Consider the following 281,719-nt stretch of genomic DNA (forward strand, 5'->3'; position numbering starts at 1 on the left):
TGCATGTGAAACGGAGGGAATAATACCCCCTCCCTTGTAGCGCTGTTATGGGGATTAAAGGTGATGAAACATGAAGTGCTCGGTAGAGCAGTGCATGAGTGTGAGTGTGTTAGTACTTTGCTTTTCCTCATCCTATTCAGGAAGGATGTAAGAGGCTGGATGGCGCGGGTTTAGTCCACCTGCCTGTAACCTGCACATGGTAGGGCTCTGTCTTGTTCAGCGCTCATTTTGGCACATGGTAAGTACTTAGTAGGTACTTCTTACATGGGTGAGAGGACCTGCCCAGAGCTGATGGGCTGTTTTAAAGGCATTCTTAAGGATCCTTCTGGCCTTATGAGTTTGTGAAAGGATGTTTCTTCTTGGGACATGAGACCCTTTCAGAGTCTACTCAGAAGGTAGGTTAAGCTGATGTGTGAGACTTTCTCAAATTTTGTGTTAGAATGAACGCTAATGCTCACCAGAAAATGGATCAAATACCTTGGCCTTTCCCAAATAGTCTGCCATTAAAGGGGCTTTCTCTGAGGCACAGGGCACTTCCTCATCCGCAGAGTGTCTTTAGGTGGACGTGGAGCTCCGAGATAAGGATGTTCCCTGGGACCCTGTTTCTGGTCAGTAGCCCCTACTCTGAAAGAAAAAAAGAAAAAAAAAAAGGTCTTACGAAAATGTTCAAAGATACACCAAAGTAGACAAGACAGTAGAATTATACATCCATCACCCAGCTTCACTGATTACCAACATTCTGCTGTTTATTTTTGTCTGCCCTCAACGTCATTGTGTTTTGATGTTTCAGGAGTATTTTGAAGTAAATCCTAGAAATCATATCATGTCACCTGTAAATTCTTCAGTGTATAACAGCCATGTCACCTCAATGTGACCACCATGCCATCATCACACTCACCACAAGTAACAGTGATTCCTTAATATCATCAAAACAACCTTCCTGAGTTCTTTTCCCCCCACTGCCTCAAAGTCCACGTGTTGCAATTTGGTTGATATGTCCTTTGAGCTTCTTTCAATCCACGGTCCCCTCTCCCCACCCCACACACATATCCATAGACATTTCATTGAAGAAACTGGGGCATTGGTCCTACAGACTTTCCCACATTGTAAACCCAGCCTACTGTATCCTCAAGGTGTCATTGAACATCACCCTGTATCCTCTGTATGTCACATAAACTGGTAAGGAGATCTAGAGCTCATTTAGATTCAAGATTTTGTTTTTCTTTTGCAGGACTACATCGTAAGTGGTGTTATGTATTTTTTTTTCTTTTAAGAAGATGTTGAGGGTAGGAGTTTATTAATTTATTTTTGCTGTGTTGGGTCTTCGTTTCTGTGCGAGGGCTTTCTCTAGTTGCGGCGAGCGGGTGCCACTCTTCATCGCGGTGCGTGGCCCTCTCACTATCGCAGCCTCTCTTGTTGCGGAGCACAGGCTCCAGGCGCGCAGGCTCAGTAGTTGTGGCTCACGGGCCTAGTTGCTCTGCGGCATGTGGGATCCTCCCAGACCAGGGCTCGAACCCGTGTCCCATGCATCAGCAGGCAGATTCTCAACCACTGTGCCACCAGGGAAGCCCGGTGTTATGTATTTCTGTTGCATCCCAAGGAGGCACCTAATGTCTGTCCCACTTCTAGTGTTTTTAAGATTGATCAGTGGGTTCAGCTTTTGTCAGCCTGATCCCCCCAATGAAAAGTTCTCTATCAGCCTTTCACCTAATTATCTTAGTAGCTGTTGATCATTGTCTATACCTACTATTTCATTAAGGATTAATCGCCCATCTCTATCATTTTTTCTGCATTTATTACCTGTGACTCTTCTAAAAAGAACTTTCCCTCATTGACTTTGCCCTAAAATGAGTCTGAATTGGAAAGACAGAATCAGTGCTTGATTCCTTTTATTCATCAATTAGCCTATTAAGAGTTGGTGTCTGAGCAACCTCCAAAGATCGAAGATGACCAGTGACATTATTTTTTTTAAGTATCATTATGAACTCTTTGGCTTTTTGTACATTTGATTGTTTGCATCCATTGTGTTCAAACTTTCGATGGTTGGCTTGTTTGGGGATGCCCCGGCTGTGTTAGGGGCCCCCACTAAGTCGTGGGGTGTTGATGAGGTTTGGGGCTATTAGAGTTGCAAAAAATGCTTGAATAAACAGAAAAGAGGAAAAGGAGATGAGTGTGCTGTCAGAAACCCACATGAAGAAAGTGTTTCAAGCAGGACGGACTGGTCAGCTGGGTCATTCTTGATGCAACAGGAGGGAAGTTCTCATGAGCAGCCATTGATGTAGCAACTGGAAGGTCACCGGTGATCTTGATAAGAGGGATGTCAAGAGTGAAACATTGGAGTGGGTGTGGGAACAACTGGGAGGAAAGAAATTGTAATGAGTATGAATCGTTGTTTCAAAGAATGTTAGTGTAAAGGGAAGGAAAAAGATGGGATGGTAACTGGAAAGGGAAATGGGGTCAAGAGAACTCCATTTTTTCAAACTCATTAAAAAAATTTTTTATTGAAGTATACTTGATTTACAATGTTGTATTAATTTCTGCTGTACAGCAAAGTGATTCAGTTATACATATATGTATTCTTTTTCACATTCTTTTCCATTATGGCTTATCACAGGATATTGAATATAGTTCCCTGTTCTGTACAGTAGGACCTCGTTGTGGATCCATCCTATATATAATAGTTTTCACCTGCTAACCCCAAACTCCCAATCCATCCCTCCCCCACACCCCCCCTTGGCAACCACAGGTCTGTTCTCTATGTCTGTGAGTGTTTCTGTTTCGCAGATGTGTTCATTTGTGTAGTATTTTAGATTCCACATATAAGTGATATCATACGATATTTGTCTTTTCCTGTCAACTTCACTTAGTATAATAATCTCTAGGTCCATCCATGTTGCTGCAAACAACATTCTTTTTTATGGCTGAGTAGTATTCCGTTGTATATATGTACCACATCTTCTTTATCCATTCCTCTGTCGATGGACACTTAGGTTGTTTCCATGTCTTGGCTATTGTGAATAGTGCTGCTATGAATATAGGGGTGCATGTATCTTTTTGAATTATGGTTTTCTCCGGATATATTCCCAGGAGTGGGATTGCTGGATCATATGGTAACTGTTTTTAGTTTTTTGAGGAACCTCCATACTGTTCTTCATAGTGGCTGCACCAATCTACATTCCCACCAACAGAATAATAGGGTTCCCTTTTCTCCACACCCTCTCCAGCATTTATTGTTTGTAGACTTTTTAATGATGGCCATTCTGACCAATGTGACATGGTACCTCATTGTAGTTTTGATTAGCAATGACAAGTGTCTTTTCATGTGTCTATTTGCCATCTGTATGTCTTCTTTGGGGAAATGTCTATTTATGTCTTCTGCCCATTTTTCAATTGGATTGTTTGTGTTTTTGTTATTGAAATGTATGAGCTGTTTGTGTAATTTGGAAATTAATCCCTTGTTGGTAGCATCGTTTGCAAATCTTTTCTCCCAGTCTGTAGGTTGTCTTTTTGTTTTCTTTATGGTTTCCTTTGCTGTGCAAAAGCTTTTAAGTTTAATTAGGTCCCGTTTGTTTATTTTTGCTTTTATTTCTATTGCCTTGGGAGACTGACCTAAGAAAACATTGGTACGACTTATGTCAGAGAATGTTTTGCTTATGTTCTCCTTCTAGGAGTTTTATGGTGTTATGTCTTACATTTAAGCCATTTTGAGTTTTTGTGTATGGTGTGAAGGTGTGTTCTAACTTCATTGATTTACATGCAGCTGTCCTACTTTCCCAACACCACTTGCTAAAGGGACGGTCTTTTTCCCATTGTATATTGGTGTGTGAGTTTATTTCTGGGCTCTCTATTTTGTTCCATTGATCCATACGTCTGTTTTTGTGCCAATACCATGCCGTTTTGATTACTGTAGCTTTATAGTGTTGTCTGAAATCAGGTTGTGCCTCCTGACTTGTTCTTTATCTTCAGGATTGCTTTGTCAATTCTGGTCTTTAATGGTTCCATATAAGTTTTAGGATTATTTGTCCTAGTTTTGTGAAAAATGTCATGGGTAATTTGATAGGGATCGCATTAAACCTGTAGATTGCTTTGGGTAGTATGGCCATTTTAACAATATTAATTCTTCTAATCCAAGAACATTTACTCATTTTTTAATGTTTGTTTTTTAAACTTTATTTTGAAATAAGTTTAGATTTATAGAAGAGTTACAAAGATAGTACAGAGTTCCCATACAACCTTTTCCCAGCTTCCCCGAGTGGCAGCATCTTACATATACATGGTATGTTTATCAAAACTAAGGAATCAACAGCACAGTTAAATTGGTACAGTACTATTAACTAAACCAAACTCTGAAAGAATCATTTAGTGGGAGTCCAGGTGGCTTTTTCTAGAGGATGCTAAATTAGTTAACTGTTATTTTCTGAGCACCTACTATGTGCAGTCACTGTCTAGAAATTCAAGATAAGAAAGTATAAGACAAAGTCTCTTTTGAGGAGCAAGTTTAGTACTTTGGGAAACTTTTTTTATGATTGAAAGTGGAAACGCTTTGGGGAAAAATGTTTTTTTGCAACTCTGCTTGAAAGAGAGGTGTAGAATGTGGCTGACTGCATGAATCACTGGAGTGATGAGGAGGTGGGAGGGGGCAGTGGGGAAGGTTGTACCCATTCTGGCGACAGTGCTCTGGAGAATTTTTACTACGGGATGCAGAGCTGCAAGTGGGTACATGTGCGTGTGCAGGTACCAGTGTGTGGACACATGCACTGATTGTCAAACAGCATCCAGTCTCACGTGGCTCCATCTGAGATTTTTTTTTAACTTTCTGAATGGAGAACAGCAATTTCCTTCATTCCTGCTTATTGTAGACGATCATATCCTGATAATTCAACCTGAGAGCTGTTATTTCATTTTATTTTAAATGAAACTCAAGGAAGTATACTGCTCTCATCTTAGAGAAGTAGTGAGATGTCTTGTCTTTAATATTACTCTTTCCTAATATGCACATATGCAGCAAGCATGGAGATGACATTTAAAGATACCTCCTAACCCACCATCAAATCAAGGTGTGCATTTTAAAATGCTTTGTGCTTAGGAACCCAGACTGCCCTGGATGTTGAGTAGCTTGATCCAATCTGAGCTCTTACAAACCCTGCAGGGGCCCGTTAGCCTAACCTGGTCTCTTCCAGCTCATCCCCGTGTCTCATTTTGCTGTGCTCGAGTGTACCAAGATTATGTCCATTTCTTTTTAATCAATATGATTGTGAAAAATCAAATAATACAAAAGCATGTAAAATAAAAAGCTGAAGTCCCCACCACCACCTCCCCATGCCACTCCCTCACCTAGAACGAACTTCTGTGTAAAAATCTTGCTGGGTATTCTTTTAGACAGTTTACAGTGCATTAACATGGAATACATATGAAATATGTGTGCTTGTGGATTTCATTCTTTTAACACACTTCAAATTATGGATATATATCAGAATGTACTTTACCATATGTCTATGAATGACATCTAGATTGTTCCCAGTTTGGGGCTGTTACAATTTGCAGTGAACAAACTTGTTCATTTGGTTTTTATGCACATAATCCTGTACAATTGCTAGAATTGTCATTTCTGGATGAAAAGTTGACTGGTATGGTCAAACTACTTTATAAAATTCCTAATCGATTTATAGTCTAATGGAGTATGAAAGTACCCATTCCCCTACCTTCTGGCTAATACTAGATATTCTAAGTCTTTAAACTGTTTTTCCTAGTCAGTTGGGTGAAGGTTGCTTTTTTTTTAAACTTATTTCCTGATTGCTCTCTAGCATTTTTTTTTCCTTGAGTGTTTTAGCTACTTCTCTTTCTTCTTTGGAGAATGGTGTGTTCATGTTTTCTGTCCATCTTGATATCTGATTTGTAACTCCTTATAGAATGAATGTTAATCCTTTGTTACATGTGTTGCAGATATTTTTCCCAGTCTATTACTTGTCCCTGAATTCTGTTTTTTATAATGTATACCAGAATTTTAAATTTATATATAATCAAATATGTCAGTCTTTTCCCTTGGTTTTTGTGGATATACTTTCTTCTGATACTTTTGCAGGTCTTTAATCCACTGGGAATTAATTTTGTGCTGGATGAGGGATAGGGGTCCGACTCTTTCCATATGGCTCTCCAGTTGCTCAGCACCGTTCATCACACTTTTCCCCTTGATTTGAAATGCCTCCTTTATCACATACTGTGTCCCCTCACTACTGTTTCCTAAGTCTACTTATTTGTTCCTGCTCTGAAATCACACTGTTTTCATTACTCAAGCTTTTTACTATATTCTGTCATTTCTTTACCACATCTTTTTCATCTTCAGGTTATTTAAACACAAATAGGTTTTATCCATAGCAATATAACTTCAGTTTCACAGGTAAAGTTATAAAGGGGGAGTGACGGGGAGTAGAAGCTCTGGGGTTAACCTGAATTCTATGGTGGTCTGGATTTTGGTGGGCGCTCCAGTATCAACTGAACACTACAGAAGTACTTGGCATTTGACAAGTAGTTTGTTTTGTCTCAGTAAATTACAACATTTCTGTGAAGTAGGCAGTGTGAACAATGCTGTCCCATTTACCTACAGGGGAAGTGAGGGAGAGTGGTTAGATGGCTTGCCCGTGGCTGGGAGTGACAAAGCCAGACGTGTGGGACTCAGCCTCCTTCCTTTCCTCTTGGAGGACTTTCCTCTCCACAGACTCCGCCTTGGGCTTGTTCCCAAATCCTCCCTGCCGCTAAAGGGTGGGCTCTCCTCCATCTTTTGAGAGAGACTCAACTAACCAGAACACCCCATCACCAGAGCATTCCAGTTGGTGAGATTTTTTTACTATTATTATTATTTTTTGCGGTACACAGGTCTCTCACTGCTGTGGCCTCTCCCACGGCGGAGCACAGGCTCCGGACGCGCAGGCTCAGCGGCCAGGGCTCACAGGCCTAGCCGCTCCGCGGCACCTGGGATCCTCCCGGACCGGGGCACGAACCCGTGTCGCCTGCATCGGCAGACGGACTCTCAACCACTGTGCCACCAGGGAAGCCCCTCAGTTGGTGAGATTTTTAAATCCTGCTAAGCCTCTCTGTTGTAAGGCGCCTAGAGAGAAGAAACACAGGATGAGAGTGTGGTTGGCTGTGTGGTCTAATGGAAAGAACATGGTGCCCGGCATCCGGAGACCTTGCTTCCTGCATGACTCACCCCACCTTTCTCCGTAACCTGCTCTCGTCTGTCAAGTAGGTAGGAATGTGCAGCTTAAGTCCCTTTCAGCTTTACCATCCTACAATTTCATGATGGAAAAACGGGCCTTAGGGATCAAGGGGCGGTTAAGGTTGGCCGTTCTGATGAGCGATGAGCAAGGAGTGTCTTAACTGTCTTCAGATATTTGATTAATTGTTGCAGTGACTATTGTTTGCATCTCCAGTGTTGACAGAAGGAGAAGAAATTGCCTTGGACTGAAGCAAGGGAAAAGTTTGGTTTGATGTAGAGGGCTTTTGCACTCTACCGGTGATTAAATTCTGGAGTTGGGGCTCAAGAGAAATGGTGGAATCACCATTAATAAGAAAGAAAACTGACAACATTTGCCTATTGGGGCTCCAGATGGGCTGGACTGAGACAGGGGGTGAATTGATAGTTCCCTAGCTTCAAGAAAGGGAAGTTTTAGACAGTTAGCAACTTAGGCATTTTGTGATTCCAGAAACTGGCAAGCTTGCTGGTTGTCTTTCCTTCCAAGATGAGTTTCTTGTTATTTTCGTTGAAAAGTCAACAAGATAGATGGTACCTAGCACTGAAGGTTCACGGACACAGGTCCATTACAAGAAGCATTTTAATACTCACTCTGAAAAGTGAAGTCTATTTCTTACCATCATTAAGCCTTTATGTTACTTAGAGGCAGCAGAAAAATCCAGAGCCATATTGGGTTTGATGACTAGTGAGCAACACATTTAACTATGGAAGTGTAGATTTGACTGCATTAGTTAGAGGGTGGAATACTTTTCTTCTTTCACCAGTCAGCCAACATGGGGTCTGTGTTTTTAAACCATCTTTGGATTGAATGAATCCCTTTACCCCATTTCTAAGACACAGTTGCCAGCCATGGCTGTAATTGCCAGCATCACCATTAGAATCGTTTCAGGGCAGAACTTAGGCTTTTCCCCCAGACCCAGGATAAATAGTTCCCGTTATGCAACCACACCCCCCACCTGTGACGTCTCCCCAGCCAGCTGCTTCTGGTTCCCAACAACTCCTCTCTCCCCAGATTAAAGATATGTTCTCTGGGTCTTAAGGAAAGGATCAAGATTTACATTTCAATGACTTTGTAGAATAATGTTGAGATTAGTGGTTCAAATCCTGAAAACGAATCCATGAAAGAGGTTCTAGGAAGGTCCTAAACAACAGGGCAGGATCCCCGGAGTGTTCATTATTCTTTTTTTGTTTTTAAAGAAGATGTTGGAGGTAGGAGTTTATTAATTAATTAATTTATTTTGGCTGTGTTGGGTCTTCGTTTCTGTGCGAGGGCTTTCTCTAGTTGCGGTGAGCGGGGGCCACTCTTCATCACGGTGCGCGGGCCTCTCACTGTCGTGGCCTCTCGTTGCGGAGCACAGGCTCAGTAGTTGTGGCTCACGGGCCCAGTTGCTCCGCAGCATGTGGGATCCTCCCAGACCAGGGCTCGAACCCGTGTCCCCTGCATTGGCAGGCGGACTTTCAACCACTGCGCCACCAGGGAAGCCCCGGAGTGTTCATTATTCTGAGGAAATGCCTTTGACAATGACAATGCTTGCTTGGTTCCGGTGTGACTGGTAGTTTCAGCCCCTCTTCATTCTCCAGTCCACTGCAGTCTTCAGAGCCCGCCCTCAGACTCCTCCTCCACACTAACATTTATGTAGCACCTACTGTGTGCCAGCCAGTCTCCAAGCACTTTGCATGCATTCGTTTGATTCTCACAGCTATCATCCCCATATTACACAGGGGTAAGTAACTTGCCCAAGGCCTCATGCCTGGGACTGGGGTCAGGCTTCTAGCCAGCAGCATGGCCCCAGCATCCATGCCCTTAGCCACCAGGCACGCTGCCTCCCCGGGGACAGCTCCCCCGACCTTGGCCTTCAGGTCTCAGCCTCAACGCTGACCTCCTCCGCAAAGCCTCCCCAGCCGGCTGCACCCTCCGCCCCACGCCCGCCTTCACGGCCCCCTGAGCTTCTCCACGGCCCATGTTAGTGCAGTTACCACTCCTGCGCAACTGCTGGGCGTCTGCTGTGAGCTCCAAGGGAGCCAGGATTGGCTCCGTCTCCCCAGCACCCAGCACAGTGGATAGGAGCTAAAGCCACAGGTCTGGGGAGTGAGAGATCTGGCCCCTCGTGCCCACGTGAACGCACAGGGGCTGGGGAAGCCAGCGCCTGCCGGGTGCAGGGCCCAGTGGCCTATGGCCCGTGAGCTGTGGTCTGGCTGCAGAAGCGACGCCAGGCAACAGGAACCCGTGGGGAATACCACCTTACTTCCTCTTCTGGGGACAGCTACCTCAGAAACCCAGGCGAAGGTTCGTTGGGTCCTGACCTTGGATCTGACGGGATGCCGTCACTCTGGGGCAGGTACGGGAAACCCGGACTCCCCTGGGAGGCCGTCCCGTGCTGCCCACGTGGTGCCAGCACCTGCAGCAGGGCTGCGGGAAGCAGGAGTCATGCCCAGCTGCCTCCAGCCCGTCCCCTCACCAGCCCTCTCACGTCATCTTTAATCCCATCTGCTGCTCTCGGCCTGCTCAGGGGAGCCCAGCAGGACAGTCCCCAGGGCCAGCACGGCCCTGCACTGGGTGTGGGTGGTGAGCTTTGCGTCAGCGTATTCCTACTACTAATAATAGCCCACTGATTGCTTTGAGAGCTCGTCCTGAACTAGGATGATTTGTGGTTTAGAATGGGCCGTGATTAATACGTTTAGATTACAGATAAAACATGCTTCATAAGAAATGAATTAGAATGTCTCCTTCTCATGTTTTCTTGAAGCCAGTCCCATCAAGCATAACTCTAAAGTAGGATCCAGTTAGAAGTCTGAAAAAATTCAGACAAGGATTGGACTGATGGTCAGTGTTTTGTTACTTATAGGCCACTAACTTTAAGACTCTAAACATTACTACAATGTTTCTGTTAGGATGGGGTCCGCTATGCTTTATAACAGCCCATTGGGCTGCACAGTGGTGGCCACAGTGCCTAGGGCAGCTACTTGGGTCCCCACCTCCATAACCTGATCACCCCGAAAACGCCCCATTCCTTCCAGACCCACTGTGACAGCTGCAGCCCCAGAGACTAATAACCACATGCACAAGCCTCACGCCAAACCCTGCAAGTCTTTGCAACTTTGGTCACCGGGGCCTTGTCAGTGCCAACGATAGCCTTTTTCCCCATTGGCAACCACAGCAAAGTAAAATTTCCTTCAGGAATCCCCACACTTAAAAGGGACATGCAGGATGTAGGGACTGGGAATTAGGGGCTTATTTATGTTTTGTAACAAGCATCTCATTTCACATGGAACAAGCTGTGATTCGACTCATGGCTGTCCTGCGGCCGTGGGTCTCACCCTTGGCTGCACCGTAGAATTCTGGGGGGTTTTACAAATCCCAAGGCCCAGGCCACTCCCCAGGGAAACCACCCACAGTCTGCTTATTGAAAAATATATCCAACTCTGGGTGATGCAAGGCATCCACCTGAAGGGTGCAGCTGGGATTCTGTACTTTTCAGAGTTGAGAGATGGGCGTGGTTCTTGTCCCAACCTGCTGCTGTGGAGCCTGTTTTTCAAGCGTCATGATCCTTTAAGATATGGGCTAAGAGGTAATATTTGTATTAAATCAAAATACTATATAGATGTTTCTGAGTATAATTGTGGAAAATGTCATTTTAAAATAACTTTAAAAAAACCATCTTCTTTAAAACTATTTTTTAAAAACTGTCTTAAAATACCTAGAAATAAACCTGCCTAAGGAGGCAAAAGACCTGTACTTGGAAAACTATAAGATGCTGATGAAAGAAACTGAAAATGACACAAACAGATGGAAAGATATACCGTGTTCTTAGATTGGAAGAATCAATATTGTCAAAATAACCATACTACTCAAGCCAATCTACAGATTCAACACAATCCCTATCAAATTACACAACTAGAACAAAATTTTTTTTTAATTTGTATGAAAACATATGTACATATTCCTTTACCTTCTCAAAGCAATCTTGAGAAAGAAAAGCAGAGCTGGAGGAACCAGGCTTTCTGACTTCAGACTATACTACAAAGCTACAGTCATCAAAACAGTGTGGTACTGGCACAAAAACAAATATAGATCAATGGAACAGGACTAAAATAAACCCATTCACCTATGGTCAATTAATCTACCACAAAGGAGGCAAGAATATACAATGGAGAAAAGACAGTCTCTTCGAAAAGTGGTGCTGGGAAAACTGGACAGCTACATGTAAAAGAATGAAATTAGAACATTCTTTAACACCATGCACAAAAATAAACTCAAAATGGATTAAAGACCAAATAAGACCAGATACTATAAAACTCCCAGCAGAAAACATAGGCAGGACCCCCTTTGACATAAATCGCAGCAATATCTTTTTGGATCCGTCTCCTAGCGTAATGGAAATAAAAACAAAAATAAACAAATGGGACCTAATTAAACATAAAAGCTTTTACACAGCAAAGGAAACCATAAATAAAATGAAAAGACAACCTACAGAATGGGAGAAAATATTTGCAAATGATGCTACTGACAAGGGATTCATTTCCAAAATAAACAGACAGCTCATACAGCTCAATATCAAAAAAAACAACCAAACAACCCAACTAAAAGTATGAGCAGACCTAAACAGACAGTTCTCCAAAGAAGACATACAGATGGCCAAATGCACATGAAAAGATGCTCAATGTCGCTAATTATTAGAGAAAGCCAAACCCAAACTACAATGAGGTATCACCTCACGCCAGTCAGAATGGCCATCATCAAAAAGTCTACAAATAAATGCTGGAGCGGGTGTGGAGAAGAAGGAACCCTCCTACACTGTTCATGGGAAAGTAAATTGGTACAGCCGCTATGAGGAACAGCATGGAGGTCCCTTAAAAAACTAAAAATAAGGCTACCATATGATCCTGCAATCCCACTCCTGGCATATATCTGGAGAAAACCATAATACGAAAGGATACGTGTACCCCAATGTTCATTGCAGCACTATTTACAATAGCCAGGACATGGAAGCAACCTAAATGTCCACTGACAGATGAATGGATCAAGAAAATATGGTACATATATACAATGGAATACTACTCAACCATAAAAAAGAATAAAATAATGCCATTTGCAGCAACATGGATGGACCTAGAGATTATCATACTAAATGAGGTAGGTCAGATAGAGAAAAACAAATATCATATGATATCGCTTATATGTGGACTCTTTTTAAAAATGATACAAATAAACTTATATACAAAGCAGAAGTAGACCCACGTAGAAAACAAACTTAGGGCTACTGAAGGGGAAGGAGGAAGGGAGGGATCAATTAGGAGTTTGGGATTAACATATACACACTACTATGTATAAAATAGATAATCAACGAGCTCCTACTGTATAGTACAGGGAACTACTCAATATTTTGTAATAATCTATAAGGAAAAAGAATCTGAAAAATACATATACATGTATAACTGGAAAAAAAAAAAACCCTATCTTCTTTTCGAACAGAGCCTTCAGCCTTTCTGTAAGCTCTGGGGCTTGGGTGTGAAGTTTGCTCAAAAATCAAAAGGAAAACGACTGTACAATGTGGCTGTGTAAGGGTTTTCAATTCTGCCCTATAAAAATATATTAAAATGTGTTTTATTTTAGCAAATTTGCAAGCAGGTAAAAGACTTACCTCATTAAATAATTTACTTAAAAGCTTGGAGACATGCTTAGAAATTGACGTGGGGCTTCTTATTTGTTTTAAAAAGGTACTTGTCTCCACCACCCTGGGGTGATGGGAGATGGCCGTGCCCTGACTTACCTGGTGGCACCTGAATCCTGCTTTTTGTCTTCTTTCTACAAATGACGAGAAAGCAGAGCATGCTCAGCTGGCTCTGCTGCTTCCACAGAAGCTTTGATCTCTACTCCAAAGTCATCCAGCTGCTGCCAGGAGTTAGAAACTTAGGAAGCGTGAATAGGGGACACGAGGCTATAGGACTTGTCGCTGCAACATGATAAATACTCAATACTCACAGTGCACTAAACTCATAGATGATTTATTGCTTTAAGTAACTAAACAAGAAAGAGAAGAGACAGGATGTTGGTCAAGACGGTTGACACTCTCTCCAAGGTTTGCCAGCTGCATCTACTTAAAGCCACATTCTGGACGATATAAACACATCATAGCATACATGGGAAGTGACTTGGCTAATGACACATGATTAAAATAGCACGTAACAAGGGCTCGCCGCCAGTCGGTTTGCCTTGAAATGACAGAAAGAACGTGTGTTCATGTGATGTGCTGAATACAAAATCTTTAAAAAAATTTTTGGCATTAACACTAACACAGAATACTTTCTTGGACATTCTGCAAGAGTGGGTACACACACAGAATTACCTCTTCATTTTCAGATTACCAGTATCTATGGGAACACTTGGAGAAAAGCCAGGAGGTGGGGCACCTCCCCTCCCAATGTTATTTTCTTTGCCAAAGCAGCAAGGTCCGGGTGGGGGTTAGATGGAGAAAGGCAGCCCGACTGGGCACCAGGGGTTGTTACAATCACCAAGTAGCTGCAGCAGACAGCACGGGCTGGACACGGCCATCTCGGGGTGTGGGGATGAACAACTCAGCCTTGACTTGTAGACAGGGAGGCCCGGGGATTTGGCCCGAAGGCCCCCTGGAGGCTCTGGGTGGGGGTGGGCACAGGCACTGGATGGCCCAGCCCCTCCCTGGAGGAGTGGTGTGGAGCCGGGGCTGGGCCTCCAGCCCGCATGTCTGGAAGTAACCTGTCCTCTTGTGTTCTAACACCAGGGCCTTATGACACATTTCAAATGGATGTGCAGAAACCAACACTGTCAGGGAGCCAGCTCTTCCTCGGAGGGCTCAGGTAAGCTCGCAAGGAGAGGTCAAGCCAAGCTGAAGGGTAACACGTGACACCAGGGCACATCAGCCCCCAGCTCAGCTGGCACCATGCCCCAGGTCTGCCAGCTCGTCACGCCTCAGCACCACCTGCTGAGCCTCAGTTGTCCTCTGCTGCTGCGGGCTCTGCAGCCACCTCCTCAGCATCCCCCTCCCCGGCATCCTCTCTAGGATCAGGACTGGGGTGCCCAGTGCAGCCCCCTGCCGGGGCGGGGCTGTGGCCGAAGGGACCGTTCTGCACGGCCCCAGCCTCCACCCAGAGCCGGCCGTCAGGACACAGCTTTTCTCCCGGGACCTCCGCCTGCACAGGGACCTTCACCCCGACGGAGGCCCAGTCCTCCTGCTGCAGCCCCGGCACATGGTTTTCCACGTCTCCGGCTTCGGGGAGCTGGTCTTCTGGATTCCTCTCATTTTCCTCTGCCTGCTGCTTTTCTCTGGCACCGAGTTTACCTCTGGATTTCCTCATCTGCCTGTTGTGCATTTCGTCTCGGGAGAATCGCCACTGAAACTAGAAACCAGAGACGATGGGGATAAATACATGCATCCTCTGTGAATCTAGAGCTTCCCCTGGATGTCTGTTTGCATTCACGCCCACGTCACTTCTGGCAGCAAGACGCAATGCCCGGTATTCCCGGAGCAGGGCATTCCTGGCACCAAACCCAATCACAGCCCAAACGTCACACCCACCCAGAGCCCGCCGATCCTGCCGTGGCGTGTATTTTAGATGTGGATTCCAGGGTTTTGTAGGGGACGAGGGGTATTTCTTTCAGCTGGCCCCATACCAAAAGAAGGTGCTGAAATCCTATCGTTTGGAGGACAAGGATGGGTGAGGGGACACGGGCCTGTTCTTCCTAAGTGCCATGGCTCCGGCCACTCCTTTCCACTCTGAGCAGCTACAGATACCACGCACTGGTCACCGCCTCATCAGATCACCCCAGCCAGAAGGGCACTGAACCCGGGTGCTCAGGTCCCCCTGTAGGATGGGCAGGCTGACAGCCCCCAGCCAAGCTCCTCTCTGAGTCCGGCCACCTCCCCAAAGGTCTCACTCCCTTCTGGGGGCAAGCTACGACCAATGACTGGTCCAGGCATGGACAACGGCCCATCCTCCTGTTTCCAACTCTGGGCAACTCTAAAAGACCATCCCTGCTCCAGAGCTACGATCACAGCCCAACATCTCCCTCTGCCCACTCCTGCGCCCTCCTTCCCCAACAGGTGTTATTCCCAAGGGCACTCCCCCTAAAACCGCATCCAAATCCATCTCAGATGCTGCTTCCCAGGGAGCCCCACCTGCATTTCCCTGTGGGACAGGGAAGTCTATGGAGCTCAGAGTGGATCAAGCGCACAGTCAGCAACAGAGCTGGGCAAGGACGGGGTCACATCAAAGCCGTGGAGGGAGACCGCCCACGTGAAGCGTCCACCGCCCCCGCCCCAGACTGGCCTGTGTTCTCATCTATACAATGGGGGGAGTAACCCTAACTTAAATCAGGGTCGATAACTTTTTCTGTACAGAGGCAGGTAATAACTATTTCAGGCTTTGCAGCCTTATGTTCTCTGTTGCGGCCATTCAACTCTGCCATAGCACAAAAGCAGTCATGGGTAACACGTGAGCAAACGGGCATGACTGTGTTCCAATAAAGCTTTATCTACAAAAACAGGCAGTGGGCCGGATTCGGCCTGAGAGCCGTAGTTTGCCAAACTCTGCCTTAGAGGGTATTTATTTCGATTCAATGATGCAATAATCCACACAGCAGGCTTAGCACTGTGCCCAGCACACAATACACCAGTGTGTCTGCCGTTACCATTACTGACACAAGATGTGAGTCCAGAAGGTCAGGGATGCCATCTGTCCTCTGCACCCCTGCATCCCTGGGATACAGCATGGAGCCTGGCACAGAGAAGGTGCTCAAAACCTTTTGTGAGATGGATGAATGGAAGGACGGCAGAGCCCGGCCAAGTTGGCCAAGCTCCCTGTTTCAGGGGAGCCAGTCCTGGAATTTTAAGAGTCAAAACACAGCTTGGGGCTTAGTGAGGAGTTACTGGTGCATCCACACATCAGGTCTGGCTGATCTCCAGAAAGAGAAATTAATTTGAGGGAGAAAAGAGGGGGAAAAATTCAAAGTCCTGCTGAGTCTGCTGACAGCAGGAGCTGCTCTGGAGGAAGACAGTTTGGGAGCCTGTGTGCTTGGAATAAATCCGGGCGAATGAGCCGCAGCAGACACAGAAACGTGAAGGGTAGTAAAGGAAGACTCGGAGAAATGGGTCCCTGTGTTTACAAAAGAGGGATGCACTCCTGGGTAACAACGCAGCGAGAACTGTGGCCTTCTTCCACTCCCCAAACATAAGGGGTCCCCCAGTCTTCCTGAGCAAAGGCCCCTCTGAGCCCTGCCATCCTGGGGCCCCGGTCCCCGGTGCTCAGAGTCAGAGGCCGGGAGCTGCGTGCTGCACACCTGGGGTGACACCAGCCACAGGGTCCTGGGGACGTGCCAGGCCCAGCTGTGAGAGGCACGGAGAACAAGAGCGAAGCCCCGAGAGTGCTGGGTGGGGGAGGACTGGAGTCAGGAGGCCCTGGGGAGAGACGGATCTTGCTGGGAAGAGAATCGGGGGCCTGGACCCCGGGCAAGAGCCTCGGCCACCCCGCAGGTGCAGCTCCGGGCCCCAGGGACACGTGGTTGCGCTTGAAGTTCCACTTTCTTTCGTTTCATTTCTTTCCACTTGAGTCGCAGCACACTGGTTTCACCAAATATGGACTTAAATCTAAGCCATTCTGTGACTGAAAGAAAGATAAAGGGAGCCGTCCGTTCGAATGACTTCTGGCGAGGCTAGAGAGGGGAGCCCAGGAGGGCAGCTGCACCATCAGTGGAAAACCATTTCCTAAGGCTTTACCATGCATAGATAAATCTGAGTACTTTGCTAGGAAGAAGCAAAAATGTGCTATGTAAATTCTTAAGAATCTGCCAACTCTGTGGCGTTTTCGGTGGTAGAAGCCTACTTCCTCAAATAAGACATCTGCCTAAACACACTCAGGGCTCCGAGGCTGAACACAACCTGGGCTTCATGTGTTGAGCCCCTTTTGGACAAGACTGGTAAATTTGAATATTCCATCAAAGAAGAGGAAAAAGAGTGAAGTGCGTGCTGAGGTTAGGATTTAACATTGATCCTGTCTTCCTCCACCCGCCCTCCCTGCAAATCCCAAATGAGTTCACCTACAGCGTTGGCTGGGTTTCCCCAGGGCACTCCTTTTTGGGGGTTCTCTTGTACGATGGCTGATGGACTTCCCTCTGGGGGTAGTTTGGGTTTCTTCCACCCAAGCCATGAGTTTGCAACAATGGACCCCCTCTGCAGGTGAAGTGGTGCCTCAGACCCCAACCCAAAGGCACCCACTTCAGTAGACACTGACAAGCAGGCATCTTGGGGCCCCCTAACCACCAGCGCAGGACCAGGACCTCTGACCTCAGCACAGATGCTGCAGCCTCCAGTGCCAGCCCTGCATGGCTCTTGGGTACCAGCTCTTGGGTACCACGCAATCATGCTTCATAACTGCTGCCTTGTCGTGTGCAGAAGCTGCTGCATTTTAATCCCAGCCCAAATGGAAGAGCCCTTTTTTTTTTTTTTTAATGGATGTCTCCAAACAGACCCTCTGCATTTTGCATGTTCTTAGAAAAAGGCCAAACGGGCCTATATATAGCGATCTGAAAGGCAGTCAACTCTCAGAGAAGCTAGAGGAAGTTTTACTTTTGCCAGAAAACTGGGGAGATTGCTTCGGCTGAAAGGCCCTAAATGCTAAGACACCAAAGCGTTACACATAGTGTGGTGGCTAAGACCCCGGTTCAAACCTCGGTTCTGGCATTCGTTAGCTGTCTGTCTTTGGGCAAGTTATTCATCTCCAAAAGAGCTGCCCCTGCCCCCAGGTCTGGGTGCACACCCCGGGGGCCAACCCACACCGTAGTGGATGGGCACAGCACCCTCTGCGGGTGGGCGGTGTATAGCTGTGCCCATTCTACCTGTACCAGACTCCATCCTGGACCCTGGCTATTTTCTAATGCAAACCCGATGTCCTCTCAGAGGCTGCTCTTGCTATAAATAAACAACAGACTCATGGTTCCCCGGGTACCTGGCCATATCCAGTTTCCTGTAGAGGACACTGCATTGATCTCCTGATATAATACGACAGAAGGACACAGACTGGAAAGGGCCTGTGGCGGGCACACCAGCCACTTTCTCCAGGACCCTGCCTGGGCTGCTGGGCAGAGAAAGATTTGGGACTCTGTCCATGCCGAGCTGGATGGGAACTACTCCAGCCCATGTTTTTCTGTCCTTCGGAGTCATCCCAGAAAAACCTGCCAGGCCAAATGTCTTCGAGGACTGCACCGTTTTCTGTGTCCTCAGATGGGGAGTGGTGATGTCACTGACTCCCCAAGCTGCCCGGGGTCCCCAAGCCACCACAGCTGTCCCGGTGCTGCAGCCAGGTCACCCGGAGGCTCTGGCTGGAGCCTTCTCCTTTCCTTCTCTCCTTTTGAAGGGAGCATTCTCATGAAGCAGGGAAGTAGCAGTGGCCCAAACTCAGGGTCTATATAATCTAAAAGCTAAATGTTCTGAGTGTCTCACACTGGGACAAGCTTTCCCATTTCCCTGAATCCCCAAAGCGGTACTCTCATTAGGCATTGTTACCACCATTATTATGATGAGCAGGTAGAGGTTCAGAGGGGTTAAGTAACTTGCCCAAAGTCACACAGTCACAGTCTTTACGGAACAACCAAAACTACACTTGGCCCTTGGACGATGCAGGTCCACTTACACGCGGATGGTTGGCAAGGGTAAAAACTACAGTGCTGTTCGGTCAGTGGTTGGTTGCATCCTCGGGTCAGTGAACCTTGGATACGGAGGGCCCACTACAAATTACACTCGGATTAACCTCCACGTTGTTCAAGGGTCGACTGTATTTCAGATCCGAGGCGGTAGAGCTTTCCGTGCGCAGGCTCTGAGGGGAGAACTGTAGCATCCACAGCCTGAGCAGTTCCAGGGCGAGTCTCTGAACCCAACCAGCAGCTGCAAGTTGAGCAGGGTGGATGGGCCTTCCTGAGCCGGGTGTGTGTGTGGCATGTGAGTGTACTGCCGGTACCTAAACTGAGAAAAACCCCGACTAGCGGTCCATGCCAGAAGTGCGTGCAGAAAAGGAAAAATCGTCCGCTTTACAGCAGCGTGTGTGTCCAGAGCTCACATCAGCAGGGCTGGTGATTTCATTCACACATTAAGAAACCATCCGTATCTGCCTCCACTTCAAGTAATTTAGTGGGAAGGCAGACTTCTCCCGTGTCGTAGAAATCACCTGTTACCTTCCAAGGAGATTAATATTGGCTTTGAAAGCCACACTCAAGAGGTACACAGAGAGGTTTCTTTCAAACAGTGAAAGGTCTTGACTGGAGGCTTTTGTCCACTTGGCTGATTGAAGAGGACTAAATATGCTGCAGCCTTGATGTTTGAATCTTGCAATCTCTTGTCTGAAATTTCAGTGCTAGACATACTGTGCATGTCCCGGGCTCAGAAGTTTGATTATTCACTCATTGATCCAGCAAGTATTTGTTGAGTACTAACTAAAAGCCAGGCACTGGGCATACAACAACAAAAGGGTCTGTTCTCACAGAATGAACGTCTGATTCTACTGGTGGAGGATTGATCCCAAATAATTAGAAACGGAGAGGAGAGGAACGTGGCTCTTCCCAGTGAATCACAGAGGAGCCTGGCTTGGTCTAAAAGGAGAGAACACCATCCCCAAAAAATACAAAGGAAGAGAACATCTGGGGCAGAGGAACTGCCCAAGCAAAGGCCCTGTGGCAGCGAGGGGGCATGGATGCGCATGAAGGCCAGAGTGGCTGGAATGCAGAAGATGGGGGCCAGATCCCACAGGGCCGTGTGGACCGCCGTACAGGCTTCCCTCTTTATCTTAAGAAAAACCCAAAGCTTTAGAACCATTTTAAGCAGTGGAGTGACACGATTCAATTTACTTTTTTTGAAAGTTCACTTTGGCTCTGAGTGGAGAACATATCTGAAGGGGACACCTATCATCAGGAGATCGGAGTAGTCCAGGCTGGTGGTGATGGAGAGAAGAGGGGGTTCCAGAGTGTCTAGGACCTAAAACAGATGTGCCTTAAGGACAGACTGAATATGGTGGGAAGGAGATGGAAGCACCGAGGGCGACCTCTAGGTGTGTGGGAGCCTCTGGGCCATGGAAGCGCTGTTCCTCTAAGGTCGGGGGGTGGGGTGACGGCCGGTGCGGGAAAGGGCAAGGTCACGAGTAGCCGCAGGGCAGGTGGAGCTGGGGTCCCAGGGGAGAAGCCAGGGCTGAACATGCAGAGGTAAGACTCGTTGACACAGAGGTGGTGAGTGAGATTTTCTCACTCTGGGGGTGGATGAGATTTTCTCACTCTGGGGGTGGATGAGATTTTCTAAGGAAGAGGTGAGGGAAAATGGAGAGAAACGGGGCTAGAAATGAGGAACTAGGTGGGAAACCAGGCGAGTGGTGGGACAGCCGAGAGAAAACAGTGCTTCTAGCGATGGAGGGCATGAACGGTGTCAGTGACGCGGGGTCTAGGGCACGGTGAGGATGGAGCCATGGCCACGGGGCGGGGGCACCGTCTCCTGGGAGCAGGACGATGACCCGTCAGCTGAGCGAGGAGTGGATGACAGGGGTGATGGGATGCTACAGTCCCCCCATCTGGGGCTGTAACAGTGAGGTGGCCTCCCCAGGTCACACAGAGGACAGTGCTTGTCACCCCAAGCCCTGGAATGAGCAGGTCTGCCGGGGTTCGTGCAGCTCACTGGGGGTGGACGTCTCTACCGACCAGAAAAGGCTGACTCCCACCTCCCTGGATTTCCCCTGAGGTACGCTGTTCTACTTTCTTACAGCAGCCTTAAAGCTCTACCCCTAACGTCTCCCTGGCCTCGGGTTTCCACTGGCTTGTCCCCTGGGTGAGATGCGCAGCCTTCACCAGGATCAAGCCGCCCGTCTGTCCTTTGGGGATCTGCTGGCACCACAACCAGGACACGCTGGCAGGAAAAGGCAGCACCACGCCCTCCTCGTCAGGGCAAAAGCTGGGCTTTGCCTGGCGTCTGGCGGGAGACCTCGGCGGTGCTGCTAGAATGTCCCTGCGTGAACGCACGCGGCTCCACAGCCCAGGCAAAGCTGTGGCTGGTGGCAGCCCGGGGCCATCCGTCTTCCAGCTGGTGGCTGGCTGCTCCTGGTGGGCAATGGTGGCTTCGGTGGCTGCCTCTGGTCCTCTGCTGCTGTCACCTGTCACACTGGCATCTCCGAGCTTGGAGAGCCCTTCCTCTGCACCCCAGCTGGCTCCGGAGCTACTTCCTTGGCGTTCCTCCCACCAGCGGCCCCCCCTCGGATTTGTTGGCTGCAGAGGGGCTGCTCCAATCTGTTCACTTGCTTGGTGCTGCTGTCCGGGCTCCGTGTCCCAAGAACATGAGGAACCGCGGGTGGGGAGCTCGGGGATGGTGCCCGGCAAGGGGACGGGCGGGTCCGGTGGGCTCCGCCCCACAGTGTGGCCTTGTCCGTCACAGGGGGAGCCAGCTGGCTCCAGGGGCTTGGCAGGTTCCCTCGACTCTTCCCGAGTGACCGTGAACACGGGGGTGTGAGGCATCGGAATCATGTCACACAAGGGGAGGACTTGGCCTCAGTCTCAGGAAACACGGGGAAAACTCAGAACGGCCACGTCTCTCAGTGCCACTGTGTTTCTGGGACAGTTCACGTGACGTCCAGGGAGAGGGGGAAGGCCCCTGGCCATCCCAGGACAGCCTGGCCTGAGGACTCACTCCACAGGGGAGATGACCTCTGTCTGTATGAGCCACTGCCACTCAGACCTGCAGGGCAGGGCCTCTGGGGAAGGTCGTCTGGCAGGTTCTCTCTGCCAAGCTCCCCAAACTTCTGATGTCCCAAGGGACCCACGGGCAGGGCAGGGCAGGGCGTCAACCAGCTTGTAACGAGATTAAGAGATACAGAGAAGCTGGGCGTGAGCTCAGCCGTCCCAGCCTGAGTCACACTGCAGCTGCCTTCCCACTCCCCCTTCAGCCTCGTGAATGCTGGTGGCCTGGGCATCCTCGCAGGAGGAGACCAGCGACAAGGCCCCCCAGCGCCCTCACCGCCCCGGATGTGACTCATGTCGCCGAGGGGCTCAGGTGTCCCCGGGCTCTGGTGAGCAAAACAGCAAGCAAAACAAAGCAGCCAAGGTCACTCACCTTTGATTCCTTCTTCTTGATTTTCTGAGGTAGACACGGTCTCTGAAGAAAGACAATCTGCTTGGTGGATACGTTCCCCTCCCTGTAACACAGGCAGAGCCGAGAATGAGTCCTTTATACCTAGAGGAGCCCCGCACCTCACACGGAGGCCGCCGTCCTGAACTTCATCCAGGCCGGCTGCCCGTGGGAAGGAAGGTGGCCGCCCGAGAGTGAGAGGTCGGAGGTCAAGAAGCCCCCCACCTTCCCACCCCCAGGCCACCCACCCTTGCTTGCTATCGCAGGGGCCCAACTAAAGCTCTGTGTGCATCCTTGAAAGGCAGCTTCCTGGTTGAAAACCCCCTTTCCCGTGATGTGAAGTGACAGCTACCATCTTGGCCAAATGCTGACAAAGTGGCCTCAGTGAATATCAGAGGGTGGAGGCCTCTTCCAAGTCTGGGAATGAGGCTGAGGAGGGACCTGGTTGGCCTGGGATGGGTGGCCAGTGAGGACCTGAGCGATTACAGGAGCTTGGGCAGAGGGCCTGGCTGCGTACGGGTCCCGGCCACCACCCTGAGTCACCCTTGTGAGCAGCGGGAACTGGCATTAACGAACGGGCTGGGGCACTATTCATTTTTATGGCACAGGGAGTGTGCCTTCCTCCCAGGAAGGCAGGCTCTCAAGGAGCTGCCTTTAAAGCTGCTAGAAATATTGTGATGGGGATCATTGTTTTCTGGCCACCGCGAACCCCGCGCCTTCGGATCACTTTCTTAAACCTCTATTTGGCAAACGTCTTCTCTGGTGAGGTGATGTGTCACTACATGGGGTGCTGGAGGGAAAGGAGGTAGAGGACACTAGCATTTTCTATTTTGTGCTCTGGCCGGGCTGGGCGATTGCACCCGGCGCTCCAAACAATGGGACCCCTACTTCCACCAACGGGACAGGACAGGACAGCTCAGCTTGGTCAAGGAGCAGGCCAGGGGTCACACAGCGGGGATTCTGCCCGGTCCGTGTACTCTCCACTCCACCGCAAGGGTCATTTAAGGCCAGGAAGGTGGAGGATCATGGAGGCTTATTTAGAAGGTGGGACTGCTTGAGACAGAGAGACCGTCCCTACCCTCCGGGCTGCGAGCACAGAGCCAGCGGGGGCTTCACGTTCAAATACATTCTCAGGGGGGCTCTTGTCCTCTGGAACGGAAGGCAGGCAGCATTCTTAGTTGCATGGACTAGGAAACTGGCTCAAAGAAGCTACGTGGACTTGACCAAGGTAGACAGCAATCGGCTGACTCAGGACTTGGGTTCAAGCTCTGGGTCACAAACCCGGAGTTCCTTCCCCTCCATGGCACCACCCTGTGCCCACAGAAATCTTGGCCAAGAAGCAATACGGAAATCTCCCGGTGGTCCAGGGCCCAAGGGCGGCTGCAGACTGGCTCCTGCAGCTGCACAGACCCCGGGGGTGGGGGACGTGATGAGGGCCCAGGAGAGGCAGTGATGGGTGCCCACACTCCCGCCTCTGTCTGTGCTCTGGGGCTGCACCGCCTGCTGTCCCCCAGGTCACTAGGCTTGCCTCAGGCCGTCCATCACCTGCGGGCGTGAGCACGCAGCAGGACTCAGGTAGCGTGGGGCTGAGGGCCATGGGAGGGGGCACCCCCAGAGGTCAGCAAAGAGGTGGCCCGTTGTAGACTGAGGGTCTAGTCGCGGGTTCTGCCACTTGCTGGCTGTGTGGCCTTGGGTATGTGATGGAGCCTCTCTGAGCCTCCGTTTCTTCATCTGTAAAATGGGAACCACATCTATGCTTACCACCCCACAGGTAGTTAGAAGGACCAGCTTGATAGCAAACCCAAAAGAGATGGAAGGGCCTTTAGTGTTCGTAAGACTAGGATAAGCCCACGGGCTCAAGGGACGGCAGGCAGAGCTGAGGGTGGACAAATGACCATGAATGTGAAATCATAGGGAGGGCCACAGCCGGGGCTGAGACTCCAGGGCCTCACGTCCCCTTGGTGGGGCTACTGACCAGCTCCATGACCTTGGGCTAGAGCTTCAACCTCCCCGGCCACACTTTCCTCAGCTATAAAATCGGTTAAATACAACCAAAAAAATCCCACCTCACCTCACAGGATTTTTTGAGGCCGAGATGAGACTTTGCATGCGTGCCAGCAACGTGCCTGCCTAGCCCAGCTCCCCACGTGGGAAGAGGGGTGCTCCGGGTGGGGGGGTAGTTAAGACTGAAATCCTGACCCTGCCGTTTCCCAGGTAGAGAACTGATGTAACAGCACCAGACTCACAGGGATTCAATAAGTTACGCAAGGAAGAGCTTATGGGGAACAGTGCAAGTGTTCAGTAACAGTAATGATGGTTATTGTTACCTCGTTGTCTTGACGACAGGAGTTGGCAGCACACAGGTGAGTTGCCAGCCGTAGGCGGCCAGAGAGTTCAGCAGGGGCACGTAGTCTGTCTGCACCTCGACACCCTGGGGAGAAAGGCCACAGTCAGGGCTGCAGCTGCCTCAAGCCAATGACGTCTGAGGGACGGAGAGGGGACCGTCCAATCCACCAACCCAACAAAGCAGAAAGGGGCGGGATGCCCTGTAGCCTGGGGCCCTACTCCAGCTCCGAAGATGCTTCAAGAGCTTGGAGCCCAACTGCCAACATGGGATTTCTTTCCAGCCCCGACTCAGTCTGTGCAGTCGGCAAAGAGACAGAGCCAAAGGGTTGATCCATTCATTTTGTTTTATTCTTGTCTGGACAAATAACCTCCTGTGAGTTTCACTGAAGAAACACCATCACTTCTCCTCCAAGACATACCTAAGCCCATGACAACACCCGCTGCTTGGATGGTTTCAGAGCATCTTGTGGGGAGTTAAATTACATTTGACAAACGATCGAGTCATCTGCATCCAGCCACAGCGGCAACACACACACACACACACACACACACACACACACACACACCCTGCACGTGCACACAAACAGGGAGCTTCACCTGTGTTACACATCCTGCCGTAAAGGAGTAGATGAAAGCTGTTTCATTTGGAATCAGGGAGGAGCGGGGGGAGGGGACTGACGTTTGCCTTTCAATTTAAAAACCCAGTCCTGCCCCCACAGGGAGACAATCCCATTGTGAAGCCGCCAGCCCAGGCCTCACATCCTGCTTTCTCGAGAGGCAGGCTAACTTCCGACTCCAGCCCCAGCCCTCCCTGCGTGGACTCTGCACCCACTCTCTGCTCGGTCAGCTCCTGATAATGGCTTCAAACATTGCTGACACGTGTGTAGAGTCCTTCCAGCGGAGGCCGCCACAGGACTCATTCAGGAAGTACCTGGGAGCCCAGGTGGGTTGGAGGTGAACGAAGGCACAGTCCTCCTGCTGGAGTTCAGTCCAGCAGAGGCCACGGCACCAACACGCATGTGACCGAAATACAAAACAGCCCACTGGCAGGGCCATGAGGCTGGACTGTTAGCAAAAAGATGGTGTGATTGTGGTCAGGGCAGGCTTCCTGGGGCTCAGGGGCTGGGTGGAGATGGACAGGCGGAGCTGGGAAAGAGGCATTCCAGGGGGGGGCCTCAGCACAGACAAATGGCAGACCGCAAGGGGCCTGGAGCGCTGAGAAGAGGATCCCCCGGGGAGCGGCGCTGCTCAGAGGGGACCGCCCACGGTGAAGGGTTATCCTGCTGGAGGCCTTTTGGGGACAGAACCAGGGGCCAGAAGAGAGATGAGGGAACAACCAGCCCTGCTTCTCCCAACGGCTTTTAAAACTCCTATCACTGGGCATCCATCCCAGCGTGGTTACCGGGCAACCAACGTACCCTCGGGGAGCCTCAACTATATAAAGTAAGTCTTGGCCTATGTCAGTGGTTCTCAAAGTGTGGTCCCCGAGCCAGCAGCATCACCTGGGAACTTGTTAGAAATAGAGTCTTGGGACCCCACCCAGACCTGCACAAACAGAAACTCTGGGGGTGGGACCCAGGGGTCTGTTTTTTTTCTTTTCTTAATTGAAGTGCTGTTGAGTTACAATGTTATATTAATTTCAGGCATACCCCACAGTGATTCAATATTTTTATAGATTATACTCCATATAAAGTTATTATAAAATATATATTCCCTGTGCTGTACATTACATCCTTGTATCTTATCTATTTTATACATAGTAGTTTGTACCTCTTAATCCCCTTTACCTATCTTGCCCCTCCCCCCTTCCTTCTCCCCACTGATAACCACTAGTTTGTTCTCTATATCTGTGAGTCTGTTTCTGATTTGTTATATTCATTCATTTTATTTTTTAGATTTCATATATAAGTGGAAACATAAAGTATCTGTCTTTCTCTGTCTGACTTATTTCACTAATAAGCATAATACCCCCCAGGTCCATCCATGTTGCTGCAAATGGCATTATTTCATTCTTTTTATGGCTGCATAGTATTCCATTGTATACATGTACCACATCTTCTTTATCCATTCATCTATTGATGGACACTTGGGTTCCTTCTGTATCTTAGCAATGATAAATAATGCTGCTATGAACACTGGGGTGCATGTATCTTTTCTAATTGGTGTTTTCTTTTCTTCGGATACATACCCAGGAGTGGAACTGCTGGATAATACGGTAGCTCTATATTTTTTAAAGAGTGCTTCCAGTAGTTGAGATGCAGCTAAGTCTGAAAAGTACTGCCTAGATAATCAATTAGGTTTCTACGGATGACAGAAAAGAGTCTGCAATTTTGTGGCCAGAAATGATCAGCTGTTAACTTTTGAATTTCCTCGAAAGGAAAGCTGTTACCTTTCCTTTCATCCTCCAGGAGGGGAGAAGTCGGGGGACTTTGAAAGGCTCTGCTCTGTTACTAATACTGGTTCAGCAGAAAGCAATGGAGGGGGGAAGGGGAGAAGGTGGGGGACAAAAGAAGGGGGGTGGGTGGGCAAGGGGCAAGGGAAGGAGGAGAGGAAGGGGAGTTAATGAAGGAGGAGAGCAGGAAGAAAAGGAAAAGAGAGGAGAGACAGGTACAAATACAACCAACTGACGGGAGAGGGACAGGCAACCCCACTCTGGCCCCGTCCCTGAAGCCCCCATTCAGGCCAGAGGCGGCAGAGGATGACCCAGCCACCCCTGTCTCTGCTGGTCCCCGGACACACGGGACCTCCCTTCCACCAGTTACAGCCAGTGTCCCTTGTGCTGGGCAGGGCCCTCACCACCTGCTGTGGCAGCTTTATCCTGAGAACCCATGCCCCCATCCCTGCATTCCTGATTTAAAGAGAAGAGAGAGAAAATGGTACATCCACACTCAAGCTCTGCAAGGTTAAGATTACTTGGGTCTATCAAGAATAACCTTCCCACTTTATCAAGCACTCTGACAAGCCAGCCACAGACAGTCGCCATGGCAACCAGGACAAGCGTGGTGCTCACAAAGCCCTGAGTGGCAGGATGGAGTCCTTTTATTGGTGCCTGTGCCCCGGCCGGGTTTTCTCCTCGGGTACCCAGCACAGCGGGACAATGGGCACCCCCGAGGCAGCCTGACCCGCCTGCCCAGACAGGCCTCGAAGGGCTGCTTCTGCTTTGCTCTATTTTATTCCCCTCATTCACCATCTTAAAGAGAAAGACGGCAGGATTTCTCCCCGACAGCTTTTCCCCTCAAGGTAGGGGATGTCAGCCAGAGGGTACAGAATCATAAAGACTAAAAGGAAGAAGCGAAAACACAGCAAAACATGACCCTGCTTGAGAGAGCTGAGAGTTCAATCACAAGTGTTCCCGGCCGGCTGTCACAGGACGGGTTGAAAAGTAAAATACAAATGGTAGGGGGTGAGGTGTTTCATTCTGCCAGACTCTCCCACTCCAACCCTCTGGGCTGGTCTTGATTTAATTAACGGTTAATGTGGTTTTCCACAAGCACCTATCAAAGCCGGTTTGCATATTATCAACACAGTCAGAAGACGACATTTCTAAAATATGACATGAACTCCATGCAGTCAGTGGAAGAGGCTTTCAAGTCCATTAGCTGAGAAAGGTGGTCGGAAACGCATCGGATGGAAGGCTCTCTTTGATCTGCTTTTCTGTGACACTCCAGTGAGGAGAGAAAAGCACAAACAGCACTCCAAAGCCAGCCCGCTTATCAAACGAAAAGACATTTCTTTCTGGGAACAGGTGCAAAAATTTTAATTAACTCTCCACTCTCCTGTGTGGATACATAATCTATGATCACACCTGGAGTGTTAAAAAAAAAATGAAGCATGTCCTGTGGTTCTTTGACTTGTATAAAAGGGATTCATTTGTATTTATGGCTCTTTTTCCTTTGTTCCCTGTAATTTCTCCGTGGTTGCAAATCCACTAAAGAAACAGGCATCCGACACAACTTTCCCTTACCCTCCCAAAACAGAACAACACGACGTAGAGTTTGCTAAGAAATGCGTGTGTCCTTTGATCCTTTCAAAGATCCTTTGTGCAGGGGAATATTAGGAGGTAACACATTGGTCCAGTGAGAAAGTTTGTATCCTGATGGCAGTGTGCTCTTCTTTTCTTCTCCTTGTTTCCATTCTGGAAGAATCTGGGAGAAAAACAGCTTAAAAGATGATACTTTGCTCCTTATTCATGACTGTGAATGAAGGGAGGAATTCAATTTCCATGTCTGAAAAGTATGCAGGACTTCTGGGCTGGTCTCCACACCTGAAACAATGATTGGAGACAGCCACCAGCTGGGTGCTTCCCTTCCTTTCCCTTCCCTGCCCGGAGAGGGCATGTGAAGCCAGAGGCCTGCAAGAGTCTTTTGTAAAATTGCTACCGAAGCACTAATGCCTAACACTAATTAGCAGGGCATGTCTATATACTGTTTCCTTACTTAACAATTTTAGGTATCTATTGATTTCCTACCATGGGAAATGAAGGCTTAGAGCTCCCATTCACATTTCTTACTTTCTCTTTCCTGATGCCCCCAAATGGTTAGAATATAATTTTAATTAAATCAAAAGTCTGTGTTTGTGTTATTGCAAATATTGCTGGGTCAAGTAATGTACTGTGACCACACCTTCTTTTTTTAAAAAATATATTTATTATTAATTTAAATATTAATATATTTATTTAAATATATTTATATTAAATATTAAGTATATTTATTATTATAATTAAATATAAAATAAATGTAAATAAATATAAAATAAATATATAAAATATAATAATAATAATTATATTATTTATATTAAATATTTAAATATATTTATTATTAAGTCCTTTATTTTTCCTGGAGTTAACTGTGGCCTCAGTTTATTTCATCTGTGTGGTTGTACATGAAACCATCACTAATTCATTCCACATGTTCCAACACTTCTTCTTCCTGCCCATCAATAACTATCCCATGTACCTAAATATATTAGTTCTACTTTTTTCCACTTGGAGACATAATTTCTGGAACTTTCTGTACGCTTGCTTCAATCTGGTGTGGATGCTTCCCAGGACTGTGTTCTCCCTCCACTACTGTCTATGGCTGGTGTCTTCTCTGTTTTGATTTCCTCCTCATTTTGCTGGAGCATATCCTCTGGTGGCTCCCTAGGAAACAATGCCCTGGAAGTTATTTGCATCCCCGAACTCCTAAAAATGTCTTTGTCTTCACTTTTAACTAAGTTTGGGTACAGAAGTGTAGGCTGAAATCTGTTTCTCCTTTAACACTTTAGAAGTATTGCTCCACTAGCTTCTAGATGTCAGTATTGCTATTGTGATATCTACTTGGATTACTAATACTTTGAGTGTAACCTGTTGTGCTGCTTTGGAAGATTTTAGGATATTTTTCCCCATGAAGTTCCAGAATTTCACAACATGCCTTCGTGTGTGTGTGTGTGTGTGTGTGTGTGTGTGTGTGTGTGTGTGTGTGTTTACTTAAAGGGCTGTACACTCAATGGCTTTGCACTCAAAGGATTCTTGTCCTTTGGCTCTGAAAAGTGTTTTGGTTTTCTTTTGTTGTTTTGATAATTTTTCTCTCTTCCATGTCTGTCTTCTTTCTTTCTGGACTTCCTATTAGTCGAAACGTAGGACTGATATGTTAATTTTATTACCTTTCTTTCCCCCTGTTTTCTTACTTTTTAAAAGTTTTACCTTCTGAAAGATGTCCTTTATTTTGTTTTCCAGTCTTTTTGTATGTTTTAAAATGTTCTGGTGCCCTATTTTCAGACCCCAAAGCTCTTTCTTCTCTTTTGAGCATTTCTTTTTTATACCATCTTGGTTTTGTTTCACGGATACATATATTCTATAAGTCGTTTCGTCTGATCCTTGAATTATCTCCGCAGTCACCAGGTTGCACAAGACAGAGGTTGGAGCCAGGGATCTTACCACACTGTGTAAGGACTTCACCACAATGCCCCAGTTTTCAGCTCTGCAGTTCACATCCCACCATCCTGCAGTGATTTAGGCTTTGAAGACCAGAGCTTTCCTCAGGATCCCTTCTACACCCAGGTGCAGCTTCCTCGACTTTGCAAAATTAATCCGCCTTCCTCCATGCACCTTCCATCTTCTAAAAATCTGTTGAAATCACACATCTTCTACTTTCTCTTCTTCCAATCTTTTTGTTCTTGTGGGTATCTATCCATCCATCCATCCATCCATCTACCTACCTATGTCTCTATCTATCTATTATCTTCCTATCTAACCATCCATCCACCTATCTACATACCTATCTGTCTCTATGTCTCTATCTATCTATCATCTATCTTCCTATCCATCCATCCATCCACGTACCTACCTACCTATGTCTCTATCCATCTATCTATCTATCATCTAAAGTCATTTTTCATTATTTGTGGGAGTTCTGTTCTATAATGTTGCCACAAACACTGAATTAGCAGATACTGAACCCCTGTTCCTGGGGAAATACAGGGTTAGCTTCCTGTTAGCCTCTGGTCAGATTTGTAACTCACGCCTGAACAAAGCTTACCTAACACACATATTTGCCCCATAAGGCACATCTCAGCCTTCCTGTTCTTAGGAACACAGGACAGTACTGCACCACTATGCTTGGGGGCAACTTTATACAGTGAAATCACCAACAAAAAGCACAAGCATGTGAAAAATGTGGCACTAAGTGAAATGCGAACAGGACACTTGTTTACAGCATGACAGCTGAAATGAGAAAGCTTAGCTGGGAACATGCATGTCAGCAACATAATTTTTTTTTTGCCACTAAGCATGCATCTGCAAGTGACTGTGAAAGCACCAAGAGTACTGATTTGGGGATTACAAATAAATTTACAAATAAATCTATCATTCTTTTAGTATCGGTTCACTGGGATTTTTCAGAAGAGAGAAGAAATAGCTACCTATGTCCAACTCCCCACATTTAACACAATTTTATTAATTTTTAAAGGGCCTACTGGAAGCCATTTCTGAACATCTTAGAATCCAGAAAACATAAAGAAAAAATCATAAATTTGGTGACATAAAACCCCTACTGCGTGACAAACGACAAGCTATGCAAAGGCAAGAGACAAATGACAAGATGGGAAACTATTTGTAGCTCAAATTACAGTCAAAAAAGTAGCTCCTAAAAATTGATAAGAAAAGAAATCCAGTAATCCAAATTTTAAGATGGGATGAGGCTAGGAAGAGAGTCACAGCAAAGGAAATTCTAATGGCCATAAACCAGAGGAAAATATACTAAATCTCACAAGAAGAGAAGTGCAAATCAAAACTACCCTGTGATATCATAGTTTCACCTCTCATATTGGAAAAACCCCAAAGTTTGAGAACTACTTAGCTGACAAGGCTGTGGGGAGGCAAGTATTCTCATACATGGCTGGCAGGAGGACAGATTCAACCTCAGGGAGAACAATTTGACAGTATCTCTCAAAATTACAAATACATTTACCCTCTGACCCAACAACTGCACTTCTGGGAATGGATCCTGTATATAAAAAAATGACAAATGCACAGAGTTATTCACTGGAGAACTGTTCACAATGGAACACTGGGCACCACCTGTGTCAATCAGTGTTGGGCTTGTTAAATAAATAATGCTGCATAACAACATAATGGGTAATGGCTGCTCATGTATTGAACCAAGGCATATGGGACAAGGACCACAATGAGAGGGAATGATTCCTATGGTAGAAAGGAAAATGCCCACTCACTCCCCCCAAATATGTCTACGTCCTAAATCCTGGGGCCTGGGAAGAGGCTGTCTGCTATGGTAAAAGGGATCCGGCGGATTGATGAAGTTAAGGGTCATGGGATGGGGAGATGAACCAGGTGTGTTCAATGTGATCAAAAGGGTCCTTAGACGGGAGGCAGGAGGCGGGTCAGAGTCAGGTAAGGAGAGGTGAGGATGGGAACAGAGGGCAGCGTGCTTGGCCACCAGCAGGTTGGCCTCTAGAAGTTGAAAGCAAGGAACAGATTCTCCCAGAAAGAATGCAACTCTGCCAACCCCTTGATTATAATCCCTTACGACCCATTTTGGATTTCTGGCCTCCAGAACTGTTAAGAGAATAAATTTGTGCTGTTTTCAGTCACTAAGTTTGTAGTAATTTGTTACAGCAGCAACAGGGCACTCATACACAGTCTAAAGCCAGGGAAAGGTTAGATGAAAATGAAGACTTGGGGGCATTGGCCAATACGGGCGGAGAACAACTCAAGGAGGGGTGAAGCTGGCTGAGGACTGGGTCTCCTGGGGAGGGGAGAGCAGAAGATGATAAAGAGCCCTGAACTGGGAGGAACTGGCTGGAGGGCAGCCCAGGGTAGGAAACACGTTTAAGAAGAAAGATCCACACCATCTGATGTCTTGAGAGGGCAAGCATCACGGAGCCTGAAAAACTATCTCAGGAGACCACAGCCAGGATGCTTCAGGAGGGAAGTGGCTGGCATGTAAACATGTCCTCAGGAAATCTGGGGTCTGCCTTGACGTTGCCATGGCCAGCAGAGACCCTGGCCATGACGGCACACAGGGAAGATAAGAGTCATGCTCTCAGGTGATAGAAAGTAGAGATGCAAGGGCAGGGCAGGAGAGGGGAATGCCAAGCTGGAAAGAAGGAACATTTCATCTTCATTTAGCAACTGGAAAGTAGGGGCTGTAACACTGCGGCGGTCTTGCAGAAAACTCCACTGAGTCCTTCAGTATCGCCAAGGGCACGGCTATACCAGGTACCACTATTCACTTATGACTCTCCACATCCAGTCCGCCTGGTTCTGTGCCACGCACCTGGGAAGCGAAGATGCGTAAGCCTCTTCTCCTGCTGTAGGAGATCCCGGTCCAGGGGGTGGGGAGAGCAAACATACAGTCCCTCCCCAGATGCAAGCCACCATGAGGTGTGCTGGAGGGAAGGAGACAGGAAGGGAGGCTGTGCCACTCGTCCTCTCTGGGGAAAGGGCAAATCCATCTGAGGCCAGTGGCAGCTGCAGCAGCCCTGCCTTCCTGGCCCCCATCCCCCCACAGGCCTCCTGCAGGACCACTGCCTCTGCCAGCAGAGGGAGGGGCAAGGATGCTGGGGCCGGCTGGAGATGTTTTCCTCTTTGTTTTACACACAATGCCCCAGAAAAACATTTTGCTGATATGTAATTAGGCCAACATAATAGAGCCTAAGAAAGCCGTCCGTCTCATTTTAGACAACTTCGGCTTTCATAACATTCAAAGAGAATACGTTTAAAAAAAAAAAAGCTTAGCTCTCAGATATAGAAAAGGGGGCAGAGGAAAATACATGCAGTGTGTGGAAAGCTTCTTTTCTAGGACTATTTACCCACCCCTGCTGGTTAATTCACATCTTTGCCTGATTTTCTCTCCCATACAAGAAAGGCAACAAACTCCGCAGCCCTATTGAGAGCCCAACAAAATAATAATAATGGCTGTTATTATTATTCGAGATATACTGTTTGCAAAAAATGGCCTCAATGATTACTTCCCTGCCTCTAGGCCTCTTTACGGCATTCTGCAGCTCCTCCCATAAAGAGGCAGAGTCCACTTCTCCACCCCTTGAGTTCAGGCTGGGCTTGGGTCTTGCTCTGACCAACAGATATGGTAGATGTGACATCATAGTTCTAAGCCTAGGCCGCGAGTGACCTCGCTGCTTCTACCTGCTCTCAGGGAACCAAGGACAAGCCCAGGCTGGCCTGTTGGATGACGAGAGTCATGTGGCCCAAGCAACTAGCAGACGTGAGAGACGCCATCTTGGACCAGCGAGACGCCAGTCGACCAGCCAGTGACACAGAAGCAGAGTGAGGTTAGAGGAGCCCCGCTGAGGTTCGAGGAGCTTAGCCCAGATCAGCAGAATCACCCAGCTGACCTGTGCACTCACTACAATCATAAAGGCTGGTTATTTCAATTCGCTAAGCTTCGGGGCGCCTTATTCCACAGCAGAAGCTGATAGATTATGATTCTAGGGAGAGCCAAATAACCCAGCAAACCTCTAGGAGGGAAATCGGAGCGAAAGTCACCTAATCTGATTAGAGAGAAATAGAATGTAATAGCTACTACTGAATGGAGCTCGGGGTTCCTAATTTCTCACCGCTCTCAAAGCTGGCACACCACGCCCTCATCTCCTACATGCCAGATACACTGTGACCCGGCATGGCATCGCCGCCCTGAAGTCTCACTTACGACAAGCTACCGTGAGGCCCAACACTGCCACCAGCATACCCTGGGAGGGAGAGATTAAAAACCCACACAGGGGGAGAGCGTGCTCGCTCGAGATGCTGTCCGGGCTTCTCCCGGAGTACCACGCATGCCCAGCTGGCAGGAAAACCAAACCTGCAGTGCAAGGTATCACTCTTCTAGATTCTAGGCCGGGTAGGTGATTTGGTCCTGGGATGTGCAGCTTCGGGAGAGGGGTTAGGGGTTATGGGGCGGGGGGACAGGGGATGCATGCACGCATCGGAGCTGCCTGCTGACAGGCGGCTGCTCGACAGAGAGAACCACGCCAGGTGCATGACAGCCAAGGGCTCCCGGATTACGCTGCAGGCAAAGATGCTGGACGTTTCAAGGTTAAGGGGGCACGGCGGGGGCAGACTCTGACCATTAGTAGGAGAAGATGCTGCTGCCGTGCTGAGCGCAAACAGTTAAGCGACTCAAAGCCGTGACATCCTGTGGGCTGCTCTGCGGGACCTCATAGTGGGAGAGCGCGAGCCTTGCAACCTCCAGAAGCTGACATTTCACACACACACTGAACGCATCGGGGTGAGCGCATCCTCTCCGGCAGGCAGACTTGGAAACAGCTTGGTCTGATAACAATTAAACAAGAAACATTTTCTCCATCCAGGGACTTGCCAAGTCCCTTCCGCTTGCTTTGAGGAGTGAGAGGAAATTAGACTTTCTGGGAATAAATGGGATCTGTCACTTTGTCTTTAGACAACAGGAGATGATCATAGTTTTAGCCTTTCTTATTTTTTCACTGTATCTACAACCTAGAAAAAAGAGGATTTAAAAGGAGCTTTCCCACAGTATATAATTAAAAGGGATTTACTCTGGAGTGGGGAGGGGGTGGGGACGTGTGTCAGCAAAAACTCTCGAACTTAAAACTACATCAAAGTTATCACCTTCCACTACAGTGGATTCCTGACTGCTTACCAATAATCATAAAGCGTTAGCCCAGATGATGTCCCTGAACAAAGGCTGCTTCAAAATCCTAGCAGAAGCGGCAATGGAAGTTAAGGGTTATCCCACTGTCGCTGGCCCAGCAGCACTCGGAGCCGCAAAGCACAGTCACTCGGAAAAGATAGTAACGTTGTAGAACATTCAGCACAGCACATTTTCCCTCCCTGACTTTCTCCATCTGGTAAATTCAAGGGGCCACGGTCCCACTTCAGCGTTCGGTCAGTATTCTCTCTGGTCAATATTCTCTCGGTGGTGACCCAATTGTTAGCCTCTTGTTGCCATGGTTACCAGGATGCTAACTGGACCCTCTCCCTCAAGCCAAATTATGTTGCACGAGTCCCTCAGTGTGTCCTCTGAGGACCCTGCTCCTGGTAAGGGGACTTTTACTAGGGCTTCCGAGGTGCTGGGAACCATTAGCAGGAATATCCAGCCTTCAGGACACGTCAGACCCCTGACTGTCAGCTCCCCTGTCACCAGGGTTCTTCCATTCTCTCTGGCTGCCTGCTCCACTACAGCCTGGAGATAGATGCACCAGAGCCTGTCACAGACGCACTGTTGGGTTTCCATCAGCATCTGGGTTGTGACCCACCAAAGGAGGAGCTGATGAACAGAAAACCAAGGTCAAGAAAATGAAAACGGCCTCAGTGAGATCAGCCAACTCTACGTGGGGTCTTGAAGAAAACCCCCCTATTTCCCCCTGTCCCCTGCACTATCACTTCATCATACTGATCACTTCTTAACACTGATTAGCTTATCTATTTACTACTATCTCCTTCACTGGAATGCATTCTCCACAAAGCAAGGGGTCTGTCTTATTCTCAATGAATCCCAAGCAACTAGGGAAGTGTCTGGCACAAAATGAGTCAATGAATGAACGCACCTTCCCTAGCATTGCTGGGGTAGGTTCTGCCACCACTGTCTTATATGCTCAAAATCTCATCAAAATTGCTGTAAATCACATCCAACACTAATGAGACGTGAGTTTACCATTAAAAATGGGAGTTAATCTGTCAGGATGTTGTGGTACCATCCTTCTGACCTTTCTGTATGTGGAAGTTGGAAGTATATTCATGAATGAAAATTAAAAGCAGAACCACATTGGTCACCAACCACTAAGGCTACTGGATGCTTTAGCAAAGATTGGTAAAATTATTAAACTGGCCACACACAAATCCATCCCCATCCTGCATTTGTGCCTCTGCACTTTGGTGCAGATGGTCCTACCAGGAGATAATATCTATCTCACCACCTCTTGAATCTGAGCTTGGTTTTGTGACTTTCTTTGGCTATTAACAGGATATTAACAAATCAATAGGCTATTAACAAATATGATGCAAACCAAAGCATGAAATAAGTAAGCTGTCACACTGGGGCTCTCAGGCACCCTGTGACTTTCCTCCTGTGAAGAAGTCTGGGCGAGCCTACTAGATGTTAAGATACACAGGCCCTTCTGGCCCCAGCCAACAGCCAGCCAACTGTCAGACACGTGAGTGAGGCCAACCCTGGATCCTCTGGCCGTCACCTGATGTGTGAGAGAGCCCAGGAGAGGTCAGCTAAACTGCTTCAGAGTGGAAGAACTGCTTAGCTGACCCAAAGAATCATGAGCTCAATAAACAGTCATTTGAAGCTGTGAAGTTTGGAATGGTTTGTTATACAGCAAGAACTAACTGATACAGACTGGAAAACAAAACATCTACCATTTAATAGAGACAAGTCTACCTGCTTCTTTCAGTGTGACTTTGTCTTCATATGGGAGGGTGACTCTGCACAATTTTGTAGCCTAAATCGTTTTTTTTTTTTTTTTTTTGCGGTACGCGGGCCTCTCACTATTGTGGCCTCTTCCGTTGCGGAGCACAGGCTCTGGACGCACAGGCTCAGCGGCCACGGCTCACGGGCCCAGCCACTCCGCAGCATGTGGGATCTTTCCAGACCGGGGCACGAACCTGTGTCCCCTGCATCGGCAGGTGGACTCTCAACCACTGCGTCACCAGGGAAGCCCTAAATCGGTTTTAAATAGGGTGATGTCTTTGTGATGATCCTCACATTCTTGACCCATGTCCCCTTCTGGACAGCATCAAGCATTTTTAAGGTGAAATCAAAAGTAAAACTTGTTTCCATGGGATACAAAATAGCTAGCTTTAAAAAGTATGGACTTTTAAGCCAAAATGTGATATGAAGCACAATGATAAAGCTAGAGAATATTCATGATGTACAAGAGCAAAAAATGGAAACCATCTAAAATCTACCAATAGAAAACTAATTAAATAAATTAAAATACGATGGCTCATATACCAATATTCTACAGCCATTTAAAATGATGAGATAGAAAGAGTGTGAACAAAATAATCCCATTTTTAAAAAATATATGCAAATATATTTTTCTGTCTATATACAGACAGAATACATACTAGAATACACACCAATATGCAACTATCTTCTCAGTTATGATGAAAGTGGGATGATTTTTGCTTTCTTTTCCTTATTTGTATTTTCTAAACTGTCTTCAATTACAAGTATTGTCTTCAATTACATGTATCAATTTTTAAAAACATCTTAAGAATAATTGACATATCTAAAAATTCACCTGTTTATATATAGTACACAATTCAATGGTTTTTAATATATTCACAGAGTTATGCAACCATCACCAAAGTACAAATTTAGAACGTTTTCATCACCTCCCCCCAAATTCTTGTCCCCATTAGCAGTCACTCTTTTTGCCCCCACCCTCACCCCTAGGCAACCACCAATCTACTTTCTATAGATGTGCCTAATCTGGACATTTCATGTAAATGGAATCATACAATATGTTGTCTTTTGTACCTGGCTTCTTTCATTTTAACATAATGTTTTCAAGGTTCATCTGTGTTGTAGCATGTATTAGTACTCCATTCCTTTTTATTGCTGAATAATATTCCATTGTACATATTTTATTTATTCAACACTTGATGGGCATTCGGATTGTCTCTACTTTTTGGATATTATGAATAATGCTACTATTATTTCTCTTGGATATGTGCCTTAGAGTAAAATTACTGGGTTGGTCATATGGTACCTATGCTTAACATTTTGAGGAACTGTCCATGCATCACTTTTGCAATAAGAAAAAAAAGTTATAAAAATTTAAGAACAGATGTCTTGGCCTCATTAGACTAGCTTCTGAGCCTTCTTGTCTAATTTGCCAAGTGAATCCCCCCTTCCACCATAGCTGAAGAGGATGTTTAATAATTTTGCCTCAAAGAGGTCACTGACTTAAAAGCAATAGTTGACCCATGCGTCCCAGCTTATTAAAGCTGGAAGCAATCAGGGTGTTTCTCTGTTCAGTGGCTCCTGGTTGGATTTTTAACATGCAGATCCCTAATCTCCACCCCCAGACCTACTGACTGCCAGGGCTGGTGCTGGGGAATGTGTATTCGTATCAAATCCCCAGGTGATTCTGAGGATCAACAAGGTTTGGGAAGCACTTTTCTAGTGCTTCCTGCCCAGAACAGGAAGGTGTCCTCCATCACCCCTGAGAGATGGCAAACTGAACATGTGAATCACCCTGATACCTGGGAGTTGACAGCCTCATGCCCCACCTACTTCCACTGCCAGATGGTTCCACAAAACTCTCCAAAAGATCCTGGTTTTCCCCTTGCAACTAAGGAAAACAGAGTCTATCCCCTTTATCAGAGGTTTGCCCTTCGAAGATATGGAACCAGCTTCCTGATTGCCCTTGTTTGTTCCTCCTCCAAAATAAACACACCCACTTGTTTTCAACCATTTCCAGGCATGTCCTCCATCGCTGTCCACCCCCCAGTCCGTCTGTGTTTCTCATCAAATACAGCAGTGTGGTAGACATAAGACTCCCAGTCAACCGGTATCACACTGGAAAACAGAAGATAAGCACCTCCTGTGTGCATTTCATACTATGGCCCGTTATCTTTTACCCATAGCAATAATCTCATGTTGTTTCATATCCACCCAACCAGTGTTTGATGAAACTGGTAACACGAAAGGAATTAATTTGGATCCAGGGAACATGAACATTAGAAACAGCTAGTCCCTGACTCGAGGAGTTCACAGAGCAATTAAAAAATTAAATAACTCTAGGCCATAGGATCCAGCAATGCCACTCCTGGGCATACATCCAGACAAAACTATAATCTGAAAAGATATAGGCACCCCACTGTTCACAGCAGCACTATTTACAATAATTGCCAAGACATGGAAGCAACCTAAACGTCCACTGACAGATGAATGGGTAAAGAAGAAGTGATATATATATATACATATATATATACATATATATATATATATATGTATATATATATACAATGGAATATTACTCAGCCATAAAAAAGAACGAAATAATGTCATTTGCAGCACCATGGATGGACCTAGAGATGATCATACTAAGTGCAGTAGGCCAGACATAGAAAGACAAGAATCTAAATTATGAAACAAATAAACATCTATGATACAAAAGTAGACTCACAGACATAGAGAACAACAGACTTGTGGTTGCCAAGGGGGAGGGGGTAGGAAGGGAGGGATGGATTGGGAGTTTGGGGTTAGCAGATGCAACCTATTATATATAGAATGGATAGACAACAAGGTCCTACCGTATAGCACAGGGAACTATATTCAGTATCCTGTGATAAACCATAACGGAAAAGAATATGAAAAAGAGTAGACATATATACGTATAACTGAATCACTTTGCTGTACAGTAGAAACAGCATCAAAGATGATGTCACAAAGAGTTGGGCCAGGAAGAGCAAGGACCTCAAATGTCGAGGAGGGACTCAGCAGAGAGCAGGAGAGAACACAAATGGAGGGACAAGTAACCAGGGTGTGATCTGGAAAACCCCACTTGGTCACAGCTCAGAGCATTTGGAGTATTTGGAGAGGAGTAGTCGGTACACTGTTCACCTGAATTAAACTTATTCATTACAATTGCTTTCTTTTTTTTTTTTTTTTTTTTTTTTTTTAACATCTTTATTGGGGTATAATTACTTTACAATGGTGTGTTAGTTTCTGCTTTATAACAAAGTGAATCAGTTATACATATACATATGTTCCCATATCTCTTCCCTCTTGCGTCTCCCTCCCTCCCACCCTCCCTATCCCACCCCTCCAGGCTGTCACAGAGCACCGAGCCAATATCCCCGTGCCATGCGGCTGCTTCCCTCTAGCTATCTACCTTACTACGTTTGTTAGTGTGTATATGTCCATGACTCTCTCTCGCCCCGTCACAGCTCACCCTTCCCCCTCCCCATAACCTCAAGTCCGTTCTCTAGGAGGTCTGCGTCTTTATTCCTGCCTTACCCCTAGGTTCTTCATGACATTTTTTTTTTCTTAAATTCCATATATATGTGTTAGCATACTGTATTTGTCTTTTTCGTTCTGACTTACTTCACTGTGTATGACAGACTCTAGGTCTATCCACCTCATTACAAATAGCTCAATTTCGTTTCTTTTTATGGCTGAGTAATATTCCATTGTATATATGTGCCACAAATTAGGTATTCTCCATGCTGTGTTATTGATTTTTTTGCACTTAAATACAATTGATTTTTTTATATTTAAATGTATCCCATTACATTTTATTGGGCTGGTTTTGACCTAACATTGATAAACGAGTAGATAATGAGATTGGAAGGAGTTTAAGAAATCAGGGAAACCTACTCAGAAAAGAAGCTGCATTAGATAAGTAATTTTCAAGGCTTCTTGTTTTGTTTCTTTTCTGTTTTTTAAAAAGTAGTGGGAGGTTTTCCACAAACATCAATGTAATCTAACTTAGAAGCCCAATATGTAAAAGCAGATAGATTCAGAAAAAGCAGCTCTGGTTCCCACTGATGTGGCTGGGTTGTCCAGAATCTTCCCCACTCCCCGCTCTCAACGATTCCCTCAATTCTTCCCTCCCCCACCCACACCACGCCCAACTGAAATGTTTTTGTGGAGCCCAAGAGCATCCCTGTTCTTTGGATCTTGACGGCCATCCAGTATACTCCACGGCCTCCCACAGGTCCCCCATCATCTAGGTCTCTTCACGAGGCACTGAAAATGACATGAAACAGGACAAGGCACAGGATGGCATCACAGGGCCCACGAAGAAAGACCCCCATCCAATTAAAGATGTTCATACTTAGTGTTAAGCAGTTCCAAAGGAACTACTTAAGCAGTTCCAAAGGAAGCAGGCCCTTCCTTTGCATTTCATCTTGCTAAAGTTCTTGCCAAGTGAATTTAAAAAGGACAAATTCCAAGGAAGGGTGATGAATGATCACTTAACTACAAGAACATCCTCCAACCCTCCATACTCACTGATTTAATATACTAAGTTCTTGCAGAACCATTTGCCCTGTCCTCACCTGTGGCTCCCAGGCTGTCTATGCATTTAAAAAATTATTATAGGGGTCATGAGAAGGAATGCAGGCAGTTCTCAGGAGCAAAACCAGCCCTTGGCTGGCAGCCAGCAAGGAAGCAAGGACCTCAGTCCTGCAACCACAAGGAGCTGGATTTGGTCAACAACCTGGATGAGCTTGGGAGCAGATTCTTCCCCCAGAGCCTCCAATAAGGAACACAGTCCTGACAAGCCCTGATTTCAGCCTTATGAGACCCAAAGGAGAGGACCCAGTTGAGCTCACCCTGACTTCTGACCTCCAGAAACTGGAAGACAATAAATTGTGTGTGTGTGTTTAAAACTCTTATAGAATCATCCACCACCCTTCTAATCCCAAACACATTGGGAAAACCTAAAGATAAAGCCCTTCTTATCACATTGAGGGTTGCCTCTTTTTTGTCATGCACTGGATGTTTTAAAGCCTACTACTGTTTAAAAAATGCATTTGTCCCATGATTCTGAAAGCGTGATGATTTCCTTCACTCTCTCTTCCTCTGCAGCCAGGCTCTAAATTCGCCTTGCCCCATGGTCTTCACCAGACCACACACTTGCCTCTCCCCTCTCATCAGCCTTAAAAGGTTCCTGGTGATTTAGGGCCTCTCACCACCCCTCAGGAAGCCTGACAAGGAAGAGAAGTTATTTACGGGTGTGGAAAGACCAGGGGGTGAGCATTCATTTTTAATGACTGCACTTCTTCCCCCCAGTTAAAGGAATCAATCCTTCCTGCCTGGATTGAATCCATTCATCATGTTTTCACAGTGGCTGACACACAGTAGGAACTCAATATTTATTTGTTGAATAAATTTTTAAAAGGCTTAACTTACTTGTATGACTAAATTTTGCATAGGAAGTGAAATATGGGAATCTGAGAAAACAGGACCACTGAGTTTATGGAAGAAACAGAGTGCAGATAGAGAGTAAAAGTCAAATTCTTCCTTTGTCATCCCACTCTCTGAGCTGTCACCAAGTCCAAGTTTAGTCTTCCTTAAAATACTTCTAGGAGCATCCCTGCTTTCTGTCCCACTCAGTGGCCAACTGTTGGTTGCCAAGGCCAACAGCCCAGGTCCGCCTTCCTGGCTGACACCCTCTCCAGCCCAGCTCACCATGATCTTGACAGTGACGTGGGTCTGTGACCCAGCCAATGGGACAGAAGGGAAACTCTGCTTGGGAGTTCCTGGGAAAGGTCTTACTTGCTAATAATAAAGGGCACATGGCAGGAAATGCCCTCTTCTTTCCAACTGTCATTATGTTCCCATGAGATGCTTAGGAACTCTGCAGCCACCTTGGGATTAGGGTCCTGAGGGGAGACCTAGCAGACAAACTGAGGACCGGGATGCGGAAGGTGACAGTCCCCGGGTCCCTGGTGATGTCCTCAAGCCGCTGAAAAAGATGACACTGCAACCCCCCATCTTCCTCCAGACTTGCTGCCTGGTGAGATGCGATGACAAATCCCTACTGTTCAAGCCACTGCCAGGTGGATACTCTGCCTTGACAGTGAAAAGCATGCTGATTGATACCCATGACCACCACATATGACATCACTTATATGTGGAATCTAAAAAATGATTCAAATGAACTTATTGACAAAACAGAAATAGACCCACAGACGTAGAAAACAAACTTACGGTTACCAAAGGGGAAAGTGGGGAAGGGATAAATGAAGAGTTTGGGATTAGCAGATACACATTACTATATATAAAATGGATAAACATCAAGGGCCTACTGTATAGCACAGGGAACTACATTCAATATCTTGTAATGACCTATGATGGAAAAGACTCTGAAAAAGAATATATATATAACTGAATCACTTTGCTGTACACCTAAAACATTGTAAATGAACTATACTTCAATAAAAAATTATGTTCAAAACAAGAAGTTGTATAAGAAAAAAAAAATGTGGAAGACAACAGAAAGTGGAATTACTCAACTCCTACTTTACTTTCTTTTCCACAAGGAGAAAATAAATACACCTAAAACCTAAGAGAAGAAAGGCTATGGGGAGACAGAACTAGCTATCATCTAAAAACTAACTTTTAATTACCCAAGTAAAATGAATATTTCTCTACATAAAAATGAAAATATTCCAGATAAAGCTGCCTTCCACCCTTCCATGCCAAGTCACATGTAGCCACCATCATCAGCTTGGTGGCCACTCTTCCAGGCCTTTTTCTACATTTACATATTCCCACACAATATACATCATATTATTCTGTGAAGTTTTTTTCCCCATTAATGGCATCACACTGGTGAGGGTATCTCTGTACTGGTCAGGGTTCTCCTGAGAGAGAGAACCAACAGAATGGATAGAGAACAGAGAGACAGATTTTTAGACAGATAGATAGATAGCGACAAAGAGACAGAGACAGAGAGAGATTGATAGATAGATGGATTGATTTGGAGGAATTGACTCATGCGACTGGGGGGCTGGCAAGTTCAATGTCTGCAGGGCTGGCCCTCTCTTGATGTCTCAGCTGACTGGATGAAGCCCATTCGCATTATGGAGGGTTAGTCATTTGCTTTGCTCAAAGTCTACTGATTTGAATGTTAATCGCAACTAAAAAACACCTTCACTGCAACATCTAGACTGGTGTTTGACCAAACAACTGGGTATCACAGCCTGGCCAGGTTGTCCCATAAAATTAACCATCACGGTTCTTCTGCACCTTGTTTCCCCACTGGACAACATTTCATGGAGTTCCTTCCGTGTCAGTCTGTACAGAATGACTGCATGCATAGTAAGGACGCACCATCCACTATTTAACCCTTCTGCTACTGATGGACGCACACCTTGTTTCCTTTTTCCTGTTACTAATAATGCTGACACCATGTCCTGGCATCAGCATTCTTGTGAACATGCCTCTGTTTCTCCAAAAGAGATGGACGTGAGGTGTGGACTTGCGTAGGGGTGGGTAGGGGTGGGCATTGAACATTTTTCATGGAGGTTGGCAACCTGCCCTCCCAAGCAAACCTCAATTTTTTAAATGACGAATTTAAAATTCATCAAGCCGAGAAGAATTCCATTTTAAGGAAAAGGTGCTCAGCACACTGGCATGTCACTATCAAAGGTAGATGCAAGGAGGAACTTGATCAAAGTGAAAGCTGGGAGAATAGACATTCTGTTGTCCCAGCCACTGGCAGACTCATCTGAGCTGCGGTTTGCTCTGGGTCGGAAGGAGTGGCGTTACCACCTGGGAGGGCGGGCCTGGACCTTTCACGGCAGTGACCATCCATGGGAAAATCCTCTGTACCACAGGAACAAGGCAGAGACCTGCTATCTTTGGCACTAAAGGCTATGCTATCAGAACCAAAATAATTATCTTGGAGAAATTGTGGCAATGAAAAAAAATGCCAGATGGTTTAAAAGGAACAAATATTGGCTCCCTTGTAGGAGCAGAAGGTGGTGAATTCTAGTCACCGCAGACATTGACGTTACTCCCTGGCAGATCCCAGTGTGGACCGTTACGTGGATGGTCAGGAGTCCTTGGAAACAGAAGATTGATGCCCAGAAGGCTGCGGATGTCCATGCAGACAAAGAGGGACATACGAGTTGTTAGATAGGGTTGTGGGACAGGTGGGGTGGAGTGTACCCCAGAGTGGGTTCCAATTACAGAGATGCCTGTTACCAAGCCTCTCATAAGTCCTTCAGGGACAAGACGGTGACCGCTGGGTGGAATGACAGGGCCATCTGAAACCTCTGCAGACGGGGCTGGGGCCACATTAGGGCCTGAGGGAGAGATTCCCACAGAATGCCAAAGGACCGTGTCCTCCATCCACCCGTTGGACACTGGATCAGACAGAAGCAACCCTATGTAGGAAATGCTCAGAGAAGCCAGGGCTGGGACGATTCCCCCAGACGCAAGATGATACTGTCATGATCACAAATGTCTCAGCAGGCTGGAAAAATGGGCAGAAACCAATGGGAGGCGATTCAACAGCAGACTGAACACACAGGTGGAGGAGGGAGACAACACCTGACAACAGCGCCTCACGGGATGAGAACTGTGGGTGTTCACAGGCTGTAACAGGTGCCCCCAAAGTTCATTCAATCTCCAGCTGCACTAGCAGAAGCCCAGGTCCAGCTGTAGCGAGACCAGGTCCTTGCAGGTAGTGGGCTGCTCTTCACGATGCCCTTCGGATCCCAGGATGCTGTGCAGGTGAGCACTTCCAGGGTAAGTCTTCCGTGCTCCCATACCTGTCCAGGTCAGTTAGACCCATGATCACAGCTACATGTCTTAATTTAAATTATTTAAAATGGATAGGAAGTGCAAAGAAGTTGTTTCTAGGAAAACTAGATAGAATGCTTTGAAGAGACCTGACAAAGGACAGTTGCTTAAAAATAACAACTGTGGCCACTGTTTGGCGGGGTGGAGGGGGCTGGAAAAGACCAGGAAAAAAAATCATGAAAACAGAAGGATTCTGCAGTCAAATCCCTTTGCTACACTTTACAGACACTAACGCTGGCCATCAGCGACTGCACACTTTGGTTGATAAAAGAAGAATGAAGTGGGATTCTAATCAGCAGACGCCAAACTCAAAAAGATTGGCACATGGAATGTGTAATTACATATTTTATACTAAAATGTGTAAGATGTGAATATGCTTTTTTCTCTTTTTAAAAAATGTAATTGAAGTATAGTTGATGTACAGTGTTGTGTTAATTTCTGCTGTACAGCAAAGTGACTCAGTTATACATATGTATATTCTTTTCCATTATGGTTTATCACAGGATATTGAATATAGTTCCCTGGGTTATAAAGTAGGACCTTGTTGTTTATTCATCCTGTATATAATAGTTTGCATCTGAACTTGTGGTGAGGGATACCTTCAAGATGGTGGAGGAGTGAGACACAGAGATCACCTTCCTCCGCACAAATACATCAGAAATACATCTACACGTGGAACAACTCCTACAGAACACTTACTGAACACTGGCAGAAGAACTCAGACTTCCCAAAAGATATATATATTTTTTCCCTTTTTCTCTTTTTGTGAGTGTGCATGTGTATGCTTCTTTGTGTGATTTTGTCTGTATAGCTTTGCTTTTACCATTTGTCTTAGGGTTCTGTCTGTCCTTTTTTTTAAATTTTTTTTATTTTTGTATAGTTTTTAGTGCTTGTTATGGGTGGATTTGTTTTTTGGTGTGGTTGCTCTCTTCTTTCTTTTTTTTATTACTTTTTAATTGTTTTTCATGATTTATTTTTATTTTAATAACTTTATTTTTATTTTATTTATTTTCTTTTTTTTTTCTTTCCTTCTTTTTTTCTCCCTTTTCTTCTGAGCCATGTGGCTGACAGGGTCTTGGTGCTCCAGCCAGGCGTCAGTCCTGTGCCTCTGAGGTGGGAGAGCCGAATTCAGGACGTTGGTCCACCAGAGACCTCCCAGCTCCACACAATATCAAACAGTGAAAGCTCTCCCAGAGATCCCCATCTCAATGTTATGACCCAGCTCCACTCAACGACCAGCAAGCTACAGTGCGGGACACCCTATGCCAAACAACCAGCAAGACAGGAACCCAACCCCACCCATTAGCAGAGAGGCTGCCTAAAATCATAATAAGTCCACAGACACCCCAAAACACACCACCAGACGTGGACCTGCCCACCAGAAAGACAAGACCCAGCCTCATCCAGCAGAACACAGGCACCAGTTCCCTCCACCAGGAAGCCTACAAAACCCACTGAACCAACCTTAGCCACTGGGCAGGCACCAAAAACAACGGAAACTACAAACCTTCAGCCTGCAAAAAGGAGACCCCAAACACAGTAAGTTAAGCAAAATGAGAAGACAGAGAAACACACAGCAGATGAAGAAGCAGGGTAAAAACCCACCATACCAAACAAATGAAGAGGAAATAGGCAGTCTACCTGAAAAAGAATTCAGAGTAATGATAGTAAACATAATCCCAAATCTTGGAAACAGAATGGAGAAAATACAAGAAACGTTTAACAAGGACCAAGAAGAACTAAAGAGCAAACAAACAATGATGAACAACACCATAAAGGAAATTAAAAATACTCTAGGAGGAATCAATAGCAGAATAACTGAGGCAGAAGAACAGATAAGTGACCTGGAAGATAAAATAGTGGAAATAACTACCACAGAGCAAAATAAAGAAAAAAGAATGAAAAGAATTGAGGACAGTCTCAGAGACCTCTGGGGCAACATTAAATGCACCAACATTCGAATTATAGGGGTCCCAGAAGAAGAAGAGAAAAAGAAAGGGACTGAGAAAATATTTGAAGAGATTATAGTTGAAAACTTCCCTAATATGGGAAAGGAAATATTCAATCAAGTCCAGGAAGCACAGAGAATCCCATACAGCATAAATCCAAGGTGAAACATGCCAAGACACATATTGATCAAACTATCAAAAATTAAATACAAAGAAAAAATTAAAAGCATCAAGTGAAAAACAACAAATAACATACAAGGGAATCCCCATAAGGTTAACAGCTTATCTTTCCGCAGAAACTCTGCAAGCCAGAAGGGAGTGGCAGGACATATTTAAACTGATGAAAGGGAAAAACCTACAACCAAGATTACTCTACCCAGCAAGGATCTCATTAAGATTTGATGGACAAATTAAAACCTTTACAGAAAAGCAAAAGCTAAGAGAATTCAGCACCACCAAACCAGCTTTACAACAAATGCTAAAGAACTTCTCTAGGCAGGAAACACAAGAGAAGGAAAAGACCTACAATAACAAACCAAAACACTTAAGAAAACGGTAATAGGAACATACATATCCATAACTACCTTAAATGTAAAAGGATTAAATGCTCCAACCAAAAGACACAGACTGGCTGAATGGATACAAAAACAAGACCCATATATTTGCTGTCTACAAGAGACCCACTTCAGACCTAGGGACACATACAGACTGAAAGTGAGGGAATGGAAAAAGTTATTCCATGCAAATGGAAATCAAAAGAAAGCTGGAGTGGCAATTCTCATATTAGACAAAATAGACTTTAAAATAAACACTATTAGAAGAGACAAAGAAGGACACTACATAATGATCAAGGGATCAATCCAAGAAGAAGATATAACAATTGTAAATATTTATGCACGCAACATAGGAGCACCTCAATACATAAGGCAAATGCTAACAGCCATAAAATGGGAAATCAACAGTAACACAATCATAGTAGGGGACTTTAACATCCCACTTACACCAAAGAACAGATCGTCCAAAATGAAAACAAATAAGGAAACAAAACCTTTAAATGATACTTTATACAAGATGGACTTAATTGATATTTATAGGACATTCCATCCAAAAACAACAGAATACACTTTCTTCTCCAGTGCTAATGGAACATTCTCCAGGATAGATCATATCTTGGGTCACAAATCAAGCCTTGGTAAACTTAAGAAAATTGAAATTGTATCAAATATCTTTTCTGACCACAACGCTATGAGACTAGATATCAATTACAGGAAAAAATCTGTAAAAAATACAAAAACATGGAGGCTAAACAATACACTACTTAATAACCAAGCGATCACTGAAGAAATCAAAAAATGCCTAGAAACAAATGACAATGAAAGCATGATGACCCAAAACCTATGGGATGCAGCAAAAGCAGTTCTAAGAGGGAAGTTTATAGCAATACAATCCTACCTCAAGAAACAAGAAATATCTCAAATAAACAACCTAACCTTACACCTAAAGCAATTAGAGAGAGGAGAACAAAAAAACCCCAAAGTTAGCAGAAGGAAAGAAATCATAAAGATTAGATCAGAAATCAATGAAAAAGAACTGAAGGAAACAAAAGCCAAGATCAATAAAACTAAAACCTGGTTCTTTGAGAAGTTAAACAAAATTGATAATCCATTAGCCAGACTCATCACGAAAAAGAAAGAGAAGACTCAAATCAATAGAATTAGAAATGAAAAAGGAGAAGTAACAACTGACACTGCAGAAATACAAAGGATCATGAGAGGTTACTACAAGCAATTATATGCCAATAAAACAGACAACCTGGAAGAAATGGACAAATCCTTAGAAAAGCACAACCTTCGAGACTGAACCTTGAAGAAATAGAAAATATAAACAGACCAATCACAAGCACTAAAATTGAAACTGTGATTAAAAGTCTTCCAACAAACAAAAGCCCAGGACCAGATGGCTTCACAGGCGAATTCTATAAGACATTTAGAGAAGAGCTAACACCTTTCCTTCTCAAACTCTTCCAAAATATAGCAGACGGAAGAACACTTCCAAAATCATTCTACGAGGCCACCATCACCCTGATACCAAAACCAGACTAAGATGTCACAAAGAAAGAAAACTACAGGCCAATATCATAGATGAACATAGATGCACAAATCCTCAACAAAATACTAGCAAACAGAATCCAACAGCACATTAAAAGGATCATACACCATGATCAAGTGGGGTTTATCCCAGGAACGCAAGGATTCTTCAATATACACAAATCAATCAATGTGATACACCATATTATCAAATTGAAGGATAAAAACCATATGATCACTCAATAGATGCAGAAAAAGCTTTTGACAAAATTCAACACCGATTTATGATAAAAACTCTCCAGAAAGTAGGCATAGAGGGAACTTAGTTCAACATAATAAAGGCCATATATGACAAACCCACAGCCAACATCGTTCTCAATGGTGAAAAACTGAAACCATTCCTTCTAAGATCAGGAACAAGACAAGGTTGCACACTCTCACCACTATTATTCAACATAGTTTTGGAAGTTTTAGCCACAGAAATCAGAGAAGAAAAAGAAATAAAAGGAATCCAAATCAGAAAAGAAGAATTAAAGCTGTCACTGTTTGCAGATGACATGATATTATACATAGAGATTCCTAAAGTTGCTACCAGAAAACTACTAGAGCTAATCAATGAATTTGGTAAAGTAGCAGGATACAAAATGAATGCACAGAAATCTCTTGCATTCCTATACACTAATGATGAAAAATCTGAAAGAGAAATTAAGGAAACACTCCCATTTACCACTGAAACAAAAAGAATAAGATACATAGGAATAAAGCTACCAAAGGAGACAAAAGACCTATATGCAGAAAACTATAAGACACTGATGAAAGAAATTAAAGATGATTCAAACAGATGGAGAGATATACCATGTTCTTGGATTGGAAGAATCAACGTTGTGAAAATGACTATACTACCCAAAGCAATCTACAGATTCAGTGTAATCCCTATCAAACTACCAATGGCATTTTTCACAGAACTAGAACAAAAAAATTTCACAATTTGTATGGAAACACAAAAGACCCGAATAGCCAAAGCAATCTTGAGAAAGAAAAATGGAGCTGGAGGAATCAGGCTCCTGGACTTCAGACTATACTACAAAGCTACAGTAATCAAGACAGTATGGTACTGGCACAAAAACAGAAGTGTAGATCAATGGAACAGGATAGAGAGCCCAGAGATAAACCCACGCACATATGGTCACCTTATTTTTGATAAAGAAGGCAAGAATATACAGTGGAGAAAAGACAGTCTCTTCAATAAGTTGTGCTGGGAAAACTGGACAGCTACATGTAAAAGAATGAAATTAGAACACTCCCTAACACCATACACAAAAATAAACTTAAAATGGATTAAAGACCTAAATGTAAGGCTAGACACTATAAAACTCTTAGAGGAAAACATAGGCAGAACACTCTATGACATCAATCACAGCAAGATCCTTTTTGACCCACCTCCTAGAGAAATGGAAATAAAAACAAAAATAAACATATGGGACCTAGTGAAACTTAAAAGCTTTTGCACAGCAAAGGAAAGCAGAAACAAGACGAAAAGACAACCCTTGGAATGGGAGAAAATATTTGCAAATGAAGCAACTGACAGAGGATTAATCTCCAAAATTTATAAGCAACTCATGCAGCTCAATAACAAAAAAAACAACCCAATCCAAAAATGGGCAGAAGGCCTAAATAGACATTTCTCCAAAGAAGATACACAGATTGCCAACAAACACATGAAAGGATGCTCAACATCACTAATCATTAGAGAAATGCAAATCAAAACTACAATGAGTTTTCACCTCACATCAGTCAGAATGGCCATCATCAAAAAATCTACAAACAATAAGTGCTGGAGAGGGTGTGGAGAAAAGGGAACACTCTTGTGCTGTTGGTAGGAAGGTAAATTGATACAGCCACTATGGAGAACAGTAGGAGGTTCCTTAAAAAACTAAAAATAGAACTACCATATGACCCAGTGATCCCACTACTGGGCATATACCCTGAGAAAACTATAATTCAAAAAGAGTCATGTACCACAATGTTCACTGCAGCTCTATTTACAAAAGCCAGGACATGGAAGCAACCTAAGTGCCCACTGACAGATGAATGGATAAAGAAGATATAGCACATATATACAATGGAATATTATGCAGCCATAAAAAGAAATGAAATTGAGTTGTAGTGAGGTGGATGGACCTAGAGCCTTTCATACAGAATGAAGTAAGTCAGAAAGAGAAAAACAAATACCATATGCTAACATGTATGTATGGAATCTAAAAAAAAACAAAAAACAAAAAAGAAGGTTCTGAGGAACCTAGGGGCAGGACAGGAATAAAGATGCAGACGTAGAGAATGGACTTGAGGACACGGGGAGGGGGAAGGGTAAGCTGGGATGAAGTGAGAGAGTGGCATGGACATATATACACTACCAAATGTAAAATAGATAGCTAGTGGGAAACAGCCACATAGCACAGGGAGATCAGCTCGGTGCTTTGTGACCACCTAGCGGGGTGGGACAGGGAGGGTGGGAAGGAGACGCAAGAGGGAGGAGATATGGGGATATATGTATATGTAGAGCTGATTCACTTTGTTATAGAGCAGAAACTAACAGAAAAAAATATTTGGAGACTTGGAAAAATTATATATGTATTTGAAATTAAAAAAAAAAATAGTTTGCATGTGCTAATCCCAAACTCCCAATCCTTCCCTCTGAATATGATTTTCTTTGGTTCTTTTTCACTGACTTTTTCAGTTAACCCACCAGCTCCCAAGACAACTGCATCTACTCAAAGCGCTTTCCCTACTGTCTTATGTTCAGTTCTGGTGGCAAATTTCACAGGAAGCACTTGTGAGCTAGAAGAAAGTCCAGGGAGCGGGATGAGGATGGAGAGGCTCTATGGCTCACAAGCTCCTGGTGGCATCCTCCAAGTCCATTGCGCAGTCAGGCTGAGGGACGCGCAGACAGAGAGAAGAGGACGGTCCCTTTCTCTGCCTCTCTCTTCCTCTTCACCTATCCGTCTATGTAGCTTCCCCCTTTCATTTCAAAGAATCACCCTTTCTGGTCACACTCTAGATTGTAAGCTCATAGAGCATAAGCCAAATACCTGTCATAAATGCCCTATTGATGGACTTTCATCCCATTCACAACTGCCTTTAATTTTAGGCCATAGGTTTCCAACTGAGAAAAATGCAATTATTTGCACTTGACTCCACATGTTCCCTAGCCCAGCCTCCTCTGGGCTTTTGGAACAAGATCAATGCAATAGGCAGAGGATCTTTCCAATTGATGATCCTGGGTGACCGATACAAGAAAACAGTATTTACTTACTCTATGCCAAGTACGACATTCACAACTTTTAAATACATTATCTCTTTTCATTCTCATTGACTTCGAGAAGTTGTTACCCGTGTCTCCATTTATACAATTGAAAAATGGAAAAGCAAAGAGGGGGTGGTTTCCTTTTCATACACTCAGCAAGAAACAAGAGAGCAAGATGCCTACCCAGGCCAGATTCGAGAATCCACATTCTCTTTCCAACATACCGCACTGTCTGCCGAGGTGTAAAGAGCCAGGTAGGTTGTGTTGTGAAAGTGTGTGTGTCTGTATGTGTGCGTGTGGTCTGGGGTGCGGGGGGAGAGGAAAGCCAGGAAGATGTGGCCGAATTAGACTGGCACATCTGCACACAGAGCTTGAGGATATTAACGGGTAGAGGAGTAAAGGGGCAGAAAAGGGACAAGTCAGTCCCAACTGTGAGAAAAGACAAAAAGCTGGTCTGAGATACTTGGTGGTCAGAGCCCTGGGAGGCTCCAGGAGGAAAGTGGCTGCTAGAAAAGCAGGATCAACCACAAGCCAAGAGGGAGCTGCCCAGGGCTTGAACAGGAAAGGCCTTCCCCAGAGGCCATAAGGGTGGGGAGGAGAGGAAGGAGATGGTCTCGGGGATAGAGGTGAGGGAGGTAGATACCCCCCCGCACAGCCAGAGGCACGTGCAGAGGAGCAGCTGTCTGTGGGTCGGAGCAGGGGTCGGACAGAGCTCTTCCAATTGCTGGGCCAGGGGCAAGCCCACCCCAGACTGGACCCTGCTGGGCTGTGCTGGTAACAGCTGCATATACATGGCTCCTCTAAGGCAGGGATTGATTCTCACAGTGGGTTGAATAGGAAACTTGGGGGGAAAGCCTGGACGTGTGTCTTTTAAAAAGCTTTCCAGATAGACACAAGCTCGATTTGAACCGAAAGGCTTTCAACCCAATTCAGGAAGCATTTACTGGATGCCTTGGGAAACAAAGATGAACATCCATTGACAGATGAATGGATAAAGAAGACGTGGTGTATATATACAATGGAATATTACTCAGCCATAAAAAAGGATGAAGTAATGCCATTTGCAGCAACATGGATGGACCTAGAGAAGATCATAGTAAGTGAGACAGAGAAAGACAAATATCATATGATATCACTTACATGTAGAATCTTAAAAAAAGATATAAATAACTTTAAATACAAAACTGAAATAGACCCACAGACATAGACAACAAATTTATGGTTATCAAAGGGGAAAGGTGGGGAGGGATAAATTAGGAGTTTGCGATTAACATATACACACTACTATATATAAAATAAGTAACCAACAAGGACCTACTGTAGAGCACAGGGAACTATACGCAGTATTCTGTAGTAGCCTATAAGGGAGAAGAATATGAAAAAGAATATATAAAGTATGTAGAATATATATATATATATGTGTGTGTGTATATATATATATATACATACTTTATATATTCTACATACTTTATATATATATATATATATATATAAAACGGAATCACTTTGATGTACACCTGAAACTAACACAACACTGTAAATCAACTATACTTCAATTTAAAAAAATAACAATTTAAAAAATTGACAGGGGCACAAAATGACAACTGTGTCCTTACTTGAGTTTGTAACCATTATCTCCCTCCTGCAGACATTTTATTTTCTAATATATTTATTTGTTTGGCTGTGCCGGGTCTTAGTTGCAGCACGCGGGATCTTTTTAGTTGCGGCATGCATGTGGGATCTAGTTCCCCAACCAGGGATGCAACCGGGGCCCCCTGCACTGGGAGTGCAGGGTCTTAGCCACTGGACCACCGGGGAATTCCCTCCCACAGACTTTTTAGATAGTAGGCGTTCCCTCCAGTTACGCATCAAGGTCACATTTTAAAATTTCAATATTTCAAAGGCTGAAGAAAGATGAATCATTGGGGTGCTTTTCCTATCACCCTTTTCATCAAATATCACACGACCATAGACATCTGGGGAAAGTGGCATCTGTACCGTTCTTTCAGACACTAGTTCTTAAATCCGAGAAAGCTTCAGAACCACCTAGAGAGCCTGTTAAAACCCAGATGGCTGGGCCCACCCGCAGTGCTTCCCATTCAGTAGGTCCAGGGTGGGGCCCAAGCATCTGCATCTCTAACAACTTCCAGGTGCTGCTGCTACTGGTCCTGGGACCACACTTTGAGAACCACTTTCTCAGGCAATTTTGGATCATTGCCATCAAACCATCTTTATTGAGGAAACCACAAAGCCTGCCTTTCACAGCCACTTTAATGTGCAGACAGCAAGGGATTTTATACACATCCCCACGGCCCGTGGCCGATCGCATGTGCAAAATCACTCAACGTGTTTCTGGTGCAGCCACGCATCGCTTGCTGATACAGCCCTGTATCACAGAGCAAACCGAGTGCTGCAGCTCGTGGGTGCAGGGCAGCCAGCATGAGCTTGTCCGGACGGGGTCCTTGAGATCCTGCATCTACCACACGTGGCAGGCTGGGTGAACGGACCGCCCCATCTTACAGTTGTGGAAGTTTAGGGTCCCCAGGGGGGACATGACCTGCCCACATTGGACTCTGCATTTTCGACAGAGCCTCACTTCCTCTGCACCCCGTTTCCAGTTAGGGGCATGGAGGCTCACTGGGACCGATGGCGGGCGGGACTCACTGGCGGAGCCTGACGGGGAAGCAGGTCATCACCTACCTCCTTACCTTCCTCACTACTTATGCCTGCAGGACCCCTGGCCCCCAACCTAACTGGCCCTGGATGCTGTGATTTTGGAATTCCTGTTTCTGATTATTACAGTTTTTCTGTGGACTCTATTCTGTCACATTTGCAGGCAGCTATTTCCCATCCCTACTCAGATGCGGGCTGTCCCCCGCACCCCTGCTCCCCACCTCAGGCCTCCTCAGAACAGCTGAAGGCTCAGAGGCTAAGCAACGGTGCCCGTGGAGCGCTCCACCCCAGTTCCAGGCGGGGTACTGGCCACAGGCTGCAGTGCCAAAGGGCACAAGGGTGTGGCAGGTCCCAGTGCCCCGCACTCTGCACAAGAGCTGCTTCCTCATCTGTCCTCCTCTGGCACAGAGACCCCCCCTGTCTGGCAGGGCCCCTCAGAGTGACGCCAACCCTGTGTCCTTCTAGGGCCAACTTGAGAGCATTCAGAAATCAGTCCCCTATCTTCAAACATGCCGGATGCTGGGTGGACAAGAGACTGGTCTATAAAGTCCATGTTTCAACAGTTGCAGAAATGCCTTTAAAATACACACCAGCAAACCTCAGAAAGAAATCAGCTCTCCCCTTCCCAAATCCCAGCGCAACACAGCTTGAGGAATTCCTCTGCCCACAGCAATCTGGTGGCCTTGCGGGTCAATGCTTCTCAAAGACCGCCTTCTACACTTAATGGGCCAGGGTTCTAACCTCCCTGTGCCTCAGTTTCTTCATCTGTAAAATGGGAGCAATCACAGTACTCAGACTTATTGTGCAGGTTAAGAGAGCAGATGCATATAAATTTCTTCTGGCATATAAATTTCTATGGCCCCCTGTCAGAGGGGGCCATACAGTCTAGCTCCAATAACGACGATGCTCTAATTATTATGGGGGCCACAAACTATGCGTTTGACTCACTTATGTCACTTAGCGCTTTCAAATTAATGAGAGAAGAATCTTTTCTACCCGGCACACACAATGTGTTTTTTCTACAGAAAGGGAAAAGTGGGGCCCATCCCCCAACTGGGGGTGGCATAGGAGGGGCACCAAAGGACGAAAGGGGTCCTCACAGGGTGTATGGAGGTCCAACTGCCGTTCAGAGGAAAGCGACGTCCAGCAGCAGCCACACTCAGAGGAGCGAGCTGGTAAAACAATCACTGTCCAAACAAGAAAAGCACCACTGCCAATCCCAGCACTTACGTCCAGAACCGTCCATTGTTCCACTACAATAGCATCGTAGCCCTGCATGGTTTTGCTATCTTCTGTGGAAACTGCTTCAAAGATGAATACTCCATCTGTCAAGCCGTGTAAGGAATCTGTGGAAAAAGAAAAGGCGGGGTGGGGTGGAGGGAGGTTGCTGTAAACCGTCTGTGGCAGAAGCCTTACAAGCAGCAAAAATTTTCACTGCATTCATTAATAATCCCAATCAGAACATCTTTTCAGCATGTTAATTAAAGAAGGCATACACAACCACAGAGTCTAGCCCCATCAGAATGAATGAGACTAATTTACCTCGCAGTTTTGAATAATATCCTTGATTTTATGAGCCCAAATTTCATTGTTAGCAATCACCATTTGATTTCATGCGTTTACCTTCCTTTTCATGCTCCAACATCAGAATGCACTGGGGAGAACTTATTCGGGGGAAATGCAGTCACTTAGAGACAGTTTTTAGAAGAAAACTATATTGAGGTGAGAGAAATTATTTTGAAGTGGGGATAGATGCAACGCAGCGCTCTGGGCTTGCAGACACAGTTCAGATGCGCTGATTCCTCGACATTTGTGTGACATGGGTGCAGTATATGGGACACTTCACGCAGCTCTTGTCAGGAGGTGAAATTTGGGGGAAGGGAGAATTTTTCAAAATGATTTACCATTGAAAATGTTTCCCTGGGCACTGCTATAGTTAATGGTAAAGTTCCGTATAATTCAACAAACCTACATCAAACATAGCATGATTCAGAACTGTCTCAGGCAATGAAGATGTCAAGAAAAACACAACAGGGTCCTTGCCCCTGAAGAAGACTTTCAAGGAGGCACTTTTTAAGTTAATGGCTCCTAAATACCTAGATTCACTTAGATGAGGGACTGTGGAAACAGACGAATGGACTCAGAAGCAGGTGGTTTGGGCCCATGCTCTATCGGAAAAGGGATCTGACCCTTTGAGGGGTTTGGTTTCTTGTCTGTGAAAGGGGGTTGTAGACAGAGAATTCCTCCTGGTCAGTATTCTACAAATCACTGTTCAGTCGCACTGTGCTGGACTGAACTCTGTCCCCACCCCCCACCCCCGATTCATATGTTGAAACTCTAACCTCCAAAGTGAGTACATTTGGAAATAGATCCTTTCCAGGGGTAATTAAGGTTCAATGAGGTCATAAGGGTGGGCCCTAGTCCAACAGGACTGATGTCCTTACAAGAAGAGGAAGAGACACCAGAGCACCACCCACCCTAACCCCCTAACCTTGCACAGAGGAGAGCCCATAGGAGGACACAGAGAAGGTGGCCATCTGCAAGTCAGGAAAGGAGGCCTCACCAGAAACCGAATTTGCCAACTCCCTGATCATGGACGTCCAGCCTCCTGATCTATGAGAAAATAAATGTCTATTGTTCAAGCCAACCAGTCTGTGGTGTTTTGTTATGGCAACAGACATAAAAATATGTTTAGTGATATAAAGGACAATTCACACAATAATGTGATCTTTTCTTCATCAGGAAGGAAAGGGAGAAAAACACAGAAAGCCCCCTGAGTCACACTGGAGTTCAGGAACTGCCAGTGCTTTCCAGAAGTTACAAAAAGACAGACAGATGGAAACATATAGCAACCTTCAGCTTCTGTCTTCCAACAGACCTCACAAGCAAGTCAAAAAGCCGTCAGAATGAGAAAATTATTTGCAACAACAAAAATAAGTAATAAATAAATGGCTACGTTTAACACTCTTTATTGTATGTAAAAAGTTTCCAGGACTTCCCTGGTGGCGCAGTGGTTAAGAATCCGCCTGCCAATGCAGGGGACATGGGTTCGAGCCCTGGTCCAGGAAGATCCCACATGCCGTGGAGCAACTAAGCCCATGCGCCACAACTGCTGTGCTCTAGAGCCCGCAAGCCACAACTACTGGGCCCGCATGCCACAACTACTGAAGCCCGCGTGCCTAGAGCCCGTGCTCCACAGCAAGAGAAGCCACCGCAATGAGAAGCCGTGCACCACAACGAAGAGTAGCCCCTGCTCGCCGCAACTAGAGAAAGCCCATGCGCAGCAACGAAGACCCAACATGGCCATAAATAAATAAATAAATAAATAAATAAAAAGCTTCCAGGGCTGAAGGGAATTTTAACTGCACGACCTTTCCAGAGAACAACTTAACAATGTCTCAAAAGACTGAAACACAAAAGTCCATCCTCTTTGACTCAGAAACCCTACCTCTTTCAGTCTATTCTGAGCACGCTGGCACCCATTATGTGCCAGGTACTCTTGTGATCACTGGTGACAAATGAAGACCCCGCCCCCATGGAGCTTCCCCTGCCCTGCAGGGGGAGAAAACATAATGTCCCAGGGTATAAATGCTATGAGAATATAAAGTGGGCTGGGGCGGGGCGGGGTGTTGCATGGAGGTAGAGGCGATGGCATGGCTGTTTCTGAAAGAAGTGCTCAGGGTAGTTCCCCCCACTTTGAGTAGAGATTGAACTAACTGCAAGCCAGGTCTGCGGGGTTTGAGAGTTCAAGGTAGAGGACACAGCTTGAATAGAAATGAAGAGTGAATGAGGGGTCACCAAGGACCAGACAAGCAGCAGAATCATGAGAAGAAATTCAAGACTAAGACAATGGTGGGGAGATAAGCCAACCAGGGGCTTATCCATGTGACTCGCTTGGCCAGTGGGATCTTAGCGGGTGTGACACAAGCAGGAGCTTGCAAAGCACTGGCGTGGTTGAACTTGATCTCACATCTGCGCCACCACTTTGAGAGCACATGCCCCAGCTAGCCTGTTGGAACAGAGCTGCCCCGGTGGAGCTTAGCCTAGATCAGCTGATCCATAGACCTGAGAGTGGGCCCAGCTGCCTCAAAGAAGTTGCTCCAGGCAACCTACAAATATGAGAGAATAAATTATTACTGTTTTAAGCCAGTGAGCTCTGGAGTGGTTTGTTACACAGCATCATCCTGGCAATATCTGACTGTTACAATGCCCAAATGAAACTTAAGAAATCTGAGACCAGTGTACTTCACTTAGCCTGGGGAATATTCCTGATTATTCCAGAATGATAGAGGGGCCTGACCAGCTCAACAAACCACAGCTCTGAGGGGAATTCCTGGAGCACAGCAGCCTCATCCTGATATTCTTCCTACGGACAAGACAAAACTCCATTTTAAATAAGATCCCTGTGGGTTAATCAATACTATGCTCCTTTTTTGTATTTGTTTCCTATACCGAGAGTCTGTTACCCATCAGCCTTGGCAAAAGTGCTAAGCTTGCCTCTCTCATCCGCTCTGCTAAAAAGTTTCCCCCAAGTGTTTGTTCAATGTCCTCCTAAAAGACATTTTACTAAGGTGACCGAGGAAGGACAGAACTGCTCTCTGGCTGAACCACATTTAAATATTTTGGGCTCCAGGACAAGCACGGACTATAGTCCAGCTCACTTACCAAGTTCTGGGTAACACAGGTCCAGCTGGAGCCCCTGCCACAGTAGGGATGCCCTACGGAACCCCTTTGAATAAAGCTTTCCCAAGTCCTGACCTGGTGATGCTTGGGACCAGAAGATACTCACTGATCCTTCAGTAGCCTATGATCACAGCACACATTTCTTCAAGGCTTCTACAAAAATATGTTATACCCCATTTCCAAAGTCTCTACCTACAGATCTCCTTACTGGTAAGCCTCTAAGCCCTTTCAACGCGCCTACCACATGCTCTAAGTATTAGAGTGCTCAGCACGATATAGATAGAGTTGAGGTCCACTTGGGGAAGGAGACAGTGCAGCTCATCCAACTTTCTTTCCTACCCCCTGCCTGGCATCCCCTCCTTCGCTCCAAGTCACAAGCTCGGGAGGAGGGCTGTGTGGTCCAGGCTTGGGGGCGTGAAGCAGGAACAAGCCAGGTCCTTATTTACCATCCTCCTAACTCAGTCCTGCCTGCAGCGTCTCAGCCCGCTGCTCAGCTCTTCGGAATCCAGACTGCTGATTCACCCACTTCACTACACAGCAAGTTCAGGATGGCTGTCAAAATTTGGTCATCTGTAACAGCAAAAAAGTCAATGAACCACAGCCAGCAGACAGCTGGGCTTTTAAAGAACCCCTTGTTTTGACGGCCTCATCCACCACCCGTCTCTTCATCACCTTCCTAGCTCAGCCTCGCTGCAGTGTGCTCCGAGCTGGTATAAATAGGTCTCTCTCAGAGTGCAGCTCCCCATGCAAAAAGGTTAAATCATCCTCCATCTATGGAAAACATTCCATTATCACTGCATTTTTTTATTAAAGTAAAGATGCTTCCCTACTGTGCACAGAAAGCTATTTGCCCTGGCATTGTATAAATATTTGATGCCGGTCTTTTGGCAAAAGGACACCTTAACTTTCCAAGTTTATGCTTTACAAGAAGGATGTGAGAAAAGGAGATTTGCCCTATTAGCCCCAGAGTAAATTCTATGCGAAAACTGCTCTTCCCCTGCAGTCTCTGGGACACGAAGACTCCATCTAGCAAGCTACCCTTCAGGCTCACCCTAGGTGCTGCACCTCTCCCAAGTCCAGCGTGAAATGCACACGCCATCGACATAAGGGGTCGATGCATGTGGTCTACTAGAAAATGTTACTGTTCTCCTTCTACAGGCTAGGATGGTTTAAATGCCCACACTGGCGTCACTGGCATAACAGATGTCCTTGGCCCCCTGAAATCCCTTTTCCCCACCAGCATGGCACTCACGGCACCACCTTGGCTCCAGGAGTGGCCTGTACCAACCGCATAGCCATAATCGCCCGTGTTATAGGGACGCGCAGCCGCACGCAACCAATCGGACAATGGTGTGTGCAGCTCCCCCATCACCCCACAGCTAATCTGCTGACATTATCAAGAGTGGAGCAGGCCTGCTGCTTCTCTTGCTTCTGCAGCCCTCACTTCTGCTCTCGGCCTGCCTGCCTTCCTGCAGTCCCTGTTTGAAGCAGTGAATAAGTTACAGTTAGGGGCAGCCTGCAACTTCAGTGTCATTTATCAGACCAGATGACCAGATGGGGAGGAAACGCCCTGATTCTGTGCTCGCCAGCTATGAGGCCCTCTGCCAGGCACATTCATGGCTTCTCATTGAATGCCTCCCCCCGCTGCAAGTTCTGCAAGGTTATCATTCCCTCTAAGTGGTGAGAAGATGGAAGGAAGCTATAGGCGTGAAACCATTTGTCCACATTCAAGCGCATACAAGGGCCTATCTCGACCTGAAATGTAGTTTGTGTGACTCCAAAGCCTATGCTCTTTCAACAGGTGACAGATATTTTATTTTGCTACCACGAGGATGTGCCAGGGGCTGTGCTCCAGCCGGGGCATGAGCAGCCTAGGCGCCCAGCCTCATGGAGCAGGTGTGCTCTGACCACTAGGCCGCTCTCCCTGCCCTCGTGTTTTGTGGCATCTCAGTGGGGTTGCAGTGAGATGGCCTTACAGCTTCTGTTTGGGGCCAAATCTGTGCAGAGGCCATGCTTTCCTGCATGGGGCAAAGAAAGAACAAAAATATGTGTGTAAATGGATAAGCTGTATCTATCAACACAAGGGACAGCACACAGCAGCGAGAAAAAAATGATCTGCAGTGACCTGTAAAAATGTGGATGAATCTAACAAGGAGAAGCCAAATGGAAAGAAGCCAAACAAGGGCAGACTCCACCCACATAAAGTTCACGCCCCACCTGTGATGCTTCCAGTCAGAACTGTGGTCGCCCTGGGGGAGAGGCATTGTGAGGTCGTGAGTGGGACTCTGATGGGGCTGGGATGCTGTTTCTTGATCTGGCGCCGGTTACATGGGTGTGCTCGCCTTGTGAAAACCCACTGAGCTGGACCCTTAGGACCTGTCTTGGTTTCTGTACGTGTGCTATACTGCAGGAAAAAATTTACTTAAAAGACGTGCCATGGATAGAAGAGAAAATGCATTTCATGGTGTAAGTGAAATTTACCCCTTATGCTATTCAGCGGCTCCTCTGAAATAGAAGCTACGCTTGCAACCACTAGGCCAACGTGCCTGGAGCCTGCGGTCGGACAAGGGAGTGGCCATGAACTTCCTGCAAGCTCATCCTCCCTTGCTCCCCCAGTCTGCAGGGGCCTGGTGATGCACACCCCAACACCAGCTCCCCCCAGCACTACGCATTACTGTGCAGCATCCGGAAACCTTTATTGGTCGCCTCCTGTATACAGTGCACGGTGGACAGACACTGGGACGCTAAGAAGCATAGGAAGCAGGCCCTTGCCCAAGGGCCTGCAAACATGTCTGCCTAAAATATGTGTCCCTACGTGTATTTTATTTAAAATACGTACATGTTTTTTACCTATGTATTTTGCAAATACAAGGTAATCTGGTTTATGTCAGGCATCAAAAATGTGGTGTAAATACCAAATGTTATTTGGATGGACGTGAAGCTGGGGCATCAGAGAGAGTCTTCAGGAAAACCTAATCTTTAAAGAGGTAGGAAAGGAGGGACTCCTAGGTACAATGTGTCTCCTGATGTGACACAGCTCGTCAAACACAACAGCATCTGGAATGTATCCTAGACCTAAGGCCTTAGAACTAAATTCCAGTTTATAGGAAACAGAGGCTGGAGAAACAAGATAACATTATGAGGCCCTGGCCGGACAAATCCAGAACACAGGGCATTCTAAGAGGCTAATAGGTTTATTTCAAGCAGTCAGGGTCATGAAGAACGACTCTTCCAGGTACAGGAGCAGTAAGCACGTGGTCACCGTGCAGTGCCTGTTGCTGGACTGGATTCTGGTTTGCGCTACTTGCTGCAAAGGACATTTCGGAAACAGTGGAAGACCTGTGAACGTGGGCTGAATAGAGATGCTGCTGCCGGAGGCGGAAGAACTGCCCGGCTAGGAGAGGGTGAGGGTGGGGGGAGGGGAGGGGGAGGGCTAGGACAGGGCCAAGGGCAAGGTCAAGGGCAGAGCAAGGTGGGGAAAGGAGGGGAGGGGGAGGGTAGACCAAGAGGGATGCAGAGCAAGGACGGAGCCAGGGGGACAAGGGGGGTGAGAGCAGGGCAAAGACAGCTGGTGGTGGCCAGTGATGGCAGCAGGGACTCTGCAGGCCTGGAAACCCTTGGTGGGAAAACAAGCTTCAGAAGGTGGGCAGCCAGCTCCGCCTCACCCTTACCCCAGACTCGTGGTACCCACCCGAGTCCTCAGCGGCAGCCGGCTCAGCAGAGGGTCTCCCTGCCCGGCCTTTCCCACCCTTGGGAAGCATAGATTCTGGCTTTTGTCTCACTGGCTGCAGTGTTTCCGTACGTCCATCCATCCTGCTGTCTGAGCATCCCCTGGGCTCATCCACGCTGCTGGCTGCCACCAGGTCCTGCTACTTCCCTAAGGGTGACTTTCAGCTCTCCCCTCCCCAGGGGTCCAGCGGGGGGCCTAAACCTCCTTTCAAAACTCAAACCTCTTTTCTCTCCTCGAGTCCCTTTTCCCCACCCACACTCTTCTTTCTTCCAACCACTTTCTTGCCACTTAGCAGCTGGGCACCGTGGCAATGACTTCAGTTCTCTGTGTCTCGGTCTCCGCAGACTTAACGACAGTACCCACCCCACTCAGCCATGGGGATCAGAGGAGTTGCTGTGTGAGCTGCTTGGCCGAGGACCAGCACACAGGAGCCTCTAGGGGCGTGTTCCCATCATTCTGCTGCCCTTTCACCTATGCCTGAAGTTTACCAGACCCCAAGGCCACAGCCTCCCCAGCCCAGGACACCTGGGCATTCTCAGGAGGGACACCCAGGAGGCCACGAGCAGAAGCCCGACTCGAGGATGGTATAAGCCTTTCCATGTCCCGGGAGGTAAAGACTCAAAAACAGAAGATGGAGTCTTAACTGGATTATTCGGGCTAAACATCACCTTGCTTATGGGACAAAGTTCTCATGCATTTTATGACCCTGTGGAAAATATTCTGAAGCACAAATGTCTAGTTAAGAAGACTGATGCTTTTCCAGATGGCAAACAGCTTAAAGATGTGCTCCTAGCTCTGCCAGGTTTATTTGTAAGGACACTAATTAACCTACTAGAAATAGGTTCTTTTTATAATGATGATTAGCTTGCTTTTTTTTTTTTTTTTTTTAATTCTGGGAAAAGAACATATGCATGTTTCCTCCCTGCCAACGGAAAGCCTGGGCTTTCCTAGAGCAGAAACACGCTAACCCAGTAAGCCCTTCTCCCAGGTCACACGCTCCCTCCTATCAGAAACGTCGGGGTGAAATCGCATTTGAATTTTGAGTGGGTTCAGATGCATTTTGTTCTGAGGATTTTGCAGCCGTCACCGGGACAGGGATGTGCAGCCATGGCAGCCCGACGTGTGGGCAGCCCTGCTGTGGAGCCGTCACAGGCTCAGCGCAGGCTGCTCGGCTGCACTTGCCAGGGAAAATTTCATGTTCTGTCTTCAAGGCAGGAAGGCTGGATTTCATGCAGCTAAAGCCAAGGGAGGATATAACAGCATTTCCAACACTCCAGTCAAATCTGAAGCAAGACTGTACACATTATCTGTGTTTTTGGACTCAAGGTTGGAGAACGGGATTGGGGGAGGAGTGGAGGTGGTAACGGAGCCTTGGTTGCCAAAGGCAGAATGGCTAGACAGACGACGAACGGCAGCGTGAACTTTCAAGTTCAAGGTGTCCTCTCTTGGGGCTCAGCTCGCCTCTGACACGCGCAGGCAAGAGAGAAAACTTCCCCTTTGAAACCCCAGTTCTCCCAAGGTGGGGACATGACCCGTGGCTGCCTCGGTGGCTGCCATGTCCAGCACCTCCCTATCTATCTTTAAGATGTTAGTGCAACTAACATCAGTTTCCCAGGGAGATACGCAGTCACAGGGAGGCCCTCTGGGCCCAAGAGGAGATAAAAGGAGCTGTTGTTGCCACACCCGAAGACGGGCAACGGGGTGTCCCTGCAGGAAGCAGGGGGTGGAGGGTTCCTCCCTGGCCCCCCTAATGCTAATGACGAGGGCTGTAAACATCTGGCCCTAGCACACACCCTGGTGTTGGACGGTGCATCTTCAATAGGCCGGGACGACCCCTGGCTTCCAAGAACTCCGCAGGCACCCAGGGAAAGCCTCCTGGAGCAGAGGAAGTTTACTGACCTTGCCGCCAGGGAGTGGAACTGACTTCCTTAGTTGTATTAATGAAAATATACTCTAGAACTGCACTGTCCAATACACTAGCTATGAGCTGCACGTGGGTATTGATATTTAAATTAATGAAAATTAAATAAAATAAAAATTAAGTTCCTCAGTCATACTTACCACATCTCCAGTGGTCAGTGGCCACCGATGGCTGGTGGCTACCATACCGGACAGCACACATACAGAACAGCCCCGTCGACACAGCGGGTTCTACGAGACCGCCCGTCACCTTTCTTATGTCCTTCACCCATCCACAAATAGTCGTGGCCCACGATACCGTACAATGCCTGCTGCTACTATATGAACATACTAACATTAGATATTGCTACTAAGATAGGGACAAGGGACTCGCACTGTACAATGTTCTAAGATTTTGGATGATTGCACATATGTACGTTCAGAATTAAGACTGATGTCTCTTCCAAGGATGCTTGTTAGCATCTCAAGGGTCGCAAGTCATATAGCATCCAAACTCTGTTCCTGACACTGCTAATTTTTAGAGAGAAAGCTGCTCAACGACCAAGACGCAGGGCTGTCAGTGCCCCCTGCCACGTTTTGCTGGGATCATCGGATTTGGCGTTACTTTACGTTTCACTTACTTCGGGATCCTGCTGGCTGGCAGCCCTCAGCCTGCACACATGCTGGCAGGTTGGCCCTACTCCCCAAATTGTCTCCCGGTTTCGATGCCCCTAGCAACTCAACTTGCCTTCGTGTTAACTTGAAAACCCTTTCTTTGCCTGTGACACGTCTCCCCACTTTGGGCAAACTTTCTCTCTGCCTTAGAAAAGCTGACACCCATAGCGCTACCCAGGCAGCAACCCCCCAGAGGGAATCCATTACTGGCAGGGCCACTGGGTGCCGAGAGACCCAGGAGCAGTGCGTATCCCCATGGAGCTTACAGAAACCAATTCGCTTCTCTGCAGTGAATTCCAAGATGCTGCTATGGTTGCTTCAAACTGTAACGGTGTCTACAAACAAATTGCACTTTGAGAGTGGCATGATCCTGGGGGTAATTAACAAACCCTGGGAAAACCTTTTGAAAAGGTTTTAAAAGCAACCTAGATCGAGGCCACCATCATCAATGAAACAGAATTGCTCCCCCTTCTCTGTCATGTTAGAATAGACCTGGCTGACTCCTGCAGGGGTCGGCAGAACATGGCTGGTGAGCTTTACGGAAGATTCCTCTAGATGTGTTCATCAGAAATCAGACGCAGCATGCGGACCCGCCACAGAGCTTTCTGAATAGGGCAGGCTCTGAGGAAGAGGAAGCAGCAGAGTTCAGAAGGGCCCCCCGAGGGGTAGGCTGTGCCTTCCCTACCGTGGACCAAGCCGAGGGAGAAGACCGAGTTCACCAGGACGCCGCCCTTCCGGAAGTGGTCGCTCATGTGCTCCAGCCAATTGGCATCCAAACTGCTCACCGTCTGGCCATTCCTGGAGACCCGGAGGGGAATGGTGACGGGATAGTATTGCCGGCACTTCTGACGGCCCTTCGGTTTGTTGAAAAGGGCGAAAATCTCCATTTCTGTTGGGATTTGTAAAGACAGTAGGGAGAGAAGAGGTCAGATGGGGACATACTGCCTCACTGGGCCTGACGGGATCTCGCAGGAGCCTGAAGAAGCGATATCAAAGGCCAAAGTTCTGTTAGGCTGCACTGTTACCTAATAATAAAACCTGATTCCGGAGACTTCCCTGGTGGTCCAGTGGTTAAGACTCCGTGCATCCACTGCAGGGGGCGCGGGTTTGACCCCTGGCTGGGGAACTAAGATCCCACGTGCCACGTGGTGTGGCCAAAAAGAATTTCTTTTAATTAAAAAAAACAAACAAACAAAAAACCCCCAATTCTAAGCAGTAAGTTAGGGTGCCTTAAAAGTGACATGGACCTCAAAGGTTGAGTCCTAAGGTGACTGCCAACAAAGGGATGAGGTCAACGACTGCCAACCTCAAGGATGAGGTCACCAGCCACTGCAGCCACCGACCTCAACACACCCTGAAAGGCGTTCAGCGTGGAGATCAGGAAGGAGGCCCTCTGTACTCTGAGAAAAACTGGCAGAGCAAGCCCTTAGATAGTCAGATATTTTCAGGAGAAGACACTATGAGCCCAATTCTTGCATCTCCTCGTATCTAGAAAAGCACTAAAATCATTAACAGTGACACCTGCTCTCGCGACTAGCAGCCAGCCTCTGCCAACATGTGTGCTCCACTGCAGGTCCCCCTTCACTAAAATCATGTCCAACACTGACCTTCTCCCCACCTCTCTGGAGCAGTTTCTCAGAACTATCTGAAACGCTGTCTCCCAGGCTACAGTCCTCATTTTGCCCCAAATAAAACGCACTAGCAACTCTCATGTTGTGCATTTTTTAGTCGACAGGACTTAGGTTTTGAATCTGGCATATAGCTGTTAGCTGGGATTCATTTGTACGGTTAGGTGTTTGAGAGAAGGACACAGTAGACATTTCCAGAAATTCATACAAAGGTGTGTTTTAGAAGAAAAAGCAGACATATTTTGGGGCGAGAGCTGGTCTTAAAAAAAAAAAAGTAAGTGCACAGAGGCACATAAAGACAAAAATACTGCTGTAATTCCTGGAACTTTGTACATCCCTGAACGGACTATTTATAAACCGCAGTGGTGTTTCCTGGGGCCAGACCCATAATACTTAATCAAGTCCATCAAAAATACATCATTGATATGTAAAAATAAATACATTCCAGTAAATGCAGGTTCCTGCCTGGAGTGGTAGGTCGCTCAAACAGCCAGGCAGGCCCTGAGAGTGAGGCTCTGCTTCCCGTCCCTTCATTTATAGCTCAGTTCTTTAAAAATCAATACTCACTACACCCGGCAGCTGACCCTCGCCTCCTGTGACACACGGTGCTGGCCGTGAGCGAGCAGTGTCAGCCTCCGGAAGCAAATACCTGGAATTTCAATCGAAGTCTGGAGGTCTATTTTTGCGTTACTCATTTAGTCAAGCAATCAGAGTCCACCCAGTTTAAAAAGCTTTGCTTACATAGGCTAGTCAGGAATATGCTTTGGTTTCCAAAAATATCTATTTGGATAATAAGAAAGTCCCCACCCTTCTTCCGAAGAAATATTTTAAAGGTCATAAACAATGGTTAACATCAGCAAAAAGGACAAAGGACATTCCACGCTCCTTGCAGGAGATACCTCGCCTAGACTCACATTCTGGGACACTGCAGCCCATATTTCAGTATTTCACAATTTTTCCAGGATCCGAGTACATTACTTTTTAAAATGGAGTCACTCTGCTTTATCTAAATAAGTGCACTTAAACAGGAAACTCTGCTTCACGACCATAAGGGAAAACACTACCGTTTGCCGTAAACAGGAGTGAAAGATGAGGCACGTTCACACCAAGAATGTCCATCCACGTAGCACCTCAAATTATCTCACAGGGCGACTGTATTCTGGGACAAAGGAAGGCTTTCCACAGCCCCAAATGAGCAAGCACCAGCAGAGACCTCTGGGGAGCATTGCTGGGCCACAGACTTCGTCGTCAGCAACGGTGAAGCCGACAGGGAGGCCTTTTCAAGCTATCCATGGGGTAGAGCCAGTTAGGAAGGAGGGGTCTCCATCTTCACAAACGGCCACCTGGATCTTCAACAACCACCGCTGGCCTGTTCATCATCTCCAGCCCAAATTACCTTTCTGGGTCCGCTTACCTGACTCAGGAAGCCATCTACAATCCAGCCAGTAAGTGCTTTCGCAGGAAAAATTAGGTCTTGGTATATGGAGCTAGCAATCCCTAGACTATTTCGTGACTTTCAGATACACACTTTAGGAATGGGGTCATGCAGACAGCACAGAAGGTTTGCAAAGGAGGGAAATCAAGCAATGGATTAGAGCTGGGGGGTGGGGGTGGGACAGGAAGTGATTGGGTGTTTTCCAGTCCAAGGTGCCAGTGGTTCAAATAAGACCTGCAGCTACTAAAGGCAAAAGAGGGTAAGTCATGCTTTAGCGAGTCCTTGACTGCATTTCAATTGCTTCAAAATCAGACCCTGTAAGCTTTTGGGTGCAAGTCGTTCATTTGGGAAGTAATCCCAGGAAACAGAGCGAGAGAGCAGGGACGAGAAACAGAGAAGAGCTGAAAGCCAAGGAAGGCTGCATTGATGAGTGGGTTACTGTCACGGCACCTGGGGACCTGACACACCATATACGCACACCCCATATTGCTCTGTGAGGGGCAAGGAAGCCGGGCATTTGTCCTCAGGGATGGAGGCCACTCCTGAGGTGTTCATTCCCTGGGACATCTGCCCAGGCAGAGGCTAGGAAAGCTGTCCTCAGGTGACCCCAAGGTGGGCCAGAGCACCAGTCCCCATGGTCTGCTACAGTCAAGCACAAATGCATACGAATTATCAACAAAGAGAAAAAGAAATCACAGCCTCTGCACGGGAGGATGAGTGGGGAACTGAGAAGTGGCCCAAGTCCAAAACTACAGGACAACACTTGATCACACAGAAGGATCCCCAGTCACATGGCAAGACAAAACCACAACTTTCCCACACGCATGATGAAACAGAACAAGGGAAGGCAGAAGGAGAAGAAGCATGCTTGGGGGCGGGGCAGGGCAGGGGGAGACAGAGCGGGGAGACAAAGGTGGATGGTGGGGTGCCGACAGCGCCCCCTGCCTTCCGTCTGGATCCTCCCCAGGGAGGAGGACCAAAGCCAGAGCCAGAAATAAATTTTTCAGGAAGGAAAAGGAAAGGCTGTTGGAATTGAGAGCCTCCAAAGCATGAGCAGCAATGAAATATTGGAAGAAACCTGCTTCCAGATGCCCAAGCCTTCAGTAAACTCCTCTGTCCCGCTGCCTCCTTGGCCACAATCGTCTTTCTACTCACATGGAAACCAGCCAAGAAAAACTGTCCCCAAACGATGCCCTTTGATGTTTTAATATTCTGACTCTCCAATACATATCCTCACAGGAGCAGTCACCAGGGATTCCAAAAAGACGACCAAATTTGTTTACATTTTCTTAGCTGCTCTGTGACTCTGCCATGACCCCAGCTGGAAGATTTTTCCAGACATGGGACAGAAAGTCCCAAAGGAGGGGGAAGGCATTGTTTCTGAGAATGGCCGCAGGACTGGCCTGGCAGGGCACCCAAGGAGCTTCGAGACTGTTCTGTCTTGCACTTCTATTTCTGTCTCGTTGTCTTGCTGTGTTCCCCTGACATGGGGTGGGGGGGGAGGCGCGGGGGGCTTGCCTTGTGTCATTTAGATCCTTTGTGTCCAGAAAAGGTGGTAGTCCAGAAGACATGGCAGGTGCCACACCTGTGTCTGCTGGATTGACCTGAGCCAGACAAGGGCAAGGAGCTAGGTGGACAGGGGGAGGAGGGCACGTGGGCCTGGAGGCGGGGCCAGCTGGGCGCTGCCGGCCTGCCAGCCAGGTCCGCTCAGGCCTTGCCAAGCTCCTTGGGAACAAGGAGGAAGAAGGTAGACGCCCGGTTCTGAGGCAGGTGCCAGGAAGTAGGGACTTAGGCACGGGACGGAAGCCTGCAGTCTGTCTGCAGCTGCAGCCCCAGAGCGGTGGTAACTTGCAGGTAGCAGGTGGGTCCTGGCATCCCAGGGGACCTCCAGGCTGCAGGAAAGAAAGGGTTCAGAGTCTGGCTGAAAGCATGGGGATCCCAGGGCCAGAGTGGGAGAAGGAGGCTGGCAAGGTGGAAGGCACAGGTGGGCATCAGACTTGGCCTGGGAGCCGGGCTGGGTGGGACCTCGGGTCTGCTGAGGTCACGGCAGGGGAGCTAAGGTGAAAGGTGTCATTGCGAAGGCGAGGCTGTGGCTGTCTCTGGGGGAAGAGAGGGCAGAAGGGCCTCAGATGCAGATCCCTGCATCTGGGAGGAGGCTGCTTCAGGCACCTCTGGGCCTGGGGGAGGCCTGCTTGCCAGGCCAAGCGTGGGACCCGCTGTCTGCACAGCAATCCACGGGGCTCACTTGTAAGGATGTCAGCGGCCCACAGGACGGGAATGTATTAATGAGGGCCACCACCACCGCCATCATCTCACATGACCCCAGCCTCCACGGGGGAACGGTGTCCCTTCTATGCCCAGAAGCCTTAAGTGGATCCCCAGAATCACAAGCTGGTAAGTGGCAAAGCCAAAACTCTTCCAAACCCCCAATGCTGGGCTGTGTCCCAAATCTAACACGAGGCTAATTTCATCGGCGCATGGAAAGCGGGAGCTGACAATGACGATGTGCATGTGGGGGGGCGGGGGCGGGCAGGGAGGTGTTCAAGAGCTATTTGTTAATGGACTGAGTGAAAGGCCAGGAAGATGGTGGCAGATTGGGGGTGGGGGACAGAACCACAGGGTAGAACTATTCTGGGGGCTCCGGGACGGGAGGACAAGGGCAGGCTCAGGGGGCATCCCCCCAGAAGAAGCTGCCTGCCAAGGAGGCCTGCTGAATAGAATCCCCCTCCAGAGAAGGTCACTGCAATCCCCGGCTCGGGTTCCTGGCTGCATCTGTAGGCATTTTAAGTGAGCAGGTGCAGGTAGGAAGGGTAACTCTTGGAAGATTTTGCATTATTATTTCGGTGCCAGTGAGAACCAGCTGACTTTGCGTGAACCTGTGTGGCCTCCTTGTTTCTCCTGCTCAAGTTTCAGCGACAGAGACAAGATGGGAATGCTGGAGGCCAGGAGAGAAGTTCTAGGGGTCCGTCCTGCGACACCTCCCTAACCTTGCCGTGCACTGGCCTGTCTGCGGGGAATGAAGGAAGCTGCCCTCCAGCACAGAAGTGCATGGAGAACGTGGCATGGGAACGCGGTCCTGTCCTTCCCAGGTGCTCTGCATTTCACCAAGAGGCTGGGGCAAGCTAGATGTGAGAAGGGAAGCAGCTTGCAGCAAGGCTCAGGTGATGTCTGCACGGCCTGACCTCAAACCTACAGGAAGTCCCCTAGGACGAGCAGGAAGAAACCCAGGTGGGCATGGGGAGCAGAACCCCTGGACCAGAGCGGTCCCTGCAGCCCGTGGGGAGGGGGAGGGGCGGCCTGCCCTGTTTCCAGATGAGAGCTCCCTGGCAGCCCTCCTGAGGAGCCTCTGCCGCACCAGCTCCCCCAGGCTCCTATAAAGGAAACAAATTAAAGGAGGAAAGGGAGGGGGAAGGAGGGAGGCTCCCTCTGGATTTTTTTTAATTGTCTTGCTGTGATTGCCTATTTAAGCCCACCTGGCAGAGAGAGGAGTAAAAACACTTCACCCTCCTTAGGGGGCCCTGAGAGAAAGGGAGGTGAAAGCTGAGTGAGCAGCGGGGAGGGGGCATTGGGGATGGGGCGGGTGATGGTGCATGGACTTCCCAGGGAAGGAAAGACTTCCCCGGAAAACGATTAGGAGAGAAGCTGGGGTCAATTGAGGGCTATGAATGGGGACAGGGTCCCTGGACAGCCGGCCTTCTGGGAGGCTGAAACTATGGTTGCTCAACTAATGCTCAGACTAGGAGATAACATTTAACTCTATGAGGGCACGCAGGCGACTGTCCTTATCTGTGATACGGGGGTAGTAATAGCATCTTCTGTCGCAAAGCTGTTGTGAAGCCTAGTCAAGACACACAGGGAGAGCTCAGAACAGTTCACTCAGAGGGCTGTCACCATGACGACTGTCCATCCCCTGCAAGGCCACGCCTGTGCACTCGTAACCCCTGTGTGTTCACTGACTGATGGAAAAGACCCAAAGGTTCATTTATTCCACCAAAAGAGAAATAAAGGGTAACAGTGAGATCTGTGGCCTCCTGTGCAGAGAGATCCGTGCCAGCCTCACGAGCAGACAACGGACACACACAGCTGCCTACCAAGCAAGACTGGGGGTTGGGTGGCACTACAAGCCCCTCACAGCTGGAGTTCTCATGCTCTGTTAGGCTGACCACTTCCAGACACACCCTAACCTGCTATTCCTCAGCAGGAACCGATTTTCTCATAGAGAACAGGGACTTGGGGAAATGAGATGCAGGCCAAGACACTTGGGGTATCACGGGGGGCGGGGGTGGTCTCTGTGTGCCCAGCGATGGGGGGAGTGTCTGAGTGATCGAGGGAACAGTCACAGGACAGCAGGAGGGACCTGGGGCGGTGGGTCCCAGGACAAGTCTCCCCAGTTAACTCAACCCCAGGAGGCAGGAAGTCTGGAAGGAATCTTGGAGAAAAGTGGATTCTGGAACAAGGAATATCTGAAAACTCCTGAGGGGACCCTCAGTACCAAGAGCCCCCTTTCTCGAAGGCAGGGTTCTGTGCAGAGGTGGGGGCAATGGTCAGGACGACAGAGCCTGTACCCCAGTCATAGGAACCGCCACTTAGGAGTGCTTTAAACGCATCTCTCCTTTCACCTTTCTACAAGAAACTTTTTTTTTTTTTTTTTTTTTTTTTACGGTACGCGGGCCTCTCACCGCTGTGGTCTCTCCCATTGTGGAGCACAGGCTCCGGACGCGCAGCCTCAGCGGCCATGGCTCACGCGCCCAGCCGCTCTGCGGCATGTGGGATCTTCCCGGACCGGGGCACGAACCCGTGTCCCCTGCATCAGCAGGCGGACTCTCAACCACTGCGCCACCAGGGAAGCCCAAGAAACTTTTTTTTTTTAATCCCTATTTTACAGGGCAAGGAGCTGAGGCACAGGAGGGTATCTTGCTCGGGAGGTGTGGTTCTTAAGCCCTCTGCTCCCTGCCCTCTCTCCTGGGGCCTGTGATGCCCTGAGCCCTCACCCTCCCAGGGCCTGAGATGGTACAACAGAGGGGCTCCAAGGAGGCCAGTCCTCCTTCTTGGGATTCAGCCCGACAGCCACGCAGAAATGGGGGATTCTGAAATAAGACTGGGCTGTTCCTTGGGAGGCACCCACAGGACCCAAACGTGCTCTCAGCTACTCTGTGGGAGCAGAAGTCCCCCAAATGAGCCTCTACTTCAGCACATATTTAAGAAGGATCAAGGCTTTCATGAAACAGTCCTAATCTCTCTCAGAACTGAGGCTGCTGCCAACCCCCCCTCCAAGGTCAACTTTGCAAACAAGCCCCAGAATTAACCAGCCCACAATTTTCTTTCCAGGAACTACTGACATAACAAGAAAAACTATTTCACCCTCTTCTCTGGCTGCACCGCGCAGCCTGAGGGATCTCAGTTCCCCGACCAGGGATAGAACCTGCATCCCCCTGGAGCGGAAGCGCAGAGTCTTAACCACTGGACCGCCAGGGAAGCCCCTCACCCTCTTTTCTATTCTCAAAGTATAAATAGTTCCTCGTCATCTCTAAGAGGCTAACTTCAAGAATTAGTACGTAAATAGTAACATTAACCAGGGAGATGATCCAGGAAGGCCTAAAGAGAAAGGCTTCGTAAGACCTATGGCCACCTCCTGTCAGTCTTGTCACTTGTCACCTCCCAAAGGCTAGAAGAGGCCACGCAGCTCACACGAGGGCCTGGCTCTCAGGAAATGGCTCGAGGCTAGATTTCCTGGAGAAGGAAGACGAAAGGGAATCACGGGGAAATGAAGAGAAACTTAGCTCCCTGTAGACTGAGGGCCTCAGTAAACCTTGTTCGTCTGTCTGAGTACCACACAGGAAAGACCAGGCAGAGAGCGGGCCTGGGCTCACACATCAGATCTATTTCCAGCCTGGGCAACAGATGGACTCTCTGAACCTCAGTTTACTCAGCTGTAAAATGGGCCATGATGCAAGAGCTCACCCACATCATAGGAAAAATGAAGAGATAGTCATAGGAAAGCTTGCTGACCCAGCGCCCGGTCCACAGGAAGTATTAATAAACGTTGGCTATCATCATCCCTGTTGTGTTGCTAGTTGAAATCCCCAACCCAAAGGGCATGCTCTGACGGCCGTTACAATGTGATTCAGCGGAGTCGCTTACTGGTGGCCTCTCCTTGGCAGTGTTCTTTCCACGGTGCTCATCTGTCAACTATACAACTCCCTGAGATCTGGCTGTTTACAGCTGGGTGAGCTGAATCACCAGCTTCCTGCACAACTTGTCCTCAGCTGGCTTTCTTGATTTCCTTCTTCAGGCAGATATTCAAAACAAGGGGTCCAAAAGTGGAGGCTGCTTTCTGCACTGGTGCCCAGCAAAGTTCACACTTCCTGTGTTCACACGGGGTAACTCAGGGGCAGTGCAAGAGCGTGCGGGAGAAACGACCTCCCGTTCTAGAATCTACTTCACACGTGACCATCTGGAGCAACTACGAGTCAACGTCACGTGGTTCTGCCCCCTGCCCCGCCCCCCCTTCCCCTCCACACCCCTGGAAGTCACAGCTTCAGGCAGGAGACAGTCAGGAGGCCCAGAAAACAGCTTGACAGTTTCTCCTGTTTGATGGACCGCTCCCTCTACACTCTAGTTCCATTCGTTTTCCTAAAGTGCCAAGGGGATTACTGACAAGCTAGCAGCCTCTCTCTCAGCGGGTCAGAGTCCCAGCACTGACATACTTACTTCCCGAGAGTGGCTCTCCATGCCCTTCCAGTGCGTCCCCATCCGGTCCATCCAGAGTCTCGCTCACCCCGCATGGAGGGGATTCTGTGCCAACCCCGGCTCCCGAGGGCGAGCCGGGCTGCTGGGCGGTGGGCGCCTCCCCTCTCGGGCCCTGGCCGGGCTCTGGGCTTCTGTCCATCCCCACCGGAGCGTCGGCAGCCCCCAGGTTCTCTGTAGCCACACCCCTGCCAGGCTCCTCTGTCGCATCCCGCGCATCCGCTGGGGGGCTGCCACCTGCCGAGTGCCCAGGGCAGTGGTACTGAGGTATGACCCCGACGAATTTCAGGCCCCGACTCGCAGCCTCCTGGATCTGTGAGGCAAGCAGAACACAGGGAAACACGTGAATGGGATGTTCTAGCAAAGGGGCAACGAAATACCTCAGGGAGGCCTTGGAGGACATTTCTGTTGAACATGAAGTCTCTCGAGCTGGCAAAGGTTCCGTGTCTTCAAGGCAGCGTCCACACCCCAACCCTGGCCCAACTGGAGACAGAGAGTGTGGGGCTTTTTTTTTTTTAAACTATGGAAAAATAATGCATTTGGCTATGAAGGGCTGCGACGGCCTCTCTTTGAAACACTGTGTTAGTCCCGATTGACAATTGTTTTCTAAGAAGCTGGAAGAAGGTTCTAAAAGGATGAGCTGGAACAAAGAGTGCCTGAAAGAGGAAGTTCATTTTGGTAAGAGTTTATTTTCTTGTTATTTTTTTTTTTCTGATGAATCACCTACTTCCTGCTCATCAGGCTACTATATAACTCAATACGTCTATATAACCATATACTAACTACCAGATGACATTTTATGACCCAAAGAGCTTCCTCTCTGAAACAATTGTTTTGGCAGAGAAGGACAGAGGTGGGGAGAATCACCACCGCGCAATAACTGACGCACGCAGCCCCGCAAGAGGGGACATCTGAGGATATCAGTCCACACCCAGCCCACGGGCATCACTTTGGGCCGACCCATGACTCTGCACCCACCATCCAGTCCAGGTAACAGGTGGCACCTTCTCACCTCCTAAGCCTCAAGATGGGGGACGGATGGCCACACTGAGCTCTGTACCCCGTGAACGCTCCCCTCCCTAAAATATACCCCAGGCAATTGAGTGTAATAGTCATAAGGGAAAAACAAACTGAAAGTAATAGCTGAATAAAATCAAGAAGAGCTGGCCAAAACTAGAAGATGGGCTTTAGGGGACTTTCTGGGCAAGAAGGCTGAAGTCACTTTACAAATAAATCAGGAGGTGGAGACCTCAGAGCTCTGTGAGTCTTAGTCACCAACCCCCAAGTGGATGACCTCAGAAAATCTCGAGGCTTCTGCAGTGATCATCTCCTGTCATTTGAGAATTAGTAAGAAATACCAGCACGGAGCTACTCTCTAAAGGAGAAGCAAGCCTTGGCAGCCCTCCCCGGATGACCCACCCTAACTTAAAACAGGAGGTCATTTTAGTTCAACACTGGCCATTCTAGAAAATGGCCTGGAGCAGCTCCACGAATGTACAGCCCAGTCTTTCTGTAAGGTCCAGCCTGTGCTAGATGTAATGATAACAACAGTATTAATTGTCATCTATCACAGACCTACTATGTGTCAAGCCCTACGCTATGCGCTTCATATAAATTGTTTTGCTTAACCCTTGAATGACCCTGCATGGTATCACGATCCTCATTTCAGATGAGGACACTGAGGCCCAGAGACATTAAAGTCATAAAGCAAGCTGTGGGTAGCCAGGTTCAAAGCCAGGTCTGGCTTGGGCCCAAGTTCATTCTCTTAAGTACAAGGTCAAGTGGATACATGTCAAAGCATCCAGTTCTTGGATATGTATGTGCCCACACAAATGCCCATGGTTGGCTCAATTCATGCTTCAAAACTTAAAAAAAAAACTTAAAGTCATCCTTTCCATCCTGAAAATTCATTTTTTACCCATTAATCTGTGATATCTATCTACTCTTAGAAATTGTTTTGGAAAGCTTCTAAAACAACACACAGGTCACAAAAGTTTTAAAAGAAAAGACTGAGGAGATAATTATACCAAAGAGCCTTAGGCTGAGGGAAGGTAATATGTACAAAGCATAGCTCTGAGCTTCCTGACAGCACAAGCGAAAAGAGAAATGCAAGGGATTTCACAGTCCCAAACGAAATAAGGAAAGACTCCTGGTCAAGAAGAGAGAAGCGTAATGAGCTAGTAATTTGTCTGACATATAGAAGGTGATCAATAAGTATCTGTTGAATGAATGAATGCATTACATAATGAGTGGAAATGTGTCTCCTCTCCCAGAAGAGCTCCTAGAAGGTAGGGATGGAGACCAATTGATTTTTCAGCCCTAGACTCCAACAAACATTTATTAAGTCCCTATACTGGCTCAAACCGACATCACACTTAGGTTCTGGGGGATACAAAATAGGAGTCCTGACTCTCAAAAGATTCAGCCATTTATTGTAAACAGACTTTAAGAATATTATACTAACATGGCACAATAATGCTTATATTATAATGTGATATAAAAAAATCAAGATTCTACACTTTTTAGACACAGTATGACAGCTGTATAATATTTGTGTGTAATTTTTCAGAATTTATCTAATAAGCATGCATATTACCTTTATAATTGAAAAAAGTAAATATTCCAGAAATTTCTCATAGAGGGTGCTAAGCGCAATAATGAATATAAAGGTATAGAAAGGTATAGATTACTTCTGCCTGAAGGGGACACTGAGACGTTTCTCACAGGTCAGGGCTGTAATAAACGAAATGGAGTAAGACTGCAATACAACTAGAAGACGTGAGGGGTGTGGCAGAGCTGGAATGTGCATGCCTCACCGACAACATTCAAATTCAATTTTTTCCCCAAAATATCGTGCTAAACAAATCCTATTAGGGGACCCAATCTGCGGGAGGCTTTGAAGGATGAATAGGAGTTCACCAGATGGGTGAATAAAAGGGACAGGGCAGTGCAGGTAAAGAGATGGACGGATCATCACGGGCAAAGGCTTGATGGTGTGCAACAGCCTGAGTATTGAAGAAATTTCTAGAAACATTTCTGGAACATGACATGAGAAGCCAGGAGTGCGCAGAAATGAGGCTGGACTGGAAATCACAAGGGCCACACCATCGATGTCACAGAATACCAAGCCAACAAAGGCTCTGACTTCGCCCCACAGCAACAGGTCCCTAACTTTCGCACCATAGTAACTCTTTTTTTTTTTTTTTTGCGGTACGCGGGCCTCTCACCGTTGTGGCCTCTCCCGCTGCGGGGCACAGGCTCCGGATGCGCAGGCCCAGCGGCCATGGCTCACGGGCCCAGCCGCTCCGCGGCATGTGGGATCTTCCCGGACCGGGACACGAACCCGTGTCCCCTGCATCGGCAGGCGGACTCTCAACCACTGCGCCACCAGGGAAGCCCCATAGTAACTCTTGAGACAGAGGAGGTGAGGGTCGAGGGTCTGAGGGCAAAGCACAAGATTTCTTTGAATGCTCATCTTTTATCTTAAACATTAATGAAAATGTGGTATCCTGCACCTAGTACTGCACAGTATCAAAACTTAAAAAGATGCTCAAGTTAAATGGTAAAGATGCTCCCCCCTCCCCATTTCAAACCTTCCAGGGAAAGTGTGTCTCAAGAATATGAAATACCTTCATGCACAAATCTTTGTCTGCAGCTCTATTTACTTCCTTGGGGTGGATTCCTGGAAGTGGAATTAATGGGTCAAGGGATATCAGCTTTTCCAAGGCTTGGTACAGGCTGCCAAATTGTTTACGAGAAAGGGTGAGTAGTCTTTTTTAACTAGACGACCCGCATTTAGATTTTATAAAGATCAGTATTTAGCTAGACCCTCGGGGCCCTGACGCCTTTGGTTTTCTACCTTATCCTAGAACGGGGACTTTCTTTTCTTTTTCGTAATGTCACTTGACTGTGTTTGTCAAACTGAATCCTGTTTGTTTCTCGTTCACTCGTGTATTCATTTATTCATTCCTAACCTTCATTAAGCAAGTCTCACACACATCAGAAAGGTGGGCACTAGATGGTGTTCATCAGGGTTCATCCCTGGCCACCAGCTCTCCTCACCCCAAACTCCCCATGGGAACCTCCTCTACTCACCTGGACTTAGCCACTAGTCATATGTTAATAATTCCCAAATTTGGACTTTCCAGTCCTGACTTTCCTCTGGAGCTCAGACCTACATGACCAATGATCACAGCTGATGGGTCTACTGTGGACCTTGTCCCTCACACTGGAGTAAAGGCATCTTCTTCAGTTCTTCCCTTTCTGTAACCTTGTGTAACTGCTCACCACATCCTGCCAGATTTATCCCACGATGTCTCTGGAATCCCTCCCCCGTTCTCCAGACATCTCAGATCCCTTTACTTTCAGGGGCTCATCAGCGGCTGGACACCACCATGACTTCAAGCTACACCAGGTCTTCAAGATGGTGGAATCGAATCCATACAGAAGATCAAATCCTGAATATCCAAGCCACTTTGGGTAAGGAATTCCCCACAGACTGTCACACGCATGCCCAAAGAGTTTCTCTAACATCTGTGATTAGATCATGGCAAAGCCCAGATCTGACTCTGAGTGTCTTAATGCAAACTGGTGCGCCCTCAGGACAGCGCTCTTCCACATTACACAATCCAACCTGTGCCAAGATGCCCAGTCGGATACGAGTTTAAACTGAAATACACCCTCATCCACCTTTTCTCAGGTTTGCTGCATTTAAAAACCATCCCACCCCCAACACTTAAAGGAGTAACAATTGCTGGTTTAGGCATCAAAAATTAACGTTTTCAACTGACCCAAGACTTCATTCAACTGATCTATGATGAGTAAGAACAAATTCAATGGTAACTATATTTTCCCAACCTAAAACCAGAGATCATGATGTGAAAAAGATTTATTTTTTCTTTTTGAAAACTTTATTTCTATAAAGGCTCAATGCATTGGCAAATGATGTCATCTTTGGTTATATATTTCAAGAATCATTTTGATTAAAGATAACAGCATGACATTGGGATAGTTCCTGATACTCTAGGATGTCCTGTCTGTTACCCTACTTTCAAAATGAATACCATGCTGCTGCGTCTGAGTACAAATATATACTTTGTCTGGTCTTATACACATATTTGTTTAGAGTACATTTATCAACTAGGGTAAAACCAGTTAGGGAGAAATGGGACATGGGTTGAGTTTGGGAAAAATGAAAGACATAAGTAACACAGGAAAAGGAGCAGAAAAGACTTCTGCTGATGGGTCAGTAGGAACTGGACTACCCACAGGCCATATGAGATGGCACAGGTGAAGGGTTAGAGGGAGTCCAGGACAATCTGGTCTGAATCTAATGAAGAAGGTGTCATGGTTCATTTTATGTGTCAACCTGGATAAACTACGGTGACCAGTTGTCAACACTGGCCTAGAAATTGCAGTAAAGGTATTTTTAGATGTGATTAACATCTACAGTCCATTGACTTTAAGTAAAGCAAATCACCCTCTATAATGTGGGTAGGCCTCACCCAATCGGTTGAAGGCCTTAAGAGCAAAGAGTGAGATCTTCCAAAGAAGAAGGAATTCTGCCTCCAGACAATCTGCCTGAGTTTTCAACCTTCAGACTCAAGGCTGCAACATCACTCTCACCCGAACCTCTAGCCTGCCAAATGGCCCTGCAGATTTGGGACTGGCCAGCTCTCACAATCACATGAGCCAATTCCTTAAAATAAATCAATCTCAATTCCAGTCTCATGATATAGACAGACAGATAGACAGATAGATAGCCCTATGAGTTGTTTCTCTGGAGAAATGTCATAGAGGAGAAAAGCAGGTGAAGGGAGTGAGGGGAAGAAGACCACACAGGGCAGGCTGCTAGAGGTCTCCAAACTCCAAGCGGAGTGGGTGTGAAAGGAAGGCATGGCTAAGAGCTCCCAAAAGTCAGGGAGAGAAATGTGCTCCAAACAGGAACAAAGAAGGACTCAGTCTGGTGTTGATTAAAGGTCCCATGGAGAGGCGGAAGTGTACAAGAAGGTGGAGAGCAGTCACCACTGCCCAGGTGAAAGAAATCTCCCCACCATATTTTGAGGTGAAAGAATTAAATCTGTAACTGTTAGATTTAATTTCTATAAGTTATAAGCAGTTTCTAACTTTAGGATGAACTTACTGGAATCCCTATAAATAATGAGCTAATTAGTGCTAGGAATCAGAAACTTACTGACCTCTTAAAAATATGGAGCTATACTATCCAACATGGTAGCCACTAGCCAAGTATGACTATTTAAACTTAAATTAATTCAAATAAAATTAAAAATTCAATTCCTCAGTCACACCAGCCACATTTCAAGTATTCGATAGCCTCTGTGGCTGGCGACTACAGTATTGGATGCAAATATAGAACATTTGGTGCAAATATAGAACATTTCCATCGTCACAGAAAGTTCTACTGGATAGACAGTGCTGTTGTGGGGCATAATAAACCATATGAAATACTGAGCAATGGAAACAGAGCTTTCAGTAATGACTGCAGATGCATATAATATAGGGTCAAGACCAAGACACACACACAAACATCCCAAATGGACCCTAGACCAGACCAATGCCCACTGTGACCCTCCTCATAACTCATGGGCCACCATTTCATGACAGCTGACATTTTAAAGCCTTTGGGGATCCATGATATACATAGGGAACCTACAAACAGAGGCATGGACCGTATGTCAAGAACAGGTGCAAAAATGCTGTTCTGGGTTGCACGGTTACACATGAGTCTTTACGGTGAATATTTTATCACACACACACAACCCTTCTCATCTTCTGTCGCCTAAACTCTTGTACCAGCTTTCTGAAAATGGAGGTTCAAAAATAACATGGGTTTTAGCTCAAGTCTGAAGCTGCCTTTAGTTCTGACGTGTTAACAGTTTGCCTCAGGAATTGAAACTTTGACCAAGTGCTGCTGTGTGTTAGCTCCGTTATGAGGCCACAAGGAAAGATCATGTAGACCTCTGGTGTTGTGGTTTTCTCTTTCAGTGACTGAGAGGTCTCAGAATGAGCCCTAGACAAGAAGTCTGAGACCTAAAGCTTTGGACTCAACCCTGACATTCACTAGCTATGTTACTGGTCAACTCAGTTGATTTATCTGAGCTTCAGTTTCCTAATCTATAAAATGGGGATAATAATACCTATTTATTCATTCACTAACTACTTACTCAATATTTACTATGTGCTGGGCACTAGGTGCTGGGGAGGCAAATAGGCACTATCCCTGACGCCTTGAGTTTAATATGTGTTGATCTAACTCAAGGGGCAACTCAGAGACTCTGAAGAGTCCATGTGATCTCTCCTTCTCAACCTGCCTATGCTCAGTTTGAGGGACCACCGTCTGCCCCCTTAAGTCCCTGGCAAGGCTGAGGTTGAAGGAAGAGGTACTATTTTATTCTCCTCTGCTATTAGGAGTGATTTGGTGGGAAGCTTGGGAAATGATGGAAGAACTTGGAAAACTGTAAACTCCCTTAAAAGCAAAAGGAAGAGATGGGGTCCAACACTGGGGTGGGAGCAGAGAACAAATCCATCCTTTGGTGGTTCAGGGAAGGTAGTCCTGACAAAAGGAGTTTTACTGGCCTTCCTTACCTGTGTTAACTGATTCGGTTCTTTCACTCAGATTGTGCCTATAATTTCACTGTTCACTGAAAATGTAGTTCATGGGAAATCAATAGAACTAAGAGGGGGTGTGCTGTTAAGCTCCCTCAAAGATCTTCAACTAATTTCTAAAGCCCCGTGAAAACCAACCCACCAGAAGATCCCAACCTAATGTCAAAAGTCTAAATCAGAGATGCAAAAGAGAGGTGAACAAGGAGAGACCTATCTGTGGGGAGCAATCCAATTGTGTCTCAAAGAGCAAGTGCCAGCAGGGTAGGGCCAGAGCAGGATCTTAGGAAGACCTGGGACCAGCATCTCCAGGATGCTGTCAGGAAACTTGCTCCAGGTTTTGTCCCTACTTTTCTTTATTTGTTAGCATCATTCTTCTTTCTCTTCCAGGACCAATTTTCTCCATGTGGCAGAAACTATGGCCATTGCCAACTTCTAAGTTTTTCTGCTCATAGCTTAGCCACTGGAGATAGAATGTCAAAAACTTCCTGGCTACACACAAGTAAAAGATCTCAGGGAAGGGCTCTGATTGGCTCAGCTTAGGTCAGGTGTCCACTTCTGGGCCAATCAGCTCTGGCCATTGTTAGGGTCGCTCCTATGGAATTCACATAGCTGGACTGTGGGAACAAAGAAGCTTTCAGAAGAAAAGGAATTTCAGGGCAGAAGAAATACATATTTAATATCTGTCATGTAGACACATCATCTGATGGGAAATAAAATTTGAAATTTGTTCCGTACCCACGTGTACTAACGTGAAGAAGAGAATATAAGGTAACCGATACTTAAGCTGAGCAAAACTGAGCAAGTAAGGCCATACCGATCACAACAGTGTTGATATGTTTTGGTCAAAGTGGAACCTGTGTCAGTGCTCCAGGTTATTTTGTCTGCAGAGATGCAGCATTCTCCTCCTTTTCTCGGGCTATCTTTATCTCCATCAGGTCTGCTCAAGATTTCTTTTCTCAGCTTTACTGAGGTAAAATTGAAGATTATTTCTTAGGAATATTTTCTGGAGTCAGTGTCCAACCCCCAAGCTTTCCCCTACACAGAGCAGAGGCACCCAGATCAGGAGGACACAACAGAGAGTCATGAGCTGGGGCAGACAGGGGTCACCTCTGGCAGATTTGCACGATCCCTGCAAATCCCTAATCTCCCTCAATGTCTGCCCATCAGCAGAACTTTGCATGGACGTGCTCAGAAGAGGATCCTGGAGCAAAAGCAAAGACCGTGGCATCATCCAGGCAGGAAAACTGAGGGACCTTCAAGTCACAGGACCTCAGAAGGATCTGCATCTCCCACCAAGGCTACAAGATGCCCCCAGGCTTCCGCTAAGGCCAGTGCACACCCACAAAGAAAATGGAGAAATCAACCTCAAAAGCTTATGTCAGCAAAGCATTTAAAGAGACTTTCATCAGAGTTGCATGGGAAAGTCGAAGGATGTGCAACAGACTTCACGGTTTGTCAGGCTTGTGGCTGCTGAAATCCATGGTTGGTAAAATAACCTGACCCACAGGTAGAATATGTGCATACGGAATGGTTTGGGGGAAAGAATCCAAGAAGGAACAAGGCTAGCAAAGGCAAAGAGGTAAGAAAGCGTCCTAAGTTACGCAGAGGACAAACGTCCTGCACCAAAAATCCATAATCACAGTAGCTTCCATCTACCGAGAGCTCACCATGTGCCGAAAGCTCTTCTAAGGGCTTTGCGTGGATTAACTCATTTCATCCTTTTGTAACAATAACAGTAGATTTTCTTTCTTATCCCCATGTTACAGATCAGAAAACTGAGACACAGAGAGGTTGCACAGCTTGCCCAAGGGCACACAGCTAGCAAACGGCAGGTAGGATTCAAACCTAGTCAGCCTGGCTTCAGAGTCCATATTCCCACCTGTTACACAGCGTGTATTTACTATAGCATGTTCTACACTCTAAGCTATACTGTGAAATACCAGGGCTTGATCTTGGAGAGTGCTGAATCTTTAGAGTCTGGACTTCTTTTCTGGAGGCAATGAGATGCCATCACGGTTTCTGGCAGCAGTGACATAATCAGCCCTTTTCCAAGCAAAATTAATCTTTCCACAGGATGTGGTATGAATGGGGGAGGAGGGTAAAAGGAGGGAGGCAAAGAGAGTGGCTGGGGGCCCGGGAGTCACCGCAGGGCTCGTGGGAGAGGCCAGAAGAGCTTACACCTGCCATGGGGAAGGATGGGCGAGGTAGACGGGAGACCCAGAGTAGACATGGCAGTCCAGGACTAAAAGGTGATACACCACGAGATTCCGGTGTGTTGAAACATTGGTAAACTGTCGTGCAAACTTTAAACAGTTTGACACTTTTGAAAGCAAAAGGTGAAGCTATCAATAATTAGTCTGTGACGACAGGCATGAGCTAGAACTGTCCAAGCTAACCCAGACACAGGGTCACTTCGTTACACGCGACCAGCAGTGAGGACCGAGAAAGCTGCTTTTAAAAAGTACCAAACACACGGGTGACAGCTCTCCTCACCCCTCGCTGTCCAGCATGGGACCCGCTCCCTCCGGCAGCCATCCCTCCTGCCCTTACATCCTTGGCTTTCTGTGGCTAGCCCCTCCCACAAAGGTCAAGTCCCTCCAGTCCACTCACGGTCACAAAAAGAACAGCTCAGGGTTTTCCATCTAGACCGGCAGTGGACTTGGCTGTCCTGCAGTCCTTCCGCCCCCTCTGCCAGCTCTCCTGTCCTGTCTTTCCCCGTGAGACCTACCCCACGCCTCCTTCACTTCCTCCTCCTTCACTATTTTACACTCCAAGTCCGTTCCCATCTGAGGCCTCAGCATCTGCAGCTTCCTCTATTTGGGATGCTGTTTCCCTCCCCTCCCCACGACTCGTTTCTCCTTGTCACCAGGGTGCCCTCTTCCCATATGGCCTTCACTGACATCCCAACCTAAAAAATGGTCACCCGGTCACTCTTCAGCACATCTCTTTGTTTAACTTTCATCGTATCACTTATTTCCACATTTCTAAACTATTGTCTGTCTTTCCCAGTTGAATGAGAGCTCCGTGAGGGCAGGAATGTTGTCTGTGTTGTCCCGCGCTTTGTCCCCAGCATCTGAAACAGTTCCTGGTCCCTGGTAAGTACTCAGTAAATGTTTATGCAAGGAGTGAATAGTCAGGAGATCAAATTTGCAGAATCTGAGGTTACTTCTGAAAGGAAACTTCTATGAGTCTACAGTTTCAGGAAATATCCATCTGGGGCCAATAACGTTTTACAAATACACTCATTTGAGATTGTGAAATGTGCACATTGTTCGCTACTTGTATCATTTTTAACAGTGAAGAAAACTGAGGCTGCAGGTACCTGGCAGTCCTTGGGTTTCCAGTTCATCTCGTAACAAACCAGGTCAATCTTCCCCTCAGGAGAAGGAAAATATGCAGAGGCAAACAATTTGTTAATATCAGTACTTGTCATCACAGTAAAAAAATGCCTCATAACTGGGCATTCCACTGGGGCTTCTTTCAAAAGGCACTGCCTAAGACAGTGCATTTCCAGAAAAGAAAAGAAAAGGGGGGGGAGGGGAGGGGAGGGGAGGGGGAGGGGAGGGGAGGGGAGGGGGAGGGGAGGGGAGGGGGAGGGGAGGGGAGGGGAGGGGAGGGGAGGGGAGGGGAGGGGAGGGGAGGGGGAGGGGAGGGGAGGGGAGGGGAGGGGAGGGGAGGGGGAGGGGAGGGGAGGGGAGGGGAGGGGAGGGGAGGGGGAGGGGAGGGGAGGGGAGGGGGAGGGGAGGGGGAGGGGAGGGGAGGGGAGGGGGAGGGGGAGGGGAGGGGAGGGGAGGGGGAGGGGGAGGGGAGGGGAGGGGAGGGAAGGGGGAGGGGGAGGGGAGGGGAGGGGAGGGAAGGAAAAGAAAAGGGAAGGAAAGGAGAGGGGAGGGCAGGGGATAGCAGGGGAGGGGAGGGGAGGGAAGGGAAGGGAACGGAAGGGAACGGAAGGGAACGGAAGGGAAGGAAAAGAAAAAAGAGAAGAAAAGAAAACAAAAAAAGAACCAGCTAGAATCTAGAATCCTGGAACTGCTGATGCTGACAGCCCCAATTTTATCCTTTGGTAATAGCAGTGACCCTGGAATTATAAGCTTGGGGGCAAAGAACCTCAAGGGCTTATTAAGATTCCTGGTAATGTTCTGGAAAATGTGTTTGAGAGTCTTCATGGAACTCAAATCTCAGCACCACAGTTAAGTGACTGAGGCAAAAGAACCTGAGTTTAGAGAAGTTTAATCAGGAGCAGATGTTTCCCTTCACACCACATTGCTGCGTTAACATCCAGAATCCATGACTTTTTTTTTTTCCCCACCACTGCCTGACTTACACAGGCCTCCAGAACATTAATGAAAGGCACTTTAACAAAATGTTGAGCTGGCGCTGTTGGACCAATGCTGTCCTAGTTTTAACCCTTAGTTAAAAAAAAAAAAAACACCCCTTTTCTGTCCCCATGACTCCAGACCAGCAAAAATATAACACAGTCCTAATGGCATTTGAAACCCTCACAGTAAACAGAGCAGTGAAACTAAGTACTTGGGGATGGTTTCCATTACAGTGTGCTAAAGAAATGAATGTTTTATTGTTCTTTTTGTAAATACCCTGGAGAACCCTGGGATGGTTTTTCTAGAAGATGAAAATGATCTGAGAGTTTCAGATCTCGGGAAGATATGTGATCTCTTTGCGTAACAAATAGGGTGGTTGTTTTTGGGGGGAGAGGACTTTCCATTTACAACTGTTGAGAATTACACTTAAAGATGATTTCCAATACCCAATAACCCTTATATTCAATACTCAACTCCTTATTTCCACTTCTTGCCTTCATTTTTATTTTTTCTGTATTCCATATGAGCCCCAAATGGTCTCAAAGTTCTCCCCTAGTAAATGACCATAGCATGTCTGAATTCATGTCTGTGGCAGGTTGTATTTTCCAAAGATATCCTTCATCCCACATGACAGGCTGGAACCTTGTCACTCCCCCGACAAGAGGTGGAATCTATATGTGTCTCCTTGGACCACTATGGCCCTTGACCAATGAGTAAAGTGAAGAGGAGACTATGCAACTTTTGAGGCCTGGTCATAAAATTTCCACGAACTTCCACCTTGTCTTGGGCGAAGAACCCAGCCATATGTTTTGAGGAAGCCCAAGCAGTCTGTGGAGAGGCCTGTAGCCAGCACTACCGCTGCGGAGCACAGGGCTCCGGACACGCAGGCTCAGCGGCCATGGCTCACAGGCCCAGCCGCTCCGCGGCATGTGGGATCCTCCCGGACCGGGGCACGAACCCGTGTCCCCAGCATCGGCAGGCGGACTCTCAACCACTGAGCCACCAGGGAAGCCCTGGGTGCACCATCTTGCAAGTGTATTCCCCAGCCACTGACCAGAGGATACCATGTTGAGCAAGGATTAGCTGCCTTGCCAAGTCCTGCCCAAGTTGCACATTTGTGAGCAAAATCAATGAATGGTGTCACTGTAAACCACTATGTTTTGGGGTGGTTTGTTACACAGCAATAGACATTCTCTTAAAATACAGTAAGCCTCACTAATTCATACCTATGGGAAGATACCAGACTGCAGTACTTTCTTAAAGTAAAATCCACAATCTTTATAAAGGATGCTGTGAGGAGCACTCTCAAACATGTGGAAATGTAAACAAGGATAACACAAACACTTCCAGGGAGTGGGCCTCTAGGGACCTGCTTTCATAAAGAGGTAAGAGTAATTTGTAATTAGCCTCTCAGTTTGTGATGATGCATCTGAACTGGTGGCACAGGCGGGCTCCCGGAGGTGAGCACGGCCCCCGCAGCGTGCCTTACATTATTAACTGGCTGAGCAAAACCGTAGGCACACGGAGGCTCGGTTCTTGTTTATCACATGTTACAAACGCGCAGCACATGCATTAGTGATTATGTCTTACTATTTAGGAACGCCACAGGACAATGCCCACGTTCCCAGGCACCATCAGACTCAGAAAGAGTCACCGAGAAACCCTGTGCTTGAGGCTTCAGGAAAAAATCCATCTGCATTCTTAAGGTGTCATAAAGAGAATCTTCCCTTGCCCTCCGGGGAGTGTCTCAGAGGTCAGAGTGGCAAGAGCATCTCTCATTCAAAATGGGAAGTCTTTGAAATAAAGTTTCCACCCCAACTGAACGATGAAGAGTTCCATCAAAAGCTAAATTTATTTCTACCAAGAATATATTTAAACACTTTGTTTTAAAGTTTTTCCGTCTCTTCAGGTATACTGCGCTCAATAACGTCCTTATCACCCCACCAATAGCATCCCTATCACTGCCAACGATAACGTCCCTACTTAAAGGAAGGGTGGTATGTGTGTACAATGGAACATTATTCAACCACGAAAAAGAAGCCGATCCTGCCACTTGCAACAACATGGATGGACCTGGAAGGCATTGTGCTAAGTGAAATAAGTCAGACAAAGAAAGGTAAATACTGGATGATATCACTCATATGTAGAATCTAAAAACGTCAAACTCAAAGAAATGTAGAGTAGAATGGTGCTTACCAGGAGCTAGGGGGGCAGGGGAAATAGGGACATGTTGGTCAAAGGGTACGAACTTCCAGTTGTAAGATGAATACGTTCTGAGGATGCAATGGACACCATGATGACTGTAGTTAACAATACTGTATGTGTTGTATAATTGAAATTTGCTAAAGGAGTAGATGTTAATATTTTCAGCACACGTGGGAAATGGTAACTTTGGATTAACGTGGTAGTCATTTAACAATATCTCAAATCATCACGTTGTACACCTTAAACTTACGCAATGTTATTTGTCAGTTATATCTCAATAAAGCTGGAAAAAAGCAAGCTCTCTACTACCGCACCAATAACATCCCTGCTATCCCAAACAATAACATCCCTACTAGCCATCCTCCACAGCGACCTTTTCAGTACCTAGGAATGCTGCTATAAGGCTAACAGAATGGACATACAGACTGGGAAGTAATTAATTAGATGGGAAACCTTGGTTTAGCCTATTTTCTCTTATTGCTTAGGCTAGGTTTATAATAGTTATTAGAATATGTGGGCCATTGTTCCAAACATACTTCTACAGATTACAGCACCACTCACAAAATGGTCATCTATCTTATTTTTCAGTCCTTTAAACACTTAAGAAGTGTTAAGTGAATCATTTAGATTTTCCTTACAACAGATTTTTTTTTTCCATTGGAGTGTTAAAAGGCAATATTTACTTTTAGCTTTAAAAAAAGAAAATAATAGCTCTTGTACCGAACTCCAATCACAATTAGTTAAGGGGGAAGACAAAAATCATTGTCAGTCAACAAACATTGATTTACTAGATGAAGAACACAGGGAATATTAAGATGTGCCCAGGAAGATTCACAAAATGAGGGCACGTGGCACTAAAATTCAGCACGCCACCATTAAAAACCAGAATTAATCAATAATTTTTTTTGATAATGAGGGAGAAATAATTTAAAAGTCAGGTTGACCACACAATCACAGAATATTCAAGATGACAGATGTGCAAAAACTCATTTGACACATAAGAGAACCAAAAATTTGCGAAAATGATGTGTCCCTCCTAAATGCCGGCCCATGATTCGTTAAGCAGTAGGTTTCCTTTAGTGGAATCAGGGGACAATTCTGGAACTGGGCTTTTAAAGTTCCAGATTTCTCCTGGAAGAGGCAAGTTGGTTTCAGGAATTGAGTACTTGGTAAGCAGCCCCTCCCTACCCCCTCCCCAAGCCATCCTCAACACTGCTAACTGGTCCTAATGGGATCGGGCTCTTTGAACGGGAATTCTCCCAAAAGCAGAAGAGGGGAAAACCTTACATGGGTTGTAACCCTGTCACACCGGCTCTCAAAACCCTCCGAAAAGATTCCACATAATCTCCAGCAATAAAATTGAAACCTTCCAGTTTGGGGGAAAGAGCCACCCGCCAGGATAAACTCCATCTCTCAGACGAGACACTCCACCCTCCACGTGCCAAGAGGTCAGGCCCAATTCCCACACTCGCTATCTGTGCTAGATCCCAGACATAGCAGCAGGCAGGAGGTCTCACTGAGCAGGGATGCTCAGAACCTCCAAACAACCCAGATGGGAAAGTTCAACCGGGCTGTAAACCCGTCAGCTACCACATGTGTTCACTGACAGCACATAATTAGCGCTCACAACATGTTCCCCTCCCATAAAAGATATATATTTTTTGCATGCCATACATGCCACTTTGGAAACTTCCCTGGTGAGAACAGCAAATTCCATATTTGTAAACACGTCTGGTGGGAAGAATGAAGGGGAATCGGGTGACATTATAAACCCTCCCAAGTCACTTCCAGGGAGGGCTGACTCAGCAAGTTTCGACCACCCCCAAGCACAGACAAAAGCGACCGCAAGTGACAGGAAGGAGAAAACACGTGAGTGTCCGTCACCTTGGTGTTCCCTGCCTCACCTCCAAAAACCTCTGTCCCTATACAGTTCTGACACCTTTCAAGCTTCGGGAATCCACGGGGTCTCGCTCCGTCATTGCATAAATATTCATTGCGCATCTACTATATCAGCGGTCCCCAACCTTTCTGGCACCAGGGGCCGGTTTCGTGGCGGGGGCGGGGGGAGGGATGGCTCAGGCGGTAATGCGAGCAATGGGGAGCAATGGGGAGCGGCAGATGAGGCTTCGCTCACTCGCCCAGGCGCTCACCTCCTGCTGTGCGGCCCGGTTCCTAACCAGCTGCTGCCCCGGGGGTTGGGGACCCCTGTAATATATGACCCCCGCTCTTCCCGGCACGGAAAAAAAGACATGGGAAATAATAAACATAATAATTAAGTAAAAATAGTAAAGTATCTTCAGAGGCAAAAGAGGTACAGATACAAGAGAGATAGAGTGAAGGGAATCACTAGGGTGGGGAGGGTAGGGGCTAAGGTGCTCTTTAAACAGATACACACTGCTATATATAAAATAGATAACCAACAAGGACCTACTGAACAGCACAGGGAACTATACTCAATATTTTATAATAACCTATATGGGAAAAGAATCTGAAAAAGAATATACATATATCTACATATATATACAACTGAATTATATATATATTGTATATATTATATTCAGTTATATATATAACTGAATCACTTTGTTGTACACTTGAAACTAACACAATGTTGTAAATCAACTATATTTCAATAATAAATAAAATGATGGGCAGGGTGCTGAGAAAGCGAACTCGAGCGAAGATGTGAAGGAAGGGAGGGAGTAGGCACGCAAGTATCTCGGGGGAAGATGGTTCATAAAAGTGATGTCCCCTGCCACGAGTTAGACCGAATTCAATAACCACAACTTGGTGACCCGATTCACAGTGAACTGAAAGGGGAAATACACAGTGCATACAAAATCCCACGCTGCATCTCCAGGATGTAACCTGGATATCCCCTGGGTTTTACCCACCCCCCCCCCCAAATATTATTTCTCAGGAAAGAGGGAGTTAGTTCACACATTTACAGACTTTTACAAAGCCTCTCACAAGGCAAGGACTCTCTGTCACTTTATTTTGAACAACAAATACCGACTGGGGAAAGCACACCAGTCAAAGTTTATTTGGGACGTTTACTGAAGTCATCTGATGCATTTGAGTTTTTAAAAGGAGGTAAATACATTCAGCAAAAGCTTAAAATAATTCCTATAGCGTGAAACAAAATTTGGGGGGAGCTGTAGTAAGCATGCTTCTTAAAGATAGCTTTTCAAAACAGTGCAAGGAATTCTATGCACGAATGCAAATGTGCTACTGGGACCTGGATGAATCTCACAGACAGAGTGTTGAGCAAAAGACGCCATTTACAAAGATTACACTTACATAAAGTTCAAAACCCGGCTAAGCTAACCTTTGGTGTTAGAAACTAGACAGAGGCTACCTTTGGGGAGGAGAAGGAGGCGGGGTAATGGGAGTGGCCATTGGTGGTTCCCTGAGCTGTTCTGTTTCTTGACCTGGGTGCTGGTACCCAGGTGAGTACATTTTGTGCAAACTCACTTACGATTTATGCACTCACCTGTATTTATGTTATTTTTAATAAAGAGATTTTAAAAGAGCTACGCAGAGTAAGTGGTTGCATTATGGTGATTTCTCATTCACGTATGAGCTGGATAAGAAAAAACTATCCTAATGTCAAATGAATGGGCACTTAGGACTTAGGATAGAGTTTCCAGTGATAGCATCATTCATGAATTTTAAGAGTGCCAAATTCCACACAATTTGGATGAAAGTAAACACGATGATCTTGAAACCTGTGTTAGAAACTCCCAGAAGTCCCTCTGGTGATGACAGAGACACTAAGGGCAAAGATGCATGAAAAGGGTTGGAACAAAATTGTTTCACGAAATGTAAACATGGGGCGGGGAAAGCACTATTTCCAAATTTATGTGTTTTTAGATAATTTAAAGTATGCATGAAGAACTAAATTAATAATTAATATTCTAAAGGAGATGTATTTCAAATATATTCCTCAAAGGTTATATAGTAAAGTTGACCCCAACGTATTTTTTGGATCTTTCCATGAGGAAAATTTTCTTTCAGTTGTCTGATAAATGCTTCTTCTTGTGGCTGACAAGACTCAAAATCACACATATTTTCTGTCAATTTAGAAAACACGGAGAACTGAAAATTGTTTAAATAAATGAATCCTACAGAACTATGCTGTCCCAGACAGTAGCCACCACCCACACATGGCCATCAAGCATGGGCAATGTGGGTGGTGCAACTAAGGAGCTGAATTCTTAATTGTGTTGAATTTTAATGAATTTAAACTAAATTTAAAAACCGAAGCTGCATAAACTATTTTTCTGTTAAACACAACTTTATTTTGTAGGCCACTTCACTTTACTGAAAATTTGGCATCCAAATGGAGACGTGATACAAGTATAAAATAGATACCGCATTTCCAAGATTTCGTTGGTAAAGAAATAAAATAAAATATCTCATTACACATTGAAAACATAATATTTTGGATCCATTAGGTTAAACGAAGTATATTACTAAAATTAATTTCACCTTTGCTTTTATTTTTTTAACAGGGCTACTAGCGAATTTGAAATGACACAGGGGCTCAAATTATATTTTTATTGGACAGCGCAACTAAGGAATAAAATGCCACTTTTTAAAAGATTTTATTGAAGAATAGTTGATTTACAATGTTGTGCTAATTTCTGCTGTATAGCAGAGTGATTCAGTTATATAGACATATACATTCTTTTTATGTTCTTTTCCATTATGGTTTATCACAGGATATTGAACATAGTTCCCTATGCTCTACAGTAGGACCTTGTTGTTTATCCATTCTATATATAATAGTTTGAAAACGCCACTTTTGATTAGGGACCAAAGGGAAGAGATAAAAGAATGAGAATCAAAGCTGGAAAAGCCAATATATTTGAAGATCTGATTAACAACTATGATAGAAGAAGTCCAGGGCCAGGTTGGGGGAATGGGGAAAAGTAGAAAAGGGGAGTAAAAGTCCAAGAGACCAAGGTCAGATAAGCTGGAACTGACCCAGACAGCAGAGCAAACGCTATCGACGATTCCACAGCTGTCACCAGACCCAAGGACCTAGTTTTTGCTGACGATGTGTTAGGAGATTGCTATGTCTGTTATTAAAGGAGCAGAGGGATGACAGAGGTGCCAAGCACGTATCTTTCTGGGGTGACAAAAGAGAGGAGGGAGCTTTAATCGCCCTCCATTGGAGGTCTGGGTGAGGATTAGGAAACACAGTTACCCCAAGAGTCGGGACCGAAAGACTTGTTTTAGCGGAACCAAGAAAATACAGTCAAGTACTCCACTCATGTGGGCTTATGGCAATTCTGTGTGGTGGGGAGGCAATCAGTATTAGGGACCCACTGTAAAAAGGGAGAAGACGGCCCTGCCACCTGCTGACCACCTGTGATTGTCCATGGTTTGTAAGTGTTCCATGAGTTCCTCGTTGACTTGGTGCATTTTCCCCAGTATGCTCCACGATATAAACAGGTGTTTGGGGAGGAGAAGAGACAAGGGGAAAGTTCTTAAATGACCTTTGAGAAACGCTGAGCTAAGCTAAGTAAGCAGGCTTCTTACTGCAGACCTTGTCAGAGCCTTGACTCTTCTAAGGAGCATCATGACCGTCAAGAGGGCTTGCACCCTGCCTGTTTCCCAAACATTCTGGACTGCAGAACCTATTTTTATTTATTTATTTATGGCTGTGTTGGGTCTTCATTGCTAAATGCAGCCTTTCTCTAGTTGTGGCGAGTGGCAGCTACTCTTTGTTTCAGTGCACGGGCTTCTCATTGCAGTGGCTTCTCTTGTTTCAGAGCATGGGCTCTAGGCGCACAGGCTTCAGTAGTTGTGGCACGTAGGCTCAGTAGTTGTGGCTCGCGGGCTCTAGAGCGCAGGCTCAGTAGTTGTGGCACACAGGCTTAGTTGCTCCGTGGCATGTGGGACCTTCCCAGACCAGGGATTGAACCCGTGTCCTCTGCATTGGCAGGCGGATTCTTAATCAAGTCCCCAGAACCTCTTTTTCCAAGGACCATTGCAGGAAGAGCACACATCAAGAAGTGCTGGCTTAGCAGGAAATCACTCAGATCTTCAGCCCTTTTGGCTTCACCCTCAGCCCAGAAGGAACACAACTGTCTGTTGTAAGCACAGTTCAGAGGCAACGGGAGCCAGAACCTGCTTTATCCCACCTTGTCTGTCGCAGACTCCCTCTGGGGCCTATTTCAGCAGCTATGGAAGCCAAGTACATCTCAGGTGCCCCCAGGCCACAGTGCTGTCCTGGAGAAGCAGACATCTGTCCCTCACCTACAGGAGCTCCCAGGCTGGCCTACAGCCCACCCAAACACCTGGCCTCAGGTGAAGTCACGTGAGCCCTGGCACCTCCAACCTCCCACCAACAAGTGGGGATGGAGGAGAGAGTAGCCTTCCCAAGGTGCCAAAAGCAACCCAGGAGGGTTGTCCTCCTGAGAGGACAGCCTGATGCCCAGGCCTAATTTCTCTCTAGAACATAGTGTTCTTGGGCACAGACCTGCCACCTCGCTCCGGTTTACTTTCTGTTTCCCCTCCAGTGTTTTGTCTTCTCCACCAGCCTCCAGAAGAGTTTCTGATTCCTTGGATTTGGGGCAATTTCTCTGCAGAGACCACAAAGGAAGGCAGGCTGACGGCCACAGGCTGCCCACAGACTCAGCAACAGGCCACTCTGTTCTGTGCGCATCTAAATGCCACTTTTAAAAATCCCAAGTTGATTTTTTGATAACAAGTTCTGTTATTTTATTTTATGTGACATGTGATCCAAATGCTAAAAATTACATAAAATCACAATGCTTTACATGGTCAAGTTCTAATCCTCAAGTCAGATATTAAAATTCAGTTGCTTAATAAAAAATTACATTAAGGAGAACAATGAAGATAATTCAGCAAGCCCGTGGAAAGAAAGAAAGAACAGCTTAAATTTAAAAGTAAAACAAACAAACGAAACAACAGTCTCAGAACCATCCTGGGCATAACACAGGAACACACGTGAGTTCTACAGGGTATAGGGCAGTGGTTTTTTTTTTTGTTTGTTTGTTTGTTTTGCGGTACGTGGGCCTCTCACTGTTGTGGCCTCTCCTGTTGCGGAGCACAGGCTCCGGACGCGCAGGCTCAGCGGCCATGGCTCACGGGCCCAGCCGCTCCGCGGCATGTGGGATCTTCCCGGACCGGGGCACGAACCCGCGTCCCCTGAATCGGCAGGCGGACTCTCAACCACTGCACCACCAGGGAAGCCCCGGGCAGTGGTTTTTAATTATAACCCAAAGGCTTTTTGGATCAGGCCTTGTAAAGTATGTACCGGGAGGGGAGGGGCCACAGCAATAGCTTCCATGGAGATCACCAATGACCTCATGGCCATCCCACCAATGGCTATTTCTTATTTTTAGTCTTAGAAGCACCAACAGTGTTGACAAGCCCTCCCCTGCTGAAGCACCCTCAGCTTCCGTCACCCGCCCTCCCCGAGTTTCCCCTGGACCTCTCCAGCCACTCACTTTCTGCCTCTTTTCTCTGCCCAGCAGTGAATGCTGGAATTCCTCTGGGTTCCGATGGAGGCCCTCTTCCTTCACACCCTCCCTTCCTTCCTAAGTGATTTCATCAGGGCCATGGCATCGTTCACCATCTACCAGCTGGTATCTCCAGCCCAGACCACTGCCCTGAGCTCCTGGACCACAGAAACGATGGCCTGTCCCACAGACTTTCTTATCTCAGCAGAGGTCTCCATTCCTTCAGCGGCACAGGCCAAACCAGCCTGGTCCCTCCCTCCCTACCATGCCGTTATTCGATCCGTAAACAGCCCTGGTGATCCCCCTGGCTCCGCAGTCCTTAAATCCAACCACATCTCCACCATGATGCTGTTCTGACTGTAAGCTAAGCTACAACCTAACCATCTACAAAGAGACACTCCAACAGGATCCTAACCACACCCACCCCTGCCCCCCATCCAGTCTCTACCCCGCAGCCGTTCTGATCTTTCCAAAATGTAAATCTGGTATCATTCTCTAGCTCCTCCTAAAAGCCGCCCCCCCAACGGCTTTCCACTGCATTTGGGAGAAAAACCCAAATCCTGCTGCTGGCCTGTGGGCCCTGCACACATGAGTCCTGACTCTCCAGCCTCACCCTCCAATCTCTGCGGTCAAGTCAAAACGGCCTCTGTGGGCTTCCCTGGTGGCACAGTGGTTGAGAGTTTGCCTGCTGATGCAGGGGACACGGGTTCGTGCCCCGGTCCGGGAAGATCCCACATGCCGCGGAGCGGCTGGGCCCGTGAGCCATGGCCGCTGAGCCTGCGCGTCCGGAGCCTGTGCTCTGCAACGGGAGAGGCCACAGCAGTGAGAGGCCCCTGTGCCGCAAAAAAAAAAAAAAAAAAAACCGCCTCCGTCCCGTTCCTCTGACGAAACATGCCCCCCCCCCACCTCCTGGCCTTTTTCCAAGTCCTTCCAGGTCCCACTACCTCCACTCTCTCTCACCTGTTTAACCCTCAGATCTCAGTGCAAACCCCACTTCTTAGTGCACCACCCTCTCCTCCCACTGCCTGCCTGGGTCAGGGCCCCTCACCATGTTCCACTCCGGAGCACATACCCTTTGTGATGAGACCTCCACCCTGTGACTACCTGCTCTCAGCTGGGCTATAAGCCTCCTGTGACCAGGGACGGTACCTGGACTGGCTAAGCCCTCCCCAGACAACACCTCAAAGGTCTGGTCACAGAAACATGGGTGAACCTTGGCCACCAGTACTGGGTCTTAAGTTCACACACACGGCAAAAAACGAAGCATAAGAGTTTGTCTCGTTTTGGGCGGAGAGATCAAGACAAGCACACAACGCCCTCCCTCCCCTCAGGATCAAATTAACTTCAGCTAGCCTCTCAGGACAGAACAGGGAGCTCACAGGCCAGGGAAAAGAGCAGAAAAGGAACTTTATAAGCAAACAGGCCTCCAGGCAGCAGCTCCTGCATTGTTCCCTCCACTGTGAGCGTCTAAGCCTGTGAGGCCCTCCTGCCTCCTACCCCGGCCTCAAGGGAGAGGGTGTCCCATCCCACATGTGCAGATCACCCCACCTTGGACCTGCCTCTGCTTTTTTTTTTTTTTTTTTTTTTTCCTGTACGCGGCCTCTCACTGTTGTGGTCTCTCCCGTTGCGAAGCACAGGCTCCGGATACGCAGGCTCAGCGGCCATGGCTCACGGGCCCAGCCGCTCCGCGGCATGTGGGATCTTCCCGGACCGGGGCACGAACCCGTGTCCCCTGCATCGGCAGGCGGACTCTCAACTATTGCACCACCAGGGAAGCCCCTGCCTCTGCTTTTTATCACCTCTAACTTCCGTTAACTTTTCCTTCTCTATCAGTACCTTTCAGCTTTTAAAGATGCTCAATTCTCCTATTCAAAACAAACTAACAAGAATTCCTTCGACCTGTACCCTGTCTTAGCCTCTATCTATACTTACGTATTCTCAAACCCAGAATGTGAGGGGTCTCTGCCTGCCCCATCACTTAAAAATTGCTCTTGTGAGATTTATCAGTGGCCTCCAGTGGTCAAACCCAGTGGGCAACCTCCCACCCGCAGTGGGTTCCAACTTGACCTCTTTCCTGCTGTTACGGTATTCCCTGGTCTCTTCCCGCAGATTCTGGAACATCACGCTCTTCCCTTTCTCCCCGTGCTTCTTTTAAAAGCCATTTCTTTTTCTCCTTCTCTGGATCCTCCTCAGAGCTCTCTCCTCTCTCCCTCTGCAGGAATGAGTGAGCTCTCCCATCATGAGTTCATCCTGTCCACGTCTCCGCCATCTTAGCCAGGGGCTACTCAAAATGTGGTCCTCGGCCCACTGCTGGTCCACCAACTTTCTGTTACCAGTTTGTGACAAGATAGGTACACAAAACAAGAGAAAGCATTTATATACTTTTCTAGCTCTTCGACGTTGCCACCATGTTTCACTGTATTTTACAAAAGCATCCCTCCTTAATGAACTGGAAAAGAACAAAACAAACAAAATCTGGTCCTTCACCACAGAGAATCTGAGAATAAGAGAATCTGGTCTAGATCTTGCAGTTCTCTGATGGATCTATCTGCTTACATTGAGAAACCAAGACTTCCCAATAAGAAAGTAAAAAACGTTATCCACTTCTCTAGAACAAAGTCAGCCCACGAGCCAGCCAAGCAACAGAAGACCTTAGGATCCTGGGTCTGTATTTTCCACGAGGCAGCAATGGGCTGAGGCCCTTGAGATGGGCATGTGCCCCCCAGACAACCCCCTGAATCACTTCCGCACCATCTCACCTGCCCCTCAACTACGTCCCCATTCCCCGCCTCCTCCCAAGCTCCAGTGTAACCATACCTGCCTTCTGGAATGTTTCCCAGAGGGTCCCACTGGCCCCTCGGTCCCAAACATGCCCGTCACCAGCCTCATCACCTCTTGCCCCCAAACGGCCCCTCGGGCTGTGTGTTTCTCCCCATCCTTGCAAATGACCCCGCTTGACACTTCAGTCCCCTGAGTGTCACGTTAGGCTCCCCTCCCTCCTCTGTGACACAAAGTCTTAATGATTCTTCCTCTGCATTTCTCTTTTAATTTGTTCAGTCACTCGACAAATATGTATTAAGTTCCGGAGACATAGCAGGGAACAGGACACCCTATCCCCCGGCAGTGCCTCAGCCCCTTCTCCGTCCAGCCCCAGCCCTGAGCCACTTCCCTCCACAACGAGGCTACCCTCACTGCTAGAACCACACTCCACTTTCCCTTAACCTCTCCCCCAGCCCTACCAGGGCAGCCTTTTAAAAAATGTCACGATTCCCTTGGTTTGAGAGTAGATGAGGGTGCAGTGAGGAAAGGGAAGTCTTTTTAACATAATTTCCCTTTCACTCTCAGTCGGCATCTCGCACTAATTAAAATTAGACCCTGCACAGCACTTGGATAAATGAAGCCCCGAATACTCAACAATTAGCCAGAATAAACGATGAGTCATTTAGATACCACAGGCAAAGTTTCAGAATCCTGGGGATTTGAGATATTCTGTTTCATTAAAAGGAGCCATTGAGATTTGAAATACCTGTCGGGTTCTCTTCTTTAGGACAAGATGGAAGCAGCATCGTTTGGTTTTCTGAAGGGCAATGCCTGTAGTTTAATCCAGGCCACTGAGTTTCCGAGCTTCCCCACACAGAACCTCGCAGGGGTCTGCCTCGATGTCTTCATTCCCAAGGCTCCGTGGTCCAGTGAAAACCAAAACCTAGTGCTAAGTAGGTCCTTCAGGTCCATCATAAAAGGAGTTAATCTGAGAAAGTGAGAGCCCAGAGCTGAGGGTCTGAAGGTGAGGCCCTGCAGTCTCGCCCAGACAATGGCAGGGGGGTGCGTGGCTTTCTCCCCTGGGCAGCCAGGCCTGGAGCCCCAGACTCCACTCAGGGGAGGCCTTGGACTTGCTCTGAAATCTGTCCCCACGTACCAGACACGGTTACACCCAACTGCCTCCCATGCCCAACCCGGCCTTCTGGCTTGGACGGCTCCCTCCCAGCTCCCGAGGGCTCCGCAGAAGTGGCGGCAGGGCCCAGTGGTCAGGAGTGCGGCCCCTGGACCAGACAGGCCGGGTTCCAACCCCAGTCCTCCCTGTCCCAGGTGTAACTTTGGGCAAACTGCATAGCTTCTCTGTGCCTCAGGTTCTTCACCTGTAAAATGGGGATAAGGCTTCAGAAGGCAGAGATGAGGGTTAAGAGTATAGTGCTTGTAACAGCCCTTCAGCACAGGGTCTGCCTGGCATCTAGAGGGATTCCCTCTGTGGAGTAAAATCCCATTTAAAATTCAAATTAACCTATATATGCATAAATAGGCGCCAACAGCACGTAATACAGACAGAGACCAAATCATCTTTTTTTTTTTTTTTCCTTGTATTCCTGCCCCAGGGGAATTCTTGCTCCTGGAGCTCCTGGAGCCTGAGACTCCAGGCCATTTCCTGCATCTTTAGAGGAAGGAACCTCACCCCCGATTCACCTGAGCTGGCTTGAGTAGGGCTCCCTTTCACGTAACCAAAAGAACGGTGTCCAGAACAGCCTTCCTCCTCCCACTGTCCATCCTAAACTCCAGCCAATCAGGACATGGCTCTTTCTCAGCCTTGAGCCTTTCCTCCATGCTCCCGTCCACACCAGAAACAGCACTGTCCACCAGGCCCCTCCACCTCCTCCAGCGCCCATCGCTCGCTGCTCAGAGCCCCCATCCTATAGCTCACGTCTCCACAGCCTTCCCAGGCCACAGACCCTCCCCAGACCCTCCACCCCAGCTCCACGGGCACCCGCTGGGGCCATCCCGCCCCCCCGCACCCCATGGCAGGCCAGGCCAGGCCCCATCGCTCTGCAGTCGCAGCCCCTGGCAAAGCCCCCGTCCTCTCTGAGCTGTCTCCTCCGGTCTAGAAGGGAGACATCACTGCCAGCGTGGCCCCCGGAACGGAAATGCTGTGCGGCACCAACCAGAAAATGTGTGCCGTGACTCGGCAAACTTTAAAGTGCTTTCGAAACATCCAGACACTTTCCCAAGAAGCTCCAAAGAATGTAAAGTCATTCGAAGACGCACGTGTAGACTCTTCATTCTATATCACCCTGTCTTCTTTACAATCCTCTGGGAGCTCTGGAGAACAGAAATTCCAAAGGGTCCCACAAACACACCAGCCACGCGAAACAGGCTCTGGGAGTCACCTGGCAGGCTGAACCTTTGTCTCAAAGGAACAGAGGCAGCACCGAAGTGCTCCCAGCCTTGCAACTGTCTCTCGAGCGTTCGGTTCTAGGGCTTGGAAAATGTATTCTCTCCAAGTCTGCCCATAAAACTGTATCTTAAATGTTCTGTGGGCCCTAATAAATAATTTCCATAAAGGGTCAGTTGGATGGAGCACAGCAGGATACCAGGGGGAAAAACACAGTGCAGTAGCCCAGGTTTAATTTGATCAGCCAGAGTGCTCAGAACATCATTAGGCCACACGGAAAGGAAGAGAGTCATCTTTTTTATACAGCTCCCTTCACCCTCCGTGTGAAATCGTGATGGAGGGGGGCTGTGAATTATGGCATAATTTTATATGACACAGATACAGATGATTTTATTTTTCCTCATTGTGGAAAATAATGAAATCTCCTTTCCCTCCCTCCAACCATGTCCTCTAACCAAAGGTTCTGCTAATTTAAAACATTTGGTGGCAAAACAACACTGAGGCATTGTTCTGAAGAAAAGAAAAATTCTAATCACTTTGAGTTTAATGCTACTGTGCAGAGAAGAATATGAGCTTATCCTGGATGTGACAAAATGAGTTAATTACCGTCTCACCGTAAGATGGATCTACTTGTCATAGGGACGGGAGCCATTATTTCACACAAAATAATGACCCAGATAAAAAAGGAATGGCTGTAGGCAGTAGCTGCAGTGACACAGCTTCATCTTGGTCTAAGTGAATGGCAATTAACAGGTGTCACCACTTGTTATACACACACACACACACACACACACACACACACACACACACATATATACATATATATATAGGAACCAAGCTATTCATTAAATATTTACTAAAAATACACAAAATAATTTTTCCTGTCTTTCTTCCCAGGGAACTCCTGTAGTCTTCGACTCGTGGGATGACAGGAAAATGTACACACGTGTGCAATGCAGCCATCAGCTGCAACAGCTGTTGACCTTGCAGAGAGGCCCCCATTCCTCTCCTCTTTGCACCAGAGGTGGTATTTTCTCCAGAAATCATGTCCAACAACAGAAAAGGGGAGCAAAGGGAAGGGGGCCCGGTCCCAGCATTTTGTACCTCTTCTCCTGGTTGTCATGGCCACTGGCCTAGAACTAGAGCCACAGCCAGCAGTGACAGCCAGAAACACTAGATCCTCCCAGGTGGAGCCCCCGGCCACGGACCGACAGGGCAGGGCCACATGGCCAGGCCACCTCAACACCTGGGTTCTCCAGAGTGGGGAGCTTCCCTTCCGCTCTGCTGACCACAACCATGAACTATGTCTCTACTGACAGAAAAAGAGGTGAGAGACTCCGAGATACACATCTGGAGACCAATTCTGGCTCAGAAATCTCAGTGCTACCTGAGTGTGCAAGTTGTCTAGTCTGCCTGAACCCAGTCATTTGTATTTGAAAACCAGGGGGGCAGAGGCACCCTGTGCCTGCTTGCACAGGCAGAGGCAGGATGGTACAGTGGGCTCTAAACTGTATCCTCTTCAAAATGTTAAAAACAGAATCGCATGGAGACTATCATACTAAGTGAAGTCAGCCAGACAGAGAAAGATAAATATCATATGTCACTTATATGTTGAATCTAACCAAAAGATACAGGTGAACTTATTTCCAAAACAGAAATAGACCCACAGACACAGAAAACAAACTTATGGATACCAAAGGCAAAGAGAGGTTGGGAGAGGGATAAATTAAGAGTTTGGGAATAACATAAATACACTACTATACATGAAACAGATAAACAACAAGGACCAACTGTATAGCACAGGGAACTATCTCAATATTTTGTAATAATGTATAAAGGAAAAGCATATGAAAAAGAATACATGTGTGTGTGCATATATATGTATGCATGTATATAGACATATACATATTTATAACTGAATTGCTGTGCTGTACACCTGAAACTAACACGACATTGTAAATCAACTATACCTCAATAAAAAAAGTAATTTTTTTAATGTTAAAAACAGAATTCTTATACATACATAGAATGAGCAGGTGTCAATGATCGATTTAACCAATTATTGAATAAATCATGAGATACTGCCATGTGTACACACACACACACACAATCAGTGGGGGGAAAAGAATGTTGGGATAAAAGTAAAAGTTAACACAAAAGTGGCTGATGTCCTTCAGGGCATATAAACCATAACTCTGAGGTTCTGTCCTCTGTGGGACAGACGCCCACCTGCACTGCAGGCACTGCAGACACATGGCATCTGAGTGTCCACTCAGCAGGCTGTTTACGACCTGATATGGCCACAAGGCAATGGGTCAGTCCCGCAGTGATCTGGTTTGGTTAAGACAAAAGCGCCAAATCACATGTTTTTAAAAGAGCCTGTTTGATAGTATGGCCAGAGCCATGCCCTCATCTTACCAACCCGCCCCTCAAATATTCCAAGCAACTGAGTCTAATTACAAAACCATTTCTACAACTATTTTCCCCCAGTGCTCAGATCACGGGGTAAATCCCACCTCTAGAATGCCCCTACCAAGTTTATGAGAACATTTTATTTGCAGCAATCCAAAGAAGATGGCCCTATTTATACAAACATCCCTCTGAGTTATGAAAGCACCCATGTTCTCAGGCTTAGGCATGTGTGAACTGAAACTGCTTTTCCTCCCACTTCTTAAAAATGATCTGAATTCTACCATAGCAGAAAGAGTCTCCATGCCCACGTAAAATTACCCAAATGTCTGACCTAACAGGTCACCCGACTCCTGGGCTACGGGTCTCGGCTCCCATCATACCCGAGTGGTTATTCCCAGGGCCTTGTAGAGCCTGAACGCTCCACAAATGTTGAAGAGAGGGAGGCAGAGAGTGAACCAAAAAAAAAAAAGAAATAGAATCACTGGTTGTTTAAAGGGACCATTCAATTCCACTTTTCTGCAGAACTTCTCTCCACGGCCTCCTGTTGCTTTCACAGCCGAGTCCTGGCCCTTCCTTCCACCCCTCATGGCCCCTTTCTTGCCAAAGGTCCTCTGACCTTCTTTTCATTCCCCTCAGGCCCTCACACATGCTGCTCCCTCTGTTCGGAGGGACCCCAACCCGCCCACTGCAGCCCCATCAGGCCTAATCCTCCTGTCTCAGCCCGAGGCGCCTCCCCGATTCCCACACCACACCCTGTCTGTCTGCTGCTTCCCTCCCAGTCATGCTCATGACTCGGGTTCAGAAGAGCCTTCACTGTAAGGACACGAGGGCAGGGACCACGGCTATTTTGTTCTCTGCGTGCCAGCACCTAGTACTATTTCTGGCCTGACAACAGCCAACAATATTTATTAAAGAATTCACTGATTGACTGGATTTCAGACAAACCACAATCACCTCTACATGATGGGGGGGGGAACTGCCAATTATTTTGGGAGACTGGGAAGGGGAGGACAAGGCAAGCATTAAGCGATGAACTTAGCCCCAGTTTGGGCAAGGACATTCCTCCGGCAGTAAACGTCAGCGTATTGAAACTCAGCTCACCCTGCAATTAGGCAGGAAACCTCATATGGCTCAAAGAGAAGTTCAAAACCAGACATATTTCAGGGCAGAAAATGAACCCCCTGCAACGAGGCAATTTTCCCTGCTATGATCGCATGCCAGTGGTCACCGGACTGTGGCACGCTCCCGCTCTAGGAAAGAAAGGGGGCTCGTGACAATGAAGACCCGCAGGGGGAGTGGAAGGTGGGATCTGAGGGGCTCACACCACCCTGAGGATTTGAAAGGGGTGCTGGCAGTGGGCCGGCAGGCCTGTCAGCTGTTAACACCACTCCAGCCCTAAAAACACAGGGTCTGCCATCCTGGGAGGAGGGGAAGCCACCTTGTTCCAGAGCCAAGGCCAGCCTGAGTGGGAATGGACTGCCCCCCACGAGGCCACCCAAAGTCCCAGGTCAGAACAGGCCTGGGGAGTGCAGCCCACCTGCCCCCAGCCAGCCCCCAGCCATTCACTCAGGCAAGCGCTCAGCGAGCCCGTTCAATTGCATCCTGACTGCAGCACTCACCTTCTTAATGAACTCTGGGATGATTTTTTGGTCTGTCAGGTGGTCTGGGGAAGAATAGCAATCTAATTCCAAGATGTAGCCTTCATTGTGAAGATCAGTGTTCTGAGATCTGAAAAGAGAAACACACACACACACAAGTTAAGATTTTGCACTAGACACATATTAAAAAAAAAAAGAATCACTGGGTGTTGAACGAAATCCTAATTCCTTTCCTGAAAGTAACTGTCAAAAAGGCAGTTCTGAAAAAATAATTTATGGTTAACAACTCAAATAATATAGAGGGACCTATTAATACTTCATGGAAAGACCTCCAAGACATATCATCAAGGAAAACACATCATCATAGAATGATGGGCTTAGTACAATAAGGTTTATACCTTGAACAACACACACACACACACACACACACACACACACACACACACACACACACACACACACACACACACACACACACTCCAGTAATGTATATTTCCCACTGGCAAACCAATAATAGCAGTGGCCTCTGGGGGGATGGTGAGGGCCAGTGTGGGAATCCGGCGGGGATGGTGCTGGTGATCAAAAGTGACTTTGGCTGTATCTCTAATTTTTTCACTTTTTTGGAAGAGAGTATATTCATGTATCACTTAGAAAATTAAAAATTAATTTTTAAAAGACTTTTTTTTTTTTTTTTTTTTTTTGGCGGTACGCGGGCCTCTCACTGTTGCGGCCTCTCCCGTTGCGGAGCACAGGCCCCAGACGCGCAGGCTCAGCGGCCATGGCTCACGGGCCCAGCTGCTCCGCGGCATGTGGGATCTTCCCGGACCCATGAACCCGTGTCCCCTGCATCGGCAGGCGGACTCTCAACCTCTGCGCCACCAGGGAAGCCCTTAAAAGACTTTTAAAGGGTTCAACCCCTACAGAGGGCAATCCGGCAAAATCTATCAAAACTAAAGATGCATGAAGAAAAGAATATAAGGCAACTGAAGTAGAAATCCTGGGACGAGAGCGGACGTGAAGGGCTGTCTGAAGCAAACACCGAACACCTTGCGGTCGAGACGGAGGCGTCCAGCGTGCCCTGCCCCCATCACTGCCCCCCCGACCAGGGGGTGGGGCTGCTTCCCCACCCCCCTCATATAGATGTGCACGTGACTCAATGCTGGGTGCACTTGGGACAACCAGCAGCAAGTGGTCACCAGAAGGAAATCTCACCACTCCGTGTCACTCCTTAAAGGGACCCCCTGGGTGACACTATGGCGCTGAGGGACTCCTGGGAGCCACATGGTTGTCAGAAATTGAAGGTGACTGGCTGGCCCTGCCGGACGTCAGACAACAGGAAGTGGACATCACTCAAGGGCCGGCAGACCGTGCCCTTTCCTCGTGGGAAGGGGGACTTGGAGACCAGGGTCGGGCTCTCCAGGGCTCACACCACGTGTACAGCAACTCTCCACTGCCGAGGGCAGAGCAGGGCCCTCCCAGCCAACTTAGGAGGGTCCCTACCGAGGAGGGGCCGCTGCAGCCCCTGTGAGAGCAGGTGTAGCCAGGACGGGTGCCTTCATACTGAATTCCTGAGACACGTATATCCCACCAAATAAATAGTTTCTGAATGCCTATTTGCTATAATATTTTAAAGATGAATTCCTAGGAGTCATATATCATTCAAAGCAATTTATGCTGCCATTAACCATCTGAGTATGATTCACACGAAATTCAAAAGTGGAAAAATTAAAGAGGATTTGGCTTTCCCCAGGTGTGCAACTGTGACTGGGTGAGCAAATGTCAATAATTTAGTTTATTTTTCTCTCTAACATATCCTTTCAGGGGTAGGGACTGAGGTGCATACTTTTGAAATGTAAAAGAATCAACTGATTCCAAACTGGCCAAACTGGAATAAACTAATTCCAAAAGAATCAACCAATTCTGAACCTCAGCCTTCTCGCCTAAAAACTTCCTCAGAGATTAGACTCATGTTCTCCCTTTTCCCCCCATGTTCTTACTCTCTCCCCACCCTAAACAAAAGACATGCTAAGAGGAACTAAAGCAGAAGATTCCAGACTTTTGAAAGACAAGACTTAGTCGAGATACTTTCATATGCATCGTGTGGCATCTCAAACAACAAAGACAGGAATAGGAAGAGGAAAATAGGATGTGAAATCCCCACTGCTGTCACACAGGGACTAACACCAGACTGTACAAGGTTATTTATAAATACCCACTGACATTTTATTTTATTTTTTTTTGTTTTTTTATAAATGTATTTATTTATATTTGGCTGTGTTGGGTCTTCGTTGCTGCACACAGGCTTTCTGTATTTGTAGTGAGCGGGGGCTACTCTTTGTTGTGGTGCGTGGGCTCTAGGTATGTGGGCTTCAGTAGTTGTGGCTCGCGGGCTCAGTAGTTGTGGCTTGCTGGCTCTAGAGCGCAGGCTCAGTAGTTGTGGTGCATGGGCTTAGTTGCTCCGGGGCACAACATTATAAATCAACTGTACTTCAATTAAAAAAAGAATCCTTCAATAAGAAACCACAACAATAAAATAAAATAAGTCAACACTGTATCCACTCTGTAAAACACCCATAAAATGAATGGAGGGAAGACGGGTCTGTCTTTAAACAACTCACAGGCCAAACTCGCTAGACGCACAAGGGATAATTGTTAGTACAGGATCTAATAACTCTCAGCTTTGCTTCTAGAACAAGAAGTACTCTGAGGAGGAAAGCAAGCTCTGGTTCATTTCATCAGATAATTAACTCAGTTACATCTGAACTGAGAGAAGCACAAACGGTGGACAAAAATAGGCATTATTACAAATTTTCTAGATGAAACATGAACACTCACATCTTGGCCTATGGTCACTTGAAAGCAAAGCCATGCATATTGGAGGAATAGGTGAGTAACTAAAGGTCTCCCCTGCCTTACAGGAATTACCTCCACAGTTTAAAATGAAAGGGTTGGAACACTGAAGAGCGGCTGCAGGGGGGGTGTGTGTGGCAAGGACCCCTGACTACTCCGAGGACAGATGCCCAAGCCCTCAAGTCAGCACTCTGTGAGGGGGGAGGCCAGAGCTGGGTGGGTGGCACAGTCACACAGAAAGCCCCTCCCTGCCAGCAGCCCTGTGAAAAACGGTATCAGATCCACAAAAGCTTGAAGCTTGCCTACAGGGCTGCCAGGGGGAGCATCCGGGCTTCTCAGCACTGGGGGAGGTTGGGTGAAGGGAGGGCAGTGACTGTGGTTGCTCTAAGGTGACCCCCAGTGACCTTCCTTTTCTGGTGTTCATGCCTTTGTAGAGTCTCTCCCCGAGTGGGGGCAGGGCCTGCGACGTGCTTCTAATCAAAAGAACCAGGCAAAGGGACAGGAGATCACTCTCGTGATGACGTGACACCATAAGACTCCACCTTAGCAGATGAGAGCTAGACCCTGCCCTTGTTGGCTGCCAGGCTGCCAGGGCACCGTGTGGGCAGTCCCTGGATGACAGCCATCAAGAAACAGAGATCTCAGCCCTAGGAGATGAATTCTGCCCACCACCAAATGGAGCTTGGGAGCAGACCTTTCCCCAGTCAAGCCCCTGATGAGACTGCAGCCCCAGCCAATACTTCCACCGCAGCCTGATGAGACCTGAAGCAGAGAGCCCAGAAAAGCTACAAAAACTGAGATCATAAATGTATGTTGTCGGAACCAGTAAACTTGTGGTCATTTATTACAGAGAGTAGAAAACCCATGCAGTGGCCGAGCAGGAAGACACGGCAGCTTCATGCTCAGACCAGGCCTCCTACTGGTGGCTGGGTCTAGGCTCAGGCCCCAAGATCCAGCCAGACACCTGAGAAGAGCCTCTGACAGATGATGGGTGTTTCACGTCCCAGAGGGCAAGGACCACCCTGGCATCAAGAAGCAGACATGCCATAGAAGTGAGTCCAGGAACCATGGCCTGGCCCCCGAGGGACCACAGCACAGGGGAGTAGATGTCCTGCAGTCAGTCAAGTTCCTAAGAATCCTTAAGATGCGTCACCAGCTGAGCAGGGACCTGCACCCTCCTGTGGGATAGGGGAAACACCACTTATGTTTCCCCAAAGGACATGTCCTTGTGTTGTCCTGGAAAGGGATACTGGAAACCACCAAACATCCATTGGACTGAAGCCCACTGGCTTCCACTTCCAGAAGGGACAGAAAGATCTGGGTCTAAACAATTAAAAAAAAGAGGGACACAGAATGCACTTCTGGAGATGTAGGATTAACTACCTGCCAAAGCCTCCCTTATCTAAAAATTAACTGTAAATACACTGAGATTAAATACAGACACTCTGAGAAGAGCATTGCTAACAATGAAATATGCTTCCCTGTCTCCCTGCATACCTCCCCTCCATAATTTCCTCTAGATTTATTAGTTAGAGGCTGCAGGTCCTAAACCTAACTAGAGGTGGATCATTTCCCAGCTGTGTGCCTTTGGACAATTTATTTAAACATTCTATGCCTCAGTTTCTTTCACGGTCAAATGGGAGTATTATGAGTAGCTATCTCTTGGCATCCTTGTAAGGATTAAATAAGACAAAAGCATGTAAAGCCCTTAGCATAGGGCATGGCAAGAAGTCCGGGCTCAACGAGTATTAGCAGCTGCTGATCTACTTCTATCGTCTGCATGTGCATTCCTAGCCCTTTTCATAGTTCCTAATTACTCATGCATTCAACGAATATTGATCACACTACTACCTTGTGCCAGACACTCTTCTTTAGCATCAAAAGAGACAAAATCTCTGCTCTCACGGAGCTCACAACCTGGTGGAGGGAGACAGGCAATAAACAAGAAATACTCAGCACAGAGAGTATGTTCAACGGTGGTAAGCGTTAAAGGAAAAAGAAACAGCAAGGTGTAGAGAATCACGAGCGGTGGGAAGCTGCAGTTTTTATGAGGGTGGTCAGGGCAGCCTCACTGAGAAGGCGACACTTGTAATAAAGATCTACGGGAGGTGACCGTGCTCACAGCCAGGAAAGAAGCTTCCAGGCAGAGGAACGGCCAGGGCAAAGGTCCTAAGGTAAGACGGTACAAAACAGCCCCGTGGCTGGAGCTCAGTGAACCAGGGGCAGGAGATGAGGTCGGAGAGCCAAAGGGGAGCCAGACAGTGTAGAACTTACAGGCCACGGTGAAGACAGTGGCTCTTACTCAGAACGATAGGGGAAGCCCTTGTTGAACAGAGAAGTGACACCATCTGATTTATTTTATTTTTATAGAAGTATAGTTGATTTACAATATTGTGTTAGTTTCAGGTGTATAGCACAGTGATTCAGTTATAATTATATATATATATAAATAACTTTTTCAGATTCTTTTCTCTTATAGGTTACTACAAAATATTGTGTAGAGTTCCCTGTGCTCCACAGTAGGTCCTTGTTGGTTATCCGTTTTATATATAGAAGTGGGTACATGTTTATTTTAAAAGGAGCCTTCTGGCTGTAGGGGGAAGCTAAGAGACTAACCCAGTGGTCCAGGCGGGAGGTGATGGTGACCCCAAGGGGGATGGTAGCAGCATAGCGGCGCTGGGAAGTGGTGGATTCTGGATACTTTCAAGGTAGAACCTTCAAGACCTCCTTATGAACAGAACAGGTTGTGGGGTGTGAAAGGAAGAAAGCAGATGAGGATGGCTCCAAGGATTTTTGCTCCAGCCACCAAGAGTGGATGATGTTGCCACAACCATGATGGGGAAGGCTGGGGCGGGAGTGGTCACAGGCTTGGGGAGAAGATCAGTAATTCGGCTTCCCAGGTACTGAGTTTGACATTATCCAGCAGACGGCCAAGGAGAGATATCTGGTAGAGAGCTGAATGTATATTCGGGTCTGGACTTCAGGAGAGAGGGCTGGAGATGTGAATCTGGGAGTCATCAGCTGCCACGTGGTATTCAAAGCATGAGACTGAATGAGATCTCAATCAATATATAGAGAGAAGAGTCAAGGACTGAGCTTGGGGACCCTCCACCATGAAGACGGTGGGGAGAAAAGAGGAGAAAGCAGCCAAGGAGACAAAGGAAGAGCAACCATGGGGGAAGAGAGAAAACCAAGGGAACGTGCAGTCCTGGATCAAATCAAGGAAGCATGTCTAGGGGAGGGTAGGAGCCACCCCGTCCATTGCTTCAATTAACATATTTACAATCTTCTCCTCAATTTACTTATCCTCTTGAAATCCCAAGAGAGAAACTGGATTTAATCCACCCTACAGAAAAAGGTGCGAAGAAATCAGTTCACATTTAATATTATATATGACTATCCTGTTACATGGGCTGACTGTCAAAGCAATCTGCCGATTTGGGTTCCGAGTAGCTTGGCTCCTTGAAAAAAAACCATCTCTGTGCTGCTGGGTCATTTCTCAGAAATGGTCTGGAGGGAGCATTAACTAAAAAGATCTCTGATGTGTATGTTTTTTTGGGGTTTTTTTGGTTTTTTTGCGGTACGCGGGCCTCTCACTGCTGTGGCCTCTCCCGTTGCGGAGCACAGGCTCCGGACGCGCAGGCTCAGCGGCCACGGCTCACGGGTCCAGCCGCCCCGCGGCATGTGGTATCCTCCCGGACCGGGGCACGAACCCACGTCCCCTGCATCGGCAGGCGGACTCCCAACCACTGTGCCACCAGGGAAGCCCTGTTTGTTTGTTTTGATTCTGTAATATTTATTCTCAGAGTAAGTGTTTCTAGTCCTAAGCTACACCAACACCCCTGCCTGACTATACTGTTTATGTAAGAGACCCCTCAAATCACATGAAGGCAATGACTGAAATAGTTGGGTTTGGGGGACAAAAGAATAATCTCCCTTGATGTGCCCTAACTTTAGGCACTGGACCAAGCCAACAAGCAAACCCTGGGCTCTGTGCATCAGACCGGGTGTCCCGTCAGGCAGGCATTCTCCACCCTGGCTGCATTCAACCTTGGAATCACTCGGTGAGCTCCCACAAATTTTGATTTAATTGGTCTGTGGTACGGCCTGGGCCAAGGGGCTCTAGAAACTCCCCAGTGATTCTAATGGGCAACCAGAGTGGAGAACGACAGTCTAGGTGGGCTGTGTTGCAGCGGCTGCTCTCCTGGAGATTTTCCTTGGCCGTAACTGAGCACGTCCAAGGAAAAGAGGAAACACGGAAAGAAGGACTTGCAGAGACCAACAATGTAGACTCCTAGCCCCTCAGAAGAAGACAAACCTCCCAGAAAAAGGACCAGACCTTAAGGAAATATAAGAATGGACAACTCTATCTGTGCCTCTTTCAGTTAGAAAAACTCAAAAATACTTCCCGCTTCTTGGTTTCCTCACTCTTCTTCTGTTTTACTGTGCTAAGATATACGTAACATACCACTGACCATTTTAGCCATTTCTAAGCATACATTCAGTGTCATTAAGTACATTCACAATGTCGTGCAAGCGTCACCACCCACCATCTCCGGAACTTCTTCATCATCCCAAACAGTCCTTGCTCCTGTGACAGCATAGAAATGGGACTTGGGCCAAAACTGAACATGAACATGCAGGAAAATTTAGATAAAGCTTCTCAAACAAACACACGAGAGCCGATTCAGACGCTGAGCATTTGCGCACAAACCTTTCCTAACCGTAGGGCAGGGCAGCAAAGAGCCCACATGCCGAAGTACCTCAGCGGTCAACACGATTGGCCCCAGACATCAGAGCTGTTTAAGACCATAATAAAACACCACCTATTCCGTGTCACGTCGCCCTCATTACTCAGACACAAACATCAGCTGTCATAAAAACTGGGCACAAACTCCTCATGTCACCACTGCCACAGCTGCCAAGGGTTGCGTGGTCATTCTCCAGGCAGCTGGAGAGTCGGAAGGTCAAACCAAGGGAAGCAAACTCAAAGGTCCACAAACGCTGAGAGAAAGAGGGTATGTTTTGACCAAAAGACATAACCCGATCACTTTGTTCTCATATAAAAGATACAGAAATGGTCTTCATGTCCACCAAGAAATATGCTCTCTCCTATTTTTCTCCAAACACAGAGTCCTGTCTGACTCCCTTCCACATTCCCATGTCTGAGAGCTATGTGGCTACGGAGAAACTTGACCCACCAGGGGAAAAGTCCCAGTGCACAGGTGATGTCAAGTGGCATGGCCGAGTCACCCCCGTACTGGGGAGCCGATGGGAGCAGTGGAAACCATGGTGAGCTGGGCAGTTTCTATCCCAACCATTACTAGAAACTCCAGGCCGGGGTTGCCAAATCTTCTAACTTTTTTGAAGGAGTCATTACACCATGTTTTTTGGTGGCTGCAAATGTCAAATTTTGGCTCCAAACGATGTTTATTGCTATTATGTAATCCAACATCTTTGGGACTGAATCTGACCTCTGGGCCATCAGTCCCTGGCCTCTGGGTTCCGTACACAAGGCTCCAATGTGAGTCACAGAGGCTGGACGCCAGGCAAGAGATAAGAGCGAACAGATTATCCAACTGTATCATCATCAGAATAACTAACCCTAAACCCAAGTCCAATATTTCACCCATTGTAAGGACCTGGCAGATTCTTCCCCTCCTCACTCCCCATGACCGTGGTCAGGACATCGACACTGACCCTGCCTGATCTCACAGTGGCTGGGACAGAACCCTTTTGTAAGCCATTAAAAAAACATGTTTGCAAGCAAACACTGTAATGCTTTATGAGTTACAGTCATGAAGGGTTAATCCTCAAATTATTCAGATGAAATGTCAAGCAGTAAGCTGAATACCTATTTTGGTCTCATGGACAGAGCTGAAATCAGGCCACTAAAAAGCAGATGCCTGTTTAGAGTCTACTGTAAACTATCCTTTTAAACAATAAACATGTTAATAAAAACTATCATACACACTTCTTTTAAATAATAAACATGTAACAGATCTCACTCCAACTCATTAATCCCTTAGATAGCTTCAAAGATCATGAGTTGAAGCAACATCTTCTTTTTCCCAGGACACAAAGCACAGTCTGAACTTGAGTTATGAAAAGAAACGAGAGAGAATGTGCAGTTCATCAGTAGGGCTATTTTTGCTTCATTGAGGAACAATCAGAAAGAAATGGTGACAAACACAAACTTAGATTACTAGGCATTTCTCCAACGAGAGAAAAAAAAAATCACTAAATGTCAGTTGACAGAAGCAAATCCTGTATCTCTGGGAAACAGGACGGAATTTTCAGATTTTTCCCTCAAGGCAATGCCAGGTTCAAGTAGAATGATCAGAATGGTGTGTTGTTGTTGTTGTTGTTTTAAAGGAGTAGTAGGGAGGAAAATGAACTACACATCTGAGAAAGATCTGTCCACGAAAGGAAAAGAAGGCTTTTTCTAGTTTCATGAGCTTATCACTTGCTTGACCACTGACCACAGGAAGGGCTGGAGTTACATCCTCTCGAGAAACTTACAGTCTCATATTTTCCTTAGTGAAATGTCAAAGAAAAATACTGCATGTTACTGCTTAAATGTGGACTCTAAAAAATAAAACAAATTGGTGAATATAACAAAAAAGAAACAGACTCCCAGATATGGAGAACCAACTAGTGGTTACCAGTGGGGAGAGGGAAAGGGGGAGGGGCAACATAGGCAGAGGGGCTTCAGAGGTACAAACTATTGGGTACAAAATAAGCTACAAGGAGTTATGGTACAACACAGGGAATATGGCCAATATTTTATAATAACTATAAATGGAGAATAACCTTTAATTAAAAAGTGTGAATCACTACACTGTACACCCAAAACATATAATTTTGTAAATCAACTACACTTCAATAATAAAAAAAAAAAAAAAGAAACTTAGAGTCTATGGGCATGTAACTACCCAACACTGCTATTTATTCTAACCATAGAGAAGAGCTACGAAAGTTCAGCTGCTTCCACAGTCAGGGATCAGGGAGTTTTAAAAAGCAAAGAGCATGTAAGCAGAGTCTTTGAAGCTGTGTGGAAATTAGTCATGGGACAATGGATAAAATGACATTCCAGGCACTGAGAACAGAAATTAGGAAGGATCTAGATGGAAAAAAAGCATGAGTTACATGGTGGAAATAATGAATAGGTCAGTTTGGTAAAAGATAGGTGAAGGCGAGGTTTGTTTATGCTAATTCAGCTGGATCATAAACACGAGCCTGGCGAATGTATGGGTGAATTTGCTGTTGGACTAGATCTGTGATGTGGGCCCTGCAGTGCTGCCTGGAGCAGAAAGTGAGAAATGGGGCTGGAACGAAAGGACAGGGGTGTGTCGCTACAGGACGGGACTGGCCTTCTTTCTGAGGTAAAGGGGAGTCATGAATGGTCTTAGATAAAAGAAGATACGGAAGTACAGATTTTAGGAAGATTAAGCAAGCAGCATTGCGTATGATGGAGGAAGAGTTGGAAGAACATTTTAGGAGAGCAGAAATGAGAACTAAGATTTCTGTAGAGGAAGTGGATGGATGGGAGAGAGAGTTGAGGTGTGTATTGTCCCTGCAGGTGCTGGTGGTTGGGTTGGGGGAGGGGCATAAACTGCTGCTCCCCAAAGATGCTCTCAGATCAACGGGGAAAAGGTTCCAATAATCTCTGTGACCTCCTCTTTGCAAAGTGAACCAAATCTACAAAACCAAAATGAGGCTGCTGGAGTCAAAAGTTTCCCCTAATAATGAAGCTTGAGAAATGCTGGAAGAAGAAAAAAGCCAAGTAAACAAATCCTAGTGAATCTTTCAATAAAGCACCTAATTACAGCGTTTATCAGGGGAGTGCTGAAGTAGGAAGCAGAGAGAAGGAAACAACTCGTAGATGGGTCACTGGTCTTTCTTCTCCCTTCTTTTTTCACCAACACACATGCATCCCATCTGTGGATAAGGGTTTGGTATCCCCTGGAACATTCCAGAGATGATGGGGGAGATGTGCACATGATACTCTAACCACACTCTCTCCCAGGGAGCTGTGCACTGCCAAGCGGGTGCAAGGCATCATGGGCCCCTAACGAGCCACGGCTGCTATTTATGCTAGAGAAATCTTGCCACATCCTGCCTCACTCTTTACTGCTGGAGCCGGCTCTCTGGTAGATAAGCCATCAGTGACTTGCACAACACAAGAAGTTCACCTTTAACCTTAAAAGGCAAGAAAAACAAGTTTTACCCCCAGTGGTCCCTGTATAATGTAGCTGTGAGAGAAATTCAATCCCCACCACACCGGACTACAGCAAAGGGGACCACCGCCACATGAAATCGGACTTGGGGCCGGGTCCTGCTTTCTCATGAACCCTGCGAGGCTCCTCGCGGACTCTGAAACATGTGGAAATGACGACTAGTAGTACTGATGCATAAATATTATTTTTTCACAAAGATAACACTGAATAAAGGCAGTACTTACTGCCTGGTACTTACTGGTTCAGAAAAGTCACATTATCTGCAAACAAAAGTAACAGCAGTAGCCACACACGTGAATGCCCTTCCTAAGACTCTCACCAGCCACGTCCAGCAGAGTGACAGGAAGTCTCTTCTTTATTTACGGTTAACGCACACATCCCAATTCAAGTTTGCTCACCATTTCCTTCTTTTCTGGGTCTTCCTACCCGCATCCTCCAACCTGCTGAGTTAGACGATGGACATGTTCCATCTCTGCACTGCCCAACGCAGTAGCCACTACCCAGACGTTGCTACTGAGCACCTAAAATGTGGCGAGTGCCACTGAGGGAATGAATGCTTAATATTATTTAATTTTAATTAATTTTCATTGATAATATATGCCTAGTGTCTCCCTAATAGAAAAGCGCAGCTCAGCTCTGTTCTGAAACTTTGATGTGCCCATAGATCCCCTGGGATCCTGTGAAAATGCAAATTCGGAGTCAGCAGATGTGGGTGGGGCCTGGGATCTGCATTTCTAAGAGGCTGCCAGGTGATGCTGAGGCTGCCAGTGCACAGACCAAGGTAAAGACTGGAACTGCTTCGGGAACCACCAGTGTGACCTGGAAGCCTCGTGAATGGGTGGTCTCCAAAGCTTCTGATCATAAAACCCTCAAGTAAAAGTCTCCTGAGTACTACTGTACCAACATCTTACCTATGTTAGAAAACAATGCATTTAGAAGACGAGAAACAGATGAAATAAGCAATATTTAAAAAGTGTAGTCACAATAGGTCCCTATTATTAGTAATTAATATTCCAAGGCATAATATACACTTGAAATGAGATTCACTGTTAACAATCGTGGAAGTAAATCCACATTGCAAAATGTCTTCTTGATGAGTCTAAAATTCTTTGGCCATCTTTTGTCAGATTGGAACAGGTAGGCATCGATTTTTTTATGTCACCAAGAAAGCTCTTACACACAGTGAGAGAAGGATCGATGTGGCCAGTTGTGTGTGTGTGTGTGTGTGTGAGAGAGAGAGAGAGAGAGAGAGAGAGAGAAAGAGAGAGAGACATGGTGCTCCAAGGACAAAGAACAAGATAAGGGAGGGGTGAGGGAGGAGAGTTTCACATTTATATTACTGGTATTCTGTGTTCTCTTCAATCTGCAATGAATTTACAGGAATTTTTTTAAGCCATGTGTAAATTTCATCAGGGCTAAACTTAGTTAAAATTACAAAAAATAATCCACTTCCCTGGGTTCTCAGCTGCAAAAGTTTCCTCTGACCTCAGTCTCCTCCAGGATTCCCGCCGTCACACCCCGCTTCATACAGACAGGGGCCCTCAGACATCTACACCCAGACAGGGCATCACCTTCAACCTGAATGCTAAATATTGGTAATGCATAATTTCTCTCCTAATTTTTCAGTATAAATAAACATACACAGAAGCTTCAATTCTCTTTCAACCTAGGTATGTGGTATGTCTACCACCTTTGGTAACTACTGGTCTAGACGGTGCATAGAATTTACAGAATAATCACAAAGCTCTAGAATAAAAAATGTACTTCCAACAATAATATTGAACTCTATGATCTTAAAAACACCTGGTAGAAATTCTTCTCAGATTAGTATGTAAGTGAAATCACAATTTCAACAGGGTTTACTGGGAACTGAAGAAAATAACTTTAGACTATAGACTATATATGGAAAAATCAATATGCCAAAGTTGCCAAGATCCTGAAAAACATAGTGCTTGGCTAGATATTAATATACACTACAAATTTACTGTAATTTATTGTAATCAAACTAGCATGGGATTAGCACAAAAATCAATCAATAGATCAAAGGAACAATAAAGAATCGGGAATAAATTAGGGTGTATGTAGAAATCCAACCTATGATAAAGGTGGCATTTCATTCACCAAGTTAGGTTAATACAATAAATGCTGTTGACAAAGGTAGAAGAAAATACAGTTAGACCCCTTACCTCACACCCTAACACTAATCCAGTGGTTCTCAACTAGGGGCAGCAGTTTTGCCTGTTCAGGGGCATTTCATAACATCTGGAAACATTTCTGATTGCCACAACTGCAAGGGCGGGAAGGGGGGCGGTGTTTGCTATTGGCATCAAGTGGGCAGAGGCCAGGAATGCTGCCAAATATGCTACAACTCACAGGACGGTCCCTGGCCCAAAATGTCAACAGTTGAGAAACTACGTAGGCTGAGAAATCCTACCCAAACCCTAACCCTAATGATTACAAAGTTAAAGAGGAACAGTGTTAGAAGTAGAAGGATCCTGATGAGAAACCTGGCTCCTCCATGCCATCAGAAGGGTGACTCTGAAGGAAGTACCGTTTTCCTCATCTTGGCTTTCAAGAGGAAAGACAAGGCACACCATGAAGCAAAGAGCAGGGACTCTGGCCGCAGCAATAAATAAATGGTAGCTATTATGGCCAATAACATAAATGGTAAATCATATTAAGAAGTGCCTGTGAGTCTAAAATGTCAATATGACACTAATGAACTTATCTACAAAACGGAGCAGACTCACAGACATAGAGAACAGACTTGTAGTTGCCAAGGGGGAGGGGGGTGGGGGAGGGATGGAGTGGGAGTTTGGGATTAACAGATGTAAACTATTATATATAGGATGGATAAACAACAAGGCCCTACTGTATAGCACAGGGAACTATATTCAATATCCTAGGATAAACCATACTGGAAAAGAATATGAAAAACAGAATGGAGAAAGGAGGGGAAGCTGGCGGAAGAGTAAGGCACGGAGATCACCTTCCTCACCACAGATACACCAGATATACATCTACACGTGGAACAACTCCTACAGAACACCTACTGAACGCTGGCAGAAGACCTCAGACCTCCCAAAAGGCAAGAAAGGCCCCACGTACCTGGGTAGGGCAAAAGAAAAAAGAATAAACAGAGACAAAACGATAGGGACAGGACCTGCACCAGTGGGAGGGAGCTGTGAAGGAGGACAGGTTTCCACACACTAGGAAGTCCCTTCGCGGGCGGAGACTGTGGGTGGCGGAGGGGGAAGCTTCGGAGCAGCGGGGGAGAGCACAGCAACCAGGGTGCGGAGGGCAAAGCGGAGAGATTCCCGCACAGAGGATCGGTGCCGACCGGAACTCACCAGCCCGAGAGGCTTGTCTGCTCACCGTCACAGCAGGCGGGGCTGGGAGCTGACACTCGGGTTTTGGTCAGAACGCAGGGAAAGGACTGGGGTTGGCGGCATGAACACAGCCTGAAGGGGGCTAGTGTGCCACAGCTAGCCGGGAGGGAGTCTGGGGAAAAGTCTGGACCTGCCGAAGAGGCAAGAGACTTTTTCTTGCCTCTTTGTTTCCTGGTGCGCGAGGAGAGGGGATTAAGAGCGCTGCTTAAAGGAGTTCCAGAGACGGGCGTGAGCCGCGGCTAAAAGCGCGGACCCCAGAGACGGGCCTGAGACTCTAAGGCTGCTGCTGCCGCCACCAAAAAGCCTGTGTGCGAGCACAGGTCACTATCCACACACCCCCTTCCGGGGAGCCTGTGCAGCCTGCCACTGCCAGGTTCCCAGGATCCAGGGACAACTTCCCCGGGAGAACGCACGGCACACCTCAGGCTGGTGCAACGTCCCGCCGGCCTCTGCCGCCACAGGCTCGCCCCGCACTCCGTGCCCCTCCCTCCCCCCGGCCTGAGAGAGCCAGAGGCCCCGAATCAGCGGCTCCTTTAACCCCGTCCTGTCTGAGCGAAGAACACACGCCCTCCGGAGACCTGCACACAGAGGCGGGGCCAAATCCAAAGCCGAGCCCCGGGAACTGTGAGAACAAAGAAGAGAAAGGGAAATCTCTCCCAGCAGCCTTAGAATCAGCTCCACAATCAACTTGATGTACCCTGCATCTGTGGAATACATGAACAGACAACGAATCATCCCAAATTGAGGAGGTGGACTTTGAGAGCAAGATTATTTTTTCCTCTTTTCCTCTTTTTGTGAGTGTGTATGTGTATGCTTCTGTGTGAGATTTTGTCTGTATAGCGTTGCTTCCACCATTTGTCCCAGGGTTCTGTCCGTCTTTTTTTTTTTTAAATTTTTTTCTTAATAATTATTTTTTATTTTAATAACTTTATTTTATCTTGCTTTATTTTCTTTCTTCCCTCCCTCCCTCCCTTCCTTCCTTTCTTTCTTTCTTTCTTTTTCTCACTTTTATTCTGAGCAGTGTGGATGAAAGGCTCTCGGTGCTGCAGCCAGGAGTCAGTGCTGTGCCTCTGAGGTGAGACAGCCAACTTCAGGACACTGGTCCACAAGAGACATCCCAGCTCAACATACTATCAAACTGCAAAAATCTCCCAGAGATCTCCATCTCAACACCAGCACCCAGCTTCACTCAACGACCAGCAAGCTACAGTGCGGGACACCCTATGCCAAACAACTAGGAAGACAGGAACACAACCCCACCCATTAGCAGAGAGGCTGCCTAAAATCATAATAAGTCCACAGACACCCCAAAACACACCACCAGACGAGGACCTGCCCACCAGAAAGACAACATCCAGCCTCATCCACCAGAACACAGGCACTAGTCCCCTCCACCAGGAAGCATACACAACCCACTGAACCAACTTTAGCCACAGGGGACAGACATCAAAAACAACGGGAACTACAAACCTGCAGCCTGCAAAAAGGAGACCCCAAACACAGTAAGATAAGCAGAATGAGAAGACAGAGAAACACACAGCAGATGAAGGAGCAAGATAAAAACCCACCAGACCTAACAAATGAAGAGGAAATAGGCAGTCTACCTGAAAAAGAATTCAGAATAATGATAGTAAAGATGATCCAAAATCTTGGAAATAGAATAGAAAAAATGCAAGAAACATTTAACAAGGAACTAGAAGAACTAAAGATGAAACAAGCAACGATGAACAACACAATAAATGAAATTAAAAATACTCTAGATGGGATCAATAGCAGAATAACTGAGGCAGAAGAACAGATAAGTGACCTGGAAGATAAAATAGTGGAAATAACTACTGCAGAGCAGAATAAAGAGAAAAGAATGAAAAGAACTGAGGACAGTCTCAGAGACCTCTGGGACAACGTTAAACGCACTAACATTCGAATTATAGGGGTTCCAGAAAAAGAAGAGAAAAAGAAAGGGACTGAGAAAACATTTGAAGAGATTATAGTTGAAACTTCCCTAATATGGGAAAGGAAATAGTTAATCAAGTCCAGGAAGCGCAGAGAGTCCCAAACATGATAAATCCAAGGAGAAATACACCAAGACACATATTAATCAAACTGTCAAAAATTAAATACAAAGAAAATATATTAAAAGCAGCAAGGGAAAAACAACAAACAACACTCAAGAGAATCCCCATAAGGTTAACAGCTGATCTTTCAGCAGAAACTCTGCAAGCCAGAAGGGACTGGCAGGACATATTTAAAGTGATAAAGAAGAAAAACCTGCAACCAAGATTATTCTATCCAGCAAGGATCTCATTCAGATTTGATGGAGAAATTAAAGCCTTTAGAGACAAGCAAAAGCTGAGAGAGTTCAGCATCACCAAACCAGCTTTACAACAAATGCTAAAGGAACTTCTCTAGACAAGAAACACAATAGAAGGAAAAGACCTACAATAACGAACCAAAAACAATTTAGAAAATGGGAAGAGGAACATACATATCGATAATTACATTAAATGTAAATGGACTAAATGCTCCAACCAAAAGACACAGATTGGCTGAATGGATACAAAAACAAGACCCATATATATGCTGTCTACAAGAGACGCACTTCAGACCTAGAGACACATACAGACTGAAAGTAAGGGGATGGAAAAATATATTCCATGCAAATGGAAACCAAAAGCAAGCTGGAGTAGCAATTCTCATATCAGACAAAATAGACTTTAAAATAAAGACTATTAGAAGAGACAAAGAAGGACACTACATAATGATCAAGGGATCGATCCAAGAAGAAGATATAACAATTGTAAATATTTATGCAACCAACATAGGAGCACCTCAATACATAAGGCAAATACTAACAGCCATAAAAGGGGAAATCAACAGTAACACATTCATAGTAGGGGACTTTAACACCCCACTTTCACCAATGGACAGATCATCCAAAATGAAAATAAATAAGGAAACACAAGCTTTAAATGGTACTTTAAACGAGATGGACTTAATTGATATTTATACGACATTCCATCCAAAAACAACAGAATACACATTTTTCTCAAGCGCTCATGGGACATTCTCCAGGATAGATCATATCTTGGGTCACAAATCAAGCCTTGGTAAATTGAAGAAAATTGAAATTGTATCAAGTATCTTTTCCGACAACAACACTATGGGACTAGATATCAATTACATGAAAAGATCTGTAAAAAATACAAAGACATGGAGGCTAAACAATACACTACTTAATAACGAAGTGATCACTGAAGAAATCAAAGAGGAAATAAAAAAATACTTAGAAACAAATGACAATGGAGACACAACGACCCAAAACTTATGAGATGCAGCAAAAGCCGTTCTAAGAGGGAAGATTTTAGCAATGCAATCCTACCGTAAGAAACAGGAAACATCTCGAATAAACAACCTAACCTTGAACCTAAAGCAATTAGAGAAAGAAGAATAAAAAACCCCCAAAGTTAGCAAAAGGAAAGAAATCATGAAGATCAGATCAGAAATAAATGAAAAAGAAATGAAGGAAACGATAGCAAAGATCAATAAAACTAAAAGCTGGTTCTTTGAGAAGATAAACAAAACTGATAAACCATTAGCCAGACTCATCAAGAAAACAAGGGAGAAGACTGAAATCAATAGAATTAGAAATGAAAAAGGAGAAGTAACAACTGACACTGCAGAAATACAAAAGATCACGAGAGATTACTACAAGCAACTCTATGCCATTAAAATGGACAACCTGGAAGAAATGGACACATTCTTAGAAAAGCACAACCTGCCAAGACTGAATCAGGAAGAAATACAAAATATGAACAGACCAATAACAAGCACTGAAATTGAAACTGTGATTAAAAGTCTTCCAACAAACCAAAGCCCAGGACCAGATGCCTTCACAGGCGAATTCTATCAAACATTTAGAGAAGAGCTAACACCTATCCTTGTCAAACTCTTCCAAAATATAGCAGAGGGAGGAACACTCCCGAACTCATTCTACAAGGCCACCATCACCCTGATACCAAAACCAGACGAGGATGTCACAAAGAAAGAAAACTGCAGGCCAATATCACTGATGAACATAGATGCAAAAATCCTCAACAAAATACTAGCAAACAGAATCCAACAGCACATTAAAAGGATCATACACCATGATCAAGTGGGGTTTATTCCAGGAATGCAAGGATTCTTGAATATACGCAAATCAATCAACATGATACAGCATATTACCAAATTAAAGGAGAAAAACCATATTATCATCTAAATAGATGCAGAAAAAGCTTTTGACAAAATTCAACACCCATTTATGATAAAAACCCTGCAGAAAGTAGGCATAGAGGGAACTTTCCTCAACATAATAAAGGCCATATATGACAAACCCACAGCCAACATCATCCTCAGTGGTGAAAAACTGAAAGCATTTCCACTAAGATCAGGAACAAGACAAGGTTGCCCACTCTCACCACTCTTATTCAACATAGTTTTGGAAGTTTTAGCCACAGCAATCAGAGAAGAAAAGGAAATAAAAGGAATCCAAATCAGAAAAGAAGAAGTAAAGCTGTCACTTTTTGCAGATGACATGATATTATACATAGAGAATCCTAAAGATGCTACCAGAAAACTACTAGAGCTAATCAATGAATTTGGTAAAGTAGCAGGATACAAAATTAATGCACAGAAATCTGGCATTCCTATACACTAATGATGGAAAATCTGAAAGTGAAATCAAGAAAACACTCCCATTTACCACTGCAACAAAAAGAATAAACTATCTAGGAATAAACCTACCTAAGGAGACAAAAGACCTGTATGCAGAAAATTATAAGACATTGATGAAAGAAATTAAAGATGATACAAGTAGATGGAGAGATATACCACGTTCTTGGATTGGCAGAATCAACATTGTGAAAATGACTCTACTACCGAAAGCAATCTACAGATTCAATGCAATCCCTATCAAACTACCACTGGCATTTTTCACAGAACTAGAACAAAAAATTTCACAATTTGTATGGAAACACAAAAGACCCTGAATAGCCAAAGCAATCTTGAGAACGAAAAACGGAGCTGGAGGAATCAGGATCCCTGACTTCAGACTATACTACAAAGCTAAAGTAATCAAGACAGTATGGTACTGGCACAAAAACAGAAAGACAGATCAATGGAACAGGATAGAAAGCCCAGGGATAAACCCACGCACATATGGTCACCTTATCTTTGATAAAGGAGGCAGGAATGTACAGTGGAGAAAGGATAGCCTCTTCAATAAGTGGTGCTGGGAAAACTGGACAGGTACATGTAAAAGTATGAGATTAGATCACTCCCTAACACCATACACAAAAATAAGCTCAAAATGGATTAAAGACCTAAATGTAAGGCCAGAAAGTATCAAACTCTTAGAGGAAAACATAGGCAGAACACTCCATGACATAAATCACAGCAAGATCCTTTTTGACCCACCTCCTAGAGAAATGGAAATAAAAACAAAAATAAACAAATGGGACCTAATGAAACTTCAAAGCTTTTGCACAACAAAGGAAAGCAGAAACAAGACCAAAAGACAACCCTCAGAATGGGAGAAAATATTTGCAAATGAAGCAACTGACAAAGGATTTATCTCCAAAATTTATAAGCAGCTCATGCAGCTCAATAACAAAAAAACAAACAACCCAATCCAAAAATGGGCAGAAGACCTAAATAGACATTTCTCCAAAGAAGATATACAGACTGCCAACAGACATATGAAAGAATGCTGAACATCATTAATCATTAGAGAAATGCAAATCAAAACTACAATGATATATCATCTCACACCAGTCAGAATGGCCATCATCAAAAAATCTAGAACCAATAAATGCTGGAGAGGGTGTGGAGAAAAGTGAACACTCTTGCACTGCTGGTGGGAATGGGAATTGGTACAGCCACTATGGAGAATAGTATGGAGGTTCCTTAAAAAACTACAAATAGAACTACCATATAACCCAGCAATCCCACGACTGGGCATATACCCTTAGAAAACCATAATTCAAAAACAGTCATGTACCAAAGTGTTCATTGCAGCTCTATTTACAGTAGCCCGGAGATGGAAACAACCTAAGTGTCCATCATCGGATGAATGGATAAAGAAGATGTGGCATATATATACAATGGAATATTACTCAGCCATAAAAAGAAACGGAATTGAGCTATTTGTAATGAGGTGGATGGACCTAGAGTCTGTCATACAGAGTGAAGTAAGTCAGAAAGAGAAAGATAAATACCGTATACTAACACATATATAGGGAATAAGAAAGTAAAAAATGTGATGAAGAACCTAGGGTTAAGACAGGAATAAAGACACAGGCCTACTAGAAAATGGACTTGAGGATATGGGGAGGGGGAAGGGTAAGCTGTGACAAAGCGAGAGAGTGGCATGGACATATATACACTACCAAACCTAAGGTAGATAGCTAGTGGGAAGCAGCCACATAGCATAGGGAGATCAGCTCGGTGCTTTGTGACCATCTAGAGGGGTGGGATAGGGAGGGTGAGAGGGAGGGAGACGCAAGAGGGAAGAGATATGGGAACATATGTATATGTATAACTGATTCACTTTGTTATAAAGCAGAAACTAACACACCATTGTAAAGCAATTATACTCCAATAAAGATGTAAAAGAAAAGAATACACAAAGAAGACCTAATACACATAGTATTTGAAAGTGATCAAAAATGATAATATATGGGACCTATATTCAGCTCATGTGCCTTATTATAGCTATTTTACTTGTTTATGGTCTGTGTTCTTTTTAATTAGTGTCTATCCTATGTCAGTTGTTAACAATTCTGCATGTCACCTGGCAATGAGAGATACCTTTTGTTTTCAAAACTGACAACTTGAACATTTGTTTAATGGAAAAAACACAGTGAACGATCAACATTATATATTTTTTACAAATCAAACAATAAGTATTTGATTTGCAGTGTTGTGTTAGTTTCGGGTGTGCGGCAAAGTGATTCAGTTATTTCAGATTCTTTTCCATTACAGACTATTACAAGATATTGAATATAGTTCCCTGTGCCATAAATATATATATATATATATATATATATATATATATATATATATATATATATATATATATATATATATATGAAGGAGAGAAGTGGATGGGGGCTCAAATGAAGCAAGACTGGCCATGAACTGACAGTTGTTGAAGCTGGGTGATAGGTAGGGGGGTTTCATTATATTATTCTGTCTGCTTATTTTTATGTTTGAAATTCTCATAATAAAATAAATACTAAAACATAAAAAAAGAATGTATATCTATGTATAACTGAATCACTTTGCTGTACAGCAAAATAAAATATAATAAATTAACTATACTTCAATAAAATAATTGTTTTTCAAAAAAGAAGTGCTGCAAACATATAAATGTTCTTCACAAGGAAAATGGGCTTTTTGTTCCCTTTTTGTTAAGATCCAGGTTGCCTGACAGAGCAATTTCGGGGACTTAAACTATAGAAGTCGAGGATGAAAATTTCAAGTTGTTATAAATCCCCCCAGAGCACAGATTGTGCTCACCTCATTCTCTCTTACCAGGGTCACTACCTTAGAAGACACAGACACCTAGTACATTTTGCTTTTGATTTTAGGGAACAGAGGGAAATAGTACACGAATGGCCTTAGAACCATCATTTGCATACAACTGTTCAGTGCAGAAACTGACAAGGCCCAGCTAGCCTGCTGAATGGAGCCATTTGGGGGGCTCCAGCTGGTTTCCAGTGGCAGCCCTATGTCCTGAAACCAGCTTGGGGGTAACCAGGCCTGTGGTCCCATAGCCTTGCTATGGGGACCGTTGATACTGCGAAGCCCAGAGGATTGTGGGAATTCTCTGAGGACCCTTCCATAAGCTCCGGGCCCCTGAGCTGAAAGATGGTGTATTTCTGAGCCATGAGCCTTAAGATGGAACGTAAGTCCCATCCCCACCACACCCTCCCACTCACCTGCCCCACACTTCAGTACTGAGAAGTCATTAGTAACTACTTCAGTCTAATTTTCTTAGGAAATAAAATGGAAGCAAGGAATAACAGAAGATAATAGTACCTTTTAGCTATAAAATAGAGGAAGTCTAAAACCTCGGCTGAACGCATAATAATGTTTTCAACAAATATTAATGGCAAAAATCAACCATCATGAGGACATAGTGAGACAAAATTATAACACTTAACACACACAGAAATGAAGCAAAAGTGCTCTCAGGCCCTCAGGTGTTGTATGAATAGGAGTTACTAATTTGGTTTTTAAAGTCTTTGTAGCCATTTTAAGTTCCATCCTGTGGTCGCCGAATAGGAAGCAAATGAAATGATGTACTCCACTAAATCACATTACAGCATTTACCTCTTTGTAAAATGGTTCCATCTTTCAACCATTTAAAAAATTATAGAAAACAGCTAGATAGATCATAGAGATAATCATTACATCAAGATCTCAAGAATGCTGCAATCACTAACAATGTACTTATATGGATCTGGAAGTTATTTCTCACCTGCCGCTGCATTCATAGCTAAAAATGCAAAATTGAATGAGTACTAGTCGTTTCCAGGCCCCAACACTGGTCATGCCCACTGCATCTTTCTTAGCTTGAGAAACAGACACAATCTAAGTTACCTCTGACTGACAAAGAAGAGTAAAGACAAAAAAGACTTTGCCAGGAAGACAATGTGCGTTCCTAAATCTAATACGGAATAGGCGTGCAAATACAAAAATCTAACAAATAAAATTGTGCGCAACCAAATGACCTATATTGTGTGCACATGGCCCTCCTAACAGTATGTGTCCCTATAACACACCTGCAATGTCACATAATAAACCTTTCTAGAGTCCATTTTAATTTAAAGATTGTGGGAGGAGAGGGCTATTATTTACTTTATTTTAAAACAAATACAGACATGTCATGGTACCGTAGTATTTGCGCAGGTTTTAAGATCAAGAGGAAATTTCAAAGAACTGTAGTGTTTGTGCTGCTGCGTTTGGGATATGTGCTTGCTGTTCTCTGCCATTCCAAATGACTTCTGAGAAAGACTGAAAATCACTACTATGTTAATTCTCTCTCTCAGAGGAGGCAAAAAAATAAATAAAGTATAAAATGTGGGGAAAGGCACAGGCAATCGAGGACAGCTATCAAACAGGGGAGGGAAATGAGGTCTCGCACGAACCACGCACGGCTTTCCTGTTCTCTCCACTGGGATAAAGACCGACACTTGGAGACACAGAAGAATAGGTAGGCAAGCCATTTAGGGGTGTGGATGGGAAAAAACTCTCTTTCCCCAAGAGAATGTGGCTTTACACCGGCATATTAGATTAGAAAGTGCAAACACAATAATTAACAGTGAATCCTGAAACTTCAATACGCCAGAAAAGAGTGTCACTCAGGAGTGAGACCTGGAAAATAGGGATACATTAAGGTAATCTTCAGTGAGGCTGGACAGCTCTGCGGGGGGCGGGCGGCAGCCCTGGAGAGCTAATCAAGTTCTCCCGACACCTCGGGAAGCTTGAGAAACCTGAAGAAGGATGCTCCCACGCCAGCAGCTAGGGGCAGCCGTGGGCAAAGAGCGGGGCCCTTCCCAAATCCGAACCCCAAACAACAAGCTCCTCGCTAAACAAACACCTTTATTCCCCGCCTGATTTAAGAAAAGCACTTTGAGTCCCCCTTCCTCAGTTTCTGCTCTCTGGGAATAAACCAGCTGCTGTGGTTTTTCCACCACAGTAACACGTGTCAATCACCGCTAGGCCCAGCGTTACTTTTCCTCCCAACGTGTGATTCCAACAATCAGATGCCCCAGGCTGAAGCCCAGCCTCGCGTGTGAGCGTTTTCTAGGGCACATCCCAGAAGGTGCCCCCAGCCCCTGTGTATTTCATTTAATTATGAAACCTCTTTCTAGAAGCCCCATAATTCTCCCAAGAGTCAAAGTAATTGGTAGAAATTAGACATGAAGAGACACAAGGCCTCTTAAAGAGGACACTTTCGACTATAATTTTTAAAAGAATTTTCTGTTCAGTTCCAATATAATTTTGTACTTTCCCAATTTTGCCCTTTTCAAATGCCAGAGAAAAGGTTCATGTTATCTCGTGGGCTATTAAAAAAAAGCCAATCGTTGGGCTGCATCCCGCAGGCCTACAAGGCCTGCACTTGCCCGGCTTTAAGATCTTAAGACCGAAGAAAGAGCCCTGAGTCACCAACAGAGACATCAGTGGTTTCATGGATGGGGGAGCTTACACGTCTGAAGCAAGGTCTTGGAGGGACACCCTACCTTGCGTGGCCAAAGGCAGACATAACCTGAAGGCAGGCTTCATGCCCAGAGAGAGGGGAGGTTACCAGTTATAGGGGGATTACATCAGGCTGCCTCATCAGTTACCAGGGAAACCAGCAGAGAGGCACCCCCTTATTGTCCCTTGATAAGAACCACCACTAGCTGGGGTCTGGGGCAAGTACTTAAGAAGGTCACTCCTGTGAGTAGGGTATAGGTGAAGCAGGTACTGGTCAAGCAGGGGATGTACAGAGAGCGAGAGAACAGCCATCTTTATTGGCCTGACCATACAGCAAGGTAATGCATTTGTACTCCACTTAAGGTCCACAAAGATCTCCCTTCCTTTGAAGGCCATCCTTTGGATGGTTTTTAAAAAGGAAAAAAAAAAAAAAAAAAAAGAGTGAAAAATAATGTATGTTACTCTTGTGGCAAATCACTGCTATTTGGCAATGAAAGGATCTTATATGTGTGTGTGTGTTCCATTACTTGGGGTCCATGCTGCTGTGTGGCTACATTAACAAGATGCACTTTTGGTACTGGTTAGATATGTAAACCAAAGACAAATCCATCTTTCAATGGATTTATGGTCGTTTGGTGGAAGATGGTAGCAAAATTCCACGGCACGGTTTTATTCCACTCAATTCAGGAAAATTCTATTGATCCACTACTCAGCACCTGGCACTCTAAGTAAGTAATGGGAATCCAAAGACGAAAGAAGATTTAGCAAGGGGGAGGGGAGGTGGGCAGACATACGGAAAACAGTGACAAGAGAGTCAGAAGTCTGATGATTGCTGTGTGTGAAAGGAGAACAGGGTGGGTGATGAACTCCCCCGAAGCAAGCACCACACAGAAATCTTAAAGGTTACAAGATGGCAGCCAGTAGGGTGGGTCAGGGATACACAATGTTATTTTGAAAAAGCGAGGCAACGGTTAAAAAAAGAGAAGTTTTCACATAAAAATCCAGATTTCTGGCTTTTCTTAAAAAAAGTACAAGATCTGGCAACACTTGGCAACAACGGAGCAGAGATAGGTAGGCATGGGCTCTCCAGTACCCGAGAGTCCTCACTCAAGGAGCCTGGCCCCTGTAGGCATCTGCGTTGTAAGCCCCTGTCTTAGGACAAAGGTAGAGTCGTCAAGGTTTCAGAATCCTACCCTAAGAAGGGAAACACGGGGGAAAGCTGAACACTCTGAGATTTGCTTTCCTAGAAATAAAACAGCAAAAAGCCAACAGAATTGTCTGTCTCTGCATCACTTGACACTGATCAGCCAGTTGACTCAGTTAAGCCTCTGTGCTGCTCATAAGCACTTGTGAGAACAGCTTGCTGGTGCAGTCGGAGAGGAAAACCTTCTCAGGCTCCAAGCATATGGTCCGTTTGGAAGACAGCAACTCAGCACAGCTCTCAGCAGGCCACTGCATCCCTCCTCAGGATCACTGGAAGCATCTGGTACAGAAAAAGGACCACAGCAGCTGGGGCTCGGTCAGCAGCACAGAAGCGTGCTGGTCCTCATGGGCTCACCCCGGCCTCACATGGCTTTCCACAGCCTCCCCCAGCTCGGCCTTCTCTCCTGGCTCCCGGCGCCCCGGGGGACACCTCCCAGGGGCACGTGCCACCAGCAACGGCCGAAACACGATGTGACCAAACTGATGCCATTCATCTCCTCCTGCGGTGGATGCTTTCCATTTTCCACCCAGGTCCCTCCCATCCCCCCTCCCGGTTCTGTGTGTCCCCCCAGCTTCTGCGTGATTTGCAGTCATCTTTGGCTATTGGAGCTGCTTCACCTGGATGTGCCCCAGACCTGGAAGTGTGTGGGGAAGCTCACGGCCAACAGCTCCTGGATGCAGGGGTGTGAGAACCAGATCCCCAGCCTCAGGGTGGACTCACTGCTCCCCAGAGGACCAGCCACCCTTGCTGGCTACCTCCCCTTCCCTGCCCCACGACCCTGATCCTGATTCCTCCTGGGAGCACTTCCTTAATAATCACTTGCATGTGAAGCCTCCTCTGGGGTCTGCGCCTGGGAAAACCCCACCCAGACACATCCCTTCCCCTCCCCACCCCTGTCCCCTCCAGTTACCCCTCCCAGGCCCTGGGAGTCCAAAGCTCACTTAGACTTCGATTCTCCCTCTTCCTCCATGCTGTCTTTCTAGCTACACATTAAATCCAATATTTCCTCCTATGGGACACATACCCTCACCTTCTCACTACAACCGACTTTAGCTACCCATCACCTCCCACCATGACAGGTGCCATGTTTTCTCAGCTTCCGTTTTCTTCCCCTCTTAGGCTTTTGGAAACTCAGCACTTCCAGTGGTTTTTCCTCTAAAACAAAACAAAAATATTGCAGTGGTTCCCCACTGACTTCAGGATAAAGTTCAAACTCCTTAGCCCAGCCATCAGAGGCCTCGTGACCCAGGCCCTCACCCTTCTCATGCCTTTTCTCCCCGTTTCCCTCTGGGCCTCACGCTCCAGTCACCCCACATCATCCGTGGTCTGCTTTTCCAGGCTCCAGGCTCCCCTGGGCTGGTCCCCCTGCCTGGGAGGCCCTTCCCACCCCTGGTGCCCCTGTTCAAATCTACCCATCAGTCCAGACCCAGAGCACGTGAGAGTCACAGAGCCTCCTTTTCTGAAGCCCCCATTAACACATTCCAGGTGAGAGACAAAAACCAAGACCCATAGATGAAGCTGGGCATTCACATAATTTGCATACAGACTTTACAGCTTCCTAGCAGATAAGTTTCCTGAGAGCTGGGAGCTCTTTAAGTGATCTTTGCTCATTTACCTTAGAAAAATCTAACTGAAAGGGCGGAAACGTTTACCACTTAAAACGGTGCTAGTTATTCTAGTCTCAGGCAGATGTGTTCCAGAATGGATGTGAGACAGCGGCGGGCGGGGCGGGGGGAGGGGGGAGATCCTCTTCTCTCTATCTTAGTTCCCACAGACGCCTCTCTGGATGCAAGCATCTCACCACCACAGGTGTGATTCCAATGAACACTCACACTAAACCCAAACCGACTTATTCCCCACGGGGCTCATTGTTGGAAACACCAATCTGATCTAGTCCTGAAGGAAAGCCTGCATCATAGGGTAGAGAGATGCTACAGGATTACATTTCACGGGCAATTAAAGAGATTTTCAAGGGCAGCTTTGATTATACGCGTTTTTCACCCTCCACCAGGGTTTCAGAATCCCACCCCCTGCATTAGCTGCAGGTCCTCTGTGTGCCCCATTCCCTGACCCTAAGCCAGAAGGCACCTGATGAATGTCGACAGAGGGCACAAATGTCCTGGTTCCCTGTTCCATATAAGGCATTATTCCAGAGGACCTGGACCCAAATGGCTTCAACCCATTAGTGATGAAAAAACACATCAATGACACCCTGAACTAGCTCTGTGTGTGAACAACGACAGTTTGTAACAGCTGAAAAATAGAGCAGCACAATGCATTTCTGTACTTACGTCTACAACCATAAAGCGACCTAGAATTAAACCCACACTCATGAAACATCAGAGTGACATTTTAATAACTGACTTCTCTTAGCCATCAAGTTTTAAGATCTTTGGCAACTCGTTCTAAGGAAAACTGTCCGAAGAAAATGAAGCACAACTTAAATGTACTTAGAAATCAGGGTGAATGCAACTACATTGTTTGTTGCAAATCACTCTGTGTTCCTAAGAAAGACCTGAGAGAAGGAAGTACAATCGCCCTTTTACTTACCAAATATCTCATATTCGGCTATTCATTCTTGAGTCAGTTTTCAAAGCCACTGACTGACTCAACTGAACACACTTAGGATCAAGAAAAACTGACTCAGATGTGTGGTTTGGCCTGCCATCTTAAAATGGAATGGCAGTTATCAAAATTTTCAGAAGAAAGGATTGGGCAATTTTTCATGGATTGAAGTGAAATTTATCAAACTGGCAGAGGCCTCAGAGGAACATTACTGCACTGTGCTTTGGGAATAACTGATGATACAGTTAGACTGTCCATGATGCTCTCAAATTACTCAAAATTCACTAGAAAACATTTCATTGTGAGACTTGAATAAACTCTTCTCACTTCAGACATATTACTCCTACGCCTAGCCGAAAGAAATGTTTCCTCCTGAAACGTTTCCCTAGTTTTTCTTTCCAGCAGGAGGTGACTTCTCCTTTTTCCAAACTCCCATGGCGTGAGGGATGTCTTATTTTCTCAGGTAAACTGCAGGTACCTGGAAGGCAGGTTCCACGGGCAGTTGAATCTTGCACCTGCACCCTCTCCCTTCCCACCAAGTAGAGTCCCTAGCACGATATCTTACGAAGAGCACAAGCTTAATGTCTGCAAATGACTCAATGAGTCAGTGAGTGAATGCAAGCTTGTATGGTTCTGGGTTTTTTTTTTCTGCTCTTACTGCAGACCCCAAAGGCTAATTATTTGCTACAAACTTCACGTTCACCTTTCAAACACATTAAGGTTGATATCCAAGTTTCAAGTAGTCATTCCATGATGATTATTGCTAATGAACTTGATTTAAACTGATAGTAATCTAAACAGTTTATGTACAGGTCTTTCAATATTGTCTACTTGGACAATATTAACCAAGGCATTTACCTTCTCTTTGAGAGCTAATCATTTCATTTATCACCATCTATAGCTGTCAGAACTTTGGCAGACTTGGTGAAAAATACCATCAACTGCTCATATTAAAAATTAATCACACAAGATTTCCTTTGTTTCATTTTTTACTACTTAAACCCTACTGGACTTCCCTGGTGGTGCAGTGGTTAAGAATTCACCTGCCAATGCAGGGGACATGGGTTCAAGCCCTGGTCCAGGAAGATCCCACATGCCGTGGAGCAACTAAGCCTGTGCGCCACAACTACTGAGCCTGCGCTCTAGAGCCCACGATCCACAACTCCTGAAGCCCGGGTGCGTAGAGCCGGTGCTCAGCAACAAAGAGAAGCCACTGCAATGGGAAGCCCGTGCACCACAACGAAGAGTAGTCCCCGCTCGCTGCAACTAGAGAACGCCTGCGTGTGGCAACGAAGACCCAACGCAGCCAAAAATAAATTAAAAGACCAGGTAGTGAGCTTCTAAAGGCTGCCTATGAACATTAGATTAAAATCAATACTTAAAAAAAAAACAAACACACAACTCCCTACTGATACAGAAAATGTTCTGCTGGGTTTTGTTTGTTTATTTTTCATAGCATGGGGTCTTTTCCTCATGATGCAAAAACATACAGTTATTGCATTTGCTAGGGGAGAAAATGCCTGAACTTTAAAATTGTATAATGCAATACTAAACAGAAGTGAGGGAAATTCTGTTGGTCATTTTTGTCAGGAGAATGGCAAATTACCATTCTCATTACCATACTTGGCAAATTACCAAGCTTTTGCAACTTCCTTTAAAAGGGTGGGGGCCAGTTTCAAAGGTCTGGCACCAAGTTATCCAAGCAATTCTTCCTCGGTATCTGCTTATTAAGGAGCTGGAATGTTCATTAAAGTCATCCAGGCAGTGGTCCAGACACTCTGGATAGAGTGAACTCAAACTCAAGGACAATGTCATCTTCCCTTTCTTGAAAACCCTCCATGCTTCCTTCTTCTTTTTTTTTTTTTTTTTTTTTGCGGTACGCGGGCCTCTCACTGTTGTGGCCTCTCCCGTCGCGGAGCACAGGCTCTAGAGCGCAGGCTCAGTGGCCATGGCTCACGGGCCCAGCCACTCCGCGGCATGTGGGATCTTCCCGGACCGGGGCTCGAACCCGTGTCCCCTGCTTCGGCAGGTGGACTCTCAACCACTGTGCCACCAGGGAAGCCCCTCTACTCTCTTTTTAAAATATAGCACATGTTGTCATTTCTCCCACGATAACTGGCCAAAAGATAGATCTGATTTCCTTTGCCAGGCTTTCAATTTTTATTTTTACAAGAGCAGCAGAAACATAATGTGCTTTCTATCCCACCTTCATTGTTTTTATTTATTTATTTATTTATTCATTCATTCATTTATTTTTATTGTATAGTTGGTTTACAATGTTGTATTAGTTTCAGGTGTACAGCAAAGTGATTCAGATTTATATACATACATATATATATATATATATATATATATTCTCTTACAGATTCTTTTCCCTTATAGGTTATTACCAAATATTTAGTTCCCTGTGCTATACGGTAAGTAGGTCCTTGTTGGTTATCCATTTTATACTGATATATAGTAGTATGTATATGTTAATCCCAAGGTCCTAGTTTATCCCTCTGCGCCCCTTCATCATTTTTTTAAAAAGCATTTAAAATTAATATTGCTCTTTTCGAAAAACCAATCTCTACCTCTCTTTTCCTAATTAGACCCAATAAAAATATAAGAGTAAGCATTCTTGGGAAAGCCATATTGAAAAACATCATCCAAGCCTTGAAAATCAAAATCAAGACCAAATCAATTACAGGACTTGATTCAAGTGAATTTTGTTTTTCCTCCCAAGTGATTGACAGAAAGTATGATGGGTTCAAAATATTCAAGTATTTCTGGAGTTTGGGGGAAGATATGAAGTTTGTATACAGCCTCTAACCAAAATTAGTGTGTCTTCCAGCCATGCTTTGCAGATTAATAGTAGTATACTTTCACTAGCTGCTCTCTTCTGGGAGTACAGCTCCTCAAGGAGACAGTTTTCTAGCTGAGTGTAATGCAGTAAATTGAAGGAGGAAAGGATGTAACGTGGATTCTCTACTTATGCCGTCTGGTGTGGACAGTTGCAAGACGCTACGAAACTCTAGTTGTCTAATGTTTGGCCTTACCTGTCAGAGGGCAGAGGCCCTGGGAACAGATGCAAACTCCACACACACACATCCACAAACCCTATTCCTTTCCCCTCCCTTCTTCATTCAACACACATGGGGCACCTCATGATGCTAAGGTAACCGCCCACCCTCAGAGGCCTTACCTGTCGGCTTTCTTGAGCAGGATGGCCCTGAAGATGTTCTCGAGGGGCGTCTTCTCCCGCTCATGGGTTGGCTGCACGAAGGGGTGCAGGGCCACCAGCGAGAAGCCCTGCTGGTACAGCTCCAGCAGCTGGGCGGGCAGGTCACGGAGGGAGGTCAGCCTCACGGCCGAGGCCCGTGGGAGCTCGGCTGGGAGTGGAGAGAGGGGAGGCTCATCAGAGACCCACCCAGACCGGCCACCCCACGCATCCACATCCCTCTCCCCTCCGCTCAGCAGAAAATCTCCAGGTCGCCTCTCAGTCACATGAGTCTATTCCCATCTTAACTACTGTCTTCAAGGGGACCTACAAAACTGCTGGTTAATTTCCAACTCCTCCGTAAGTACTGGTGACTGGATGGCTTAAAATTAGAGCCAGGGCTTCCCTGGTGGCGCAGTGGTTGAAAGTCCGCCTGCCGATGCAGAGGACTCGGGTTCGTGCCCCAGTCCGGGAAGATCCCACATGCCGCGGAGCGGCTGGGCCCGTGAGCCATGGCCACTGAGCCTGCGCGTCCGGAGCCTGTGCTCCGCAACGGGAGAGGCCACAACAGTGAGAGGCCCGCGTACCGCAAAAAAAAAAAAAAAAAAAAAAATTAGAGCCAGTTTCTCAGAGATCACACTGGAAAAGGCACTTCCAGCCCCTCAGAAAATAAAAAAGAAAGAAATGAAGAGGGAGGATCACAAGACGATGACAACTGCACACAAACGTAAAACTGCCGGGTGGCAAAAAGCAGCAGCAAAACAAAGTCCAAAGACAGACTGGAACAACATTTCTGTGCCACTTAAGACAAAAGGGTAATTTCCTTAACAGGCAAAAAGCAGAAGCAAGAACAAAAACAAGCAAAATGGGCAGAATATATGAACAGGCAATTTCCTGAAAAGCATAAAAGGGTAATCAATACTTGAAAGGACACTCAAATTAACTCAAGATTAGAACTATGCAAAACAAAACAAATGTTTTCTCCCTATTGAATTATTTTAAAATTGGGGTTTAAAAAAACCTTTTTGAGAAGGGCAGACAAGATATCAGAAGTCAACAGATTCAAGTGACAAGTCTTCCAGGCCAATCCCCCGCCCCTCAGGCTCTTTCCCTAGAGGCAACCAGTACTATCCATTTTCTTTTGTATATATGTTAATAATCGCTGAATCTGTGCACAAATAAGTTTATATATCTATCTCACTTTTTTTACACAAATGGTAGGATAATGTTACAACCCAGCTTTTTATCCATTTTTATCAATTAACAGTATCCTCTTCTTGGAGATCATTCCATGGCAGTACACAGAGCTCTTCCTCATTCTTTTTAGAGCTGCACAAGTGTTCCACTGTGTGAGGTACCACAGATTATCCAAACTTTTGCTTTCATAAGTAATACTGCAATGAAAAACATCACGCCTACATGATTTCACATGCATTCATGTACGGTATAGCTAAAAAAGTTAATTCCTAGGTGTGGAATTGCTGGGCTCAAGATAAATGCATTGTAATTTCTTTAGAGACTGCCAAATCTCCTCCACAGTGCAGTAAGGGCTTTCCTTTATCAGTGAGGTACAAAGGTTATTTCTTTTCCCATGCCCTGGATAATCTCACAACAAAAAATATGATCCCTGTGAGGTGGTAATTTATACTTCTCATTACGTAATTTGTACTTTTTCTTATTAAACATCTCATGTTTAAATGCTATTTATGTTGCCTTTTCTGTTAACTGTTAAAAATCTTTGCCTAGTTTCCTACCGGGTTATTGGTTCTTTTGTCTATTGATTTGTAGGAGCTCTTTATATATTAGGAAATTCATTTCTTATTTGTAATAACAGTTGCAAATATCTTTCCCAAATTATTGTCTTTTGACTTTGCATGACACGGGTTTTGCCATGAAGAATTTTTTTTAATAAAGTTGAATTTATCAATCTTGCCTTCAATGGCTTCTGAGTTTTATGTCATAGCAGAGAGACCCAGAATATAAAACAATTCTCTTGTGATTTCCTGTAGTAATATTTCAGTTTTTGCATGTAAATCTTTGCTCCATTTGGAATTTATGCAATATGAATTCAACTTTTCCCACCCACCCCCAGTTTATCCATTTTTCCGCATTGATTTGAGATGTCACCTTTATCATATATTATATTCTTAAGTATATTTAAGTCTATGACTATGATCTATTAAACTATTCTAACAATTTTAGTTTCATATTATGTTTTAAAATCTGGTCAGGTTATTTCCTGAATCTTCCTATCTTCCTGTTTATTTTCTGAATCTTTCTGTTTCTTCTCAATTATTTGTTTTTCCAAATGGTCTTTAAAATCAGGTCATCAAATTGTCCCTCAAAAAAAAAAACCTTGTTGATACTTTTATCGGATCATGTTCAAATTACAGCTGGTGAGAGAGAATGGATTTTTTTCTTTTTAACCATTTTTTAAATTGAAGTATAGTTAATTTAGGATGTTGTGTTAGTTTTAGGTGTACAGCAAAGTGATTCAGTTATACATATCTATATATGTCTGTTTTTCTTCAGATTCTTTTCCATTATAGGTTATTACAAGATATTGAATATAGTTCCCTGTGCTGTACAGTAGGTCCTTGTTGGTTACCTATTTTATATATAGTAGTATGGATATGTTAATCCCAAACTCCTCATTTATTGCTCCCCCTCACACTATTTGATTATATTTTTAATCCACAGGAATTGGAAATTGAAGCCAAACAATATTTTACAGAAAGTTAACAACATCAACCTCCCGAGAATGGATATTTTCATCACGCTGCAAGTTTCCATCCAAGAACATTGCATGATTTTTGTTTATTCAAGACTCTTTAGGGGTCCCTTGGGTGCATATTAAAATTTTCTTCACATAGATACTGCACACTTGTGAAGTTTATTCCTAGTTATTTTATATTTTATTGCTATTTGAATTGTTTTTTTTCTCCTTTTACTTCTGTGATCTCCATTGTGGGCAAGAATGTTGGAGAAACAGTCATGCTCATGGCGGCTGACAGTGGTGAACCTTTCTGGAGGGCCGTGTGGCATTTTCCCTCAATCCTAAAAGTGCATTTGCACTTTGTCCAGCAACCTCGCCACTGAGTTCTATGCCTGTGGCTGGACTCCTAAATGTTTCTCAAGATATATGGGCAAAGTTATTCACTACAGGGTCATCACAACAGCAAAAACCTAGAACCAAGGAGTTCTTCATTGGAGGGCTAGCTCAACATTGGGACACCCCAATGATGAATCCTCTGAACCATTAATATGTGTTACATGAGGATGAAAATGTGCCCAAGACCCATGACTAAGTTAAGAGACAAGGTGTCTAACAGTGTTTATCGTAGGATACTTTAGTATAAAAAAATTCGAAGGATAGATAGACATGAATAAATTTTTTTTCTGGAAGAAATAACAAAAACATCAATATTGGAGAGACTGGAGTAGAGAGGTGAGGATGAGAAGGTAGTTTTTGCTTTATTTTGTACTTTCAATACTATTACCGTCAATACAGCAATCATTTGGGTAGAGGGTTCATGAGACATTTTAATTTTCTTCTTTACATGTGAAAAATATTTTGAATTTTAATGTATTTTTAAAAACACTGTGTTACTTTAAAACAAACTTAACAAAATCTAGGGGTACTTAAGAATGCTCTTAACATCAGCCACTGTAGCCCTCACTTCCATACATCAGGCAAGAAATTTACAAGGAAGAAAAATCTACAGCAATGATTCATTCTAAAGCAAGTGTCCAGCATCCTGGAGAAATCACCATGAATAACAGTGACAGAGATAAGGCTGGTCAGGAAAGCTAGAGAGCATGCAATCTCTGCCTTGAAGAGTACGTTCTACATATGCTGCCAGATAGAAAAAAATCTTGAAGGTAAGTCTGGAGAGATCGCTGAGCCCGTCCACACTCCTAGGCACAGCAACCCGGTGGGCCAGAGGGGCAGCCTCTCCAAGCCTGCCCCACCGTCCAGAAGCAGAGGCAACACCCAAAATCCTTGGAAATGGAGACCCTTGGGCGCCACCCCAGACCTACTGAATCGGAATCAGAGCCATCTATGGCTTCACAAGCCCTCGAGGAGATAAGAGGCTGAGAACTACCTTCTAGAGGGTTTCCTCTAGAGGATCTAAGGCCACACACCCACCTGTGACCTGCACCCCAACTCCACACAGCCGGGACCCTGGCCGTCCCTGCCGTGGCAGCCCCAGGCCCACTGCGGGGGTCTGCACAGGCTTCTCCCCCAGTCTGTGTGCACCCCCAGGCCCAAGGCGGCACAGAGACTAGGGAGAGGCGAGTGGGGAGACACTGCTGCGGGGGCAACATTTAAGGAGCATCAAAAACTCAGTAACCAGTACGAATCAACATTAAATGAAATATGTTAAAAAGTGAACATGAATGCCGAAAGTCCATAATGAACAAACTATCAAAAATTTTACTAAGGACAGCATCTGTATGATTGATTTTTCTTTTGCCTCGAGCTTGGCACAGCCCTGTTACTGATCTCCTCTTTTTTTTTTTTTTTTTTTTTTTTTTGCGGTATGCGGGCCTTTCACTGTTGTGGCCTCTCCAGTTGCAGAGCACAGTCATCCAGACGCGCAGGCTCAGTGGCCATGGCTCATGGGCCCAGCCGCTCCGTGGCATGTGGGATCTTCCCGGACCGGGGCACGAACCCGCGTCCCCTGCGTCGGCAGGCGGACTCCCAACCACTGCGCCACCAGGGAAGCGCTGATCTCCTCTTTTTAAAAGACGTTGCCTCACTTGCCTCACCCCAGTGCCGGCCCATCCCAACATCTCTTGCCCTCTTGTCCGGGGCCCTGCGAATGACAGGAGTGGGCCTGTATGTAGGCTGCTCCAGGGGAACCAGGGGCAGGTCTCCTGCGCTGTCAGGAGATGACGAAGCAACAGAAGTATGTGTGTCACAGACGCTGTTGTTTTATTTAAAAAACTGCATGAACTTTTGATAGGAGTGTAAGCCCTTCTGGAGGGTAATTTTATAATATCCATCAGACCTAAAAATACCACGCGGCACAAAGATCCCCTCTTCTTTGATAAAACTGTACATTAAGAGCATCTGTGACCTCAAAGTCAGTCTCTACGGGTCGGTATTTTGTAAATGTTTCTAGTATTTCAGACTCTTTCTGCTACGGTAAAATAAACCTGTGCCAAGATTTTGATAATCTGTATGTTTCTTTCCTCTTATGCATGATCCTATAACTTAAAAAATGAATAAAAGCAATTGACGTGTTTAGAAGACTTGGGATTCTAGGATCAGCTCTGTGCTCCTCCCTGGCATCGATCCTGGGCCTGTGAACGGTCAGTTTCCGCGTATAAAACGGAGATGACAACGTGGGCCTGTCTTCCATCAGAGAGTGGTTGTGAGGATCACACGGGATCCTTACAAGTGTAAGGAGGCGTGCGTAATCGATGAAGCTCCGAACAGCGGAGTTCAGTGGTGCTGGGAGTGGCGGACAGACTGGTCCGCTGCAGCCATTGATGACAATTCGGTGCTGGGACATTAAACCCTCCCCAACCCCGTCCACAGCCCTTCACCTCCACGCTCCAAATCAGTGCACTAAAAATATTAATCAACCACTTTATAGCTAAATGCTTCCTGAATGAAACAGAATACCTTTAAAATTTTTATCTTGAAATCTAAAGATGTATCTCCTGTCAAAACTCAGCAATTTTATAGCTTTAATTTTTAGTATGCTTGCTATCGAAGTTGAGCTTCATTGGTTAAAAAACAAATAAAAATGAATCTCAACTATCCTATAATAAAAAAAAACAAAACAGCGCCAACTGTAAACACGATTAAAGGCCTAATTTCACGTTTCTTTTTGAACCTTAACATTAAAAAGAAACCCTGGTTCTTGCAAAGCGACCAATCCCCCAGTATTACTACTAGGAACACAAACAAGGGAATGACTTATCTGTTTGGATGAACATACCAATCGTGGGCTCTTGGTCTATTTCTCACCCCACCCATCAGAATGACCTCTCCACTATTTTTGTTTTGTAATATTTGCCTGATTTCGTTTACAAATTACATAAGCTTGGGCAAGTCACATAATTCCCACCCCATCTCTTGGGTCCCTCATTTTTAAAATGAAGACCCTGGACAGGCAATTCCAAAAGGAGCTTCCAATTTTCAAATGCAATGACGTTATCATTTTCCATTTGGAGACTAAGGTACAAGTCTCTAACTACAAAGTGACTTTGGAAGAGAATACAATAAATGTTTCCAACGTGAACTGAAAGAGTCCTCCCAAACCAGAGCCAAAGTGAGAAAAAGGCACAACCACATGTTCGGGTGGGTAGAGAGATGGAAACGGAGGCAGGAAAAGAATCTGCTGGTGGTGCAGCAGGATAAAAGTCACCGCTGAAGATGAGGGCACGGATGGGGCTGTCTTGGCCAGTGTCACCCTCCAGTCTGAGGAAGTGTCACCATTAGGGCCCAACACCCATTTGAAGGTCACACTTTTCTCTCCACTTTCTAAACTGCTTGTTCCATACACTTGGTTAACAGCAATCGGTCTGCAAGCCGGGGGTCCAGGCTGGACATCCCCGTGCTCCCACCCGGGGAGCTGTCGTCCTCCCATACGGGCACTCATGCTGCTGCTGTGCAAAGCCCAGTTCTCCAGCCTGGCAGGGGCTGGGTCTCATCCTATGACCTGTAGCAGGTCTGGGACAGATCCCAAGGCCAGGAACTGGGGCCCCAGGGCCCAGATGGATAAAGTAAGCAAGAGACAGAGCCAGGGGATGAGCAGTGAACACGGAGGGCCCACCTCCCCAAAGGGGTGGCATCTTGTCCTTCTAGCCTGGTTACTGCCAATGGGCACGTGGGTGCCCTGGTTACTGCCAATGGGCACCATTGGTGCCAGAACGTCTAATTCTTACCTTCAAGAAGTCAGAAATCTTGATCCTCATAGAAACTCTCCTGATCTTTAGATTTGGCAAGTAAGTCCTATTTTATTTTCAACCCCATGTGGCCCAAAGCCAAGACCTGGTAGGTCACAGTGTCTGGCTGGGGCATTTGATAAACGTGGGAGGATGGATGCCCCACACCCTTCCCATCCCTGATGGTGGCACTGCCAAGGGATGGTGTGAGTGCCAGTCTGGCAATGACCAGCTTACCAGTGTGCTCATTCCCACATCATCACGACTTATCCAAGGCTTCAAGGACATGTCCGCAGGTATCTGACACACGCCTCTATTTCCTTTCTACTTTCTGTCTCTATGAATTTGACTACTGGAGGTACCTCATACCAGGGAAATCATGTATTTGTCCTTTTGTGACTGGTTTATTTCACTTAGCATAATGTCTTCAGCGTTCATCGATGTTGCAGCATGTGTCAGGATTTCTTTCTTTTTTAAGGCTGAATAATATTGCATTGTATCTATATATCATATTCTTTTAAAACTGAAGTCAGTTGATTTACAATGTTGTGTTAGTTTCAGGTGTACAGCAAAGTGATGCAGTTATACATACATACATATATGTATATTCTTTTTCAGATTCTTTTCCCTTATAGGTTATTACAAAATATTAAGTATAGTTCCCTGTGCCATACAGTAGGTCCTTGTTGGTTATCTATTTTATAGATAGTAGTGTGTATATGTTAATCCCAAATCCCTCCCTCTTCTATACTAATGTAGACATGAACAAAGAGGTTAGAACCACATAACTATATTTCAAGTCCCTTGGAAATCTTTTTTCCCTCATTCAATTACCAATAAGAGGCTTTTTAAAAAATCAAAACACAGAAAGTGGGCTTCCCTGGTGGCTCAGTGGTTGGGAGTCCACCTGCCGATGCAGGGGACACGGGTTCGTGCCCCAGTCCGGGAGGATCCCACATGCGGCGGAGCAGCTGGGCCCGTGAGCCATGGCCGCTGGGCCTGCACGTCCGGAGCCTGTGCTCCACAGCGGGAGAGGCCACGACAGTGAGAGGCCCGCATACCGCAAAAGAAAAAACAAAAACACAGAAAGTACTGCTAGAAAGGTATTTTGGGTAACATGAGAGTCCAAAGGTTTTGTTTTGCAATAAGTGGGGTTTTTTTTCTTTCAGAAAATAACTCCATATAAATAAATAAACCATTATTCCAGGAGTTTAAAAAGAAAGGAAGGAAAACAGGGGAAAAAGCATAATCCACAAAACCACATATTTCTTAACACTCCTGGGATAAAGGAGATTGTGTTTTTGCTATGACTATGTTTGTTTAGCAGAAACATTCTGCAGCCCTGTTTATTCCCTGGAAACGAAGCCCTTCAGACATCTGCAGAAGAGCCAAAGCAATGTTTCTGCTACTTCAAACTTCATTATAGGGAAAGTACCAGCTTCCAACACAAGAAAGAAAGCACTGTGCACGATGACCTCACATCTCACTCAAGTCTCTACAGCAGGCAACACACGCTGACCCTCAACAGTTCCTATGATTTTGCCCAGCACATTTGTGACTTTAACCTAATTATTCAAAGTCCAACTTTGCTTTTCTAATTACAACCACTAATGGATCTGTCAATACCAGGGAGCCCAACAGGACAGAGAGACACTATCTCCCCCGGGTCACTTCCTTCTCAGGTGAAGCTGATAATGACACTGTTCAACCAAATCTTTTTTTCTCTAATTTCCTTGAAGGCCACCATTTCTGTAACAACAATCTGGCTGGACTTTGCAGTAGATCCAATTTAGCAAAAAGCTAAAAGCAATCACTTTTCGATGTGGGGTTTTTCACTGTATAAGTAAAAAATAGGAATTCAATTTTTTTTTTTTTTTTTGGCCACGCCACACGGCATACGGGATCTTAGTTCCCTGATCAGGGATCGAACCTGCGGCCCCTGAAGTGGAAATGCGGAGTCTTAACCATTAGGCCGCCAGGGAAGTCTCAGGAATTCGATTTTTTAAATAAGGTTTGCAGCCCATGTCTTCGGTGTTATTTCTAAATCTGTGGCATAAAACTTTCATTTTAGGATTTTCAAATTCAGACTTCCGTCATCTTGTTATCAAATAAACCCATGTTTCTGAAACTTAAAAAAAAACACACATCCAGACTCAGGAGACCGCACCATTAAAACACTATTCTTTCATATTTTGTTAATTGGAGTGAAATTCACCTAACAAAAAAATCAGTCATTTAAAAGTGAACTATTGGGCTTCCCTGGTGGCACAGTGGTTGAGAGTCCGCCTGCTGATGCAGGGGACGCGGGTTCGTGCCCCGGTCCGGGAGGATCCCACATGCCGCGAAGCGGCTGGGCCCGTGAGCCATGGCTGCTGAGCCTGCGCGTCCGGAGCCTGTGCTCCGCAACGGGAGAGGCCACAACAGTGAGAGGCCCGCGTACCGCAAAAAAAAAAAAAAGTGAACTATTCAGTGGCATTTAATATATTTGCAATGTTATACAACCATCACCTCTGTCTAGTTCTAAAATGAGGAAACTGCATATTCATTAAGCAGTTATTCCCCATTCCTCTCTCCCCCAGCCCCTGGCAACCACCAATCTGCTTTCATAAAACACAATTCTTAACACCTTAACTAATTCATGGATAAACTCAAGAGGGAAATCTCAGTAGAAGTAAAAGCACTTTTTGAAGCTTCCATAAACCTAGGCTCCTACAGGTCAATCAGGCAGTAATTGACAAAGCAACAGATGCTCATCAAATGAGTTCCTAAGATGCAGGCCACTGGTCCACAGATGCTTGTTAAACATCAGACTATCAGACTCTGTGACAAAAAGGGGGGTTGTAAAGGGGAGCAGAGAGTCAAGTTGTTATTGGTTTGCTTGTCATTCCAAAGAGTCACACACAGTCATTGAATTACACACACACACAATATTGTACTATAAAAAATTCAATGTCTAGGTGTTTGTAAGGAGAGGGCCTGAATAATCCCTGTTGACGATACCCATTGATCAAACTCCGAAGATGGCATGATTGCTCATCCCGCCTCACCGGTCCATTTTGTCAGAGAAGACACAGGCTAAGATTCATCAGGAAAGCTTTTCAAGAAACACCAGGCACCGCGCTGCTTAGCTCTCACAGTGGGAGTATTCCGATATTAAAAGCAACCAGCTAGAAACTGAACCCAGAGTATTAATAAAATATTTCACACACTTAAAAGTACTTTTTATAGAGAAGAGACGACATGAAGGATTACCAAGTCTTCAGAATTTCTAACCAAACTCATCCACACCAGATCCAAGAAGAGCTTAGCATGAGTCAGAAGGGAAGCTAGTTATCAGTATTTTATGCCATTTTCCTAACTGAGCACGATAGCACCATAGCTGACACTCCTGAAGTTCTCTTTTGATTTTGAGAATACAATAAACTGATTGCATCAAAGACCAGCCACTAATGACTATGTACAAACAATATGGAAATGAAACTATTTAGAATGTAAATGAGACCCTATACGGATTTCCATGATAAAGTCTCAAGGCTCTGCATAAAAGTAATCAGCACTGAAAATCTTCAGTGCTGGAAATGTGGCTAGTCCAAACTGCATGTGTCATACGTGTAAAATATACATGAGATTTCAAAGACTTAGCACGAAAACAGGAATGTAAAATACCTAAGTAAAGAAGTTATTTTATATTGGTAACACACTGAAATGACAACATTTGGGATAGTTGAGGATTAAATAAAATATACTAAAATGAATTTCTACCTGTTTTAAATGTGGCTACAGGAAAATTTAAACTCACATATGGGGCTCACATATATTTCCACTGGACAGCACTGCTCTTACGATTACTTACCAATCACTTGTTGTAACATTTATCACTGTTTTTAATTATACAAATTATTCATTTAATTTTTTTTTCTGTCCTTCCCAATAAACAAGTTCTGCCAGGCCAGAGCCCAGGCCAGGTTTATTCACCAACAAGCTGGCCAACCCAGAGTGCCTGGAGAAACCTCATTAACAATCATCGTTAAATGAAGCAATTCTCCATTGATTGGTACAGCCACAGGACACGACCGCACCAGTACTTTTTCCATCAAAGAAAGGCCAATGCAAACTGCCCCCTGCAGTTACTCAGGGTCGGGGTGGGGGGGGTAGTTAACTCTGAGGTCCCCGCTCTGGGCTCCAAAGTAAATTAGCCACCATACCAAGATGAAAGAAACCATAAATAGTCCTAGAAAACCATCACCCAGTGATGAACTTTTTTTCTTAACCATGGTAAAATAAACATAAAAATGTACCATTTTAACCATAGTTAAGTGTACAATTCAATGGCCTGAAGTACATTTACACTGTTGTGCAACCACCGCCACCAGGCACCTCCAGAAAACCTTCTTTTAGCCAACAGTGTCACCTGCACTTGCCACCCAACCCTTCACCTCAGCCACCCAAGGAGAAAGGACACCTCACCTCCATCCTTCCTTCCTCTCTCCCCTCTGGTATGAGCAGGAGATACAAGAGCAGCAAGGAGAAAAAAAAAAGCTGCTATGAGTCATAATAATTCCCAAATGTCAAAATCTGCCACTGGAAAAAAATCAAATTTGATATGACAAGAGAAGCGAAGGAAGAATGTAAAAAATTTCACTTTGCAGAGGCAGCCAAATGACAGCACAAAGATTATGCATCTTAACCCCAAACAGCACAAAATGGAAAAAAAAAAAAAGGAATTTCCCCAAAAGTCTGGTGCCCCAATGGCATAAGTGCACTTCAGTTTGGCATTTACACAGGACACAAGAGAATATTACTACTTCTTTTTATCCTGAGTCATTATCATAAGGGTCTCCACTCTATAACAGAGTTTTACATTGGTATGTCAATAAAGTCTTTACTTAGGAAAGTATTTTTTATTTCAGAATATAATACGATAAAATAATACACTATGGAAACTGTTGGAAAGCATAAAAATTCACCATGCACAAGACTAGTTTTAAGTGCTTGTGACAGAATAAACCCCACTCTCTCCAGGCTTAGTACAACTTCTACCCACAAAGGAAGCCCACTCGTAGGTTCAAAGGCACGATCCCCAGACACACCAGCAAATGCACATCAGTGGATTCTCCTTTCCTTGCTGGAGTGGAGACACACCACGTATTCTGTGGCACAGTCAATAAACCATTCACGAACTTACCAAAAGTTCCATATATGCAAATGCGTGTTAATAAATAAAATTCTTATGTGTATGACATCACCAAAGATTCAACAGAACTCAAATGAGGACAGGACCAGCCAGGTCTCATGCTCTAAAAAAGGCTTCAAGCACCTGCATTTTCAGCTTTGCGTGAACAATTACTACGTTCATGCGCAAACTCCCAAATTGGTGCATGGAAATAGAAAATCGTATGCACGGGCTCTGCTAAATAATTTGCATGCAAAATTGTCATCAGCACTCTCCAGTTTATTTTTTGCCATATAAGATATGGGGGTCTGTGACGCCTCGGGAGACTGATTTTAAGAGACATTTTGGTTCCCACTATTAAAAGGGGGGCCCCTGATGGTGTCTGGGGTCTATGCATGAATATAAGTCCCTCCCAGGTGCCTTCTCATGTAGTTCAGTGGAAGAGCGGAAAAGCTTGAGAATGAGATTAAGTAGAATAATGGGCAACAGATATTCTTCAGAATAATAAAACAGAGAGGAAACATGGTAAAAAAAACACAATAATTTGTATTGACACCCAGAAAAATGCCATCTATCAATGACAGTTGGTACAAGAAGGGAAAGATGGATATTACCCAGGCAGTTAAAAGGACTGCCCTGATTTGGCCAGCGATACGTACTGAAATGGACCACCCGGAAGCTTCGCCTTGGAGATTGCCAGTGAGGATCTGATAGGGATCTATGTGCTCATAAGGCATCTCAAGTTTTCTCTGACAGTTCCTCCCTCCCTTGTTCTTTCCTCTCTTGCACTTGAAATGCAGTTAGTGTGAACTGAGATACGCTGGAAGTGTGAAAAACACACAAGATTTCAAAGACTCCGTAGAAAGAAAAGAATGTGAAATATCTCAGAGTGGTTTACTGATCACATGTTGAAATGATAGTATTCTGAATATACTGGGTTACATAAAATATATCGATAAAATTAATTTACCTATTTGAATTTTTTTAATGTGGCTACTAGAATATTTTAAATTAGATTCATGCCTCACGTTATATTTCTATTGGACAAGGTCTGTTCTAGAACCTCTTGTTTTAAATTTATTTACTTACTTAAATTTTTTATTTTAAGCTAATTTCAGTCCAAAAAACATGATCCCTTCTCTAATTTTATTTTAAATTAGATCTATGGTTCACATTATATTTCAACTGGATAGGCTTGATCTAGAAACTTTTATTTTAAATTAATTAATTATTTTATTTATTTATTTATTTTAAACTTATTTCAGTCCAAAAAAACACGATCCCTGCTCTACTTTTATTAAACTGCCATTTTAACTCCTTACTAAGCATCCGTTAGCCACAGCCATCAGTAAGGTCACTTCTCTTCCCAAAATAAACCTGTTAACACCAAGGAATGGGGCAAAGCTGCCAGAATATTTACAGTGTGGGATCAGTGAGTCACCTGCCTTCAAGCACATTAAATCTTTTCTTCTTACTCATTGTCACTACTCCAAATTGGAGAAAAAAATGCAAAACTTCCTACAGTCTTCGCGTTCGATGTTTTGGTCCCTGAGCCCTTGAATATTTGCTCTTGGAGACTTCCTAGTATCACAATCACACCAGCTCCTAAAGTGTTCACTGCTCTGGAGCAAGTGGGTTTGCAGCCTTTTTCTGTCCCTACTCCATCAGCAGCTCCAAACACCCTCCCGAATCTCACCTCTCTTCCCACGCGGGGAATCTCAAACTGAGCATCTCACCTGCAAATCACTGCGCTGGCAAAACCGGAAACAGCTGCAGAGCCACCAGCCAGCCAGCATCATGGCTGAGATTATTCATATCAGGAATATCACTAGACCTGCCAGTCTATTTTAAGTCCTTGGAAGTGCTTTGGAGTGGATTTTCTGGATGATTTATGTTACATTCCAGAAATGCAAATTCTCCCTCATGCACTTAATAAACATCCCTGTGGTCACGTTTCTAGTTAACAGAGCCATCTCCCTTCCTGGGATTCCCTGCCTGGTTCCTTTGAGGGTAGGAGGAAGGCTTCATGATATTCTCAATTCCCACATATTAGTAAGAAGTGAGTATTATTATTACTTTGTTACCATTGCAGTTCAGTCTGTCCTAATTCTAAACAACGTATGCAAACAGAGAACAGAAACCTGGAATTGAATTATAGGGTAGAAAGTTGGTTATGTCTCAAAGCTGGCTAAGGCAGAGATGGGTGGTGTAGCGGCCAAGGTTGCACTTCTGTGGTGTAGTGGAAAGAGCGCTGGGTTGGGGTCCAGGAGTCTTTTAGAGACCTGATTCTGCTGCTAGCTCTGTGTCCATAGCCAGTCGTTTAATCCCTGGGGACATCATGTTATGATCTGTAACTGGCTTAGGTAATGAGAGAGACTTCACAGTGTTGAGGTTAAAGGCATAGGCTCTGAATGCCTGGGTTTGAATCTTGGGTCCACCACTTACCAGCTGTGCAACCTTGGGAAAGTTACTGAACCTCTCTGATCCAGAGGTTCCTCATTTTTAAAATGGAGATAATAATAATACATAGCTCAGGGGTTACCTGAGTTGAAATCTCAGTGCCACCCCTCACTAGCTGTATGACCTGAAGTCTGCCAGCAGCCTGGTCAGGTATGAATGTCTCTCATACCTTTGCTGCATCCAGGGACTTCCGTAGGCAATTAGTTTCATCAAACAACACCACGTAGATATCAACCTGCCTCTGACTGCTCCTGAGACAGGACAGGTACTCTGAACCCAGGATTAACAAACACTAAAAAAACTAACCTAGTATCTGTTCCCCTTCTTAGGAGACCCTATTTTCAAGTCTCTTTCTTTCTTCTTTTTTTTCCCCCGTAAGAAAACAAAACCAAAGAAATGGCTGGGAGATGAGGGAGAGCGAAATGGCGAACACAGCTCCTGGAGCTCCAGTCTGCAGGGACTGAATGGATGGCGGTGATAGGCACTGCTGGGTGTTGGTCATGGTGGCTGCAATGAGCTCTGTGGCATCTGAAAGGAAATGGTAAGTAGGCCACTGGCTATGAGGTCTGCAGCTCAGAAGAAGGTGAACTCTGAGTTGAGGATACAAGTCCAAGAATCATCTACTAAGCATAAATGCTCACTGAGGGCCTGGGCTCAGATAAGCTCTCGTGACGAGAGACCACGCAGAGGGAACAGCAGGCCTACAGCCGAGACGGCCAAACTCTCCACATTCAGTGGCCAAGCGAAGATGGACAGATCTGCAAAGGGGCCAGAGGAGCAGCCACAGAGGTAGGGAGAAAACCAGGAGAGCGTGGGAGAGAAGCCAAGAAGGAGGGAAGAAGAAGCAAGAGAAAGCTTCATAAGCGATCACCCTCTGACCCAGGGCCCCGGGTCAGCCAAAGCCCTCCTGCCTTCTAGGACGCCCGGCCTGGCAGACTGTACCATACACCTGCGACCTTCCTCTGCAACAGCTGGGCCCAGTCCCAAGCCTGCCGATGCCACTTATACTGGCTATAAAGGGGAAATTTAATCAATCATTACACAAACCGAAATAGAGTGAACGAGAGTTGTTTCTTAGGATTCCATAAGAGAGAGCTACTAAGAGAAATGGCTGTCAAAGTGGATGAGAGAGAGAAAATAATAAGCGAGGAAGGGAGAAGTAACTTTTAAGTGTACAATGTTATACTCCGATTGCTTTGTGTGCATCGAAGGTCTCCCTCTATCTTAAAAAAAATTTTAATTGAAAAGTTTAGATGGTATATTGAGGGTTAACACAAAAAGATAATGTAGATCTTTAATCAGAAACATGGTCAAAGAACACATCCCCACATCTAAGAGACCGGCACATGAATGTACATTTTTGTGTTTGATGCTAAATTAAATGTTTAAGGCATATTACATATATATATATATACACACATATATATGTGTGTGTATATATATATATATATATATATATATATATATATATGAATGATTCTCTGTACAAACCGACTTTTTTGATTTACTAACCAATATTGGTCTCAGCTGTGACAATGAGGGAGTGGCCAGCATTGCCAAGCCCTTCAGTAAGACAAGGAATAGGAAACATCCATCCCGGAGTTTAGAGACAGCTGTGAGTGGAGAAACGTAGCTAAAGTCAGGCTGGGGACAAGTCAACTGTCATCTGACGACCCTGCAGCCTGTTCTTCCCAGCTATCATATTCTTTTCCACTTAGTGTTTTAGTGCTTTCTAACCTGCCTTCCTGAGAACCATGGTTTCCAAGGATTTTATAGCTAAAGGAGCCCTTAAAGACGATGATGACGATGATGATGGTTGTGACAATGATAGAAGTATTTCAGAAGTAATACTAACAACAGTGATAACAATGATAGCTAACTTCCATTGAACATATATCTTATGCCAGACATTGTTTTATTTGCTTTACATGCATCCTCATTTAATTATCAAACCACCCTTGAGCTATGTATTATTATTATCTCCATTTTAAAAATGAGGAAACTCTGGATCAGAGAGGTTGAGTAACTTTCCCAACGTTGCACAGCTGGTAAGTGGTGGACCTAAGATTCAAACCCAGGCATTCAGAGCCTATTCCTTTAACCTTGACACTATGAAGTCTCCCTAATTGCCCAAGCCAGTCAGTCCCCTCATTTTACAGATCATAACTTGATGTCCCCTGGGATTAAACAACTGGCCATAGACACACACCTAGCAGCAGAATCAGGACTCTGAAAGACCCCTGGACTACACATCATGCTCTTTTCACTGTACCACAGAACTGTAACGGGTGTGGCAGGCTCAGAACAAAAGGATTCCTAGAAACCAACGGGCACCGTCTCCTTGCTTCTGCACAACTGTGGCCTCCAGGGTGCTCCTTCCAAGGTTCTGCGTTTTGTTTCCGTTCCATCAAGAGTCCGCTGCTTGGATCAGTGTTTTCCTTGAAAGGCTGATCACAGCAAAGCCTTTCTTTGAAATGCAGCGTTTATTTCTTCAATGAATTTGGCAGTGTAATCACGATGGAAAAGAGAAGTACAGCATGGATGTGTGCACCATGTTCACAGGCAGGAAATCTACAATGCGGGAACCAGAAGAATAAGAAGGGCTACCTAGTGATTATAAATCACCATCAGAAACCAAACTTGCTTCATTTCAGGGTATGGCACACGAAAGTAAAGCAACTGTTTAAAAGCAAATCCAATATTAAAATTTAAATTTGCAGTGATATTCAAAGATGTTTATAAAGTGGGCACTGACGTAATTCAGGTGAGCAAAGGCAAATAACATGTTGCTGATCTTCTCCATGTCCCTGGACTCCTGCCCACAGTGCAGAGGGGCAGGCAGAAGACAAAGGTCAAGGCCAGGAGGTCACCAGGTGCCTTGGCAGACCTCTACAAAGAGTTTGAGCAATACCTGGTTTGAGCATCCCCTGGTATGGGGCGGGAGGTGCCACTGTAACAAGGTTTCCCCATTCACCTCTGTTCTCCTCGTGTCATTACTGTTAATGCTTTTCCAAAAGCCCATGTTCATATATCTTTACGGGCTCAAGATTTGATAGGAATTCCCGAAGTGCCCTACGAAACGGTCTGACCAATTCACAGTCCAATCTATGCCTATTTCCCCACATTACGAATCCAGTAGGTGGAAAATGATTTTGTTATTTTATTCTGAATTTCTATAACTGGTAACGAGGTGAGACTCTTTTTATATACAATTATATATGTCATACTCTTCAGTTAAGATTCCTGCTGCCCATTTTCACATAACCCGGCTTATCTTTTTCTTACTGATTTGCATAAGATTTTTCTCGAAGATGGGTACTAGTCCTTTATCTGTTATGCATACGGGCATACCTCATTTTACTGTCCTTCACAGGTACTACATTTTTGACAAATTGAAGGTTTGTGGCAACCCTTTATGGCCACATGATGGTTAACACTTTTTTGACAATAAAGTTTTGTTTTGTTTTTTTTGCCACACCGTGCAGCTTACGGGATCTTAGTTCCCCAACCAGGGATTGAACCCGGGCCCACGGCAGTGAAAACCCCCAGTCTTAACCACTGGACCACCAAGGAATTCCGAGCAATAAAGTATTTTTTAATTAAGGGATGTACACGGTGTCTAGATATAATGCTTCCGCACACTTAACAGACTATAGTATAAACATAATTTTTATATACACTGGGAAAACAAAATATTTCTGTGACTTGCTTTATTGTGATATTCACTTTATTGTAGCGTCTGGAACTGAGCCCGCAGTACCTCTGAGATGTGCCTGTATTGCAATTTTGTTTGTCTTTTCCTGACATAAAAGTTGTAAAAGTGTACATGATCAAAACCTCTAAAACGTCAAGGCTTCTGGGTTACATAGCATCCTTTCTAAATGAAAGGATTGGGTTAATATTTTAAAACCCCATTTATAGTTGAAGGTGATGCCACTAACCCCTAAGATAAATGAGTGCCTAGAACTGGGTTTCCACTACGGTGCTAGGCAGTGCTTGGCCCCCAGAACAGTCCTGTACACATGTGCTGAGGTCCAGGAATAGAGGGTTTGAGCAGGGCCAACAGCCCCGTAAGAGAATGAGTTAAATATCCAGGACCCTCTTTCTTCTGAAGCTACTGAGATGCCTTTCTTCTCCGCCCACTCAATACTATTCAAATTTAGATTGCAGATTCCTCGTGTTCATGCCTAGTAACATATTTTTCTCGACAATTCAAAACACACGCACACTGTTGGAACTTTAAAGTCGGAAAAGACTCTCATTTTGCAAAAGGGGAAACTGAGGCTTCTCCCCCACTCCCACCCCCGGACCCACACTATCTGGGGACTGCTGGAGAGAGTCACAACACAGAGTCGTGGTCTCCAATACCAGCAGGACCGTCGCTGCCCATGTCCCTGTGACCCCCTTTCCTAACTGGCCGGGAGGAATTACACACCTGAACCACACTTCATGCACTCCTTGGCTCCAACCACTATTTCCTTCCTGACGATTCCATGTGGCCCACACTCCTAAGTCTCCGTCTCCTGAGCTCCAGACCCACATCTGCAGTTGGTCCAGAAAAATCTCTATCAGCAAATCCCACAAGGCATCAAAATTCAACATGTTCAAAACAAAGCCCGTTCATGTTCCCAGCACTTGCCCTGCCTCCTGCATTTTCTCATTTTGTTTACAGCATCACAGCCGAGGGTGACAGAGACCGAAATCTGAAACAACACAGATGCCTCCATCTACCTCTCGCTCCTCTCTACATCCAATCGGTCGCTGCATCCTATCAAGCCTCTCTTGAACTCTCCTTTATGAGGCCCCCTCCTCTGCACTGCCGCCGCCTCAGCCTTCCTGATCTCCACGATGCCTCCAGGCTGCTCTCCATACACTGTCTACACCAGCTACCTGAGTAAAAAAACACAGGCTGGCACACCTTCCCCCCACAAAAACCCCATGGCCCCAATGTTTGGTCCAGTGGTCCTCACAGGGGATGGCTGTCTCTGCTCATCACCACTTTGGGTAAAGGCCAAGCAAGCTGGACAGCTACGGTGCACAGGGCCGCCCCACTAAGAACTGTCCTGATTCCCACACGTTGTTTGAAAATCCCACTGGATATTCTTTGTAGATGAAAAGCCTGGCTCTAATTACCAAAGCCTGGAATTTCACTTTGCTTTACCTATCAACAAAAATAAGTTTGCACGGTTTACTATACACTGAATCTTTTAGGCATGTACTCCTGTGTAAACCCAGGGAGATCAAGGGCCTATTTCTCAACACAGCTGCTGAGCACACCTGCATCACGATCACCTGAGGGCGGGGCGAGGGAGGCTTGCTTACGCGTGCAGACTCCCGGGCCATTTCCCGATCTACTGAGTCGGATCTGCATCTGGACAACCAGGGCCATTTGCTTCCTTTGCTCCCTCACGTTTGAGAAGGACTGTGTGACAGGCTTCAGGAGCCATGTTCTGGAAAAGACCGTGGGCAAAGGGTGAGCTCGCCAGGAGATAGTTCCCAATGGATCAGTGATGCCTGCGTGGTGGCGGAAGTGGGAATCCACGCAGACCGACGAGATCCCAGCCTACCTTCTCTCCTCTCCCTGTCTGTCCCTGTCTGCCTAGAGAACCCCTATCATCTTTCACAGCTCTTTCCAGAAGAAGCTTCCTCAGCCTACCCCTCAGCCTTCCTCCAGACATCCCGGAGCTCTCACAGTTTCTAAGCACCTCCCCCAGAGAGGCTGGAACTTTGTCTTGCCCATTGAGTCCCCTCACAACTGGCCTCCTCTTTGCCTAGCTGATAACCAGAATTCAATAAATACTCAGCAAACGAATAAACAACTAACTAGGAGAGAACGAATACAGAGTCAGTCACTGGGAAGGACAGATGGGTAAAGCTGCCTCTTCCTCTGCACCATGTCGCCTCCCCCAAGATCCCTGGTCCTCCAAAGAGGTGGCAAGACAGGCTGACACATGAGGGCTGGCAGCCAGCGAAGTCCCCGCTCCGGTACCCGGCCTTGTCTGGGCGAGTGATGGAGGCTCCAGGCGGGCGGTCGGGCACCAGTGGGGTTAAGGGAGCAGCTGCAGAAGCATTTGCAGAGCCACCCCGGTTTGTTCAGGTGGTGTGTGGTTGTGAGAAAAACTTGCTCTGTGAAGACTTTCTGGAACTGTCGCTTGGAGGAATGATGTTATTTTTAGGGGGCAGGGGACACCAAGGACGTTTATTTGGCCAATGAACACAATGTGTTCGCCTGAGCTTTGCGTGTGGGTGTGAAAATCCTCACGCTAGAAACTGGGCGTTTTCAAACCCACAGGGAAGATGCTCCATAAACAGGTCAGGGGCGGGAAAATAAAAACCTTGGGATGACAAGCGCACACATTAACCCTGGAACCAGGCGAGGGGCCAGTGATGACAGGCAGGAAACTAGGAAGCTGGCCGTATGTAGAGCTGAGGAAAATTCTGAAGAAGGGACATTCTGCCCAGAAGTTTTATGAGGAGAGGACATTCACGCCAGGCATTTATGGTCCCCAAAGCCCAATCTATTAGCACTGGGGGAGAAGGTGTCCGCTATATTCAAAGGACCCGTGACACTGAAAATTCAGGGCCCAGAGAGGTCCACTCTCCTCTGAGCTCACTCTCCCAGCTCTCAGATAATCAACTAATAGAGTCCAAATAATCTAATCACGAAATAATAAATGCACATGGCAAAAACACAACGGATATCCTACTCAACAGAATTAGACATCAGCTGTTCTGTCAAGATGATAATGAAACATCAGACAATCTGCGAGAATACCATGCCAAGAAGGAGAAAGACAAATTGGGCCCCTCCACTCCTCATGGAAATTAGAAGGTTCTAAACTAATCAATTAGCTCGACATCCCCACGCTCTCCACCCCATCTCTGCATTTTCATTCCTCTCCATGAAATTTCCTGGGAATCCACTTACTATTCTGTGGTCGCAAATATCAAATGAAAATCAAGTTCTCTGCTGAACAGGAGAGAAACTTCACATTGTAATGTAAGATGAACTGATTAAGGGCACTTAAGCTACGAACCGCTAATTCTCAAAACCTCCAAGTGGAGTGGAGGAAAGGTCAGGAAGGAGGGATGCAGCTTAGTTTTGATCACACAGAAAAATGGGCTCTGCCACTCAGCAGGCTGCCTTATTAACAATTACAGTAACGAGGGCTGTGCGCTCTGTAGGTTAGAATGAAGACCCAATCTCTGGAGACCGAAGATAGAAAGAATACCCTTCCTTTCAGGAGATAAGTTACTCAGGGCTTTGAGGATATTCTAAAAGATGTGAGGTAGCTCAAAGAGAAGAATAGCTTGTCTTTCTCAGGCAAATTTCATTTTGCCCAACTGCTTACACATTGCAAAGGGATTGCAAACTCAGGTATATTTGGAATAAATTTATTACTAAATAAATTATATTTATTGACCAAACTCTAAGAAAAAAAAAAAAGAATCTTTCTTTCAGTCTTAAAAGTTCTGGGGGCTTCCCTGGTGGCGCAGTGGTTGAGAGTCCGCCTGCCGATGCAGGGGACACGGGTTCGTGCCCCGGTCCGGGAAGATCCCACATGCCGCGGAGCGGCTGGGCCCGTGAGCCATGGCCACTGAGCCTGTGCATCCGGAGCCTGTGTTCTGCAACGGGAGAGGCCACAACAGTGAGAGGCCTGCGTACCGCAAAAAAAAAAAAAAAAGAAAAGAATTCTGGGAAACTCCCTAAGAGCTTCTGTTTATGTGGATTATATCTAGTGAAATTTATTATATTAGAAAATTTTAAACTAAGATTTTTTTTTTTTTTTTGCGGTACGCGGGCCTCTCACTGTTGGCTCCGCGGCCATGGCTCACGGGCCCAGCCGCTCCGCGGCATGTGGGATCTTCCCGGACCGGGGCACGAACCCGTGTCCCCTGCATCGGCAGGCGGACTCTCAACCACCGCGCCACCAGGGAAGCCCTAAACTACGATTTTTTTTAAACAATAATATCCAAGCACATGTTAATTAGCGATGATGCTAATTATTTCATGTAGCCTCTAGAATATTCTACCGTGGACTCGTGACAGGATAAAAGTGACACGACAGAATAAAAGCGAAAAAAAGGCAAATAAAGATCTCACTATTATTTTGTCCTTAAGAACTCCCAGGGGTTTCCAGACCACACTCTGAGAACTGCTGGCCTCTGGCTGACACAGAGATGTCAACTGTTTCAAGAATCATTTCTGTCGTAAAATCTAAACGTTCCTTGTGTCCAGCACGTCCATAAAAAGTTTACAGAATGACGGATGCCAGCTCTAGGAGAACTTCAACAAGTAAATGTGCAACTTTCTGTGACAAGAAAACTGGCTGTTTAAAATTTTATAGTTCAGCACATGTGTTTTATGGCCTCTGCTGGTACAGATGACTTACTGCTTCTACACAGGCTGTGCAATGTCTCCACTAAGGGACAGGCCTGCCTGGGTAAATGAAGTCCCTTCAACAAATAGCACATTCAGGCCAGTCACTCCCCAGAGGCAGGTTCCCTTAGTGGTTAGGAGTGCAGCCTCTACAGTGAGATCTCCTGGGTTCAGATCCTGGCTTGGACACTTGCTGGGTGGCATTGGGTGAGTTATTTAATCTCTTGGTGCATTTGCCTCCCCAAGCACAAAAAAGGACAGCAACAGTATCTATGTGTCAGGACTTTTATAGAAATCAAAAGGGTTAGCTACCTAAGACATAGTAAGTACACACCAAATACCAGTTATTAGTAAACCTTCTTTGACAATATACAAGGTACCCCAAAAGTCTCAAGGCAGTTTTAAGCTCAAACTTCAGAAGTATAAGCATTACAAACTTACCAAAGAAGTTACTGAATTCTATGAATTTTAACTAATAAAATTCTCATTTTTTGTTTCAGTTCCTCTGATTGAAAATGGGAAATGCTACGTGAAGCAAAAATTAAACTACGACTCATCGTAGGATAGGGAATAAGATGAATACATAAATTATTCCTACAAAAGGAAGATTTTTTTGCCATCAAGACATATTAATTCAATAGACATTTACTGAGCACCTGCTACGTGCCAGGCTTGTACTAGGTGCCAGGGAGATAAAAAGAAACCAGACGAGGTGTCTGGCCAATGGGGACTTTTACTTACCCAGTCTAGTGGGCAGGGATGGAAACAGATCCACAGAGCACCTGTCTGCTGTACTATTAGGGTCCAGTTATGCTCAGGGTGGGTCCTGGGGCCTCAGGTAGTAGAGCCTTTAGCCCAGGTGAGGGCAGAGGAAAGGAGAGAGTACTGTTCTTGCTGACATTTGGAAAACGTCTTTCTACCAGAGAAGTCAATTTTTCCTCTCAATTGTCATTAATTCTGTTCATCCGCAAGAAGCCCATCTATCTACAGCTTTCCTATTGCACCAGCTCTTCAATACGGATCTTTATTGAGCTTTTCCGTCTTTGTAAATCGTAAATTGCCCTTTCAATATTCATAATGACAAGTATCTCAACCCATTCTATTTACATATCATAGTAACAGCCTTTTATTTAGATGTCGAATTCCAGCAACTAAAAACTCAGAGGCGTACAAAACAAACCCAAAGCACAAAGAAGCCAAAAGAATTCTCAAAACCATGGCAACTTTCCATAAACTTTAGTCCCTTTTGAAGAGTGTCTCAGGCTACAGTTACTTTTATTTTACACACATAGAGAGTTTGTTCATCTTTTTTTTTTCTAGCAGATTGCAAGTACAAAAATCTGTAGAGTAAATTGAAAATATAATGCTCGGCTTCATGGATTCTGTAAAGTTACAAACCAGTACACCTCGATTTTTACTGAATGAACAGAACCAAAAAGGACTGAGTAATGCCCAAAAAGTATTTCAGACATCTAAACTCTTCCATGAAGAGTCTTTTGCCCTAGTGAAAGACCATTTTTCATTTCCCATATGTCAAAAGACTGAAAACTCAAACTCAAATCTACACTCAAAATTTTCTTAAAAATTCTAGTTTTTCTAGAATTCACTTGCCTGACTAGCTATCACTTCTATCTATAATGACCTAGTCAGTATCATGATATAGAAAAAAGATGAAAAAGAACATCTTATTACAGAAATGTTGACCACTATTACTTGTTTAAATGCTAGAAAAAAGTAAACTCTAATATTTATATACATTCAGTTCATCTCTTTTTTTTCCTATAACTTTGAGCTATTTGACATTTGCAGACTAAAACAGAAAACTAAGAAAATTAAATGTGATGTTTTCTTCTCAGATAACTAAAACCAAGAGGTTTTTAAAAGCTTGAATTTTCCACATGATTGGCTGATTTCAACATTGTATGTGGACATAGCTTTGGTTTGAATTTTTCTGAGTTTTAGTGGTGATCTATATCTACACGAATATTACCTACAATCAGATAATGTAGTACAGTATGTAAAATATACACTGCAGAAGAAGTAAATCACATGGAATTTTCTGGCCCTGTAAAACACCGAAATTGTCTCAATTTCTCTTTTGCATTATTTTCTTCTGTTGTGTGTTATTTTGATATTTGTATGTTTATTGGAGGCTGGTGGTGAGTTGCACGTGGGGAGGTTTATAGTAACTGTATTTGGTTTTCATTTTGGGAGACTCCCCCTCTCCTCCCTTCTCCTTCCCCCAAGGCCCATCAAGTTATAAATAAACTCACACCCACAGGGAAGACCTCAGGAAGCCCAGGTGGACATTTCATCTGAATGTACTGAGCCCAGTTTTGTCTGAACAGCCCTCTGAACTCTTTGGACCACATCTGGGCAAGCAAAGTGAGGCAGGGAATGGAACACTCGGATCAATGGTGTCAATCACCAACACCATCGGCCAAGACCCAAGCTGCACATTTCAGTCAAAGGCTGGGTGGTGAATATTTCATTTTAACTGACATTTTCCTCCCAGTTTTCTCTTTTTTTTGACTTAGGTAGAAGTATCATATCAGAGGCCTGTTATGCAAATGAGAGACGTGAACAGACATCACGTGAGCCTCATTTTCCAAGTCAAAATTCAGGAGGAAAGGTCTGAAACCAGGAAGAATCTTCTAGAACCAGATGACTTCAGAATATCTGAGACAGGTGGCCTCCACGGCTGTGACATGGCCCACTCCCTCCCACCTCCAACCCCCCCGCAAAGAATTTTACCCTTCATAAAGCAGCCCCTACCCTTGAACGACCAGACTTCCTCAATAAAATGATAGGCAAAGCAGGCTCAGCCCCAATATAAAATGAAGCCGGGCTTCCCAGGTGGCGCAGTGGTTGAGAGTCCGCCTGCCAATTCAGGGGACACGGGTTCGTGCCCCGGTCCGGGAAGATCCCACGTGCCGCGGAGTGGCTGGGCCCGTGAGCCATGGCCGCTGAGCCTGCGTGTCCGGAGCCTGTGCTCCGCAACGGGAGAGGCCACAACAGTGAGAGGCCCACGTACCGCAAAAAAAAAAAAAAAAAATGAAGCCATCTCAGAAGACACCAGTCATTCTGGAAAGGGAGATATATAAAGGCCCACGGAGGCTCCCGAGGCAGCCCAGCTGCTGTGACAACAGGGGCCAGCACCAGGCATAGGAAGGATGGAGAAAAATGTCCGTGACCCAACAGCAAAACCACAACACAGACCCCACTGGGCAAAGATTAGGTAGCAGCTAACAAACCGAAGGTCATTTTCCTTTGACCATCTTTGACAAGGCCTAATCTCTGCTACATTCAAATACAGACGTTCTGGTAGGGAGTCAAAGAAAAAACCTCTTATAAAGCGGGGCCAATCTCCTCACATAGACTCGAAGGCCGTTTGCCTTGGAAGCAAATATTTCTTTAAAATTCTTACATGAATTATCAGCAATAGTCAAACTTCAAAATACCCCATATTCTCATTTTTAATTTAAAAATATACATATACATGCACACACGTATATAAACACATACACATATATGTATGTATTTCTCATTAGGAAAGCCAAGCTAAATACCGGGGTTTGTCAGTAGTAATCTAACACGCTGTAACCCAAGGGCCAGGCCACAGACAATAGCAGACGCTTCAAGAGAAAGAATAGAGCCCTTTCAGCCAATTATGCAATTACACACTAGGACCATGTTTACATTATCAAAGGAGGCAGGCCCAATTGCCTAGCTACTTCAAATTAATAAGCCCATTTCCCTCCATTATCTGGAAGGCAGGGTCTAAATAATCTGAGTAATTACCTCAATTTACTCAGATGGTATAGATTTGGCCGGTGACTCCAGAACGCCCCCGCCATCAGCAAATATCAAAACGTGCAACAGTAAATTCGCATCAGCTTCGTTTGTAAGCAGCGTAAGCAAATTCTTCTCCATTACCTGGCAGATTAAAATGTGTTATATTCTTAATAATCCAGGCTTGGAGTTTTTTGGTTTTGTTTTTTCTGATAAGAACTCACAGGATCATAGAATTTTAGAGCTAAAAAGTAGCACCCGGGGGCCCAAGCTCTAAAAGCCAGCTGCCACCAACAGTCCAACCAGAAATCCAGCTTACCGGGAAGGCTAGGGAAGGAGTTCCAAAGCCTAAATGCTTGGGTTCAAATCCTGCCTCTACCACTCACTAGCTGCAAGGTGACCTTAGCAAGTACTTACCTCTCTGAGCTTGAGAGTTTTCACCTGTACAAAGGTGGTAATCATGGCCCCTATCTTAGACAGGTGGTTCAAGAACTAAAGAAGATGATGCCTGTAATGCACTTAGTACAGTTCTAGACACATATTACCTTTCTAAGCAATTACTATTATTAGTACAACATCATCACCTTTAATGGGCTCAATGGTAGCCCCCAAAAGAGATGTCCACCACCTAGTCCCCAGGACCTGTAAATATTACCTTAGATGGCAAAAGAGGCGATTAAGTTAAGGACTCTGACAGGAGGAGTTTATTTTTCCTGGATGGTCCAGGTGGACCCTAAATGCCATCACGTGCAACCTTAGAAAAGGAGGCAGAGGGAGTTTCAAGACAGATACACAGAAAAAGACACAGACACAGAGAAGATGGCAACGTGAAGACAGAGCCCAGAGAGGTACAGCTACAGGCCAAGGGTTGCCGTCAGCCCCCAGAAGCTGAAAGTAGTATGAAAAAGATGCCCCCCCCGACCAGAGACTCCAGAGGGAGTATGGCCCTGCTCCACCTTGATTTCAGACTTCCGGCCTCTAGAACTGTGAGAGAATAAATTTCTGTTGATATCAGCCTCCATGTTTGGGGTAGTTTGTTACAGCAGCCTTAGGAACCTAATACAGCACCTTAATGGATACAGCTCTCACTTGACCTTACACGTGCCTTGAGGAGGTTAACTGTGACAACGATAAGGCCAGAGGTAAGGGTGCCTGGAAATGGGAGGTGCCAAGGGCTGGTGTTACGGGTTGAGCTTGACAAAAGCAGAGAGCGGGAAAATGCAAGGGACTGTGAGTAGACGGGTTCGGTTGGAGGAGGAGAAGGATCAGGGAGGTAAAGACATAAGTCTGAGGCTGGCGTCTCATCCTCTGATGGGTCTCACCCACCAGTAACAGAAACCTAAAATGCTAGGGTGTTGTGTGTTTCTAATAACATCTTTATCCATTCAGCACTCTATTTTTTTTCTTTATATTTATTATGCTTGGAGTTTGCACAGGTTCTTGAATCTGCGGGTTGATATCTCTCACAAGTTTGGGGAAATTCTTAGCCATGAGCTCTTCAAATACTGCTTCTGTCCCATTCTGTCCTTGCCTTCTCCTTCTGAGACTCCAATTATACATATCTTAGATTGTTTTCATTGTGGCCCACTTGTCTCTCAAGTTCTTTTCTGTATGCTCCATTTTTAACTCCCTGTACTTCAGTCTGAATAACTTCCAACTTACTCTTTGTCTTTGGCCATATGTGATCTTCTGTTCTTAAGTTCAGATATTTTTACCAGGAATAGATTCTTTATAGATTTGACTGATTCTTTGATTCCATTTGATTCTTTATCAATTCCAATTCTGTGATGAAATTTTCCATCTTTTCATCTGATTTCTCCACTAAAAAGGTTTTTATATAATTTTATTTATTTTTTAAAATTGATTGATTGATTTCTGGCTGCATTGGGTCTTCATTGCTGCGTGAGGGCTTTCTCTAGTTGCTGTGAGTGGGGGCTACTCTTCGTTGCGGTGCATGGGCTTCTCATTGTGGTGGCTTCTCTTGTTGCAGAGCACGGGCTCTAGACGCATGCGTTTCAGTAGTTGCACTGCACGGGCTCAGTAGTTGTGGTGCGTGGGCTCAGTAGTTGTGGTGCGTGGGCTCAGTAGTTGTGGTGCATGGGCTCAGTAGTTGTGGTGCGCAGCCTCAGTAGTTGTAGCACACGGGTTTAGTTGCTCCACAGCACGTGGGATCTTTCCAGACCAGGGCTCGCACCCGTGTCCCCTGCATTGGCAGGTGGATTCTTAACCACTGCACCACCAGGGAAGTCCCCCAATTTTTTTTTCTTGAACATATCAATCATAGTTATTTAAATTTTTTTTTAAATTCTGGATCACCTATGATGAGTCTGTTTCTATTATCTGCTTCTCTCTTGGCTTTTTCAGTGACAATGGCATGACTAATAACTTCTGCTTACTATCAGACATCACGTATAAAAAAATTAAAGAGCCTTCTGATGAATCTTCCTCAGGGGATGGCTCTCCCTTTCTTCCGCTAGGCAGACGGAGCTGGGGTGGGGTGGGGCTGATCCCCTGAACCAGTGAGCGGCTGGTTTACCTCTCTCCCTAGGACTTGGCTCTCAGCTGAGGGTCTTGTGTGTTCACTGTGCCCTCACTCCTCCCAACCTCCCCAAACCGGTCCTGAACTCTAATCTTTATCTTCTCAGCACCAAGACTCAGCACCCTTCCCCCACCTCCGCCAGGTCCTCATTGTTTCAACACCTCTCAGATGCCTTCAAACACAATGATTTTTTTTTTTTTGCAGTACGCAGGCCTCTCACTCTTGTGGCCTCTCCCACTGCGGAGCACAGGCTCCGGACGCGAAGGCTCAGCGGCCATGACTCACGGGCCCAGCCGCTCCGCGGCATGTGGGATCTTCCCGGACCGGGGCACGAACCCGTGTCCCCTGCATCGGCAGGCAGACTCTCAACCACTGCGCCACCAGGGAAGCCCCACAATGATTTTTTAAAATACATTTTATATGGCTCTTCTTGTTGTTCTTGGGATCATTAGTTTGCCTCAAACTACTCAATCTTACCCAGAAACAGAAATCCCTCCTTCAAATTTTTCAAAGTGCTTTCATTACATTTAATCTTCCCCCTTGTAAACCTATAAGAAAAAATAGAGCAATGTTCATTCCTCTAATCTTTGAAACCAGAGGTTGGCAAACTATGGCCCACAGGCCAAGTCCAGCCCATTGCCAGGTTTGTGCATTTTTATTGGAATACTGCCACACCTATCGTCTACGTATTGTATAGGGCTGCTTTTGCATGTTGTAACTCTACAAGGGCAGAGTTGAACAGCTGTGAGAGAGACCATATTGCCCTCAAAAACCAAAATATTTAGTATCTTTTCCTTTCCAGAAAAAGTTTGCCAGCCTGTTTTATATGGGTTCAGGAAACTGGAGCTCAGTTTAGTGACTTACCAGTCAACTTTAAGAGAAGATTGCATCCATCCATCCCCTGGTTTTTAGTCCAGCTGCCTCCCCATTTTTCTAAGTTGCTTCCTATCACAATGATTTATTATAATCATTTTTAAAGATTGACACAAGAAGGAGAGAGGGATGATTTTAAATCAGACAGTCCCAATATGGAAAAAGGAGTCCCAGCAAACACAATGAAAGGCCCTTTTATCTTTGGAAGATTCAGGGAATTTCAGCAGTCACCTTGGAAATCTGCTGAAACAAATAAAAGAAGGCAAGTAGTCAAGGATGCCACTCTGAGGTAAGAAAGTCTTAATATTTCACAGGACTTTTTTATTGTGTTGTTCACAAAATAAACATATAAGGCAGAACAATGAAAAGAATCCCTTACGAATGTGTTCAATTTTTATCCATTTGATTGCTGAAAGCTTTCATCAAGGCAGTTCCTGAGCCAGCAGGAAAGATGTCCCCAGCAGAAGATGGCAACTAAGAAGGACAAGGACACACACACACACACACACACACAGAGTGTGTGATTAAACAAAACAAAACAGAAAAAATTCTGATACAGTTCCAAACTTAATAATGACTTAAAAGAAAGGCCATCTTCCTTTTCCCCTGCTCTGCTTAATACAAATACAAGGTAATTTGCTTCTTTTTAACCGTACAATCTAATGAGTGGTGCAACTTAGCACCCCATGTCAATTATGGATGCTAAAAATTTCAGAATCATAGGATTGCCAAAATTATCTCACACACACATACACACGTACACACACACACACATACACACACACCTATACATACACACACACACCTACACATACATACACCTACACACATACACATAAACACCTACACATACACACATCTACATACATACACACACTTACACGTACACACATACACACCTACGCGTACACACACCTACATACATGCACACACATACACACATCTACACACATACGCACACACGCACATACCTGTCGGGGACAGCTAGCCTTTTTCGTTTCACTGCATCTTATGCAGAAGGCTGATCTGAGCGTGTCTGCCTCTTGCCAACTAGAGAGCCCCATTTTCCCAGGAAAAATGCACTTATGGCTGGAGAGTGCAAAGTAAGGTGTAAGAGAGGAAAAAGATTAATCTATAAAAGTAATGGAATCACGTCCTTATAAAGAAACACGAACTCCTCTAAGATGTGAGAAAAGCAGAGTCGGGAGAAAGGAAGGGCCCTCAAGGCCACCCTGACAGGATCCCAAAGTTGGTTCTCCCAGTGCTTAGAATGTTCTGGAGACAGAAAGGCAAAAGCGGAACTTAGCTCGCGTGTCCATGGGTGAGCCCAGCATTCCGTGACACTCACGCTCAGAATTCTTCAATGGCTCCCCTACGCCCAGTTCTGGAGCCCCAGCCCCTGAGCACAGCATACACGGGGCTCCACATTCCTGTGTCTCTCCCCAAACTTACTTTCCAGCCTCTCTGCCTTGTCTGTTCTGCTCTTGCAGCGAGGAACCCCTTCAAAGCACATCATCCCGCCATCCGAACCAGCAAAGGAATAAAGCTCTACTCGAGGGCCACATTCTTACTTCAGAATTTGTCATGAAAAAAGTTAGAGTATTTCACTCTATTTTAAAGACGTACTATCTATAAAAATCTCTATAGTCAATTACTTATGATAGTAAAAGTACCGCCAAAATGACTGAATCACAAAGCTTGTAGAGACCCCTGACAGCATCGACTCTCATTTTCCCCACTGGTGGTTCAGAAAGAATGTAGTGGATTCTTCCTTTCTGTTCACTGATCATCACCATCAAGAAGGCAGTTTCTAGGGGACCAGCCGTCCCCTCCTCTCCTTCTGAGCTGGACCTCAAGCCCATTCCTGATTTTCAAATAAAATACCAACCACCTTCAGAACCCAGGAGGATGAGGGCTGTTCACAGCAAACAGAGCAGGGACTGACCCACAGGAAAGCGCTGTAAACATCTCGCCCCTCAGCCCTCTCCCTGCCCGCACGTCAGCAACACTTTGGGGCAAGAGGCTGGGAGAAGCAGGCTCACTCTTACCAACCCCCAATTAATTCTTCAGCAAACCTTTTCCATTCATGATCGTCATCATTTCTTCATAAATCAAGCCCGCCAGACTTACAGACTGGAACATTCAGGAAGTGCTTACTTGAAACACAGAAACATCAATATGGAGACTCCAGCCCCCGGAATGGTAATGGGGTGAGATGTACTTTATGCCACAGCGGGTGACGCCTCAGCACACTTTTCACTTTCTAGACACTCTGTCAGCTGAATGTATGTGGCTCATACCTCATTCCCTTTCAGGCGACAAGCTTTTTATCTTTTTCATTGGGAAACTTATCTTCAGGATTTTCCAAATCCTCGCTGTTGTTAATTTCTGATGTATGGAGTCCTCATGGACAAGCAGGGCTCCTTTAGGTGCTGTCTGTCTACACCCCATGGCTGTTGAATGTATTCCCCACGCCCCGTCACAGCGTTTTCTTTTCCAATCCACAGAAACCTTTTCAGATGTTTTTTTGTATCTTTACTATCTTTCGATTAGATGCTCAATGCCAGGGTCAGCCCAAGTAGAGTGATGGGGCGGAGAAAAAGGCTGAAGCATTGCTTCAAGTACAACCCAGCATTTGAGGTTTAAAAACAAAACAAAACTTGACTCACAAAAAAGATAAGGCTAAAATAAGATCTCGGATTCAAAATGGTAAGGAAATTGCGACTAGCTGAAGCCAATTCCAGCTGAGCCAATTTTCACCAATCGTCAAAGATGACTTAAAAGAGGCCCCGAAGCCCCAGTACAATGGAGCAATTATATCTTTATAACGGAGACAGAAAATGCCACATAATCAGACGCAGCCAGAAAAGGGTACACGTGCTTCCCTTTCCTGTGGCTGACCTGCGAGGCTGGCGTGCAGCCGCTTCTCCCCTGGCAGGAGGCCGGCCCATCCTCCCACCCCGCAGCCTGCCTGAACCACATCCAACGGCAGGCCGCTGAGGGGGGGTTCCTTTGGCAACAGGCCCCCGCAGAATCCTTGAGTTCCTTGCCTACTCCAGGTCCAAGTAAGTAAAAGATTAATAGGGTCCCTACCCACCAGCTACCCGCCCAGCTACATGTTAAAAAAACACATCTGTTTAGCAAAGCGGCCGAGGGCACAGCTTCTAGAGCTGGGTACCTGAGTTCAAATCCCAGCTGTGCTACTCTCTGGCAGTTTTCTCATCTGTAAAATGGGTATAACCACAGTACAAGGCTGATGGAGTGTTATGAGGCTTAAACGAGCTAATATATGCGAAGGGTTCCAATCAGTGCCTGGCCTGTAGTAAATGCCATCCAAGCGGGCGGTCGCTGTTGTGATGCTGTTGTTAAGACTCCACGACAGTATCATTATTACTAAGCATTTCACAATAGCAGGGGCTGCCAGCAGCAGCCAGTTGCAAGGCTGTTACACTTATCCAAGCGGGACAAACACGGGGCACTGGTCATAAGAAGAGCGAAGCAAGCCAACGCTGAGAGGCCCTGCAAAGGCACATGTACAGCCTTCAACACGAGCCCAGCCCAGGGACTGAGGGATGGAAGCGTGCCTCCAGGGAGAGTGGGGGATCGGGGTCCATGGAGGGGAGCTCAGGGCAGACCCCTGAGTCTGAGACCACCCCCCCCCCAGACTTCCAACGAGGATGGCCTTGGGCCTGGCAGGTGCTTGCTCACCTTGAACATGAAGCTTTTCCTTCTTCCCCCCTCTCACATCACCAATGCGTGGACTGCAGAGTCAAGGCCAGCCCCATGGGGAGAAGGGACGATGAATCACAGAAAATACAGCCCAAGGACTCTTTCTGTCAACACAGAGACATTTCCTGAAGGTCTACTCTGTACCAGGCCCTCCAGATACGGCATCTCATTTCCCCCTGACAGTGACCTCATGTTGCTGTGCGCTCAGAGAGGTGAGCTAACCTGCTCGAGATCATGGGGCTAGCAAGCAGCAGAGTGAAATATGAACCTGGATCCATCAGAGACCCTAAAACACACCTTGTCCACCCCACACCACAGTGCCTGCCCTCCACGAATGATCGGTTTATCAGAATCAACAGGAGGGCCTCTGGTACCTTTCCAATGGCACTGAAGTAGGAAACTTCAGTGGACAACTGCTAAGCCAATCCTCATGAGGAGAGAAGTAGATGGGAGGTGACAGAGAGAAGAAAGACGACCAGGCTACAGACCCAAGAACTTGTATTCAGTCCTTATTAACAAGCTTGGAGATGGAACCCCTCAGTGCTTTCATCTGTCCATCTTAAAATGGGGATGTTGGGCTTCCCCGGTGGCGCAGTGGTTGAGAGTCCGCCTGCCGATGCAGGGGACACGGGATCGTGCCCCGGTCCGGGAAGATCCCACATGCCGTGGAGCGGCTGGGCCCGTGAGCCATGGCCACTGAGCCTGCGCGTCCAGAGCCTGCGCTCCGCAGTGGGAGAGGCCACAACAGTGGGAGGCCCGCGTACCACGAAAAAGAAAAAAAATATCCAATTAAAATGGGGATGTTGACATTTGACCTTCCAGCTCCTCTTCTGTTTGACTGAGGAAGCTCCTATCAGATTGACTCTCCTGCAGATGACAACCAAAAGCACTGGATAAAACCCCCAAACCAAAAAACCCCATCTGAGGGCACTGGAGAGTGAGCTAAGGCAGGTAGGTACTGAAGGGGAGTCGGTATTTGGAAGAAAGGTAGTGCACCAAGTTTTTGTTACTTACGGCTCTTAGCCCAAGGTCAAGTCCTGGTCTATACCACAGGGGCAACTAAAACTCAGGAACCCACAGTCTTACTGGCTCGGAGAAACAGAAAACAGAATCCAGGGGTACTTCTGCTGCTGGAATATGAAGGGGGAATGCCAGAAAAGAGAGAGCCAAACAGAGGAAGTCTCAAATTCCGAGCATAAACTGTGTCCATGTCTCTGGCTGACCCCTGGACCACGCACATATCAGGTACTCTCCAACCAGCCCAATTAAGGCTGAAAGAACAAACTGAGACTTGAAGCCACCACCCAAGAAACAGAGTTCACAGTTGAAGTCCAATCAAGTAAACTGCCTGCTAAAACAAACAAACAGAAAAATCAATACTCATCAGACGAATATAACAGCATCTAGAGTCTCCATGACATAACAGTTACAATGTCCAGGATACAATCCACAGTTATTTCAAAATCAATTGAGTATGCGCCTCATGCTCAAGAAAGAAGACAATCAATGAAAACTGATCCCATACTGACCTGGAAGTTAGACAAGAATTTTAAAGCAGCTTTGTAAATACACTCAATATTTGCTGAACCTACGTCACAGCTGACAGTAAAGTCAGGCAAGAAAAAGAGCTCTGAAAAGTTTCGCATATGCTACACCTAACATTACGAATTCAGGTGGCCCCCAATTTTCACATCTGTTCCCAGAAACCATACGTTAAAGCAAACCATTTTCATACGCACAGCCTTTCTCCAAGGAACAAGTTATACTCAAGGACTGCATTTATGATCAAAACTCTGTTTTTAAATAAATCACAAAGACAAATTATAATGTGTTATAAATCAAAGCCTGTAATGCCCGTATACCACCACAAATCCTTTTAAAAAGCAAAAGTGAGCCACGTGTCATACGTAGCCTATTTTATGCAGAAGGCGGGGACAGTGTGCAGTGGTTTACCATTGTCGGCTCAGAAGTCATACAGCCTGGGCTCCAATGTCAGCCTCATGACATAAAAGCTGTGTCTCCTTGCACGGCTTACGTAGCCTCTTTGCACCTCACTTTCCAACTGGAAAATGTTTTTTTTGTTTTGTTTTAACTTTTTATTTTACATTGGAGTATAGTTGATTATCAGTGTTGTGATAGTTTCAGATGTACAGCAAAGTGATTCCGCTGTGCATTTTCCCATTTAGGTTGTTACACAATATTGAGCAGAGTCCCCTGTGCTATACAGTAGGTCCTTCTCGGTTATCCATTTTAAATACAGCAGTGGGTACATGTCGATCCCAAACTCCCTAACTATCCCTTCCTCCGAGCCTTCCCCGCCGGTAACCATAACTTAGTTCTGTAAGTCTGTGAGTCTGTTTCTGTTTTGTAAATAAATTCATTTGCATCATTTCTTTTGAGTGGAAACTGTTGATCATAGAGTACCTGCCTCACAGGATTAGTGTGATAATTCACATTCAGGGACTTACGTGGCACAGAGTCAAGTGCTCAATAAACAGGAGGTAAGAGAAGGGAGGTGCCTTGACCAGCATTGCCCAGGAGCAGATTACAGACCTGGGAGTAGACCTGGATCCATGCTTCCATTTTAAATCACTTCTTCATAAAAGTTCTTCAGACAGGCACAAATGCACAGTAAATTGGTTATTCCAAGTTCCTTCAGAATTCTAAAATGTGCAAAACACATAAAAAGCACAACTCTGCCATGTCACAAATTCAATCCAAAAATTATATCTAAAAAGTAGAATATTTGACTTTTAAACATTTTCTTCCTTTGAATTTGAAAGGTCTTAAGATGTGAGCCTAGGAAATTTACATGAATGCCTTTAAAAATTTGTTTCTTTAATTTTTTTTTTAATTTATTTATTTAATTCATTTATTTTTGGCTGCATTGGGTCTTTGTTGTTGCACGCGGACTTTCTCTAGTTGCGGCGAGCGGGGGCTACTCTTCGTTGTGGTGCATGGGCTTCTCATTGTGGTGGCTTCTCTTATTGCAGCACGTGGGTTCTAGGAGCACGGGCTTCAGTAGCTGTGGCTTGCAGGCTCTAGAGCACAGGCTCAGCAGTTGTGGCCCAAGGGCTTAGTTGCTCTGCGGCATGTGGGATCCCCCGGACCAGGGCTTGAACCCGCATCCCCTGCATTGGCAGGCAGACTCTTCACCGCTGCTCCACCAGGGAAGCCCTCTTTAAATTTTAAAAATTTTTTTATTGAAGTATAGTTGATTTACAATGTTGTGTTAGTTTCTGCTATACAGCAAAGTGATTCAGTTATACATATATATATATTCTTTTTCATATTCTTTTCCATTATGGCTTACTACAGGATATTGTGTGGAGTTCCCTGTGCCATACAGTAGGACCTTATTGCTTATCTATTTTATATATAGTAGTTCATAAGTGCCCTTTTTTTCAATTATTTCCATCAGCGCCCACACGGAGCCTCAGAATTCGCCTCACACATGATCACCGACAACATCTTTTTCAAGGATCTCATTGCAGACTCTGGTGTGGGAAGAACGAGCACCCTGTGCTTATGGTTCTTGCACTCACTGTTTTTCTTTTCTTTTCCTTCCCATTTTCCCAACAGCTGACACAGCACGAAGAAGTTTAAGCTGTAAAAAAACAACTGTCTAGGAGTTGAGGAAGGAAAGTCACTTTTTTTTTTTTTTGCCTCACATGAGGAGTGTTATAATTCTTTATGAAACTTGGGATTTTGCCTTTTAGAAAAAACCAAACAGGTGTTGGAACAGGGAGCCAAGGAGAGAGGCGACACCCTTCCCCACATAGCCCTCCGCCTCCCTGTGAGATGAAACCCAAGAATTCATGACACACTGACTATATGGAAGCAGCGGGCAGCATCTACACGGGCGGTAACAGCCCAGTGCCAGGAGCCTCCATGCCGTCCTCATTTTGTGAGAAGAAATTAGATCCTTACAAAGCTCTCAGAACAAGACCCAAAACAACTGAGGCCAGAAAGGAGAGGGAGAACTTGGAGAAGCCCAAAGGGTTCCAGGAATTTCTGACAAGGGTATGGCGGGAGGCATGGATGAGACTCGGCTGGAACGTTCTGGAATTGCAAGGACACCCGGCCCGACTCGGTGAGGAAGCTCGGCAAGGCAGAGGCAAATTGTGTCGTGTCCAACTCCAGGTGAATGTGACTTCCTGTCTGAATCAGAGGTGGGCTTTGTCCCAACACATGATGACCTTCGCAGGCCCATGGTCTGCTCTCCTAATTACACGGGAGGGGCCATCTGAAGCCAAAGTAATGAACACAATGTTCAGTGACCGAAAGCTGAGGAATGCGGCCAACGTGGGCCACGGTGAGACTAGGAGTTGCCAAGAAACCTGGCGCCACCAGCTTGACTGGCCCTGGGCGAGCTCTCTCCACCAACAGCCTCAGTTTCCTTATCCACACAGGGTCACCCTTGGGCGGGGTGACCTCGGAGGCTGCTCTCCGTCCTAAATATTCCCGGGAAATCACTGTTGGCCATGAATGTCCTCGTCGATAACACCCATTTCCCATCACCTGTGTGCACACATGCACACACACACGCACACACGTTATAACTTCAGATGCAATCCCCCGGTCTGTTCCTTCAGCAGAGCTAGTTCAACACCACTGGCCAGAGTAAAAGGCCTCAGCTCCCCAAACTGGGCAAGATGCCATGACACTGGGTCAACGTGGGGTGTTGCAAGGCACCAGATTTCTAAAAATTGATCATCTGCTTATCACGCCTATTAATAAACCCAGCTGCTAATTATCAAACAACTAAATAAGATAAGGTCCACAGAGGCACTCTGTACCTGCAAGCACTCTACTAATATCAAACATCACCAGTTTCTCCCACCCAGAGGCTCCTACCTCAGAGGGGGAGCTTCTCTTCGGAAGCCTGTGGTCCTCGTGGCCTGGGCTACACCACATCCAAGCTGTTTTGTCTTGCAGTTTCCCACCCAAGGTGGTGAACCACCACCTGCCATCATCCTAAAGGTGGATCAACAAGGACAACCTCATTTTGCAGGTAAGGGAAGGAAGGCCCCAAAAAATCATTTTATCCTTCCCGTCTTGGGCAGTAAATCCTGTCAGGTTCTCCTGGACACTATTCTTAATGGACTCTTCTTTGCACTGATGTGATAAAAAATGGCTGTCATTTCCTGAGCCTTATCTATGGGGCTACCCAGTGCTGTATCTGATGACTCTAACCAATTCTAACAGCCCCGGGGAATATATCACCATTTTACAGATAAGAAAGTAAGACCCTGAGGGGCTTAAGGAACCCACTCCGGGCACAGGGCGAATGAGAGAGCCGGCTCTCCCACTAGGTCTGCAGCCTCAGGCTCAGATCTGTGCTCCACCAAAGCCCACGCTTTTAATCACTCCACCAGCGCTATTCCCCAACGTGCAGGGTGACGGACTGATAAACAGTGTCTGATTAATTAGTTAATGCTGCTGCTACTTGCCCCCTTCCTCCAAGATAAACACAGGCTGATCCTGGGGCCATGAGAAAGATGCCAGCACACCCCCAGGAAGGCAGCCAACCCTGCAGTGATGAGTGATGCTGGACTGGACATCTATAGGCGTCTGATGGCCACTTTAAAGCACTCAAGGAGAAGTGAGGAAAAAAAATAGGCTTCCATCCAATGCAATTTTTAAACCACTGATTCACCATGCGATGCAGTGTTATCCAAAGAGCCTCAGCCACCACTGTGTATGCAAAATGCTGTACATCGTTAAAAAACAACAACCACGTATTGGTCCAACATTCCCTGTGGAGCCAGGTGGGAGACATCCAGACAAGTTGGAATTCACTCCTGCAGGATGAGGAATATAAATTGAATCAGTTCTACTTCCAGCAGTCAAGGCTGGGAGTAGGGATGCCTCATCTCCTCTTAAACCTAATAGATGGGGACTTCCCTGGCGGCCCAGTGGTTGAGACTTCGCCTTCCAATGCAGGGGGTTCGGGTTCGATCCCTGGTCAGGGAGATCCCACATGCATCGCTGCCAAAAAAAGCAAAACATAAAACAGAAGCAATATTGTAACAAAGTCAACAGAGACTTTAAAAAAAATGGTCCACATCAAAAAACAAAAAATCTTAAAGAAAAGAAAACCTAATGGATGTAGGACTTTTGCTTCCTGGTCCCACAACTTTGGATCTGCTGGTTTGGAGGTCTTGGTTCCCAACAGAAAGCTGACCAGACAACACAGCAATGGTTTCATTGAGCTGGAAGTTAAGACCGTCCCTAGGCCATTTTGGATGACCAATGCCACAGAACCCAGAGCCTAAGAAGATAGTTACTGCACCGACTGGGGTGAGTGATCCCGATTTCCAAGGGGAAATTGGACGTTGCCCAAAAATGGAACCCAGGGAAGTCTCTGGAGTTTCTCTTGGTACTTTCATGTCCGAGAGTAAATATTAATGGAAAACTAAAGCAACTGGGGGGGGGGGAGGGGAGAACCAGTAAGGATTTCGATTTCTAGATCATTCCACCAGGCAATGAACCCCAGCCAGGTGAGGTGTTGGCTGAGGGCAAAAGCCAAGTCCCCACAGTCACGGTATCCATATCTGAGCAATGCTGAATGTCAGCAATGCTGACATTCCGTACCCTGCAGACCGCACGAGAAAAATAATGCCCATCACCCAGAGAAGGACACTGTGCCCCTGGGGCTTTGTGTCTCCTCTTTATGATGAAACGGAGATCACTCGTGTGAAGAGCCGTGGCATCTCGTTACATAGAAACAGAGTTGTTTCGTCATTACGTGGAGTTAAAAATGTGCAGAAGGGTGCATGGATGCCGAGAATGAGAACGGGTGGACCGTGCTGGTCATTTCGTTGCTATCTCTCAGGTCCAAATCCCCCTTCTAGACCCCGATCTTTGCTGTGAACTAGAAGTCTGCAAACAGCATTTCTCCTTTGCCGGCCGACTTCCTATCAGGGTCAGTCGCCAGTGCAAGCTCTAGATGGAGCCTGGACGGCAGGCGAGGGGAGAAGGGACCTCCCTCTTCAGTTTGCACCACTTCACCTGGAAGCGGCAGCTGGTTCCAACCCCTCCCGTCGTCTCTCACTACTTCCCGAGGCAGCCTCAGGGAGCTCAGTGGTGGTGCTGAAGACAGAGCAGTTAATGAGGTGGAAATGGCCCCGATCCTCCAGGCGCTTAAAACCCAGCAAGGAGAAGCCATTGAACAAATAAGGAACTGTGATCACTGCCACGAAGATGTACAGGTTCCTCTGAGAACACGTCCCAGAAGGTCTTGGGAATGATGTCAGTGGCATGGTTACATTCTGGGACTTCCGGCTATTGGCAGAGATATACAAGAATAATTGGCACCAAACCACATTCACAGGATCAGCTCAGACTGTGTTACCTTCCTGGAGATGATACACCTTTAAGGAAGGCTGCTGTGCACAGTCAAGAGTTTTAAAATTATTCTGCATTCCTGGAATTTTTACATTAATCGGTCATTCAGTCATTCAGTCATTCAACAAGTGCCCTCAGCAGGAAAGCTCCGAGGCCTAGCAATGAACAAGGCAATGCCATGCCGCTCGGGGAGCCTACATTAGGGTTGGGGGACCCTACATTAGGGCTGGGGGACCCCATAAATAACAACAAACAATACAAGAGTATGACTTCAGATGGTGACAAGTTCCTCAAAGGAGATAAAGCAGGTGGTGGAGCAGGTGAAAGTGAATGGGGCAAGGGGAAGGGCCGTTTTAGGCAGGACAGTAAGAGAAGGTCCCTCGGAGAAGGTGGCATTTAGCAGAGAGTTGGATGAGGGAAGGAATTAGCCCTAAGAAGATGTGGGAGCCAGCCCCCCAGGCAGAAATCTCCAGAACACCATCAGCGGTACGGGAGCTGTGGATGGAGATGGTCCATCACGGGGGAAGCTGTCCTCTTTGCTCCGCCGAACCCTACAAGTTGGACCTTGTTCAGTGGCTGAGTTCACATCCCCACTCCGGCGGGTGGTTATTTTTCCTTACTTTCAATTTACATCGCAAGCCAGAGAGAAATGAATTACATCCCCCTGGGTTTCTCTGTTCCGTACAATTAAGAAAAGCTATTTCTTAGTCACAAGGCGGATGACGACACCAAGATTTCCCATTTTCTCTCTGCAGGAAGGCTGTCATCACTCAATATTAATTGATCCTACTTTTCATCCATAAAGCAGGGGTTGAAACAAATTTCTGGTCACAAAAATGGCAACTATTACATTATAAAAGAAAATTATTAATGGCATCTCCATTAAAGCACACTCATCTTCCCAAGGCATCAGCTGCTTCAACTCTTTGAAGCAGTGTTTCTTTAATGGGGAAAATAATGAGTAAATTATAGTCCTTCCTGATACTGGATGAACCGCCAGCGCCTACCTCGTCTAAGGTTGCCAGAGATTTCCCACCGTTTCATCACAACCAGGAGGACACAGAAATGGTGTAATAGATCTTGGGTTCCCAGCAGGACAGCATGTCAATCGAATGCAATTTTATTTTCCTGCTAGAGAGCAGAGAAAGTGAAAACAGCAAGAAAACATGAGAGGGCCTTCCCTGGTGGCGCAGTGGTTGAGAGTCCGCCTGCCAATGCAGGGGACAGGGGTTCCAGCCCTGGTCCGGGAGGATCCCACATGCCGCGGAGCAACTAAACCCGTGCGCCACAACTGCTGAGCCTGCGCTCTGGAGCCCACGAGCCACAGCTACTGAGGCCCGTACGCCTAGAGCACGTGCTTCACAACGGGAGAGACCACCACAGTGGGAAGCCCCCGCACTGCAACGAAGAGTAGCCCCCGCTCGCCACAACTAGAGAAAGCCTGCGCGCAGCAACGAAGACCCAACACAGCCAAAAATAAAATAAACAAATAAATTTATTTAAAAAAAAAAGAAGACATGAGAAACTCAAAAACTGAGGAGAGCTAGTCTCATTTACATATACATTTTTCTTTCCCTAGACAAAAAATTGATGCTTATTTTTAGGGTAGGGATGAAGGAAGGAGGGAAGGAAGGAAAAGAGAAAGAAACAAAGAAAAAAGGGAGAAAAAATCCAGTTGTATCTACAAGTAAACAGCCTACAGTGAACTGGGGCCCTTTGGGAAGAGTGAACCTCATTACTACTGACCAGTAGTCATGGTCACTGGGGTGACCAGATGCCAGCAGTAGTGAGGAACAATTCTCAAGTTCATGGTTTTGGATACCCATGTCTTCCAACTCCTTCTCAGTCATTAATTTCTCTAAGTGCTAGGGCCTTGAAGGGTAACCACAGGGCATTTGCATTTCATCAATAGGCTCAACTGTCACAAATCTTGACTTTCACAGCTGGAAGCCAGGCTTAACGACTGATTTACATCTAGACTGATGAATAACTGTGGGCAAAGCAGAAGGCTTTTCTTAAACACAGAATTTAGTCTTGAGAAAAGATGCACTCTGCTCAACAAGTCCTACAGCATGAAATTAGAGATGCTATGGACACAGCTCATGGCATCAAAGAAAAGACAAGGATGGAAAAATGAACAGTGGTCCTTTGCTTCCGGCCTAGCAGGTCACTCACTGTAGGGCATTACTCCTGTTGATGGCCTTATTTTTTTTAATATTTATTTATTTACTTGGCTGCACCAGGCTCTTAGTTGTGGCAGGTGGGATCTAGCTCTCTGGCCAGGGATTGAACCCGAGCCCACTGCCCTGGGAGTGCGGAGTCTTAACCGATGGACCACCAGGGAAGTCCTGATGGTCATTATTTAAGGAACCCGTGCACCCATCCCCCAGTGCTGTGTGTTAGCTGCCCCTTCCTCTGGAAAACTGCCCTCAGCCCAATGGGAGCCACCCAAGAGGCTTGAGAGAGTCGCAAAAGCTATTAACATGGTCCCTTCTTTCTACTCATTGTGGCAGAAAGTGTGGACTGTGTCAGTTAAAACTCATCCACCCGCTTCAAGCTAGTCTTCCTAGAATACAGAGGCTAGAAGGCAAAAATTACATTTCCCTTTTCCGATGAGGAAACCGTAACAGAGGGGTTAAGTGACTTTCCCAAAGTCACACAGCTCATCAGTGGCAGAACCAGAATTTGAAGTCTGGCTCGAGAGTCTGTGCTCTCAACCACTCACAAGGCTGCCTCTCATACAGTAGCAAGACATTTAACATAAACTTCCTGTGTTAGTTTACAGTAAGTCCCCTACATACGAACCTTCAAGTTGCACGCTTTCAAAGATGCGAACATAAGCTCACCAGGCTATAAAGCAGCAAAGGACAGGCTAACTCTGTTGTTTGGTGGCAATGCTTCCGGCGATATGAAGCTGAGGCCAAGAGCCCTTAAAAACACAGCCAAGGGCTTTCTTCCTGTTTTGTGGAAGAGTAACCGAAAAGCCTGGGTTACAAAGGCCATTTCCAGGACTGGTTTTTCCACCACTTTATCCCGGAGGTGGAGAAATATTGCTTGGAGAAGGACGTCCCATTCAACATTCTTTTGCTGCTCTACAGTGCTGTGGGCCACCCCCCAATCATGGACAACTTTCATCCCAACGTCAAAGTCGTGCATCTGCCACCAGGTACTATGTTGCTCATCCCTCCTATGGACCAGGGAGTTACAGCGACTTTCAGGAAATATTATTTACATCACACTTTTCATCAGGCAGTAAAGGCGAGTAACGAATCAGTAACAGCCTTGCGACAATTTTGGCAGGAATAGAACATGAACAAGATCATAAAAAAACACAGACTTTGCTTGGCGTGAGGTTACAGCCGTCACCGTGAATGGGGTTTGGAAGAACCATGGCCCGCAGTTTGTTCACGATTTTTTGAGATTTGATGTGAGAAGGTGAATGAGGAGTCCAAAGAGGTCTCCAGCAACGTAGTGACCCTCGGCGAGAAGCTGGAGCTAGATCTGCAAGAGCACGGCTTCATTGAACTCCTTGCTGTGCCACACGAGGAGCTTACTAATGAAGACCTGATGGAATTGGGGGCCCAGAGAAAGGACGAAGAGAGACAAGAGGAAGGAGAAGTAACTGAAGAACCGAAGGGATTCACGACACAGGAACTGGCAGGGGATTTTCTTTATCTGAGGCAGCGCTGTTAGTTTTTGAGGCACAGGATCCGAACGTAGAACGGTACACGAAGGTTGCAGCAGCTGCTCAGAATGCAATCCAGTGCTACCGTGTCATCTATGACGAGAAAAAAAGAGCTACTACCCAGACATCACTGGATCGTTTTTTCAAGAGGGTAGATAGAATTGAATCCAGCAAGGAACCAGAACCTGTACCATCAACGTCAGGCATGAGTGACACTGCAGCTTGCCCTCCGTCCCCTATTGCTGACGATCCTTCAGCTCTACCATTTCCCACCTCCTCCAACCAGCAACTCTTCTTGCCTGTTCGCTCGATGCCAGCCCCTGTATGCCAGCTGTCGTACTGTACACTGTACTTTTCAAGGTACCACACTGTAAGATTAAAAATGTCTTATTTTTTTATGTATTATTTGTGTGAAAAGTATTATAAACCTATTACAGTACAGTGCTATATAGCCAATTGTGTTAGCTGGGTACCTAGGCTAACTTTGTTGTACTTAACGAACACGCTCTCGGAACGGAACTCGTTCGTATGTAGGGGACTTAACTGTATTTAATGACGTGCAGCAAATTACCCCAAAACATAGCAGCCTAAAACAACAGACATTTATCACCTCAGTTTCTGCGAGTCAGGAATCCAGGTGCAGCTTAGCTGGGTGCCTCTGGCTCAAGGACTCTCATGAGGTGGCATGAGGGCATCAGCTCAGGCGGAAGGGACCTCGAGGTCTGTTGGGGGACCAACCCCCAAGCTCATGTACACGGGTGTTGGTGGGACTCAGGTCCTCCAGGGCTGCTGGACAAGGTTCCTCGCTGGCTGTTAGCAGGAGGCCTCCCTATGTCCCCTGCCACATAGGCCTCTGCACTGGGCAGCCTACAACATGGCAGCTGGCTTCCTCAGAAGGAGTGGGCAAGGGAACAAGAGGAATCAAGGTGCAAGCCACCATCTTGTTATAACCTAATCTCGGAAGTACCAGCCCATCACTTCCACTAGAAGCAAGTCACTCGGTCCTCCCACACCCAAGGGGCGGGGGTTATACAAGGGCATGAACGCCAGGAGGCAGGGGTCACTGGGGGCCACCTTGGAGGGTACCTACCATGCTGCCCAACATCACACAACCAGTAATCAGAAAAGTTGAGTTTAAAGCTGTTTTTACCTCCATTAACTTGTCTCCCAGCTCCAAGCTCTGTCCAGGACTCTAAGATTCTGCCCTGTTCAAGAACACAACCATGTTTGGCTCACCTCTCTGGGGCACTAGCCCCCATCACCTGCCTTTTAAGCCACCTCTGGCTTCTCATTTACAGCAAAGAAAATAAAGGGTATTACGAGAAAAGATGTCTTAGATTTTAGCTATTTTGGTCTAATCCATTTATGTGAAGTCCACAGTGAGAAACCACCGGGTAGAAAGAAGAATAAGTTTTGTTCGAATTTACAGTCTCCAGATGGGCAAGAAACAGTGGTTAGACAAGGAGAGTTGGGCCACCCGTCTGGGGGATAAAGCAAAGGCCATCCAGAAAACCCTCGGTGCCCTTCCCCCTGCGCCTAGTCATGTTTCCGGCATTATCTCAGCCCAGGCTATTGGAAGAAGCAGCAGTAATTCTTCTTTCACAAGGTTCATCTCACTCTAGACCAACATACCATTTCTTACCAAGAAAGCATCACGGACTGAAAGCCTGGTGCAAACACCCAGGGCATCCTGGATGCACCTGTTCAGTCTCCCAAAGCTCAGCCTGAAGGCACAAGCTGCCCAGACGAGACCCTCCACCCTGGGAAGCTGGTCTGATTGAGGCACTAACCCAGGGGTTTTCCAAGCTTCAGGTTGGTGGGCCCAGGGATCAGACCCGGTCTAAGACGTCCAGGGCTTTCCTGCGCCCACCAAACAGCAGACGAAGCTCCAGCCATGCAGGGCCTGCCAGGTCAAAGATAAATCCTGGTGAGTCAAGGAAAATGCTTTTCCAAGATAACACACAGACACTGTTAAGGCTACGGCCACGCTGGACTGGTTTCCAGATAAGGGAAAGCAGACACTGGGCGAGGACATGAATGACATAGCATTGGATGGGGATGATTTAGACACTGGTTCCTACGTTGAGAGGTCTCGCCACCTTGCCCACCGTTGCATGCCCAGCCTGGAGCCGGAGAAGGAGCAGCTAGGTAGTCAATAAATATCCAATGAATTGATGTCGTTGCATAACTCTGTCAGAAGGGACTGCTTTCTGCATTAAAGAAAGTCCACCCATCAAGCATGCCAGATCCCTTAGGAATATATTACCGATCCTGCACCAACAGGAACACACGCTCCATATGGCGTCGTACTGTGTTCACGCTTACCAAGCAACTCTGAATTTACACCCAAGATGCCCAACTGAAATCATCCCCTTCCTCTTTTAAGAGGGCCCAATAAGGCTGTTCAAATGAATGTATCCTCCTCCTAATGAATCATATATATGCACCTGACAAGCATGTTTAGGCAACAAAATGGGGAAAAATCTCAGCTGCTGATGACTCCAGCAAGTACCAACTGCTGGGCTCACGTCTATTTATCAGGAGATCCGACCCGTAAACAAGGAACAGCTTAAGGCACGTCTGAAACGCAGAACTGAGGAAAAGACTCTCTAGAATTAATGACAGTGACAAGCAACCTGAAGGCGGAATCACCTACCTTTTTACACTATTTGAAAATATTTCATAGAAAAAATTCGACAGGCCTCCTTTCTTCTGAAGCATCAGTGAAAGCTAGTCCAAACATTGGCTACAGCCTCTTTATAAAATTTCTTTGAAGCCATATCACTAATAACCATAATTAGTAGGGTGCATAGAACATTAACTTGTTTTCTGTTCTGTTTAAACCAGATTAGATAAAAATTATGACCACGACCACAGCGCTGCTTTTCTGAATCCCTATAGAAAAAGAATTTGGTTTTGCTTTGACAGATAACAGTCATCACCAAGGAATTTCATTTTACTGAAGGAAGGCTTGAGTGGCTGAAATTTACTGCTTGCACACGTACACACACACCCCTGAGCCCATTTTCACACAAGACTGAGTGTTGTTTCTTGGTCTGGATTTGGAGTCGCTGGGAAAAGAGCACGAAGAGTTTTTACATTCAGGAAGGAATGCAAAGAATGCCTTCCTTCCTCTTAAATCTAATCTTATTACCTCCATTAGTGAATATTTAACAATAACATAAATACTAATAGCAGACTTGGCTGCGTTCTCAAAAGCAACAATACGGAAGACGAATTTGGTAGTTATGCTCAGGAAAGCTTAAAGCCATGTCACACATATTATCTCATTTATCTTTAAAAAACCCCCGCAGACTCTGTAAAAGTGTACTTATCTGCGATAAGACATGTTTAATGGGAACCGATTTCCTTACCACTCCTTGTATCTCCTGTTTAAAAACAGAAGGGTCTGTTTTTAGCGCACCTCCCAACCAGAACCTCAACCCCTAACTCGTGCAGCTGACTTCCTTTCATGAGTCTCAGAAACAAACGAAAAAAAGCAACCAACTCTTAGCAATTACAGAAACTAAAAACAAAAATGAAACACGGGCAGGAAACTAAATAAATTCACAGGGCCCAACAACCGCTACTGCCCAAACTGAAATTAAATAAACATACACACACCCTGTCCATGAAAACTCCACCACACAATTTATTAATGAACAGCAAAAGGAAACAGAAGCTGAACGTGGGGCAGGAGAAACTGTTTAATCTAATAGTCTGGAAATTACATCGGAAGGAACAGACGGTTTCACAGAAGTCAGTGCAGCCTAGAGGCACAGGCAGTGATTTTCTAGGAAAGAAAAATGTTCCCCTACCTACGGCCCATACTATTTTCAGCAAAGGAGGCGCCTATATTCAGCACAGGAGAAGCTCTGAGCCCGGCACACTGACAAAACCAGGACTGCATGGCAGCCATCCACAGCCACTTGGCCTCCAAACCTAAGCCAGAGGTCAAACAGCCCGATTTTAAACCCAGCAACAAATGGAAGGCAACGCTCCACTCCAGCGGGTTATTACCCCGCGTTCGCGATCGTGGCAAATGAGAACAGTGGTGATTCTAATAGGTTACGGGCAGCGTGATCTTAACGTGGTTTCTGACCCCCAGATCCTGAGGGCCCCGGGCAGCAGGGAGACCAACATTCTGGCACAGGACCGCCCTGTGACTGAGTCTCCCCGTCTATACACAGGACTGAAAGTCACCTCCAGAGCTGCGTTACTTGAGCCGAGGTCGACTAACCTGTCTGTACAGCAACTAATACAGCATCACCCTCAGTTGCTATTTTCATCCCCACCAGCTATGAGTCACCAAACCATATGCGTAAGTTCTCCCTGGAGCAGGGCTCAGTCAAAGGAAGGGCCATGGCAGCTAGGGTCTTTGAATGACAGATCAGAGCCTACGGAGCCTCAAAGCTGTACCGGAGAGGCCTGTGGTACAGCCAACACCGCTTAAGAGCAAAGGATTTGAAGAAGGAAAGTCTGAGTTCTGATTCTAGCCCCATCACATATTTGCTGTGTGACCGTGGGCATGTTGGGTAACCTCTCTGGGCCTCATTTCCTCATCTCGAAAATCAGGATCCCCTGAGGATTAACTTACACCAAGCATGGTGCGTGTCTCATTAGCTGTCATTACTGTCGTTACTGTTACCAATAATAATAATATCATCATCATCATCATACGAGGCACCTGGCACACCTCGTCATCAGCAGGCATCCTCAGCAAACCAAGAGAGGGCACAGAAGCAGAAAGCCTTTCTGCCACTAAGATTAAGGGCTGCAGCAGGAGGACCCTCCCTCAGGGATGAGCTTAATGTTTGGGTGTAAAAAATCATCCCCCCAACTCAGACGGGGGACCCCTCCCTGCTTTATGCTGTACCATCAGGGCTGCCTTGGGCCTTCCTTCTATCCATCCACCTCCCCCCCCTTCCTGGCTTCTGACATTTTGCTTCAAGGTTTGTTTGTTTGTTTTCCCTGCAGAAATGTGCCATCAACGTCAATGACTTTATGTTCGATTCTGCTGAAGAGCTGCAAATGTTATAGATGAACTTGTTATGTTCTAAAGCTGCAGTTACCATATTTAGTGCGGTAATAAATACCTCATTCCGGATGGCAAAACAAACACTTCAGGGCACTCGAGCCTCCACTAAAGGAACCCCATGGTGAAACCCACTTTAAACCAAGACTCCTCCTGTAATGCAAATAACTACCCATCCCCCAATCCACTTCCTTCCTTTCCAGAGCTTCCTACCAAGGGCTTCTCCCCGAAAAGGGGGACGCACACCTGCAGGCACCTGCAGCCAGGTGTCACTCCTCCCCAACGCCCTGGCCCTGATCCCTCACAGTCTCAAGCTCAGCCCATCAACACTCGTTCTAGGTTGTCAACTCTAAGTCATTTCTTTTTTTTTTTATTGAGGTATAGTTGATTTACAATGTCATGTTAGTTTCAGGTATACAGCACAGTGATTCAGTTATATATATGTACATATATTCTTTTTCAGATTCTTTTCCCTTATTGGTTATTACAAAATATTGAGTATAGTTCCCTGTGCTATACAAGTAGGTCCTTATTGGTTATTCATTTTATATATAATAGTGTGTATATGTTAATCCCAAATTACCAATTTATCCCTCCCCCATGCTCTTTCCCCTTTGGTAACCATAAGTTTGTTTTCTACATCTGTGAGTCTCTTTCTGATTTGTAAATAAGTTCATTTGTGTCTTTTTTTAAGATTCCACATACAAGTGATATCATATGATATTTGTCTTTCTCTGTCTGACTTACTTCACCTCAGTATGATAATCTCTAGGTCCATCCATGTTGCTGCAAATGGCATTATTTCGTTCTTTTTTATGGCTGAGTAGTATTCCATTGTATATATGTACCACATCTTCTTTATCCATTCCTCTGTCAATGGACATTTAGGGTGTTTCCATGTCTTGGCTATCGTGAATAGTGCTGCAATGAACACAGGGGTGCAAGTATCTTTTCGAATTATAGTTTTCTCTGGATATATGCCCAGGATCTAGGTCATTTCTATGGGACCTGGTCAGACAGGCAAGGGCAGCAGAGGAGTAGAAAAGGGGTGCAGGGAATAGAAGTGGTAGAGACCTAATCAAGGCAAAGCCTTCCAGAAAAGCGCCAAGGAGGAGGCTGTACCACGCAGGCACTGGGGCCCAAGAGCAGCCTACAGACCTGCTTCTAAGGTGCAGTGTTTCCAGCTAGACGTGATGAGCCGTGTAAATGAAAACAAAGGCCTATCCAGATGTTGGAGGTGTTACAGGCCCCTAATATGCCCAGCATGGGCTGGTCAAACCACAGTATACCGACTGTCCCCCAGGTGGGCTACACCTCCCCCTTGGACGAGAGGGAAGGATACGGACACCCAGTAGTCAAGGTCCCTGGGCCAAGAAGGGGCTGTCTGCAGACCCCAGACCACTGGGAGCACACCTGTTAGCCAGCACAAAACCGTTCCCTAAACCCACCTCTCACTCTTCCTTCAGGTGAGCCCAGCATCCTCCCTGCAAACACTCATTTCCAACTACACAGCCTCTCACCCCCAAACCTATCCACCTCCTGCCCCCCTCCACAGTGGCTGGTAACCCGCAAGGGCTGGGCTCTCGGGGAAGAGAGCCTGGAGGAGGTGAAGCTTTTCTAGGACCTTGAAGAAGAGAGAGGACCCCAGTTAGCCTCGGGGCTCTAGGGGGGGAGGGCAGCACTCCACATAGGACGCGGTTCACACAGGGCAAGAGGGAGGGCCGTGTGGTCCCACATCAGGACCAGCGGGTAGGTTCCCAGGGTGACTGATCGGGGAAGAAGGAGCCAGTTTAGAAAGACTGGCTTTTCTGACGGACAACCATTTAAGGTTTTAGGGCACCCTGGGGAGGCAGAGTATCCACAGGGGACAGCTGGGATGCAGTTACAGCGGAAATGTGGAGTACTCAGCTCAGGAGAATGACTGTGGCTGCGGGTGGGAATCTATCGCCCACGGTCTAGCCCATTGGTTTTCAGTGTGGTCCCCTGTAGGAGCAACAGCAAACAGCAGCATCACCTGGGAACCTGCTAGAAGTGCAAAATCTTGAGCCCCACCTTAGACATCCAAATGACAAATTCCACAGGTAGGGGCTCAGCAATCCGGTGTAATGAGCCCACCAGGTGATTCTGGTGTTGCTACAGTTTGAGAACAACTGTTTGTACCTGGGCTTCCCAACTACACCATGTCACATGCTTCTCAGTGCTCTGGAGAAAGAAACCAGGCTGCAGGGAACTGGAAGTGACCTGCAGGAGATTCAAACAGCTCCAAGGGCTGAAGGGAAACAAAGTCTCAGTACATGTGACCCACCTGAGGGTAACCAGCTGGGGTACCCAGGTTTGTACTGACCACCTGGCCCTTCACAAATGCCCACGGGTACACCACAGCTGCACAGGGCATCACCTATAAGTTTCAAAAAACCCTGAGGTCTGGCTCACTTTCCCAAGAGGGACTTCACTGGTCTGGGGTGCAGCCTGGCCATGGGAATCTTTTAAGCAAAAAGTTTGAGAATCATTGTGTCCAACTGGTAGTATTTTTGTTTTAGGAGTATGGGCTGTCCTTCTAAACATACTGCAAGCTACTCCAAGGAAATAAAATATGAGTGGTCATTATGTACGTGTATATTTATTGAATTTATTTTATACTTAAAAATCACACCAGTACCATTTCTCTCTGCCGTCTCCACTCAGATCAAAGAAATCTGCAGTCCATCTGGTTCTGGAAGGTTCTCAGTGTGGTCCCCAGACCAGCAGTATCAGCATCACCTGGGAACTTGCTACAAATGCATTCCCAGGCCTTGCCCCAGACCTAATGAATCAGAAATTCTGGAGCTTAGGATTCTGGGTTTCAAAGAGCTCTTCAGGTGCTTGTGACCCACCATCAAGTTGGAGAACCACCGCTTTAAGGAAAGGATTAGTTCTAAGGGCCTACAGTCTTTCTCTGGAGGTTAACATTATTTTGGATGGTATTTCAGAATTTGCTTATCACCTCCCTTGACCATGAAATCAGACAGGCTAACAGTACCAGGATTTATAATGAGCCATTAGGCACCCAAGCTCTTAGCCCCAAAACACTTTAATCTGTTGGTTTTTAGACCTTAAATTGTGATCCATCTTTTTAGCGGAGTCTTTCTCCCAGTTGGGAAGAGAGATTAAAAGCACAACTTAAAGAGACAAAGATTATCAGCTGCTTCTGCAGTCGCGTTTAGGGATAAGGTTACCCAGACTGGAAGTGAAGTAAAACCTGGACCTTTAAATGATTCATGGCACAATACACATGTTTTGAATAATTAATGTCACCCTGTATTATTCTCATAACCACCCAAAATTTATATACAGGGCTTAAGGCTAAAATGCTCGCAGCCAAAATCCAAGTATGAGCCTGGTCAGCATAATGGCGAAGAAAAAAATCCCAAAGGTCCGCTCTCAAAGACCTCTTAGACAGGAAAACCACATAGACGGGAATTTTAAAAATGTGGCAGTGTGAACTGGTGCTAGATATTTTAATGTGTGTCATGGGAATGTTTCACAAGCAAGAATTTAAGAGGAGACACAGAAGACGAGCTTGAAGAAGACACGCGATGGATCATGAGGTACTTTTCAGTTTTTTCATGTTGAAGCCCTTCAATTTAGTAGAAACCCACCACAACTTGCAGGCGATTCAGGAATCAAGACAGCCTAAAGTGAACGCTCTACTGTTCAGTTCGATGATGGAGTTTGCTACACACACCCAGCAGCTTGGTGGCCTAGGGCAAGTCACTTGTGTGACCTCTCCGAACTCAAGATCTCCATTATCCTTCCATACCACCCACCTCATCAGACTGTCCTTAGTTTGTTTAAAATTGATTAACACAACACGAGGTGCTTAATAAATAGCAGCTGTAATGATCACATGTAAAATAATGACGCTCCCAACCCTCATCTGCTGCCGCTGGAAATGTAAAATAGCACAACCACTTTGGAAAACAGCTGGGCAGTTTCTTATAACGGTAAACATACACTTACCCAACAACCCAGAAATTCCACTCCTGCGTATTTACCCAATAGAAATGAAAACATATGTCCACACAAGACTTGTTTACAAATGTTCATAGCACCTTTTCTGATAATAGCCCCAAACTGGAAACAGCCCAAGTGTTCAACAGGAAAATGATTGAAAAATTGTGGCACATCCAGACAGTGGAATATTACTCAGAAACACAAAGGAATGAGCTCTTGATCTATACAATGGCATGGATGAATCCCAAAAGCATTATGCTGAGTTAAAGAAGTCAGACACAGGGCTTGCCTGGTGGCGCAGTGGTTGAGAGTCCGCCTGCCGATGCAGGGGACACGGGTTCGTGCCCCGGTCCGGGAAGATCCCACATGCCGTGGAGCGGCTGGGCCCGTGAGCCATGGCCGCTGAGCCTGCGCGTCCGGAGCCTGTGCTCCGCAACGGGAGAGGCCACAGCAGTCAGAGGCCCGCGTACCGCAAAAAAAAAGAAGTCAGACACAAAAGTATATACCCTGTATGACTACATTGCTATGTTACTCGAGAAGAAGCAGGATGAACCTAGAGTGACAGAAGGCAAATCAGCAGTTGTCTGGGGCGGGTGTTGGGGGCAGGGAATCTTCTAGGGTGATGGAAAAGTTCCACATCTTGAATGTGGTGGTGATTACACGGGTGTTTACATTTACCAAAACTCATCAAGCCATACACTTCATATGGGTGTATTTTATGGTACATAAGTTATACCCCAATGAAGTTATTTTTTATACTGCTATGCCATTCGGGAGGCCTGAGCTCTCCTTCACGTGCAGGAGAAAAATGCTGTGTGAAGGCAGTACAAGCACTGGATTCTGGTCCCACTTACTACCTACTACATATCAAGGAAATTTCCTCATCTGAAAAAAGAAAGAGAAAAAAATTGCTTTTGCTTTGGCTCTCAGGGCCACCTGGATGATCGAGTGAGATCATTATTTGAAAATGCTTTTTGGACTTCCCTGGTGGCGCAGGGGTTAAGAATCCGCCTGCCAATGCAGGGGACATGGGTTTGAGCCCTGGCCCAGGAAGATCCCACATTCCGCGGAGCAACTAAGCCCGTGCGCCACAACTACTGAGCCTGCTCTCTACAGCACGCGAGCCACAACTACTGAGCTCGCGCGCCACAACTACTGAAGCCCACGCACCTAGAGCCCATGCTCTGCAGCAAAAGAAGCCACTGCAATGAGAAGCCCGTGCACCGCAACGAAGAGTAGCCCCAGCTTGCCACAACTAGAGAAAGCCCGCAAGCAGCACTGAAGACCCAACACAGCCAAAATAAATAAATAAATAAATTTATTTTTTTAAAAAAGAAACTGCTTTAAAACAGAATCAGAGCATCCAGCCGTGTGGCCCCCATGCCAGCCATCCAGGTGCCCAGTGAACTACCTCCTCCTCTACTCCCCACTCCCTCACCTGCCAGTCAGTCCCTGGGATCACCTCCTGATCTCTCTTGACCCCCCCCCCCCCCCCCGCTCACTTCCCTCGTCCCTACTGCCACCCTTTCAGCTGAGGCCACCTTCACCCCTTGCCTGATGATTGCAATGGTTTCCAAATGCTCTCCTCTCCCCCAGTTTTATCCCTGCCATCCTTTTTCACTCTAAACCCAGAGCGAGCTTTCCAGAACATAAATTTGATCACCTCACCTACCCTCGCCCCACCTTAAAATCCTTCAGGGCTCTTGAGAGAGCCTAGTCTCCTCAGTCCAAGGCCTAAGACCTTTAGTCACCTGGCCCCTGAAAAGCCACACTCCAACCGACCTGAACCACCTACAGCTTCCCGTACATGCAATGCTGTCTCCACGTTCTGGCCCCTCCCATAGGTTGTCCCCTTTGCCTGAAAAGATCACCTGCTCCCAGCTTCATTCTCCTGCCTGGCTAACTCCAAATCCACCTGCGGATCTCAAACCTTCCTTGACATACACATCTTCCAACAAGGGAACCTTCCACCACAGCCCCTCTATCACCAGCACTCTAGCCTCAAGTACTACAGTCACTTGGTTCTTCATCTGTAAGATGCCGAAGCCATGTAGACCAGTGGGCTAGACCAGTGCTATGGACTGAATTGTCCCTTCAATATTCAACTGCTGAAGCCCCAACCCACAATGTGACTGTATTTAGAGTAAGGAAGCAACTACGGTTAAATGATGTCATAAGGGTGCAGCTCTACTCCAATAAGACTAATGTCCTTATAAGAAATGAGACATGAGAAGGGACTCTCTCTGTCTCTCTCAGACGTGAAGACACAGCAAGAAGGCGGCCGTCTGCAAGCCAGGAAGAGAGCTCTCACCAGAACCCAACCCTGCTGGCCCCCTGATCTTGGACTTTCAGCCTCCAGATCCATGAGAAAATAAAAATCTGTGGTTTAAGCCCACCAGTCTGGAGCATTTTGTTACAGCAGCCCAGCTGACTAAGACAAGGGAGCACCTCCTGTCTGGTTCACTCTTATGTGCTCAGGACACACATCTGCCTCTGGTCAACATTCAATAAATATCTGTGAAATCAATGAGCTGTCATCCTACAGTCCGTGATGAACCCAAGGGCAAACTTTCATAATAACATGGTACATTAATGTGCATTAGGGATACAGAGTCAGACCTGCCACAGAGTTATCCTCCCTTGAAAACCAACTAGAACAGCACTGCCCGACAGACCCTTCTGCAATGGTGGGCGTGTCCTCCATCTGCGATGTCCAGTATGGTAGCCACCAGCCACATGTGCGTGCTGAGCGCTTGAAGTGTGGCCAGGGTGACAGAGGCACTGAATTTTTCATTTTATTCAGTGGTAATCAATTATTATATTTCAGTAACCATGTGGCTGGTGAATTCTGTACTAGACAGTGCAGGGCTAGACAGTTCAAGCAAGGATCACGCCCTGGGCACTAACTTCATCCTACAGGTCTCTGACTGCCAACTGTCCCCACACCAAGCATGTTATAAACACAGTGGATTCTCACAGAGCTGACACAGGTAGCTTCTGAGTGGCCTGGCACAGAGAAGCTGGCAAAACACACACAGAAGAGGGATAATGAAGCACCGTTTTGCAGAAATTGTGATGCTTTTGGGCCTCCGTCTGCGATGAAACCCATCAAAGGGCAGGTTCATCCCTCGGCGACCAGAGTTAATTGAAAATTTAAGATCCAATCGAATCACCCAGAATGGAGATTTTTGCCAGCTTACATGCTTCACTTGTGAGTCTCCCGCTGCTTTTTGCCTCCGCCAGCCCTACAAGCGAGGCTGCGTGTCTCAGTATCATCCACAAAAGCACCGAGCTCTAAGCAAGGGACAGATAGAACAATGTTGGCTCTGACCTCGATTGTTTTAAAGGGCACGTGGTCCCCTTCCTGCCTAGGCCAGCAAGTGGAAGTGGACAACACCCTTTCCCCAACCTGAAATTCATTAACGTGTCAGATGACCACCTTCGCTATGAAAAATAAGCATGTCAAGTGCTTCTCAAAAATCCCCTATGGCCAAAACCCTATAGAAGAGTACTCCTATGTGTCTCTACACTAGAACACAAGTTTTCTAGCAAGAATGTTCTGACTGGTGTCAATGCCTATTTCTCTGGCACCTTGCGGTTTACAAGGCACAAGAGCTCAGATGCCCAAGAGATCCATATGCAAATTCCACCCTAATCACTTCCTAGCACTGCATCTTTAGAAAGGTTACTTAACCGCTCTGAGGGTCCATTTCCTCTTCTGCAAAAAAGGAACGAGTGTCCCCATACACCTCACTGGGTTACTGTGGCGATAAGATGACATAAGAAACCACGAAAAGACGAATGGTCATAGCAACTTGATTTGTAATCGCCCCAAACTGGAAATGACCCCAAAGTCCATCAGCAGGTGAATGGAAAAACACACTGTGGTAAATTCATTCAATAGAATATTACTCAGCGACGAAATAGGAATGAGCCACTGACGCACCAAACAACATACATGAATCTCAAAATAAGTAAGCTGAGTGGAAGAAGCCAGACCAAATGACTACACACCATGACTCCATTTATAGAAAATTCTAGAAAATAAAATCAGTGATAGAAGGCAGATTACTGGCTGTCTGGGGACAGAGGGTTGGAAAAAAGGAGGGACTCCAAAGGAGCATGAGGACACTTTGGGGGCAGTGGAAACGTTCTACATCTTGATGAGGTGACGGCTTCATGGGTTTGAACATTTTAAAGATGTGCAGTGTGGTACGCTTAAATAATACTTTGGCAAAGTTGAAAAGTTTAAAAAAATGAGATCAGGGATCTAATGCCCCATCACGGGACCTGGCACACAGTAGGCTCTTAACAAATGTTGGCTCCACTCTAGAGCAATAATGAATGATCCCATTAGAACTTCTGGAAAAGAAACTTGACAGGCTGCCAGAGAACCGCATCAGCAGGTGTAACAGTGACTTTGAAGGTGTACTAGAACCCAACTATTTAGGACACGCTGTTCTCGGCCAGAAAGCATAAACAAGAAAGATGAACAGAAAGATGGGAAAGGCTTGGTCTCTGCCCTCAAGGAAACACAAATGAGTTTAATATATCATGGAATAAAAGTGTCAGAAAGGGCTTCCCTGGTGGCGCAGTGGTTGAGAGTCCGCCTGCCGTTGCAGGGGACATGGGTTCATGTCCCAGTCCGGGAAGATCCCACATGCCGCGGAGCGGCTGGGCCCGTGAGCCATGGCCACTGAGCCTGCGCGTCCAGAGCCTGTGCTCCGCAACGGGAGAGGCCACAACAGTGAGAGGCCCGCGTACCGCAAAAACAAGACAAAACATAAAACAATAAAAGGGGACCCTAAATAAATTACAGCACCCTGAGTAATTCAAGCATATAGGGGTCATTAAATCATATTTTCAGAACATATGGAACCACGAGGTGTGTGCCTCATGGTACAATGTTAAGATGCAAAAAAGCAGGATACAAAAATATACATTGAGGATTCATTCAACAAACATTATTGATTCTCTATTATGTGCCAGGCACTGTTCTTTTTTTTTCTTTTTTTTAAGCACCGACAATACAGCAAAGGATAAAATAAGCACAATCCTGCTCTCATGAGAAGGGATTCCACCTTCTGAAGGAAGGCAAACAACAAACAAGGAAATGAATAACAACAAGCGAAATATAAAGCATGTTGACAGCAGCATACGCTACGAGGAGAATCAAGAGGGGAAAGGGATGGGGTGTCAGGGGAGGTGAAATTTTAAATAGGCAGTCAGAGAGGTTTCCCAGAGAAGGGGGTTAAGGGTTTGAACCCAGGGTATATCTGAGAAAACTTCCAGGCAGAGGGAACAGGCAGTGCAAAGGCCCTGAGGAGGCCTGGGAGATTTGAGAAACAGCGAGGCCGCAGTGACAGAACACGCAGGACAGTGGGAGATTGAGGCAGAGGGAAGCTGGTGTCTCAGGGTCTGGGAGTCATGGCAGGGTTTTGAGCAGAGGAGTGATGTGATCTGGGGGTGGTGGGAACAAGGGGAGAGAAGCAGGGAGACCAGCTAGAATTTTTCCAGTGTTTTCCTAACTTTTTTTTAAGTCTTTATTGAATTTGTTACAATATTGCTTTTTTTTTTATTTTTTATGTTTTGGTTTTTTGGCTGCGAGGCATGTGGGATCTTAGCTCCCTGACCAGGGATGGAACCCTCACCCCCGGCATTGGAGGGTGAAGTCCTAACCCCTGGACCACCAGGGAAGCCCCTCCTAACTTTTTATGATGAACATATATCCACTTTATAATTGGAAAACAAAAGGTAATTCAATCCAAACAAGCCATGTAGGTGCTGTGACTGGAGCACAAGGAAGCAGAGAAACAAACAAGGTCAGGGAAATAGCTCAGGGAATGAGCGATGAATCAGTGGGGGGCAGGGGGCGGGACATATTCCTGGAAATTATTACTAAGAAAAGCAAAAGGCACAAATCACTCCTCTTAGTAATAAAAGAAGTGTAACCACAATGCACAAAAATATGAAAAAGAGAAAAAGAATTCCCCCACCATCTCAGCACCCTAACAATCAATATCGACCATCTTGTTACATACTTCCTTCGGATCTTTTCTCCTACACATGCTCTGGTTTTCTCCTTGACCATCCTACGAGGCCCAGCACACTGAAAGCGCTCAAATACTCATTGAGCAAATACTGGATGACGAAATACTCCAAATGCTTCTAGGTTCAGATTTGTCCATGTTACATCAGCTACCTCATTAGCATTTCTGGAAGTAGTTTTAAGAGGCCTGGGTGACAGAATGGAAATTGTGGGTGAGGGGGAGACATGGTCACAATGACTAAGGTGTCAAGTCTGGCCATTTAGGACAACGGTGACATTATATTCATCAACGGCGCCAGCAGGAAGCAGCCTGCTGAGGAAGAGGCCGGGTTCAGTTTGGGGGACGTGAGGGGTGCCCAGGCCCACCCCTGCAGAGACGCCCAGCTGCCCATCCCTCTCGGGGCTCAGAAAGCATCTGGAGCTTCAGCACGAAGGTGGTCGGGCAGAAGCGGTGGAGGAGGGAGCTGGGGTAGTGATGCCAGCAACCCAACTGGAGCTGGACGTGCTAAGAGCTTCAGAACACGTGTCGCCTCTCCTGACTCTCAGTGCTGCCCTGCAAGCTGGTCTGTGTGTGCCCACTTCACAGATGAGGACACTGCAGGCCCGGCTGCTCCACAGCAGAGCCAGGGCTCAAACCCACGACTCGGAGGGCTTTCCCCATGAATTCTCTTCTCTTACTAGAAGATTAACATATTCACAGAAGCCCAGGGAGAAAGTTAGTCTTAAGATGTCTCTGTTAGGAAGCTCCTGGGTTGGGCTTACGGCTTCCAGGGGTCTCCCACAAGGAAGAATGTTCTCTTCCTCTTCCGAAAACATAGTTTACATGTTTCCGACTTACAGTAATAGCCTGCTGAGTTTTTCCATGTGTACGAGTCTTGGAAACCAGGACGGGCCGCGTGCTTTTCCCACAGCACCACCTCAACTCTCTGTATACAGTCGGTGCTCAGCAAATGCTCGGGATGAAAACACTGACCCTCACTCGCCAGTCACCCGGGGGCCACTGGGACACCGGGGTGAGGCAGGGCCAAGCCCGCTGGACGAGCAGTCTCGAAAGAGGCCAGCGGACAAGGGGCAGGGAGACCTGGGTGGATGGGCAGACGACCACGCGGACAGATGGCGACTGTCCTCTTCCGCGCGTCTTGTCGTGAAACAGTCTGTAAACAAGCGGGCCCAGGGCCAAATGCAACCCACCCAAGTGTACTCTTTGGCTCACACCTGGTTTTAATTTGTTACAATGTAAATTAGTTGCTAGCTTTCAAAACAATGAAAGATTTCACCTAAAAATCTGGATTTCTGAGCGCAGGCCCTTCTCAACAGGCCCACCCTTTGCAGTTCACCTCCCAACGCCCCCCCCCGCCCCGCCTCCAGCCCCCCACCCCCCAGCGTGTCCTGGGCAGCCCCTTCAGCGCTGATTGGGCCGAAGCCCTGTCAAGCCCCCCACCCCTGGGTTGGGCTGAACCCCGTCCTCACCGGCGGTCAGGGTGGTGAACTCCAGGAAGCGGTACTCATAGGACACGTCTATCTTGGTTTCCACCTGGGGCCTCTTCAACGTCGAATAGATATTCCCAGGCCGTTTGTCATCAGGTTTCTCTAACTTGTTCAATCCGCAACCCATTTCAGCAGCTGCCAGCAAAAGGAGAAAAACGGGGGAATGATTTTCTTCTTCCTGAGATGTTGTTTTTACACACCGTAGTATAAACGACCCCATTATTTCCCTGAAGAACACGTAAAGGACTTGAGCCTGGCTGCAATCTAGAGCACAGTTCAACCCGTGACCTGAACACTGGAGGCTCTACGCTCAGGCTGCTTTCTCTCGCTCATAAGATACCATTACCAGCCAGCCTGTGATTCTGAAATGACACCAAAAACATACTGTTTTACAGAACGAAAAGACAACCCTCAGAATGGGAGAAAATATTTGCAAACGAAGCAACTGACAAAGGATTAATCTCCAAAATATACAAGCAGCTCATGCAGCTCAATATCACAAAAAACAAACAACCCAATCCAAAAATGGGCAGAAGACCTAAACAGACATTTCTCCAAAGAAGATATACAGACTGCCAACAAACACATGAGAGAATGCTCAACATCATTAATCATTAGAGAAATGCAAATCAAACTACAATGATATATCATCTCACACCAGTCAGAATGGCCATCATCAAAAAATCTACAAACAATAAATGCTGGAGAGGGTGTGGAGAAAAGGGAACCCTCTTGCACTGCTGGTGGGAATGTGAATTGATGGAGAACAGCATGGAGGTTCCTTAAAAAACTAAAAATAGAACTACCATGTGACCCAACAATCCCACTACTGGGCATATACCCTGAGAAAACCATAATTCAAAAAGAGTCATGTACCACAATGTTCACTGCAGCACTATTTACAATAGCCAGGACATGGAAGCAACCTAAGTGTCCACTGACAGATGAATGGAGAAAGAAGATGTGGCACATATATACAATGGAATATTACTCAGCCATAAAAAGAAACAAAATTGAGTTATTTGTAGTGAGGTGGACGGACCTAGACTCTGTCACACAGAGTGAAGTAAGTCAGAAAGAGAAAAACAAATACCGTATGCTAACACATATATATGGAATCAAAAAAAAAAGGTTCTGAAGAACCTAGGGGTAGGACAGGAATAAAGACGCAGACGTAGAGAATGGACTTAAGGACACGTGGAGGGGGAAGGGTAAGCTGAGACGAAGTGAGAGAGTGGTATGGACATATATACGCTACCAAATGTAAAATAGATAGCTAGTGGGAAGCAGCCGCATAGCACAGGGAGATCAGCTCGGTGCTTTGTGAGCACCTAGAGGGGTGGGATAGGGAGGGTGGGAGGGAGATGCAAGAGGGAGGAGATATGGGGATATATGTATACGTATAGCTGATTCACTTTGCTATAAAGCAGAAACTAACACACCATTGTAAAGCAATTATACTCCAATAAGGATGTTTAAAAAAATATATTGTTTTATATCATTTTTCTCCCCATCTGAGGAAAATAACACCTCAGAGTGTCTCAGTTCCCCTATACTCTGTATACATGATTAAAAAATGGGATGTGAAAAGCAATACAAGTGCATCATGGTGTCAGCCCATCTGAAAAAAAAATAAGAGAGATGTCGCTCCGCCGTGGTTTCTAAGAGGGGATAATAAGTTGTTACTATTTCCAAAGTCCTTTCTACCCTCAACGGTAATTATTTAGACAGGATTTTACATTCAAAAAACACCTCCCAAAGTAGATGGTGGTACTTTTACAGGCCTCGTCTAAAAAGTCCCTGTTTATTCCGTTTTAGACCAAACCACAGGAACAGAGCGGTTCTTCCAGACTCAGAGTCATTTGAGACCAAAATGAAAACTGGCTGAACACTAAGAGCAGGGCCGCAGAAATTGGAAGCAGAATCCACGTGTATCGGAGCAAAGATCCGTGGCTGCGGTTTGGAAAGAAAACGGAGAAATGTTAATACGATGTGCATACGAGGGTGGGCTGAGCTTCCAGGGGATTAAAAACAATGAATGTTCTCTGTTTATTTAGGCAGAATGACATTCATGAAATGACTTTTTATCCACTCCCCAGACTACAGCGGGAGATAGTTTCCCTTTTGTGACCGAGCCAGGCTAAGTTCCCTCCTCTCTGGGGCACCGGTGCTGCCATCAGAACATATTTCACAAATCTATTAACTGGTCAAGAATATCACAAACAGAAACGTGGTGGCCACTTCCTTTTTGAGATAAGAATTTCCGTTGGTTCAATCCATTCACAAGGTACCCAGCTTCCTACGGCAACTTGGCCAGCTCCAAAACAACAAGATGAACCGCACAAAAGCAACGAGGCCGGGGAGGGAGGGAACAGGCTGATGAAGCGACAACCAGGCTATATTGGCAGTAATTAAAAAAAGTCTGGAAGGATGGATGAGAACAGGAAGGCTTACTTATGCCTTAATAAGAGAACATTAGTGTCCAAAGGGCCAGAGCAGACATGATTTATGTGCAGTCTGCATGAACTGATTACTTGTAAAATACTCTGCAGTTCTGCAGATATAATAGCTGATATGCACAGAGGCTGCATATTTAACTGCTAGAAAGCAAACCGCCTGGCATCCGCCGGGGCAAAGCAGAAGCAGACAGGGAGGCCCCTAAGTACTGGGGAACAGGTAACCTAGTGAGATAAATACTATCACTGCCAGAACAGAACTGGAAATAACCCAAAGGCTTACCAGTCACTCACTCGTCTTCCTCCCTACAAAGGACCGAGCATTTGGGGACCTCCAAGAAAAAAAACCCTTCCTCAAAAATCTTCCCATTCTTGCTATCCTATCAGGTAAATTCGAGCATTAGAGAGTCATTCCTTTGAGAACACCCTACCTCAGCATTGCCTTTGAAACCACAAATATCTCCCTGGGACGGGCAACAAGCCAAGCTCCTGGTAGCCACTAACACTTTAGTATGATTTAATTTCTTCTCTCAAGGACAGGATCCTGCACAGCATAAAAAAAGGAGGAGAGGATTATCAAGATGAGTAAGATAGTCTCAGACAAATTTGGGGTTGCAGGGAGGCATGTCAGGAAGTATTAGAAAAACTCCCAATTCATAACTTTGAATTTAAGGTTTTAATCAGACTATCCCAAACCTGAGGTCCAAGTTCACTCCAAAGGGCACTGTGCTTGTCTCACAGGACACAATGAGACCCTGGGAAATCATCTATGTGATCAGACACTGTACCAGCCAGGTGCAAAACTGTAATACCAGTGAATCCTTGAGGTGCTTCTAAAGCACTTTAGAACTGTGCTTCTAAAGCACAGTTCTCTCTGGGAAGGGAATCATGGTGAAGCCGTTGCCAGTCACCAAAAGCTCAGTGTGAATTCGTTCCTCTTACTCGTTCGTGTTAGGGCCCTACCTTGCTTGCTACTGGCACATTTGCTTTCCTCCTAGTTCCTTCCTGCATTCTTCCACCAACCCCACCCCTGTCAAAATAGGAAAGACTTTTACATCACTCCAAAAATGTCTGTTACAGTCCCTACTATGCTCAAACAAGTCACAAAATCTAGCTTACGAAAAGAAGGAAAACTGGGGCTTCCCTGGTGGCGCAGTGGTTGAGAGTCCGCCTGCCGATGCAGGGGACACGGGTTCGTGTCCCGGTCGGGGAAGATCCCACATGCCACGGAGCGGCTGGGCCCGTGAGCCATGGCCGCTGAGCCTGCGCGTCCGCAACGGGAGAGGCCACAACAGTGAGAGACCCGCGTACCGCAAAAAAAAAAAAAAAAAAAAAGAAGGAAAACTAAGATATAATAGTGCCTTACATCTACATTTTGTAAACTTCCCTGTTTCCAGTGCAAGGTTCCCAAACCCTGGTTGTATTAGAATCCCACAAGAAGCTGGGGCAGAGGCTGCATATGGGCCTTGGAGGGCAGTGAGAGGTGGAGGAGGAGGAAGGAGTGAAGGGCACAGCCTCACCGGATGCCAGCAGATGGGGCTGGCGTAGCTGCACGTGCCCCGCACAGACATTCAGGGAGGGTCTCGGGGGTCAAGGTAGGGCAGAAGGTAAACGGTAACTGTGATGGTTTTTTAATGTGGCCCCCAAATCCTTTGACACTCCTGCCATCGAGAGGCGGGGCCTATGTCACCTCCCCTGAATCCGGGCTCCGTGACTGCTTTGCTATAGAAAGCGTCAGATGATGCAGTGCCAGCTTCTGGACCTGAGCCTTAAGAAACTGGGAGCATCCACTGCCTGACTCTCGGGACACCTGCTCTTGGAACCCAGCCACCATGCCATGAGGGAGCTCAAGCAGCCCCGAAGAGAGGCCCTCCCTGAGCAAAACACACCGCTGTTGCTGCTTTAGGCCTCTAAGTTTTGGCGTGATTCATCATACGACAGGTAAGCTCTACATCAAGTTTGCTCCAAATGACCACAGCCAGCTGCCTCCTCGGCCAAGCCTGCAGTCAGGGGCCTGCTTCAGCCACTCATGCTGGAAGGACATCTGGGGAGTTTCCAGTTTGGGGCGATTCTAAAAAAAGTGGCTGTAAACATTCACGTAGAAGTTCTGACGTGGACCTAAGTTTTCATTTCTCTACGGCAATACCTCGGGGCGGGATCGCTGGGTTACACGGTAAGTACAGGATCCTGTTAATGAATAACACACTCAGGGTGGCCAGATGCTGACCCGCGAGAGGCACCGTGGAAGGTGAGACCCGCTGAGATTCCGCGGATTTAGCTCGGCCACCCCTGCTCACCCTGGGGCATCAGCTCACTGGGAGGGAATCATGACCAGCAGTGCTATTCATGGCTATTTCTCCTTTCGTTATTGTCTGTTTTTGTAAAGGACACTTGCTAAAAATCACCGGTGTGTGATGACATTTTTCCAGTACTTCCGTATGGTCCATCCAACCCCCATAGCTCTGCCCTTCCAAATTCCTATAGTCACTTCACATTGACACCTATGGAAACCAGGTTACTTGTTTTATGTGTGAGGTGATGGTTGGATCAGCTCTGATTATTCGACAGTCACACAGGAGGGTTTTTTCTTCTTTTTACGTCTTTATCTTCCCAAAAGACATCCCTGCACCCACGTGCATGGGTCTCTCTAGCATCAAGGCACTAAGAAAAACCATCCAAGGGGTCTTCACAGGTCTTTCCCCCACTCCTATGGTGAGACAGTGGGAAAAGAGCCGAAGTATCCTTACAGCTCTTCAGCAGAAACTGGCTAAACATTAGTAGGACTGGAGACAGACTAGGGAAGAAAATAAGGTCATCACTGGGGGTCTCTGAGACCCACTACAAGGAGAGGTCATTTGCAAATGACCCAGAAGCAAAGATCCCTCAACTGGTGACACTCTGGAAAAATCAATTCTTTCTGAATCAAGCCTAGAAGGAGGTGTGTCTTTGGTATATGTGGGCCCAGTTTCATGCAGGACCTGTCAGCTCCATGAGGGAGAGAATTCATGTTCCAAGTTCGTGCATTCATTCATCTAATGAACATTTATTATGGCCTCTTTTGAGTCACACCCTCAATTAGGAAATACAAAAATGGAAAGACCAGGTCCTACCCTCTAGGAGATCACAGGTGAAGGAGAAGAAAGACAATGAAGACATACACGTGGTACGGTGAGGCTGGTTGTTCTAGAAGTCTGGGCGGGGTGCAGGGCATTTGGAGAAAACCGCTGTGATATAAAACAGAGGGCACATCCCCATAGACTTGGTTCCAGAAAGAGCTGATCAGCCATGGGGCACGATGTTCTGTGTCATTTTAAATGTTGAAATGTTTGAATTTTTATTTTAAAGTAGTTCTAATTTGGTTTTGAAATACTTCCCCAGATGCACGTAAAACACTGGAAAACCACTTCAAAAAGGATCACCTCCGGGCTTCCCTGGTGGCGCAGTGGTTGAGAGTCCGCTTGCCGATGCAGGGGACACGGGTTCGTGCCCCGGTCCGGGAAGATCCCACATGCCGCGGAGCGGCTGGGCCCGTGAGCCATGGCCGCTGAGCCTGCGCGTCCGGAGCCTGTGCTCCGCAACGGGAGAGGCCACAACAGTGAGAGGCCCGTGTACCGCAAAAAAAAAAAAAAAAAAAAAAAGGATCACCTCCTTAAACAATTATTTTTCAGCTGGGGTTTAAAAAAAATCCCTGAGTTTAAAGGTTTATTTTTACTATCAACTAGCATGCACACATTTAAATAATGGGGGCAATAAATGTAGTTATATTTTCAAATACAAATTAGTTTCATTAAGAGTTAGCCCTCATTTACCACACTTGCTGCTAATCTGAGGCAGACCGTAAAGCTAATTTTAACAACTGCCAACAGCTCATGACAAGCGACCAGAGATGGGGCAATTATACGCAATGATGCTGGATCAGCTGGCAAACTCATTCTTTATTTCTCCACTCAAATCCTATATTTAAAGACTCGAGTGTGTTTATTACATCATTCAGGCACCCAAAGTAGGAACTGATGATCCAAATTAAGAAGTTTTTACATGATAAGAACATCTCCCTCCACCCAGAAATGTAAATGAAAACTTGAAAATCCAATCAGCTGTACGGATGGTGTCAAATCTTGATATCCTACAAACTAAGACAGAAACCCAAGGATAACTAAAACTGACCCATGTAAAGTATTCCTGATTCAATGCCAAGGAAAAGAACAATCTGTATGAAACGGGGTTATATTATGGTGCTACTTTTTTTTAAGTGTCTATGTGTGTATCTGTGTATGAAAATCCACATATTTTTTTTAACTGGCAGGTTAAATAAAGATATTCACAGAAATTTCCTCTGGGTCACGAGTGATGAGAGACATTCTCTTTATGGTTTTCTATATTCCCAAGTTTTCTGTGTTGCATATGCATTACATTTCCTAGCTGAAGACAACAAGATGTATCACAGACAGCCTGCAAGATATCCCTCAATAATCCTCCCGTTCACCAGTGGTCCCCTCCTCTACTGAGCAGGGCTGACCTGTGTAGTCAGTAGGATATGTCCCTGGGGGAAGCCCGCTACCATATTGTAAGAACACTCTATTAACCCCGTGGAGAAGCCCCCAGGGCAGGGAACTGAGGCCTCCAACCAACAGCCACGATGAACTCAACACTCAAGTGGGAGCATCCCTCAGCTCCAGAACAGCCTTCGGCCTAGCCAGCATCTTGACCACAGTCTCGTGAGAGACCCTGAGTCAGAACCACCCAGCTCAGCTGCTTCTGGATTTCTAACTCACAGAAGCCCTGCGAGATAATAAACATTCATTACTATTTTCAGTTGCCAAGTTTGGGGGTAATATGTTACACAGCAAGAGATAAGGCAATACGAGGGGTATTTACATTATCAAAGGAAAACACTCGGTGGAGACTGATCCAGACCACCTTTCTTTCTGCTCTCCCACTAGCCTCCATCACAACCACCCTTAAAACAGCCTCCCCTCAGAAGAACTTGCTACTCAAAGTGTGGTCCTCAGACCAGGAGCAATGGCACTCCTGGGATCAGCCCACCCGGACCTACTTAATCAGAATCCACCTTTTCACACACGATTCATCAAAGTCTGAATCACAGTAAAGCTTGAGAAAGCCATGGCGGTGGTTCTCAATCTCAGCTACCCACTGGAATCACCTGGACAGCTGTTTTGATGTCCAGATGCCCAGGCATTTGGGGTGGGGCCCAAGCATCATTTTTAAGACATCCCCACAAGTGATTCTAACTGACATCCAGGATTGAGAATCAACACGCTCAGAGCAAACCCTGTCTTTTCCCACTCCCGACCCTCTCCAATCTCCTAACACCCAGGCCGCAGGGGCCCAGGGTCTCTCTTAGGCTGCTTAGCTAGGGCTGAGAACCACAGTCTAGAAGAACGTGGTCTTGCTGACCCCCTTGGTTCCACCCCTGCGTCACCCGAATCTCGCTGGACCTCATACCCTCCCTTCCCAGGCTCTCTGTTGTCGTCCCTAACACAAGTGCACCCCCAAATTTCTATCTCCAGCCTCCTTCTGCCTCTCTCTTCAAATTACTTTCACTACCAACCACCGCAAGCATATGGATAAGGATTAAAAAAATGAGACATCTCTGTACCCACTACCCTGAATCAACAAATGCTTATATTTTATTTGCTCACATCTTTTGTTTTTGTAGAAATACAACTTTTGGTGTGCAGCCCTCATTCCTGTCCCTTTGTCCCCTGTCTTTCTGTCCCTGGTCCTTATCCTGTACACACTACATATAATACCCAGAACAATACAGGGCAAAGGCTCTGACACTTTTCAGGTCACGGCACCCCCAGTGTCCCTATACGTTTGTTCACAGCACCCCCAGGCTAAAAGCAATACCCACAGCTCGATTTATTAAGTAGTCAGGTCCAAACAAATTGATAATTATGTATAAACAACTTAGCATCCTTTTGAAAGAACAGACTACACAAACTGAAAAAAAAAAATTTCCTGCATCCTTAAATTACCGTAATTACTTACTACTGGGATGTGTGCATCCATTTGGCACCGGGAAACTTCTCAAACCTCAGAATCACACTGGACACCACCACCCTCATCTCCTGTTCAACAATGATCTTCTTAGCAACCACCCCAAATCCAGCTTTGCAAAGATATGACATCATCAAAAGGAAGTGGTGGCCTTTGATGTTGATCCTGTGAACTACCTCGGGCTAGTAATGAGGGTGGCAACCAACATGCAAGTACCACTTGCTGCGGTGCCTTGGGGTGCCTTAGTACAGAATTTGGGAACCTCCAATACGAGGAGGCACGTAGGCTTAAAAAAGTTCCATAACTGCATCATCTCCCCGTTAGCTGTCAGATTCACCTCCCAGCCTGACCGCTCTCCAACTCCAACAGACACACCCATGGACCCGTTCCAACATCTTCACCTGGAACTTTCCTGGCACTTCCAGATGAATATGCCCCAAAGAGAACACAACACCCTGCCCCAAAAGCCTGTTCTTCCTCCTGGGTTTCTTGTGCGTATATGTGTCCTTATGTAGATATCTACAGAGAGAGAAGTTGGGGCAGATTTGTTTTAAAGGTCTTGTCTTTGGACTTGGAGGCTGGCAAGTCCAAAATCTATAGCACAGGCCAGGAGGCCAAAGGCCCAGGGAAAACGTGATGGTGCAGAGCTGAGCCCCAGGCCCATCTGGAGGCAGAACTCCTTCCTCCTCAGGAGACCTCAGTCTTCTAAGTCCTCAGACTAGTTGGATGAGGCCCGCCCATATTAGGGAGGGTGATTCAAATGTTAATCACATCTTTAAAAATACCCCATGGCAACACCTAGACTGCTGTTTGACCAAAAACTGGGTACCCCCGTGGTAGCCAATCTGATACATAAAATTAACCATCACGCCCTCCTTCACTGAGCACTTAGTAGGTGCAAGGCACTGTTCCAAGTGCTGGGGATACCGAAGTGAAACAGAGACAAAGACCAAAACAAAACAAAACAAGAACAACCCCGCCCTCGTGGACCTTACTTTCAGGAGCAGACACATAAAAATAATGAAGAAGTTCAAGTTTAAAAGTATGTCACATAGGGCTTCCCTGGTGGCGCAGTGGTTGGGAGTCCGCCTGCCAATGTGGGGGACGCGGGTTTGTGCCCCGGTCCGGGAGGATCCCACGTGCCGCGGAGCGGCTGGGCCCGTGAGCCATGGCCGCTGAGCCTGCACGTCTGGAGCCTGTGCTCCGCAACGGGAGAGGCCACAACAGTGAGAGGCCCGCGTACCGCAAAAAAAAAAAAAAAAAAGTATGTCACATAAAAACAAGTAAGGCAGAGAGGGGCATTAGCAAGTACAGGGGAGGGCACAATTTAAAAAAAAACAGCGTGATCAGGGAAGGCCTCCCCCAGAAGGTGACAGGGCGAGCGCTGGGATGAGGGAGCAGGTGGCCACGAGCGCAAACAGGCCGGGAGGTCCTGGACCTGCCCGGGGAGGTGGGGTAGCCTGGGCGGCCGTGGTCAGGACGCTGGCTTTGTCCCCAGTGAGATGGGAGACCTCAGAGGGTTTCGAGCCCCAAGGGAGACAAGATCACTCTGACCCTGGGAACAGGGAGAGCAGGTGGTGATGAGGTGTGAGCAGAGGTCAAATTCTGGATATGTTTTGAAGGTAGGAAGTGAGATTTCTTAGTGGTTTGGAGACAGGGCATGAGAAAAAGAGGGCATCCGAGACCCCTCTCAGGTTTGTGGCCTGAGCACCTGTAAAGCTGCAGACCACCTCCCAAGACAGGCACACCGTGAAAGGAGCAGTTGGGCCAGAGCAGACCGGAGTTTGTCCTGGATGCGTTAACTCCAACCAAGGGGAGGTGGGGTGGGCAGCCGGATGGACCAGTCCACAGCTCAAGGGAGAGAGCTCTGGAGCTTTGGGTACCGCTCCATCTTCCCATGGGACAGCAAACTCCTCGAAGGCAGTTACCTCTTCATCCTCAACAACAACTACCCCAATGCCCTGCCCCAAGAGATGCACAGTAACACCTACTCCGTCAACAGACTCCCGGAGAAGGAAAGGTGCCTATTATCTGGAAAAGGATGGGAAGGGTCTTTGGAATATTTGCCTGTTGCTCTCAAGTTCGCCTTTTTAAAAGCACAGCACAGGGGCTGGTGACGCTCTGGAGCCAGAGTGCCTGGTTAAAGTTCGAGGGTCCCTACTTCCTAGCTGAGTGACGTCAAGGGAGCCACTTAACCTCAGGGTTCTCAACTATAAAATCAGGATGACCGCAGAATCTACTTGCAGGGTGAGGACTAAGTAAGTTAATTTAACAGGACTTAGAAGAGCTCAGGCACCTAGAAATGGCTGTCTAAATGTTAACCATTATTAGTACTATTACTAGTACTACTTGTTATCCATGACAAAGATCCCTGTTAACCTGCTATAATTACACCACACCGAAAGGGTGCTTATAAAGTGTCCCAAGACACTGGAAAAATCCCCAAAGACCTCTCTAAATTAAAGAAGTGTTTAAATGACCAGTCTGATTTCTTGTACTCTGCATTTCCAAAATCTTGTAATTCACGATATGGTCACGTTCCATTAACCAGAGTCTGTGATTAACCTAATCTCTTCTCATCTGACTTTAATGGATAAGGTCTATTACAAAAATTTCTCCAAATCTGAGTAATTTGGGAGTTATTCCATAAAACTTGAAGGTTCCTCAGAAGTATTTCCTCGGGGTGAAATACTAATCTGGGACTTCCAACACACACACACACACACACACACACAAACACAAACACACACACACACATGGAAGCTGATAATCCTTTGCAAAGAATAAATGCTGCCCATCCAGGGGCTCTGCCTATGGAAAAACACAATGGGACAGTTTCGTTTTAAAAGCCAAAGAACGCTGTCAGTGAAGTGCAGCTGGCTTCCTGGTTGAAAAAGTGTGGAAACGTCCAATACAGCTTCATAAAGTAGCACGAGAGGTGGTGAGCATCAAACAAGCTGAGCAAACATAGCTGATGTTGACTTCCCAGCTCTGGGGGCTCTGGGTTCCCCACTGACCCCCGTGGGCTGGCGCCCCTCTCCTTTGAACCGAGCCTGAGTGTGGACACCCCGTAAAGGGGACGTCCCTCCGTCACCATCCTGCACCATCAGACACGACGACGCTGCGGCCCCTCCGCTGCTCCCGACACCACAGGGGCAGGCCCGACCCAGGAAAACCCCCTAACGAAGCCCCCAGGTACCCCAAAGGATGCCTGCTCCACCTCAGTCTTGGCAGGTAGCCATCACACATAGAATGTGACCTGATTTTCTAGCTCTTTGGTTCTGGCCCCGCTGAGAGCACTTTTTCTTCCTGAATTCAGCCCAGGTAGGGAGTAAGTCGCACAAATGCATATTTAAACGCTGAACTGAATTCTTTGGAGAGCGAGGAAATTAACAGGGCCTCAAGCAGTGGCCATCGCTTGCCCGCTGTACCGATCTTTTCAGAGAACGCATCTTGGTGAAATACACAACGATAATAACGAGAGCCCCTTTGGGGGACCAGGAGAAAAGGGAAACTCAAATTTATGTCAAAAACTGAATGTGAATGGGAGGAAGGATCACACACACACACAAACCTTTTTATAAACATAAAAGAAATGTCTGGCTAAATTTATCTCTTTGTCAGTGAAAAACAGCCTAAGCTTTAGCCAAGAGTGTGGCCAATTCTTAAACTGAAGGACAAAAGAGAAATGCTTAGTACAGAGTAGCCCCATCAAACAGAACTTTCAACCAGGATGAAAATACATCTGCTCTGTCCAATTCGCTCGCCAATAACCACATGTGGCTCTAGGGCTCTTGAAAGGTGGCCGGTGACACTGGAACTGCATTTTAAATTGTATTTCCTTTTAATTCATTGACATTTAAATGTAAATAGCCACATGTAGCCAGTGGCTACTGTAGTGGACAGCCCAGCCACAAGTGAGCTGACAGACGCTCAAACCAAACAGCTGGCCACGTCTTCCTTTCCCTACGATAAAATTACAATCATCACAACAAATCATATCTTAAATTGTCACCAAAATTAGCACCTCTACCCAGGCTCCAGGTGCCCCAAATCTCAGAAAGCCTGAAACAAAAAGAAAAAGGCAAAAAACTTAAGAAAGTGATTCCAGTGTGTCATTTGTTCCAACTTCCATCCCCCATCCAGCTTACATTTCTCTTCTACGACGGCTTCGTGTATTTGGAAATCTATGCTTGCAGATGGAATCTGCATTTGCGAAACCAGAAGGTCATAGCCTCTTCCCTTAATGTCCAGGAAACATGAAAATGTGAACTTGGGGCAAGTTCCCTAACTCCCTAAGCTTCAGTTTCCTCAAGGCCAAAGTGCAGATAATAATAGTATTTGCCTCTCACGAGGATTAGATTCAGAGCACGCACGTAACGAGCCTAACTGTGGCTGGCAAAGAATGGGCGCCTGGCAAGGGGTAGCTATAATGATCATTTTGTCAACAGCAATAGTAAAATCTGTAATAAAATAAAAACGGTGCTACTAGAATGGAAGTTTACAGTTGGCAAAGCTTTCCTAACACTTTGAACCTGTTTCACGGGCTATAGTAAAGTGGCCTCTAGTAAAATACGTCTTGGGGTCCTGACATCTGGGACAACGTCCAGACAGGCAGTCACCCAGATGGGCACCATGAGAATTATTCTGTGCCTCTACCCTGCGGCAGGCAATGTACTAGGCTGGCGGATGAAGGGAACAGTCCCCAAACATAGGCCAATGTCTTAAGACTCTGTACCACTTGTCAGCTGACCTCAGTGAGACACCTCAGCGAGATGTCAAAGCTTCATCCTGGGTCTCACATAGGCAGGGAGCTCCGTTCCTACTTCCTATATCAGCCAAGACCAGGTTTGGCTACAGGCCCACAGACGGGGACGAAGGTGCAAGGGGACCTGAGAGGGAACGGCCCATCTTCTCAGCCAGGACAATAAGAGGGGTGTTGACAGGCCATGTTTCTCACTGACAGGCCACATCACTTTAACAGGAAAGCTGTTCTCGCAGCCTTCAAAAAGCCAAATCTGACCTGTCTCACAAAGCAAACACAACCGCTTTCAACAGCCAGCTGCCTCAGCCGGTGAAATCCAACGGGAATCTCCACCAGATTCACAGCAACCAGACCACTACGCCAGAAATCCCCCAGGAGTTTCGAAGCAGAAGTTTAGTGGAATTCTTTGGGGTTTGGGGTTTATTTTTCTTTATATAGAAAGCAGTCGATCTTCTTTCACAACCAAGGGGACGTTCCCCTATGGAATTCCCTTCTCTGAAGATCTTTAAAAATAAAATATTTGTCTGACTGTCTGCAATAATTTAAGAGTAAACCCATTTACTGGCAGAGTCAGGGATTTCTCTCAGCTCCTCCAGCTATGAACAGCATGGTCCAGACTGTCTCAGATGTTCCAATTACTGGCTCCCTCGGGCCCCAGAAGAACACTGGTCTACCACGCTCTTGACTTTGGGCTAGGAAGATGAGTTGTTGTATCTGGAATCTCACATTTGTATTCTTCGCTGGCGGGAGTGTAACATGGTATAACCATGTTGGGAGAAGGTCGGGCAGCCTCTCATAAGGTTCACATACATCTCTTTTATGACCCAGCAATCCCACTCCATTTACCCACAAGACATGACAACGTATGTCCCTAGGAAGACTTGTATACAAATATTCACAGCAGCTCCATTCACAATACCCCCCAAACCTGGAAATAACTCATGTGTCCATCAACAGGGGAATACATAAACAAACTGCATTATAAACAGATACCGGACTGTAACTCAGCAATAAAATAGACCGAATTACTGGTCCATAAAACATGGGTGAACCTCAAAAACATGCTGACTGAAAGAAGCTTTACACAATACTGTAAAGTGGAATAAATACTGTAAGTGGAATTCCACTTACATGAAGTTCAGGACCAGGCTAAACTAACTTTGAGTGAGAAACAAAGGGTGAGGGCAGGGACTGACTGGGAATGGGGATGAAGGAACTTTCTGGGGGTGATGGCGACATTACTTGATAGAGATGAGGGTTACACAGGTGTAGGTGTCTGTCGAAACATTATGCAAATGTTACCCTCAAGGTCTGTGCATTTCACTATATGGAGATATGTATGTATGTAAAAATTCACCATATGTATAAATTTTACCTTAAGAAAATCATGAACATATATTGAACTCTAAATAATGAAATGTGTGCTGAAACGTTTAGAGGTGACCTGTACCAATGTCTGTCATTTAATTTAAAATGCATAAAACAATAAGTTGCTGATGGATGGATAGAGGGATGACTAGATGGACGGATGTGTAATAAAGCCAATATTGTAAAATTATAGACTCTAGATACGGGTATTTGGGTGGTCACTGTTTTTGCAACTTTTATATATATACATATATATATATATATATATATAGTTTTGTTTTGTTCTGCGGTATGTGGGCCTCTCACTGTTGTGGCCTCTCCCGTTGCAGAGCACAGGCTCTGGACGCGCAGGTTCAGCGGCCATGGCTCACGGGCCCAGCCGCTCCGCAGCATGTGGGATCTTCCCGGACCGGGGCACGAACCCGCGTCCCCTGCATCGGCAGGCGGACTCTCAACCACTGCGTCACCAGGGAAGCCCCAACTTTTCTATATTTTTTAAAAGGAGGTGGGTGGGGGAAAGAGTCACAGGGCCCTCTCCCTAGCCCACCAACTTAGAAATTTAGCAAGACACCCATGCCCACCAAGCCATGGGCCCACATAATTTCGATTCTGCTGAAAAGTTAAGACTGGAAGAACACAAGTAGCTTTACAGGAACTCACATCACTCATGCCAAAGATTTTCTGCCTGTTTCCCTACAGACAAAGCAATTACTTGAATGGAGGCCAAAAATTCCTGCTCAAGAGGGAGAAAAAGAACTCACTGACTCGTATTCCCAATTAATTCTCTTTCAGTTCCTGCACCAAATCTATTAGCTAACGGTACAACACCTCTCTTCCATTTGTCCCACGTCCATGCAGCCAAAAGACAAACAAAGAAAAAGCGACCCGGCGACTTGCTATACAAATGCAGCCAGAGGGGTGTCCTCACAGCTGTCAGGCCAGAAACCCCACTTAAGGCAAAAGAGGATGCAGAGCTCCCTCTGAGGTTAAAGTGATTTCACTGAGGTTAGCACGCACACGCACCAAAGAGCCCCAAACAGCTTGTTGCTTAACCCCTCTGTGGGGTTTGGTGACATCTGGGGTCACTTGAACTTGGTAGGGAATTCAGCTGTTCAGAGGTACAAATTAGGAATCCCTGTGGCCAGGGACACGTGGGGTGCAGGGCAAGCCCTACGCACGGGCCCAGAGGTGGCTCACATTACGCCTGCCTTCCTTCCTGGCAGGGCCTCACTTATCCTGAGATGACACACGATGGCAGGGGCTGGAAGACGCCTCGCCTGACTGCGCCCACCATCTGAAAACAGCTGTACCAATTACAAGAAGGAAACCAGGTTGCTGGAGACCAGGGCAGTCACTCAAACATAGGAACTGGTGCCAGACTTTTTTTTTTTTTTAATACTTTTTTGTTCTTAAACCCCCTAACAAACTCACTGACACCACCCAGCGTCCCTGGGGACCACCCACAACGACACAGGGCAGCCAGGTGCAAGCACCAGGGAGGCAGGGCGCCTGGGTTACTGCACCTTGGCCTCCACGCGGTTCCCGCTGCCAAAGACAGCGGCAGTCTAGGTGAAGGGCATGAGCCCTGGCGCAGGAGGGGGGGTGTGCATGCCTGACAACGGGGCTTCCTGAAATAAACGCCGCCACCACCCCGCCCTCACCCAGGTCCACCCTGGCGTCCCTTGGGCCTCGGAAAGTGGTGAGGACGAGGGAAGAAACCCCCTTTACAGAAAGGGAGATGCCCGTTTTCAGTGACGGGGACTTCCCGCGCCCCGAGGCTCTGAGCCTCCCTTGGCCGCGGCGCTTCCTCTGAACGCGCGGCACGTCTGCTCCCGCCCGTCCAACACCGCTGCCCCGGGAACAAACGCACCTCCCGGGGCGCACGCAGAAGGGCAGCGGGAGTCGCCTCCACCCCAGCCCACCCCGGCCTCGTGCCCTCCCGAACCTGGATTCCTGGGCCAGCTCCCGCCTGATCTTTGCCGAGGACCCCCTGCAGCAGTGTCCTACACCCACCTGTAGCCTCGAAGCTTCCCCTCTGCTTCCTTCCTAGGCGCCCGGAGCATGCGGAGCCCACGACCCTCAACAGACTGCTCTGGGGTGCCTCTCCCCATGGCTCGCCAGGGATGATTTTTTTTTCCCCAAAAAAAAAGTTGGCCCAAGACCGCTGCGTCCCATGGATCCTGTCCCCGACCCCATCCAATCCGGGCCGGGGTGCAGCGGACGGGGATGGCCCTCTGGCAGCCCCGGCGCCTGGGAAGCACGCCCAGCCTCGGCAACCTGCAGGGAGGCGCCCCGCCAGGCTCCCCCTGCCCGCCGGGTTCCCGCCCCGCCTGCGCCCGCCTCCATCCCGAATCCTTCAGGCGCCCACCTACCGTTCTGGACTAAGCTGAGGAGAAGGCGCGGGCGCGGGCTCCCGGAGACAGCGTGTTCCGTCCCGGGAGGAAAGTTTGTGCCATACAGAGGAGGCGGCGCGGGGAAGGCGTGGGCGCCAGGGGGTGGGGACGGGGCAGGCGGCGCGGCGTGCTCGTGTGTCCGTCCCTCCTGCGATCCGTGCGTCTGTCCCTCAGCGGAGCCCGCGGCCGCCGCGCTCCCGCTAGCTGCGCCCTGAGCCCGGCGCGCTCCGGCTCCAGCCCCGACGCGCCCCCGTCGCCGCCGCGCGTCCGCCGGCTACACTTCCTCTTCCTCTGAACTCATGTGCAAAATATGCTGCGCTGCGTCTTCGGGGGAGCCGCCGCGGGAGCAGCTGGCCCGCCCCGCGCCCCCTCCGCGCCCCGCGCCCCGCGCCGCCGCCTCAGGCGGCCGGCAACCTGCGCGCTGCACACGGCTTCCCCCAGCCAGTGACCCTCGCCGCTCCACGGCTCAGAGGTCCGTGGCTCCCCCGCCCACCCTCTCGACCCCTTGTAACCAAGGTTGCGTGCGTCAGGAGCGCGCGTGGGGGACTCGGAGCCCTCAAAATTTGGGCTTGGGTGCTGGAGGGCGACTGCCTCTAAGACGCTGATGGCTGGGAGTGGGCGGGGGAGGACCAGTAACAGTGGACCATTCATCCTCCCCATTCCACAGGTGGGGCCATCCCCAGGCTCTACGTTATTGCTTGGGAGACAGTGCTTAAGGAGCGGGACAATGCCACAGTCCTCATGCCACACCCTAGCCCACCTACTACAGGCGCCCAGAAGGTTTGAGAACATCTGGGGAACCATCTTGGCCTGCAGCTTCAGGCCGGCCAAGGAGACAATTCTATAAATGAAAAGCCAAGCCAGGGCTTTGTTAGTGACGGGAAAATGGGAGGCAGTGAGCCCATTGTAAAAGTCTTTCTTCCTGGAGCTTTTTAAACAAAGCACAATCACAGCGTAAGGGTTAATAGCGGGAACCCTAGAGCCAAGTCATCAGGGTGGGCCTCAGGCCCTCATCCATATCTACCTTCTGTGTGATCTTAACGGCTCTGTTCCTATTTCCTTCTCTGTTAAGTAGCACTTTTTTCTGGTGGGTTTTACAAGTAAAGTGTTCAGGAAAGCACCCTATAACTTAGCTATTATCCTCTTGTTGTTGATATTATTATTATCATTACTATTATTATTAGGGGACTGCAGTGAGACAACTGACATAATCTAATCATCTACATTTTCTGGTTGGCCAAAGAGGGGGCCTTAAGCATTGGAGCCCACAGGATGGAGGGCTGGTGTAGGCCCCAGCAGTGTTTTAATGATGTCTTTCCGGTACTAATAACCGCCCCCAGGGGGTAAGGAGGCACTATTTTGTTTGCAGGAATTCCTGTAACCACAGTTTCTCAGAGATTTTCTTCCTTGTTTGCTTGTTCCTAGCCATCCCAGTTCTGTGTTCCTCCCCCCTCCCCCCACTACCATTTTGTTTTTGTTTTTGTTTTTTGCCCCTTTCCCTTTCCACCCCACCACTCGCTGGTATGGCTCACCACCACGGCCTCCAATCTCCCCCACTCTCTCCTCTGCTTGGCTTCCCATCTGGGAGAAAATAACAAGATCAGGTGACAGCCCAAGTCCAGATGCAAACAGTATTATGTGGAGACAAGTGGGGGGGGGCGGGGGGGGGCCCAGTGATGGTTTTGAACACCCACCTATGAGGCCAAAAGGAGGGAATCTTTGTTATTTATATGCCCAAGGCCTTGAGTGACCCCAAGCTAGTGCCCATCTGAAATCTTTCCGATCCTTACCTGAGAGAAAGAAAGTAACATTTATAGGTATTAACCAGTAGTTCAAAAGTAAACACGGAGTATTTAAAAGAAGATAAAGGGAACGGGGGGGGGGGGGGGGGGATGCAGCATAACTTGGTGTGTTTGGAGGAGGAGGTTGCCTTCTTTTAAGCAGATAATTTCCGCTCTATACAATTTTTGCCCATGTTTTTTTAACACCAGGTCCTTGGGGTTAATAAGTTATTCTGATTGTTTTTATTTTCTTCCACTCAACCTTTTCCTGAGTAGTAATGATGTGTAAATGTCTTAAATGTCTTTTTTCTCTGCTTGGACCTGCATTTTCTTAGGTTTTCTAGAACTCCCGACCTTCCGCCTAGATATTCTGACGCTTCCTATCTGGTACATAGTAGGTGTTTGATCAACATATATGGAATGAATGGGTGAGTCATTCATATCCGGACTTTCTCGGCTCTGTGTAACCTACATTGAACAATTACCTGGAGGATTCTGATTCTCTTTCACCTGGAATAGCCAATGAGGAGACAAGGTTGGGTTCATTCGTGTTGTGTAAAGGTCAGCCTTGATTTTCCACTTGACTGCCATGGACTGGCCAGCCAGAGGACACACCCTGAGCAGCTGGGCCTCACCTCTGACTGACCTCGCCTACCCAGCATCAATCCCAAAGATGCTGGAACTGTATCCTGGTGGGTTACCTTGGCAACCTCACAATGTCATCTGTTAGAATGTCCTAGGGCAGCAGCTTTTAATTCTATCGCAGCGGTCTCATCGGGGGTCATGTAATAGTGCTGTTTTTCCTCTGCTCACACTTCCTCCCCCTATGATTTAACACTAAGTACTCGGGGAGGGAGCTGAACACGGGGAAAACCAAGCTATTACAGCACGACAGGTCACAGATGGCCCCAGAACTGGGATCCCGAGGGTTCGCAATCAATAAAACGCAAGCCCCAAGTTAATGGGGAAGCTGGTTCCCCTCACAGCCCCTGTAGAAAGGAGAGCAGTGAAGCCGGCCCAGGCAAGCGTAAGAAGCAGCCGTGGCCAGACTGTACAATTCCTAGAAGAGCTGGGTTCGAGGAGCCCCCCTGCTGGAGCAATTCTCTCCCTTGGCCTCAGCAGCATCATCCCACCCTGGAGATGATTAAGGCCATGGGTACCAGCAGCCGGGGCAGTTGTGCCGCATCCCAGCTTCGCTGAGGCTTGGAGAGAGGGAGAACCCCAGCTAACCTTCTATTCTGCCCACCTCTTTCCCACCCTCACCACCACCCCACCTCACTCAACCCCTCTCTCCCAGCTTAGCTCAGAAACGCTCAGTGCCTGTTATTCTGCAGAGAGCAGTAACAACTTCTGCAGAAAACAGACCCATCAAAAGCTGCAGAACCTGGGAGCTACTGACCTTATTGTTTATTTGCAGGACCACGAAAACCAGATCATCTCCCGGGCAGCTGAACAGCAACATTTCAGGGCTGACAGGAGAGATAAGCAAACTCATATATGCCCTGGAGGTACAGGAATTATTCATCTTTATCATCACTGTTAATATTTTAAGTGGGTTTGCAGCCACAGTGAGATCACAGTTTGGCCAGCTGCTCTGTAATAAACGGCTGCAGAAAGCTGGCCCCATGTAGGGTAACATTCATTCCCATAAGAGTTCCTATAAGGTGCCCCAGAGCCAGTGGTTTCAAAGGAGCCCCCTGCCCTGCGTGCACTGTGACGGTCACAGCCTCACAGACACGCCACTGGTAAGTCCAGAATGGAGCAGGGCACCTTCATGCCAGTGTCCAAACATGCCCTGTGACCCCCTCAGCCATGTGGGATTGTGAATTGGGGTGGAGCAGGGAGCTTGTCAGGATATTTTGTATGTTTGCATTGATGGGCCAAGGCCAGGGAATTTTGTCCAAAGTGTAGTCAAACTAATACTTTGCATATGCCACCCATAGGCATCACCAATTTGAGGAAATGTTCGGATGATTGCCAAATGTTCCATTCACCCCAATACAAAAAAAAAAAAAAGATTTTTATTCTGTTCCTGAATCCACTCTTCATTTTACCTCTGAATTCCCAATCTGTCTGACAGGCAGTTCAGGGGAGCAGGGGCCCTCCTGTGGCTGAGATAGAATTTGCTCTCTGGAGCAAAGAGCCGCGAGACTAAATTGCAGGAATATGGTATGAAGCACACTGCTGTTGGCAGCCTGAGGAAGCCTCTCGCTTTACCAAAAGCCGTCCACATCCATACCCCTTCACTGGTTATTCCATTCATGGGACACACCTATCAACTCGCATTTGTGAACAAACTTTATTACCAGAGAGAGAAAAAAAAATATATATATATATATATCTATATAAAAGAATATGTAGGAATCCTGTATATTCCACAGATGTAAAAAAATAAAGGGGCTTCCCTGGTGGCGCAGTTGTTGAGAGTCCGCCTGCCAATGCAGGGGACACGGGTTTGTGCCCCGGTCCGGGAGGATCCCACATGCCGCGGAGCGGCTGGGCCTGTGGACCGTGGCCGCTGGGCCTGCGCGTCCAGAGCCTGTGCTCCACACGGGAGAGGCCACAACAGTGAGAGGCCCGCCTACCACAAAAAAATAAAAAAAATAAAAAATAAATAAAGGAGATTGTGGAAATAACTCACTAAATAAATGATGGGATAATATTTTGGTATATGAACTGATCTGATTTCCCTTCCCCCTCTGTATTTTTTTTTCTTTTTCTTTTAAACTTTTTTTTTAATTGACTTATAGTTGATTTACAATGTCACGTTAGTTTCAGGTATACAGCACAGTGATTCAGTTATATACATATTCTTTTTCAGATTCTTTTCCCTTATAGATTATTACAAGATGTTGAGTATAGCTCCCTGTGCTATTCAGTAGGTCCTTGTTGTTTATGTATTTTATATACAGTAGTGTGTATATGTTAATTCCAACCTCCTAATTTATCCCTCCCCCACCCCCTTTCCCCTTTGGTAACCATAAGTTTGTTTTCTATGTCTATGAATCTGTTTCTGTTTGTAAATAAATTCATTTGTATCATTGTTTTCGATTCCACCTATAAGAAATAACATATGATATTTGTCTTTCTCTGTCTGACTTACTTCACTTAGTATGATAATCTCTAGGTCGATCCATGTTGCCGCAAATGGTATTTCATTCTTTTTTATGGCTGAGTAATATTCTATTGGGCCCCATTGTATTTCTTGTTACGCTGTAACAACCCTCTTCCCACCAATTTAGACAGCTAGAGAAGGCATCATTTGCCACCAGGGAGAGTTACCATGACAATACCAGAAAAAAAAAGCCAAATTCTTGGTTTTGGGGTTTCCATAGTCAAGGTCCAAATATGAAATGAAAAAGATATGGAAAAATATGAAATCAAGTAGAAGCATTGTCTCCTATCGTATCTCCTTTCCTTCCTCTACCCACCACCATCACACACACACACACACACACACACACACACACACACACACACACACCTCAGGAATAGATCGAAGTTGCCAGACTGGATCAGGGGAAGGAGGGAGAGACAGAGGAGCTGTGTCAATAGGGTGCAATTCACAGGACTCAGGGACTGATCAGAGTCAGAATTCAGAAACCCAGATCCCTCTACTCAGATGAGAATCATCCATCCGTAACAACTTGGGAACCTTGTATACAACCAGACAACAACTCTTGGAGCTTGACATTTGGAAATGAACTCCCATCAGGAGCAGCCAGAGCACCACCTGTGGGTCATCCAGAAAGACTAACCCTTATTCCTTGAATTCCATCCTCATTTGATAGCCTAGGATGCTGTGAAGCACCTGAGACAGAGTAAGGCCCTGCCACCCTGAGGGAAGTAGAAGACCCAGGAGTATGAGAGATACTCCCACTTATTTCCCATCAGACCTGTCCTTAGATGAGCCTGAGTGGACCAGCTCAGGATCTTCCTTGCAAGGCAGGACTGTGGTGATCTTCAATGCTGTTCCTCCAATATTTCTGGTCCTCTCCTTCTGGTCCCATGGTAGAATTGCTCTTCCTGGATCCTTGTGGTTGCGAGAGGCTATATGTCTAGTTCTGGCCCACGAATTGTGAGCAGAAGTGATGTATATCAATCCACAGCAATTATTTAATTGTTAGGACAAGACCTTCCAGAGCTCTGTCTTCTCTCTAGCAAGGCCACTGGCAACATTCTATATGGTGGCTGCTCCCCAGTCTAGGTCCATGAATGGTTGTGAGAAGCTGAGCCCTCCATCAAACCTGTAATGGTCACGGAACATGAACAAGAAGTGACCTGTTGTAAGCCACTGAGACTACAAGTCGTTTGTTTCTGCAGCACAATATCCTAATTGATTATTACCTATTAGAATCCATCAGATGTTCTGGAAGGCATCACAAGCATATCTGGGAGCTGGAAGAACAAAGGAGGAACCCGATTAGAGGAGCATTTCCCATGTTAACCTGGAATCCTGGTAGTTCTCAAGATGTCCAGCTAGAAAAGTCCATATTGAAAAAGGAATAAGAGTTATTATTTACTTGCTCATTTAATGTTGAAGTATTTATTGAGAATCTAATGTGTGCCAACACTATGCTAGGATACAGTGGGGAAGGAACAGGTACTGTTGGGAGAAAGCTTTCAGTCTAGCAACATTCAGCAGTTAATAATGATTCAAAATGAATGTAGGGCCCAGAGAAATTGAGAGATTGGCCCAAAGTAATACAATTAATAAATGGTAAACTGGGACTTAAACTTGAGTTTTTTGAATCCAAATTTTGTGCTATCTTCACTATCCCAAATGACTTTAAAGTAACAGCAACTGTATTGCTTCAAGTCTGCTCGATAGAGCCGGCGAGATTTAATTCTAGGCTGCCTTACGCCTTTCTCCGTAATGTTTGCTGATGCCTGAAAAGTCTTTAACAAATACAACTTTTTATTCCATAATTAGTACCTAGCACAAGGCCTAACAAATAATAGGCACTCTCTAAATGTTTTTTCAATGAGTGAAGCATGTCTGAATGAATAAATGAATGAAATAAGAAGGCTTAAATACTTACAACTATTGATCTAAATATCAGACACACTCAGTCTCACTTGTACTAAACCACAGTCAAATAATCACTCAACATAGGTGTCATTCCTGATATGGAGGAATAATTTTTTTTGAAATATTGATGTACTTTCCAATCCCAGTACTTCCTGTTTTCTTATCCCTTTTCTTTGATTTGGGAACCAAACATACATATGGCATCTACAGCCCAAGGAATGTTAGTTTCAGCAAAAGGGCAAAGAAAAGCTTTTGAGGTTCTGAAACCTTGGACTTTTGAGTTTCAAATATCCAAGGGGACTCAAAATTTAGAAAGAAAAAAAAAGAGGCAGAAAAAAATCTCCCCATCTTCTCAGAGTGCATAACATAACCCTAGGCTGCAAGCAGGGAGAAAAATGTGAGGAGAGGGACTGAATGGACATTGTAGGTCCCTGAGAAAGGGAGACACAATATCCTGCCCCTACAGTTTAACCAGAAGGAAGGGCAGCAAATTCCACTCCACATGGTACAGTAGCTTGTACTGAACCAACTCTCCTACAGATAAACTCTAGACAAACTCTAAAAAATAACTCTCTGAAGGCAGTGGAAAGCAACTAAAACTAGGCATAAGCTGGAAGGGAGTCCACATTTGAAAAATGGAAACATCCGTGGGTGGGTTTTCCATTCTTTTATGGCTTTTCACCTGAGGCCAGGCCCCTTTAGTCCCTGAGAGGGCAGCCAAAACTTTGACAGAAACCCACAGTCATACCAGCTAAGGAATCAGAGGACAGAGTTCAGAGTGATCACAGCAGCTGGAGAGAGAGAGGCAGAATCCCCAAAATGAGAGAGCCACAGATGCGAAGCACCAGACCGTATAACCACTGGCTGACCCCTGAAGTAGACTCCAAGCAGTGCCCATTGCAAAGGTGACCAAGTTTGGAATTTTAGTTCAGCAAAGTTAACTGCCTGCTAACATTAAAAAAAAATAATGTTCTTGACAGTAACATAGCAGAATCCAGTGTCTTGACAATGTATCATTCACAAACGTCCACAATACAATCCAAAATTACTGGACATTTTAAAAAAGGAAAACGTAACCCATATCCAAGAGAATAATTAATGGAGGCCAACCTCAAGATGAGCCAAGTGTTGAAATAAGATTAGGATGTTAAAGCAGCTGTTATAACTATACTCAGGGACATAAAGGAAAATGTGTTTGTAATGAAGGAACAGATAGGAAATTGCAGCAGAGAGCTAGAAACTACCAAGAAAAGGAACCAAATGGAAATTCTAAGACTGAATGCCTGAAATAAAAGTGAATAATATTGGTGGGTGGTATAATAGAAACCCGAGATGTGTTTGGAAGAACCCAAGTACAGAAGGGACTCATGGCTCCTTCCCCAAGTAGAGCTCAGGGTGGCACCCAGCATGCTATGTCTGGACAGATGGATCTGAAGAAGACCGTGACCATACCATACTGTGGAAGAAATAAAATGACTCCTGAGGACCTGAGGGAAGCACGGAAGTCATAAAATAATCCCACAAAGATTCCTGTAGTGAGTGAAGGCACAAAAGCAGCAAAAATGCTCCCATGTACTGAAAGAAGCTGAGAGATCTGAACCAACAGGAGCCTTGTGACAAATCTTAGGGATACTACAGCAGAGAGCAGTACAAAACAATAGGCAACCAGAGGATGCGAAGATGTCCCAACAGAAGCCATCCTGGATGTAGATGACACCGATTGGTTTTGCTAATCCTTCTAAGGGTTTGGCAAAATACGAGCCCCCCAGAACTTATACGCAAGTCTAGGGGAGCTGGGGCCAATCCTGAAACTGACTGGGAATTAGTTTCCACCACGTCTGCCCCCCTGAAATGTTGTTATAGGAACATAAGTTTTATTCTTAGTATATCTTAGTACCTACTATGCTAATAGATATGAGAGGGGAGATTAGACACTTGAAGGATGACATTGACGATTAGCAAACAAACATAAGGTCCTCCTCCCACCCCTCCCCGTGTGCCGTATAGAGGAAAACTCTTAACAGTTAGCATACGGCTCAGGCTCTGCACTGTGAGCACAGCTTCTCAAGGTATCTGCTTTTTAAAAACATGATTCCAAACATGATTTCTTATAAAAGGGGTTTCCTTCAAGAGGTTTTGTTAACTGAGATTTAACTGCCTTGCCTGCTACGTAGCCATTTACTCCTCTCCTATTTCCCCACCTGCAGGAGGAATCTCATGGTTCTGATCTAGTTATTTCTCCATTTCCTGGGATGCTCTGGCTTATAAACTCATATGATGAATGAATGAATAAACAAGGGAAGGAATAAGTGAATAAATAGGATAAACAGGTGAATATCATTTGTCTTAGTCAGTCTAGGCGCCTATAATTAAAAACCATAGACCAGGTAGATTATAAACAACAAATATTGATTTCTTATAGTTCAGGAAGCTTGAGAAGTCCGTGATAATTCCCTGCCCCCCACCAGATTCATTGTCTGATGAGGGCCCACTTCCTAGATAACCAACCATCTTTTGATATATCATCACATGGTGAAAAGGACCAGGGGCCTCCGGGCCCTCTTTCTTTTTTCTACCTTTTGGCTGCATGGCATGCGGGATCTTAGTTCCCCAGCTAGGAATCGAACCCATGCCCCTGCAGTGGAAGCGTGATGTCTTAACCACTAGATCGCCAGAGAAGTCCCTGGGGCCTCTTTTATAAGGGCACTAATACCATTGATGAAGGCTCCACCCTCATGACCTAATCACCTCCCTAAGGCCCTACCTTCTACTACCATCACCTCGGGGATTAGGGTTTCAAATATGAATTTTGAGGGGATGCATACATTAAGACCATAGCACCATTCATACCAGGAGCTAATACAGAACTTATATGTTGGATTAATAATGTCTCTTGAAAAGCCCACGCTTTCCCTCCTCCTAACTCATTCTGTTCTACCTGTCCCTTTGTGAAACACATTTAGAGGGTTTAAATGCCAGTGGCTCCAGGCCCACTTTCCTCCCTCCCAATGTCTGTTGTCTCTCTACTCAGGTGAAATGGGAATTTTGGAATAGAGCTCTCCATTAGTCACCACTGAGGCCTTTTCTCTCAGCCCTAGTGTTCCCAGGCCCAAGTATCAAGAGTCAGGCTGACAGCCCTGGCAGCTTGGGGAAAGAGCATGAGAGACTTTTTAACAGGCCTAAGGCCTGGTTTTGGCATGCAGCCTCTGCTAAGCAACAGCTGGACCACAATAGGCCAGCTTCAGACATCTGCCTTCTTCTCCAAGCATTAGTATAAACTTCTTTGCTAATGCTATTATTAAGGAATTACCAATATTTTTCAAGTGTTATCAATTCCTGAAAAGACAGCTAGTAAAGTCATGCAGGACAAGACCTTGGTGGTCAAGACACCACAAGGCAAGGTCTTATTCTCACCTCTCCTCTCTTAAGGTCATTATACTGATCTGATTATCTTAAGGAGGGAAACTCTGGCTCCAAAAGCCACCTCGCTTTGCTCTAATTCCAGTTAGAGGTTCTAACCAAGAATCTATAAGTAAACTCCATTTTAAATAATTGAGAGGGTGACAGGAAGGGTTCTTGTTGCACACCAGAGACCTGGGCTCTGATTACCTTAAAGTGTAAAGAAAATCAGAAAAAGGCTTTTGGGCAGCTCACAGAATCGATGGGAACACTGAGGAACCAGGCTTGGGCAGTGTAGCTAATTGTATCTTCCAAAGATGGCCTGCAACAATATCACCTGCCCCGTGTTCTCTTCCAGAACCTTGCCATTCCCCCATCAAAAGCGGGGGGGGGGGGTGTCTAATTTCCCTCTCCCTAATCTGAGCAGTTTGTGATGCACTTGTAACCAGTAGAATGTGGTATAAGTGAAGCTGTGTGACTTCTGTAGCTAGAAGGTAATGAAGCCTCCACTTAGATAGCTGGCATTCACTCATGAAACATATTAATAGCTACTGTGCAAGCAGTCCAACAGCTTTGAGGTTGCCATGTTGTGGGGAAGCCCAAACTAGCCCGCACAGAGACCACATGGAGAGGACCTGAGAGCAGTGACATGAGGAAGAGATGCCCAGTCAGTCCCAGGCCACTACGGCCCCTCACTGACACACCGCCTGAACCACATAGCCTTGACTTCCACAAATCCTGATTCACAAAAATCATGATAAAAACTAAATGGCTGTTGTTTTAGTCACTAGGTTTGGGGGTTATTTGTTATGCAGCAATAGCTAACCGGAACAGTCAGGAACAAAGGACTGTAAGAATAAGATCAGAAACAGTTTGTTCAAGCAGGACACTCTCACCAGGTTGATTTCCTCCACCTGCCCCAGACTTTATATTGCTGAGTTCCTGGTGTTAGAGAGCTATATGAGAAAATGAGCAATGAATGAATGGAAACCTTGAAATTTCAGTGGCATACAGATTGTTTTCTTTAGTGTACAGCTAATAACCTGAAGCAACCCCCCCAACAGTCTCCTCATTGCCCCCATGCCTTTCCTCCTCATTCCTACTACAAAACAAACCTAAGCCAAAGATATCAGGTGGTGTTTTGTCTGCAGAGGCACCTGTTTTTGTGACTCTATCTTCTTTTTAAAAATAGGGTTCTATTTTTTAGATGCTCATTTTCCTATTTAAAAACACTGGTTAGAATATGCAAGAAAAATTCCGCTAAGCTTTTTAAAACACACACATACATGCACACCTCGTGTGGACTCATCCAATCTTCAGATCATTTGGATAGAGAGCCCTTTGGCTCACAAGGGGACAATGAAAATAAGCATTCCTGTTACTTTTAGAGAACGCCACGTTTACCTCACCTTTGAGTTCCTATTTTTGATTCTCCTTTTAACACTCAGGAGAAACTTTCATTAGCATTTTTACTTAAGCAAAACCGAGACACAATGAACTGCTGCTTCAGGATTTTCAAACCGCGCCGTCTGGGAATTTCCCAGAAAGCATTATTAATATTACAAGTAAAATGTGTTCAGGAGGGAAAGTACAGCCCCTGACTCATCTGCCTGACCACACGACAAGTAGCGCATCATCTATCTATTCCTGATACGTAAACCCTCCTGGGTGTTGGAATGACAACGATAACCCACACATGACAGCATTGTCTCCCAGACGGTGGAATCCTGGAAAGCCACAGCTTTTCCAGGCGTGTTCGCCAGGAGGACTACCAGCAGCTGTTTCCAGAACTTGGCTTGTCTGGGTTGCCAAACAGGACCAGGAAAGATGAGGCCATCATGCACACTTGCATAAACGCTAAGGATTCATGATGTCTTAGGGCTCCAGACTCTGTCACTGAACAACGAATCACACCAGAACACCAGAGCTCCATCGCCTGTTATGACCTAAACTGGGAATCACAGAGTAACATTTCCACCATACTCTTTTATTCAGAACAGTCACATCCACCCAGATTCAAGGGGAGGGACATAGATGCCTTCCTCCAATGAGAGAAGTTGAGTTGTAAGAAGAGCACGTGGGGTGAGAGACATTGTGGCCGCCATCTTTGGAAATTACAAGTTGCCACAGGTCAGGTTCTCTAGAAGCAGAACTTGAAATAGGGATTGTCATGTAGTCACTTATGAAGGAACAGGGAAGGAGGAGAAGCTAAGTGAGATGTGGTTTCAACTGAGCTCTAGCCTCAGCCCCATCTCGGGAGGAGCTCTGGAGCATATATTGTTATGTAGCATCTGTCCTGCATTGAGCAAAGAAGTAGGGCTCTTGTACACTGATATTAGTCAACCACTAGCTCAAAGAAGCCCCAGGTGAGGGGTTGTAACTCCCAGGTATGTCAGAGAGAGTCAACTCCAGTTTCCTAAGGGCACTTCTCAGGTAAGGGTTGCCACGGGAGCCATTAGCAGCAGCCAGTAGAAGAACGACTGGGAATCTGGGTGAGATGCAAGGGCCTCTGAGGGCATATTCAGGGGCTAATTTCTATAGGGACCAGCAGGTAAGGACCTGAGTCTCAGGTAAGTCCAGGAGGTCCATCCTTAGGATGGGAGATGCTAAAGTGTTGAGTGGGAGGTGTATTCATGGCACATCAAGGTGTCTAATCCAAATGGGATTTGGGGACCCACTCAGAAGACATGTAGGGTTCAGGGCAGAAAATCTACTTAAATTAGCTTAAGCTAAAAAGGAAATGTTTTGGATCATGAAATGAGAAAGTCAATAGAAAGTGCTGACCCAGGCTGGATCCAGAGCTCAAAGAGTAACCTCAAGATCTGGTTTTCGGACTTCCCTGGTGGCACAGTGGTTAAGAATTCACCGGCCAATGCAGGGGACGCGGGTTCAATCCCTAGTCTGGGAAGATCCCACATGCTGCGGAGCAACCAATCTCTTGTGCCACAACTACTGAGCCTGCGTTCTAGAGCCTGCGAGCCACAACTACTGAGCCCACATGCCACAACTACTGAATCCCACGTGCCTAGAGCCCGTGTTCCGCAACAAGAGAAGCCACCGCAATGAGAAGCCCAGACACCGCAATGAAGAGCAGCCCCTGCTGGCCGCAACTAGAGAAAGCCCGCATGCAGCAACGAAGACCCAACGCAGCCAAAAATAACTAAATAAATTTATATTAAAAAACAAAGATCTAGTTTTCTCTCTCTCTTTCAGCTCTTCCTGCCTTTTTGTGGGCTCTCTTCTTGGAGGCCTCTCCTTTTAGGGGGCAAGATGGCTGCCAGTAATGCCAGGCTCATAATCTCTCCTCTCAGCAACCCCAGCAGGGAAAGAGCTTTCCTTTCTCAATCATTCTTCCAAAAAAGTCCCATCACTGAGTATCACTGGCTTTGAGCAGCCAGACTTGGTCACATGACAATCACTGAACTGATTACTGTGACCAAGATGATGCGATGCTCTGATTGGCCAGCCTGAGTCACATGCTCACCCTTGAGATGGAGTTGGAGTTAATTTCACTAGAACCACGAAGATCAGGAGTAAAGAAGGGGCAATGCTGCAGGAAGACTACTGAACAGGTGCCAGAAGAAGAGGGATAAGACCAGACAGGGAAAATACCCGTAACAGAGGAAATTAAAGAGCATGTGGAGAATCCAGTCACTGGTGAGCTAGGACAACAAGGTTAAATGCTCATGAAAGGCCCATAGACCCCATTCAGAGTCAGGGGTCCTTCAGCCTAGGTTGCATCTGATTCCTCTACCCAGGGACAATTTTGATTCCAGAATTTGGAACCAGAGTCACAAACATGAAGATTTAATCACGCAGGAGAGGCTATGTGGCTCCAGCATTGGGGCTGGAGGGATTTGAAGGCAGGAGGCCAAAAAGTCTTTACAATTTTATTCTCCAGATAAACCAGAGATCCTAAGTGACCACACAAATGTTTAAAAACTCTAACCCTACATTTTGTTTGATCAAATTTCACATAAAGATTAGAGGTTTGAAAAATAAGACCTATGAAGAAAGTCAAAGAAACCAAGGAAGACAAACTGAAACACGCACGTGTGCATGCGTGCACACACACACACATCACAGAGAGGGGAGTGTATTTTTAATTAAGTCATCTTCCTTATTTAAAAATATGGTAACTAGCCATTCTTGAGCTCTACTGAGGATGAAATAAAAAGCAAATGGGCTTAATTGCAGCATTGGGGAATTAAACATGAGAAGGAATTCTTTGTTCAACACTGGCCTAAATTTTAAGCTCTATTTAATTGTAAGCTTCCTCTGGGTAAAAGGACTGTGTCTTCTTCATCTTCCCCAAAGTTTGAAACTGAAAACTCAGAGTGAAACAAAGAGAGACATAGACCTGTACCAGATTCTATAACTTCTAAGATTTTATGTATGGCTACAAAGGAATCTCATTTATCCATCTTATCAGTTAGGAATATTTTGGCTGTAAGTATCTGACAAACTGACTTGAGTGATTTAAACAAACAGGGGATTGTTTTCCTTATACAATAAAAAGTCTCAAGGCAACAGCTTGCTGGCCCTGGTTTGCAGCTTATGATTCTTTTGGCCTTTCCCTCATGTTTGCAAGATGGTTGCTGCAACTCCAGGTATCACACCCATCTTCCATGAGAAGAAAGAAGGACGAAGGAAGAAACAAAACCTATTTGGGGGAAGTGTTTGCTTTTCCAAAAACCACAAAGAAAACACAAACTTGTGTCTTATTGGTCAGAAGTACATAACTTGGCCACCTCCAGCTAAAAAGTAGCTATAGATAAAGGGTTGAGAATGGGAGTTAGATCAGCCAGATCCATGGTGTTGCATTATTTTTACAAATACATACCTGTGAACATGGTGTGGACAAGTAAATATTTGCTCCAGGCAAGGACTTCATTCCTGGAATTTAGGCAGACTATTTGTCTCTCGTATACGATCTCAGCTTCCTAAGTCAACTAACCATTCGCATTTGGCTCTTTATCTTGGTGTGGGGAATGCACCTCCTAGATTTAATCATCAGATTCTAGTGGGACTGTTGTTCCAAGGATAAGGATGTCCTGGCCACAGGTGTGTAGGCACGTGACCTGAGCCCAGCCATTCATCATAACCCAACCACTTGGTCCCAGTGATTGGTCTACAAGTGTTCATGTGACCCTAGCAGGACCAATCAGACTTATCCCCCAGGATTGTTTATTTAGAGGTACAGAAGAAAAAAAATCATCATTTTTGGTGGTAGAACTGGAAATGGGCTGCTGGCAAACATCTTCCCCACGTGGAGAAAGCATGTCTTTAGAAGGAGAAAAGGAGGCCACAACCACACAGGGACGTGCAGAATTTAGAATGCATGTGAGAGCAAGGGAAAAAGAGCTAACTACAATCTCGTTTAAGTCTCTGAATTTCATTGTGAGTGGACTTCCACTTATGTGAGCCATAAATCTGTCTTTTTATCAAACTGATTTAGTTGAATTTCTATCGTACCTGAGATTCTTGATTAATCAAGGGCTTAGACAAACACACCCAATAAGGTAAATGCCATTTATTTGTAATTAAGGAAGAAGTTTGCCAAGGGGAAATGGGAGAAATGATTCATGAACTTATATTGAGTTTAGGAGACTTTTAAAAGCACTTAGACCTATCATAGTATGCAAATACTGCGGTTAAACAATGACGGTTTCTATAATTGTTTCTTGGGGTTCTTTTTAGAGGCCATTTAAAAATCTCTCAGATGAGCTGTGTGCCATCTGCCCCTCTACTATGATTACTTTATATATTGGAAAATACTTGGAAGGGGCCTTAGGATGACAGGCTGGTCAGATGGGAATGGACTGAAATAGGAGCCAGACATCTGAGTTGCCACCTGTGCTGTGTGGGCTAGTAAACGATACTTGGCCTCTCTCGGCTTCAGTTTCTTCATCTGTTCAACCAAAAACATGAACTGAAGCCTTCTGAGGCCCACTTTGCCTCTACTGTTCCGTGTCAGTGCGATCACTGAGACTGACACCTGATTTTACCCATAAGGCCCAGGGGCTTGCCTAGGCTCCACAGCAAGGACATAAGCTAGAACTGAGACCTCCCCCAGACTGTCCTCAAAGTCAGACTAACCTCCTTGCCAATTATAGGAGAGCAGCGGGGGCCGGTGGGCTGGTAGAACCTACTTTCATTTGTTGGAAAGCACCTGACTATCTTAACTCCGTATCGCCAAGCATGGGGAATGAGGCCCAGGTCACAGCTCAGCCCTCATGTGGACCACTTAACTTCCCTCTCTTCATGGCCCAGGGGTTACCCCAGTGACAGGCCACCGTCGTGCAGATGCATGCACTTGGCACAGAAGAGTGCAAGTGTATCCTGGGGGCCTATGGGGAATAATGGGAAAAGCCATTTCATGTCCACCACCCCTGAGCGGGTCTCTGAGTGTATGAAGAAGCTGCATACAAAATTATCATCCGAGTGGGAGGTCAGATGCCAAAGGGTGAGGGTCAGCCCCTGGTCCTACTAACAAGGACAGCGTGGTGAGGAATCCATGCAGCAGGGCATGAGCTGGGCCAGCGTCTCTCCACGGTCGCATCTAGGGAGAGAGACATAGATGCTCCAGCATGATTCAGAATAAAAGAGGGAGGAGGCACGCGGAGCTCCAACACGTTTGAAAAGTTCTACGTTCAATAGATCTGATGATGCAGACGCAGTCTTTAACATCCTTAACTCCTGTGAACCTGCAAGCAGGCTGAGGTCGCTTGAGGAGATTTTCTCTCTGAGTCAGCGGTTTGCTCCCAGTCGCCCTACCAATTTGCCTAGGAAATCCCTTTCGAAAGGATCACTTGGGTTGATAAATGTGTCCTGGAGCAATGCTGAACTAGACGATGCTAGTAGATCAGCGTTTTCTAAACATTTTTGACCATGACTCACCACCATTAAGAAATACATTTCAGCCCAGGGCCTGTTACAAACACACCTATCTGTAAAAACTGAAAGCATTCAGGACACAAAACTGGCCCCTTCTTTCTGTGACAGATCCTGATACTTACACCTTGCTCTGTTCTACTCTGTTTCAGTTTCCTTTTTTTTTTTTCTTTTTAAATGGTGGTTGAGATTCACTCAATTGACCCAGTAATGGGTCACAGGCTACAATTTGGAAAATGGTGCTTCTAACCCTTTGAATGGCTATTTGTTGAGAGCCTAGGACTTTGCTTCCTCTGTGTACAAGGTGCCTTGGGGCTGCTTTCCTGTTCTGGAAAAGGCAGAAACTACACGAAGCACACCGGCCATTCCTTCCCCCTTCAGCAAGCTAACGGTGGAGGCAAGGCACTGAGGAAACTGCAACACAGAGCAACGTAAAAGTCAGCAGCTAGGAGGTGCCATCATCATGAAGCCTTCAGGGCGTGAGTGGGGGCTGAGCCAGGGCTGGGTCCCTTCCTCACTCCTTCATTCCCTCCCTCTCTGTGAGTCTGGATCTTCTGAGAAGCGGATGCCCAGACGGGATGCACCTTGCAAGGCTTCTATCAGAGGAGATTCCTGCTGGGGATGCAGGTCTGGCCCAGGTGGAGGAGTGAGGGAAGGAGGACTGGGGGGGAGCATTCTAGACTGCTGTGAGGTCTGGCCGGTTCTGTTAGGGAGGCCTCGAGCCAAAGCTGGCCGTCCAGGGGTCCCGTGTCTCCCAGGAACAGGACTGCCTCAGGGTTCTGCTGTGTTTGGTCCCTGGTTGTGGTGTGGCCTCCACCTCTGAGCACAGTCACAGGGCCCTGATCACCTGTGCTCCCCGTGCCTGGAGGTCAGCTGGGTGGGTCCTCATGGCTGCCACCCCCTCCTTCTCCTCTTTCATCCAATGCACATTGTCTCTGCCCTAAGCCAGCTACTGTGCTAGGGGCTGGGGAGATGGTGGTGAGCCAAACCTCATCCCTGCCTCCTGGGACCCACAGTCTGATGGGGCCACAGATGGGAGGACAGAATTCCACCAGATGGGCAGAATGACCACTGTAAGAAATGCTCCCAAGTGGAGGACCCTGGAACATTCCAGAACGTTCCCTCAAATCCCTTCTCAGTCACTCCCGGCCGCCACCCTCCAGAGGCAACCACTATTCTGTTTTTATTTCCACCGCAGATTAATTTTGCCACAAAGATGTGGAATCGTGTATTAGGTACTCTTCCGTAGCTGGCTTCTTTTCACTCAGCACAATGGTTTGGGACTCATCCCAAGTGGCTGTGGAGAGTTGCTCTTTCCTTTTATTTGCTGAGCAGTGTGCCTTTGTAAGAACAGGCAAACTTTGTTTATCCGCTCTTATGTTGATGCACTGGGCTGTTTCCAGTTTGGGGCTACTGTGAATAAATCTGCTATAAACAATCTTGTTGAGTACTTGCTTTTTATTATAACAAAAGCTAAAATGTCATGAACTTGAAGCCTCAGGAAAAATCTCCAACTAAGCCTGATAGTCTTTCGAATAGAAAAATAAGCAAGTAAGAGTTATCCTTTGTGGTGGGCGTACGATGTGCCAGGTGTCTGTGGAGAGCTTTTCTCCCATCAATCCTTCCATTTCATTCCCACAGTCTTGTCTTCCAGATCAGCAAACTGAGGCTTAGAGCGGGAACTGACTTGCCCAAGTACTAATAGCTTATATGTGGCAGACCTTATTCGCCTTTTGGAAAGTGGCATGAATATCAATAATGATCTCAAGGCCAAGAAAAGATGAGTATGGTGCTTTACTTTTTCAGTTATCACACTTTATTATGACACTGACATCAGTTTTATTTGCCTTCTGTGATGGGCCTTAATTACAATAGGGAAAGTAGAGAGCCAAGGATTACAGCATTAGAAGAAAAAAAAAGAGCTTTCCTTTACTAAGAAATCTTCAAGAACAGCAAGGAACTTAAAAAATTAATGGTGCATTACAAAAAAAACTTCCCTATAACAAAATTAGAAAAGAATAAAAGCTCCAAAAGACAAATGTTTGATCGGTTTTTTGTTCATACTAAAAGCAGATATGACCAAATTGGAATGGTTTGCAGGAATGTTTTATAGGAAACCTGTAAAGGAAGGAAAGAAAGATTCAAAACTAGTGTTTATCTAGTATACCCTAAGTGCCAGGAAGGTCCTCTGCTGGATAACTTACCTACATTTAACTCATTTCATCCTCCCAGCAACCTCAGTATCCATTCCCCCCCTTCTTAGTAATGGAACTCCTGATTTGTAGCTAGACAAGCGGCCTCACAGCTTCCTTTGCAGCTAGATTTAGCATTTGCTGAGTTCTGACCAATGGGATGTAAGCAGAAGGGGCATGTGCATCTTCCAGGAAGAGAGTGACCTTAAAGAGAAGTGCTCTCCTTTGCCCCTTCCTCCTTCCCAATGAATGGAAACAGATGTGATGGTTGGAGCTAGAGCAGCCATTTAGGACTATGAAGTAGAAGAAATGCAGTGCGAATGGCAGAACAAATATATAGAAAGCCTGGGTATTTGATTACCATGGAGCCACCATGTGAGTTCTGGACTGTACATCTCCAGAATTTGTTTAGGTGAGAGAAAAATACACTTCTCTTGTTTAAGCTACTGTTAGTCTGTATTTTCTGTCATTCTAACTGAAGCTAATCCTGAGATAGGAGGTATTGTCATCCCCATTTTACAGATGGTGAGACTGAGCCTCAGCTGGGGTACACTCTGGTTCCTTGAGAATAATGCCTCACCCTTGCGGTTGGTTGATACCCTGACTCCTAGAGCTGATAACATTGAGGTGCAAAATATCCTCTTTGGGTTTCACTCACTGGAGCCAGGCTGTGTGCCCACAAATTCGGGGAACAGGCCACACCTTCCTTAAAGGTTAGCCCTGCAGAGGCTTCCAATCACTGTGGGAGTGAGGCCAGGGCTCCAAGAGCAACAGACCTGGGTATGTGACTCTGAGAAAGTTACTTAACATCCCAAATCTGTTTCTTCTCTCTAAGATGAGATGATAGTAATTGTTTCCACGACAGAGTCATTGTGGGGATTAAATGAGGGATACACTGTGCCGGCCACTGACTAAGCAATCAATAAATGCTGGCTTTTATTATGAGTCCCTGGGGCTGAGCTGGAGTCACACCCTAATTATTTCTTTTTCCGTGTCTCCCTCTCTTCCATTTTGTGGCTGTCAACCTAAGTACTGTAATAGCCAGAGTAATTGCAATTCAGGATGGAGAAGAACGGTGGACCATCAAATCCAGGGAACCAGGAAGGCGAACTTGCCTTTTTTTAAAAATTTATTTATTTTTGGCTGCGTTGGGTCTTCGTTGCTGCACGCGGGCTTTCTCTAGTTCCGGCGAGCGGGGGCTACTCTTCGTTGCGCTGCGCTGGCTTCTTATTGTGGTGGCTTTTCTTGTTGCGGAGCACGGGCTCCGGGAAGATCCCACATGCCAGGGAGCAACTAAGCCCGTGCACCACAACTACTGAGCCAGCGTGCCATAACTACTGAAGCCCGCGCGCCTAGAGCCCACGCTCCGCAACAAAGAGAAGCCACCACAATGAGAAGCCCGAGCACCGCAACGAAGAGAAGCCCCTGCTCGCCGCAACTAGAGAAAGCCTTCATGCAGCAGTGAAGACCCAGTGCAGCCAAAAGTAAAATTAATTAATTAATTAATTTAAAAAAGAAAAAAGGGGGAGTTGGCAGGGCTGTGATAACCAAAGGAGTCCATTGAAAGAGCTAGTGTTCCAAAGCATGGAGGCTTCTCACTGGTTGAGCTGCTACAGTCTCTGATTGGCTGGGCTGCCCTGTGCAGAGGGCAGTTTTCTTCCTGCTGGAGAGTAAGTAGAGGTACCTTCTGATAGAGTCCTAGACCAAAGTCTCTTCCTGTTCAGAGTAATTGATGATGCATGGTGGGGCATGAAAGCTTCCCCTCTGGGCCTGGCTCCAACTTTAGCTGAGGTTTCTTTAATCAGTTCCACAGGGTCTATCCTCAAACAAGATTAAACAAACATCCCTTTTCCCCTTGCAGACTGGGCTCCCCACCCTCCCATAACCCCTGCCCACACAAATCCCTCATACAATCAACAGCACCTTAGACTCAGCTGGAAAACACGCAGGGTATGGTTGCCAAACCCCAGCTGCGGGCCCAGGTTTTCAAGCACAAGGCAATTTTAGCAAGAAATTTGGTGTTCCTAAAATCAGGACTTGTACTTACTACATTTCCACCACTCATTCTCAAAGAGAGTTGGCTCAAAGAAACCCAAACAAGCCACAAAGCAGCAAAAATTGTCTTCAAAGCCACCCCTGCCCCCCGTCAAGTCAAACACACTCTCCAAGTTTCCTGCAGAACCCATGACCTCTACAGGTCTGTCTCGGTGCTGTTCCCTGTGACCCCTGCTCTCTGATGAATGAATCCTTCTGATGTGATAACAAATACTACAGGGATTATTGGGCTGGTTCCCCACCTACAGGACATGAGGCTTTGGGGGATGGGGGCACACAGTTTGTGCAAGGAGACCCCCAAATCCACCTGCATGATTTACTGTCCATGAACTCAATTTCTTATGTGTCTTGCATAGGGTTATACCACTATTATTCAGATGTATACACGAGATATTGTGATGGATAATATTTCATCCAAAATCATTATCTAAGCGTTAGATAATCAGTAGATACTGAATACACATCTACTATCATGTGAGAGTTAAACCCCTACTTAATGCTATTCAACAAGGACTTTCAGAAACAGTCCCACAGCTCGTGGTTCTCATGGTGGAGTTTCAGACACAGATGCAGTTTGGGGATGGATATGTGGAGGCCACCAGCCTATTCAACCACCTTCAAATCACACTGAGGAGGGAGCTCAGCTTGTATACAGTGCAGCTGTACTGAGAAACACAAACCCACGGCCTTGAACTGGGGCAGCTGTGCCCAGGGAGCAGAGTACGCACCACCTCCTTCACTCTCCTAGTGTGGAAGAGAGGGTCAGGCCCACATGCCTCATGTACCCAGTGCACGGAAATCATAACCACAGGCAGTAAGGAGAGGAAGCAGAAAGACTGAGGCAACAAGAAGTAGGAACGTGTGCAGGCAAGCGACTGACACGTTTCAGCCAAGACTGTCTGATGGCAAGCAACAGAAACCGACTCTGGACAACTTAGGCCAGAAAGGAAGTAATAGAGGAAAAGCTGAAGAACCAGGCTTTAGAAAGGCTGGAAGGGAGACCATGGGAGCAGATACTTTAGGAGAGCTCCAACCATTTTCCATCCATGGTACTTTACCAAGGCTGGGATTCTTTGGGAAGAGCATAAGATTGGCTAGAAGAGAGCAGGATACCATGGGTGGTAGCCTCCCCTCAACTCCCACCAAGACTGGGGGAGGCCTGTCCCTCAAAGAAAACCAGAAACAAAAGGGAAGGATGCTGAGCATGGAGGAAACAGCAGGTGTCTATTCTCTTTCTAAGACTCCATCTCTCCATCTTTAAAGTGGGAATAACCTTAACTACATTATGAAATTCAGACCATCGTGTGGTTCATGGGAAGTGCCTAAAAAGTAATAGTCTCCAAATGTTTCCTCCAGAAAATAAAGGTGTTGTCATTGGCTTTCTAAAGAATGTATCCCCAGCACAGATGGAAGATTTTTCATGGCCAACCCTGCCATTTTATAGATCTCCTAAACCTTCACCTACCGCAAGCAGTGGACCTCTGCAAGTTGATCCATCACTTCTCGCCAGGGGAATAAAAACTAGAGTTTTGCATGAGTCCTTTCTCGCAGGCAGGCTGGGGCTGCCACTGAGGAAGCCACCCAATGGCCGACCCACCTGAAGTCAGGGGCTATGAGAGCTGTTCCTTTCTGGCATTAAATATCTCCCTCTGGCTCCCTGCATTCTTATGATACATGCGCACTGAGGAAGTTGTTGCAGCCTGAACAATTTCATTGTAAAATCTTATCATATTGTTTTATTTCCCACTGATACACACACACACACACACACACACACCCATTTCCCTTAAAGAAAAGTAACACTAGGTCAAAGGTACATTGTGTCCACATATTTTTCAACTTTGGGGATTGCCTGTTCCAGTCTGGATGTGGCCGCTTCCCAGGCACTGCCTGATGGATGGGCTCGCCTGTTTTCTCCACTTTTTCTTGGCTCTAATTTTTGCCAACTTAAACATTTTTGCTTAGTTTCAACATCTTCTTTCCATTGAACCAGGCATTTCTGTTGCTTCACCATTTCAGGGTTTTTTTTTTTTCCTTGTCAAAAGTATGAAATTTGACACATTTAATTTACTGATAAAGGGTTATTGAAAGAAGAGGCCATTGCAAGTTACGAATTTTTTAAAATCCAGCTCTGGTGAATTTGTTTGCAAATTATGAACTATAAGACCCTTTCATCTTTTGGGGTTTTTTAAAAATTTATTTACTTTTTAACTTATTTATTTTTGGCTGCACTGGGTCTTTGTTGCTGCACACAGGTTTTCTCTAGCTGCGGCGAGCAGGGGCTACTTTTTGTTGCGGTGCGCGGGCTTCTCGTTGCGGTGGCTTCCCTTGTTGTGGAGCACGGGCTCTAGTTGCGCGGGCTTCAGTAGTTGTGGCACGTGGGCTCAGTAGTTGTGGCTCGCAGGCTCTAGAGCACAGGCTCTGTATTTGTGCCACACAGGCTTAGTTGTTCCACAGCACATGGGATCTTCCCGGCCCAGGGCTTGAACTTTTGTCCCCTGCGTTGGCAGGAGGATTCTTAACCACTGCACCACCAGGGAAGCCCTCAGCGTTGTTTTTCTTAATGCTAAAAATACAGTGATACTGTTGGCCTTCTCAGTCTGTTAAGGATTTTGTTTTTCATACTAAGAACAATGAGGAGACATTGAATGATATTTGACAGAGGATAAAATGACCAGATTTGTGTGTTTAGCAGATTTCTCTAGCTCTTGAAAATGGAATGGGGATTGGAAGTGGGAGGTGAGAATAGAGGCAATGAAGGCAGATAAAAGGCGTTAATATAGGTGGAAGGTGGCAGCAACCTGGGCCAAGATGGTGGCCGTGGAATTGGAGAGAAGTAGATAAAGAGGGAAGTGATTGAATTGGGTGATCAGGACAGACAGAGCTGAATCAAAAATGAAGAAGGTAAGGTAAATAATTCCACACACAAAAAGGCAGACTTGCATTCCTAATTAGAGTCTCTTCTTCGGAGCAAATATCTCAGCCAAAACATAGCTATTGATGTTATATCCATTTCCTTTGAATGTAACACCAACATCAAGAAAGTCAACCTCCAAACACCTAAATTCTTAATAATTTCAGATAATAAATGTTATTTAAAATAGACAATGTTGAATAACTAGCTTCTCAAAAGTTTCAGGAAAAATCCATCCTCCCCCTTCTCCACTATATACACACTTTAATTGAACAGTAAACATATTTGGAAAGAAACATTCTCTTTTTTTCTCCTAAGGTGGATGGTGTTCTTATTCAGAGTCATAAGTGTCAGAATAAAGAATGCCCATGAGGTTTTAGTAAAGTGAGATAAACATTCTCTGAAGTATGGTTGTGGCTTTAAAAAAAAAAAAAAAGTTTTCCATAGAGGAATTCTCCTTTGGGAAGAGAAACTTTTCTTTATAATTTTTGCAGCCACACAGAGAGGAAGAATATGAAAAAGGTAAAATATATCAATTATGGAAACATGGCTACGTTTTAAGAGCACACAGACTTCTTCCAGATACATCTTAAATCTTCAGCTCAGGAATTCTCGATCAAAACAGGATTGAGTGCTCTTGTTTCTAAAATCACTCTGATTTCCTTCCTGTTAAACACTTAGCACCAATAACACCCTAAGTCAGCTCAAAAAGTGTTTGCGGATGAAAAACTGTTCAGAAAAAGACATTGTAGTAGTTAGGCTATCTGTATTTATCTGTATTTATTTACAAATAAAAAAACTGATTCTGGCTCTCTTGGACAGAGCGGGGTGTAATTGGAAGGACATTTGGGGTTCACTGACTTGACGGTAGGTTAGGATCCCAGAACCAAGGGGGTTGTGAAAAGGACCACATCCAAGGAATGACCTGCACATCCCTCCTTAGCCTGCGAAGAACCGGGACCACCACTGCCCCATGGTTTTCAGATTTTCAGAGCCTGGAAGGGAGGCTGAGCCCAAATGGCAAAGCCAAATCCCCTGACTATATTCCTATTTCTAAGGTTCCACACGATGGAAAACCCCTCAAGAGGGGACAAGAGGGGACAGTCACAGAGGGGAGTGGATGCCAGACAGCCTGGCACCCCTCCCCCTCCAGGGCCACCTCTCAAATCGTTCTTTCCTGGGTTCCTTGGATCTGACTGATTTATCCCAAACTGTTATAAAATCAGGTCCTACTAATTTGATATTATAAGAACTCATACAGGGGGTGGAGTGCGGCTTAACAATGGCATTGACAAAGACAAGAAAGATTTTTAATAAATGGAAGGTATCAATAAAACAGAAGATTGCTTAACTACTTAAGAGAATTAAATGTTTTGGGACCCTGATGAATTTATTGGTAGTCATACCACATAAATAGGTAAGCTACTGGGGCTGGAATTTTACTTTCAAGAGATAAACGATTCTTTACCTGTTAAAACTTAGCCTCTAAATGGCAGCGCTTAACTGCTTTTGAGCAAATAAAGTTTGATTTAAAAAAAGAAGAAGAAACTTTATTATTTAGACTCTCCACTAATTCAGGCTTTCCTTCTTATGGACAAGCCCCTTTGAAGATAATCCTTGAGTCATTAGTATTTTCGTAAATGTTACAATAATTAAGACTACTTCTATTTGTATAATACTCCTCAAAATATTTTCATGATTATTATCTTATCCAGTTTCCACTACCGTAAGTTATACAAGGTAGATAAATTATTCCCACTTTGCAGATGAGGGGTCTGACATTCAAGGAACTTACTCAAATGACCAGTGAGTATCCAATCTTCTTTCCTTTATACTTCCCATGGCCCCTTGCTGTTTTATATATATATATATATTTTTTCATAACCCACTTCTTATTACTGTTCCATAAGCAAATCCAGAATATGAAACTATAGAGGAAATCAATGCCAAGGCTATTCACCAACAAATATCTACTGAGCATTACTGTATCAGCGAGGAAACAAGCTAAGCTGCTGTAACAAAGAGCCCCCAAGTACAATGGCTCAAATAAAATAGTTTGTTTCTCTCTCATAAGACCATCTAGGGTAGTGGGCAATGCAGGGTGGTTCATCCAGGGGCCCAGGTTCATTTTAGCTTGCCCACCTCCTAGGGCAGAAATGCCCCAGTTTTCTTGGTTCGCAGCTCCCTTAGCATCTCAGGAATTTTTCATGGCACCTATAAGTCAAAAGAAATACCCCAAAGATTTGTTTATTATTTAGTTTCAAATAATTTAATAATTATGTCTGTCTTAATGGCTTAGTACCTATGTGAAAAAAATAGATCAAAATAAGCAGTAATATTTTAATTTCATTTTTAATACCACAATTTCTTTTCTTTTTTTTTTTTTTTTGCGGTACGCGGGCTTCTCACTGTTGTGGCCTCTCCCGTTGCGGAGCACAGGCTCCGGACACGCAGGCTCAGCGGCCATGGCTCATGGGCCCAGCCGCTCCGCAGCATGTGGGATCCTCCCGGACTGGGGCACGAACCTATGTCCCCTGCATCGGCAGGCGGACTCTCAACCACTGTGCCACCAGGGAAGCCCAGTGCATGCTTTTTATCAAAGCAACCATCTGAAACCCAGCTTCACAAAGACATGATGTCATGACCTAACGTTCAAACCTAAGCTATCTTGAGCTAGTAGTTTTATTCAGTATCTGAGAAGTTAACGCGTTTCTCTCAGAAATCTAAACTATCCTGCAGTGCTCCTATGCGTTCAGTGAGGCACCTCAGGGTGCCTCGACACACAATTTGAGAACCACTGCCCTAGAAAGTTGTCCTTGTCCCCCTGGCTCTATGAGTCACTGCACTACACCAAGATATGGCTTCTTGTGGAGGGGCAACGCCTCCCGACCTCTCTGGCAATCACTTCCTCAGCTCTTCCAAGACTCCTCACATTACATATCACACTAAGTGTCACACAAGTGTCACACCAGGAGGAGTGAGTGCTGATGAGTTTCCCAGAAATGTCCTTACTACCAGTCCTCAGCCAGTGGGGACTAAGCTTCCCCACCGGGCCTGCCTTACCCCAGTAAGAAGCCTACAGCAAAACTCACCCCATTTACAAAGTCGCGGTGAGGATTTGTAGGCGCCTGTTTGTTCTCTGAAATGACCTACATCTCTCTAACCCTGTACTCACATGCGACACAGGGAAGACTTTGAACTGGATTGAATCGTAAGGAGAGAACGAGTTCTCCCTGCTTCGTGCATCGTCCATCAAAATACAGGAAATGGTGTGTAGGTCTGAAATGGCAGGTTGTGGAGCAGAATCCATTCTAATCAGAGCCGAATGTCTTGGAAACGTCCCAGGCGCCCCCCGGAGAAGGAGATCTGAACCACTGGGCATTCCAAGAACTGCTTGGTGTCAGTGTGTGAGCAGTGTGGCCCCCAAGCAGGGGGCAGGAAATCCAAGTGTCTGTTCGACTGCCACTGAATTTGATTTCCATTTCAAACTCCCGTTCTGCTGGGCGATAGAAACTAAATTGCAGCCAGTTCTGGGGTTCCTATGACATTACGCTGAACAATATGAAATGGCTGCGGTTTGATAATTTCTAAGCAAAAATTGGCAACTGTGTATGGTTCCGGTATATTTCAGCTCCATTGCTCCCAGGGCTGTGCCTACACTTCAGGGGCTGACGTGGCGATGGGGCATGCGGGGAAGAGCAGTCATGTGCGGGAGCCACCTGGTCCCTGGTCACTGCACACTCTGCCATGCCCCTTAGGTGTCCTCGCTGTCCTAGGCTTTCGTCCCTGGTCCATAAAGCACTCCTCCTGTCTCCTTGCTCCATCTCCAAGGCTGCTGTGAGGCATGCAATCCTCACATCCCCCTTGGGTGCCTGTGAAATGTATTGCCACGCCCCCTTTCTCAGTGAGGTGTGTGAACACCCAGACACTCCTGGTCCCCTAAGTCTCGCTCTTTTCCGCTCTCTATAGTTTCTGGCATAAACTTAGGGCTTTAATTCCTTTAGAGCTCCGATTTTTAAGCTCTTGCGTCTCTAAAGCCCTGGTGTAGAAGACAGAAAACATTTGCTTCCACTTTTATTTCTGAGCATCCGTCCTCTGAGCCAGCAGGTGCCTCCATTGTACTTTGAGTGGGAGAATGACCTTGCGATGAAATAATCATAAAAGTTAGTAGCGATGTATTCATCCTGCTCTGTAGTGGGGTGCCTGGCCCCCCTCATGCCCTGCCTTATCCAGGTGCGCAGAAAGACACCTGTTGAGGGGTCAGGACACTGGGCGAGAGTCGCGGCTTCACATTTCCAAGCTGTGCAGCCCTGGGCAAGTCACTCAACCTCTCTCTGAACATCAATTTCCTCAGGCCCTCAGAGTCAGAAGACCTACCGCCAACAGACCCAAACGTCATATTATGTGGTCAAAGATATTTAGTCAGAGGGAGAAAAATTCTTTCCAGATTCATTGAAAATGGAAGTACTTCCTGGTGCACTAGGAGTATCAAGACTGGATATATATATATTTTTTAACCCAGAGCTATTATATTTGAAGCAATCTGTACATACTTTATTCCCCCTCATTTAACCCCACTGGCCAACCCGAATGAAAAGAGATACAAAGCGTGGCTTGACTATTGCCTGTTTAGTTACAAGGTGTGGTGAAACGCCCACTTTCCCAGTCTGCTGTATTCCTGTTTATTCCTGTGAACACATGATCTCTAAAATTGGCAATGACTTTCTCTTTGTTACGTTTACCTTCCTTTCGGGGGCCAGCCCAGACTCCTGGGTGGATTCATTTCCCATTGAATTACCAGAATAGGGCAAAATCTGATAGGAAGATCAGCGTGGAAGAAAGCTCGGTTCCCAGGCCCTCACACAAGGGGATTTGTCCTCCCACCAGCCAGGGCCTGGGGGCTGCGGGGGATTGAGGCGGATATCCTGTCCCCTCCCCGGCATTCTTTCCCCACCAAGCAGTGGCATTGTCCTTTGTGCTTGCACAATCCGGGCTAGGTGGAGTGGCCAGGTTGGCATGGCTGGAAAGACCCCCATGGAGCAGAAATACCCCCTCCTCCCACACTGAGGGCCGCCCTGACAGCCCCCTTCTTAGGGTGACTCTGCCCGTGGTGCTTTTAAAGAGGAAATACCCCAGGAATGGGCTGAAACACCGAGCAAGTTCAAACCCTGGGCTTCACAAACTCCACTTCTGAGGAGACGGGAAGCTCCACACTACAGTAACCGACAGAGTCCATAAGAGGCCCTGAGGACACACAGCTTCGCTGAGGACCAGCCTGAGGGCGTAGGAGAAAGGGATGGTCCGGACCAGATATGTCTCTGGGCCTCAGCGTGGCTGCCCAAAGTCGATGCTCCAGTGATGGGCCGGCCTCAGGCCAACCCCTTGTCCTGAGAGTGGCCATCTCTCTGACCCCGATGTCCTAAGACCATCCGCTTCCCAAAAGTGTGAGTCTGGAAAAATTGCTTAACCTCTGTTTGAACCTTGATTTCTCCATCTGTAAAATGAAAGTAATAAGCCCACCCACGTGACAGAGTTGTTTTGAAGCTTAAATGAGATAAAACATGTATCTAAGGGCTTTATGATTTGTAAAGCACCATATGAAGATAGAGTTTTTTCTGACTCATCTTAGAATCCTTTGGAAGAGATCTTAAATAAATTCTTTATGTTCAACCTCTCCAAATTCAAGAATCCTGGACAAAAGGTCAACTACCCTCTGCTTGAATCCTTCCTGTGATGGGAAACGCCCTACATTTCTCTAAGAAGAAATTAACTCCCACAAGCTTTCCCACTTGAGTTGGCTTCTTGTGACACCTTAGCCACCTTGCAGAAGCTCCAGAGTAATTGCAGAAGGACCATCATGTAGATTCAGCGACCAGATGCTGAGAGATGTTTGTCTCAGATTCTGAAGTGACTGGCATTCATTTGCCTCTTTGAAGGTTAAGTGTGTTTGTTTTTGTTTTCATTATCAGAAATACATTAAATTTGGCCTGGGGCAGGGTGCAGAAAAATAAAAGGAAAAGGTAAATTCACAGATGTTCCAGGCAGTGTATCCACCGTATGAACATGGAGTAAAATGATTTGTCCCAGGATTACTTCACTTTGGTCATTTGGAGAGGTAGCCTGTGACCCTTGTACACGTGGAAGAAAGCTTCGTCCATTTCTCTTTAGCCAGAGCAGTTCAATGACACTTAAAATATCAGGGAGACCCCTAACTTAAATCCCTGCTATGAGGTGTTGCCCAGGACACCAGTGTGTGTCCCCGAAGCCAAGAGCTTTGCTTAGCTTTAGTTTCAGCACGAAGGTAAATCAGCTTTTGCTTCTGCATTTAGGATTTGGCAAGCAAGTGAAATTAAGCACTACTTCGGGGAATTTTTACATAGGGAAGCTAGGATTTTATGAGTGTTGGTGCTTGCAGTTTAAAACGTGTAATCAGCGTGAACTCACAAAGGTCAGCCTAAGGGAGCCCCTGTGGTCCACAGAGGGAAACAGAGGCAGGAAAGAAGTTGGCAAATGGGGTTTTGCAAATAGTTGTGTGACAGAATTTCAAATTCTCCTGCATGCGCTGCATCCATGGCCTACAAGGAATCAGAGAGAGGACTTAGGAGAAATCAAGGGTGAGGAATCACCAGCCCATGGAGGAAACATCACTGACCTTGAGCTTTGCAGAGGCAAATGGCAATGTGGCAGAAGTTGTCGCTCACCAACCCAGTAGCCATGCCCTAGTCCTTGGTTAACAGAAAAGCGATTCTGTTCAGGAGTTCAGCAGCAGGTGGTTCTGGGAGGGTGGACCCCACTGGAGTGTCAGAGTGCAAATCTTGATTTATCTCTGTCCCAAACTGTAGTTCTGCTTCCCCTTGTCAGTGGCTGGTTGAACGTGGGGCATGTGACACAACTCTGGCCAATGAGAAGTGGGCCAGAAAGACTTCTAGGAAAGTTTTCCTCATTCTTAAAGAAGAAGAAACCAAAGAGACCTTCTGCTTCAGGCATTTGGGTGTTGCTGGGAAAGAATGTGATGCTTAGAGCTGTTGTAGCCATTTTGTGACCATGAGGGAACAATCTCGAGGCCAAAGCAGCATGCTTAGGATGAACTTTTTCATGTGAGGAAGACAGAAAAATCCTGATTCATGAATTATATTTCACTCCTACCCAATCAATGCTGGTAATGCCTCCCTAAGTACTTATTATTATGTAAGAAAATAAATCTTTCTTATTTACTGAGTAACCCAGAGATGAGTCAGATATCCCAGGTTCAAATTCTTTTTTTTACAATTTTACTGAATTATAGTTGATTTACAATGTTGTGTTAATTTCTGCTGTATAGCAAAGTGATTCAGTTATACATACATATATATGTATATATACACACATATATATGTATACACACATATATATACAGTTATACACACATATATATGTATATATATATATACACATTCTTTTTCATATTCTTTTCCACTATGGTTTATCACAGGATATTGAATATAGTTCCCAGGTTCAAATTCTAATTTTACCAGTTATGTGAATTTGAACTTCTCTGTGCCTCTTGTTTCTGATTTGTGAAGTGGAGATACTGATTAGAGTATCTACCCTGTAGTGTTGTGAAATTTAAATAAATTAATACGTGGAAAATGCTAGAACACTACCTGGCATATAGTAACCACTCAAACATTTTAAAAAAATGTATCATTTAAGTCATTTTGAATTGCCTCTAGTTTTTGCTTTTGAAAGTATTCTATATGAAATGGCAACTTTCAATTAGCTGTTTTTTCCTGTCAAAAAGTTAGGAAATCAACAACAAAAAGATAAACAATTCGTTAAAAAATGGACAAAGGAATTCAATAGACATTTCTCCAAAGGAGATATAGAATAGACCATAAACACATGAAAAGATGCTCAGCGTCATTAGTCATTAAAGAAATGCAAGTTAAAACCACAATGAGATACCACTTCAATACCCACTAAGATGGCAATTAAAAAAAAAATAACCAGCATTGGTGAGGGTGTAGAGAAATTGAAACTTGTACACTGCTGGTGGGAAGGCAAAATGGTTCAGTTGCTGTGGAAAACAGTTTGGAGTTCCTCAAAAAGTAAACATAGAATTACCATATGACCCTGCAATTCCACTCCCCAGGTACACACCCAAAAGAACTGAAGGCAGGGAGTCACACGAGCACAGGTACACACATGTTCACAGTAGCACGATTCACAAAAGGTGGAAACAGCCCAAATGTCCATCAACAACCAATGGATAAATAAATGGTGGTACATACATACAATGGAATAATGTTCAGTCCTAAAAATTGGAAAACAGAATGAGAAAAATATCCCATTCACAGAAGCAACAAAAATGATCCTATACTTAGGACCAAATACAGCAGAAATATACAACCTGGACAGAAGGAAGACTGAATAGTGCAGAGAAACATCATGCATCTGAATGAGAAGGCTAGGGCTGCCAACTTTACTCTTTTTAACTTACCAAATTGATTTTTAAATTCCACTGGAAGAATATATTTGTGAGTAACTAAGATAATATTTTAAAATTAAAGGGGACAGGCTCTACCAGATGGTAAGACATATTTCCAAATACTCTAATTTAGGAAGTTTGTTACCAATGTAGGAATGAAAAGATAGATTCCTGGACCAGAAATCCAGAGATCAGAGTTTATCATATATTAGATTGGCAATTGCAGTAGGTGGGGAAAAGAAAGACTAATTACATAGTCTGTGAACAACTGGTTAAAAACTAATATACCAAAATAAATTCCAAGGGGATTAAATGTTCAAATGGAAAGATGAGACCACAAAACAACTAGGAGAAAATATGAGCATATATTTATGTCATATTAGGATGGGGAAGACCTGGCTAAGCATGACTCCAGAGCAGAAATTACACGAAAAAAAAAAAAGATTGCTAGGTACGTTTGATGTTATAAAATATAAGATGTCTGTATGTAAAAAATTAAAAAGCAAATGAAAAATTGGGGAAATATTTGCAATATACATGATAAGAAGGAATTAATCTCCAAAATATGTAAAAGTTGTTACAAATCAACAACAAAACAGTAATACCTTAACAGAAAAATAGAACAAACATATGAACAAAAAATTATTAGAATAAACATATGAAAAAAAGCTTTACTAGTAATTTAAAAATACAAACTATTATTGTAATTTGGTAAAACAATGAGTTTTACCAAGTTGGAAATATTTTAAGATACAATACTCGGCAGAGAAATGGGCACTTATGTTCTCTAATTTGGCAGAAACTTTCTGGAAGGCAATTTGGCACTATGTATCAAAAGTCTTTAAAGATGTGTCTTTTCATTGACCCAGAAATTCCATGTTTGGGGATTTATCTTAAGAAAATAACAAAGGAGGGACTTCCCTGGTGGTCCAGCAGTTAAGACTCCGTGCTCCAAATGCAGGGGGCCCGGGTTCGATCCCTGGTCAGGGAACTAGATCTCACATGCTGCAACGAAAAATCTCGCATGCGGCAACGAAGATCCCGTGTGCCGTAACTAAGACCCGGAGCAGCCAAAAAAATATTAAAAAAAAGAAATTAACAAAGGATACAATTCAGACAAAGATCTGGTAGATGTTTATGATATTTAACATGTATAGAAAAAATGTTTAAATGATCAAATAGTCACAGAATGAACTATTGTGTAGCCATTGAAATAGTGTTATAGAAATATGTTTACCAAAATGAAAAGAGGTACTTCAATGAAAAAAATCTGATTTTAATATATATATAATGTGATACAATTTTGTAAAAATCATACTATCTTTATAGCCACACAGTAAGGTATGAACCATGTTTTTCTCTGGGCATGGGGATTGTAGGCACTTTATTCCCTCTTTGGCCCATATGTATTTTCTGATTATTCTTTAATAAGTACATCATGCTTTTGAAATAAGAAAGCCATTATTAAACGTGAAGACATTTTCCTGAATAAAAGAAACAAAAATTAAATACTTACATGTATTTCATTTGTACATTTTTACCAATTCGTATAAGACAAGAGAAGAAAAATTTGAAAAGAAGAGTTATTTATCAGAAAAAAGAAGAGTGATTCCAGAACAGGAGAGAGAAATGACTTGTTATGCAGACGTCTTAGTTGAAAATGGCAAGCCCCAACTCAAACTAACTGATCAGAAAGGAGAGTTTATTCATGGATACTGAAGTATTTCAAATAATCGAAGGGAAGACTGTCCAAATGAGTCGTGTTCAACAAGCATTTCTTTCCCTCGACTCCTTACCGAGGGCTCAAGGCTCCAGTGATCAAAGGCACAGCCCTACCTTCTAGGATGGGACAGGTTATGCTGAAATAACAAATTAAGCTTAAATCTCAATGGTTTAACACACCAAAAAAGTATTTCACTTATTACATGGGTATTACAAATACCCCGTTCCACAATTGTAATATTTGGTTTTATAGGCAAGGCCTTGCTTTCTCATTTGATGGTCTTAGGATATCTTCAAAAGGCCAGATTGTTAACTGATACTGAAGCTGCATATTGGAGTTATGTCTGCTCTCATTCTCTTTTTAATAATGAAGCTTGAATAATAGATAGGAAGCGCTAACTTTGGAGGGATTGATTCCAGATTCCTTGCTAGTGTGAAATACAAAAGAACAAATGTCTATCGGTTTAAGAATAGATTTCACCATAAAATATGCTGATGGTTAAAACTGACCTGGCTGCTCTGAAATTCCTCACACTTTCTTACGCTTTGCAAAAAAAGGAGCAGGTGAGGAGGGGGAGGCCTTCTGGGCAGAAGCAGGTCATCCCTGCTGTGCGGGCAGATTTGCCGGAAGGCAGGTGCTAACCTCCCTCGGAGCCCAGGTCCATCGTCCTCTGTCTTTTTCCTCATTGGGGCTTTCAGCGGGGCATGTTGGGGAAGAAAAGGTGCTTGTTTTATTTCTAATTGTACAGACCAGCTGAGCAGTGTCTGCACAATTTCTTGAACAAAGAATGTGTTTCAGACCTTCTTATTGCTTGCTTACTTCATTTTAAAATTTAACAGATGTCAATTGTGACACATAAACACTTTCTCCCTAGGCGATGGATTAAAGCAAACTTCATTTTACGCCTGGCACGAAAGCCATGCTCTATTTTGTGCTGAAAGACCTTGCTTTTTTCCTTTTTTTTTTTTTTTCTTAGAGAAAGTGGAAAAACCATTCTGGCTTAAAATTCAGTAATAATGGAAGAAAGCCAATTTACACAAAGGCATTGTCCCGAAAAGCTTTGTTGGCTTAGGGCGCCACCTAATGGGCACGCGGAAGATTACACAGGGCTGTTCCGTCAGGTTGCACCCACTGTCCTACAGTGGACACAAAGGCAGCGTGTGGCCGCAAAGGCAATTTATGCAGATTTCCGTGCCGGGTGAGATGTTGTCTTCAAGTTTTATGTCTGCTTCCAATTAGTTATAAAGCCTTGGGTAAGCCCCTCAACCTCTGAACCCCAGGATCCTCTCCTAAACGGTCATTCTCCAAGCCTTCTTTGTGGGATTGTTGAGAGGGTGTATTTAAAAGCAGATGTAAATCAAGGCGCTCAGACTCAGATGACTACCTGTCATGATGTAATAAAATCATGAGGTCCTACATGTTTTGTGTTCCTCCCTTTGTTAGCGGTATGGGTTCCGAGGTATGTTTCTCAACAATAAGAATAAACAGTGTGAGGGTGAAAGTAAACAGCAGGTGATGGCTGTCCTCGAGGTTGGAGAAGTGCTAGGAAATGGTGGGGACTGTGGTGACCTGGATAACACTTATCTGGTCTCAGGGGGCATCCAGAAGGGATTGTGGGCCTGGGTGGCCAGATTTCCCTCTTTGCCAAAAGAAATCAACTACCCACGTGGACTCTCCCGCTCTGTAAATTGGCCCACATTTTAAAACCCTGCAGGGACTAAATAAGTCATACATGGGGACTTAATTCAGCTTGTGGGTCTCTAGCTTTCAGTCTCTGCTGTTCATTTTTATAGACATGTAAGAAGACGCGGATGCTAGGAGTGAGCCTGCTCTCTGGGGGAAGCTGGGTCTGGGGGAGGAGGCCGTGAACATCCAGCAACAGGAATGGGGTGGGGGGTCTGATGTCACTACTGTTTTGGCCCTGAGGTGAGAGTCACAGCCTGGTAGCGGCCCAGGTAGGCCTTCCCCTGGTATCATCTGCCCCTTCCCACTCTCCATCTGTTGCCTTCCTATTCCTTGGGACAACTCTCCCTGAAGCCGCCAGCCTTCCCTGCTGAGATCCCCCCAGAGCCAGGTGGTCACGGGCAGCCTTGGGGAAGAGCCCCAAACCTGGAGTCAGACCCCGCAGATTATGTCATTTGTGATGTGACCGGGGGTGGGCACCTCCACCTTTCTGGGTCTTTGTTTCCTCATCTGTGAAGTGGGGAGGGGAACACCTTGTCTGGCTGCTTCTCAGGATGGTGCCCAGGTTGTATGAGACGACATGTGAGGTAGTGCTTTGCAAACTTCAAAGTGCTAAACAGTATTTGGTTATTTTAAAACTATGTCATTTTCGCACACAGATGTTCATAGCAGCATTATTTACAATAGCCAAGATATAGAAACAACCTAAATAATCCATTGACAGATGAATGGATAAAGAAGATGTGGTGGGGCTTTCCTGGTGGCGCAGTGGTTGAGAGTCCGCCTGCCGATGCAGGGGACACGGGTTTGTGTCCCGGTCCGGGAAGATCCCACATGCCGCGGAGTGGCTGGGCCCGTGAGCCATGGCCGCTGAGCCTGCGCGTCCGGAGCCTGTGCTCCACAGCGGGAGAGGCCACAGTGGTGAGAGGCCCGTGTACCACAAAAAAAAAAAAATAAAAAAGATGTGGTATATATATGCAATGGAATATTAGTCATAAAAGAGAATGAAATTTTGCCATTTGCAGCAACATGGATGGACCTGGAGGGCATTATGCTAAGTGAAACAAATCAGACAGAGAAAGACAAATACCGTATAACATCACTTATATGTGGAATCTAAAAAATACAACAGACTAGTGAATACAACAAAAAAGAAGCAGACTCATAGAGAACAAACTAGTCGTTACCAAGGGAGGAGGGGCAATATAGGGGTCGGGGAGTGGGAGGTACAAACTATTGGGTGTAAGATAAGCTTAAGGATGTATTGTACAACACGGGAAATATAACCAATATTTGGTAATCACTGTAAATGGAAAGTAACATTTAAAAATTGTATAACAATTCTTTTAAAAATTAAAAAAAATATGCCATCTACTTTGAACGGTTATTAAATGCTGGAAGTACAGCATTAAAAATGGGTCATTCATTCATTCAACAAATATTTACTGAGCATCTATTGTGTGTCTGACACTTCTAAGCAACGACTAAGACAAACATTTGGATCTTTCTGTCATGGAATGCAAATTCTGGAGAAGGAAGGGGGCAGAGAATAAGAAAAGGGAGGGAGGAAAAAATAAAAGAAGGAGGGAGAGGAAAAAAGGAATGAAAGAGGGATGGGGAAAGAGTGCAAGGAAGGAAGGAGAGAAGGAAGGAGGAAAGAAAGAAGCTTGAAATCAGCCACCATGAGAGTATTTACACCACTGATAAACTACAAACAGGGTCCTTTCCGAGGGCTGATTGTTGAACATTTACATGAGGTATTGACAAAAGAGATCAATGAAAAGGAACAGAGAGCCCAGAAAGAGACTCACACATATGTGGACACTGATTTTTTTCCCAAAGGTACAAAAGCAAGCAATGGAGAAAGAATGGTCTTTTCAACAAATGGTGCTAGAACAATTGGATATTCAAATTTAAAAATAATAATTCATACTTTACACCATATATAAAAATGAACTGAAAATGGGTCATGGACCTAAATGTAAAACCTAAAATGTTAAAACTTCTAGAAGAAAACATAGGAGAAAATCTTTATGACCTTGGCTAGGCTAAGATTTCTTAGATATGACACCAAAAATACAATTCATAAAAGAACAAACTGATGAATTGGATTTCATCAAAATTTAAAACTTCTGGTCTTTCTGATGACACTGTTAAGAGAATGAGAAAACAAGCTAGAGTTTGGGAGAAAATATTTCCACAGAACATATTTGATAAGAGACTTGCATCTAGAATAAAGAAAGAACTCTCAAATTTCAGTGATTAAAAAAAAATGATTTAATAAAACAATGGGCAAATGATTTGAATAGACACTTCCACAAAGAAGTCATATGGATGATAAACACATGAAAAGATGTCCACAATCGTTAGTCATTAGGGAAATGCAAATTAAAACAACTACGCATCTGTTTAAAAAGCAAAATCAAAAGGACTGAGTACACCAAGTGTTGGCAAAGATGTGGAGGAACTGGAACTCTCCTACACTGCTAGTGGGAATGCAAAATGGAATACAGTCTGGCATTTACCTAGAGTCAAACATCTATCTACCATATGATCCAGCCATTGCAGTCCAAGGTATCTACATGAGAAATGAAAACACATGTCCATACAAAGACTTATACAGGAATGTCTGTAGCAACGTTTAACATTTGTTTGTAAAAGTCCCAAACTGGAAACAACCCAAATGTTTATCAACAGGTGAAGAGATTAAGAAATTTTGATATGGGGAACCTTCAAGATGTCGGAGGAGTAAGACGTGGAGATCACCTTCCTCCCCACAAATACATCAAAAATACATTTACATGTGGAACAACTCCTACAGGACACCTACTGAACGCTGGCAGAAGACCTCAGACCTCCCAAAAGGCAAGAAACTCCCCACGTACCTGGGTAGGGCAGAAGAAAAAAGAATAAACAGAGACAAAAGAATAGGGATGGGACCTGCACCAGTGGGAGGGAGCCGTGAAGGAGGAAAGGTTGCCACACACTAGAAGCCCCTTCGCGGGCGGAGACTGCAGGTGGTGGAGGGGGAAGCTTCAGAGCTGCGGAGGAGAGCACAGCAACAGGAGTGCAGAGAGATTCCAGCACAGAGGATGAGTGCCGACCGGCACTCACCAGCCCGAGAGGCTTGTCTGCTCACCCGCCAGGGTGGGCAGGCCTGGGAGCTGAGGCTCGGGCTTCGGAGGTCAGACCCCAGGGAGAGGACTGGGGTTGGCTGCGTAAAGACAGCCTAAAGGGGGCTAGTGCGCCACAGCTAGCTGGGAGGGAGTCCGGGAAAAAGTCCGGACCTGCCTAAGAGGCAGGAGACCATTGTCTCAATGGCTCCTTTAACCCCATCCTGTCTGAGCAAAGAACAGACACCCTCAGGCAACCTACACGCAGAGGCAGGGCCAAATCCAAAGCTGAACCCTGGGAGCTGTGCAAACAAAGAAGAGAAAGGGAAATCTCTCCCAGCAGCCTCAGGAGCAGAGGATTAAACCTCCACAATCAACGTGATGTACCTGCATCTGTGGAATACATGAATAGACAACGAATCATCCCAAATTGAGGCGATGGACTTTGGGAGCAGCTGTAGACTTGGAGTTTGCTTTCTGCATCTCATTTTTATCTTAGTTTAGTATTTAGAGATTATTATAATTGGTAGATTTGTTTATTGATTTGGTTGCTCTCTTCCATATATATATATATATATTTTTTTTTTTTTCCTTTTTCTCTTTTCGTGAGTGTCTATGTGTATGCTTCCTTGTGTGATTTTCTCTGTATAGCTTTGTTTTTTGTCTTAGGGTTCTGTCTGTCCAGTTTTTTTTTGTTTTTTTTTAGTATAGTTTTTAGCACTTGTTATCATTGGTGGATTTGTTTATTGATTTGGTTGCTCACTTCTTTCTTATTACTTTTTTCTTTGTTTTATTTTAAATAATTTAAAAAATTTTTAATAACTTTATTTTATTTATATATTTTTCTTTCTTTCTTTCTTTTCTCCCTTTTCTTCTGAGCCATGTGGCTGACAGGGTCTTCGAGCTTCGGCTGGTGTCAGGCCTGAGCCTCTTAGGTGGGAGAGCCGTGTTCAGGACATTGGTCCACCAGAGACCTCCCGGTCCCACGCAATATCAAACAGCGAAAGCTCTCCCATAGATCTCCATCTCAATGCTAAGACCCAGCTCCACTCAATGACCAGCAAGCTACAGTGCTGGATGCCCCATGCCAGACAACTAGAAAGACAGGAACACAACCCCACCCATTAGCAGGGAGGCTGCCTAAAACCATAATAGGTTCACAGACACCCCAAACCACACCACCGGACGTGGTCCTGCCCATCAGAAAGACAAGATCTAGCCTCATCCACCAGCACACAGGCACCAGTCCCCTCCACCAGGAAGCCTACACAACCCACTAAACCAACCTTACCAACTGGGGGCAGACACCAAAAACAATGGGAACTACGAACCTGCAGCCTATGAAAAGGAGACCTCAACCACAGTAAGTTAAGCAAAATGAGAAGACAGAGAAATACACAGCAGATGAAGGAGCAAAGTAAAAACCCACCAGACCAAACAAATGAAGAGGAATTAGGCAATCTACCTGAAAAAGAATTTAGAGTAATGATAGAAAAGATGATCCAAAATCTTGGAAATAGAATGGAGAAAATACAAGAAACATTTAACAAGGACCTAGAAGAACTAAAGAGCAAACAAATAATGATGAACAACATAATAAAGGAAATTAAAAATTCTCTAGAAGGAATCAATAGCAGAATAACTGAGGCAGAAGAACAGATAAGTGACCTGGAAGATAAAATAGTGGAAATAACTACTGCAGAGCAGAATAAAGAAAAAAAGAATGAAAAGAACTGAGGACAGTCTCAGAGACCTCTGGGACAAAATTAAATGCACCAACATTCGAATTATAGGGGTCCCAGAAGAAGAAGAGAAAAAGAAAGGGACTGAGAAAATATTTGAAGAGATTATAGTTGAAAGCTTCCCTATTATGGGAAAGGAAATAGTCAGTCGAGGCCAGGAAGCACAGAGAGTCCCATAAGGGATAAATCCAAGGAGAAATATGCCAAGACACATTTAATCAAACTACCAAAAATTAAATACAAATAAAAAATATTAAAACAACAAGGGAAAAACAACAAATAACATACAAGAGAATCCCCATAAGGTTAACAGCTGATCTTTCAGCAGAAACTCTGCAAGCCAGAAGGGAGTGACAGGACATATTTAAAGTGATGGGAGGAACACTCCCAAATTCATTCTATGAAGTCACCATGACCCTGATACCAAATGAAAGGGAAGAACCTACAACCAAGATTACTCTACCCAGCAAGGCTGTCATTCATATTTGATGGAGAAATTAAAACCCTTATACACAAGCAAAAGCTAAGAGAATTCAGCACCACCAAACCAGCTTTACAACAAATGCTAAAGGAACTTATCTAGGCAGGAAACACAAGAGAAGGAAAAGACTTACAATAACAAACCCAAAACAATTAAGAAAATGGTAATAGGAGCATACATATTGATAATTACCTTAAATATAAATGGATTAAATGCTCCAACCAAAAGACAAAGACTGGCTGAATGGATATGAAAACAAGACCCATATATATGCTGTCTACAAGAGACCCACTTCATACCTAGGGACACATACAGACTGAAAGTGAGGGGTTGGAAAAAGATATTCCATGCAAATGGAAATCAAAAGAAAGCTGGAGTAGCAATACTTGTATCAGATAAAATAGACTTTAAAATAAAGACTGTTAAAAGAGATAAGGAAGGACACTACATAATGATCAAGGGATCAATCCAAGAAGATATAACAATTATAAATATTTATGCACCCAACATAGGAGCACCTCAATACATAAGGCAAATGCTAACAGCCATGAAATGGGAAATCGAGAGTAACACAATAATAGCAGGGGACCTTAACACCCCACTTTCACCAATGGACAGATCATCAAAACAGAAAATAAATATGGAAACACAAGCTCTAAATGATACAATAGACTAGATAGATTTAACTGATATTTATAGAACATTCCACCCAAAAGTGGCAGAATACACTTTCTTCTCAAGTGCACATGGAAATTTCTCCAGGATAGATCACATCTTGGGTCACAAATCAAACCACAGAAAATTTAAGAAAATTGAAATCATATCAAGCATCTTTTCTGACCACAATGTTATGAGACTGGAAATCAGTTTCAGGAAAAAACCTGTAAAAAACACAAATACATGGAGGCTAAACAGTGCGCTACTAAATAACCAAGAGATCACTGAAGAGATCAAAGAAAAAATTTAAAAATACGTAGAAACAAATGACAATGAAAACACAACAACCGAAAACCTATGGGATGCACCAAAAGCAGTTCTAAGAGGGAAGTTTATAGCAATTCAATCTCACTCAAGAAACAAGAAAAATATCATATAAACAATCTAGCCCTACACCTAAAGCAACTAGAGAAAGAAGAACAAAGAAAACGCAAAGTCAGTAGAAGAAAAGAAATCATAAAGATCAGAGCAGAAATAAATGAAATAGAAATGAAGAAAACAATAGCAAAGATAAATAAAACTAAAAGCTGGTTCTTTGAGAAGATAAATAAACAAAATTGATAAAGCCTTAGCCAGCCTCAGCAAGAAAAAATGGGAGAGGATGCAAATCAATAAAATCAGAAATGAAAAAGGAGAAATAACAACTGACACTGCAGAAATACAATGGATTATGAGAGTATTACAAACAACTATATGCCAATAAAATGGACAACCATGAAGAAATGGATAAATTCTTGGAAAGGTACAATTTTCCAGACTGAACCAGGAAGAATTAGAAAATGTAAACAGACCGATCACAAGTAATGAAATTCACACTGTAATTAAAAATCTTTCAACAAAGTCCAGTACCAGATGGCTTCACAGGTGAATTGTATCAAACATTTAGAGAAGATCTAACGCTGATCCTCCTCAAACTCCTCCAAAAAATTGCAGAGGGAGGAACACTCCCAAATTCATTCTATGGAGCCACCATGACCCTGATACCAAAACCAGAAAAAGATATCACAAAAAAAGAAAATTATAGACCAATACCACTGATGAACATAGATGCAAAAATCCTGAACAAAATACTGGCAAACAGAATCCAACAACATATTAACAGGATTATACACCATGATCAAGTAGGATTTATCCCAGGGATGCAAGGATTCCTCAATATACGCAAATCAATCAATGTGATACACCATATTAACAAATTAAGGAATAAAGACCATATGATCATCTCAATAGTTACTGAAAAAGCTTTTGACAAAATTCAACACCCATTTATGATAAAAACTCTCCAGAAAATGGGCATAGAGGGAATCTACCTCAAAATAATAAAGGCCATATATGACAAACCCACAGCAAACATCATACTCAATGGTGAAAAACTGAAAGCATTTCCACTAAGATCAGGAACAAGACAAGGATGCCCACTCTTGCCACGCTTATTCAACATAGTTTTGGAAGTTCTAGTGATGGCAATCAGAGAAGAAAAAGAAATACAAATTGGAAAAGAAGAAGTAAAACTGTCACTGTTGGCAGTTGACATGATACTATACATAGGGAATCCTAAAGATGCCACCAGAAAACTACTAGAACTACTCAATGAATTTGGTAAGGTTGTAGGATACAGAATTAATGCATAGGAATCTCTGGCATTCCTATACACTAACAAGGAAAAATTAGAAAGAGAAATTAAGGAAACACTCAAATTTACCATTGCAACAAAAAGAATAAAATACCTAGGAATAAACCTACCTAAGGAGGCGAAAGACCTGTACTCAGAAAACTATAAAACACTGATGAAAGAAATCAAAGATGACATAAACAGATGGAGAAATATACCATGTTCTTGGATTGGAAGAATCAATATTGTGAAAATGACTATACTACCAAAAGCAACCCACAGATTCAATTCAATCCCTATCAAACGACCAATGGCATTCTTCACAGAATTAGAACAAAGAATTTTACAATTCGTATGGAAACACAAAAGATCCTGAATAGCCAAAGAAATCTTGAGAAAGAAAAATGGAGGAATCAGGCTCCCCAACCTCAAACTATACTACAAAGCTATAGTAATCAAGACAGTATGGTACTGGCACAAAAACAGAATTACAGATCAGTGGTACAAGATAGAAAGCCCAGAGATAAATCCATGCACATATGGTCACCTAATTTATGACAAAGGAGGAAAGAACATACAGTGGAGGAAAGAGAGCCTCTTCAATAAGTGGTGCTGTGAAAACTGGAAGGTACATGTAAAAGAATGAAATTAGAACATTCCCTAACACCATACACAAAAATAAACTCAAAGTGGATTAAAGACCTAAATGTAAGGCCAGACACTATAAAACTTTTAGAGGAAAGCATAGGCAGAGCACTCTTTGACGTAAATCACAGCAAGATCTTTTTTGACCCACCTCCTAGAGTAATGAAAATAAAAACAAAAATTAACAAATGGAACCTAATTAAACTTAAATGCTTTTGCACAGCAAAGGAAACCATAAGCAAAATGAAAAGACAACCCTCAGAATGGGAGAAGATATTTGCAAATGAAGCAACCAACAAGGGATTAATCTCCAAAATATACAAACAGCTCATGCAGCTCAATATCAAAAAAACAAACAACCCAATCCAAATAGGCAGAAGACCTAAATAGACATGTCTCTGTAGAAGACACACAGATGGCTAAAAAGCACATGAAAATAATGCTCAACGTCACTAATAATTAGAGAAATGCAAATTAAAACTACAATGAGTTCTCACCTCACACTGGTCAGAATGGCCATCATCAAAAAGTCTAGAAACAATAAATGTTGGAAAGAGTGTGGTGAAAAGGGAACCCTCCTGCCCTTTTGGTGGGAAAGTAAATTGATACAACCACTACGGAGAACATTATGGAGGTTCCTTAAAAAACTAAAAATAGAACTACCATATGACCCAGCAATCCCACTACTGGGCATATACCCTGAGAAAACCATAATTCAAAAAGAGACATGTACCACAATGCTCACTGCAGCACTATTTACAATAGCCAGGACATGGAACCAACCTAAATGTTCATTGACAGAAGAATGGATAAAGAATATGTGAAGTAAAGCAATTATACTCCAATAAAGATGTCAAAAAAAAAAAAAGAAAGAAGATGTGGCACATATATACAATGGAATATTACTCAGGCATAAAAAGAAATGAAACTGAGTTATTTGTAGTGAGGTGGATGGACCTAGAGTCTGTCATACTGAGTGAAGTAAGTCAGAAAAACAAATACCATATGCTAACACATATACGTGGAATCAAAAAAAAAAAGTACTGATAAAACTAGTGTCAGGGCAGGAATAAAGATGTAGACATAGAGGATGGAACTGAGGACATGGTGGGAGTGGGGGAAGGTGGGATGAAGCGAGAGTAGCATCAACATATATACACTACCAAATGTAAACTGGATAGCTAGTGGGAAGCAGCAGTTGCACAGGGAGATTAGCTCGCTGCTTTGCAATGATCTAGAAGGGTGGGATAGGGAGGGTGTGAGGGAGGCTCAAGAGGGAAGGGATATATGTATGCACATGGCTGATTCACTTTGTTGTACAATAGAAACTAACATAGTAATGTGAAGCAATTATACTCCAATAAAGATGTATTAAAAATTTTTTTAATTAAAAAAATTAAAAAATAAAAGAAGGCTTTCCTGGGAATTCCCTGGTGGTCCAGTGGTTAGGACTTGGCATTTTCACTGCCGTGGGCCTGGGTTCAATCCCTAGTCCAGCAACTAAGATCCTGCAAGGCACCACATCACAGCCAGAAAATTAAAAAAAAAAAACTAAAAGAAGGCTTTTCTGAGAATGATGTAACCCAACAGAGACGGCAACTGTCATTAAAACCCAAAAGCCTGATTGAAATACTGTCAGAGTAAACGTTGCCACATCACTGATTCTTTACTAAAACTCTTCCATTTAAAAACTTAAGGGACTCCCTGGTGGTGCAATGGTTAACAATCCGCCTGCCAATGCAGGGGACATGAGTTTGATCCCTGGTCTGGGAAGATCCCACATCCCAGGGAGCAACTGAGCCCGTGCACCACAACTACTGAGCCTGTACTCTGGAGTCTGAGAGCCACAACTACTAAGCCCACACACCACAACTACTGAAGCCCATGCACTCTAGGGCAGGCGTGTCGCAACTACTAAGCCTGTGAGCCTAGAGCCCGTGCTCCGCAACAACAGAAGCCACTGCAGTGAGAAGCCTGCACACCTCAATGAAGAGTAGCTCCCACTTGCCTAGAGAAAGCCTGCGCACAGCAATGAAGATGCAATGCAGCCAAAAAAAGAAAAAAGAAAAACTTAATTTTTGCAGAGTGTGAAGGTGGGACCTGAGACCAGTCATCACAAATCTGTAAATTTACCATTTAGGCTTCTTACAAGGATTTCTGGTCTCCTGAGTGCCAGGGCCATGCCAATCAGGAAAGAGATGCAACTCCTTCCATGTAAAACAGAAAACTATAGGATACTGATGAAAGAAATCAAAGAAGACACAAACAGATGGAGAAATATACCATGTTCTTGGAATGGAAGAATCAAAATTGTGAAAATAACTATACTACCCAAAGCAATCTACAGATTCAATGCAATCCCTAACAAATTACCAATGGCATTTTTCACTGAATTAGAACAAAAATTTTATGATTCATATGGAAACACAGAAGAACCCGCATAGCCAAAGCAATCTTGAGAAAGAAAAATGGAGCTGGAGGAATCAGGCTCCCTGACTTCAGACTATACTACAAAACTACAGTAATCAAGACAGTATGGTACTGGCACAAAAACAGAAATATAGATCAATGGAAGAAGATAGAAAGCCCAGAGATAAACCCACGCACATATGGTCACCTAATCTATGATACAGGAGGCAAGAATATATTACAATGGAGAAAAGACAGTCTCTTCAATAAGTGGTGCTGGGAAAACTGGACAGCTACATGTAAAAGAATGAAATTAGAACATTCCATAACACCATACACAAAAATAAACTCAAAATGGATTAAAGACCTAAATGTAAGGCTGGACACTATAAAACTCTTAGAGGAAAGCGTAGGCAGAACACTCTTTAACATGAATCACAGCAAGATCTTTTTTGACCCACCTCCTAGAGTAATGAAAATAAAAACAAAAATTAACAAATGGAACCTAATTAAACTTAAAAGCTTTTGCACAGCAAAGGAAACCATAAGCAAAATGAAAAGACAAACCTCAGAATGGGAGAAAATATTTGCAAATGAAGCAACCAACAAGGGATTAATCTCCAAAATATACAAACAGCTCATGCAGCTCAATATCAAAAAAAAAACCTAATCCAAAAATGGGCAAAAGACCTAAATAGACATTTCTCCAGAGAAGACATACAGATGGCCAAAAAGCACATGAAAAAATGCTCAGCATCACTAATAATTAGAGAAATGCAAATCAAAACTACAATGAGGTCTCACCTCACACCAGTCAGAATGGCCATCATCAAAAAATCTACGAACAATAAATGCTGGAGAAGATGTGGAGAAAAGGGAACCTTCCTACACTGTTGGTGGGAATGTAATTTGATACAGCCACTTTGGAGAACAGTATGGAGCTTCCTCAAAAAACTAAAAATAAAACTACTATATGACCCAGCAAGCAATCCCACTACTGGGCATATACCCTGAGAAACCCATAAGTCAAAAAAATACATGCACTCCAATGTTCATTGCAGCACTATTTATAATAGCCAGGACATGGAAGCAATCTAAATGTCCATCAACAAAGGAATGTATAAAGAAGATGTGGCATATATATACAATGGAATATTACTCAGCCATAAAAAGGAATGAAATAGTGCCATTTGCAGAGACATGGATAGACCTAGAGACTGTCATACAGAGTGAAGTAAGTCAGAAAGTGAAAAACAAATATCGTATAATATTATTTATATGTGGAATCTAGAAAAATGGTACAGATGAACTTATTTGCAAAGCAGAAATAGAGACAGAGATGTAGAGAACTTGTGGATGCCAAGTGGGAAGGGGGGAGTGGGATGAATTGGGAGATTGGGATTGACATATATATACTACTATGTATGAAATAGATAACTAATGAGAACATACTGTATATCACAGGGAACGCTATTCAGTGCTCTGTGGTGACCTAAATGGGAAGGAAATCTAAAAAAAAGGGAATATATGTATATGTATAACTGATTCACTTTGCTGTATAGCAGAAACTAACACGACACTGTAAAGCAACTATACTCCAATAAAAATTAAAAAAAAAAACAAAAAACCTGTGTTCACGTCATTCCTGAGCCCCTCCGCCTCCCAGGGGTCTACTGAAGATTATATGAACTACAGTTCCCAGAGGCATTTTGATTCATTCCACATGCCCTACTGAACACCTATTTGTGGCAGGCTTTGCACTTCAGGCATCCAACACCAAATAAAACCGTGCCTGCCCTGGAATATTACAAAGGAACATGCGTAACAAAGCTGCTGTGAAACTGCAAAGTGCATGTAAATATTGGCTTAGTGATATCTTTTTAACATCAAACATTTTAAGTTGATTTCTTCTGTCTTACGTTCTTATTGTAGAAAATTCAAACAATTGAGAAAAGAATAAAGAAGAAAATAAAAACTCCCTTGAAATCCTACCCTCAGGAAATAAGCATCACTAACATCTGGTGAACATCCTTCCTCTTATGCGATCACGTATTAGATACATGGTAATTAAACTCTATTTTTAAAAATAAATTTATTTATTTACTTTTTAATTTATTTTTTGCTGCGCTGGGTCTTTGTTGCTGCGCGTGGGCTTTCTCTACTTGCAGCCATTGGGGGCTACTCTTCATTGCGGTGCGCGGGCTTCTCACTGCAGTGGCTTCCCTTGTTTCGGAGCACAGGCTCTAGGCACGCAGGCTTCAGTAGTTGTGGCATGCGGGCTCAGTAGTTGTGGCTCACGGGCTCTAGAGCACAGGCTCAGTAGTTGTGACGCAGGGGCTTAGTTACTCTGAGGCATGTGGGATCTTCCCAGACCAGGGCTTGATCCCGTGTCCCCTGCATTGGCAGGCAGATTCTTAACCACTGCCACACTAGGGAAGTCCCTAAGCTCTAAATGCTATTTTTCAACCTGCCTTTTCAAATCAGCAATGTGCAGTGAATCTCCTACCAGGTAAGTTATACATCCTCTTTTTTTAATATGTTAGCTATTACCATTATCACTGTATGAAATCAAAATGCCTTGGCTTCTCATAAAAGTCTGCAGAATCTAACTCAGGACTTCTTTTCACCAACTCCACTGAATGTTTTTTTTTTTTTTTTTTGGCTGTACCAGAGGTTCGCGGGATCTTAGTTCCCTGACCAGGGGACCAGGGATCGAACTCGTGCCCCCTGCAGTGGAAGCTCAACTCCACTGAATCTTGTAGGTACATCTGTCTTTTGTCCCAAGTTCTTAGGAACCCTGACCTTGGACTCAAAAGGGTCTTGGTTTTGGTGCTGACCCTGTTTTGACTCTGGGCAATCACTTAAACTTCCTTAAGTTCCAATTTTTCCCTTCTGTAGAACAAGAGTAGTAAGTATGTGTCCTACCTGCCTTATTTCACTTAGTAAAGGAGCCTCAGGGCCTTTGCACTAGTTATTCCCTCTGCCAGAAACTGTGCTAGGAACAGAGGAGACCACAAACCACTGTTTGACCTCCAGGATACCACAGGCCACTGGGGAGGAGAGAGAGAAAAAAGGAATTGCCAAACACTGTGTCAAGGGCTACCTCTACCCTGGTATCCTGACAATCTATTCTCAACCCAGCATTCAGAGTGGCCCTGTAAATGCATCAATTAAATCATGTCACTGCTCTACTCACAAACACGTAAGTGGATCTGACCTACAGGGGCTTCTGTGAACTGGCCACCCATTACCAATCTGTCCTCATCCCCTACTGCTCCCCGCCCCTCCCTTCACCATAGCAACACTGGCCTCCTTGCTGTTCCTCACACCTCCAGGCACGCTTTTCCCTCAGGGCCTTTGCACTGGCTTGTCCCCTCCATCTAGAATGCTCTCTCCAAGATAGCAACACGGCTTCCTCCTTGACCTCTTTCGAGTCTGCTCAGTTGCGACTTCCTGAGTAAGGTCTGTTCTGACCATCCTATTGTGGATGAAGAAGGTCACCTGCCATGTCAGTAAGCAAAGGATATTGGGGCCATCGAGCCAGCAGTCACTGCAGCCACCCCCAACTGTGCACCCTGAGGGGATTCATGATGGAGAGAAGCAGGATACTGGCCCTAGACAGCTCAGGTGCATATCAAAGGAATAATTTCAGTAAGCTCAGACTCTTGCATCTTCCCATATGTAGAGAAGCAAGCTCAATTCATGAACTTGAGATGTCTGATTTTCTTTAATTAACAGTAATCGTCTGAAGTTCCAACTACTTGGGTTTTGTTGCAAAAAATCTTATATATCCCGGCTCCTTCCTTACTTCTTTGGAACAGTCCCTCCTCAGAGCTTATCTGAGACTCTCTCTTCCAGGCTTAAGTGCTCAGTTTTGTCCGCCAAATAAAACATAATTCCCAACTTTTAGGTTATGCATTTTTTTTCAGTTGAAACTATCTAAAATTGAAGCCCCATCCCTGCTGCAGCATCCTGGGTGCTCCTTATCACTCTGCTTTATCGCTGCTTCTAACACACTTCAACCTTTATTCTGCTTATTACCTTTCTCCCCCACTAGAGTGTAAGCACTGCAAGGGCAGAATTTTTTGTCTACTTTTTGTTGATATTTCCGTAGTGCCTAGAACGATGTCTGGCATAGTAGATGCCAAGTAAATGTTTGTTGAAATAACTGGACAGGGCTGAACAGAGAATGGGAGATAGGAGGGCTGCTCCATAACACAACTCCAGGGAGCATCCTTCACACTGTAGTCAATGTGAATGGCATCTTCTAAAATTGTGCGGTGCACAGGCTGCACAGCTGTATGTGGTGACCCTAACAACAACCATGGAATTACTTTGTCGGAGTATACATTACTAAATGAAAGTATTTTTCTGATAATAAAAATATATAAAAACAGGGCTTCCCTGGTGGCGCAGTGGTTGAGAGTCCGCCTGCCGATGCAGGGGACACGGGTTCATGCCCCGGTCCGGGAAGATCCCACATGCTGCGGAGCGGCTGGGCCCGTGAGCCATGGCCGCTGAGCCTGCGCGTCCGGAGGCTGTGCTCTGCAACAGGAGAGGCCACAACGGTGAGAGGTCTGCGTACCCCACCCCACCCCCAAAATATATATAAACATAAAGAAGAAACCTAGAGATAATATTTAACATTTGCTCATCGTCCTTTTAGATCCTTCTCTAGGCATATGCACACAAATAAACCTTCATTTTACACGAGTGGCATCACAATAACAAAATCTGTTTTTTTTTTTACCCAGTAGTATATTATGATGAACTCTCCACGTCAATAAACGCAAATCCATATTTTCTCTTTAAACCAGGAGTCTGTAAATTAAGGCCCATAAACCAAATCTACCCCCCCTTTTTTATTAATAAATAGAGTTTTACTGGAACACAGCCATGTCCATTCCTTTACATATTGTCTATGGCTGCTTTCATGCTTCAGTGGCAGAGTTGATTATTTGTGACAGAAACCATATAGCCCACAAAGCCTTCAGTTATTTACTATCTGTTCTTTTAACAGAGGAATTTGCCAACCTTGCTTTGTGGCTGAGTACTAAATAGTACGAAAATACCTTGAGTGAATTATTCCCCTATTGGCACATATTTAGTTTATTGCCAATTTTTGTTGATGAACAAGTTTATATATACATCTTGGGACACGGGTCCAATATATCAGCTTAGGATAAACTCATAGAAGTGGATTGGCTGGGTCAGCACAAGCTCTGCAAAGTTTCACGTGTACCTGTGAAGCATACACATGATTAAAATGTCCAAAGCACAGCTGTTCTGGAGTGAATGAATCTGCTGTTTACACCAGTACTGAAACACAGGCCCCTGACCTCATCCACTTATATGCTGTTGTATTTTCTTCGTGTAGCTTGGTTGTGTTTAGTTGACTCAAGTAAAATTAGTTCCTTTTGAAAAAGTCCAACTTTTTATCAGCTCAGTTAAGGGGATTAGGAGTTTCTGTCCACATCCAGGTCAGTGGCTTCTCAGCCAGGAGAGCTCATGGCCAGGCAGCCCCAAAGAGAAGAAGACAGGGATCCAGTGGGGAATGGAGAAGAATGAAGGTGACTTCAGAGAGTGGCCAGGAGCTCAAGTAGGGTACTTGGACTCTGCCCTTGGAGCTGCCCTTTTAACTGTGGATATTTCCACTATGCACTTTAAAAAAATTTTTTTTATTGGAGTATAGTCGATTTATAATGCTGTGTTAGTTTCTGCTGTACAGTAAAGTGAATCAGTTATACATCTATATATATCTACTCTTTTTTAGATTCTTTTCCCATACAGGTCATTACAGGGTATTGAGTAGAGTTCCCTGTGCTATTCAGTAGGTTATTATCAGTTACCTATTTTATATATAGTAGTGTGTATATGTCAATCCCAATTTCCCAATTTATCCCTTCCCCCCTTCCCACCTGGTAACCATGTTTGTTTTCTACCTCTGTGATTGTTTTTGTTTTGTAAATAAGTTCATTTGTACCATTTTTTTTTTAGATTCCACATATAAGGGATATCATATGATATTTGTCTTTCTCTGTCTGACTTACTTCATTCTGTATGACAATCTCTAGGTCCATCCATGTTGCTGCAAATGGCATTATTTCATTCTTTTTTTATGGCTGAGTAATATTCCATGGTATATATGTACTATATTTTCTTTACCCATTCATCTGTCAATGGACATTTAGGTTGCTTCCACGTCTTGGCTATTGTAAATAGTGCTGCAATGAATATTGGGGTGCATGCATCTTCTCAAATTGTGGTTTTCACTGGAAAAAACTAAATATAGAACTACTGTATGATCTAGCAATCCCACTCCACTCTGTACTTTGATCCCACCCAGTAACTGAGGGTTCAGCCATGTATACACAGCTGTAGCCCTTCCTCTCTTTCTGTGCATCTATATCTCTGTCTCACTAAATGACCCCGAATTTTCTCATTGATTATCTAAGAAATAAATACAATCAATTTTTGCTTAATTCCTAATTGTTACTACTGGCAGAAATAATCAATACAAAATCAAACTGACAACAAATGAAACCGCACATGGCAAAAAAATGCTATTGACTAAAACTGGACAGAAGGATTACATTTTCTTGACAAAATTTGACCTTGGGGAATTCTGGATTTGGAAAAGCAAAACAAAAATCACAATGGTTGAAACTAAATGAGGAAAAATTGATGTGGTTCAAGAAACTAATCTATTCCCAAAAAGACAAGAGATAACACGTGTTGGCGAGGATGTGGAGAAAAGGGAACCCTGGTACACTGTTGGTGGGAATGTAAAGTGGTGCAGCCACTAATGGAAAATAGTACAGAGGTTCCTCAAACAATTAAAAATAGATCTACCATATGATCCAGCAATTCCACGTCTGGGTATTTATCCAAAGGAAATGAAATCAATACCTTAAAGAGATATCTGCCCTCCCATGTTCAGTGCAGCATTATTCGTAATAGTTGAGATATGGAAACAATGTACACTGTGTACATTGGAAACAAGTGTACACTGATGGATGAATGAATAAAAAACACGTGGGTATATGTATATACACACACTCAATGGAATATTATTCAACCATAAAAAGAAGAAAATTCTACCATTTGTGACAACATGGAAGAACCTAGAGGACATTATGCTAAGTGAAATAAGCCAGACACAGAAAGACAAATACTGCATAATCTCACTTATATATGGAATCTAAAAAAGTCAAACTCATAGTACCAGAGAGTAGACTGGTGGTTGCCAGGGGATGGGGGTCAGAGGAAATGGGGAGATGTTGGTCAAAGGCTATAAACTCTCAGTTATAAGATGAGTAAGTTCTGGAGATCCAATATACACCATGGTGACTATAGTTAATGATACCATATTGTGTGTTTGAAATATGCTAAGGGAATAGATCTTAACTGTTCTGACCACACACACAAAAAGTAACTATGTGAGGTGATGGATGTGTTCATTAACTTGATTGTGGTAATCATCACAATATATATGTATAGTAAATCATCACATTGTATACTTTAAAAAATCACATTGTACAACCTAAATATATACAATTTTTATTTGTCAATCATACCTTAATAATCTGGAAAAAACTGATAATGAATCCAAATTGTGTAAAAACAATACACATAGAAAAAGAACCCAACAAGGTCCTACTGTATAGCACAGGGAACTATATTCAATATCATGTAATAACCTATAATGGAAAAGAATCTGAAAAAGAATAGATAGATATGTATAACTGAACCACTCTGCTGTACACCTGAAACTAACACAACTTTGTACATCAACTATATTTCAATAAAAAATTTTAAAAAGAATGGAATTTTCCATGGCTGAAAAAAAAGAACAATTGCAGTGAAAAGTTTCAATGAAATAAAAAGAAACACAGCAAATATTGAAAATGGTTTTATTCCATTGTATAGAATATCAATCAAGGGATTAAACTGGCTTGAGATTGCTCTGGATAATATTTTCTTGATGAAAATTTATCCATGTTAGAGATGAGGTTTCTTTAGACCCAAAGCTAGACTAATAGCTTTCTATTCTTTGTCAGAATTTTTTCATTAGCCACGTTTCCATAAGATTTCTGGGGTCTCTGGAACCACTAAGGCCCCAAGGAAAAGGAAAATGGAATCTATTTTATATCAGTTGCTCTTGCAAGAAGGGGCAATATTAGCAATCCTGACACTGATCTCTACCCTAGAAGATAAAAAAATTTCTGCATAGACTCTGCTTCAGTTTTATACCTCTTTCTAACAGTTCCAGGGAGGCAGACTTTGTTGTACCATTTCAAAATCTTTGTATAGTGTAAGTTTAATAGCAAATAAGAGAAGAGTTTACTATTTAATGACACAATTTTACATGTGAGCCTTGTTCGGTTTACATGCCACCTCATTTTCACCCATCTACTATATTTCTTTACTAGGTTTTTGGTGACAGATTTATAATATTATGCCAAATGGTCTTATTTTTAATAGAACATTCTGTTAATTGAAGATTTTCTGTATTAAAGAAACAAACCAGGGAGAGGAATAAAATACAAAGATCAGAAACCAGCCGTGATACTCTGTGCAGGCACCAATGTGATTACCAGGGGTAAAATATGTCCATTTAATATTTATTGTTATAACCCCCTGCCACCTCATTTAAAGGCATTGTTCCAGTGGTTGACTCTCCGCGCTTCCACTGCTGGGAGCGCGGGTTTGTTCCCTGGTCAGGGAATTAGGATCCCATAGGCCACGCGGTGCGGCCAAAAAAAAAAAAAAAAAAGGTCCCCAAAGTTAAATATGTACATAAGAAAGTACTGGTGGTAAGGAAGCAGGGAAGGAAAAGTGAAAAACCAACAAAGCAACATCTCAAACACCATGAATGACCCCTTTGCCTCCCCTCACCAGGACTGAACGTAGGCCAGAGCTGCAAAGTTCCAGGATCAGTAAAAAAAAAAAAAAAAAAATTAAACTCTCTGAAATGAGTGTGGTCATACATGTGAAACTGGTTTTCTTACAAGAGAAAAAAGAAAATTATTTGACACTGAGCTTCTGGAGGGCAGACAGAGGTGTTGTGTTATCTCTACATTCTCTATGCTTAGTAAAGAGCTAGTGCAGCTCTTTTTGGGTGAATAAGTGGGTGAGTGGGGAAAAAAACCAACCATGAATGCATAATTAAAGATATTTGGAACTTGTCTAGTCTGGCTTGGCAGTTCTCAACCTAGAATCATTTAGGGAGTTGGTTTTTTCTTAACCTTTTATTGATGTATACAGAAAAGTATATATATCTTGGGGAGCTTTTAAAAACTGCTATGCTCGAGAATGGTTGAAATTAAGAACACTGACAATACCTAGTGCTGTGGACAAAATGCAGTACAAGTGAGCACTCACAGATTGCTAGTGGGGATGTAAATAATACAACTACTTTGGGAAACAGTTTGGAAGTTTCTTATACAGTTAAACAGACACTCAGCATAGGAACAGAAATTCCACTCCTAGGTATTTCCCCAAGGGAATGAAAACACATTTCCACCCAAAAACCTTTTACATGAATGTTGATAGAAGCATTATTCATAATGCTCGGTAACTGGAAACAGCCCAGATGTCCATCAACAACAGGTGAGTGTAAAGAAAACGTGGTGAGGGACTTCCCTGGTGGTCCAATGGTTAAAACTCCATGCTTGCAATGCAGGGGGCCTGGGTTCAATCCCTGGTGGGGGAACTAAGTGCCCACATGCCCAGTGCCCTGGCCAAAAAAAAAAAAAAAAAAAAAAAGACAAACCAAAACATGGTGCCTCCACACAATGGAATACTAATCAGCAGTTAAAAAAAAAAAAAAAATGGGGGCGAAGTCAAGATGGCGGACTAGGAGGACGCGGAAATCACGTCTTATCACAACTAGGGCACCTACCAGGCACCAGTGGGGGACCACGGACACCTAAGGGGACAGGAGGAACGCCCAGTGACCAGCTAGGACGTGTGGCATGGGGGGAGTGAGGGGGGAGGAGAAGTGGAGACGGGAGGGGACTGGCGCCCCTGAGGGGCAGCTAGGGAGGGGAAGGGATCCCATGCCAGAAGGGGGAAGTTGGGGAACCATTGGGAGGGCAGAGAGTCAAAAGGAGTGTGGCCAGGTTTCCCCTGCCCACTTGGGCCCCCAGGAGCCTGCTGAGATCCCGGGCCTGATCCTCTACCCACCTAGGCCCCCTCCAGCTGCGCAGGTCCTGAGGGAGTGGGAGGGAGGGAAGGGGGAGCAAAAGTAAAGGCCGGACCTCCAGGCCTGGCACCCCTGAGGGGCGGCTGGGGGAGGGGAGGACCCCAGGGTTAGGGGTCCAGCGGCAACTGGGGAGACCCTGAGGGAGATGGGGGGAGGGGCGCAGAGGAATGGAAGGGAACAGGGCCAGCGCTTTCCCTGCCCACTTAGACACTGGAGAGCCTGTTGGCCTCCCAAGCCTAATCCTCTGCCCTCAGAGCCTCCCTTCTGCTGTGCAGAACCCAAGTCCCGCCCCTACACCCCCACCGAAGGCCCCACCTCGGCACTCAGAGAACCCCTCCCTTCAGCTGCGCTGTGCCTAAGCCCCACCCACACACCCTCACTCAGGGCCCTACCTCCAAACTCCGGAACTCCACACTCCAGAAGCCCTCCTTTCCACTTGCTGCCTCTCCCCTTCTGCACAGGTCCTAAGCAGAGGCCCCGCCCCATGCTTGAATGTAGCCCTGCCTAGGCCCCGCCCCATGCTCAAACATCACCCCCACCACCCACCTAGGTCCCGCCCCACCCTAAACCCCACCCCTGCCAAAGTTCCACCCCCCACCTAAACTCCACCCCCACAGCCAAGGCTTTTTTGTTTTTTCTTTACTTTTTTCCTTTTAGATTGGGGTTCTGTTTTACCTTGTTGATTCATTGCTGTTGATTCTTTTATATTTTTATTTTTCCTAATAAATCTTTTATTTTTCTAATTTTATTCTTTATACTTTGTTAGTGATCACTCCTTTTGACTTGTTCCCCCTTTTTTTTCTATGTTGTGGTTTTATTTCACGTTGTTGCAGTTGTTTCAGTTATAGTCTTGTTTCTAATGTATTTTTTATCTAATTTTATTTTGTTTTTTATTCTTTGATATTGTACTGCTCCTTTTTCTTTCTTCCTTTTTTTTTTTTTTTCCACACCATGAAGCTTGCAGGATCTTGGTTCCCAGGCTAGAGGTCAGTACCGAGCTCCTGTGGTGGGAGCTCCAAGCCCAAACTGCTGGACTAACGGAGAACCTCACACCCCAGGGAATATCAACTGGAGTGAGGCCTCCTGGAGGTCCTCATCTCAGCACCAAGACCCAGCTCTATCCAACTAACTGCACACTCCAGTGCTGGACGTCTCAGGCCAAACAACCAGTAAGACAGGAATACAGCACCACCCACCAAAAAAAAAAAAAAAGAAACGACCAAAAAATGTTACAGACGAAGGAGCAAGGTAAAAACCTACAAGACCAAATAAATGAAGAAAATAGGCAACCTCCCTGAAAAAGAATTCAGAGTAATGATAGTAAAGATGATCCAAAATCTCAGAAACAGAATGGAGAAAATACAAGAAACATTTAACAAGGATCTAGAAGAACTAAAGAGCAAACAAACAGTGAACAACACAATTACTGAAATTAAAAATACTCTAGAAGGAAACAATAACAGAACAACTGAGGCAGAAGAACAGATAAGTGACCTGGAAGATAAAATGGTGGAAATAACTGCCAGGGAGCAGAATAAAGAAAAAACAATGAAAAGAATTGAGGACAGTCTCAGAGACCTCTGGGACAACATTAAATGCACCAGCATTCAAATTTTAGGGGTTCCAGAAGAAGAGAACAAGAAAGGGACTGAGAAAATATTTGAAGAGATTATAGTTGAAAATTTCCCTAATATGAAAACGGAAATAGTCAACCAAGTCCAGGAAGCACAGAGAGTGCCATACAGGATAAACCCAAGGAGAAACACACCGAGACACATATTAATCGAACTATCACAAATTAAATACAAAGAAAAGATATTAAAACAAGGGAAAAGCAACAAATAACATACAAGGGAATCCCCATAAGGTTAACAGCTGATCTTTCAGCAGAAACTCTAGCCAGAAGGGAGTGGCAGGACATATTTAAAGTGATGAAAGGGAAGAACCTACAACCATGATTACCCAGCAAGGATCTCATTCAGATTTGATGGAGAAATTAAAACCTTTACACACAAGCAAAAGCTAAGAGAATTCAGCACCACCAAACCAGCCTTACAACAAATGCTAAAGGAACTTCTCTAGGAAGGAAACACAAGAGAAGGAAAAGACCTACAATAACAAACCCAAAACAATTAAGAAAATGGTAATAGGAGAATGGACTTGAGGACACGGGGAGGGGGAAGGGTAAACTGGGACAAAGTGAGAGAGAAGCATTGACACATACACACTACCAAATGTAAAATAGATAGCTAGTGGGAAGCAGCTGCATGGCACAGGGAGATCAGCTTGGTGCTTTGAGACCACCTAGAGGGGTGGGATAAGGAGGGTGGGAGGGAGATGCAAGAGGGAGGGGTATGGGAATATATGTATGCATATAGCTGATTCACTTTGTTATACAGCAGAAACTAATACAACACTGTAAAGCAATTATACTCCAATAAAGATGTTAAAAAATTTATATGAAAGAAATAAAATGAACTGCTGAAACATGTAGCGACATGATGACTCTCATAAACATGATGCAGTGACAGAAGCCAGACTGCTTGATTCTGTTTACACGAAATTCTAGTGCTCACAGAGTCCCAATTACAGTGACCAGCTAGATCAGTGGTTACCTGGTGATGGAACAGGGATTATTCTAGGGATGATAGAAATGGTCTATACTTGATTATAGTGTTTATAAGGGGATATACATTTGCCAAAACTGGATCTGTTCACCTAAAATAGATGCATTTTTATTGTATGTAAATTACACCTCGAAAAAGTTGATTGAAAACTGTTGACACCCAGACTCTACCTTAGACCAATTAAATTAGAATCTCTGGGATGGAACCCAGACGTTGGACCTACCCAGATAAGAGATCTATCTTATCTGTTTGGGCAGCTATAACAAAATACAATAGACCAGTTGACTTATAAACGTATAAACAGAAATTTATTTCTCACAGTTCTGCAGGATGGGAAGTCTGAGGTCAAGTCCTGGCAGATTCAGGTGTCTGGTGAGGGCCCTCTTCCTAGATGGCCATCTTTTTGCTGTAACCTCACATGGCAGAAGGGGCAAGAGAACTCTCTCAGGCCCTTCGTAGAGGAATTAATCCCACTCATGAGGGCTTCAGTCCATTTCAAGCTCCCTGGGTGATTTTATGTGTAGCCAGAGTTGAGAACCACTGGCCCTAACTTTAATAAGAGTATATTGGGGGGAAAACAGAACAGCAGTAAAATATTTTTTTAAAGAGGGAATGGGAAGGATCACAGGTGACTTATTTTCTCCTTTAATCTAATTTGTATTTTCTAATTTTTCCATAATGAATTACTTGCATAATTTTTAAAAGACAGTGTTATTTATTTACCTATTTTATTTTACCTATTTTATTTATTTTACCTATTTCTCGATCTCTCAAATTTTGCTCTGTCATTCATTTTGGTGCTTAAATCATCATCACATTTGTTCAGATAAACCATTACCTGATATTCATTCATCCAAGGTGGATTAAACATCTGCCTTCTACAAAGCACTGTTTTAGGAACTACAGGAGCAAAAAAGAAGAAATCTCCAGGCAATCAGAGACACAGGTGAAACAGATGCTCTCATTTAATTTTATAAGAACCTTCAAACATCATTGTAGCACAAACGTAACAGGAGAGATGATGATGCTACCTTATCCTTGCCTGTTTCCGGAAAACGGTCTGGAAGTTTCCTTACGAATTTAAAATGAACCTATCACGGGACCCAGCTCTTCAATTCCTAGGTGTTTACAGAAAAGAAATGAAAGCATATGTCCATACAAAGACTTGTACACAAAAGTTCATAGCAGCTTTATTGCAATAACCAAAGACTGGAAACAATCCAATTGTCCATCAACAGAAGAGTGGATAAACAAATGGTGGTAAATTTATATTATGGAATACAACACAGCAATAAATAGGAAGAAATTATTGATACATGCAACAACATGGATGAATCTAAAAATAATTCTGCTGAGTGAAAGAGCCATACATAAAAGAATATATACACTGTATGATTCCATTATATAAAATTCTAGAAAGTGCAAAACAAATCTATAGTGACAAAAAGAAGGTTAGTAGGTGAAGGGGAGTTGCGAATGAATTACAGAGAGGTGATGGAAATGCTACTTGTCTTGACTGTTGTGATGGTTGTGTATATATATATATATATTATATGTATGTCTATGTCAAAACTCATCAAATTGTTCCAATTTAAATATATGTAGTTTAATGTACACCAATTATACAACTTTAATGTAGCTGTTAAAATGGAAGGAAGGAAGGAAGGAAGAAAAGAAAAACTGGAAGAGGAAAAACAAAATCATGGAACAAAATATAGAGCCCAGACACAGACTCATGTAAGTATGTAGTCAACTGATTTTTAACAAAGGTGCAAAGACAATGCAATGGAGCAAAGATGGTCTTTTCAACAAATGGTGCTGGAACAACTAGAAATCCACATGCAAAAAAAAAAAGAATCTAGACACCCTTCACAAAAATTAACTCAAAATGGATCATATAACTAAATGTAGAATGCAAAACGATAAAAATCCTATAAGATGACATAGGAGAAAACCTAGATGACCTTAGGTATGGGGATGACTTTTTATATGCAACATCATGATCCATGAAAGAAATTATCAGTAAGCTAGACTTTGTTAAAAAATTTCTGCTCTGCAAAGGACAATTTCAAGAGAATGAGAAGACAAGCCACAGACTTGTAGAAATTATTTTCAAAAGGTACATCTGAAACATCCTGGAGGAGAAAGTAAAAATAAACGATACATCTGATAAACAACTGTTTTCCAAAATATATGAGGAACTCTTAAAACTCAGAAATAAGAAAACAAACAATTCAATTAAAAAATAGGCCAAAGACCTTAACAGACAATTCTCCAAAGAAAATACACAGATGGCAAATAAGCATATGAAAAGACGCTCCGTATCATATATCATCAAGGAAATGCAAACTAAAACAATAAGATACCACTACACACCTACTAGAATGGCCAGAATCTGGAACGTTGACACCACCAAATGCTGGCGAGGATGTGGAGCAGCAGGAACTCTCATTCATTGCTGGTGGGAATGAATGCAAAATAGTGCAGCCACTTTGGAAGACACTTTAGTGGTTCCTTACAAAACTAAGCATACTCTTACCATATGATTCAGCAACTGTACCCTGGGAATTTACCCAAACCATTTGAAGACTGTCTGCCCAAAAACCTGTACATGGGGGCTTCCCTGGTGGCACAGTGGTTAAGAATCCGCCTGCCAAGGCAGGGGACAGGGTTCAAGCCCTGGTCCGGGAAGATCCCACAGGCCGCAGAGCAACTAAGCCCATGCGCCACCAACTACTGAGCCTGTGCTCTACAGCCCATGAGCCACAACTACTGAGCCCATTTGCCACAACTACTGAAGCCACGAGTCTAGAGCCAGTGCTCCACAACGAGAAGCCACAGCAATGAGAAGCCCACGCACTGCAACTAAGAGTAGCCCCTGCTCGCCGCAACTAGAGAAAGCCCGCGTGCAGCAACAAAGACCCAATGCAGCCCAAAATAAATAAATTTATTAAAAAAAAACCAAAAACCTGCACATGGATGTTTGGAGCAGCTTTACTGCCAAAACTTGGAAGCAACCAAGATGCCTTCAGTAGTGAAAGGATAAACAAACTGTGGTACATCCAGACAATGAAATCATTCATCAGAAATGTGCTATCAAGACAAAAAGACGTGAAGGAAACAAATACATATTCCTAAGTGAAAGAAGCCAATCTGAAAAGTCTACATACTGTAAAATTCCAACTATATGAAATTCTGGAAAAGGCAAAACTATGCAGACAGTAAGAAGATCAGTGGTTGCCAGGGCTTGGGATTGGGAGTAAGGTTGAAGGGGTAAATAGGCAACAGAAGATCTATAGGGCAGTGAAAATACTCTGTATGGTGAATTCACATCATACATTTGTCCAAACCCATAGAACGTACACCACCAAGAGTGAACCCTAAAGTAAGCTATGGATTTTGGGGATTATGATGTGTCGATGTAGGTCCATCCATCGTAACAACTGTCCCACCCTGTTGGGGGATGTGGATGATAGCTGAGGCTGTGCATGTGTGGGGTGAGGGGGCATATGGGAAATCTCTGTACCTTCCTCTCAGTTTTTCTATGAACCTAAAACTACTCTGAAAAAATGAAGTCTTTAAATAAAATCCTCAAAAAAGTGAAATAAAAATTTAAAAGCATCTAAAAAAACATGTGAAAAGAAACAACCAACAATTTAGTGGATAATTAAATCAAAATTCAATTTAGTGGTTACTTCTTGTTGAGGAAGAGGGTGTGATGAGGGAAGGCATATAGGGAACTTTTAAATTAATGGAATATTTTTT

The 281,719-nt window shown here is 45.3% G+C and overlaps 1 protein-coding gene across 2 annotated transcripts; it reads right to left on the reverse strand.

The window, feature by feature from the left end:
- Positions 1-13,248: 13,248 nt before the first annotated feature.
- On the reverse strand, positions 13,249-218,525 carry RFTN1 (raftlin, lipid raft linker 1). Of its 2 annotated transcripts, none has more exons than XM_060011523.1 (10): positions 218,241-218,525; positions 201,238-201,390; positions 139,792-139,978; positions 108,139-108,247; positions 77,268-77,616; positions 68,179-68,382; positions 57,737-57,852; positions 24,705-24,808; positions 22,363-22,444; positions 13,249-14,629 (listed from the first exon to the last, which is right to left on the reverse strand). In XM_060011523.1, exons 2-10 carry the CDS (start codon positions 201,380-201,382, stop codon positions 14,222-14,224), a joined length of 1,704 nt encoding a protein of 567 aa, XP_059867506.1. In that variant the 5' UTR covers positions 201,383-201,390; positions 218,241-218,525; the 3' UTR covers positions 13,249-14,221. The 2 variants fall into 2 exon arrangements, with proteins under 2 accessions (XP_059867506.1, XP_059867505.1); XM_060011522.1 differs by lacking the exon at positions 218,241-218,525 and adding an exon at positions 217,882-217,896.
- Positions 218,526-281,719: the final 63,194 nt, after the last annotated feature.

This window comes from Delphinus delphis, chromosome 4 (genome assembly GCF_949987515.2).
Source record: "Delphinus delphis chromosome 4, mDelDel1.2, whole genome shotgun sequence".
Classification (NCBI taxonomy): Eukaryota; Metazoa; Chordata; class Mammalia; order Artiodactyla; family Delphinidae; genus Delphinus; species Delphinus delphis.

Excerpts from the sequence above, each read along its gene's own strand:
- RFTN1 (XM_060011523.1), bottom strand. The coding sequence starts at position 201,382 with ATGGGTTGCGGATTGAACAAGTTAGAGAAACCTGATGACAAACGGCCT. Across the intron at positions 108,248-139,791 it reads CTGCTCAAGAAAGCCGACAG|ATCTCAGAACACTGATCTTC; the intron begins GTAAGGCCTCTG and ends TTCTCTTTTCAG. Across the intron at positions 68,383-77,267 it reads TGGAGAGCCACTCTCGGGAA|AAATGGAGATTTTCGCCCTT; the intron begins GTAAGTATGTCA and ends AAATCCCAACAG.